Below are 243,770 nucleotides of genomic sequence, written 5' to 3' on the forward strand. Positions count from 1 at the left end.
ACTCTAAGGTTACATGTACACCAGCCTACCCTGACTGCAGCTGCAGAAAAAAAACAAAAGGTGGCAAAAATGTGTGTAAATGTGGTACCGTGTTTACATGCACTTTTGATGCATTTTGCTTTTTCCCATGGCCGGCGGTCAAAATGTTCCGATCCTGAACACAATTCTTCCACTTCCGTTTAACCTCACCTAAACGTGGCAGTTCCTAAACTCTGCTAAAAGCGGACATGGACACAAAGGGGTTGATTCGCTAAAGGTAAATATACCGTGCACTGCAAGTGCCGTTGCTTTATATCGAGGGAAGCTCTGAAATGAGGCGAAGCTCTGCTGATTTCTTTCATACAATCATGTGCAAGCAAAAATGCTTATTTTCCTTGCATGTTCCCCTAAGATGTAGAGCAACTTGCAGTGCACAGCCTATTTGCCTTTAGTAAATCAACCCCAAAGGCTTTTATGGAGTTGAGTTTAGAAACTACCATTTTACATGAAGCCTAACAAGGATTTGGCTGCAATTATAATTCAGGAAATCTTGTAAGGCCTTTTAGATGCATGACCATTGACCAAGTAGTAGCTAATAGATACTATTATATTCTGATCAAAGGTATATAAACATTCCAAAAAGATATGTTTATGCTGACCAGCTCACAGTGTGTCATGACCTCCTATCTCTAAAACATGTGTCAGTTTCCCCATCCCTGATAATTATCAAGTGTGTCAGGGAAAAAAAAAACGTTTGTAATGCATTGTATCTCTTTGTTGCTCAATGTATTTTTACAAGGTTTTTATTAAAACCTAAGGAAGTATAGGAGGGTGTATATATATATATATATATATATATATATAATGATTTAAGAAAAACAGAGAAAGTGGAGAAATGTTAAAAAAGGGAGTAAGAATGAGATGAAAAGAGCTAAACGTCATTGTCCTGATGTGGTATTGTGTGATTGGGACATGCAGAGTGAATGATGATAATTAGAGATGAGCGAAGTATTCAAAAATTCGATTCGGCTGATTCGGCGAATTCGAGGAATAAATTCGATTAGATGCGAATATATTCGCTGCGATTTTAACTTATAAAAGGGTGTTTCTAGGCTTCAGAGAGCCTTTATATTAGTGCAGAACACTGTACCTTTAATTTAAATGCCCTTGGAGTCTGCTGGGGAAGAGAAATAATACTGTCAGTCAGTATGACATGCAGATGAGTGCCGTCGATCTTAGAATCACCGCACACTTCACTCATTTGGGCAGTCACGGGGCCAAAACCAGAGTGTGGAGCCACAGTGCGGCGGTGGAGGCAGCAGCAATGGGAGGCCATACAGCACCCTATGACAAAAATGGAACCCACCAGCAGTGTGAGGAGACCTGAAAGTGGCACATGGCAGAGTGTGGCGATGGAGACAGCAGCAATGGGAGGCCGTACAGGGACCCATGACACACTCTGGACCTAGCAGCAGCATTAGGAGGCGGTACAGGGGCACATGGCAGATTACGGGCCTGGCAGCAGCAATGGAAGGCCCGTAATCTGCCAGCACCCTATGACAAAAAATGGAACACACCAGCAGTGTGAGGAGACCTGAAAGTGGCACATGGCAGAGTGTGGCGATGGAGACAGCAGCAATGGGAGGCCGTACAGGGACCCATGAGAGACTCTGGACCTGGCAGCAGCATGAGGAGGCGGTACGGGGGCCCATGGCAGATTACGGGCCTGGCAGCAGCAATGGGAGGCCCGTAATCTGCCAGCACCCTATGACAAAAATGGAACCCACCAGCAGTGTGAGGAGACCTGAAAGTGGCACATAGCAGAGTGTGGCGATGGAGACAGCAGCAATGGGAGGCCGTACAGGGACCCATGACACACTCTGGACCTGGCAGCAGCATTAGGAGGCGGTACAGGGGCCCATGGCAGATTAAGGGCCTGGCAGCAGCAATGGGAGGCCCGTAATCTGCCAGCACCCTATGACAAAAAATGGAACACACCAGCAGTGTGAGGAGACCTGAAAGTGGCACATGGCAGAGTGTGGCGATGGAGACAGCAGCAATGGGAGGCCGTACAGGGACCCATGACACACTCTGGACCTGGCAGCAGCATTAGGAGGCGGTACAGGGGCCCATGGCAGATTACGGGCCTGGCAGCAGCAATGGGAGGCCCGTAATCTGCCAGCACCCTATGACAAAAAATGGAACACACCAGCAGTGTGAGGAGACCTGAAAGTGGCACATGGCAGAGTGTGGCGATGGAGACAGCAGCAATGGGAGGCCGTACAGGGACCCATGAGAGACTCTGGACCTGGCAGCAGCATGAGGAGGCGGTACGGGGGCCCATGGCAGATTACGGGCCTGGCAGCAGCAATGGGAGGCCCGTAATCTGCCAGCACCCTATGACAAAAATGGAACCCACCAGCAGTGTGAGGAGACCTGAAAGTGGCACATGGCAGAGTGTGGCGATGGAGACAGCAGCAATGGGAGGCCGTACAGGGACCCATGACACACTCTGGACCTGGCAGCAGCATTAGGAAGCGGTACAGGGGCCTATGGCAGATTAAGGGCCTGGCAGCAGCAATGGGAGGCCCGTAATCTGCCAGCACCCTATGACAAAAAATGGAACACACCAGCAGTGTGAGGAGACCTGAAAGTGGCACATGGCAGAGTGTGGCGATGGAGACAGCAACAATGGGAGGCCGTACAGGGACCCATGAGAGACTCTGGACCTGGCAGCAGCATGAGGAGGCGGTACGGGGGCCCATGGCAGATTACGGGCCTGGCAGCAGCAATGGGAGGCCCGTAATCTGCCAGCACCCTATGACAAAAAATGGAACCCACCAGCAGTGTGAGGAGACCTGAAAGTGGCACATGGCAGAGTGTGGCGATGGAGACAGCAGCAATGGGAGGCCGTACAGGAACCCATGAGAGACTCTGGACCTGGCAGCAGCATGAGGAGGCGGTACAGGGGCCCATGGCAGATTACGGGCCTGGCAGCAGCAATGGGAGGCCCGTAATCTGCCAGCACCCTATGACAAAAAATGGAACACACCAGCAGTGTGAGGAGACCTGAAAGTGGCACATGGCAGAGTGTGGCGAAGGAGACAGCAGCAATGGGAGGCCGTACAGGGACCCATGAGACACTCTGGACCTGGCAGCAGCATGAGGAGGCGGTACAGGGGCCCATGGCAGATTACAGGCCTGGCAGCAGCAATGAGAGGCCCGTAATCTGCCAGCACCCTATGACTAAAAATGGAACACACCAGCAGTGTGAGGAGACCTGAAAGTGGCACATGGCAGAGTGTGGCGATGGAGACAGCAGCAATGGGAGGCCGTACAGGGACCCATGAGAGACTCTGGACCTGGCAGCAGCATGAGGAGGCGGTACAGGGGCCCATGGCAGATTACAGGCCTGGCAGCAGCAATGAGAGGCCCGTAATCTGCCAGCACCCTATGACAAAAAATGTAACACACCAGCAGTGTGAGGAGACCTGAAAGTGGCACATGGCAGAGTGTGGCGATGGAGACAGCAGCAATGGGAGGCCGTACAGGGACCCATGAGAGACTCTGGACCTGGCAGCAGCATGAGGAGGCGGTACAAAGGCCCATGGCAGATTACAGGCCTGGCAGCAGCAATGAGAGGCCCGTAATCTGCCAGCACCCTATGACTAAAAATGGAACACACCAGCAGTGTGAGGAGACCTGAAAGTGGCACATGGCAGAGTGTGGCGATGGAGACAGCAGCAATGGGAGGCCGTACAGGGACCCATGAGACACTCTGGACCTGGCAGCAGCATGAGGAGGCGGTACTGGGGCCCATGGCAGATTACGGGCCTGGCAGCAGCAATGGGAGGCCCGTAATCTGCCAGCACCCTATGACAAAAAATGTAACACACCAGCAGTGTGAGGAGACCTGAAAGTGGCACATGGCAGAGTGTGGCGATGGAGACAGCAGCAATGGGAGGCCGTACAGGGACCCATGAGAGACACTGGACCTGGCAGCAGCATGAGGAGGCGGTACAGGGGCCCATGGCAGATTACGGGCCTGGCAGCAGCAATGGGAGGCTCGTAATCTGCCAGCACCTTATGACAAAATATGTAACACACCAGCAGTGTGAGGAGACCTGAAAGTGGCACATGGCAGAGTGTGGCGATGGAGACAGCAGCAATGAGAGGCCGTACAGGGACCCATGAGAGACTCTGGACCTGGCAGCAGCATGAGGAGGCGGTACGGGGGCCCATATCAGATTACGGGCCTGGCAGCAGCAATGGGAGGCCCGTAATCTGCCAGCACCCTATGACAAAAAATGGAACACACCAGCAGTGTGAGGAGACCTGAAAGTGGCACATGGCAGAGTGTGGCGATGGAGACAGCAGCAATGGGAGGCCGTACAGGGACCCATGAGAGACTCTGGACCTGGAAGCAGCATGAGGAGGCGGTACAGGGGCCCATGGCAGATTACAGGCCTGGCAGCAGCAATGAGAGGCCCGTAATCTGCCAGCACCCTATGACAAAAAATGGAACACACCAGCAGTGTGAGGAGACCTGAAAGTGGCACATGGCAGAGTGTGGCGATGGAGACAGCAGCAATGGGAGGCCGTACAGGGACCCATGAGAGACTCTGGACCTGGCAGCAGCATGAGGAGGCGGTACAGGGGACCATGGCAGATTACAGGCCTGGCAGCAGCAATGAGAGGCCCGTAATCTGCCAGCACCCTATGACAAAAAATGGAACACACCAGCAGTGTGAGGTGTCCTGAAAGTGGCACATGGCAGAGTGTGGCGATGGAGACAGCAGCAATGGGAGGCCGTACAGGGACCCATGAGAGACTTTGGACCTGGCAGCAGCATGAGGAGGCGGTACGGGGGCCCATGGCAGATTACGGGCCTGGCAGCAGCAATGGGAGGCCCGTAATCTGCCAGCACCCTATGACAAAAAATGGAACCCACCAGCAGTGTGAGGAGACCTGAAAGTGGCACATGGCAGAGTGTGGCGATGGAGACAGCAGCAATAGGAGGCCGTACAGGGACCCATGAGACATTGTGGACCTGGCAGCAGAATGAGGAGGCGGTACAGGGGCCCATGGCAGATTACGGGCCTGGCAGCAGCAATGGGAGGCCCGTAATCTGCCAGCACCCTATGACAAAAAATGGAACACACCAGCAGTGTGAGGAGACCTGAAAGTGGCACATGGCAGAGTGTGGCGATGGAGACAGCAGCAATGGGAGGCCGTACAGGGACCCATGAGACATTCTGGACCTGGCAGCAGCATGAGGAGGCGGTACTGGGGCCCATGGCAGATTACGGGCCTGGCAGCAGCAATGGGAGGCCCGTAATCTGCCAGCACCCTATGACAAAAAATGGAACCCACCAGCAGTGTGAGGAGACCTGAAAGTGGCACATGGCAGAGTGTGGCGATGGAGACAGCAGCAATGGGAGGCCGTACAGGGACCCATGAGAGACTTTGGACCTGGCAGCAGCATGAGGAGGCGGTACGGGGGCCCATGGCAGATTACGGGCCTGGCAGCAGCAATGGGAGGCCCGTAATCTGCCAGCACCCTATGACAAAAAATGGAACCCACCAGCAGTGTGAGGAGACCTGAAAGTGGCACATGGCAGAGTGTGGCGATGGAGACAGCAGCAATGGGAGGCCGTACAGGGACCCATGAGACACTGTGGACCTGGCAGCAGCATGAGGAGGCGGTACGGGGGCCCATGGCAGATTACGGGCCTGGCAGCAGCAATGGGAGGCCCGTAACCTGCCAGCACCCTATGACAAAAAATGGAACACACCAGCAGTGTGAGGAGACCTGAAAGTGGCACATGGCAGAGTGTGGCGATGGAGACAGCAGCAATGGGAGGCCGTACAGGGACCCATGAGACACTCTGGACCTGGCAGCAGCATGAGGAGGCGGTACTGGGGCCCATGGCAGATTACGGGCCTGGCAGCAGCAATGGGAGGCCCGTAATCTGCCAGCACCCTATGACAAAAAATGTAACACACCAGCAGTGTGAGGAGACCTGAAAGTGGCACATGGCAGAGTGTGGCGATGGAGACAGCAGCAATGGGAGGCCGTACAGGGACCCATGAGAGACTCTGGACCTGGCAGCAGCATGAGGAGGCGGTACAGGGGCCCATGGCAGATTACGGGCCTGGCAGCAGCAATGGGAGGCCCGTAATCTGCCAGCACCCTATGACAAAAAATGTAACACACAAGCAGTGTGAGGAGACCTGAAAGTGGCACATGGCAGAGTGTGGCGATGGAGACAGCAGCAATGGGAGGCCGTACAGGGACCCATGAGAGACTCTGGACCTGGCAGCAGCATGAGGAGGCGGTACAGGGGCCCATGGCAGATTACGGGCCTGGCAGCAGCAATGGGAGGCCCGTAATCTGCCAGCACCCTATGACAAAAAATGTAACACACCAGCAGTGTGAGGAGACCTGAAAGTGGCACATGGCAGAGTGTGGCGATGGAGACAGCAGCAATGGGAGGCCGTACAGGGACCCATGAGAGACTCTGGACCTGGCAGAAGCATGAGGAGGCGGTACGGGGGCCCATGGCAGATTACGGGCCTGGCAGCAGCAATGGGAGGCCCGTAATCTGCCAGCACCCTATGACAAAAAATGGAACCCACCAGCAGTGTGAGGAGACCTGAAAGTGGCACATGGCAGAGTGTGGCGATGGAGACAGCAGCAATGGGAGGCCGTACAGGGACCCATGAGACACTGTGGACCTGGCAGCAGCATGAGGAGGCGGTACAGAGGCCCATGGCAGATTACGGGCCTGGCAGCAGCAATGGGAGGCCCGTAATCTGCCAGCACCCTATGACAAAAAATGGAACACACCAGCAGTGTGAGGAGACCTGAAAGTGGCACATGGCAGAGTGTGGCGATGGAGACAGCAGCAATGGGAGGCCGTACAGGGACCCATGAGACACTCTGGACCTGGCAGCAGCATGAGGAGGCGGTACTGGGGCCCATGGCAGATTACGGGCCTGGCAGCAGCAATGGGAGGCCCGTAATCTGCCAGCACCCTATGACAAAAAATGGAACACACCAGCAGTGTGAGGAGACCTGAAAGTGGCACATGGCAGAGTGTGGCGATGGAGACAGCAGCAATGGGAGGCCGTACAGGGACCCATGAGAGACTCTGGACCTGGCAGCAGCATGAGGAGGCGGTACAGAGGCCCATGGCAGATTACGGGCCTGGCAGCAGCAAAGGGAGGCCCGTAATCTGCCAGCACCCTATGACAAAAAATGTAACACACCAGCAGTGTGAGGAGACCTGAAAGTGGCACATGGCAGAGTGTGGCGATGGAGACAGCAGCAATGGGAGGCCGTACAGGGACCCATGAGAGACTCTGGACCTGGCAGCAGCATGAGGAGGCGGTACGGGGGCCCATGGCAGATTACGGGCCTGGCAGCAGCAATGGGAGGCCCGTAATCTGCCAGCACCCTATGACAAAAAATGGAACACACCAGCAGTGTGAGGAGACCTGAAAGTGGCACATGGCAGAGTGTGGCGATGGAGACAGCAGCAATGGGAGGCCGTACAGGGACCCATGAGAGACTCTGGACCTGGCAGCAGCATGAGGAGGCGGTACAGGGGCCCATGGCAGATTACAGGCCTGGCAGCAGCAATGAGAGGCCCGTAATCTGCCAGCACCCTATGACAAAAAATGGAACACACCAGCAGTGTGAGGAGACCTGAAAGTGGCACATGGCAGAGTGTGGCGATGGAGACAGCAGCAATGGGAGGCCGTACAGGGAACCATGAGAGACTCTGGACCTGGCAGCAGCATGAGGAGGCGGTACAGGGGCCCATGGCAGATTACAGGCCTGGCAGCAGCAATGGGAGGCCCGTAATCTGCCAGCACCCTATGACAAAAAATGGAACACACCAGCAGTGTGAGGAGACCTGAAAGTGGCACATGGCAGAGTGTGGCGATGGAGACAGCAGCAATGGGAGGCCGTACAGGGACCCATGAGACACTCTGGACCTGGCAGCAGCATGAGGAGGCGGTACTGGGGCCCATGGCAGATTACGGGCCTGGCAGCAGCAATGGGAGGCCAGTAATCTGCCAGCACCCTATGACAAAAAATGTAACACACCAGCAGTGTGAGGAGACCTGAAAGTGGCACATTGCAGAGTGTGGCGATGGAGACAGCAGCAATGGGAGGCCGTACAGGGACCCATGAGAGACTCTGGACCTGGCAGCAGCATGAGGAGGCGGTACAGGGGCCCATGGCAGATTACGGGCCTGGCAGCAGCAATGAGAGGCCCGTAATCTGCCAGCACCCTATGACAAAAAATGGAACACACCGGCAGTGTGAGGAGACCTGAAAGTGGCACATGGCAGAGTGTGGCGATGGAGACAGCAGCAATGGGAGGCCGTACAGGGACCCATGAGAGACTCTGGACCTGGCAGCAGCATGAGGAGGCGGTACAGGGGCCCATGGCAGATTACGGGCCTGGCAGCAGCAATGGGAGGCCCGTAATCTGCCAGCACCCTATGACAAAAAATGGAACACACCAGCAGTGTGAGGAGACCTGAAAGTGGCACATGGCAGAGTGTGGCGATGGAGACAGCAGCAATGGGAGGCCGTACAGGGACCCATCAGAGACTCTGGACCTGGCAGCAGCATGAGGAGGCGGTACGGGGGCCCATGGCAGATTACGGGCCTGGCAGCAGAAATGGGAGGCCCGTAATCTGCCAGCACCCTATGACAAAAAATGTAACACACCAGCAGTGTGAGGAGACCTGAAAGTGGCACATGGCAGAGTGTGGCGATGGAGACAGCAGCAATGGGAGGCCGTACAGGGACCCATGAGAGACTCTGGACCTGGCAGCAGCATGAGGAGGCGGTACGGGGGCCCATGGCAGATTACGGGCCTGGCAGCAGCAATGGGAGGCCCGTAATCTGCCAGCACCCTATGACAAAAAATGGAACACACCAGCAGTGTGAGGAGACCTGAAAGTGGCACATGGCAGAGTGTGGCGATGGAGACAGCAGCAATGGGAGGCCGTACAGGGACCCATGAGAGACTCTGGACCTGGCAGCAGCATGAGGAGGCGGTACAGGGGCCCATGGCAGATTACGGGCCTGGCAGCAGCAATGGGAGGCCCGTAATCTGCCACCACCCTATGACAAAAAATGTAACACACCAGCAGTGTGAGGAGACCTGAAAGTGGCACATGGCAGAGTGTGGCGATGGAGACAGCAGCAATGGGAGGCCGTACAGGGACCCATGAGAGACTCTGGACCTGGCAGCAGCATGAGGAGGCGGTACGGGGGCCCATGGCAGATTACGGGCCTGGCAGCAGCAATGGGAGGCCCGTAATCTGCCAGCACCCTATGACAAAAAATGGAACACACCAGCAGTGTGAGGAGACCTGAAAGTGGCACATGGCAAAGTGTGGCGATGGAGACAGCAGCAATGGGAGGCCGTACAGGGACCCATGAGAGACTCTGGACCTGGCAGCAGCATGAGGAGGCGGTACGGGGGCCCATGGCAGATTACGGGCCTGGCAGCAGCAATGGGAGGCCCGTAATCTGCCAGCACCCTATGACAAAAAATGGAACACACCAGCAGTGTGAGGAGACCTGAAAGTGGCACATGGCAGAGTGTGGCGATGGAGACAGCAGCAATGGGAGGCCGTACAGGGACCCATGAGAGACTCTGGACCTGGCAGCAGCATGAGGAGGCGGTACAGGGGCCCATGGCAGATTACAGGCCTGGCAGCAGCAATGAGAGGCCCGTAATCTGCCAGCACCCTATGACAAAAAATGGAACACACCAGCAGTGTGAGGAGACCTGAAAGTGGCACATGGCAGAGTGTGGCGATGGAGACAGCAGCAATGGGAGGCCGTACAGGGAACCATGAGAGACTCTGGACCTGGCAGCAGCATGAGGAGGCGGTACAGGGGCCCATGGCAGATTACAGGCCTGGCAGCAGCAATGGGAGGCCCGTAATCTGCCAGCACCCTATGACAAAAAATGGAACACACCAGCAGTGTGAGGAGACCTGAAAGTGGCACATGGCAGAGTGTGGCGATGGAGACAGCAGCAATGGGAGGCCGTACAGGGACCCATGAGACACTCTGGACCTGGCAGCAGCATGAGGAGGCGGTACTGGGGCCCATGGCAGATTACGGGCCTGGCAGCAGCAATGGGAGGCCAGTAATCTGCCAGCACCCTATGACAAAAAATGTAACACACCAGCAGTGTGAGGAGACCTGAAAGTGGCACATTGCAGAGTGTGGCGATGGAGACAGCAGCAATGGGAGGCCGTACAGGGACCCATGAGAGACTCTGGACCTGGCAGCAGCATGAGGAGGCGGTACAGGGGCCCATGGCAGATTACGGGCCTGGCAGCAGCAATGAGAGGCCCGTAATCTGCCAGCACCCTATGACAAAAAATGGAACACACCGGCAGTGTGAGGAGACCTGAAAGTGGCACATGGCAGAGTGTGGCGATGGAGACAGCAGCAATGGGAGGCCGTACAGGGACCCATGAGAGACTCTGGACCTGGCAGCAGCATGAGGAGGCGGTACAGGGGCCCATGGCAGATTACGGGCCTGGCAGCAGCAATGGGAGGCCCGTAATCTGCCAGCACCCTATGACAAAAAATGGAACACACCAGCAGTGTGAGGAGACCTGAAAGTGGCACATGGCAGAGTGTGGCGATGGAGACAGCAGCAATGGGAGGCCGTACAGGGACCCATCAGAGACTCTGGACCTGGCAGCAGCATGAGGAGGCGGTACGGGGGCCCATGGCAGATTACGGGCCTGGCAGCAGAAATGGGAGGCCCGTAATCTGCCAGCACCCTATGACAAAAAATGTAACACACCAGCAGTGTGAGGAGACCTGAAAGTGGCACATGGCAGAGTGTGGCGATGGAGACAGCAGCAATGGGAGGCCGTACAGGGACCCATGAGAGACTCTGGACCTGGCAGCAGCATGAGGAGGCGGTACGGGGGCCCATGGCAGATTACGGGCCTGGCAGCAGCAATGGGAGGCCCGTAATCTGCCAGCACCCTATGACAAAAAATGGAACACACCAGCAGTGTGAGGAGACCTGAAAGTGGCACATGGCAGAGTGTGGCGATGGAGACAGCAGCAATGGGAGGCCGTACAGGGACCCATGAGAGACTCTGGACCTGGCAGCAGCATGAGGAGGCGGTACAGGGGCCCATGGCAGATTACGGGCCTGGCAGCAGCAATGGGAGGCCCGTAATCTGCCACCACCCTATGACAAAAAATGTAACACACCAGCAGTGTGAGGAGACCTGAAAGTGGCACATGGCAGAGTGTGGCGATGGAGACAGCAGCAATGGGAGGCCGTACAGGGACCCATGAGAGACTCTGGACCTGGCAGCAGCATGAGGAGGCGGTACGGGGGCCCATGGCAGATTACGGGCCTGGCAGCAGCAATGGGAGGCCCGTAATCTGCCAGCACCCTATGACAAAAAATGGAACACACCAGCAGTGTGAGGAGACCTGAAAGTGGCACATGGCAAAGTGTGGCGATGGAGACAGCAGCAATGGGAGGCCGTACAGGGACCCATGAGAGACTCTGGACCTGGCAGCAGCATGAGGAGGCGGTACAGGGGCCCATGGCAGATTACAGGCCTGGCAGCAGCAATGAGAGGCCCGTAATCTGCCAGTACCCTATGACAAAAAATGGAACACACCAGCAGTGTGAGGAGACCTGAAAGTGGCACATGGCAGAGTGTGGCGATGGAGACAGCAGCAATGGGAGGCCGTACAGGGACCCATGAGACACTGTGGACCTGGCAGCAGCATGAGGAGGCGGTACGGGGGCCCATGGCAGATTACGGGCCTGGCAGCAGCAATGGGAGGCCCGTAATCTGCCAGCACCCTATGACAAAAAATGGAACACACCAGCAGTGTGAGGAGACCTGAAAGTGGCACATGGCAGAGTGTGGCGATGGAGACAGCAGCAATGGGAGGCTGTACAGGGACCCATGAGACACTGTGGATCTGGCAGCAGCATGAGGAGGCGGTACGGGGGCCCATGGCAGATTACGGGCCTGGCAGCAGCAATGGGAGGCACGTAATCTGCCAGCACCCTATGACAAAAAATGGAACACACCAGCAGTGTGAGGAGACCTGAAAGTGGCACATGGCAGAGTGTGGCGATGGAGACAGCAGCAATGGGAGGCCGTACAGGGACCCATGAGAGACTCTGGACCTGGCAGCAGCATGAGGAGGCGGTACAGGGGCCCATGGCAGATTACAGGCCTGGCAGCAGCAATGAGAGGCCCGTAATCTGCCAGCACCCTATGACAAAAAATGGAACACACCAGCAGTGTGAGGAGACCTGAAAGTGGCACATGGCAGAGTGTGGCGATGGAGACAGCAGCAATGGGAGGCCGTACAGGGACCCATGAGAGACTCTGGACCTGGCAGCAGCATGAGGAGGCGGTACAGGGGCCCATGGCAGATTACGGCCTGGCAGCAGCAATGAGAGGCCCGTAATCTGCCAGCACCCTATGACAAAAAATGGAACCCACCAGCAGTGTGAGGAGACCTGAAAGTGGCACATGGCAGAGTGTGGCGATGGAGACAGCAGCAATGGGAGGCCGTAGAGGGACCCATGAGAGACTCTGGACCTGGCAGCAGCATGAGGAGGTGGTACGGGGGCCCATGGCAGATTACGGGTCTGGCAGCAGCAATGGGAGGCCCGTAATCTGCCAGCACCCTGTGACAAAAAATGGAACCCACCAGCAGTGTGAGGAGACCTGAAAGTGGCACATGGCAGAGTGTGGCGATGGAGACAGCAGCAATGGGAGGCCGTACAGGGACCCATGAGACACTGTGGACCTGGCAGCAGCATGAGGATGCGGTACAGGGGCCCATGGCAGATTATGGGCCTGGCAGCAGCAATGGGAGGCCCGTAATCTGCCAGCACCCTATGACAAAAAATGGAACACACCAGCAGTGTGAGGAGACCTGAAAGTGGCACATGGCAAAGTGTGGCGATGGAGACAGCAGCAATGGGAGGCCGTACAGGGACCCATGAGAGACTCTGGACCTGGCAGCAGCATGAGGAGGCGGTACAGGGGCCCATGGCAGATTACGGGCCTGGCAGCAGCAATGGGAGGCCCGTAATCTGCCAGCACCCTATGACAAGAAATGGAACACACCAGCAGTGTGAGGAGACCTGAAAGTGGCACATGTTTGGGGCATGATTCATGGCGGATTTAGTCAGTTGTGTCAGGAACTGGTGGTTTGAAATCCAGACTAATCCACGCCTGATTCATTTTCACAAACGTGAGTCTCTCCACACTTTGGGTGGACAGTCGTGTCCTCCGCGGAGTTACAATACCTCCTGCTGCACTAAACACGCGCTCCGATGCCACGCTACTGGCCGGGCATGACAGCCTTTCAAGGGCAAATTCAGCTAGTTGGGGCCAAAGGTCAAGTTTCGTTGCCCAGTAGTCAAGGGGATTGTCTACCTCGGTTGGCAGGGTGCTGTCCAAGTAGGCCCAAGCCTGTTGTTTGAGGTCCTGCTCCAGGTCCACCTGATGCTGCTGCTGCGGCTGGTTAGTAGTTTCCTCACTGCGCTGGTGAAGAAAGCTACTCATCATCGACTGCAGACTGAGGCAGCCGCTGCTGGTGGAGCTGCCACTGCTCCTACCACCCCACCCCTCCCCTGCTGCCATGGCAGCGGAACGCGAGCGCACAGGGCCCACAGTGTCTGAGGATGGACGTTGGCGCAGAAAGGCAGAGACCAACTGACTACATAGGTGGTTTTTATAGTACGTTACTTTGGCCTCCCTCTCAGCAGGTGTGAAAAAGGCCACCATTTTTGAACGGTAGCGAGGGTCCAACAAGGTGGACAGCCAAAAGTCATCCCTCTGTCTGATGGTTATTATTCGGCTGTCGCTACGCAAGCAACCGAGCATGCTATGGGCCATTTGTGCCAAGGAATGCGAGGGACTCCCTGCCTCCATCTCCACAGCATACTGCCACGGTGCGTCTGGGTCCTCTGTCTCCTCCTCCTCCTCCTCTACCAGATGCTCCTGCTCCTCCACTTCTGTCCGCTGAGTGGAAAAACCACCCATTTCACTCAATAATTCCTGAGCACAAATGTCCTCCTCTACCTCCTCCTCTTCTTCCTGTCCTGCCCCCACAGGGGTCATGTGGCTTTGAGATCTGTGCGCCACGTCTACCGCACCCTGACCAGCCATTGTTAACAGCATTTGTTCCAGGACGTGCAACAGAGGAATGACGTCGTTCATCCCATAGTCCTGCCGACTCACGAATAGCATGGCCTCCTCAAAGGGCCTGAGCAAGCGGCAGGTGTCACGCATGATCTGCCAATGGCTGACATCGAAGTTACACAGGGGAGTACCTTTATCCGCTTGTAACATCAGGAAATCGGTGATGGCCTTTCGCTGTTCGTAAAGGCTGTCTAACATGTGTAGGGTTGAATTCCACCTTGTTGCAACGTCGCAGATCAGGCGATGCTGTGGAATTCCATTCTGCCGCTGCAGCTCAAGGAGGGTGTGCTTTGCGGTGTAGGAATGGCTGAAATGCATGCAAAGTTTACGTGACATTTTAAGGATGTCTTGCAGTGGGATGGTGGATTTTAGGAACCGCTTGACAACCAGATTGAACACGTGAGCCATGCATGGCGCATGGCACAACCTTCCTTGACGCAGAGCAGACACCATGTTCTTTCCGTTGTCGGTCAACATGGTTCCGATTTTCAGTTTGCGCGGAGACAGCCATCTGTCGATTTCTCTGTTCATTACACTCAGAAGTTCCTCCCCTGTGTGACTACGTTCGCCAAGGCATACCAGGTACAGCACAGCGTGACACCGTTGCGCCCTGCACATGTGATATGCCGGTCGGGTAATGGGACTTGGCACGGGGGTGGCGGCTGAGGACACGGCGGAAGAAGAGGTGGTAGAGGCGGACATCTTTTGTGGACCAAGGACGTGCAAACGTGGAGGCAAAAGCGGCGTGACCTGTCCAAGTTGCTGGTGCGGCTGTGCTGGCACCACGTTCACCCAGTGGGCCGTAAATGACATGTACTGTCCCTGACCGTAGTTACAGCTCCACACGTCGGCGCTGCCGTGCACTTTGGCAGAGACCGACATGCTCAAAGACTGGCCCACCATCTCTTCTACATGTGAATGCAGGGCTGGCACTGCCTTTTTGGTGAAGAAATGACGGCTTGGCACTCTCCACCGCGGCGCGGCACAAGCCATCATTTCTCGGAAAGGTGCTGAGTCCACCACTTGGAAAGGGAGGGACTGCAGCACCAGCAACTTGGACAGGAGGACGTTCAGCTTTTGCACCGTCGGGTGCGTGCTCGCAAACTGTTGTCTCTTGGAAACGGATTCCAAGAAAGACTGCTGACGGAATCCGTGAAGAGGAGTAGCAGGAGAAGGAGCATCTGAACGAGCGGAAGATGCCAACGAGCGACAACTCCCCTCAGCAGAGGTGTTGGAGCCTTGACTGGCTGATAGAGGGCGATTGACGTCGGGTGACGGAGCAAGTAACGGAGAGGGTGATGGAGCGGGGGCTGGGGCAGGCAGAACCGCCGTATCTTTATCACGGTTTTCCCAGGCCACCAAATGGCGACGCTGCATATGCTGCCGCAACGCTGTAGTCCCAACATGGGCCCCCTGGCCACGCTTGACTTTCTGGCCACATAGTCGACATACGGCTACGTTTACTTCCTCGGGCGGCTTGACGAAAAATTGCCACACCGCCGAGTAGGAAACTTTGCCCCCGCTACTCCTCACTGGCTGACTGCTACTTCCTCCGTGCACACCGGCACCACTACTGGCCGTGGTGGTAGGCTGCAGTGGAGCTGGTGCTCTACTCCGTGGCCGTTTGGCTCCACTGACACTGCTGCGACCCTGCTGCCTCCTGGGCAACCCACCGACTGTTTTGCTCGCTGGCAAGCTGGCACCCTCTTCTCCTGATGATGCGGAAGCAATAGCCTGATGACGACGAGGCTGCCAAGTGCGATCAGCCTCATCATCATCAATTAGGGTCTCCGCGTCACTACTAGCCCCCTCGGCTGCGTGTGGGTCAGGAGACAGACCTGTCTCTAGACCGGCTACCGAGCCACTCTCCTCGCCACTACTTCTTCGCCTGGCTGCTGAAGAGGCGGATATCTCCCTCCGTTCCTGACCGCCCTCTGTTAGCTCTTCCTCACTGTACAGTGGGGCTGAGCCCACAGCATGCGATACTTCGCTTGGTGAGTGAACACCAAAGGACAGGGGCAGGTAGAGGACACGTGATTTCAGTGGGCTTGCTCCCGGGCCATGCCAACTAACGGTTGTGTCTGACGTACCCACCGACCGTTGGCTGTAGGTGTCAGAGGTGACCTGGGAAGAGGAAGACGACCGAGCCAACCAATCGATGACGGCAGGGTTGTCGGTGGAGACACGACCGCTGGATGACACCGGGAGCAATGGCCTCTGGCTGCGACTAGTGCTGCCTCGACCCCTTCCTCTGTTGCCACGTCTGCTCGCTCCTAAAACATTGCCTCCTCTGCCACTCCTCTGCATGTTGTCTGACATACTCTTAATTCAACGATTATGTGTCCCTGAGTAACAATTCTGTGTCTGTCCCTGAGTAACAATTCTGTGTCCCTGAGTAACAATTCTGTGTCCCTCAGTAACACTTCTGTGTCCCTCAGTAACAATTCTGCGTCCCTGAGTAACAATTCTGTGTCTGTCCCTGAGTAACAATTCTGTGTCCCTGAGTAACAATTCTGTGTCCCTCAGTAACAATTCTGTATCCCTGAGTAACAATTCTGTGTCCCTCAGTAACAATTCTGTGTCTGTCCCTGAGTAACAATTCTGTGTCCCTGAGTAACAATTCTGTGTCCCTGAGTAACAATTCTGTGTCCCTCAGTAACACTTCTGTGTCCCTCAGTAACAATTCTGTGTCCCTGAGTAACAATTCTGTGTCTGTCCCTGAGTAACAATTCTGTGTCCCTGAGTAACAATTCTGTGTCCCTCAGTAACAATTCTGTGTCCCTGAGTAACAATTCTGTGTCCCTCAGTAACAATTCTGTGTCTGTCCCTGAGTAACAATTCTGTGTCCCTGAGTAACAATTCTGTGTCCCTCAGTAACAATTCTGTGTCCCTGAGTAACAATTCTGTGTCTGTCCCTGAGTAACAATTCTGTGTCCCTGAGTAACAATTCTGTGTCTGTCCCTGAGTAACAATTCTGTGTCCCTGAGTAACAATTCTGTGTCCCTCAGTAACACTTCTGTGTCCCTCAGTAACAATTCTGTGTCCCTCAGTAACAATTCTGTGTCCCTCAGTAACAATTCTGTGTCTGTCCCTGAGTAACAATTCTGTGTCTGTCCCTGAGTAACAATTCTGTGTCCCTCAGTAACAATTCTGTGTCCCTCAGTAACAATTCTGTGTCCCTCAGTAACAATTCTGTGTCTGTCCCTGAGTAACAATTCTGTGTCCCTCAGTAACAATTCTGTGTCCCTGAGTAACAATTCTGTGTCCCTCAGTAACAATTCTGTGTCTGTCCCTGAGTAACAATTCTGTGTCCCTGAGTAACAATTCTATGTCCCTCAGTAACAATTCTGTGTCCCTGAGTAACAATTCTGTGTCCCTCAGTAACAATTCTGTGTCTGTCCCTGAGTAACAATTCTGTGTCCCTGAGTAACAATTCTGTGTCCCTCAGTAACAATTCTGTGTCCCTCAGTAACAATTCTGTGTCCCTCAGTAACAATTCTGTGTCCCTGAGTAACAATTCTGTGTCCCTCAGTAACAATTCTGTGTCTGTCCCTGAGTAACAATTCTGTGTCCCTGAGTAACAATTCTGTGTCCCTGAGTAACAATTCTGTGTCCCTCAGTAACAATTCTGTGTCCCTCAGTAACAATTCTGTGTCCCTGAGTAACAATTCTGTGTCCCTCAGTAACAATTCTGTGTCTGTCCCTGAGTAACAATTCTGTGTCCCTGAGTAACAATACTGTGTCCCTCAGTAACAATTCTGTGTCCCTCAGTAACGATTCTGTGTCCCTCAGTAACAATTCTGTGTCCCTGAGTAACAATTCTGTGTCCCTGAGTAACAATTCTGTGTCCCTGAGTAACAATTCTGTGTCCCTCAGTAACAATTCTGTGTCCCTCAGTAACAATTCTGTGTCTGTCCCTGAGTAACAATTCTGTGTCTGTCGCTGAGTAACAATTCTGTGTCCCTCAGTAACAATTCTGTGTCCCTCAGTAACAATTCTGTGTCTGTCCCTGAGTAACAATTCTGTGTCTGTCCCTGAGTAACAATTCTGTGTCTGTCCCTGAGTAACAATTCTGTGTCCCTCAGTAACAATTCTGTGTCCCTCAGTAACAATTCTGTGTCCTTCAGTAACAATTCTGTGTCCCTGAGTAACAATTCTGTGTCCCTGAGTAACAATTCTGTGTCCCTCAGTAACAATTCTGTGTCCCTCAGTAACAATTCTGTGTCTGTCCCTGAGTAACAATTCTGTGTCTGTCGCTGAGTAACAATTCTGTGTCCCTCAGTAACAATTCTGTGTCCCTCAGTAACAATTCTGTGTCTGTCCCTGAGTAACAATTCTGTGTCTGTCCCTGAGTAACAATTCTGTGTCCCTCAGTAACAATTCTGTGTCCCTCAGTAACAATTCTGTGTCTGTCCCTGAGTAACAATTCTGTGTCCCTCAGTAACAATTCTGTGTCCCTCAGTAACAATTCTGTGTCCCTCAGTAACAATTCTGTGTCCGTCAGTAACAATTCTGTGTCCCTCAGTAACATTTCTGTGTCTGTCCCTCAGTAACAATTCTGTGTCTGTCCCTGAGTAACAATTCTGTGTCTGTCCCTGAGTAACAATTCTGTGTCCCTCAGTAACAATTCTGTGTCTGTCCCTGAGTAACAATTCTGTGTCTGTCCCTGAGTAACAATTCTGTGTCTGTCCCTCAGTAACAATTCTGTGTCCCTCAGTAACAATTCTGTGTCCCTCAGTAACAATTCTGTGCCTGTCCCTGAGTAACAATTCTGTGTCTGTCCCTGAGTAACAATTCAGTGTCTGTCCCTGAGTAACAATTCTGTGTCTGTCCCTGAGTAACAATTCAGTGTCTGTCCCTGAGTAACAATTCAGTGTCTGTCCCTGAGTAACAATTCTGTGTCTTTCCCTGAGTAACAATTTTGTGTCTGTCCCTGAGTAACAATTCTGTGTCCCTCAGTAACAATTCTGTGTCCCTCAGTAACAATTCTGTGTCTGTCCCTGAGTAACAATTCTGTGTCCCTAAGTAACGTTTCTGTGGCCCTAAGTAACGGTTCTGCGTCCCTAAGTAACGATTCTGTGGCCCTAAGTAACGTTTCTGTGGCCCTAAGTAACGTTTCTGTGGCCCTAAGTAACGTTTCTGTGGCCCTAAGTAACGATTCTGTGGCCCTAAGTAACGTTTCTGTGGCCCTAAGTAACGATTCTGTGGCCCTAAGTAACGTTTCTGTGGCCCTAAGTAACGTTTCTGTGTCCCTAAGTAACGTTTCTCTGGCCCTAAGTAACGTTTCTCTGGCCCTAAGTAACGTTTCTGTGTCCCTAACTCTCTCCCCCAATACAGCCAGGTCTGCCTCTCTTGAATGACTGGAGGCAAATGGAGAATTCTAAAATGGCCGCCATTTATAGCTCGACCATTACACAGTGCTGGCTGGCTGGCTGCTGATTGGCTAATGCGATCACATGTCATGAATGAATGCATTATGGGTCAGCGCGCCTTGTCTGCGCGCCTTCCCAGACATCCCCGCTCCGTCGCCGCACATGTCGCCGCCATTTTAGGAAAAATTTCGATTCGCGCATCCGAAGTCTGCTAATTTTCGGATTCGTCGAATCGAAATTTTCCTAATATTCAAAACTAATTCCACTTCGCCGAGTTCGATTCGCTCATCTCTAATGATAATGTTGTCATGAATCATTTAATGGTGGAGGGTAAACATTATTGGTAAACGTGTTTTTTAATTTTGATAATAAAGGCTTGATCCTTTTTGCCAACTAAGTGAAGTCTTCGTAGTCCTTATGATTTACGATCTGGCAATGGTCTGTCCCATTAATTATTATGAACTGAGCAGTTTAATTTTTTGAGCGCAATATTTTTGAAAGTGGATATTTTTTAGATACATTGTTACACAGTGGTATTTATCTAACTTTCTTTTTTTAATTAATTTAACATTTTATATATAAAGTGCGGTCACACACATAATTGTTTTGCACACTCCACAGAGAACATAGTGACTGCCACTGGATAATTAATTTATTACACCTTTGGTGCAGAGTAATTATATTTATATTGTCCATGCACACTGGCTTAAGTCCTCATGCACACTTGACGTTTTTACAGCGGCTGTTTTTGGCTTGTGACGTTTTTTCCTACAGCCATTAAACCCCCAGCATGTTATCCTATCTGTCCATGCATACATAGACTGTAATTAATGTTTTTTGTTTGGGATGTTTTTAGGCTGGAAAAAAAACCCAGGTCTAGTGGGTTTCTAGAGGAGTTTTTTAGCTGTAAAAACGCTCCAACGCTGAAAAACACGGCAAAACACAGCAAACCGGTGTTTTTGTAATTTTTTTTACAAGAACGCTAAAAAACGCAAACACAGAAAAACACAGAAAAACGCCGCTAAACGCTAATGCAAAAACTACCATGATCATTATCTACCAGTGTTAAGGATATCACTAACTTTATATGGGGATATATTTATACCAAAACTCATATTTTAAAATCATGTTTTTAACTTTTTTGGTAACAATAAAAAATCTTTTTAACTCTATAATATTTAGTTTGTGTGTTTGACATACATTTTAGAGTGCTGCAATAAAGCCCTTGGGAAAAATTGATCTTTATTGGCATCTTTATCTCAGTTCGATGTTTCCCTTCATTTACTACCACAGTAGGCCAAAATTGTATCATTTCAAATATATGGCAATATATTTGGGAAGAATATTTTTAAAATATATTTCAAATATATTTTTCTTCCATATGGGCACATACTTAATTTATGATATGATTTAGGTCATAGTGAATCACTAACCATATAGATTTGTTTTTTCATTCACATTGCAGCCTAGGGTTCTATGCACTAGAGTTGTTTGGTTTCAGAGGGAGGTGCTCTATAGTCCAAATGTGCACATTTGTTTTTTTGCCATTGCAATAGATTATAGGGGCAGAGCCACACCAATTTCATGTCTTTGTAACCATTAGGTTAACCTATTATTGAGGGAACTATTAACTATTTATTGAGTGAACTGCTGCATGTCCAAGTCCAGTGTTTGATTTTGGATGGTGTGTAGATTGTGGATGGGAGCTAGTGTCAGAAATATAATCTCTTTGACCAGTAAATGCACAGTTTCAGAGTCAGCAGATTCAAGATTTGAGCTTTGGATCCGTCATGGTAGTATGGTATGTACAGTATATATAACCATACCTCTGAGACACTCAGACCACACCTCACACTTCCTCCATTCTTTTTTTAACAATGATAAGAACTGTCCAATATACTGTATGCCACGGGAAATTGGAGGCAATGTTTCAACTGGCTTACCGCAGATTCAGTGCTGATGAAATGTTGCAGATATACAATGTGCTGAACCTTGATGTCACAAACTAAAGCATGGCAGGCTGCAAAGCTGGACTCTGTGCTAAACAGAAGCAATTTATAATGTCAGATATTTACCCACTTGCCCTCCAGAGGATTTACCCCCCTTCCTGAGCAGCCCATTTTTTGTGTTACGGCACGGTCATGCAACGCTGCACTCAAATGAAATTTGCATACATTTTTTCCCATGAATAAAACTTTCTTTCGGGGGTATTTGATTGCCTGTGCATTTTTTATTTTTTTCACTTTAAACAAAAAAGACCAAGAATTTTAAGAAAAAAACTATATTTTTGACTTTTTGCTATTAAACATGTCCAGTAAAAAAATGTAAAAAAAACAAATTTTGGCATAAATTTAGGACAAAATGTATTCTGCTACATGTCTTTGCTAAAAAAAATCCCAATACATGTAAATTAATCGGTTTATGTGAAAGTTATAGAGTTTACAAATGGCGGTATATACTGGAATTTTTTTTTCTTTACTAATGATGGCAGTAATCAGCGACTTATAGTGGAACTGCAGTGGGCATTCTGACACTGGGGGAACTGACTTGATGTCACTGACATCCCCAGTGACACCAATAGAGTATACTAATGGCACTGGGCAGGAAGGGTTTAACATGTGAGGCGATCAAAGGGTTAATTGTGTGCTGTTTCACATTATGTGCTGTGTGTGCTTTCAACCAGGGCCGTGGATAAGGGGGTACCACCAGTCCTCCTGTACGGGGCATAGGCCAGCAGGAGGGCCCAGGCAGCTGGGTGAATTGGATGTGGGCATGGAAGGTGATCCATTCTCCCCTCTGTTGATTTTCAGCTGCTGCAGAGAGAGTCATACAGGGGATCGGATCCAGAAATTGCTCCCCCCCATCCACCCACCATGCCAATCAGCCTCCCTGTGCACATTTGCTTCACCCAGCTGCCTGGGCCCCCACAGTGCCTTATTCCCTCCACTCCTTCCAGCTGCAAGCACACAAAAGGATCCTTCAGGATAGATAGTGGGGAAAGCTCAGCCCCTTCCTTTCCTGAATGAACACAATGAGTGATCAGTACTGATCACTCACTGTGTTTATTCATAAGTGAACCATAGTAAACCAGTGGGGTTTTTTTTTTGAAGGAGGCCCTGTCAGGTTGGCTGTATGGGGCCCCGTGGCATATAACAGCAGCCCTGCTTTCAACTGTAAGTACATTGCTTTGTTCGGCTCTGTATCCCCAGTGACACCAATACAGTGATTAGTGCTAATAAAAAGCACTGACACTACACTAATGACAATGGACAGGAAGGGGTTAGCATGTGGGGCGATCAAAAGGTTAACTGTGTGCTGTTTTACTGTAAGCTGTGTGTGTGCTTTCAACTGTAAGCACATTGCTTTGTATGGCTCTGCTATGCAGAGCCATACAAAACAGTGTGCAGGAGCTGACAGGGGAGAGAACTGTATTGTTTACATACAGTTCTCTCCCCCGTCGGTAATACTCGGCGATCACCAGGTGCCAGCAAGTAATCACCAGCCGGGACCCACTGATTGACAGCCGAGGCCATGCATGACGTGATTATATATACGTGATTTTGCGCACCTGTGCTGCCCTGTAGCAGCATTTCTGCTATAGGGCAGACGGGAAGTGGTTAAAATGATTGTATTCATTCCAGGCGTCATTTATGAACGAGGGAACATTGGTCCAGTCTGTGCTGACCATCATGTTCTTCATTTGCAGTGTGGAACAACATAAAGGGCTGCCTGGTTGCTGTGGGGAACCCCAGACTAATATATGCTACAATAAAAAGGACAGAGACGCTGATGTTGTAAGGCCTGTTGTCTTATCTTGACTTTTAAAGCATGGCAGGTTTGAGGAACTACAATGCCCAGTATACCCAAAAGGTCAAATTTAAATTAGTATGCAACATTTTTAACTGTGCAGCTATAGACTCTATTACACTTTCTGCAATGGTGAGTTGATTGCTTTCTCCTTTATCTTTCACAGATCAATTTTTCTCATTTTGTTTTAGAAATTGTTTGCTTTCACACTACTTTACTTTGTCAGTAAATTTTCCAAGCTTTGTCATAGTTCAGATGAGAATTGTTTTTGGTACTTTTTTTTATTTGCACTATTAGTAACATTTCCAACACAAGCTTCAAGTAGTAGTGTTGGTTCTGTAGGTGGTCCAACATTACCAATTTGTACATCAAGGAGAATGCACAAGTGGTGTCAGGGCAGCAAGTGTCATCCATACCGGAGTTTGCCTACTTAACTGGTGAAGCACCCAGAAGCTTCTACTAACATGAACCTATTATTACTGTACACAGCTCACTCCTGCACCATTCCTATTTCCTGGGAACACCTGACGCAGTGTAAGAAGCCAACCAGGGGATAAATGTATGAGAGGTGGAAGAATTCTATAGCATCTACTAATAGGTTATGCTTCAGCAATCAGTATGATATAATTGCTGATCAGAGCCACTTCAGTACTGAGTGAGCCCCTTTTTGTTTTCTGTGTTTTGTTTTTTTTTGCACAGGGTTGCAGCCCCGTGGCACTCATTAATTTGTTTGATTGACATTGCCTTGCCAACATAATTACGTTTCATAATAAGCCATAGAGATATTGCATAGATAACCAGTAATTCTCATCATTTCTGATAAGGGATCAGAAATACTCTAATGTTCGTTACTCACATGGTCACAGCAAAGCCCATAGATTCAACTTTTGTGGTCCTGTCAAATTCATGTCCAAATTCACCTAGAATAATTTTTTTTAACCATAATGCACTGCCTGACCTTTTGAGTCATAGTTTGCAGACTTACAAGGGCCAATGAGGGGGGCTTTGGATAGGCTAGTCCGCTCACTATAAAACGGGGGAGGGGTTCAGAAGCTGCTGTAACAGAAGGATAGGAAAACTGCCAAACTGCATAGGAAGAGATTAATGCAATTTGGGAAAATGTGCTTTAATTCTTCTTGCTAGCTTTTTGGGCAGTCACTTATTTTACTGCCTTTTTTGTCGGTATTATTGAGGACTCTTTTGTCTTTATTTTATTTTGTGGTTGCTTTGGAAGCAGTAGTCACTTTAGCTGCTATCCCATCCAAAGCATATTGTTTTTTTTTCTGCAAAGGTTTCCTTTAAAGAAAGTGGCCTTTTGGTTTTTTTTTTTTGGGGGGGGGGGATTTTGGGATTGTAATTTTTTTTCCTATTACTACTGTTTGTTCACAACACACTGTTGCAATTTCAAATAACAAAGAACATAAATGTAAGTACAAGAACAAGTATAAGAACAAGGTACACCTATACCACCTCACATTCTGTCACTCACATTCACTGTACCCCCATAGTAAAATACAAATTTAGGCATAAACCAGTTAGGCCCGTTATCCATGAATAAAACTGTCCTACCCATTGGCCAATTTTACATTGTTGTTTCATTTGTGGAATTCATTGTGTCTTTAAAGTATCCAGTTTTGCAGCAACAACTTGAAAAGCCTCAGTGAATCATTAATTAAAATTAATAAGCATGTGTCTCTGCTAAAACTACATAAAAAAGCTAAAATGAATCAAATTTGGGTGCTGCTACTGTATGCAGACCAAGCTCATTGTAAAGGGAAAAATATAATTCTAAAGTCAAATATATGCTGCCACAGTACTCTGTTTTTGTTTCTGAGAAAAGCTATTTTCCTGAAGATCCTTTCAATAAATGACAATGGCTGTATAACTGTGTGTGTGTTAGCATGAGATGTACATGTATGTTTGTAATATGTTTTAAGATATTTAATTCTGATATACAGCATTTTAGAAAAACTGCTCCTAAAATAAGATAATCCTAGGGCAAATAAATGTAACTCTGATGAGTTTGCTGTATATTTCTTTGTCATTATCTCTTTTTCCACCAGCGATAATTAAAAGCATGTCAGCTTTTTTTTATTATCTTGGGAGTTTTTCAGTAGTGACACCCAATAATGCCACTCCACCCTCTGCCTTATCATGACATAGCTTTTGTTTCTTGCACAACAAAATGTACTCTATCTACTGAAACCTCAACCTTTGTCAGTGTTAAAACTATTTCTACAGCATCTCACATAAATAAGAACAATAAAACTGAAAATAAATATATGCTTCATCTTCTAATTTGGTTCTCAAATCACAAAAATCATACAGTTCATTTAAGGGTGATAAAAAATACAGCTAGCATCACTTAAAATATGCACCTTTTTATATTGTATATATTAATTAATATATTAATTTTCCTAAGGAAGTATATAAAGTAAATGTAATCTAAAATAGGATAACTCGTGATTTCAATATTCTAACTATTCAGTTACCGTTCAATCTGTTTTCTATCACAGTCAATAAAGGTACATATGAAAATAGACCTAATTAAAAGGTATGCGCTAATAACAAATTTATACAAAGGTGTATATCATCATCCAAAAAAAAAATTTAGTGTTTTAAATATATAATTATAGTGTCCAAACATAAATTAGTGTCCAAAAAATATATATTAGTGTCCAAAAAAATATATATATATCTTCAGTGACTTGAACCAATTGTGAAAAATCCACCATAATCTGACCAGCCATTAGCTCTGGTGAGTTCATTTAATCTCCTTTGGTGGTGGATTTTTCACAATTGGTTCAAGTCACTGAAGATATATATATATTTTTTGGACACTAATATATATTTTTTGGACACTAATTTATGTTTGGACACTATAATTATTTATTTAAAACACTAAATGTTTTTTTTGGATGATGATATACACCTTTGTATAAATTTGTTATTAGCGCATACCTTTTAATTAGGATTATTGTTGCCAAAATTTATTTTGGGTGGGATATGCTGCTGACACTTTGGTGTTTTTTGTAAATGGCACTTTTTTCTTTTTTAATTTGGTATACATATGAAAATAGAAGATGGATATAAGCTTTATAATAAAATAATGTTAATCACTTGTATCTACCATATTGTATAATTTGTTGAATGGACTTTTGTCTTTTTTCACCCAGACTAACTACAGTATGTAACTATGTTGAAAACATGTCAAATTGTCTACAATCTGCATTCTCTAATAAAATTGCAGTCATAACTATTGTTGTATAATTCAAACTTCTATCTCACAGATCTATTGGACTTTACTGGCATCAAAAGGGGCATTAAACACCATATGTACAAAGTATACAGTTATATTTTTTACAAACAATTAAAATCACAGAATAAGAGCAATATAGGTCATAAAAACAGCATTGACCCATATTTATTTATATATGCATATGTGCAAATAATTATGCATATATGTATATTGTCAGAAAATTGGATAATATGTTATAATTTGTGCCCATAGTTGGCAACATTGTTATCAGTTTCAGTTTTTTTTTCTATTAACTATGGTGTAAAGGTGGCTTACTGCAGTTCTTTTTCGAACAGAATACATTTTTTAAAGTGCAGTTAACCCCTACTGTAATCCTGCAGTCATAAATATGAAAATATCAGCTCCATTTGTTTTGCTACTGTTTTATTGCTTGTTTTATTTTGTTTATTTTTGTTTTTGCAAAATCTACCATAGTAGAAAACATAATAAATAAAAAGTAAAAATACTAATTATTTTAACAATTCCATTGCTAACAAACATACATTTATGAGCTGAGTCCTTCTCTCCTTGTCATCTTTTTAAAATCTTCTTATGCTTCACACATAAGCTTTTATTACTCATATACATTTTAAAAAATGAAATTGAAATCTCTCTCTATTCCTCTCTTGGTCAGTCAGATAGTCTATCATTATATATTCCCTAAGAATTCAGGGGCCTGTCGCGTGTACAGTGTGTATACAGTTGTGCTCAAAAGTTTGCATACCCTGGCAGAAATTGTGAAATTTTGCCATTGATTTTGAAAATATCATGTCAAAAAAATTGTTTTTTAGTTAAGGATAGTGATCATATGAAGCCATTTATTATCACATATATGGAATGTCAGTGAGCGCTATGGGTGTGTAGAAAGGTATAAGCTGCTGGCACTAAAGGACTGCCCTTGGTATCCTCACTTTTATATTTAATTTATTATCACGTAGTTGTTTAGCTCCTTCTTTGAATCATAATCATTGGCCCTGATCAACCATTTACATACCCTGGAATGTTTGGGCTTGGTACAGGCAAATAAAAGGACATTGGATATAAAGAAAACAAACAGAGGGTGCACCGGCCTAGTGCATTATCGTAAAAAATATTTATTAAAAGGATAAAAAGTAAGTATCGTACTCACAATTGACAGACAGGTCATAGGCACATCACACTAAACAGCGGTATCCAATCCACATTGCATATAAGTCCATAAATGGAACCCTGGACTTCCAACACGCTAACACGTTTCAAGGACTCAGCCTCTTCATCAGAGGTTGTCTCTGCAGTGTGGACTGGACACCGCTGTTTAGTGTGATATGCCTTTGATCTGTATGTCAATTGTGAGTGCGATACTTACTTTTTATCCTTTTAATAAATATTTTTTACGATAATGCACTAGGCCGGTGCGCCCTCTGTTTGTTCAATCAGATTATCACACGATCGCTTTGAAAGTAGTATTTTTCATCTGATTTTCTGATTGTGTGTACTAGGCATTAGTCTTTCCTTTTTTATTCTGTAGAGTTTGATATTTACTTGGTTTAAAGTGGTTGTAAAGGCTCAAGGTTTTTTCCTTCATGCATTAAATGTATGAAGGTAAAAAACCTTCTGTGTGCAGCAGTGCTCCCAGCCCCCTCATTACTTACCTGAACTCCATCTCGATCCAGCGATGTGCACAACAGCCTCAGCTGTCCCAGGTCTCTGTGTTCTCATTGGCTGAGACAGCAAGCGGGAGCCACTGCTGTCAATCAAAGCCAGTCAGCCAATGAGGAGAGAGAGGGGGTGGGGCCAAGCCGCGGCTCCATGTGTGAACGAACAAGAGATCCCTGTGCTCAAATCCATACAGCTAGTGCATGCATTTATCCATCAGGTGCTAAAGGGGTGTAACCACATTAACTCTAGAAATTCTGAAGGACCCTCTGCACACTGGTATATACCCTTTCAAGCAAACTATGCAACAAATAGGGATATTTGGTTCACACATATTGCAATACATGTTTAAGCTGGCCAACTGCGTCAAAGTAATCCCTCTATGGCCAGTCCTACTCTGCCCTGCCTACGCAAGTGCTACTGTGGACACAATGCTAGCATAGGGGAAAAGACACAATGGGGAGAGCTACAAGGTTCAGGTCTGGCTACTGACCCAACAATACAACAAACAAGAGATCCCTGTGCTCAAATCCATACAGCTAGTGCATGCATTTATCCATCAGGTGCTAAAGGGGTGTAACCACATTAACTCTAGAAATTCTGAAGGACCCTCTGCACACTGGTATATACCCTTTCAAGCAAACTATGCAACAAATAGGGATATTTGGTTCACACATATTGCAATACATGTTTAAGCTGGCCAACTGCGTCAAAGTAATCCCTCTATGGCCAGAATTCCATGTGTGAACGGACACACGGAGCAGCGGCTTGGGAACACGCCTACTCGGGTGCCCCCATAGCAAGCTGCTTGCTATGGGGGCACCCGACAGAAAGGAGGCGTCAGGAGCGCAGGTGGGGGACCCGAGAAGAGGAGGATCCAGGCTTCACTGTGCAAAACCACTGAACACAGCATGTAAGTATAGACATGTTTGTTATTTAAAAATAAAAAAAATAACCTTTAGTATCACTGTAAGTACATATGTCGCTGTGGTATATGAATACAATTGGAATGTTGTTTTCTTCTATCTCATGCGCATTGGTAAAGCAAAACCCATATGCTCTGTAAAGTGCTGATCGCCATTTTCTTGTATATTCATGATGCTGCAAAAATTCAATAAAAATGTTCAAAAAGAAAAAGTTTTGGCTATATATACAGTTTAATTATGCAAGACTATAACAGGCTGTTAATTTTTTTTGCTAGACCAAAATTCTGAAACTCTTACAGTTTAAAAGCTGATATCAATAGTTTAATACTGTTAGAGCCAAGTGTGTATATGCTGCCTGAAAGGCGATTTCTTACTTTCCTGAAAAGCATATTAAAAATATTGCAGCTTTGTCTCATGAATTACAGACACTCTTTGTTGTGGTTTGTTACTTGGCCAGATATACATGCTTTTTTTTCTCAATATGTATTTTTACCTATGTGTCCAGACTTTAGGGACACCCTATATAATAAAAATTGTTAGAAGCTGATAAGAATAGGCAAGTGTTTTCCCAGATAAATGTTACACTCTGTCTTTGCTGCATTAATTACTTAGTCAAAAAGCTGACCATGGTTTTATTTGGTTTTCTTTTAAGGGAAACCTATACATAGTAACTTGAGATAGATGTTATTAGTGTCTTCCTTTTATGGATTCCAGTTATACTAGTACCCCAAAAAACTGGATCAGTATGGCAGTCAGGCAACCAAAATTTTCAGAAAGAGTAACTAGTAATGGAGGCCTTCCAAATATGTCAGTACAGTTTTCTCCTTGCTGTAAATAGAGAGCAAACACAGGGCAAGGCCACCAGTTGGTGGAAAGCCGGTGGCACTAGGTGCTCCTGCTACACACACTGCTGCATGTCCTGCTCAGTGCCCATAGTGTATTCATCCACTCATGCCTCCTGCTTTATCTTGGTTTCTGGATGCTGTCAATCAAGTTACTAACACGTAAGTGTGCTATGTTTCAATACGTGGTACTGTTGCGGCTTTACTAACTCCAGCACCCTGTGTTTGCTGCTCTTTGTTTGCTGTATGGAGATCCATCCCAGATCTGGAGGAGAGGAAGGAGTCTAGTGGACTCCATCTTCTCCCCCTATTTCCATCCTCTTTCCGGGACACCATACTTATAGACCATGGACAATTGACTTTGTGAGAAGCGCTTTCAGTGTATATTGTGGACCTTTTTTTCCTTGTTGTGCCCATGCAACACAGGCTTGTTTTAAGCTTTCCCTCCCTATCAGCACATAATCATCTTTCGTTTCCTCCTCATCAAAAACTTTTCAGTGTTTTGCACATAAAAATCAGATATAGTGTATAATTTATATGCAGGCAGTTTCCTGTAACTATTAAATACTGGTACTTACACTGCAAAATTATATATAGATTTTTTTCTTATCTCTGATTACTACTGCTTTTTTCTTTCTGCATGTCTTGTCTTCCCCCCCCTCCCTACATTATTTCCTGCTGTATTCATTATCTAGAGTCCCTTTCCCCTTTTTACTGATACATTTTCTGATTCCTGATATGCAATGTTGCTGGTGGCTGCATCCAAACAGAGATCGTAATGAAGTTAATGAAATAATCCACAACTGTTATCTTGAGGTGTTTTTGTTGCAGTTCCACCTAAGTTCAATTTGATCAACTTTGCCAAAGCAGAAATGGGAATACTTTATTTTGTGAAGATGTTTTCTTGCGAATGTTATCTTAAATAGTTAGTCTGGCTGAAAAAAGCCAAAAGTCCATCCAGTTCAACCATTAAAAAAAAAAGTTATAATCTTACACCCACAGTTGATCCAGAGGAAGGCAAAAAAGCCCAGCAAAGCACGACACAATTTGCTCCTGCAGGGAAAATAATTCCTTCCTGATCCCCCGAGAGGCAGTCGGATATTCCCTGGATCAACTTTACCTATAAATGTTAATATCCAGTTATATTCTGTGTATCTAGGAAAGAATCCAGGCCTTTTTTAAAGCAATCCACTGAGCTGGCCAGAACCAACTCTTGAGGGAGTCTATTACACATTTTCACAGCTCTCACTGTGAAGAAACCTTTCCATATTTGGAGATTAAATTTCTTTTCCTCCAGATGTAAAGAGTGCCCCCTTGTCCTCTGTGATGACCTCAGGGTGAATAGCTCTACACCGAGTTCACTATATGAACCACTGATGTATTTATACATGTTGATCATATCTCCCCTTAATCTCCTCTTCTCAAGAGGGAATAAATTCAGTTCCTCTAATCTTTCCTCATAGCTGAGCTCCTCCATGCCTCTTATCAGTTTGGTTGCCCTTCTCTGTACTTTCTGCAGTTCCCCAATGTTCTTTTTGTGAATTGGTGCCCAAAACTGAACTGCATATTCCAGATGAGGTTTTACTAATGATTTGTAAAATTATATCTTGAAGCAATCTGTGTTCTATTCACACTATGTCCTTTTGATTGTATATGATAGTTGCCATTTCTGGAATAAATAACGAATACAGAAATTATATTATGAAGCGCAACACCACTGCTAAAAGATCCAGATACAAATTTATTCCAAAAAAGGTTAAGGGAACAATCCAAAAAATAGTTGAAAAAGCTACTCTTTGGATTGTCCCCCTGACCTTTATTGGAATAATGTTGTGTCTGGACACCCTTGCAGTGGTGTGGCACTTCAAATTACATTTTTGTTACATTAAACTACATGCCAAGGCGACCAGGGCGATCCTCTGAGGTGTAGAAGCTATCTGCCTGGGAACCAGATCACTTACATCAACATCAGTACCTTAAGATAAAATGACAATACCAATGAGACAACCTGATGGGTACAGCGGTAGCTGCATTTAAAAGCATACATTTAATGATGTAATAATGAAAACAGAGCTGCATTCATTTGTGTCTTTTATAATTGCCTGGAGTTCTGCTTTAAAAATAACATTTGAATTTATCTAGGCTCCAATATTGTTTTGCTGTGTTAGTGTATGTCAGTTTTATTTTACAGTTACAATAAAAAGTTTTTGAACCCATTGAACTTTCCTGAATTACTTTGTGAATGGCTCCTAATATGGGGCCTTCTCTATGACAAACTGTTTAAATCCTTTCTGACCATAAGCAGTAAATCCAAGGCTTAATTAGCCTTACCTCAGAAGTCCCTAGATCTACGACTTACTGTTGCCATCAGAAAAAATGGAATACTTGAAATGTACAAGCTTCTTTTGAGATCAAGTAACCCTTACAAATTAAAAATAACATACACATACCTGTAATAAGGACAAACAGAATATGTCCAAAAGTATATCTAGAAAAATGAAAGGAAATTGTATAATTTCACACTTTTTTCAGTCTAGTTGATATAAAATAACTTACATTTTTACTTTTTAAGATATATTACTAGAAGAACATGCACCTGTACTCAGAAAAAAAAACTTTATTTTTGGGTCATTATACAAAATGGTCCATAATATAGGGGTCTATATATGAAACTTTTGTTGTGGGCATCTGCACATTTAGAACAAAATTCACGGTACTTTTTCTAATATACAGTGCCTTGAAAAAGTATTCATACCCCTTTTCCACATTTTGTCATGTTATAACCAAAAACGTAAACGTATTTTATCGGGATTTTTTGTGATAGACCAACACACAGTGGCACATAATTGTGAAGTGGAAGGAAAATGATAAATGGTTTTCAAACTTTTTTACAAATAAATATGTGAAAAGTGTGGCGTGCATTTGTATTCAGCCCCCACGAGTCAATACTTTGTAGAACCACCTTTCGCTGCAATTACAGCTGCAAGTCTTTTTGGCGATGTCTCTTCCAGCTTTAGACATCCAGAGAGTGACATTTTTGCCCATTCTTCTTTGCAAAATAGTTCAAGCTCTGTCAGATTGGATAGAAAGCATCTGTGAACAGCAATTTTCAGGTCTTGCCACAGATTCTTAATTGGATTTAGGTCTGGACTTTGACTGTGGCAAGACTTGAAAATTGCTGTTCACAGACGCTCTCTATCCAATCTGACAGAGCATGAGGTATTTTACAAAGAAGAATGGACAAACATTTCACTCTCTAGATGTGTAAAGTTGGTAGAGACATACCCAAAAAGACTTGCAGCTGGAATTTCAGCGAAAGGTGGTTCTACAAAGTATTGACTCAGGGGGGCTGAATACAAATGTACACACACTTTTCACATATTTATTTGTAAAAAAAACATTTGATAACCATCTATCATTTTCCTTTCACTTCACAATTATGTGCCACTTTGTGTTGGTCTATCACGTAAAATCCAAATAAAATACATATATGTTTTTGGCTGTAACATGACAAAATGTGAAAAATTTCAAAGGATATGAATACTTTTTCAAGGCATTGTATGTAGTTCCTATATCAACAGCACCACCTATTGGCCATAATGCATTTTTGTTCATAAATTCCTCAATCAGGAAAAAAAATGCATTACGGTTATGTTGGCAATAAAGTAACCACAACAATGGCACTACATACATTAAATGTGTGGATATTTGTTACAACCGCACAACGACCAGTTTATAGATAGATACCTCTATGCAATGGAAAATGTCTCTATTTGCTCTAGTCACGAAGGCAATTAGCAACCTTTATCATGAAAGGGTTAAAGTGTGCATGTAATAAAAAGAATTAGGAGGCTGCCATGCTAAACTCTCTTTTGGAATATACTGATTGCTGGGCTGTCGTACAGATAATTTGGCTTCAATGCTTTCTGGCTCACTTACACTGATCTTGACTGCATAGGGGTTAGGAATTCTGATCTTTTTGAGGCGCTCATATGCTACATGTTTGTTGTGGTGTAATTACTGGCTGGAAGCCAGACACAGCTAGACAACTAGCATTTTAAGGTGGGAGGCAGCAATAACAGCTGTCATTTTTCTTTCATGACAGCTGTATCCAAACCAATAACACAAAATTAGTTATACAGTTTTTATTAAACACATTGTTTGCCCATTGGAGGATATTAGGCATAGTTGATGCACCCTAAAAAACTTCAACAACATTTCTAAAGCATATCTCCTCCCCCCTGCTCCTCTCACCCTATGGGCTCATGTACACGGGGCATTTGGAAAACACTTCTGACCGCTGGAAACTGACTGCTAGAAAACATAGGTCAAAGAACGTCAGTTTAGCCACGTTTGCATACCGCGTTTATATGCGTTTATGTTTAGAAGCGTTTTTAAAAGATAACCTCAGGAGACCTTCCCAAATGCCCAGAATGCACTGAAAAATAGTAAATAATTAACTATTTCAGACATTTTGAGAGAAATAGAGAGAGCAGAAGCAGAGAGAGCAGTATGTGTTGAGATGACCTGTCTTGTCTGGTTGTATTCACTATGGATCCCATCATGAGCATAATGCAGCACATTCTACCATTTTTTCCTTCACGCGAAACCTGGAACTGACTGCGCTGGTGTACTGGGTCCATATGATTACATGGAAAATGCTTTGCATGATGAAGAAAAAAGGCTCTGGACAGCATCTGGATATGGACCTGTCCAAAATGTGTCTAAAAGCAAATGCTTGTAAACGCGGTTAACTGCGTTTAAAAGCGTTTACAAGCTTTGAGCGTTTGAAACGCCGGTAAAGTCTACTCCTGAACACAATTTTGGTACATTCAAAAAAACTGACTATAAGCTCAACTGCCTGTAAACGACTATGTGTACATGGACACATAGGAAAACATAAAGAAGAGTTCAGAGGCTGCTGAAAAAAACGCTCAACAGCTCCTGAATGCCAGTTTAGCAGCTGCAGTGTACATGAGCCCTAATACTGCAGCTTCCATTTCAGTATTATCAGATGTGCTGTATATCACATAGCAAGAGCGCCTGCCAAAATGCAGCAACTCCTGTGTAAAATGACACTGACATTGAGTAATACAATGTAACAATGTATTTATTGTTATATTGTATTTACTATTTCATTCATATACAGATCAAGGTTGTGACATTTCATCTGCATATGTCATTAAATAAAAAAAACCTTGCACGTGAAAAAAAAGAAAACATGTTCCCATTAACCACTATTAACACTTAGCTAACCCTATTATTAATAACCCTAATATTTCAACTTTTTGCTTTCACGTCCATAAAGGTTATACATGTATGAGAGCTGAACCGGTTAAATATTCACAACCCAGGCTAAACTTTGGATTTCTTAACTGATAGCATCATCTTTCACATAAATAACTGCCTCTAAACAGGCCTGAGGAAGAGAAAAATAGACAGTAATAATGCTATGGGCTCTGGCTGTGTGACAGAACAGACACAATGGAGGCTGGAGGAAATGCCAAAAGCAATAGACACATCTGGTAGATGTCATCCTAATATTAAAATGTTATGGAATAAAATACAGACCCCCAAATGTTTGAAAATGTCAGGAAATCTTTCACTAATGTTTGATACAGGCATTGCATTGTATGTTTCTTCTGTATGTTCCTGTTACAAGCCATTGTACTGCTGTAAACCTTCAATAAAAATGTATTGAACCAGAAAATCTGGGGAAATCTTTAACTTGCACATATAATATTTTGCAGCTTTTGCTGTCAATTATGTTTATTCTGTCTCAAACAGGTGGTGCAACAGGAACATGCACAGCAATACAAAGCTGACAGATTCTAGCTTTCTCCTCCTAAACCAAAAAAAACACACACATATTTCTGTTGTTTGAGATTTTCCTTCTTTCCCTAACTGTTGTCAGTATGACAGTAAGAGGTGTATTCATAAAAAAAATGCAGAGCTCTTTGTCCTGTGAAACTGACTGCACATTCATTCTGTGTAAATGGGGCAAAATCAATAGATACAGTGCCTTGAAAAAGTATTCATACCCCTTGAAATTTTCAACATCTTGTCATGTTACAACCAAAAATGTAAATATATTTTATTGGGATTTTATCTGATAGCCCAGCACAAAGTGACACATAATTGTGAAGTGGAAGGAAAATGATAAATGGTTTTCAAAATTGTTTAAGGTGATTGTAGCCGTATTAGTGCATTTGCGACAGAAACAATTGAGTACTGTCCGTGATACTTTTTTTATTTGCACTAACATACAATTTTGAGGACAAGCTTTCGGGGTATATCCCCTTCTTCAAAGTCCAAGCTTGGACTTTGAAGAAGGGGACATACCCCGAAAGCTTGTCCTCAAAATTGTATGTTAGTGCAAATAAAAAAAGTATCACGGACAGTACTCAATTGTTTCTGTCAAAATTGTTTACAAATTAATATCTGAAAAGTGTGGCGTGTATTTGTATTCAGCCCCCCTTTACTCTGATATCCCTAACTAAAATCTAATGGAACCAATTGCCTTCAGAAGTCACCTAATTAGTAAATAGAGTCCACCTGTGTGTAATGTGATCTCAGTATAAATACAGCTGTTCTGTGAAGCCCTCATAGGTTTATTAGAGAACATTAGTGAACAAACAGCATCATGAAGGCCAAGGAACACACAAGACAGATCAGGGATAAAGTTGTGAAGAAGTGTAAATCAGGGTTAGGTTATAAAAAGAATCTCAAGCTTTGAACATCTCATGGAGCACTGTTCAATCCATCATCCAAAAATGGAAAGAGTATGGAACTGCAAACCTACCAAGACATGGCCGTCCACCTGAACTGACAGGCCGGGCAAGGAGAGCATTAATCAGAGAAGCAGCCAAGAGGACCATAGTAACTCTAGAGGAGCTGCAGAGATCCACAGCTCAGGTGAGAGAATCTGTCTACAAGACAACTATTAGTCGTGCACTCCACAAATCTGGCCTTTATGGAAGAGTGGCAAGAAGAGAGCCATTGTTGAAAGAAAGCCACAAGATGTCCTGTTTGCAGTTTGCGAGCAGCCATAATGTCAGGGCTCCAGGGTATGACCAGAGGTATGTGAACTGACGCAGGGAAACACAGGCTTCAGATAGTTATAAACAATATAATTTATCAAAGACTAACAATATAAACATAAACGCAGTGCAATACTAAAACATAACACAGTGCAAACGAACCAAACCAAACCACCCACAGATAACAGTACATACAATGCAAGCGTCGTCAGGCAGGCCGGGTCAATAACAATTGGGCAGGTAGGTACAGGGGGTCAGGCAGAGAATGGTCGGGGTCACAAGCCAGGGATAAAACAGGAGAAGTCAGCAGAGGTCCGGATCAGGCAGGGTCAGCAATGAATCAGATAGAGACAGGAACAGGAACAGGATACAGGGCCCAGGAAAAACACACACCAAGGCAGAGACTGCAGGTCTGGCCATCCCTTAAATACACCTGCATAATCAACTTCAGGTGTTTGGCTGGCTGCAGGGTTGAGTCTCTGATTGCTGGGAGCACCCGCTGGCCAGCCCTGGTACTGCAGCCCACAAGGCAGGTGAGTCCCACCATTACTGGCAAGTCCATTCCTGACAGTACCCCCCCCTCAAGGAGCGGCCTCAGGATGCTCCAAACAGTCCTAGCTGGGCAAAATGTTCCACCACCCGGGTCTGGTAACTGGCGGGATATCAAAGACTGGCACATCGGGCAGGACCCTGGGCAGCGGCACACCGGGCAGGACTCCGGGCAGCGGCACACCGGGCAGGACTCCGGGCAGCGGCACATCGGGCAGGACTCCAGGCAGCGGCACACTGGGCAGCGGCACACCGGGCAGGACTCCGGGCAGGACTCCGGGCAGAGGCACATCGAGCAGGACTCCGGGTGGCGGCACATCGGGCAGGACTCCGGGCAGAGGCACATCGAGCTGGACTCCGGGCAGCGGCACACCGTGCAGGACTCTGGGCAGTGGCACACCGGGCAGGACTCCGGGCAGCGGCACATCGGGCAGAGGCACATCGAGCTGGACTCCGGGCAGAGGCACATCGGGCTGGACTCCGGGCAGAGGCACACCGGGCTGGACTCCGGGCAGAGGCACATCAGGCTGGACTCCGGGCAGAGGCACATCGGGCTGGACTCCGGGCAGAGGCACATCGGGCTGGACTCCGGGCAGAGGCACATCGGGCAGGACTTCGGGCAGCGGCACATCGGGCAGGACTCCGGGCAGGACTCCGGGCAGAGGCACATCGAGCTGGACTCTGGGCAGAGGCACATCGAGCTGGACACCGGATCACCAGGCGGAGCAGCAGGCACCGGGCCACCAGGCGGAGCGGCAGGCACCGGGCCACCAGGCGGAGCGGCAGGCACCGGGCCCCCAGGCGGAGCGGCGGGCACCGGGCCCCCAGGAGGGGCGACAGGCATTGGGCCCCCAGGCGGAGCGACAGGCATCGGGCCCCCAGGTGGAGCGACGGGCATTGGGCCCCCAGGCGGGGCGATAGGCATCGGGCCCCCAGGCGGGGCGACAGGCATCAGGCCCCCAGGCAGGGGGCAGGCGCCGGGCCCCCAGGTGGAGCGGCGGGCGCTGGGCCCCCAGGCGGGGCGGCAGGTGCCAGGCCCCCAGGCGGAGCGGCGGGCGCCGGGCCCCCAGGCGGAGTGACAGGCATCGGGCCCCCAGGCGGCGCGACAGGCATCGGGCCCCCAGGCGGAGCGGGGGGCACCGGGTCATCAGGCACGACAACGGGCATCGGGTCACCAGGCATCAGGTCATTTGGCTCGCCAGCGGGCACCGCGTCATCTGGCAAGGCAGTGGGCACCGAGTCACCAGGCATGACAGTGGGTTCCGAGTCAACTGGCATGACCACGGGCACTGGGTCAGACATTGGATCATCTGGCTCGACAGCGGGCATCGGGTCACCAGGCATCAGGTCATTTGGCTCGACAGCGGGCACTGCGTCATCTGGCAAGGCAGTGGGCACCGAGTCACCAGGCACGACAGTGTCAGGAATGGACTAGCCAGCAATGGTGGGACTCACCTGCCTTTTGATCTGCAGTACCAGGGCTGGCCAGCGGGTGCTCCCAGCAATCAGAGACTCAACTTTGCAGCCAGCTAACACCTGGAACTGATTATGCTGGGGTATTTAAGGGATGGCCAGACTTGCAGACTCTGCCTTGGTGTTGTGTTCTCTTGGGCCCTGTATCCTGTTCCTGCTCTCTGTTCCTGTCTGATTCTCTGCTGACCCTGCTCTGATCCCTGGCTTGTCTGACCATCCCTCTGCCTGACCCTCTGTACTACGCTGCTTGCTACCTGTTCTGATCCCTGGCTTGTGACCCTGACCATCCCTCCGCCTTACCCTCTGTACTACGCTGCTTGCTACCTGCTGAACCTGGCCTGTGACCCCGACCCATCTCCGCTTGCTCCCCCTGTACCTACCTGCCCTATTGATATTGACCCGGCCTGCCTGACGACGCTTGCTTGTATGTACTGTTATCTGTGGGTGGTTGGTTTGGTTTGGTTTGGTTGCACTGTATTATGTTTTAGTATTGCACTGCGTTTATGTTTGTATTGTTAGTGTTAATAAATTATATTGTTTATAACATATCTGAGGTCTGCGTTTCCCTGCGTCAGCCACACACCTCTGGTCACACCTGGGAGCCCTGACAGACAGTGGGCTCTGAGTCAATTGGCACGACAGCGGGCACCGGGTCATCAGGTACCGGATCGTCAGGATCGACAGCGGGCACCGGGTCATCTGGCGTTGGATCGTCTGGCTCGACAGCGGGCATCGGGTCACCAGGCATGACAGCGGGCACTGGGTCACCAGGCATCAGGTCATTTGGATCGCCAGCGGGCACCGCGTCATCTAGCAAGGCAGTGGGCACCGAGTCACCAGGCACGACAGTGGGCTCCGAGTCAACTGGCATGACCGCGGGCACTGGGTCAGACATTGGATCGTCTGGCCCGACAGCGGGCATCGGGTCACCAGGCATGACAGCGGGCACTGGGTCACCAGGCATGGGATTGTCTGGCTCGACAGCGGGCATCGGGTCACCAGGTATGACAGCGGGCACTGGGTCACCAGGCTACAGGTCATCTGGCTCGCCAGCGGGCACCGCGTCATCTGCCAAGGCAGTGGGCACCGAGTCACCAGGCACGACAGTGGGCTCCGAGTCAACTGGCATGACCGCGGGCACTGGATCAGACATTGGATCGTCTGGCCCGACAGCGGGCATCGGGTCACCAGGCATGACAGCGGGCACTGGGTCATCAGGCATTGGATCGTCTGGCTCGACAGCGGGCATCGGGTCACCAGGCATGACAGCGGGTACTGGGTCATCAGGTACCGGATCGTCTGGATCGACAGCGGGCATCGAGTCAACTGGCCTAATGGAATCATCAGGCTGGATCAGTTCATCAGGCTGGGTAGAAACATCATGCTGGGTAGAGGCATCAGGCTGAATGGAGGCATCAGGCTGAATGGAGGCATCAGGCTGAGTGGAGGCATCAGGCTGAATGGAGGCATCAGGCTGGGTAGAGGCATCAGGCTGGGTAGAGGCATCAGGCTGGGTGGAGGCATCAGGCTGGGTGGAGGCATCAGGCTGGGTAGAGGCATCAGGCTGGGTAGAGGCATCAGGCTGAATTGTGGGCGCCGAGGCACCAGGCTGCACGGAAGGCAGGTTCTCAGATGGGAGGCTGACCGGTTTGGATACTGGCAGGATGGTATTGGTTGGAAAGAACTTTCGCCTTTTCCTGGTTTTAGTTACCGGAGCACCGTAAGTAAGCGCAGGTTTGTAAACGGATGGAGCAGCTGGAGACAGAGAAGAGCTGGAGGATGGAACAGGGAAGGGAACAGTTGCTACAGAGGGCTTCTTTACAGGGTTAAAGGCAGGATAGGTGCAGCGAGTGGGAACAGGGTACTGACATGCGGTAGATAGCAGGGTATACTGGGCTGTAACTGGAGGTGCTGTTGGGAATGCAGGAATAAAGCTTTGAAGAAATAGATTAGAAGCAGGGCTGGGTTTTTGCAAGCTGACTGAGGCTGGGTGCAACAAGTCTGACCATGTCTGCAGTATAGGTTGAACAAAGCTCAGCTTACACAAAGCCTGTCTGACCAAAGACTGCACTGCGTTTATACAATCTCTTAGTACCTGTTGTGAACATGCAGAATGACGCTCCAGAAAGTAATCCACATCATCCTCTAATAACCATACCAGGGACTCTACCTGGTCGGCACTAAATGGGGGCAAAAATTCATCCCTGCATTCGGGGGTACCAGATGAAACCAACTCAGCACAAACCTGAATCAATGGCTGCACCTCAGAGAACTCTGTGCCCTGATCTACTAGGCAATGAGCGATCCGTATACATTCTAGCAGTTCATCCCTGGGATACTCCTTCAGAGTTTGATAAGCATATTCTCTGTCATCAAACACTAGCAGAGATAAATACACAACCTCATCAAGATCCACCCTTCCCAGCAACAAGCCAAGATGGCTTCCCTGTGCAGCCACTTCTGGTCAGGATTGGCCTTGGTGTAATGTCAGGGCTCCAGGGTATGACCAGAGGTATGTGAACTGACGGAGGGAAACGCAGGCTTCAGATAGTTATAAACAATACCACCATCTTTCACATAAATAACTGCCTCTAAACAGGCCTGAGGAAGAGAAAAATAGAGAGTAATAATGCTATGGGCTCTGGCTGTGTGACAGAACAGACACAATGGAGGCTGGAGGAAATGCCAAAAGCAGTAGACACATCTGGTAGATGTCACCCTAATATTAAAATGTTATGGAATAAAATACAGACCCCCAAATGTTTGAAAATGTCAGGAAATCTTTCACTAATGTTTGATACAGGCATTGCATTGTATGTTTCTTCTGTATGTTCCTGTTACAAGCCATTGTACTGCTGTAAACCTTCAATAAAAATGTATTGAACTAGAAAATCTGGGGAAATCTTTAACTTGCACATATAACATTTTGCAGCTTTTGCTGTCAAATATGTTTATTCTGTCTGAAACAGGTGGTGCAACAGGAACATGCACAGCAATACAAAGCTGACAGATTCTAGCTTTCTCCTCCTAAACCAAAAAAAACACACACACAAAAAAGAAAGTAAAGGCAAAAAAATATTTCTGTTGTTTGAGATTTTCCTTCTTTCCCTAACTGTTGTCAGTATGACAGTAAGAGGTGTATTCATAAAAAAAATGCAGAGCTCTTTGTCCTGTGAAACTGACTGCACATTCATTCTGTGTAAATGGGGCAAAATCAATAGATACAGTGCCTTGAAAAAGTATTCATACCCCTTGAAATTTTCAACATCTTGTCATGTTACAACCAAAAATGTAAATATATTTTATTGGGATTTTATCTGATAGCCCAACACAAAGTGACACATAATTGTGAAGTGGAAGGAAAATGATAAATGGTTTTCAAAATTGTTTAAGGTGATTGTAGCCATATTAGTGCATTTGCGACAGAAACAATTGAGTACTGTCCGCTTTCGGGGTATATCCCCTTCTTCAAAGTCCAAGCTTGGACTTTGAAGAAGGGGACATACCCCGAAAGCTTGTCCTCAAAATTGTATGTTAGTGCAAATAAAAAAAGTATCATGGACAGTACTCAATTGTTTCTGTCAAAATTGTTTACAAATTAATATCTGAAAAGTGTGGCGTGTATTTGTATTCAGCCCCCCTTTACTCTGATATCCCTAACTAAAATCTAGTGGAACCAATTGCCTTCAGAAGTCACCTAATTAGTAAATAGAGTCCACCTGTGTGTAATGTGATCTCAGTATAAATACAGCTGTTCTGTGAAGCCCTCAGAGGTTTATTAGAGAACATTAGTGAACAAACAGCATCATGAAGGCCAAGGAACACACAAGACAGATCAGGGATAAAGTTGTGAAGAAGTGTAAATCAGGGTTAGGTTATAAAAAGAATCTCAAGCTTTGAACATCTCATGGAGCACTGTTCAATCCATCATCCAAAAATGGAAAGAGTATGGAACTGCAAACCTACCAAGACATGGCCGTCCACCTGAACTGACAGGCCGGGCAAGGAGAGCATTAATCAGAGAAGCAGCCAAGAGGACCATGGTAACTCTAGAGGAGCTGCAGAGATCCACAGCTCAGGTGAGAGAATCTGTCTACAAGACAACTATTAGTCGTGCACTCCACAAATCTGGCCTTTATGGAAGAGTGGCAAGAAGAGAGCCATTGTTGAAAGAAAGCCACAAGATGTCCTGTTTGCAGTTTGCGAGCAGCCATAATGTCAGGGCTCCAGGGTATGACCAGAGGTATGTGAACTGATGCAGGGAAACGCAGGCTTCAGATAGTTATAAACAATATAATTTATTAAAGACTAACAATACAAACATAAACGCAGTGCAATACTAAAACATAACACAGTGCAAACGAACCAAACCAAACCACCCACAGATAACTGTACATACAATGCAAGCGTCGTCAGGCAGGCCGGGTCAATAACAATCGGGCAGGTAGGTACAGGGGGTCAGGCAGAGAATGGTCGGGGTCACAAGCCAGGGATAAAACAGGAGAAGTCAGCAGAGGTCCGGATCAGGCAGGGTCAGCAACGAATCAGATAGAGACAGGAACAGGAACAGGATACAGGGCCCAGGAAAAACACACACCAAGGCAGAGACTGCAGGTCTGGCCATCCCTTAAATACACCTGCATAATCAACTTCAGGTGTTTGGCTGGCTGCAGGGTTGAGTCTCTGATTGCTGGGAGCACCCGCTGGCCAGCCCTGGTACTGCAGCCCACAAGGCAGGTGAGTCCCACCATTACTGGCAAGTCCATTCCTGACACATATGGGGGACACAGCAAACATGTGGAAGAAGGACCTCTGGTCAGATGGAACCAACAGCAAAATGCTGTGTGTGGCAGAAAAAACTGCACATCGCCCTGAACACACCATCCCCACCGTGAAACATGGTGGTGGTAGCATCATGTTGTGGTGATGCTTTTCTTTAGCAGGGACAGGGAAACTAGTCAGAATTGATGTGAAGATGGATGGAGCCAAATAGAGGGCAATCTTAGAAAAAAACCTGTTAGAGTCTGCAAAAGACTTGAGACTGGGTTAGAGGTTCGCCTTCCAGCAGGACAACGACCCTAAACATACAGCCAGAGCTACAATGGGATGGTTTAGATCAAAGCATATTCATGTGTTAGAATGACCTGGTCAAAGTCCAGACCTAAATCCAATTGAGAATCTGTGGCAAGACTTGGAAATTGATGTTCACTGACGCTTTCCATCCAATCTGACAGAGCTTGAGCTATTTTACAAAGGAGAATGGGCAAAGCTGGTAGAAATATACCCAAAAAGACTTGCAGCTCTAATTGCAGAGAAAGTTGGTTCTGCAAAGTATTGACTCGGGGGCTGAATACAAATGCACACCACACTTTTCAGATATGTATTTGTAAAAAATGTTGAAAACCATTTATCATTTTCCTTCCACTTCACTTTTATGTGCCACTTTGTGTTGGTCTATCACATACAATCCCAATAAAATACATTTACGTTTTTGACTGTAACATGACAAAATGTGGAAAATTTCAAGGGGTATGAATACTATTTCAAGGCACTGTATTAGCTTTTTTTTCTCTCCAGGTTGAATGTTATTTATTCATAAAGAATAGAAAAATACTGCATTATAGCCACTGTATGGAGCCTATGATAAGAGCAAATAAATAATTCTTTACTATGATTGTCAACTCTATCTAGGGGCCATAATGCAGTATTTCTTTGATCCGCTCTATTCTTTTTCAATGACTAATACTTTACCTGGAGAGACAATAGTCTAGTAAGGTTTGCTTTTGTACCCATTCTCACAGAACAAATGGACATGCAGTTTTGAAGGAGCAGTAGGTCTGCAAAATTTTTATAAATAAACTCCTACTTAGAAGAGGAAACATCCTTACCGGAGTCCTGGATAGCAATAAAAGCTATTGGGTTCCAATCTTTCCCAACTCTAACCAAAACTAAAAACATTTTTTGTTGGACATACACTTTAGGTAAATAGTAAACTTTACCCAGCTAGCAGAGTTCTTAAAATAGTTCCGAGAGGGTGTATTTGCCAACATATTGCCTCTGAGCCAGCCAGTGAAAAACACCGGTCACACATAATACAATTTAGAGGCCAAAATACAGCTGTGCTGTACAATTATACTGTAAATTACCCTGAATTTATTTAGAAGGTGAGTGTTACAAGTAGCTAAAATATAAAATATGAAGTTGAAAATATAGTAATAATATAATACTAATACTGTAGGTGAGTACTGAAATCAGAAAATGAAACGTAATCAATAGAGAATGTAATACAGAACTAATCTTAGGCCATGTTAGGTTTTCTTTTGGTAAACCGGAATATGAAAACTAAAATCTATCCAGTGTTTCTCTTTTGCTAACTGGGTGCCTACTGACCTCTAGTGGTCCATTGTTGATTCAATTTTAGAATGTTAAAGTAAAATGTCACTCTCTCAATCAACATGGATTATTTGTAATCCTGATGCTGCTAGCATTAGTAAATAGATAGGAATGTATATCATATTTACTTGTTTTAAACTTTTTTTTTACATTTCTTTCATTCAGTTAATTCCTGTTCTTCATGCCTAAAGAAATTATGTCATACATCCCAGGGGTCTTCAGGACGGGAGAGAGGGTTCTCAGCTCAGCCATTGCCTGAGCTAGGGTTAGATGGAGTCCAGGAAGTAAATGCTACATGATTCATCTACTCTTACTCAAGATGGCCACTGCCAGAAATGCTAGGGCATGTTTTTCAAAATGATTTCTCTGCAAAATAAAGCATGGAGACATGGATGGATGGAGGAGTTTGCTCTGAATATTAAAAATGAATTAAATAGCAATTTTGGTTTGTGGTGCTCAGATGCAGTGCAGTTCCACTTTAAATCAGAAACACTTGAGTACTATCTATGATACTTTTTCTATTTGCACTAACATACAATTTTCAGGACAAGCTTTTAGGGTGTACCCCCTTCTTCAAGGTCCAAGCAGTACTAATGCACAACATTTACCAGAATGTTAACATAAGACAACCTCAGAGGGAAAAAAATAAAAGCAGAATTATAACAATTTGAGCTTGTGCTGACTACAGCCCAGTAGCACTACATTTAGGCAAAGAACTGTTTAGGGCAGGGTCCCTATAAATATATGTATGGGCAAAACTTATTTTTGTTCGTTTTGACAGGGTAGGGAGATGTGAAAACCCCTGGCAGGCTATACTTTTGCTGTCTGTGTACAGTTTGGGAAATATTCTTTCACTTCCTATCAGAGAAATGCAGCAGGATTTAGAAGAAATATCCCAAAGAAAGAGAAATGTTCCTTTTAGACAGTTGTTCCCAGAACAGGTGTCTCCATTAGAGGTGTCTCCATTTCCTTCATCTCACAACTGTAACATTGTGAATTTCCCTTTTCTTTCTTGACAATTGTCACCAGTACTAACAGAGGTTGAATCTTCCAAGAGAGAGCACATACAGCAATGAAAACTTGACAAAGGGTCTAACCTCCCCCATACATTTTTAAATTTCCTACATTTGTAAAATGTTGACATGTTACACAGTGCTTTACTGAATACCTAGAACCTATTCTCTGCAGGAGTTCACAGTTTGTTTCTACCATATAATTCTAGGAGTAAGCCATCTAACTTTTCATATTTTTTAGGGGTGTGGGATGAAGCCACACAAGCACAGGCTAAACATACAGAATCAAAAAATAGCACTTTGTTTAAATTTGAATCCAGGACTCGGAAGGACTGCAAGGGAGCTAGTCATTTAGCCACACTGATAAGATAATTGGTGTACAATGCTGCCGACAAGTGGTGGCCAAAGTAAGAACTTGACCTATGGTCTCATGCATATGCTGAGTTTGCTGCTGTTTTGCTACATGCTGGGTGTCAGGTGCGCTCCCATGACCTTAATGAGGGGTGGGCTCCCTCAGGTTCACCTGCCCTTGTTTCTATCCATTTAAATGCATCTGCCTCCATTGTGAGGACTCTCAAGATTTATAGAGTTAGAACCACAGATACTCAGGGTGCCGTGATGTGGCTCTGTGGCTTACGAATGTATTTGCAAATGTGTGCTAACTAAACCCGTTTTTAAACGCATGTTCTTAGACAGGTTAATTTGGTTTTTGATAGTTGGCTAACTGGCTGGCAGTTTGAACTGGCTTTCCTATCCCCCTCCTTTGATAACTTATACTTATCCATGTTCCTTGCCGACAATAGCCTTTATTAGACTGGGGTAGGCTGGCAAGTTGAGCTGAATAGTTCTATTTTTTACTCTGTGACGCCTTCCATGTTCACTGTTTAAAAAGCCAGTTATAGACCTGGGTAGGTGACCAGTTTTTTCTTTGTATGTTAATTTTGGAGGTTCAGTGGGTGCATTGGACACCCTGGCTGCCGTTGTGCTACATGCTGGGTGTCAGGTGCGCTCCCATGACCTTAATGAGGGGTGGGCTCCCTCAGGTTCACCTGCCCTTGTTTCTATCCATTTAAATGTATGTGCCTCCATTGTGAGGACTCTCAAGATTTATAGAGTTAGGACCACAGATACTCAGGGTGCCGTGATATGGCTCTGTGGCTTATGTATGCATTTGCAAATGTGTGCTAATTGAACCCCTGTTTTTAAACGCATGTTCTTAGACAGTTTAATTTGGTTTTTGATAGTTGGCTAACTGGCTGGCAGTTTGAACTGGCTTTCTTATCCCCCTCCTTTGATAAGTTATACTTATCCATGTTCCTTGCTGACAATAGCCATTATTAGACTGGGGTAGGCTGGCAAGTTGAGCTAGATAGTTCTATTTTTTACTGAGTTTGCACTCTGCTGGAAAAAAGACTGCAGACTTTTTTTTTTTTGCTACATCACTAGTCAGCTAAATATCCACCAGTGACTCTGCAAATCAACAAAGTCTAGATTTTACATTTTATCCCTTTTGTGCCGTCATTGATGTTTAAATGCTTAGGGCAGATTTAGTAGCTTCAGCATATGTCCGTTAACTTGACAATAACTCAAGTACTAATTTTTGCATCTATATAATGTTTTTATAGTATTTTAAACATTTAGGGCTTTTATTTAGTTCATTGTTTAAAAAAAATCATGCTCTGTTTTTTATAGACTAACAAATACATAAAAATAAAAAGAATGCAAACAATGGGTCCCAATAGTTTAATATTTAAAATACATGCCCTGGAATTCATAATGACTGGTGCAAACAGATTTGGTGAAAGTGTCTTGCGTGCATTCTAAAAGTCAAATTTATGTACCTGTCTAGAACATGTATTTGAATTTGACGCATTCTGTGCCACTTCAAGGATGCATGTGGGACAATTTAGTAAAATCTGTCTGTGCCAAGGTTTCTCTCTGTATGCCAATAAAGAGTTAGCCTTAGTTAGCTCCATTATGCTTAAGATACAAACTGTTGGTATTTTATTTCAAATTTGGGGCATGAGTCTCTGTCAAAACCAAAAGTGTCACAGATGCTTCATAAATTTGGCCCAACACATTACCAAGAGGGATTAACTTCAGATAAATGTAGGAGGCTATAGGGAGTATGGATAATGTGTGACTAAGTCTCAAATACAGTTACAGTGAAAAAGAAAAATCCCCAAGGGACTTTGCGAGGCTCACAGACGATAGTTAAAAAAATCTAATTTTATTAGAAAAAGGCATATTAAAAACATTCAAAATATCAATATACAAAACACATAAAGCTTATAGTGTATATACAAATAAAATGTCACTATCGGCGTGTGTCTATCTCTATAGGTGGTTACCATGCAATCGTTGATTTTCTGATGTATCCATCTGCACCTCTGACTGTGTCCCCCTAGCAGGCGGTTCTGTTCCGTTTCACAGCTCCTGGCCAGGACGGTTTCTGCTGGGTGGTTGTCCTCTAGTTGCCATCTGTCTTTTTGGGCAGATACCCAGCCCTTTATTTGATGTACTGAGGTTGACTTTGTGACACCATTTCTTATGGTATACCTACAAGTTTTGTCATCTGCTGAAGTTGTGAGCGCAGCTTTATAAAATGCATCGAGATTTTGTTCAGAGAGCTTGTTTCATGTTCTCATGGAACATACGGACCATGCAGATCCTGTCTAATTTTATTTGTATATGCATGATAAGCGTTATGTGTTTTGTTTATATAGATTTTTTTTATCTTTTTAATATGCCTTTTTTCTAATAAAATGAGATTTCTTAAACATAGTCTGTGTGGCTTGCAAAGTTCCTTGGGCAATTTTTCCTTTTCATCAGATTAACTCCAGAAAAGTGGTACTGTAGCTTTAGTGAATTCCCCTACTGTGCCTTTTGTAAAAAATACTGTATATATTGTTTAATGCAATGCTGTACATGTAGACCATTTCTGGCAGCCATGCAGCCTGGTTGAAAAGCTCCAAATGTTTATATTCCTACATCTCGGCTTATTTCCAGGACATGGGCTACAACAAATGGCCACTGAGCCTTCTACTTTGAGGACTAGCAAAGTGTTAATCTCTTTAGTAGGCCATTTTGCTGTATCCAGGGTATGAAGCTGACTGGGGCTACAGCAGTGTGAGAATCCTGGTGGGGATGTGGGACTGGACAGTCTTTGCTGTGAAAGAATAGAGTGCACTGCTCATGCGCAGCTTTTGAAACAGAAAGCTTGCTTGCTCATGCGATCCTGGGGGTGAGCACTCAATAACTGCCATGTCCTGGAATTAAGCTGGGACATAGAAATGTAAATTTTGAAAATATTTCAGACAGGCTTTATGGGTGATGGAAAAGGCCTATAGGTATGGCATTTGCATTAGAGTGTTTTTGATCGGTCTGAATGTATCATCCTCTAGAGAGGACATAGAATCCACAGAAGGTTCCTAACTGAACCCAAAAAGTCCAGTGTGTCTCTGTCAGATTTAGCTGAAAAGGGAGAAAGACATGTACATCAGAGATGGGCCCAGGTAGACAGCTGAATCAAACCACAAGGAACCCCCTTTACACAAGAACCAAATACACAATACGCAATTCGCAAAACAGAGCAACTTCTGCTTGTTGTTGATAAAGGTGAAGGACAAATAAATGAGCAGATTCCCGATCCACACATTCAATGTGGATAAGGAAATCCTATAGTATTCTGCCGGTAGAGAGCCATCCCTCCTCGCAGAGTACAAAGATCGTTTTTTCCCGCTATAGCCCTCAGCACTGATCTTTTCGGGAAAAACCCAACAAGCTGGTTGTACACAAGTCGATTGATAGGTCAATACATGGATCGAAATTTGGCCAGTCCCTGCAGAACCAGCCAATGTTTGATCCATGTATGGCTTAGAAAGTTAAGACCCAAAGTATCCCACAACTACCCAGATGTACTACAATACTAAAAGCAATGAGGAGGTCCATGCCAGGGCTCAGACAACAGGGTGCCCTCTAAAAATACATAATTGCCACAGAGACAGACTGGAAAAGAATCCACTGGTTACCCAGAAATGGTGGGGTGAAGCACTATTATCATCTGCATCAGGGAAGGTAATTCAAACAGGAGAGGCTTTAAAAGTGACAATTTCAACATGCTCTGTTGTTCTGTTACTCATCCTGTATGAGAGTACAAGCAGAAAGTGGCCTGTAGTGATCTGTTAGCCATATGCAGCCTGAATTAGCATTACAAAGAATGCACAGTATAGTATTTCAGCCTGCATAGCATAGTAAATTGTTACTCATAGAACATGTGTGTACAATTCTGCATGTTCTCGTGCACTATTGTGCATTACCATGTGCACGCTCCTGTAAAGTCCTGCAGTGTAATGGGCTTACATCAATTCCCAAGGTAAAGACAGGCTCCAGTTTATATGCTCTCTCCTGAATTAGAGCTGTATCACTAAATGCAGCTAAAGGGAGAGGAGGGAGTAGAAACAAAAAACTGGCATTAAAAATAGGCATTTGAGGCACGTTTTTGCAGCTCCCCGAATGCCCAACAAAGCAGCCCACAATGGCTATTATAAACAGCAAACAAAGCTTTTCACATTTGAAAAACATTTAACATTTGCGTCGCTTCGTGTCATTACGTGGCAAAAAGTTGAACTTTGTCAACTCCTTCCATTCAGGTCTATGGTAACATGCTGTCAACACGACTGTAACATTTACAGAGAGTTTTACAAGCTTTTTATCAAATAGCAGTGAGATGGAAAATAAACGGACTCATGCTGGTTGTGGACAGGGTTATCTCATGCTGGCTAAAGCTGGCCATACATGGTATAGTTTTTTTTCATTTAGCCGGCCGACTGAATGGAAAAACTGTACCAGTTCCCCCATCCACCCATTTGAGGTGGATCGAGGAATCCCACTGTGTCATTGTATTCTGACTCCCCCGCTGTCAGAACACATTGATCAGCGCTGCAGCCCATTGTCTGCGTGATCAAGCAAAATATTTCCAGCAGGACCGTTTATAAGAAGTTAGTCAATAGATCAACTTCTCCTGGATGGGAACAACCATACATGGATCAAAGAACCAGCAGACACAAATGCTCCTGCCCTTGGGGATGGACTCGATGCAGGCTGCAACCACATCAAGAATGTCCTGGAACATGCACACCTTGCTGCCCTCAATAGACCGGGGAAATCCAAATATACTGAATAAGGAAGGAACGAACAGAGGGCGCACAGGCCTAGTGCATTACCATAAAACATGTTTAATAAGAAATACAGTATGTGTTGTACTCACAAACAACAATAAAGTCAAGGCACGTCATAAAAGAACAGCTGGGTCAAAACTGCGCTGAGTAACAGTTCACAATAGGGAGTGTAGACATCCAATAGGCTGACGCGTTTCGAGGACTTGGCTCTGAGGAAGAGGCAAGTCCTCTAAACGCATCAGCCTATTGGATGTCTACACTCCCTATTGCAGACTGTTACTCAGCACGGTGTTGACCCAGCTGTTTTTATACGTGCCTTGACTTTATTGTCGTTTGTGAGTACAACACCTACTTTATTTCTTATTAAACATTTTTTATACATGGATCAAAGTTTGGCCACTTCCTGCTGAACCAGCCAAAGTTCGATTCATAATTGGCCATCTTAACAATTTTTTTGTTGGTGGTGTCAATTTCTCCTGTAGGCGACAATATAACCTGTCTACGAATTCCTGATTCCCTCAATGGTCAATGCACATTCAAGATGTATTTTTCCTAACAAGCTGTCATTAAACTGCTAAGCTTCATAGGTTATTGAGCTACTATTTGTAAGAAACACCAGCCAGTAAATTTCCAAATTTCAGACTGTGAACTTTCAACTTTCAGACTGCTCATGAGTTTATTTTCACATTTGCTGTTTTACATTCCCACAAGGCTCAAAAGCCTTGGATAGTCATCTGACAATGTGGTGTGCTTGGATCACTAGCCTTTGCAGCCCCAGGGGGGACGTAACACTGCTATGTCATCTGGGCATAAAGCACAATGCATTAAAAGCTCTGTCTCTGTTGAGGCATGCCACACAGTATTTGGTGGTGGAGAGATGTATTTGCAGATGGAGTAATAGCCAATTTGGGGGAACAAAAGGAGAATGATGACACAAAGAAAAAAGATGGAGTGTTTTACACCTTTATACTTTTTTCCATTTAGACCCAGTCATATATGTCATTGGCTATAGCAAATTTGTCATCTTCTGTCCTTTTAAAAGTTAGGCTACTGCAAGTGTCTGCTGATAAGACAAAAACATGTCCATGGGCATAAAAGAGAGATTTGGCAATGAAGTCAAAGGGAATGTATAGTGGTTTATACATTTTTACTTATTATGGGCAGGACTTAAAAAACATATTTTTCTGGTCAGTTGAAACTATTTAATTAAATTAAATTCAAATTGACCTTAAACCAATATAGTTTCCCTTTAAAATAATGTTTGTATGACACATCTCTCACTCACATTTCTAATGGGTAGAAAACTGCTGTGTGTTTGGCATGCATAATAATTCACCTTTTCCAGAGCTGCTCTAAGGTTGAAATGATTAGTGTGTACTATTTAAACTACGTATAATAAACATAGCTGTGTAATTACCTGGAAGCCTAAAAAACAAACTATTGATGGTCCTTGAGGACTGGCATAGGAAACACAATATTTAATACAGTTTATTAAAAGAAAAACAAGTAAGTTGTAGCAAGTAAAGTCTTCTGTTTTATTATGATGTGTCCATACTTGTAGAAATGTTGCAAATATACCAAAAGTAGTGTTTAAAAATGGTGTATGCAATACTTTTTTTTTCTTTTTTTTAACAGACAAAGCAGCTAAAACGCTACCCTGTGGTTTGATTACTGCGGCTTTGCCTTCAGTAGAAATACATTTAAAAACCTACCAATGAAATTAGTTCATCAAAAAGACGTCACACTGTTGTTCAGTAAAAGTGAACAATGAAAAAATACTGTTTTCAGATAGTAAAATAATTTCAGATAGTAAAACCATCTGAGACACATTTTAGCAAAGGTTATCAAATGCTATATATACAGATTAAATTAAAAATGTGCACATTAGATATATATTTTTTAATATAGATATAGATAAAAAAAATGTAAATCCCACAGCATAGCAAAGATGATCTCTCGGTATACCCGTTACTTTTAATCATTGTGCCAATATGGGAAACTTCCCAATAATAATCTTAATGTCATCTTTGGCGGGATATAATAAATGTTATTTTTTTCAGTACCTTTAATAATAACCATATAACACCATATTTTAAAAACATAAAAAACATCTTAAAAATATTGCTTAGATAAAAATCTCTAGTTAGTGTCAAAGAAGTTGTGCATCAAGGTCGTATTTCTCACAAAACTTATCTGTAAATGGAATACAGGTTAGGTACTCACACCATTCACACTTGATATGGTAAAAATAGAATAAAAACACTAGACCAGAGAACAGTCCAAAAAATATGAGTAGAAATATAATTATCTGGCATCTCTTCCGGTATAAGTCAAATTTGCCGAAACTAATATACGGAAGAAATGCAAAAGATAAAAAGAAGCCGCTAATAAAGCCAGAAATATGAGCAAAATTGTCAATCCAAGGAAGGAGTCCAAACGTGAATAGGAAGATGACAACAGCAAGCAATTTGAAGAAAGCCCTCCACGGTCTTGCTAGAATCTGCCAGCTTTGAAAGAGTTCGACAAAAAGGCAAGCCAAGATTCCAAACTGAGATCCAGCTGGTCCAACCTAGTCAAAATTAAAAATATTAAACTATAATTTATGTAGGAAATAAAAATGTTATTACTAAATAAAATAGCATGGCCTGTTAACACTGGCAAAAGAGATGTATACTTATACTGTAAACCAGTATGTAATAGATTAAAGCTGAACGTCGTGCAAACATCTAAATACACAGATGAAATGCATGCAAGGGAGTGGTTTTATATATCAACTTAATTGTACTACTTTTCATCCAGTTTTCAGATTTACACCACACTTTCTGGCAAGAAGAGAGACCTGGTTTTTCGCTATTGCAGTTCAGCAACACTTATAGGTCTAATACACACTCCACACACTGACTGGGTAATAGGCTTTCTTATCTGTTTTATCCACCTATCAGCATGCTCTTTCTCCCTCCTTCAGTCTGAGCTTTGCTATACATGGACCAAAAAAGGCTGATATCTAGTGAAATGTAGGTACTTACACTTCATACATTTTAGGAAAATACATTCATCCTTAAAGAAAGTAAGTTACAAACAACAGCAATACTCATTGTCAGGACAGCAAATATAGAGGGGAGTATTTTACTGATTCCCCAATTTATATTACTGTTAATGCAGATATATGCTAGATGTATGCTGAAGGATTTATGCACATCAGATGAAATATAAAACAGTAATTTAAGGGTAGAAGTGCAAAGTTCATGTTCAAATAAGTACAAATGCTGATATAGCCTTAACTACTTCAATACTATTTTTCCAGTCTTTTCACCCATGTTAAAATACACATTTTAGGCTGAAGATTCTTTAACCCCCCCCAGCGTTATACATTTTCAGAAAGCAAAAGCCCTGGAGAATAAAATGGTGGTAGCTGCAATTGTTTATAGCACATGATATTAGCGCACGTTTCTTAAATGCAAATTTTCAGGAAAAAAAGTTAATTTTACTGCATAACAACAGAATATATTACCTGTTTTTGATAAATTATAACAGATGATATAACAGATAAAGTTGCAATGACTAAATCAATACCAAACATGTCATGCCTTAAAATTGCGTACACACTTAAAATGGCAATAAGCTTCAGTACCCAAAATTGTCCATTGACTATACTTTAAAAGTCTTTTATATGTTATCACCTAAGTACCTTTGCACAACATCACATCTCACAGAGTGGTGTAGATGGGATTTTATGGGGTGCTCTGGGGAGCGGTGGCCCTAGCAAGTTCACCAATCACCTGAAGTTAGCTGCATATAACCCATACATACTATAAGCATGCAAGTCCTGTGTCCTGTACTGTACAATTAAGATACTTTATTTGAGCAAAATAATTTTTAAAATATAACACAGTCCATAGAGCCATTTAAAGCACTATCAAGAAAAGTAACATACACTATACTGCCAAAAGTATTGTGCCTTTCCACGCACATGAACTTTAATGGCATCCCAGTCTTAGTCTGTAGGGTTCAATATTGCGTTGGCCCACCCTTTGCAGCCATAGCAGCTTCAATTCTTCTGGAAAAGCTGTCCACAAGGTTTAGGAGTGTGTCTTTGGGAATGTTTGACCATATTTCCAGAAGCGTATTTGTGAGATCAGGCAATGATGTTGGGTGAGAAGGCCTGGCTCACAGTCCCCTCTCTAATTCATCCCAAAGGTGTTCTATCAGGTTGAGGTCAGGAGTCTGTGCAGGTCAGTCAAGTTCCTTCCCCCCAAGCTCGCTTATCTATGTCTTTATGGACCTTGTTTTGTGCACTGGTGTGATTGGAACAAATGAATCCAATGATTTGGAGGGGTGTCCCAATACCTCTGGCAATATATTGTAAGTTAAAACAAAATCTCATTCTAGGCCCAATTATCACAACTAATAAAATAGTACCCAGCGTGATAAGGGAGCCAACCACTGCCACTCCTTTCTTACCCTTTATTAAGGACCTGAAAGGATTTTTTTACTGCAAAAATTGAGATGCAAGACTTATGCATACATTTCGCTTAAAAAAACTACTTTTTTAAATTATTCCAGGAAAACATACTGCATGTTATACAGCAAGGTTGCATTAATCCATGACATGTCAAACATTTTGCTGTCAAACATAATAAATCCGCCAATGACCTATGACTATTTGCACTCAAACATTCCCAGCAACATTTCCTCTGCTGAGAGATTTAGAAAGCTCTGCAACAAGAGATGTATTTTCACTCTGAACCCACTGAACCCGAACAGGCTAAATGAGGAAATAGATGTCAGCACTATTCTCTATTAGTTTCATTATTTTGTTCATAATTTAATAGTGGAAATTATGGCTATTTTTTGGTATAATTAGGCAATTGTAATTATTTTCTTCCCTAAATATATTACAGCTCCCCCTTCTCTAAATATGCCCATTTTTCTGAAATAGTCTCCACCTTCTCCCTATCAATTACCTAATAGTGTTACATTGTTTCCTTCAGTAGTTAGTCTCCTAGATGTTTATGGTTTCAACACTCCCTCTAGTGGTCTTTCTCATGAGATACATATTAATAGGTTATGTTACAAAAGCAGCACATCTTTTATGTTTATTTTTTTTATTAAAAGCAGCTTGAAATACATAGATCCTTCTCTTTTTTTTATATGAAGTCTCCCTTTTTAACAGTCCCGTGCTCAAATAAACTTTTTAGTTTTTGCAATTTGCTGCATTCTGCTGCCTGCCCCCAGTTCCGTAACCGTATAACTGTCATGCCATAGAGCACTCCTTAGGCTTGAGAAAGGAAGCAAACCTTCAAAACACATTGCCTAGAAACCCCAACTGTTCCCTTCTAACCTGGAACAATCTCTTCTCCACTAAATGAGGACCTGCCAGAACACCACCATTTTTGCAAAAATGACGGTGAAAAAAACCTGCCTGCTGCATTTTGTAGAATCAAGCGATTCTTTCTCCAGCATAGAAATATATTTTTTATTTGCTGATCTGCTGCTGGCACACCAGAAGGTGGTTGCAGTATGGAAAAAGTACATGGGTAGCCTAGGCTGCATAAAAAGGTGTGGTATGAAGGGCACTGTGCCAAGTTGTTGGCCAACTCAGTAAAAGTCAAATACAAAGACCAACTGTAATGTAATGAGTTGCTATAGTGTTGAAGGTAGGTCTTGCGGGTTTGGTTTGTCCTTCAGTTTGTGGGTAGTGTGAGGTAGAGAAAGACTCTGTTACCCCCAGCTTCTTACACAAAGTTCTCCAGAATCAAGAAATGAACTTGGAACACGATACTGGCAGATATGTCATGATTTCTAACAATATGGGAAGATAAGAAGAGAGAAGACAATGCTTTGACTGTAGGTAGTCCAGACAATGGTACAAAGTGATACATTTTAGAAAAGTGATCCACTATGACCCATATTACAGTCATACCAGCAGATTTGGGTAGATCTGTGATAAAGTCTATGGTCAAATCTGTCCAAGGTTGTCGAGTTGTGGTGGATGGTTGTAGCAAGCCGGTGGCTAATATGCATGGAATTTTATTAGCAGCACAACTTGGACAGGTGGCCACATAATCTGTAACATCTTTTTTTCATACCTGGCCACCAAACATGGCGCTCCAAAGTCTTCAGGGTGATAGTGACACTAGGATGACCAGACAATACTCTTCATGTGCCCAAAGAAGTACAGCCTTCCTGAGACTACAAACAGACAACCGGGCAGCATCTTCAGATCGTGGAGAATACAATTCTTGGCTTCCTGTAATTGTTGTAGAAGGGCTGTGGAGATTAGTGCAACAAGCTAGTGTGGTGAAATTATGTACTGTTCAATGGGCTGAACAACTTCAGAAGTTTCAAACTGTCTGGAAAGTGCATCAGCTTTCTTGTTCTTGTGTCCTGGCACATAAGAGAGGGTAAATTGAAACGCTATTACAGAGAAGGAAAGAGAGAGAGACATTTGTATAATGGTCTCTACCATTGACAATGGGTTTTACTGGTGCCATACCCCTTAATGAAAAGACACTGAAAAATGGGACCCAAACAAAAAAGAAACTAATGGGGCTTTACTAGGCACCATACTGACAAAACTCCATACACAGATTATGAAAGTATATATCTTTATTCCACAGCACTAAAAGCATAACTGAGATAGAGAATCTGAACATAAATAGTGCTGTATGTATAAAAACATGTAGACATTACATGTTGTGACTGTACAAATCATCAGGTTTGATATACAAAATATTACAAAGAATTCCCATATACAATACAATGGGTGTATATACAGCTTGTGTGTAGTATCTTGAGATCTTTTTTTTTCCTCCTACGCATTTCGCAGGACAAAAGCCTGCTTCCTTAGGGAGATTTTGCACACAGTTCAAACGATGGCACCTGATTTTCCATGAGGCAGCCAAGGAGCCACGATCATATAGATCCCAGAAGACTGTTTAATCAACAGTTGCAAAAAGGAAGAAGATGTGGGCATGCCAAATTGTAGGATTAGGCCCATTCTATCACCATCTCAAAGTTTTCAAGGTAGACCTTTAGCTCCATAAATGAACTGCAATATTATTGCAGACATTATGGTGCCTTGTACACATTATTAATAATATTACTGTTGGGTGCGGCCCTATTAGTTTCTTTTTTGTTAGGGTCCCATTTTTCAGTTAAAATTGAAACGTAAAAAGAAAAGAGTCCATCAGGTCAGACTTCATGAGGACTGGTAATAATGCTATGATCTCTTCTCTTGACATGCTGCTTTCCAAGCTCCTTGAAACATAATACCTGATTTCTGGTCAAAAAGTTGTTAAGCCATACAGTTGATATGGCTATGTCCACTTTAGCTGTTCTGTTCTTTGGTTAAAAATAAATCAGGCATATTTTACATTTGTGGTGAACCTATCATTCTTTTTCTATCATACTTTTGCTGCTTCTGTGGATTGAAAATATACTGCTTTGTTTTTCATCGGGGCTTTCATACTTTTTTTCCCTCAACCAACATTGCTATCCTTCCTTCCTTGGGTAAAATCCCAGATTTCCTTCCAAAATGCCATGTTTTATCCACTGGAAATAAAACTCCTTTTTTATTCTTGAAAACTTTGTTCTTATTCCCTTCTTCCTCTTCTGCTCAATCTTCATTTGAGGAAGAATTATGATTAATCACCACCTCCAAATCAGAGAAAGTGGATGGATCAAAGTTAGAGGTTTTATATGGTGGAGCCTATGATGCAAACATTACATCAAGTTCTAAAGCTCTATTTTATAGGACATAAAACACTGCATCAAAGCAGTGTAAAGAAAGAAGTGACTTGGTTCTCAGTCCAAGAGACTCTGAGAGGAAGAATCCTTTGAATTATCTAGCTGTTACTAGTCCAAAGCAGGTAAAAAGAAGAATCTCCTAAACCCCCTTCAGTGATTATATAGGCTATACCCTTGTAGCAAGGTGGGCATCAGCAGCAGGGAACTAAACTGTGTAGACACAGCTCATCTCTAGGTAGTAACTCATAACCCTCTCTGACCCTGGAAGAAGCCCTAATAATGAGACAACCTTCTGCATAAAAAAGAAGCTGAAGGCATTGTCTGGTAAGGTACTGTGATATATATATATATATATATATATATACAGTTGTGTTCTACCCACAAATGCATTGGGAACACTACACATTCTATTCCAAATCAAAACTGTACATCTGTGTTGCATGGAATCAACCAACTTCTGGCACCTGTGAACAGGTATTCCAGCCCAGGATGATTGGACTACATTCCACAGTTCTTCTCTATTTGTTGGTTTTGCCTCAGAAACTGCATTTTTGATGTCACCCCACAAGTTTTCTATTGGATTAAGATCCGGGGATTGGGCTGGCCACTCCATAACGTCAATCTTGTTGGTCTGTAACCAAGATGTTGCACGTTTACTGGTGTCTTTGGGGTCATTGTCTTGATGGAACACCCAATTCAAAAGCATTTCCTCTTCAGCATAAGGCAGCATGACTTATTCAAGTATTCTGATGTATTCAAACTGATCCATGATCCCTGGTATGCGATAAATAGGCCCAACACCGTAGTATGAGAAACATCCCCATATCATGATGCTTGCGCAACCATGCTTCACTGTCTTCACAGTGTACTGTGGTTTGAATTCAGTGTTTGGGGGTCGTCTGACAAACTGTCTCCGGCCACTAGACCCAAAAAGAACAATCTTACTTTCATCAGTCCACAAAATGTTGTGTCATTTCTCTTTAGGCCAGTCAATGTGCTCTTTGGCAAATTGTAACCTCTTCAACACATGTCTTTTTTTCAACAGTGGGACTTTGCGGGGCTTCTTGCAGATAGCTTGGCTTCACATAGGCGTCTTCTAATTGTAACAGTACTCACAGGTAACTTTAGACCTTCTTTGATCTTCCTGGAGCTGATTGTTGGCTGTTGGCTGAGTCCTTGCCATTTTGGCTATTCTTCTATCCATTTGAATGGTAGTTTTTCGCTTTCTTCTACGTCTTTCAGATTTTGGTTGCCATTTGAAAGCATTTGCGCTCATTTTAGCTGAGCAGCCTATCATTTTCTGCACTTCTTTATATGTTTTCCCCTCTCCAATCAACTTTTTAAACAAGGTACGCTGTTCTTCTGAACAATGTCTGGAACGACCCATTTTCCTCAGAATTTCAGAGAGAAATGCACTGTAACCAGCATGTACAACATTTGCTGCATTCCTTCCTTAAATAAGGGCAATAATTGCCACCTGTTTTTCAAAGAATGAATGACCTCACTAATAGAACTCCACACTGCTATTATTTTGAACATGCCCCTTTCAATTAGTGATTCAATTACACAGAATCAGCAGCATGCATGTCATGACTGTTGGGTCTGTTGGATTTCTATTACTCTACTACACCTGCTAGTCAATTATTTGCCATGTAGAAATATAATTTCTACCAAAAACAGTGATTGATCAGGTTAGTGATGTCTGACTGCTATTATTTTGAACACAACTATATATATATATATATATATATATATATATATAAAAAACAAGAGTTCTTGTAAAACCCATACTGGAATCAAAGTGATATAAAGAGAAATAATAATAACAAGAAATCTCCTTAGAAGAAAAATGGAATCCAGACTGCATGTCCTTCCAGCAATAGCACTTCCCTGCATGAGTAGTAAAGAGGCTCAATGTTTCATGTGTGAAAGTCACTACCATACACTCAGAACCACCATAATAGAGATGGACAGTATGGAGGAACTTGCATGCAAGAGGCAGGCTGGAGTGGCAGAAGGTGGCCAGTAGTCCCATGTGTAAGAACAGAATATAATTCACAAACACTACTTCAAGAATGTTTGGACAAAAAATGGAGAAAGGACCCAGGAAACATTCAGAGCCATTCTACAAAGATGGAACGTAGAAGTAGAAAATGTAGCAGGAAAAAGGGAACATAGGTTACTTGCAAGGTAGACCACCTAGGACAGCGGTTCTCAACCTGGGGGTCGCGACCCCTTTGGGGGTCGAACGACACTTTCCCAGGGGTTGCCTAAGACCATTGGAAAACACATATTTCCGATGGCCTTAAGAACCGAGACACCGCTCCTTGATCCGTCTCCAGGTGTGGGCGGGATGACATGCCGTCCCTGTCATCTGGACACACCCCCGGGATCAATCCTTCCTCGTCGGTGATTGGCCGCCGGAACTGTAGCTCAGGAGAGGCACAAAGGCGGCCAATCACCGGCAAGGAGGTGGAGCTTGGAAAGGAGGAGCCGAGCGGCACCGCGAAGATCGAGCGAGTGAAGAGGAGGAGAGCGGCCGGAGAAGGAAGACATCTGACCGGTAAGTGTCTGTACCATGGGAGAGGGAGGGAGCGAGCGAGCCCAGGCTGGAGCAGGGGTCAGCAAGGTAAGTATCATTGGTGTCAGTGGGAGGAATAGTGCCCAATCATTGGTGTCACTAATACCAATGATGGGGCACTATTCCTACCCCCACTGACACCAACGATGGGGCACTATTCCTCCCCCCACTGACACCAACGATGGGGCACTATTCCTCCCACTGACACCAACGATGGGGCACTATTCCTCCCACTGATACCAACGATGGGGCACTATTCCTCCCACTGACACCAATGTTGGGGCACTATTGCTCCCCCTGATACCAACGATGGGGCACTATTCCTCCCACTGACACCAACGATGGGGCACTATTCCTCCCACTGACACCAACGATGGGGCACTATACTTCCCACTGATACCAACGATGGGGCACTATTCCTCCCACTGACACCAATGTTGGGGCACTATTGCTCCCCCTGATACCAATGATGGGGCACTATTCCTCCCACTGACACCAATGATGGGGCACTATTCCTCCCACTGATACCAATGATGGGGCACTATTCCTCCCACTGACACCAGTGTTGGGGCACTATTCCTCCCACTGACACCAGTGTTGGGGCACTATTCCTCCCACTGATACCAGTGATGGGACACTTTTCCTCCCACTGACATCAGTGATGGGACACTATTCCTCCCACTGACACCAATGATGGGGCACTATTCCCCCCACTGACACCAATGATGGGGCACTATTCCCCCCACTGACACCAATGATGGGGCACTATTCCCCCCACTGACACCAATGATGGGGCACTATTCCCCCCACTGGCACCTATGATGGGGCACTATTCCTCCCACTGACACCAACGATGGGGCACTATTCCTCCCCCCACTGACACCAACGATGGGGCACTATTCCTCCCACTGACACCAATGATGGGGCACTATTCCTCCCACTGATACCAACGATGGGGCACTATTCCTCCCACTGATACCAACGATGGGGCACTATTCCTCCCACTGACACCAACGATGGGGCACTATTCCTCCCACTGACACCAACGATGGGGCACTATACCTCCCACTGACACCAACGATGGGGCACTATTCCTCCCACTGACACCAATGTTGGGGCACTATTGCTCCCCCTGATACCAATGATGGGGCACTATTCCTCCCACTGACACCAATGATGGGGGCACTATTCCTCCCACTGATACCAATGATGGGGCACTATTCCTCCCACTGACACCAATGATGGGGCACTATTCCTCCCACTGATACCAATGATGGGGCACTATTCCTCCCACTGACACCAGTGTTGGGGCACAATTCCTCCCACTGATACCAGTGATGGGGCACTTTTCCTCCCACTGACACCAGTGATGGGGCACTATTCCTCCCACTGACACCAATGATGGGGCACTATTCCCCCCACTGACAACAATGATGGGGTACTATTCCCCCCACTGACACCAATGATGGGGCACTATTCCCCCCACTGACACCAATGATGGGGCACTATTCCCCCCACTGACACCAATGATGGGGCACTATTCCCCCCACTGACACCTATGATGGGGCACTATTCCTCCCACTGACACCAATGATGGGGCACTATTCCTCCCACTGACACCTATGATGGGGCACTATTCCTCCGACTGATACCAATGATGGGGCACTATTCCTCCCACTGACACCAATGATGGGGCACTATTCCTCCCACTGACACCAATGATGGGGTACTATTCCTCCCACTGACACCAATGATGGGGCACTATTCCCCCCACTGACACCTATGATGGGGCACTATTCCTCCCACTGACACCAATGATGGGGCACTATTCCTACCACTGACACCAATGATGGGGCACTATTCCTACCACTGATACCAATGATGGGGCACTATTCCTCCCACTGACACCAATAATGGGGCACTATTCCTACCACTGATGCCAATGATGGGGCACTATTCCTCCCATTGACATCAGTGATGGGACACTATTCCTCCCACTGACACCAACGATGGGGCACTATTCCTCCCACTGACACCAATGACGTGGCACTACTCCTCCCACTGCAAAATTACAGTTATGAAGTAGCAACGAAAATAATTTTATGGTTGGGGGTCACCACAACATGAGGAACTGTATTAAGGGGTCGCGGCATTAGAAAGGTTGAGAACCACTGACCTAGGACAACCATTAAATGATGGAGCACACTGTACCTACTATGATAAAAATCTGGTCGCCTACACTTTGGATTTTATATAAGAACAACAAGGAGATATAGAATGATTCAGGAAACCCTGGTTCTGAGTGAGAGGGAGCCACTAATATACAAATTACATTCTTTTTATGCCTACCAATGGCAAGGGACAAGAAATCGCTTTAGGGAAGACAAGTGGAACCTGAAAATATGTACTCATCCTGGCTCTTTACAGGTGAATTGATCCCTCTCATTCAGGTGTGCTTGTCACAGAATGTAGCAGACAAAAGGAGTAGGTAGAACATTTAAGTAAAGAGGCTGTTGTGATAAGGATGGAAAAAGGATCAACAGGTTACGCTACAGTAATGCTTTAGTAACTTAGTTGCAACCCCCCCCCCCCCCCTCAGTAATGTGCCTGCCTTATTTTTATACATGTTACTATATAGCAAGCAGGCAATGTTAGGCGTAACTATTAGAAAGCCAACAAACTAAAACTGGCTATACTGTAGATGAGTCGTTTTTTTACATTCAGTCAGAGGGCTGAACAAAAAAAATGAACAGATTCCTCCATCCACACAAATGAGGAGGATGAAGTAATCTCCCTTGCCGACAATTGACAAAAGTTTTCCAACTTGTCTGTTCAACCAAGGTCAACTCCTGCCAAGCAGGGATGGCCACACACTGAACGAAATTTGGCCGGTCTCAGCTGAATGGGCCGAATTTCAATCTGTCTATGGCCAGCTTTAGCTTCATTGAGGCACCTTGTATTCCATTTTTCTTGTATTGTTTTTTAATAAACAGGCAAACGTTTGCATGTTCACTAGCCAGCAACATTAGACATAATGCATCACAAAAGGAGTTTATGTCAGAAGACAGAGCTCACAGTAAACATATGTATGTCAGTGCTGTCTTCTTAGCCATTGGTAAAAGCAGGTTGGCACCAGGCAAATTTGGAATCTATATTTAGAAAAGGGTCAAGGTTTTCCCCTGCTAACTACAAGCCTGTAAGTCTAAGGTCTTCTGTATGGAAGATATTTTGAAGGGTTGACAAAAGACCACAAAAATAGCATGTGCTAGAAAATCAAATCATAAGCAATAACCAGAATAGTTGTATGATGGACAAATACAGGTGCAGAATGTCAATCTTTGAAATTATCCAACTGCCTTTGGAAATTAAAGTGGTTCCAGAGACAAATGTTTTTGGAAACATCATTGTATTCATGAAGGTAAAAAACCTTCTGGATGCAGCCCCCCCCCAACTCCATTATATGTACTTGAACCCCATGTTGGTCCAGCGATGTGCATGAGAGCAGCGGCTCTCCCAGGGGACTCTCCCCTTATTGACTTACACAGCAGCGGGAGTCACTGGCACCTGCTGTTGTCAATGACAGCCAGTGAGTCAATGGGGAGAGAATGGGGTGGGACCGAGCCATGTGTATAAATAGACAATGTCACAGTAGGGTGGCTCGGGAGCAACTCTGCTCGAGTGCCCCCATAGCAACAGGCATGCAACTGGTGGCACTCAGCAGGAGGGTAGAGCCAGGACTGCCGACAGGGGACCCAAAAGAAGAGGATCTGGGCTGCTCTGTGCAAAACCTTTACAATCACTTCAAGGATGAATGTTTCTCGTTAGACCAAATAGAGTCACTCTTTTTAGTAATTTTTTTTTTTCTGCCATCCTTACCACAATGGTCCTGACAGATCACTAAGTGTGACCAATCTGACATCACAGTCATGTACATACTTATTTATAGTAAATCTAAACCAAAGAACAAAACTTTAATATACTATAGCTAGCTTACCAGTCCTTAGCGGTGGTTGTAGCATTACTGTACTTTCACATCAGTTCCTGTCCTGAGTTTATAATCTAATCTGAGAACTTTTACAGCCAGTACAAAACATACCTATTGATCTTGCCAAAAATACTCTGTGTAATTTCATGCAAGCCAAATTGAAAGTAAATAATTACATCTCCCTTACAAGCTATCCCCTGTAAATTACCAATTACACTGCCACACTATGAAGATGTAGAAAGGAAGACCTCTAGTAGTAAAAAACAGGAATGTAGACTGTCTGTCTCCATAGATCTAGTGAAGGAGTGAGAGTAACCACCCAAAGGCACCCAAGTGTAATATTTACAGATTTACCAGGTGAGAATAAAGCAAAAAAGAAAAAGCCTAAAAGAAAAAATGCAGCCACCACATTTAAGTCCTGGTAAGCTGTTATAAATTAAAGCGGAACTATACTCACCTCAGCTCCAGTGATGTGGCGTCCCACTGCTCCCCACCCGGCTGCTGACATCTTCGGGCGGCCGGCTTCCGGGTCTCGATCGCCAGTCACTGTCATTGGCCGAGCAGGGATGACATCACTCCCTCGCATGCGCTGAAGTTCAGTGAGATTCGACATTGCTTAATTTATACAGTGAGCTACGAATGCACAGCTCACTGTACAGGGGCGGACAGGCAGGTAAGTAACTGTAATGCAGAAGAGACCAAGCACATCTCTTCTTCGTTAAAATTCCTGCCTGTTCACCACTTTTTCTTTAACCTAAAGTTGCACCTTAACATTTTGTTTTCGGGTTTGATATGGTTTAACAGCCTAACCGAATTTGCTATGTGCAACTAACCACTTAAATTGTTAGCAGAGTATTAGTGGGCCAGTATGAGTGAGGAGACATAGGTCATCCTACACAGCAAAGAAGTGTATGAGCTGCAAAATATCTCAGCAATATCTACACAAAGCTGCAGTGTTGACTATTGTTTTATACTATTAGTACAACAAGGCACCAGAACCAAAAAAAAGCCAGAATTCCCATAGGCAGAAAGAATTTTTACATGTAGATATCATCCTCTATTGATGTGATTAGACTATATACATGCAAACATAATGTTACAAACAGTAATTTAGATGTATTGAAATATGGAAACCTACTTTCTATGTTCACATCACTATAAAATAGTGTAAGTATAGTAAGATTACCTCAGCTCTGTAGGGCAGAAAGATGGCACTAGTAAGATTCCCAGTAATCCCACTTAAAATGTAGATAATGGAGATTCTATGCCAGCCTGCCAGCTTTTCGAGATCTCGTAGTATAGTCATTTGGAAACAAACAGAGACCAGACAATGCAAGATGCTGTAAAACATTAAAAATGAAAGCTAAAACTATTAGATGTATATTCCTGCCCAATATATAGTACATCCTATTATTTCATAAGTGATGTTGACTCGCAAATTACACTATTTTTAAAGTATATCTAAAGTCAAACCTTTTTTTAATTTACAAAAAGTAGGGAATGCTTAAGACCTCTGTCATTTTTTCTGTTTTGTCAGTTTTATTCTGTCCTGTAGACAACAGGAAGTGAGAGAAAATCTCTACAAAGTATAGTAAATTCTCTTAGTTATGACCAAAGCAAGTGTCCCCACTGGAAGATATACTCTATTTATAAGTTTCCAATGTGGTATATTCCAAAAATTACAAGAAAAAGTGAGAAAAATTAAAATGCCCCACTCAAAGTCACTCTTTGTATTGTTTGAAGATCCTCACAAGTCAGCTCCCACACAGATCCTCAAAAAAATCAAAAGCTCAACATAGTGCATTATCATTAAAGTATATAGCACTCCACACGTGTTTTATATAAGTGCAAAATGTAAGAAAAAACAACCACAGCAACTTGTGTCACAACAGTGATGTGTTACACTCAGTGTGTTCACTACAATGGTGTCTGAATTCTCATGCTTATAGATTATATACCCTTTCCAGAGAACAAAAATCTCAAAATCGTTGTAAGGTACAATCTAGTCTCCTTGTCTCCACTCTCCAATCTCATCCCCTCCTGGTATCATCAGCCAGTTCCCTGGTCATTCAGATCCATACAGGGTATATGGGACAATGATAGTGTAAATCCGCAAAATATTGTTAAAATATACTTTAATATATCTGCTTACATGAATAAAATGACAATCGCCAGGCAGTGGGGTTTTTTCTTGGAATGCGCGATTGTCATTTTATTCATGTAAGCAGATATATTAAAGTATATTTTAACAATATTTTGCGGATTAACACTATCATTGTCCCATATACCCTGTATAAATAGAGTATATATGTGGTAATACACTGATGATTTTGGATTAATTATTGTTAATTTCATCACTGAGTAAATAGGGTATGTATCACTAGTGGTGGGAGGATTCTTTTTAGAAAAAATACTTTTATATATATATACTACATTGCCATAAGTATTGGGACGCCTGCCTTTACACGCACATAAACTTTAATGGCATCCCAGTCTTAGTCTGTAGGGTTCAATATTGAGTTGGCCCACCCTTTGCAGCTATAACAGCTTCAACTCTTCTGTGAAGGCTGTCCACAAGGTTTAGGAGTGTGTCTATGGGAATGTTTGACCATTCTTCCAGAAGTACATTTGTGAGGTCCAGCACTGATGTCAGACGAGAAGGTCTGGCTCGCAGTCTCTGTTCTAATTCATCCCAAAGGTGTTCTGTCAGGTTGAGGTCAGAACTCTGTGCAGGTCAATCAAGTTCCTCCACCCCATGTCTTTATGGACCTTGCTTTGTACACTGGTGCGCAGTCATGTTAGAACAGGAAAGGGCCATCCCCAAACTGTTCCCACAAAGTTTGGAGCATGAAATTGTCCAAAATGTCTTGGTATGCTGACGCCGTAAGAGTTTCCTTCACTGGAACTAAGGGGCCAAGCACAATCCTTGATATACAGCCCCACACCATAATCCCTCCTCCACCAAACTTTACTGTTGCGATTGTTTCCAGTTGCTTACACTTTGTTATAATACCACTAACAGTTGACCGTGGAATATTTAGTAGCAAGGAAATTTCACAGATGGATTTATTGCACAGGTGGCAACCTACCACTGTACCACGCTTGAATTCACTGAGCTCCTGAGAGAGACCCATTCTTTCACAAATGTTTATAGAAGCAGTCTCCACGCCTAGGTGCCTGATTTTATACACCTCTGGCCATGGAGGTGATTCGACCACATGAATCCAATGATTTGGAGGGGTGTCCCAATACTTTTAGAAATATAGTGTACATAGATGGGTCTAATGTGAAACTGGAAATGGGAATACAACATACCCAGCATGAAGGAAAAGAGAAAGCCATAATCTATAACACTGGTCTGGAACCTCTGGATTCAAGAATGGCAGAAGGCCACACACATCATCCATGCAATGTACCTAAAAAATAGGAAAATTCAATTGCATAATTATATTTTCAAGATATAAAAAATATAGGAAAATTCAACTGCATAATTATGTACGCAAGATATACCAATTTTAGTTTAATATAAAATACATGCAAACAACTAGAATATCTCAGCAGGTACATCTTTATGGGTAATCCAATTTTAATAGTAAAATTATCATGATGTTTCAACCTCACTGAGATGTTAGCTGAATTACAGTTTACACTCCAGTTGCTTTCTAGGCATGAGTCAGGCAAAGTTCGGTTTCCAGGAGGTTCAGCACAAGGTCCACAAACACCAAACATACATAACTGAACTCTATAGAAGTCTACAGTTGATTAACTTTTTCAAGGATAATCTGCAAGCTATTGTTAAAAAAAGGTAGAAGTAGCTGGGCACTGCCATAGGGAACATGTTCCCCTTAAAATATAATGTGGTGGCTGCCTGGGTGGCCAGGAAAGTGAGAGGAGTGAGAATTAATTCCCTATTACTGAACCATACCATGCCACGTCTTTCAACATTAGGATGGTACCTTGCAAGGGGGTGGCCAAGCCTTGCAAGGCACCTTATCCTAATGTTGGGGAACAAGGACCTCTTCCCAATATCTGATTTCTAAGAGAATGTACGGAGGGGGGAATTACAGGAATTTGGAATCCCCCTTTACAATAAGGGTCCCCCATATATCCTACCCCCCAGGGCAATACGTATGGGGTACATTATTACCACTTAATGCTTATTGCCAAAAAAGTTAAATATGCATAAACACACAAAATCACCATGAAATAGACATTTTAATAAAAATTCTATAAAGAATGCCCGCCTAATGTAATTCCATCATCTATCACATTGTCCGCAATGTACAGTAGATCCATTGTCAATCTGGGCAACCTGCTGCTCAACAATGTTTTCCTGCCACAACGAGAAGCCTCTGCTGCATTACTGCTACTAAATAGCAGATCCCACTAATAATGTAAACAAACAATGTCACCCAGGATTCACAGAGTTGTTGATTACATTCCAGCAGTGGTGGGGAGTCTTTCGTTAGGCAGCAGTAGTGTGAAGGGGGCAATATGGTCAGGTGGTGGGTCGTCCTAGTGGCATGGAAACATTGTTGAGTGGTGGGTCACCATGGCAGCAGGGCAACATCATCACGTGGTGATGCTGTATTTACATTGCTGTATGACATGTGAGATTAATTTTTTTACAAATAAAAGATTTTTCTCATGGTGTTAGTGTCTTTATTTACTTCTGACATTTGTACATGTACCGTTTGCACATTCCCCAGGGGAGGTTATGCACATCCTATTGTCCCATTCCTGCTCCTCCACATTCTCTTGGGAAGCAGACAGGGAAGAGATGCTTGTCCCCTCAAAAACATGGGGACAAGGTACCTTGCTGGGGGAAGGTGTTATTGTCCTCCTTGCAAGGTAGCCTCTCAATGCTGAAAGGCACGTGGCCTGGTATGATTCAGGAAGAAGGGGCTGCATGCTTGCTGCCCTCCCTTTCCTAGCCACCTAGGCTGCATGGCTTAAAAAGGGTCTGGTTTGAATTTTGGCTGTTCACACAGATGCTGCTGGCTAGTATTGCTTCTATTCAAACAATCAGCTTCCCTACATAGATTCACAAAGAAAAGCCCTTTTTTGAGTCCATTTAAGGCTTTAGCGATGGCCAGGGTACCATGAGTACATGGATCAAAATTCGGCTGGTTCCTACTAAAGAGGCTGAATTTCCATGTATGCCTGGCTTTAGGTAGTAAAGCAATTTCCAACTTTTTATTTATAATATCGTATTAAGGATGCCCCACTTTCATATTTTTGACTTTTGAGTCCTTTGGTCCTTTGGTATTGACAGATTCAAAAAATAAAATGGGACTAGCTGTGCTTGACTTATGAATTTAGACACTATTTCTCTGATAATGACAAACAACTGTGATTCCAAACTCCATTTAATACATTGAAAAATACTTATATTTTAGTCAATGTCACTGCTCATTAGCCAGTTTAATGCTATTTTCAAGTTCCTATTGGCCCTCTGGCAGTTTACTATGGAATCCATGCACTAATCCCCGATGTCATCAAGTGAAGGTGGCTTCTGTAATATGCACATTTTCTGACCACCCCCCTGATATTCTCTAGCCTCATTGTTATATCCACAGATTATAAAGAACACATAAATTCTGCTTCTTTTCTTAAACAAGTAGATTATCCAGTTAACAAAAAGAGAAAATGAAATTCTCAGGGAACACTGTTTATTTATACAGTGAAATCCAGTCCATCAAAGCATACCTGTGAACATAATGTTGCTTCTTCATGGAAGTATCCTTTCATGAACTCACAGTATTCTCTTGATGTTATTTTACAGCTAAAGAGAGATTAACACATCAGTACAATATCTAAAACATTAAGGAAGAATATATTTGCAACTTTTGTTCACTGAAAAGCTTTTGACACTTTCTGATACCCAGTATAACAGTTTTAGATTGAGGACAACTGTCTGAACTGTCTTTTAAAAAAAAAAATGCATGTCGTTTTTGAAGTAAACAAAGGTATCCACCATAAACTGTCAGTGTGTGAAAGATGTAATTGCCTCTTGACACTAATAACTGGTTTTACTGAAACTTTCCTTCACTACAAATCTTAAAATAAAATAAGTCACCCCCTTCGTCCTCAAAACATTGTCTTCAGATTTTGAACACTAATAAGCTTTGCAATTTGCCGGCACACCCAATGACTCATTCAAACTTAAAGTTTATAATCACATTTGTTGATTTGACATGTCAGAAGCAGCGGTGGCAGCAAATAGGGTCCTTCTATGCTGTTCACTGTATGCATGTACTGTAAATGTTAGCAAATAAACTTTACATGCGTACAGTGTAAAATATGACCAAAATCACAGCCCCAGATATAGCTGTGTCCTGTACACAGCCGAACATTTCTGATGCTTTATCCAGCTATGTGAATGGACAAATAGACTAATATATAGCAGCATACAAAACAATATGCTGATCGCTGTGTACATTACATCCATGTACAGTGGATATATATAGTCTACACATCCCTGTTAAAATGTCAGGTTTCTGTAATGTAAAAAAATGAGGCAAACTTTTTTCACCTTTAATGCGACCTATAAATTGTACAACTCGATTGAAAAATAAACTGAAATCTTTAAGGGGGGGGGGGGGTAAACATAAAAAACTGAAATAATGTGGTTGTATAAGTGTGCACATCCTCTTATAACTGGAGATGTAGCTGTGTTCAGAATTAAGCAATCACATTTAAAGTCATGTTAAATAGGAGTCAGTACACACCTGCCATCATTTAAAGTGCCTCTGATTGACCCCCAAATAAAGTTCAGCTGTTCTAGTAGGTCTTTCCTTACATTTTCTTCAGAGGGATCTCATTGTTAAGCAGTATCAGTCAGGAGAAGGGTACAAAAGAATTTTCAAGGTATTAGATATACCATGGAACACAGTGAAGACAGTCATCAAGTGGAGAAAATATGGTGCAACAGTGACATTACCAAGAACTGGACGTTCTTCCAATACTGATGAAAGGACGAGAAGAAAACTGGTATGGGAGGCTGTCAAGAGGCCTACAGCAACATGAAAGGAGCTGCAGGAACATCTGGCAAGTACTGGCTGTGTGGTACATGTGACAACAGTGTCCCGTATTCTTCATATGTCTGGGCTATGGGGTAGAGTGGCAAGACGGAAGCCTTTTCTTACGAAGAAAAACATCCAAGCCCGGCTAAATTTTGCAAAAACACATCTGAAGTCTCCCAAAAGCATGTGGGAAAATGTGTTATGGTCTGATGAAGCCAAGGTTGCACTTTTTGCCCATAATTCCAAAAGATATGTTTGGCGCAAAAACAACACTGCACATCACCAAAAGAACACCATACCCACAGTGAAGCATGGTGGTGGCAGTATCATGCTTTGGGGCTGTTTTTCAGCTGGAAATGGGGCCTTAGTCAAGGTAGAGGGAAATATGAACAGTTCCAAATACCAGTCAATATTGGCACAAAACCTTCAGACTTCTGCTAGAAAGCTGAACATGAAGAGGAACTTCAACAAAGGAATGGCTGCACCACAAGAAGATGAAAGTTTTGGAATGGCCCAGCCAGAGCCTAGACCTGAATCTGATTGAAAATCTGTGGGGTGATATGAAGAGGGCTGTGCACAGGAGATGCCCTCACAATCTGACAGATTTGAAGTGTTTTTGCAAGGAAGAGTGGGAAAATATTGTCAAGTCAAGATGTGCCATGCTGATAGACTCATACCCAAAAAGACTGAGTGCTTGAATCACATCAAAAGGTGCTTTAACGAAGTAATAGTTTAAGGGTGTGCACACTTATGCAACCATATTATTTTAAGTTTTTATTTTTACTTTCCTCCACCTAAAGGATTTCAGTTTGTTGTTCAACTGAGTAGTACAGCTTATAGGTCACATTAAAAGTGGAAAAAGTTCTGAAATGATTCATCTTTGTCTCATTTTTTTCCATCACAGAACCCTGACATTTTAACAGGGGTGTGTAGACTTTTTATATCCATTGTAAATGATTCCTAACATTGCCTTTGTATCTAAAAGATATCAATGGCTGTGTTTTAACCAGTATTGAGCAAACTGGCCCAAAGCAGGTAAGGGGAAAATATGGGCTGCAACTTTACTCAGGAATCCTGTGAAGTCCAGCATGATACCTAGAGCAGACTTTCTCAATGTTTTTACCCATAAAGAACCCTAGAAATAATTTTCTGGTCTTGAGAAACTCCTGATAAAACGTAATGTTCCTACTGCTCATTATATACATATTAGTGTGACCAATACGTTGCAGAAAGTTTTTAATTAAGAAATAAAAACTGTACCTATCTGCCTGGAGTTTGCATGTTCTCCCTGTGCCTGTGTGGGTTTCCTCTCACACTCCAAAGATGTGCTGGTAGGTTAATTGGCTTCTGTCTATATTATGTGTATGTATGAATGTGAGTTATGGACCTTAGATTGTAAACTTCTTAAGGGCAGGGACTGATGTGAATGTACAATATATATATATATATATATATATATATATATATATATGTAAAACGCTGCATAGATTGATGGAGCTACCTGTAATAAATAAATAAATGTGGCATACCTATTGTATTTGACACCCAGGACAAATAATTTTTTACACCCCCAGCCCCAACAACAAAACCATTTTAAGCAATAACGTTTAAACTAAATAAATAATAATAATAGAAACACATACAGTAAAATTGGAGGTATTGCTTAATATTAGTGGTCAGTGTAAATGTGCCCGCTCGCATTGGTAGTCACCATAGTTGGGAAATCAATTCTCCATTGCTCACTGCTTAAGGTACTCCTAGCAATTTCAGTCAGTCTCCCTGTACTATCCAGTTGTTTTTTACACTTTGGCTAGCTAATTTGGAATCCTGAAGGAAGGCATATACTGTCTTAAGCTGGCCATGCATGGATCCGTTTTTTTTATATCTGCCCATTTCTCTACGGCAATCATTAGATTAAGTTCTCACAAACGGGAACAGTCGTAGATGGACTGAAATCTGGTTGGTCCCTGCTAAATTGGCCAAATTTCAACCCATCTATGGCTAGCTTAACAATGCTACATGGAATGTTGTTAGGTATGTTCCCCATATTTCTGTTTATGCATACCATTATTCTGGTTAGATCTTTTACTGAGTGACTGAATTATCTATAAATTCACGGACCTAAGCCGGCCATAGATGGTCAGAATCTTGGCCGGTTCAGCAGGGACAGGCCGAGATCCTAACCATCTATGGGCAGGATGCTTGTACTCAATTCAATTGTTGTACGGCTTGGGTACAACCAGCATTTTGGATTTTTCATGCAATTATTTCCAGCGGCCAAGCAATAATTACTGTGTTCTCCTGACAGGGACAGCTCCCCCCGCTGGGGAAAACACAATGGCTCCACAAGAGGGATTGCCCATCAACACAGCCAGTGAGTGGTTGCAGGAAAGAAAATTGCATATGACTGGCCTAACTTCTTGACAACAGAGATGGCCACAGATACTCTTTTAATTAGAGAAATTATCAGCTTCTGAATAATGTATGTATTTGATAAGAAATTTATGAATGAAAATTAGATCATAAATTTAATCTGTATTAGCTCATGAGAGATCGGGAATTACTATATGTTTTAACCAATGGTATTTATAAGTTTTATAAAACCCTTCTTTGTGTAGTTTTAAAGTCAGTTGTAAAAGTTTGTTTACTCACAGTCCTGAAAAGCTTAGCAGACTGCATGCTCTTGTCAGATATGAAGAGTGATTGGTGAGCTCATGCAGCATGCTCCACATTGAAAGGTAATCTCTTCTCCCTTCCCCCATGAATATGCCGTTCTAAACAGGGAGATGCAAGGCTCACATAGAGGCAGGAATCAGTGACATTGTTGTGATGTAATCAGACAGAACTCTGTAGACAGCAGAGAACACAGATCTCTAATTACTATAGTGTCCATTTTAGGAAATAAGTCCTTCCTGAATGATTTTTTTAAACTCAGGATGTAGTAGTAATTGTTGCAGATAAAATGATGCTTCTGTCTTTGTTATCTACAGAGGTCTATCAGGCTATACCAGTGGGACCCTATTGTGTCCTCTCTACACAGCCTCTGTTAAGTTTTTTTTTTTAACTTGTACCTACATGTCAGCATGTAATAGGGTTTACCTGTAGGTACACTGAATATCTCCTAAACTTGCATGGTTTAGGAGAGATTCACACTGCATGCAGCCGGTGACATCACGGGTGCATGTGCTCTGAAGGGACGACATACCTGTGCCGTCCTTTCAGAGCTCCATGCCATGGCCAAAACTCCCACGCGCATTCGCAGGAGTGACGTCATTGCGGCTCAACCAGTTAGAAGACCGGAGCACGTGAACCCGGAAGGAAGACCAAGTGATGACGGAAGCCCTGCGCACCTCTGGAGGGCTTTGTTCTAAGGTATGTACTTTATAATGTATATAATATAATACTAGCACATTATGCCATTGTCTTGCAGGTTTAAAGAAAAAAAAGTAGCGGTTTACTACCGCTTTAAAGTATAACTAAAGCCAAAACTTTTTTTTTAGTTTTGGATATAATGGACAGATATTACAACACCCATCAGATTTTTGTTGCTGTTTGTTACCTTGTTAAGAAGATCCAAAACTTAAAGAAACCCCTAAACTTGGGTTGACCCCAGAGGAGTAATAAAGAGGACATTTTCCAAAGGAGACACTAGTTCTGGTGATATCCAGGAATTGTCTCACTTTGGAAGGATTTTCTCTCACTTCCTATTTTGGCTATGGGACAGAAAGTGAAGGAAAATCTCCTCATTGAGACACCGATGGCAAAACATCTTACAGAGGTTATTCCTGTACTCTATCAAAATGTAAACAAACGTTTTGCCTTTTACGTAATTACTTAACCACTTATATACATAGGCCGGACGGGAGCATTGCAGGAGCGGGTGGCCGTGTCTGGAGGACACAGCGGAACACCGATCGCTGTATGGGACCTCTGTGTGAGGTTCCAATCATGTGATCAATGATTGGCCAATCAATGATCACATGAATAGTAGTAAGCAAGATGTCACTTCTGACATCATTGCTTACTACATGTGAAATCTGTGAATGATCAGAGGTCACCTAACTTTCCACTTCTTAATAGGAGACTTAACAGTACTGATTGGCATATTAAAGGCTTTGGACATCCTTTTATGTCCTTTTCCATCTTTATAAAGTTCCATTACCTTGTTACACAGGATTTTTGACAGTTCTTTTCTGATCCCCACGGCTCAGTATCTAGCCTAGTCAGTGCTTCCACGTAAGAGCTAACAAAATCATTGACTATTTATACACTGACATTAATTGCAATTTAAAAAGCCACAGATGTGGGACATTAACCTCTAATTGGCATTTTAACCCATGTACGTCACCTTGTGTGTCTGTACCAAGGCCAAACATTCCAGGGTATGTAAACATTTGATCATGGCCATTTGGCAGATTTCTGTTATCATTATGATTTAAAAAGAAGCCAAACAACTATTTGATAATAAATGGCTTCATATGACCATCATCATTTCAATAAAAGAACATTTTGTGACATGATCAGTCATATTTTCAATATCAATGCCAAAATGTCACAATTTCTGCCAGGGTATGCAAACTTTTGAGCACAACTGTATAAACCAGCTGCTGAGAAACCATTGGCCAATTGATATTTGTTTCTCCTTGCCATGCCAGCACTCTGTATGGGGAGTTTCTTCCCCCACATTATTAATTGCTTAAAAGTAAGAAAGTAGATAAAAGAATTCCCAGTGACTCTTTTCCAAGAAATAGGTAAGTATTTGGGGCAGTCTGGTGGCCATTTTTGAACCACAACTTCAAGGGGCACCAACAGATTTTAAGACAATTTATGAACATAGATCAGCTTTAGGAGATTCAAGAATCTGGAACCCCATTTCTTCTAGCAGCTTATATGGGAATATGCTTTAATCAGAACAGATACTTGCCATTATTAATTTGTGTTGACAAGATATGCTTTGACATATATTCCTAATCATAACAGTATCACCATGAAAAACATTTTGCAACAATACCAATGAAATATAGAAATTAAGTAAATTTTTATGACTGTGAATATGATGATATTAAATAATACTTTACCTTCCTTTTGTTCCAATACAGCAGGGCCTGCCTGTTATTTCACAGTTCATATGCAGATGATTAGGGTAACTCCCATTCGTACTATTAGTACACACCTGCAGAAAACCAAAGTATGTATTGACTATGATTCTGAGCAGATGTTTCACACTTCTTAACACAAGAGCTTTTGCTATAACAAATAAAAAGAGTAAAAAGAAAAAAGTGTCCATACACATGAACATTATCTGCAGAATTCTTTTTTCCTTTTTTTTTTTTAAACCTTAAAGTATAGCAAAAGTAAATTTTTTTTTCTTTAGTTTTTGATAAAGTACAAGATTTTTAAAACCCTATCAGGTATTTTATTTGCCATTATGTCCTGCTCCATTGACACATCAGGAAGTGAGGTGAAATCTCTTCAAGGTAGAGGAAAGTCACAACAACAAACATCCACATTGAAAGATTTCCCCTATATTCCTGTAACAGTAACAGCTTAAACTTTTGGATTTTCCCTTACTTTCAATCTCAGTGATAATGGTTACCAGAACAACTAGAGAATGTGATAATCCCCAGAAGGCACAATGATGTCTAAATAAATCCAATAGGGTTTATAATTCTCCTTACTTTATACAACCCTAAGGCCACATGTACATGGGACACTTCTGAACGATGGAAATGACTGCTGGAAAACGTAGGTTAAAAAAAGTCTGTTTAGCGGTGTTTTCATAATGCGTTTATGTGCGTTTGCGTTTAGAGGCGTTTTTTAAAGATAAGCACAGGAGAACCTCCAAATGCCCAGAATGCACTGCAAAGTAGTAAATTATTAACTTTTTCAGACTGTTTCAGAGAAATACAGAGAGTAGAAGCAGAGACAGCAGTATGCATTGAGATTAGGTGTGAGTTGCTCATTAACATTTCTTTTGTTTCCAAGGGTGGGAATGGTGTCGGGTGGAGTGAGTCATTAAGGCCACCTGGCAGGGGGTCTTAATGCGGAATTTGAGGTGTGAATGGTCATTGACATATCTTTTGTTTCCAAGGGTGGGAGAGGTCTGAGGTGCGAATTGGTCATTACAATGTGTGACAAGCTTGGTAGGAACATCCTGTTTTCAATGTTTTCAGACGCAAACGCTTATAAACGCGATTTGCAGGGTTTAGCTGCGTTTACAGGTGTTTTGCGTTTGAAACGCTGATAAAATCGAATGCTGAACACAAGTTTTCTGCGTTTAAAAAAACGACTGTAAACTCAAATGCCTGTAAATGACTGTAAACGAAGATGTGTACATGGACACATAGGAAAACCTTAGGGTGAGTTCAGGGGCTGCTAAAAAAAAATGCTGAACAGCTCCTAAACGTGAGTTTATCAGCTGCAGTGTACATGAGCCCTAAAAAACAAAAATGTTATGTCTGTTTGGAGTAGCCAGGGATACGTTTCATCATGAATAATTGCTACTAGTACACTTTATCACCTAAATCTGTAATAACTGGCCTTTACCTTAATTACTTGCATTGAAGGCTTGTACACACCATTGCATCGTGGTGCAGTGCAGTAAAATGGTGTGCAATGTGCTGTGCTGCAATAAAGCACAACTTGCACAATTTGTCCTGCACACAACACAGCCCAATTTTCAATAGGCCCAACGTAGTGCTCCAGAGTGTATCTCAGCATGTGCTGTGCTCTTCAGAGCTTTAATCTGGTTGCATATGTTTATAGACCATCTTTCTTTGATTGGTATATTTGAAACTTGGTCCAGTGTAAACATGTATTATTGTCTACTTCAAGAGCCTGAAGGTACAACACAGCATTCATTCTGACTTTACATTTTGTGAATCAGCAGAACCTAGTTTAACTTTTAAAAAAGAAACTCTGTCATGAGAGAATCATGAAGGCTGTAACTGCTAAACTCTAATTCTGAGAATGCTATCATGCTGTTATTTTGGCTTTGCTGCTATCTGACCCATAACAAGTAAAGGAATTCTGGATCTTCTATGACATTCATTTACAGTATGCTTGTTCCAGGAATTTGGCTTAAAAATATAAGTATATAAGTATAACAGACAGATCTGGATTTGGACAAGCATCCATGCATATACTCATTGAATATCATACACAAGTGTGCATCAATATTCAGGCTACCTAATACACCAATCCTGTGGAGGTTATACTTAGTATAAGTTTTTATTCATCCAGAATATGAGTTTCTGGGTATGTGTAACCCTTTTTATATGCACTATTACATTGTATTTGTAATAAACTTATCTTGCTTTTATACATAAATGTCTCGTAGTGTGCCTATAAAGTTCTTATTTGGGAGCTGGCAGAGAGTAATCCTCTCCTTCAGGTTCTTTCTTTTTCCTTCCTATTATTTTGGATGTGGCACTTTGACAGTCTCTAGTATACAATTATTTTTATATTAACATATTTGTTCTCTTTTTTTATTTCCTGTTTTATTTACTAAAATTATTTTTTTTCCATTAAACAAATACTACACAAAAAAGCATAAAAGACATCCCAACACAAGATGAACTACAACCAGAAGAACAGCTAGACAAAAAACACAATACTAAAGCATTACATAATTTACAACAATGCACAAACTAATGTTCTTATGGTCCGAAAAAGAGGATTTTGTTTTATACCAAATATTAAAGATGTACTCCAGAGCTTGCAAAATTTGTCATGTTACCACCAAACAGTTATAAAAGAAACCACACTACTCTTTCCACTTACCATGCCTTTCAACCGAACCACTCTCAGACAAAGTATTTGTACCCGTTGAAAAGCTAACTGTTCTAATTTCAAATTTAAATTATCTGTCATAATCCATCCACTTACTGTGGATGAGCTAGTGAGATCCACATTTGTGCAAAGAATTTTCTAGCAAGGAGCAATGTTTTACTAAGCCCCAGTTAGCTGACTTTCTTAGTTCACTTTCTGAAATTTCTAGATGCCCCAAAGTGCAAATGTCTGGATGGCATGCAATGTTTGTTTTAAAAATAACATTATTATAGGTTGCACATCTTTTCAATATTGTACAAACTTAGGTGTCCTTTTATCATTTCGGTGCACCACTACTAGGATCCATACAGAAATACATATCTATCCTTTTCTTTCTGAAAACAATTAACTTTACTAGCCTATATACTATATAAGTATACTGAAACCACAAGAGTAAGAATAGCAAAAATGTACACCCTGGGTAAAATGTAACCTGTGAAAATACCTCGCTGTACTTGCATATCATCTGTCTCTTGTAAACAAAGTATAGCAGGCTGAAGATGGTGAAAAAGCACCACTAACAGTTTAGTGGCATCCCCATCCCTTTTACATTCCAAGAAGCCACATGTTTATGGCTATTCAAATTCAAACACAAATTCCCCAGTGACAATAATAGAGGTTTAAGCTTAATATAAGAAGGAGAAGAAAAAAAAACACCTGGTTCAATTTTTCACATAATGTGGACATGTAAATCTCTCAAATCCTATTTGAACAAAGTGTTTCAATTACTTTCTTCAATCACTGCAACCCCGATGATACCAAACACAGCTCTCGCACTCCTACACATAGGGATCGAAAAATTCCCTACAGATTCTCGTACCATCATCATACACACATTAGCAGCTGCCAAAATCAACATTGCCAAATTATCTTACTGACCTTAACTTTCAATGCGAGATGGAAAAAAGATCAGCACTTCATAAATCCTCTTAGAAATTTGAATACCTATGGTCTCGATGGCTACAAAACCCCAACTGTACTGTAAATTGATACCCATATAACTATACTATATAAGAACCTTTGTAATTTACTGGTGCTTAGTTTTCCCCCCTCCCTATCCACTCCCCCCCCTCCTCCTCCCCCTACCCCTTTCCTATCCCTTACTCTCTTTATACGCAACACCTCACACAATCCTGGTTCACACTACGCCAAGTATACCTCTCAAGTAAGCAAAATCTATATTGATGCTGTCCCTATCCAAATGGTAGGGAAATTACTGCATATATACCTTGCTATACTTAATGTGAACCGTACTGTCACACCATACCCTGTTCTGTTAAAAAAAAAAAAAAAAAAACATTTGAACTAAAAAAAAAACACCTGAACACTTAATTTTTTTCCTCTGGAATAAAAAAAGAGTAAAAGAATAAAAATAAACCCTGACTTGGTAACTTAATCACACTGAGAGACAACTTGTCTCCACTCTAAACACTAGGGACCCCTACTTATAAGTCCCACAGGAAAGAGGAAAAAACAAACAAACACTCTTCTAGCAGCACTAGATGCAGTATTATCCAAGCAAGGGCCAGGCTGTAAAAGTGAAGGAAATAGTTTGTTTGGGCAAACTTTAAAGCTGATCTCCAGGCAAACAGCTAAATGCACAGATGAAATGTACAAAGACCGCTGCTTTAACTGCCGAATGATGTATATGCTTGTTCACACAGTCCTAAAATGGTACAGCTAGTCTGGTAACATAACTTTTTTTCTGCTGCAGGTAATGATAAGTCACCTCTATGTGCCCAACCTGTGACAGGGCAGAGAAGAAGCAGCAGTACATTCCTCTGCTCTTACCTGCTGTCAGCATGTTTCTTTTCAGCAGGCAGCATATTTGATTTTTCTAGTTCTACCCCCTCTTCCTCCCAGTCTAAGTGCTGCTGTGCTGTACATTACAAGAGGATATCACCAAGTCAAAATCAAGTACTTACACTAGCTACATTTAAAAATAAATCATATTAGTTTTCATGAATAAATTACTGTATTTTTTCTGTTTATTATTTATATCTAAAGTTGAGCTTTATTCTTAAGTGCCTGCTTCTAACTTGACAGTGCCCAGTGCCACCTGTTCCCCAATCTGTAGCAGCAGTCCTCCAAAAACTCTTATCCAAATACCAGATATTGTGTTTGGGCTAGTGACACCCTCTTACTGCAACGCACAAATTTGATGACATGTTGCTTAGGCATTAAGTAATGTAGGAAGCTGGGGACAGTGGAGGATCTGGGGAAGAGGTCAACACTGTCAAAGTGGGTGCAAGCACCTTATGGTTTCTCCTTTACTGTAACAGTTTCTGGACCATCAATTAACGCTCAACTCCAAACTTAAAACAAAGCTCCACCCAAAAGGGGCAGTTCCACTTTAAGGATTGGCACCTTTGAGGAGCAGGTACCCGAAATTGACAGGTATCCGCTCCCACTTCCGCTACAATCGCCTAGGCAACGGGAAGCAGAAGTTGTCCTCCCCCCTCACTGCCTGTAGTCTTCTGGGACACGTGACAGGTCCCAAAAGACTACGGGACCATTCACAAAGCGCATATGCAGTGAGCGCCTGGCTGTGAAGCCACAAGCTTTCACAGCGGGGTGCCCACACTGAAGATGCCGGTTCCGGGAACACAGGGTGGCCAGCGAAACTGGCTGCAGGGGGGACAACGCGGGAAAGAGGGCCAAGTAAGTGTCCGTTTTTTAAAAGTCAGCAGCTACAGTTTTTGTAGCTGCTGACTATTATTTTTTTTATTTTCACTGGAACTCCTTATTTTTTTTTGGATAAGGTGGGGAACAGTTAGAATTTATGTCAGGATCTTCTGCTCAGTTCCAAAGAGAAACACAAACAACAATAAACATCTGGTAGAGTTTCTAACCCTACTTCTATGCAAACCTAAAAACTATTTTCATTTAGGATCTGGAGTTAGGATTTAAGACAGTATTTTCTGTAAACAGAGATGCACAATTTGTATAGCTTTTTTTTTTCATTTAGCCCTATCGCGGGAAAGTGCCATTTTTTTTTGATCACCCCTGTGACCGTGCCCCCACTGTGTGTCCTCGGCTCCACTTGTCCATGGTGCAGGTAGAGGAGAGGGAGGAGAGTGGACAGACATCCGCTCTCCTCCCCTTCTTGAGGCTGACCCAAATTGTAAAATTGTCACTTCTGGGTCCCCATCTCCTTTTCACCGCATGGGAAATGTGAGACATCAGTTTGGGTAGGAACATACATGCTGGCTTTTATCTTGCAATGCTGCATTTTCACGTTGAAAGGGAAATGTACAAAATGTTTGCCAAAAGACTGGATGCTGTACTGTTAACAACAAACACAGTGGGTTCACCATTGCATTTACAGAATAAATTGGCATGTGTAATGTTAACTGATTGATACATTGCCACATAGAATTACAAATCAGAGAGAGTTATTAAATCAAAGTTTCTGTATTCACACTATGGCATTTTGAATCGAAACAGAATTTCCGCAATTCTGCCCACGATTTCAAAACGCCCTGCTAAAACCACAAATTGAGGAACCGTGTGTTAAGGTGGCAGTCATTATAATGGCGCCTGAAAACGTGGTGAACTTCTGCCACACTTGTCACAGGATAAATCTTGCTGCAATCACGGCAAATTGCACCACGTGAAGCCTGAACTTATTTTGGGCAACAGGCTTTGTGCAATGCAGTTTGCCACGACTGCAGAGAGATTTAGTACCCCATCATTGGTGTCAGTGGGAGGACTAGTACCCGACTGTTAATGTCAGTGGAAGGTATAAAGCCTCAAGGGCCAGATAAAGGCAAGCAAAAGACAGCCTCTGCCCCCGGTCCACAGTTTGGACACCACTGCTCTAGGGTGTCTGCTTTCAGAAAATATATAATGTTTTGGGGGTTGTATGTAATCCTCAGGCCTAAAATATTTTTTTTTAACGTGTGCAAAACAATGCAAAAATGGCTCTGGTAGCAAAAGGGTTAACACGGCGGAGACATTGAAGCTTGATTTGGCTGCTCAGTATGCACTTGTACTGAGCACCCAAGTGCTTCTGTGTGCAAGGGTAACCTGAAGGAATACAATTTTTTGATTTTCCTCATTGGGGCCGACGCTTCATTACTCACTCACCAGAGGCGCTTCTGCTAAGCGTTAAGAGAACCCGACACTCCCCTTTCCTGATGAGCACCCAATCGGTGCTCGTCACACTGCAAGGCCTCTCCCCTCCCTGCTAGCCCTCAGGTGCAGTGCTGGAGACAGGCAGGGAGGTGAGGAGGAGATAAACAGGACAATGTTAAAAACATTTAAAGTTTAAGTCACCATAAAGCCCCTTTCATTTTTAAAGCCCCAGACATTGCTAAATGCACCTCAGATTTAAATACGGTTTTGGTTAAAATTCTTTTTTTTCATCTGGACAAGTAGATTGTCATGAGGGACAAGCAGATTGGGACCCCGATTTAATCCCTTGGACAAATAGTGTTTTATAACAATTTCCACATCCCTGTGTAAACACTGAAAGTTATGTAGTGTAGAAACTTCCTTCATCAGCTTAGAATAAAATTCAAGAACCATTTAATTTGTTAAACTTGTAAAAAAAAAAAGGCACATACCGGCCATTTTGTAATGTCATCAGGCCATTCGTGTGGAGGCACGGAAGCTGGTTCAGCGCAAAACCTAAATATGAATTATCTGTTATTGATTTTCTCAGTTGCATCACTCAAAAGATAGGTTTAAATATAACAAGCATAATTGTATGGAGAACAGGAAAGACATTTTAAATAAAAAAAAACATTGAAGAGCAATGCTAAATTTAGTGATTAGATTTAAAAAAATCTGTGATTGCCATTTCACTCATAAACCAATATAACAACACCCTTTCTTGTTTGTATGTTTTCCTTTCTCATATATATATATATATGTATATCATATACAGTTGCAAGAAAAAGTATGTGAACCCCTTGGGATTACGTGGAGTTTTGCATGAATTGGGCATAAAATGTGCTCTGAACGTCATCTAAGTCACAACAATAGAAGAACACAGTCTGCTGAACATAATACTACACAAACATTAGATGTTGCCATGGTTTAATTGCACATAACATGTAAACATTCACAGTGCAGAGAGGAAAAAGTATGTGAGGCCCTAGCTTAATGACTTCTCCCAGAGCTAATTGGAGCCAGGAGTGAGCCAACCTTGACTAAAAATAGTGTGATGATATTGGATGTGTTGCTGACAGCTGTCCTGCCCTTAAAAAACACACACCTGTTTTGGGTTTACTGGTTTCAAGAAGCACTGTCTGATGTGAACCATGCCTCACAGAAAAGAGCTCTCAGAAGACCTACGATCAAGAATTGTTGACTTGCAAGAAGCTGGAAAGGGTTACAAAAGTATCTCCAAAAGCCTTGATGTTCATGTGTCCACGGTAAGACAGACTGTCTACAAATGGAGAAAGTTTAGCACTGTTGCTACTCTCCCTAGGCGTGGTCGTCCTGTAAAAATGACTGCAAGAGCACAGTGCAGAATGCTGCATGAGGTAAAGAAGAATCCCAGAGTGTCAGCTAAAGACCTACAGAAATCTCTGGCACATGCTAACATTTTTGTTGACACATCTACAATAAGGAAAACACTAAACAAGAATGGAGTACATGGGAGGACACCACGGAGGAAGCCATTGCTGTCCAAAAAGAATATTGCAGCACGTTTGAAGTTTGCAAAAGAGCACCTGGATGTTCCACAGCACTACTGGCAAAATATACTGTGGACAGATGAAACCAAGATTGAGTTGTTTGGGAAGAACACACAACACTATGTGTGAAGAAAAAAAGACACAGCACACCAACATCAAAACCTCATCCCCACTGTAAAACACGGTGGAGGGAGCATCATGGTTTGGGGCTGCTTTGCTGCCTCAGGGCCTGGACGAATTGTTGTCATTGATGGGAAAATGAATTCCAGAGTTTATCAAGACATTTTGCAGGAAAACGTACGACCATCTGTCCGCCAACTGAAGCTCTGCAGAGGATGGGTGATGCAACAGGACAATGACCCAAAGCATACAAGTAATTCAACAAAACAATGGCTGCAGCAGCACAGAATACGCCTTCTGGAGTGGCCCAGTCAGAGTCCTGACCGCAACCCGATTGAAATGCTGTGGCATGACCTTAAGAGAGCGATTCACACCAGACATCCCAAGAATATTGCTACACTGAAACAGTTTTGTGAAGAGGAGTGGTCCAAAATTACTCCAGATCGTTGTGCAGGTCTGATCTGCAACTACAGGAAACGTTTGGTTGAGGTTATTGCTGCCAAAGGAGGGTCAACCAGTTATTAAGTCCAAAGGTTCACATACTTTTTCCTCCCTGCACTGTGAATGTTTACATGTTATGTGCAATTAAACCATGGCAACATCTAATGTTTGTGTAGTATTATGTTCAGCAGACTGTGTTCTTCTATTGTTGTGACTTAGATGACGTTCAGAGCACATTTTATGCCCAATTCATGCAAAACTCCACGTAATCCCAAGGGGTTCACATACTTTTTCTTGCAACTGTATATATATATATATATATATATATATATATTGCTTATTGGTTTCCATATATGCACTATTGCAATTCTCTGATGACTTTACTGATTCCATAATAATTGAGCTATGTCCGCGGACCTTTATAAATTAAGAATTTTTTTAAAACTCGGTCTGTATTCTTGTACCAAGTTTTGTGTCATACTGTGTTTTGCTGACAAATGTGGGGTTCCACAATATGGGCACTATACTGCAGTGAAAAAACAAAACAAGCCCATCAGAGAGATAGCAAAAACATTAGGCATGGCCAAAACAACTGTTTGGAACATTCTTAAAAAGAAGGAACGCACCGGTGAGCTCAGCAACACCAAAAGACCCGGAAGACCACGGAAAACAACTGTGGTGGATGACTGAAGAATTCTTTCCCTGGTAAAGAAAACACCCTTCACAACAGTTAGCCAGATCAAGAACACTCTCCAGGAGGTAGGTGTATGTGTGTCAAAGTCAACAATCAAGAGAAGACTTCACCAGAGTGAATACAGAGGGTTCACCACAAGATGTAAACCATTGGTGAGCCTCAAAAACAGGAAGGCCAGATTAGAGTTTGCCAAACGACATCGAAAAAAGCCTTCACAGTTCTGGAACAACATCCTATGGACAGATGAGACCAAGATCAACTTGTACCAGAGTGATGGGAAGAGAAGAGTATGGAGAAGGAAAGGAACTGCTCATGATCCTAAGCATACCACCTCATCAGTGAAGCATGGTGGTGGTAGTGTCATGACGTGGCCATGCATGGCTGCCAATGGAACTGGTTCTATTGTATTTATTGATGATGTGACTGCTAACAAAAGCAGCAGGATGAATTCTGAAGTGTTTCGGGCAATATTATCTGCTCATATTCAGCCAAATGCTTCAGAACTCATTGGACGCCGCTTCACAGTGCAGATGGACAATGACCCAAAGCATACCGCAAAAGCAACCAAAGAGTTTTTTAAGGGAAAGAAGTGGAATGTTATGCAATGGCCAAGTCAATCACCTGACCTGAATCCGATTGAGCATGCATTTCACTTGCTGAAGACAAAACCAAAGGGAAAATGCCCCAAGAACAAGCAAGAACTGAAGACAGTTGCAGTAGAGGCCTGGCAGAGCATCACCAGGGATGAAACCCAGTGTCTGGTGATGTCTATGCGTTCCAGACTTCAGGCTGTAATTGACTGCAAAGGATTTGCAACGAAGTATTAAAAAGTGAAAGTTTGATTTATGATTATTATTCTGTCCCATTACTTTTGGTCCCTTAACAAGTGGGAGGCACATATGCAAACTGTTGTAATTCCTACACCGTTCACCTGGTTTGGATGTAAATACCCTCAAATTAAAGCTGACAGTCTGCAGTTAAAGCACATCTTGTTTGTTTGATGTCAAATCCATTTTGGTGGTGTATAGAGCCAAAAATTTTAGAATTGTGTCGATGTCCCAATATTTATGGACCTGACTGTATATAGCGCCAACAGTTTGCGCAGCGCTTTACAATATAAGAGAGAAAGTACAATTACAATACATTTCAGTACAGAAGGAATGTGAGGGCCCTGCTCGTGGAGCTTACAATCTAAATCAAGGGGGAGGTGATACAAAAGGTGATAGCTGCGCGGGATGATCTGGTGGAGTTGATTCACGTACAGTTCTTAGGTGGACGTAGGGTAGGCTTCCCTGAAGAAGTGAGTTTTCAAAGATCGCCTAAAGGCAGACAGGGAGGGGCTGACCGGACATGCTGTGGTAGGGAGTTCCAGAGGATGGGAGAGCCTCGGGAGAAGTCCTGGAGGCGAGCGTGGGAGGAGGTGATGAGGGAGCTAGAGAGGAAGATTTCTTGGGAGGAGCGGAGTGGGCGATTTGGCCGATATCTGCAGATGAGGTCGGTGATGTAGCTAGGGCCAGTGTTGGGGATGGCTTTGTAAGCTGTGGTTAGTATTTTGAATTTTATACGTTGGGTTAGTGGAAGCTAGTGAAGGGATTGGCAGAGAGGGGCAGCAGTCGCTGATCAGTTGGTAAGGTGTATGAGTCTAGCAGCAGCATTCATAATAGACTGAAGCGGGGATAGCCTGTGTAACGGTAGACCAGTGAGGAGGGAGTTGCAGCAATCGAGGCAGGATATAACCAAGGCGTGGATGAGTTGTTTTGTGGTGTCATTCGTCGGGAAGGGGCAGATTTTGGAAATGTTCCGGAGGTTGAGGCGGCAGGATTTAGCCAGTGAGTGGATGTGGGGCCCAAAGGAGAGGTCAGAGTCTAGGATTACGCCAAGCACCCTGGTATAATGGGAAGGACCAATGGTTGTGCTGTTGATCTTAATGGTAAAGTCGTGAGTGGGGGATCGGGGAGGAGGAAATATCACAAGCTCAGTTTTTGAAAGATTGAGTTTGAGGTAGTGAAGTGACATCCATGCTGATATGTCGCTTAGTAGATTTGTGATACATGAGGAGATTGAGGGGGTGAGCTGGGGAGTGGAGAGATAGATATGGGTGTCATCAGCATAGAGGTGGTATTGGAAGCTGTCAGGTACCTACCGACGGTAGCTCTAGTGCTCCACAGACCGGATTTCCTCAGGGCGTGGAGTCTAAGCCCCTATCTTCTTGTTCACCAGAGCCCCTGATGGTGGGGATGGACTTGGAGCAGACTGAGACCTGGTCGCGGCCCCTGGGTACACCCAGCTGTGGTAGAGGGAACTGCCAGTGGCACGTAGCAGGATGAGAGCCTGATGTGAAGAGGCAGAACAGGCCCAGACCGCAATGGATGGATCGGAGCAGGATGGATGGAACACACTGGAACAATAGCGGAGTCAGACAGGCCATGTCGGTAACAGTGGAGGCAGAGCGGTACAGAGCAGCAGGTAGAGAGTCGTCGGGTCACAGTCCAGGTTCAGCAGCAGGAGATCAGATAATCGGGAATAGGCAGAAGAATGGTCAAACAAGCCAGAGGTCAGGGCAGGAGAAGGTCAGTGGTAATCAGGATCAAGCAGGGTTCGGCAACAACAGAATACTCTCACAGGAACAGGAACAACAAGGAACAAGACCATATGGCAATTAGAGCATTGCAAGAGCCAGTTTAAATAGTGTGCCCTGCGCTGTCATTGGTGCCAGGCGTGCGTCCGCATGCGCGAGTGTGCATGCGCGGCTGCAGTTGTTGCCGCGGGCGCCTATGTCCTAGTGCCCCCACGCTTGTCCGCATCGCGGCGAAACTCAGGATCCCTGACAGAAGCCATGGGAGGTTATCAGTTGGCCCAGGAAGAAGGTATAGATAGAGAAAAGGAGGGGCCCAAGAACAGAACCTTGGGGTACCCCAACAGAAATGGGAATAGCAGAGGAGAAGGAGTTGTATGAGACACTGAAAGTGCACTGAGAAAGGTAAGAGGAGAACCAGGAGAGAGCAGAGTCACGGAAGCCAATGGAGTGGAGTTTACTGAGGAGGAGCGGGTGGTTGACTGTGTCAAAGGCAGCGGAAAGATCAAGGAGTATGAGTATGGAGTAATGGCCGTTGGTTTTAGCAGTTAGTAGGTCATTAGTGAGTTTTAGTAGGGTAGTTTCTGTGGAATGTTGTCGGCAGAAGCCAGACTGTCGGGGATTAAGAAGGTTGGTGAGGTAGCAGTTCATACGGTTGTGAACAAGGCGCTCGAGAAGCTTGGAGGCAAACGGGAGCAGGGAGATGGGTCTTAAGTTGTTCAAACAGGTGGGGTCCAGTGAGGGTTTTTTGAGAATGGGGGTAACCAGTGCATGTTTGAGTGGCGAGGGAAAGGTGCCCATAGAGAGTGAGAGGTTGAAGATGTGGGTTAGAGAGCTTAGGATAGAGCAGGAAGGAGGCTGCAACAGTCGTGAGGGGACAGGATCCAGGGGACAGGTGGTGAAGTGGGCCTTGGAAAGGAGATCGGTAACTTCCTTGGTGGTAACAGGGTCGAAGGAGGAGAGTGTTGAGTTTGGTGTTGGGCCTGGTATGTTGGTTGGAGGAGGAAGTTTGACACTGGAGATCTCATCACAAATTGTGTCGATCTTCTTGAAGTGACTGCCAATCTATTGTGCAGTAAGTAAGTTGGTGGGCGGAGACAGTGGGGGGTGGAGTAAGCAATTAAGGGTAGAGAAGAGTTGACGAGGATTGGATGAGAGGGTCTTGATGAGAGTGTTATAGTAGGTTTGCTTAGCAGCGTGGAGGCTGGAGTTGTATTTGAGAAGAGCGGATTTGTAGAGGGTAAAGTCTTTCAGGGATTTAGTTTTACGCCATGCTCGCTCAAGAGTGCAGCTGCGTCTCTTGAGACTTCTGGTGTTGACTGTTTGCCAGGGTTGAGACAGGAAGGCCTGGTTCTGCAGTTGTAAACAGAGGAGCAAGAGCATCCAGGGAGGATGATAGATAGTTGTAGGCAGATGTGGCCAGGTCTGGGCAGGGCAGGGGTGCAATTTCATCATAGAGGCGCTCAGTAGGTCAGGGCTGAGGTGATGGAGGTTTCTACAGATGACGGTTTGCTGGTTGGAGGCATGGGGTGTAGGAGGCAGAGAGAGTGTGAAGCTGACAAAGTTGTGATCAGAGAGAGAAAAAGGGGTGTTAGAGAGGTTACAGGGAGTGCATAGGTGGGTGAATTGAATACAAGGTCAAGGGTGTTGCCATTGCAGTGGGTGGTGGATTGTGACCATTGTGTTAAAAGAGGAAGTTAGGCTACGTTCACAGTAGCCTTGTTAGCAAGCAGCAGACAGGCGTTTGGGAAGCGGTTTTACCGCGTTAAAAACGCTCCGCAAACGCCAGACCAACGCTTGTCAAACGCTATAGGGGCGTTTGGCAAGAGTTGGAAAAACAGTCAAGTGTGAACGAGCCCTTAGTCTCATGACCTAGTGCTTCCTTCTAGGCCATGGCTAAAGTAGGGATCAGCCTTCCTTCAGGGGTTTCATTTTTTACTCCCCACATAAAAGGCAATCTATTGGCTGGTAAATATCCCAGACACTGAATACCAGCTCTATTCAGCAATATATCATAAGATACTTTTATCTGCCAATTTTCTCCTTTTTTACAATGGAAATGCTTTTCAGTTTAAAAATTGATTGCTAAAAGCATTTTTTATTATTTTTATGATTCCCTAAAGTAAGCAGTTAAATGGTTTCGTAGGAGATACAAGGGAATGAAAAATAACTCAAAATCAAAAGGCCCTATGACACTCAGAAGCATGCATGCTTCTAAATAGCTTCAGCTGGCTTATTAGATTCCAGGGAACAAAAAGTATCTTTTAGCCTATGAGTCCAGTATGATGACAGTCCCATAGTTTATGGTGGGTAGGAAAAGGCAACTTATGGGGGAGGGGCAGAAGTTGATGGAAGATGGGTAGGAGGGTCAGGAACAGATGGTGGAAGAGGGTAGAAGTTATCTGGGGGAGGGACAAGGGCTGATAATGAGAGGGGACAGAGAGTGCATCAGTATATTATCTTGAGGATGCAAGACAGCAAGGATAAGGGGAATAAATACAGAGAGAGAAGGTGAATGTAAAGTGCACAGAGTTAACCCTTTGATTGCCCCTAAATGTTAACCCCTTCCAATCCAGTGTCATTAGTACAGTGACAGCATATATTATTAGCACTGATCACTGTATCAGTGTCCACTGGAGATGTCAGTGTCATTTAGTCAGTTCCCACCCAGTATCAGTTAGTGTCAGATTGCCCACCATACTACAACAGTCCCACTATAAGTCACTGATCCGCCACCATTACTAGTATGAAAAATAAAAATAAATAAATATTCCAGTATATACCATCATTTGTAGACGCTATAACTTTCATGCAAACTAATGGATTTACACTTATTGGGATTATTTTTACCAAACATATGTAGCAGAATATATTTTGGCCTAAGTTTATGAAGACATTTCAATTTTTTTATTTTTTATTGGATATGTTTATAGCACAAAGTAAAAAAAACATTATTTTTTCAATATTTTCCTGCTTTTTGTGTTTATATAATAAACAATAACAATACCACCAAAAGAAATATCTACTTGTGTGAAAAACAATCATATACATTTAATTTGGGTACAACGTTGCAATTACCAGTTAAAGTAACAATAGCACAAAAAGGCCTGGTCATGAAGGGGGTAAAACCCTCCAGAGTTTAAGTGGTAAAAGAGAGAGGGAGATAAGAGATGTGCAGGACATGGGCCAAAGACCAAAGGAGGTTTGGTGGGCATGTTTTATAAGGAGCAGATGGGAGAGGGCCAGGATATCAGAGGAGAGAAGCTGGACATATGAAATGAACCTCAGAGCAACGGCAGCCTTTGTGAAGAGAGTATATGATATCCGTATCAGTAGTACAGGAGCATGGAGGAGCAGTATGGAAAGTGGGGGCAAATGTGTAGCATTCTGGACAGAATCTTGGATGGAAGGCAGCAGTAGAGGACCTTAGACAACAAGGGGAATGGAGTCAGCAGGAGCAGATAATGGCAGAAGGAGAAGGTGAGAGCCCAGAGAAGATGCACAAATATGAACTGCGGTTCCTTGTTCTTGCTGGCATGAACAAAAGAAGGTGTAAATTCTGTACACAGCAAAACACTCTAAAGTAAATGGTGGGACTTAGCGGAAAGGGGCAGGACTTGATACTGACAGGACTTCAGCATTTAAATGAAATTGCAGCCAACATTTTGAATCAGTTAGGAAACCTAGCAGTCAAGTAAAACTATGGCAACCAGGTAAATAAAAAGACAGTACAGCAGATTTGATATGAATAAAGAGTAGTAAGATCCATGTGCCTGCAGCAGCCTCGAGTACTGAAGGTAAGAAGACCTGGCACTTTCATATATTAGGTGAGTAATGATGATGGAGAAGGAAGGTGCAGGGGTATTAAAGATGTGACTACAAGTACCTGAGAATTTTGGGCAGTAGGATGCAGAAATGAAACAAAACCCTAAGGGGAAGGAGCTGAGAAGTTACAGAAAAGGAGAACAGTAACAAAGAGATGGAAAGGGTGTCCCTCTTTAGGGTATTTACTTGTCTGTTTTTCTACAAAAGCAAACTCTGTTATTACTTTGTTTCTACTTTGTAGATTGCTTCTACCATTTGAATATATTATCAGTTTTAAAAACCCAGCCTAGATTAAATTTTACACACCAGTGTCAATGGCATTTTTAGCGATCCAGCTCAGGGTTATGCTGCAACACAAATTTGATCATAGCCGGACAGAACCTTTTGTATGCTGTATATAATCTATTCTGGCTAAAATTGGCATTGAATACTGAGGAGGCAACATGGGTAATCTTTAACTATGTGGATACCAAAGATCAGATTGCTGCCTCATTTCTAGAAAGAAAGAAAGAATTTAGCAGAATCTCACTCTCAGACTGAAAGATTAGCCCTTTCCAGACTTTTTACCTGAAGGCCTCTTATTTTTGAATACATCTTGGCAGAAGTCCTGTGAATGCCTGAACCTATTAGTGCATGTACCTTATGGCCAAAGGCAGAAGTGTACTGCTACAACATCCTTCATTTGGACCTAAGTGCCAGCCTACTACCTAATGCAGAATGACATACCTAATGACATCTGCCTGTACTTCACCATCAATTTAAAGTTCATTTGTAATTACCTTTGGCTGTTCATTAAAAAAAATATTACAGGCATGCCAAGCTCTTCTAAGCATACAGGTTAATGTGCCAAAAGACCTATTAAGCCTAAAGGTACATGGCACAGGAAAGGACAAAGCTAATTTGAATTTATATAAATGGGGATCATTTTTCACTTGTGTCTAGGACAACCTAAGCTATAAATATAAACACAAGCACATATAGTTGCTCAATAGAACATAAGCATTCATTAAAGCCTAAAACATGAGATATTCCACATACATGCTCATACCTGGGATCCTGGCGACACACTGAGCCATAATTTCTTTCACTTTTGTTTGCCAAAAGTGGGGTGCTAGAATGACCTGGCCATTTGACCCATACAGCCAGGGTAGACTAGAAGAGAACATAAATAAAATAATAAATTAATAATAAAATAATGATTACACGTGTGGATGCTGTAATATATTCCATAAGATTTCACAGGGTAAAGTTAGATAAGCAATTCTAAAATCAGTAAAATAATAGGAAAAGCGTATAATTTGAGAAATGTCTCATGGCAGTTTTTATTCTCTTAGTAAATAGGCCAGGTACTCAAACTGGGGAATCAGTCTCTTTTTTGAGCTAGTTGCTAGTCATTGCATAGTAGTGTTATGAGTTAGAATGGTGTTTTTCAACCTCTTTTCAGTCAAGGCACCATTTAGGATTGTGCACAATACTGGGGCACACCAGTCTAAGAGATCATTCGCACAAGGAGGTATGTCTGAGCATGAGTGCTTTTTTGCTTTGTCACGTGTATTGTGTTTCATAGGCTGCTCCATGCTCGTGAAACACGCAAAAAAAAGTGCTGACATGATTTTAGCGGGCACAAACATACATGTAATTGGTGAGTGCATGGGAGTGCCATTAAGAATTAAGGATTGGCAGCATCCATTTTACCATACACTGCACATACCTTTCACTAAACGAGAGTCGGATAATGAGACTCTACATCCATGTTTGAGTGCATTGCCCCACCATGGTTGCCAGCATACAGGAAATTCTGCTTAGCAGAAGTTAGACTAAATGGCATTCTGCACCTTTACTTTTTCTGCCTGAGGAGTTCTACATTGATTACATTCTGTTTCATTGGTGGGTGCTGTGCCATACACTATAAATGATGTACATGATGTACATGATGAGGGTAAGCCCCCACCACCACCGAGAGGATCAGCCTCCCCCACCAGCTGCCTCCCTGCAAGCCACTAGGGACCCCAGGCTACTATCCCACCAGGGACCGCAAGCCCACCATCCCACCTGGGACCGCCACTATCCCTCCGGGGATCGCAAGCCCACCATCCCACCAGGGACTCAAACAGGGGCACCCACTACCCACCAAGGACTCCTAACCACCAAGGACCCTAGGCTACTATCCCACCTGGGATCACAAGCCCACCATCTCACCTGGGACCGCCACTATCCCTCCGGGGATTGCAAGCCCAACATCTCACCAGGGACTCAAACAGGGGCACCCACTACCCACCAGGGACTGCAAACCATGAAGGACCCTAGGCTACTATCCCACCTGGGATCGCAAGCCCACCACCAAACCAGGGACCACCAGCCTACCACCCCGCCCTTCGGCGCGCTGTCCCTCGGGTGAAACTCCGACGACTCAACACCTCCCATCGCCGGGCCCTCAACACCTCCTGACGCCGGGCCCTCATCACCTCCCGAAGCTGTGCACTCAACGCCTCCGGACGCCGAGCCTCAAGCACCCCTGACGCCGGACCTACAACACCTCCAATCACCGCGTCCCACGGCTCGTCCAGCCGCCGCACCACTGTGCCCACCGACGCCATGCCACAACACCCACAGACGCCAGCCTACAGCACCCACAGACTGCAACCAGCCAGCTGCGGCCCCAGCCGCCCACCACTCCCTCTCCCCTCCTACGTTTGGACACTGATGAATTCCGACATGGCATAATGGACTCTCCCCATCCTCACGTCTGCCTGAATGAAACCTCCCTCCTCTCCGAACCGATCAGCATTCTGCCCACCCTAGCATGCCACCTGCACTCCTCCTCCTCGTTCTCCTCTCCTCCATCCCCAACCTTGCCTCCCCTACTCCCGCAAAACAGCTCTACATCGCACTCTCACTTCTTCCCTCCCCCCTCTACAGCTCTCACCACCTCCTCCTAATACTCCACTCCCCCGCCGACCCACATGCCACCACCAACAGATCCACGCGCTCCTGCACCTCCCGTTCCCATGCCACCTTCCTCACCCTCCTCCTTCTCCTAACCGCCGGTGACATCTCCCCGAACCCTGGCCCTCCATCTCCCCACTCCCCCTCCCGGCACCCCCCTACTCACGCCAACCACCGCAACCCCCTCAATCTCATATCTGTCCCCCTCCTCCCCACATCCACCCCTCCACTCTCGGTTGCACTCCTGAACGCACGTTCGGTTTGCAACAAGCTCACCGCCATCCACGACCTCTTTGTCTCCCACTCCCTCAACCTCCTAGCGGTCACCGAAACCTGGATCCAAGACACTGACTCCACCTCCCCTGCTGCCCTCTCCTATGGAGGCCTCGTCTGGACCCATTCACCCAGACCGAGTGGACGCAGAGGCGGAGGGGTCCGTATGCTCCTACCACTGCTGAGCACCTTCCAGGTCCTCCCTAACCCCCCCTCCCTATCCTTCTCCTCCTTCGAGGCCCACTGCATCCGGCTCTTCTCTCCCACCCCCCTAAGGATTGCGGTAATCTATCGGCCTCCTGGTTCTGTATGCCCCTTCCTAGATGACTAGGATGACCGACCATCATCCTAGGCGACACCCTGGACCTCGTCTTCTCCCACCTCTGCACACCCCACGACTTCACTAACACCCCCTTCCCCCTCTCTGACCACCACCTCCTCACATTCTCCATCTCCCCCTCCCTCAACTCCCCCCCCCCCCCGAAGCGTCTAACCATCACCCACAACCTCCACAATCTGAACACGACCCATCTCCACCCAGCAGCTGACGGTCTGTATGACAGTATCCTCCCTCTGTCATGCCCTGACCTGGCCACTACTGCATACAACGACTCACTGTCAGCTGCCCTTGACTCCCTGGCACCCCTAACCACACGTAGCACTAGACCCTGACCACTTCAACCCTGGCAAAACGACCACACGAAATGCCTCAAACGACGCAGTCGCGCGCTGGAGCGCTTATGGTAGAAAACCAGATCCCCTCGCGCGTTCTCCCTCTATAAAGCCGCCTACCTTGCCTACACCACCTCCCTCCATGCCGCCAAGCAAGCCTATTTCATAACCCTTATCAACACCCTCTCCACCTGTCCTTGTCGGCTCTTCTCCACTTTCAAATCCCTGCTCTCTTCCCCCCCACCCCCACTCACTCACTCACTCACCGCCCACGAGATTGCCAATCACTTCCAAAACAAGATTGACGCAATCCGCAAGGACATTGTCAACTCACAATCCACCTCTCCACCCAGCCTCCCGCCCTCCTTTAACCCCTCAATCGTCCCCTCCCCCGACCTCATAGTCGCACTACCCCCAACTATACCTAATGCCCCGCACATCATCACCTCACCAACACTCCGCTTCTTCAGCCAAACTACCCCCGAGCAGGTCTCTAAGGTCTTCACTGTAGCCTGCCTCACCACCTGCCCCCTGGACCCTATCCCCTCACAGCTCCTCCAGTCACCCCCCCCCCTCCATCATTCGCACCCTCACCCACATCTTCAATCTCTCCCTCTCCAATGGCACCTTCCCCTCCCCTCTAAAGCACGCACACATCACCCCCATACTCAAAAAACCCTCCCTTGACCCCACTAACCTTAACAACCTTAGACCCATCTCCTTGTTGCCCTTCACATCCAAGCTCCTTGAGCGCCTGGCCTACAATCGCCTAAGCGCCCACCTCACTGATAACAACCTCCTTGACCCCCTACAGTCTGGCTTCCGTCCCCTGCACTCCACCGAAACCGCCCTACTTAAAATCACCAACGACCTGCTAGCCGCCAAAGCCAATGGCCACTATTCTATCCTCCTGCTCCTTGACCTCTCCGTGGCCTTCGACACTGTTGACCACCCTCTCCTCCTTGCCAAACTGCACTCCCTTGGCATCAAGGACGCTGCTCTCTCCTGGTTCTCCTCCTACCTTTCCCAACACTCCTTCAGCGTCACCTACAACACTGCCACCTCCCCCTCCCTCCCCCTCTCTTTTGGGGTCCCCCAAGGCTCTGTCCTCGGGCCCCTCCTCTTCTCCATCTATACCTCCTCCCTTGCCAAACTTTTTCACTCCCACGGCTTCAACTACCACCTCTATGCCGACGACACCCAAATTTACCTCTCCACCCCCAACCCCACCCCCTCATTCTCTGCCTGCATCGCCCACCTCCTAAACGACATATCAGACTGGATGTCGCTCCACTTCCTCAAACTTAGCCTATCCAAAACCGAGCTCCTGGTCTTCCCCCCACCCCACCCCCATTTTCTCCATCACTACTAACAACGCCACCATCTCTCCCACCCCACACGCCAAAGTCCTGGGTGTCACCCTGGACTCCCATCTCTCCTTTGTACCCCACATCCAACTGCTATCTAGATCTTGCAGGCTCCACCTCCGCAACATCTCCAAGATACGCACATTCCTCACCCCAGACACCACCAAACAACTCGTACACTCCCTCATCAACTCACGCCTGGACTATTGCAATTTCCTTCTCACTGGCCTACCCAAACGAGAGCTATCCCCACTCCAGTCGATCCTAAACTCAGCGGCTAGACTCATCCACCTCACCAACCGCTCCACATCTGCCTCCCCCCTCTGCCAATCCCTTCATTGGCTCCCGATTGCCCAACGCATAAAATTCAAACTGCTAACTCTGACCTACAAAGCCATTCACAATGCCGCCCCAATCTACATAACTGACCTGATACCCAAATACTACCCTACCCGTGCCCTCCACTCCTCACAGGACCTCCTACTCTCTAGCTCCCTGGTCTCCTCCTCCCACGCTCGATTGCAGGACTTCTCCAGGACTTCCCCCATCCTCTGGAACTCCCTACCCCAATCCATCAGACTGTCGCCTACCCTCCTCACCTTCAGGAACACCCTGAAAACCCTCCTCTTCAGGGAAGCCTACCCCAACATCACCTAACACCCGACCTCACCTAACAACTAACCTCCTCCACTCCTCCCGCCACTCCATCCCCCACAGCCATCTCCTCCTGTGCCACCTTCCCCTCCCTCATAGATTGTAAGCTCGAAAGAGCAGGGCCCTCGAACCCCTCGTGTATTGTATTGTTACTGTCTTGTCTCACGTTCTGTCCCCCCTGCTACTGTACAGCGCTGAGCATACCCATTGGCGCTATATAAATAATATATAATAATAATAATGTACACAAAGATCAGCTCTGTGGTTAACATTCATCAGGGCACTACATCTAGGCAATTCAAAGTGGACCTTGTGCCTAAAATGCAAGATCCTCTCCTCAGCTGAACCACTGGAAAATAGTATAAAAACACACCCAAAAAAGAAAAATAGAGAGTATACTCACCTTTCCCCCAGCTTCCACCTGCATGCCTAGGCAAGGGTGGAGTCATCCTCCTTCCAGCGAGAACTGGGGAAGGTGGAGTACTCCAAATTTTGCTGAGAACATGTTCTTAGCACTGTACCCCCAGCAATCTCGTGTAATGGTTGTGTGTACTAGGCACATGAATAGCTGTGTGTGTGGCAGCCATGTTGTTCAGAGTTCACCCATAACAGTTTGAAGCACAAGGAGGCCTAATGGCAGCAGTGGCCTCCTTTTACATCCTCCCAGGAAGCCATCTGGCACAATACACAATTGTTAAGTGATGCCAGGACTTATCAATCCATTTATTGGACACACAGACCTCTCCATTACCAACCCACAATTTCAGTCTGGAAACCCTAAACTGTCACCCTTGCAAGCTTGAGCAATCTATAGAACTAACAGACACTGGGTTGGAAGTCTGTGGAATACACATTTCTTTTGACTGATCAGCCAAGACTCAAAAACTTCAGCATGTTTTGTTTCCTAACTTATTAAATAATGAAAGCACAGCCATAACATAGACATATTACCTCCCTCAGTTAATTTGTAGTGTTTTGAACCCAAACACCCCTATGCTAGGAGGTACCAGAGTGGATTAGGCCTCCACACCCCTCCAATGAGAAACAGATGTCCAATACCTGTCATCTCTATATCCATTTTGAAGCTAATTTCATTGCTTATTGACTGATCTCTGCTAAAACCAAGAGATTTGCAAGTATTCTTCAATTTCAACTACTTTTTATTTCTCTGTTGCTTTATTGTCTCTTTATTTTCTTATAGCACCCTTTTTTCTGTAAATATTTTATTTGCACCATTTTGAACTTTTCATTATTAAACCCTATTTTAAAAAGTGTTAAAACTGTCCCTAAGGCTTTTAATGCAAACTAAAGAATCCCTCTTTCTTGAAAAGTTCTACTGTATATGATAAATCTCTGAATATACCTGTCTGTGGAGACAGTGTGTGTAGAGACGTTTACTTTTTATATTTGTTCTTGCTAAGATTGTGAGTTTCCTCCTCAGTCAAAAGGTGCTGGTGGTAGCCTAAATAGTTCATTTCTTAATTAACTTAACCCACTCACAATCCCTCTCAGGCTGCTGGCATCTAGACTGTAGTCCCGCGAGCTGGAAAATCTTTGTGCAGGGTGAAGCTGAGAGTGGCATTGTTAGTTGGTGAGAAGGGCACCACGTTCTTCACACCTCTTGCAAGATGTGGAGTCCTTAACATTCTCTGGGATCTTGACTGAGAATGAGGATTCCACTCATACACCTCTTTTTTTCGCTACAACAGTTTTTGTTCAGTTATATTCCAACGTTTCCGGGGGTTGGAGTCCTTACTTTTAAGCTGATTTTTTTCCATTATGTACTGGTATTCGCCCCCCATCATAGTAATCTCTCTCCTGCTTGAGCTCAGTGCTATTAATAGATGCTCAAAAAACATTGTACAACAAAGGAACAGTCGTAAATGAAAATAAAAGGCTTTGCTAATTGGCATTTGAAGCAGAAGACAGGTTAGACTTAATGAAAGTCTTACATTTTGGTGCTGAACTCACAATTGCAAACTGACTGGAAGACAAAACAAGTGAATAACAGCACAGACCTATTGCTGACAGATAAGACTTTACTGTTATAAAAACATAGGAATGGAAAATTGGATTCTCACTAATTTTACTGACCCATTTTCTTTAAAACATCTGTTTCACAAATCACTGAAAGTGTATCATATTTTGCTAGGTTTGTAAGTTGGTACGCATGACCAATTCCTAAATAGAAAGTATGGCCATAAATGCACAAGGTGGCCAAACAGTGCATTACTGTCTTACCGAGCACTCCTCTTCAGAGGTCTGAATACAGCCGGATTTGTCATTTCTAACACAGCAAGCAGAGTGTTTTTCCTTCTCTCTCTTCATTTGAATTAAACTGTACACTTGCGGATCTTGTCTCATGCATGGAGAAAACTTAGCTCCAAGATGTATTAAGTCTTCCTGGAAGAATTCAAAATACAGATATTAGTGTAAGTTTATTAAATGTTATGCTAACTTTTAGGAATATGTTTCTAAGCATCACCCCCAACCCCTGAGCTCCTTCCCATGACAGTGGGCGGGGGTTCCTCATAGTTGTAGCTGCTGTCACATCTAAAATCGGCAGGGGTGAGTGGGGCTCTTCCCATACAATGGCATCATTCATTCACAGAGATCTGAGAATGAATAAACGACAAGTCCTGTCTGCCACTGCAGTGGATGGACTTGTAGTTTCAATTGATTAGGAGTGTAGTAATCATTTGCAATACTCATGGTCCATTGATTCTCCTTCCAGCTTTCTAACTGAAAGCCCGTACTGAGGTACAGGCAGAAAGCTGGAGGGAAAGTGTGCAGGAGCCTAATACTGACACACAATCCACTAATCACAGGTGCAATGCTTTTCAGGCTCCAGTAAAAAAAAATAATAAATGCACATTTTTTTTCTTCAAAAACATATGCCTTTGTTATTTGTTTAAAGGTGAACTTTAAAGCAAGATAAGCCTTTAAAGTCTTAATTTATTTAAAATAAATACATAAATAAATAAAAAATAAACAAGGGACATTGTGATCTGTCCCTTGTGCTGCTGTCTCCTGATTTAGGTCAAATCTTCCTCCTCTGATGCCCAACCCCCTACACTGCTGCAATTTTCTGGTGAAGTGTGGGTTAACAGAACTAAGAGGTTCTCATCAAGAGTACCCGACTATTCCCCCCCCTTTCATAGAAGTTGTACTACAGTATCCATGATCGAAACAGGATCTGTAAGCAAACAATAGCTTCATTCATAAATCAGGTTTCATATCATATCAAGTTTCATATCATGATTCATAGATTATGTCTCATTCACAGAAGCTGTAATACGGTTTCTATGAATACGTTGTGCTTATTTTTTATTTAACTAAATTTAGGATTTAATGTTATACAGATTTGTGTGAACTCTGATGTACAAGTACCTTGATAATAAAAAAGATATATGGAAATAAATTCAGGCTGACCTGTCATCAGACCTATTTTTCATGTTAAAGCGGAACTTTACTCATAACAGTTTGATAACAATTAATGTTAACAAAAGAATATACATTCCCCATTAATAATGCTACCAAAATTGGTGTGTGCTGTAAATTGCCTCCAGCATTGCTTCTATTTTGTCTTGCTGGAGGTCGCCATTGTGTTGAAGCCCAGAGCAGTCACTTCCTTACTGGAAACTCTCCCCTCTCCTTAATCTCAAGAAGTATATGTCTCTTTGTTAAATTAAAATATGCACATTCCAGCCTTGATTGTATGTTTTTGGCTCAGATAGAGAGGAAGGCTGACAGAAGCTTTACACTGCTAAAGTATAGGCACTTATTTTTAATGTTTTACATAGCTATACCTCCAAGAGGAGCCAGCATGAAATGATCTAGCTGAACTTAATTTTCTGATTTACGTTCCGCTTTACATAATGTGTCAGTGTACCACTTCCATGAACGTATAACCTTTCACATAGATTACAGAAATTCCCCCTGAAAATGCCTTCATCTGTTTTTATCTCCAAAATGAGTGCAGCTTTTTTTAAGGCATCAAGTGCAAGCATATGTTACATGGACTGAGATATCAGGTCAAAGATGACACAATGATGTAAATCCTGGTTCCTGTGAAGTTCTTGGCTGGTTTTACAAATGTTTGACAAACATCGGCCCCTGCTGCAGCCTCTCACTTTGTCACTTACTACAAAGTTACAATGTTAAAGCACAGAAACAAGGGCAGAAGAGGCTTAGGAAATTATTTCTCCTGCCTACAACAGACTGGGGACATCAATCATCTCAGCCTAGGAAAGGTCTTAACTGGAACCCAGGGATAGTATTTATTGATAAAGGGTAGATCTTTCCTAAAAAATGATTCTAATGCTATATATTGTGACATGTCGGGAATTTATTCATACATACTTTAGCTACAACAACAAAAAAAACCTCAGTACAAGGAACATAACTTACAGTTATTATATGTCCTTTGTCCTGATTCTTCAGCTATCAGTAGAAATCTTTATCTTTTCTATCTCCCTCCACTCCCCAATCTTCCAGTATTGTGGACCAGTGTGGTGGGGGTTAAAACAGCTACAAGGCTTACAGGAGCTCTCATCAAGATAGCTCAACTATGCCCGCCCTTGTCTGCCTGATTCGCCACTCCGCCCTTGTCTGCCTGATCTGCCATGAAAAGATGACGATTTCTACTGAAAGCAGAAGAATTAGGACAAGGAATATGTGATACTAACTACTGTAAGTTATGTCCCTTTTGCTGATATTTATGTTTTTAGTTTTATATACATTTAGACCTTAATGAAAACCCCCACTATGCATAAGTGCTAAAATTCACTGTGCATATTCACTGTAGATATACATAAAATGCTTTTACATTTACCATATTCACAAGTTTGGAAATTCATCAACAGTACGTTTACCTTAAACTATATGACTGAAGAATGACATTTACAGCCATCACTCATGTCAACCAAGAGCTGGTGTCATGAGGAGACATGAAGATGCAATGTCCCTCTAAACTCAATTAGATGCCTTTCCAGGAGAGAACAAGTCGAGTTTGCTGAAGCAGCTTCTAGCCACTTTGATTTTTCCAGGGGTTGTCCTGCATGACAACCCCCTTATTCCACACTGCTCTGATTTTGTCTCATTTCTTATGAAGTATGTTAAGTAGTTTTTGTATATGTTTTCTTCAGTATAGTTAAGATTAATAAAGACTTTTTTTTGGTAAATGTATATACTGTATATTGGAAATAATAAAAACACTTACAGAATTTGGTCCAATCCAAAAGTTTTCTTGCTGTATGTATCTTACGTTTTCATAAACTCCCTTGTTTCGCAAAACCTAGGAAGAATATATTTAATTTAAAAAAAAAACAGCAAAAAACAATATATTCTTATAGTATTATTTTGTTACAAATATTATCTTATACTATTATTTTGTTACAAATATTATCTAAAAAGGTTCTTACATTTCTAATGGCAGAGCTCTTTAGATATCCAAGTATATGTCAATAATTTCTGTTTCTGATGCAGGAAGGGTTGCCAATATGCAAATTTGTTGGTTCTCTAAACAAGCCATTCTCAACCAGGGTTATATGTAACCTCCAGAGGTTGCTAGGGGTTCCTTGAGCTGTGGGAAAAGTACCTTCCATCTGATGGTGTCGGCATAGTTCTGGGTCCAATTCCATTTGGCAGAGCCAGCAGCATGAATCCAGTGATCTTTTTAGCTGTTTGCAAGGGTGACATTTTGGCCACCACTTTATGGAGGCAGTTTTTCCACTGGCTACCAATGTAGGGGGCAGTCTTGCCACTGACCCTAAAGAGTTAGATTTAACAGAGGTTCCCTGAGATCTGAAAATTATTTCAATGGTTCCTCTGGGGTAAGAAGGTTGAGAAAGGATCCTCTAAACCATACACTCCAAAGATTTAGCATTGTTACCCCCCCCCCCAAACCCCCTTTCTTATTTAAATTAAACCTGTCACAGATTTCGATAATTCAAAGCTGAGTATATGAGATAAAAATGCATAAGCAGAGTTTATTTTCCGGTTACTGAACTGATATGCAATATGTTGACTTTTCCTGTTAAGTTCACCATACATGTTATTTTAAGACCACACCAGAACTATCTGGTATGAGGATTAACCTAAACTATCCAATCAATCTGCAACAATCAGGCAAGCCTTGCACTACATAGTTGTTAGTAGATTCAAAGACAATTGTATAGTTGGATTGTAAGGCCTCAGTCACACAGAATGCTATTTCCTCACCTGAGTGCCTTTGCTCCTAGCACGATAAAAAGCAGCTTAAATAAGCACCTAAAGCTGAATTTTGCACAAATGTATAGGTAGAAATCCTAATTATCCTGGGTATGGAGCATCACTCCCCCTGCCCTCCTACAAATTGGTGCTCATTACCTAAGTGACCAATTGGCAGTCCCTAGCACTGTTACGTGGAGGGTGCAGTACACCTAGAAAAATTCAAGTATTTTTCATAAATTCTTTGCTGCAGCAGGTATTAAATTCCTTTAGGAACACATTGGGAGTCGGCTGAAGCTTTGCTGTGTCTATGCCCAACTCAACCAATGGAGGTTCATTACTGAGGCATGAAATAAGGAACAGAAAAATGGCTAAAGTGAACAAAACAATTATACCACCCCTTCCTTTTGTAAAATATACAAAATGTTTTTGTTATACATTTACATAATGTATTAACATTTTCTGCAACACAGGTTTTAAGTAAAAAAGTGCCTAAGAAAGAATGTCAAAATTGTATTTTCATAAGGATGAGTGCCCTGCAGACACATTCCAAAACTACAGGCATTATGAAGTCTTTGCACCTCTAACAGCCTCTACTTCCATTTACACACAATTTTGGAGTATGTCTGTGGGAATTTGTGCCCATTTAGCCAACAGATACACTTTGAGGTCTGATATTGTACTTGAAGACCTAGCTCTCAATCAGCATACTAATTCATCCCAAAGGCCTTGAATAGGGTAGAGGTCAGGGCTCTGGGAAGGCCACTTGTGTAGCTCCACACCAAACTCCTGAAACCATGTCTTTATTGAGCTGGATTTATGCATGGGGCACAGTCATGATGCCTCAGAAAACAGCCTTCCTCAAACTGAAAGTGGACAACACTCTAAAATGTCTATGTATGTTGTAGCATTAACAGTACCCTTCACTGAAAATACCAGAACCATCATTTGGAGGGGTGCCCACATATTTTTGCCCATGTAGTGTATCTCCATAGGGTAAACACAAAAGCTTAGCCAAATATTAATGATAACAATAATTATAGGATTACAAAACCAATAATAAAACATACATTTACCTCTACCAGGAACACAGCCTGTAATGCACACTAGTCAGTGCTTACTATATGTGTTTTCCTGTAGTAAATGGGGCAGATTCCCTACAGAACGAAGTATGTGAGTGAGTGTTGTGTGCATCAATTAGGCATCAAGTAACTTGTTACTGCTCTGGAACCTTAAAGTATAACTATAGACAAAACTTATTTTTGTTTTGTATAGAGTGGAGAGGGATTAGAACACCTGTCAGCTTTTATTGCTGTGTCCCTGTTACAGAGATTTACTCTCTCTATTTGTCCTGTTTACCATTATCATTGAAATTGAAAGTAAAAGAAAATCACAAATTTTGTATTGTACCCAGAAAAGTAATAGAGGGGAAATTTTCCAATGGGGACACTGATTCTTGTGACCTGGGGTTCCCCAAGAAATCCCCTTAATTTGCACTGATGTCCTTTCCCTTCCTGTTTGGCTATAAGACAGAAAATGAAAATAAATCTCCCCAATGGGACATAGATGGCAAAAATAGACCTTAAAGGAGTTACAGTATAACCCTCCCTTACTCTATCCAAAATGAAAAAAAAGTTTTGCCTATAGTTCTACTTTAGCTGTTTCCAAGAGGAAGGTCTGGTTCTACAGTGCAGAGATGCTATATAATGCTAATGTAATATTCATTTATTTCAATGCCAACAAGTGTTTTTTTTTTAAGTTACGTACAGATTCTACAGTTTCGTGTTGAGAAAATCCAACAGGTGCAATACCATAGATGGATACAGTCAGGATTGTAATGAGTAGATGTACAACTGTGATCCAGTAAGTGAAGAACGGCCTGAAAAGAACACAATATTTATCACATCATCTATAGATAAAAAGAAAAGTGCAATATCCTATTCCTCCTAAGGCATAAATATATAGCTTATTTTCTACAGTAATAATTCTTAATTATGAACAGGGTTTTACAGATCTATTACTGAACTGATATTGTTTTCACTTTATAACAAAGCATACAGTAAATATGTTGACTAAATAAAATTAAAATTAAATTTAACACTACCAAGGCCAAGTTATAAACAAAAGGTACAAGTTGTTGTTTCTTATTTAGTTAGTACATTGACTTATACTGTACGTACCGGTGGTCATCCATATCTTCTATTTGTCTTTTTACGTAGCTGTCTATCCTTTTACGATATGTTCTGTTTGTTAATCTTCCCACCATTCCAAGACCATATGGCCTTTTTTCTTTTGCAAACAGCTTCTTTACCGGGACAGTTATACGCTGACCTCTCTTTTGAGGACTGACAGTGACTACTTCCTGACAAAGTCTAATTTTTGGCTGTACAAGGTGTCCTTCTTTTACTTTACGCCAACCTCTCTCCAATGGCCTGGAATAAGATAGAATTTTTGTAACATGCAGATGGAAGACTCACCTGTAACCCCATTTATTAATATTATAATCACCACACAAACCACACTCCAAAAAATAACTGTCAACTCAATAAGTGAATAACAAATACTTAAGAAATCAAATATATGTGTGAATAAAGTGTGTATATTGCTGCTGCTTTAAATAGTGAATAAATCAATAATAACCTCATACAACAAATAACAACAAATAAAATATACTAAAGTGGCAAAAAATAATATACAATAAAATACATGTGGTATAACATATACAGTATCTCACAGAAGTGAGTATACCCCTCACATTCTTGTAAATATTTATTATATCTTTTCATGTGACAACACTGCATAAATGACACTTTGCTACAATGTAAAGTAGGGAGTGTACAGCTTGTATAACAGTGTAAATTTGATGTCCCCTCAAAATAACTCAACACGCAGCCATTAATGTCTAAACTGCTGGCAGCAAAAGTGTGTACACCCCTAAGTGAAAATGTCCAAATTGGGCCCAATTAGCCATTCCCCCCCCCCCCCCCCGGTGTCATGTGACTTGTCAGTGGTACAAGGTCTCAGGTGTGAATGGGGAGCAGGTGTGTTAAATTTGGTGTTAGCGCTCTCACTCTCTCATTCTGGTCACTGGAGGTTCAACATGGCACCTCATGGCATAGAACTCTCTGAGGATCTGAAAAAAAAGAATTGTTGCTCTACATAAAGATGCCCTAGGCTATAAGAAGATTGCCAAGACCCTGAAACTGAGCTGCAGCATGGTGGCCAAGACCATACAGCGGTTTAAAAGGACAGGTTCCACTCAGAACAGGCCTCACCATGGTCGATACCATGAAGGGCCCCTCTGACCTCTGGTCCCTTCCCACCAATGGTGGGGCCCTTTACTCCCATCGCAGGGCCCTTTATCACCTAGAGCAGGACATTTTCACATGTCCTGAAGCAGGCCCCCTTTCTGCATCTTGTGTAGGGTTAACAACAAAAAGAAGCGCACCAACCTTGCGCATTACCTCAGTAACCAAAATTTATTGAATAAAAGAATGGTACTCACAAACAGCGAATAAAAACAGGCATGTAAGTCCTCAAAGGGACTTTAAAGGCAAGATGCAAATGCGAATCCCATCATGGAGGAAGCCACTCAGCCACTCACTCAGAGCTGGCTCTGAGGAAGAAGGCTTGTCCTTCGAAACGCATCAGCTGTACTGAGTGGCTTCCTCCATGATGGGATTCGCATTTGCATCTTGCCTTTAAAGTCCCTTTGAGGACTTACATGCCTGTTTTTATTCGCTGTTTGTGAGTACCATTCTTTTATTCAATAAATTTTGGTTACTGAGGTAATGCGCAAGGTTGGTGCGCTTCTTTTTGTTGTTCTTCCTCACAGTTTCGTTTGGGCTTCCCCCGCCTTGGTGTGGAGCTGCATGACCTTGTCTATTTCGGTGGTTTCTTCCTTTTTTGGAGTTTGTTCCATCTACTCACCACCGGTCTGGGTCCTGGAGCGCAGGAGATATCGCATTTTGTTCTTGTGTAGGGTTGCCATCTTTTCTTCAAGCCAAACCTGAACACTTTAGTGGCACACGGTACTTCCTCTTTACATTTGAATCCGCAAACTTCCCCTTACATTTGAATCTGCAGACTTCCCCTTACATTTGAATCCGCAAACTTCCCCTTACATTTGAATCTGCAGACTTCCCCTTTACATCTGAATCCATAAAGTTCTCCATAGCATCTGAACTTACAGAGTTACCATTTGCATATGAACTTGCACTGAGTTCCCTTACACTGTAAGGGGGGGAGATGTAAGGAAGAACTCTGGGGACTCTGATGTAAGGGACATCTCTGGGGACTCTGATGTAAGGGACATCTCTGGGGACTCTGATTCAAGAAGGAACACTGATGTACCCTAGGTTAACACCTAAGCACTACAGTCCATTTAACATGATTTCCTATGGTACTCACATCTCCGCGTTTTCACCCGGTGTATTTTTTTGGAAAGGGTCAGGGACTTTTTTAAACGCAAAAAGTGTTTTTTGTTCTATAAACTTCAATGGAAATGCTGCAGAAAAGCATGCAGTGCGTTTTCTCTGTGTTTTTGCCACGTTTTTGATGCGTTTTTTTTCGCGTTTTGCATTTTAAATTTGTCTTGCAACAAGAAAAAAAAAACGCAAAACACATCAACAATACGTTATAAATCTATGTGCAAAAACGCAATGCAGAAATGAATCAAACACAAAATGCATAGGTGTGAACCCAGCCGTAAGGCTGACCACTGCAGGAACAGAGCACCCCTTACACCAGAGGTCCCCTGAGGGGGATGGGATGTGTGTGCTTCCCGGGGGGTGAGACTAGATTTCCTCTCATACTGGTAGAACAGCTGTTGGGCGGCATGCGGCAGGCAGAGGTCGGTAGGCCTCCCTACAGTGGCAGAACTCCACAGCCCAGTCACACTTGCTACCCTGGTAGTTCCATCGCTGATTGGATGATAAAGGCAGCGAGAAATGTTTTTGTTATAACTCTTACATAAATTCCATATTGTCTGACAGACATATACTGTACAAGCTTGTTTTCCTGCTCTGCGATGCAAACAACCCCTTCAAAAAGGAACTGGAAACTAATATACTTTAGACTCCCAGCTACAGGTACCCTTAGACTAAAGAAAAATGGGTACAAACAGCATAAATGGTCTTTGGCCCTGACTCATCCCCCCTTGACTCCCTTTATGCACATTGTTGCAAATTAACTACATTTAATTGTCCTCCTTTATCACTGTGTATGTATACTTTGAAAAAAATGTAGCAGTTTTAGAAGAATAACTGCTTTGCACTCTCAAATTTTTATTTATATATTTTTTTCAAATGTATACATATATATATATATATACATATACATACATATATATATATATACATAGAATTGATATGAAAAGTCTACACACCCGTTAAAACGTCAGGTTTCTGTGATGTAAAAAAATGAGACAAAGATAAATAATTTCAGAACTTTTTCCACCTTTAATGTGACCTATAAACTGTAAAACTCAATTGAAAAACAAACTGAAATCTTTTAGGGGGGAACTAAACATATAAAACTAAAATAATGTAGCTGCAAAAGTGTGCACACCCTCTTATGACTGGGGATGTAACTGTGTTCAGAATGAAGCAATCACATTCAAAATCATGTTAAAAAGGAGTCAGTACACACCTGCCACCATTTAAAGTGCATCTGATTAACCCCAAATAAAGTTCAGTTGTTCTAGTAGGTCTTTCCTGACAGTTTCTTAGTCGCATCCTACAGCAAAAGCCATGGTCCGCAGAGAGCTTCCAAAGCATCAGAGGGATCTCACTGTTAAAAAGTATCACTTAGGGAAGGGTACAAAAGAATTTCCAAGGCCTTAGATATACCATGGAACACATTGAAGACAGTCATCATCGAGTGGAGAAAAAATGGCGCAACAGTGACATTACCAAGAACTGGACAGTCCTCCAAAACTGATGGAACAACGAGAAGAAAACTGGTCTGGGAGGCTGCCAAGAGGCCCACAGCAACAATAAAGGAGATGCAGGAATATCTGGCAAGTACTGGCTGTGTGGTACATGTGACAACAATCTCCCGTATTCTTCATATGTCTGGCCTATGGGGTAGAGTGGCAAGACGGAAACCTTTTCTCATGAAGAAAAACATCCAAGCCCAGCTAAATTCTGCAAAAACACATCTCAACATTTGAAGTCTCCCAAAAGCATGTGGAAAAATATGTTATGGTCTGATGAAACCAAGGTTGAACATTTTGGCCATAATTCCAAAAGATATGTATGGCCCAAAAAACAACACTGCACATCACCAAAAGAAGACCATACCCACAGTGAAGCATGGTGGTAGCAGCATCATGCTTTGGGGCTGTTTTTCTTCAGCCGGAACTGGGGCCTTAGTCAAGGTAGAGGGAATTATGAACAGTTCCAAATACCAGACAAAATTGGCACAAAATCTTCAGGCTTCTGCTAGAAAACTGAACATGAAACATCTTTCAGCATGACAACAACCAAAAGCATACATCCAAATCAGCAAAGGAATGGCTTCACCAGAAGAAGATTAAAGTTTTGGAATCGCCCAGCCAGAGCCCAGACCTGAATCGGATCGAAAATCTGTGGGGTGCTCTAAAGAGGGCTGTGCACAGGAGATGCCCTCGCAGTCTGACAGATTTGGAGTGTTTTTGCAAGGAAGAGTGAGCAAATATTGCCAAGTCAAGATGTGCCATGCTGATAGACTCATACCCAAAAAGACTGAGTGCTGGAACAAAATCAAAAGGTGCTGCAACAAAGTAATAGTTTAAGGGTGTGCACACTTATGCAACCAAATTATGTTAGTTTTTTATTTTTACTTCCCTCCACCTAAAGGATTTCAGTTTGTTGTTCAACTGAGTTGTACAGTTTATAGGTCACATTAAAGGTGGAAAAAGTTCTGAAATTATTTATCTTTGGTGCATTTTTTTACATCACAGAAACCTGACATTTTAACAGGGGTGTGTAGACTTTTTCTATCCACTATATCCAGAGGTGCACCCCCATAAAAAGCGGCTTCATATGGTGGCACACAGAGAAGAGAAGGCGTCAAGAGCACCGGCAGGGGACCCAGGAAAAATGGGGTTTAGGTAAGTATGTCATGTTTATTATTTTTTAAAAAAGGTATCATTTACTTTAAGCTTTAAGCTTACTTTTATTTACTTTTAGCTTTAAGTTTAATATTATAGGATATACTGAATATAGATAAAAACAATAAAAGGGGGAGATTTACAATTACTGCTTAGTTTATGTAAATTAGATAACCACCTACAGCATTAAATGACTTTTTTCTAATTCACTTTTGTCCAAGGCACTCCCTGTATGTTCCAAAGCATCTTCTGCTTTTGCTGTATCATCGGCCTCTTTGATGGCTGCCTCTGAAGGAGATTCAAACACTTCATCGGGGTAACTTGACATATCTTCATGAAGAGCTCCTTCCTATTTATGAAACAGAATGATATTTATAATTATAAAACAGAGCAAAAATAACTGAGAAATGCAGAAGGGAGAAAACTATTTTGACTTTTCTTGCATAGTCAAATTCAATTAGCCACTTGCCTACCAGGGCAATTTTTTAATTTTTACATACATGTTAAAAATCTGCATTTTATGCTAGAAAATCCTCAAAAATTAAAAACTCCAAAACAGTTTATATTTTATGACAGCAGAAGCCCCGGAGAATAAAACGGTGACTATTAAAAAATTTTTATGTCACACATTAAATGTGAAGCCATTTATCCAGCACACATTTTCAGGGGAAAATTAAATAATAAAAAATTTAAATAAATACCAAACATATCAAGATTTAAAATTGTGCATGACTGTGAAATGGCAACAAACTATGGTATCTAAAATTGTCCATAGGCAATCAAACATGAGCTATGGCACTAGACTTAGTGCTCCTATTCTGACGGCAATTCCTCTCCGGACCTATGTGTGCATTTCCATTTGTATGGGTCACTCGCTCAGTGCCTATGGAATTCAGAGAATGTCATGTATTCTTTTCCATGAATACAAAGTGTTCTCTGCTTGGATGAGGCAGAAATCCTGACTTCATCCACCATTTCTCTGCACCTTGTCCAATGACAGCACTCACTGTATTCATTGAAAAACGTATACCGTATTTTCCGCCATATAAGGCGACTGGGTGTATAAGACGACCCCCTAATTTTCCAGTTGGGCTATACTCACCCTATAGGACTACCCCCCTTCCGAGGCAACATCATTTAAAAACATTAAATTTTTTAATTGAAATGATTATGACTTACCGGTACTTAAAATCCTTCAAAATCCTCATGTTCATCCTCTGACATCATAAGTTCACGAATGACATCTTGTGATACATTTGTAAGACAGTCATCATATGGATCAAATTCCAAATCAGATGGTTACTGCTGGATGTGCAGCTATACAGTATACATACAGCCCTCTGGATGTGCAGTAATGTACATACATTATACCGCGCTGAGCCAAGCTGGCTCAAAACAAATGTCCCTATGACAGATTAATCTGTCAGCCCGCTGGATGTGTGGTATATACAGTATACTGAGTATATACCACTGTGGTATATACAGTATACTGAGCCAAGCTGTTTCAAAACGTACCGGTACGTCCCTACGGTAATCAGACCGCTGGATGTGTGTATGTACAGTAGCTGAGGCTACATACAGTATACGCTAGGCCAATCACGGCGAGCGATGTATTCTACTAATGAATACAAAGCCTGCTCGGATTGGCTGAGGTTGCAACATCATCAGCCCACCTCTCTGACTCAGCCAATCCAAGCAGGCTTTGTATTCATTAGTAGAATACATCACTCGCCGTGATTGGCCCAGTGTATACTGTATGTAGCCGCAGCTACTGTACATACACGCATCCAGTGGGCTGATTACAGTAGGGACGTACCGGTACTTTTTGAAACCACTTGGCTCAGCGCAGTATACTGTATATACGGCACATCCATCGGGCTGACAGATTAATCTATCATAGGGACATTTGTATTGAGCCAGCTTGGCTCAGCACAGTATACTGTATGTACAGTATTACCATACATCCAGCCAGCTTGACCCAAACAAACTCAAGGTTCACATTTTATACCCCGCGTATAAGACGACCCCCAATTTTCGGGGTATATTTTTAAGTATAAAAAGTAGTCTTATACGCCAGAAAATACTGTAAGCGTTCTCTGGGTGGTGGAGGTGCTGAACAAGTTATCCTGTGTTCAGTGTACAGAAGGCAAGTTGCTCAAGCAGCATACAGAAGAAACCAACGCTGACTGTATGTAGCACAGGTTACTACACTGAAATGCTGCATCCCCAGCTATAAAGAATTAGATGTAAATAAGCAGGATGTAAGATTTAAAAAAAGATCATTGCTGGAGTTTAAATGACTATTTATTATATTTTAATAAAAGTTGTACAGCAAAGCAATACATCTCATTACAACTCTTTGCATGAGCATACCTTAAAGTAAAAAGAATTGGGCATTAAAATGTACAGTTTCACCCATGTGTATAAGCCAATCACACAAGTATAAGCTAAGATGTTTGGAGCTCCATGATTAAGCCCTTTGTTGGGTGAAATGCATTGGAGCAGGAGGTGGACAGACGAGATTATATGTTGTGAATCCACTACGTATAATAATAAAGTGATTGTAAAGTTCAAATAACAAACATGTTATATTTGCCTGCTCAGTGCAATAGAACTGCACATAGGGCCCCCCATCCTTCCCTTCTGGGGTCCTCCTACTGGTGCTCCTGGCTCCTCCTCTCCTCAGTGTGCCATCATAGAAAACCGCTTCCTATTGTGGCACACCTGCGGGCTCTTAAGACACATTGCCTGCATTCATAGACACAGACAGTGCGGCTGGGCTCCGTCTCCAGGCAGCCCTTCCATCACAGGATATGACTGATAACAGCAGGGGCCAAGAGGTCCTTCTGCCTCAGCAAAACCTGTGAGATCAGAAAGCACAGCTAAAGGCAGGCATAGAGGTTGATCGAGTGAGGGGTGAGGGGGCAATATTACTACCTACACATTATTTATCTTAATGCAGGGAATGCACTAAGGTAACAAGTATAAAAGTGATGTGCGGTGCTAAGAAAGATATGAATGTATAAAAGTAACGTATAATGATAAAATAAGATCAAGTATCACTGATCATAAGAAATCATAAATAAGTTCATCTGGTGACCAAAGTGCTCATTAATCCTGTGTCTTCCTGGAGAAGGTGAATATAGGTGTATAAGCAATGCACACTTACCAGAAAGCGCAAGTAAATGCGTGTTATAATTATATCCTGATGTCATCAAATGGTCATCATCGGGTGATGGCAGGGATCTGGTGCTTCTCCTCTGTGGGTGGATGGATCCTAAGGCGTAAGCTGGTTGTTATCAGGATACTCCAGAGTTCCCTTAAATGGGATGGGTGGGTGTAGTCCTCTAGGTCTAATAGAGGCTCCCTCTCTGGAGTTTAGGATCGCTGTGAAACTGGTCCAGTGGAGAAGCTGTATGCTTGAAGGATCTGAGGGTGTGATCCCAAACAAACGCTTTGACCCGTACGGGTCAAAGCTCTGAGGGAGTTTTTGGTTTCACAGCGATCCTAACCACCCATCCCATTTAAGGGAACTCTGGAGTATCCTGATAACAACCAGCTTACACCTTAGGATCCATCCACCCACAGAGGAGAAGCACCAGATCCCTGACCATCACCCCATGATGACCATTTGATGACATCAGGATATAATTATAACGCGCATTTACTTGCGCTTTCTGGTGAGTGTGCATTGCTTATATACCTATATTCACCTATATTCACCTTCTCCAGGAAGACACAGGATTAATGAGCACCTTGGTCAACAGATGAATTTATTTATGATTTATTATGATCAGTGATACTTGATCTTATTTTATCATTATACGTTACTTTTATACATTCATATCTTTCTTAGCACCGCATATCACTTTTATATTTCATTTCAGGGTTATTTTGGTTACCTTGTGCTTGGCTGCTTTCACTTTTAAAGTGATTTGTGCGCTCACATCTACCTTTTTTACACATTGTTACATTTAAGGTAACAAGTGTTTAGGCTCTTCATTTCTACCTGACAAAAAGATATCTGGAGCTTTTTTTTTTTTACTAATGGTTTACAAAATATCCCATTTGCCATACTGCAAGAAACATGAAGCTATTATCTGTTTTGGAAAATGATACAGACTGCGGATTGAACTATAAAGGTAAACCATAATAACAAAAAAACTATAAATAACTAGTGTAGTATCTATTTGTTTTCCTCTAACTGATCAAAATAGACAATGAAATAATAGTTCTCACCCTTGCAAAAAATGATGTGTCCAGTTCATCAGGAAAATCCATAGTATCTTCTTCTAAAAAACTAACCGGAGTGAAGCTTCGTCTATGTATCCTTCGTAAAGTACCTTCCTTTATTGATCGACCCTACAGTGAAAGGTTAGCACATTTGTTAGTGTTTGTAGCTAAAAGTCACCAAATTTTCAGCTTCCTCTTTCACCTACACTTTCCATCTTTTCCTTTATGGAGGCAGGTGTACTCTTACTAGAAATGTGGCTATACCATCCTATAACAAATACATGGTAACAAAGCATGGGTACACTGTTGTACACCTCTGATATCTCATTGACCAGCGTCAGGTCATCCTAAAATTAATATTTCAGTTATAAGTGGAGAATTGGTGAGTTGACTCATTTGATGGCTTCTTTTATTTCTTGTAGGCTCCAGCAGTGAGATCCCCCTGCCATAGTTTTGGAACCTCTGCCCATCCTCCACTTGCATACATTATAAATCCAAGAATCAAGTGCCATATCACTTAAAGAACTACAGCAGCACTTGACGCCTTAAAATTGAACTCTATCCAAAATGATTTTTGTGATGGGTTTCCATGAATTGCAGAATTTTATTTAACTTGAGATTTGGTTTGTGAAACTTCCACCCACACCCTATACAGTGACAAATAGTTCAGATAAGCATCTAGTGTCACCTTGTAAGTATCTGTTGCATTTTTTTAATAGGATCCACTACATAATGTAGAAAAAATGCTGTATAACTAGCTCACCAATGGATGCTTCATAAGATTGGTTGAACTAGATGAATGTGTGTCTTTTTTCAACCAGACTAGCTATGTAACTATGGAGGCTATGGAATGTGGAAGTAGAAAATATTCTCCTGCACTGTGCTGGAGATGAAAGCAAAAACAACACAATTGCAATGGTATAGTAAATGAAACATTATTTTATATTAAATAACAGCTGACATGCACTAAAGGAAAAGGGAGTTTTGTGATTTGAACAGCCTGATCAGCAATGATACAGAGATTGAATCCTAAAAATGTAAGTAGACACAATGAGGGAGAAGTAGTTTAGATGAACCAGCTTGACTTGTCAGATGTTTCATCTGCCCAAACACTGGCTATGAGTGGGAGCTACAAAGTGGATTGAAATGATCACTCCTTTAAAACAAATGATATACAGAATGTTAATATGCTCAATTATATTACATTTATCCAAAACACTAAGACAAGGATATGGGTAAATGGGTAATACAGTATAACATTCTAATTTCAAAAAGCATATTAAGCACATCTTACTGCTATTATTCGAGCTACTCAGAACTTGTGGAAATATCCCAAAATATGTTGGATCTTACCTTCACAAGTGCCGCTGCAGCTCTAAAGCTCATTTTTGCCACAGACTCTTTTTTCCGTCTCCGGGGAAATCGGCTGAATCCAGATCTTGAGCTGGTAAATGAGCAGAGAGAAGTTGCTCCTGGTGTAATAGGTGTATGTGGCATACTGTAGCCATCTATGTCTTCTACCATTCGAAAAGCGCGTCCTCGTGCCAGTGGATCAATAATCTGCATATATTTACATGAATTCTATTAATACTTATTATATAATAACCAAAACATATTCTGACAGCTTTTCCTAATGAAAAGGAAAGAATAAAGGTATAAAACATGTACATGGACAACAAAGTAGTCTTGATGGCAGTAAATTGTCACCCTTTCTGGTTCATGCACCACTGAACAATGCTCTGATTTTGTAAAATAGTTCCTCGATGTCTGCTGGAAACCTTACATTTCCTGGAGTGTTGATGCCCTGGATCGCCTGTTGGTTCCTTTCTTTGACCTCACTTCACTACTTTATCATATAGCCACATGGCAAAATACATTTATTTTATGATATTTTTGATAAAGGTGCCCGTGCTTAAATGGTACACGGAATGCACATTTGCCCAAGCATGTTTTCATAGGCTTAATATCATGTGCATGTTCTGATTCATGAATGCTTTAAACAACTAATGCAAATATTCAGCTTAAAGGATAAGTTCACCTTTGGGAACTTCCACCTGTTTTTAGGGTGGAACATGTAACAGGTTCCCAATGCTGCAGCTGCTGTGGAGCGCCATGGTAGTTAATTGAATCTTCCTGTCAGTATATCTGCTTGCCCTTACATCCTGTACGGGCAAGCAGATATACTGACAGGTCTGCAGGAGACCTGCATGGCACTAACGATCTGCTGATCACTGGTGCAATCCTTTACAGGCTCCTGCAACCAAAAATAATAAATGCACATTTTTTTACCTTGGTCAAATGGTAAACTTATTCTTTAACCACTTCCCATCTGGCCCAAGTATATAAAAGGCCGGGCAGGAGCACTGCAGGAGCGGGTGGCCGTTTATAAACGTCCTCCCCGCTTCCCTGCCTCCCTCCCAAGGAGCGCACACAGCGGAACACAGATCGCTATACGAGACCTCTGTGTGAGGTCCCGATCATGTGATCACTGATTGGCCAATCAGTGATCACATGAATAGTAGTAAGCAAGATGTCACTTCTGACATCATCGCTTACTACTTGTGAAATCTGTGAATGATCACAGAGGTCACATGGTACAAGGCTATTCACAACAGCCTTGTACCATGTGACAAGCTGTTACCAATCACAGCTCTCACAGTATTTCTCTATGGCAGCAAGAGAGAAGAAGAAATTATTGCTTTCACAGCCTTTATGGGTGTAAAAGCAATCACTCTAAAAAAAAAAAAAAAATCTTCATCACCCCCCCACAAGTAGTAAAGTGTCACTATGGTGACACTGTACTGCTAGGGTGACAGTATGTTAAAAAAAAAAATCAAATAATAATATAAAAAAATAAAATAAAAATGTAAAAAGTTTTTTTAAAAATTATAATTTTTGATTATAAACTAATTTGTGTTTTTTTGTATTAAAAATATAGATGAATACGTTTTGGCCAAGATTTAGGAAGAAAGATTATTTATTTGCAAAATTTTATAAGAAAAACACTTTTATTTCCAAAATGTTTGGACTTTTTAATTTATATAGCAAAAAAATAAAAATCCCTGTGGTGGGTAAATACCACCAAAATAAAATTTTATCTGTCTCAAAAAAATGCTAAAAAATTCATATGGGTACAGTGTTGCATGACCGAGCAATTGTCATTCAAGGTGTCATAGCACTGAAAGCTGAAAATTGGCCTGGACAGGAAGGGAGTAAAAGCGTCCGGACTTGAAGTGCTTAAGATACTTGATAAATTACAGCCCACTCTAGCCATTTTTTCTGTTTTGTATAGTTTGAGAAGCATTATAAACTCTGTCAGGTATATAACTATGGGCTGTGTTCTCAAATAATATACCCTCCCTTCACTTACCATACAGGCAAACAATAGGACATAGATACAGGTAAGTCTTCTCAAAAGGGAAAAGACAGTAGTAACAGTTGCACAGATGTTCTTACTACACCCACTCTACTAAAATAAGGGAAATTTACTGCTGTTTTTCTTCCCCCCCTAACAGGTATGCAAAAAGTGAATTTTGTAATGTCAGCCCTCAAAAGGTTGAGTGCATTTCTGGCCCATCAACAGGTATTTTTCTGTACTTGCAGGGTCTATGTTGCTTGAGGATTTTAAACATAGGAGATATATCCTAAAGATATCAACAAAGTTTCTAAGATGTACAGTATCTCCTACATTCAGCTCCTCTCCCCCATCTGCCGCCCCCCCATGGCCGCTATTACCAACATTTTTTTTATTTTTTTTCAAATAAAATGTATTCCTATTTAGTACCTTATTAATGCTTTTCTCCCTTAGCTATTTTGTTTTTGCTTATTTTTTTATTTCTGTTTTATTTAACATCATTTTTAATTTTCATTAGTTCATTTCTTATTTATTTCAGGGTCACAAAAAATGCACAAAATTGAAAAATTAAAAAAGCCTTTTTTATTTGCAAATAACTTGCAGATAACTTCTTCCATGCTTTGCTTCACTTGTATTGTCATTTAAATAGGACAAATAGAATAAAGTACATAATTTTATCTACAGTAAAACAACTTTTTGTCTATAGATAAAAAAAAAAAAGAAAAATCTCTGCAAGACAATATTGCCAAATGAAAGCTTAGTCTATCCCCAAAATGCATTTTATGTATTACTCTTTATTTAAGTAATAACAAAGGTAAGCAGAAATGTAAAATTTGCTCTGGTCCATAAGGAGTATAAAGGTATGAGAGGAATAAAACTAAGGCAAATAGACATGTATTGTAAAGTTGTACTGCATGTTTGTGTGTTTGCATCCATGTCTTTTTTTTTTTACCCTGACACACATTTTAAGGAGCCAATAATCATATACTTATAAGGAAAACTGAAAAAAAAACCACTCAGAAACATAGGCAAGGATATTTGTATGCAAATATTGACCTTTACTATAAAAGTAAGTCTTGGTTCTATCTTATTGTGGCTCCGAAACAAGCTTAAATTTTGGATAAGGTAAATATAAATTAAAGTGTATTTGGTCCATATACTTAGACTATTATTATTTAAGAACTACAATGTTTAAAAGTTTATATTCAAGGAAAAGGCAGAATGTCAATTCAAAATGTGTGAATAATACCTTTTGCATATTAAACTGAGCTGGTCCCACATAAAGAGGTGGTGGAGTTTCTGTACTTGTTAGAGATATGTTGTCTTGGCTAGGGAGGTCCATTTCTCGGATAACTTGTGGTTTCAACTTTCCATATCTCTGGCTGCAATGTCTAAGGCTCTTCCTCTGCCATTTATGAGACGAGTCGCTGTCTTTACTTACTCCAAACCAGTCAGCAGTGCCCCTGACAAAATACAGATTAGATAATGAAAGTATAATTTACATTGTGGTAAAGACACATTTATTTTCACCTTCTCTATGCGATGGCATTTTAAACTGCAGAACAGGGATCATGATAATATAATACAGAAGGCAAACATTGATGCATATGTGAACACATCTATATACCAAAAGCAGGAATGCATATATTATCATGTTATAATGAGGGAAAATTGATTTAGACACAGAGCCTATAGCTACAGAGGTGAATGAGGCCTATTACAAAGTGTTTTACTGCTTGTTCAGAATATGGAAATAGTTTAGTATGCAAAGTCTAGGGACAGGCTCTCTTTAAGCCTAGTTTAGTCAAGGAGATCATTACTGCTACTTCCTGGTTTAGCATTACTGCTTAAATGGTTCAGCGTCCTACCCAATTGACCGAAACTAAAATGTTGATTCAGGGAGCAAACTAAGGAAGCACGAAACTGCTTTGCTGAAGCTAGAAAATAATGTTGTACCTATCATAAACTCTTTCTCGTGAATGCCATTAAGGGACACAGGAATTTAGGAATTCTAAAACAACTGAGTCGAGACACTGGCATACAGAAAAAATACCTATTTTCTTCCCATCTAACCTCAGTTTTGTGAGCAAGCAGTTCCTAGGGCCAATACACAGAAGTCTCTCGATGAATTTCAATGCACTGGAGTTGATTTACTAAAGGCAAAAAGACAATGCCCTTTGCAAGCACAGTTACGCTCTGGAAGGGCATTTGCTCCAGAGCTTAGGAAATGATGGGAAGCTCTGCTGACCTCCATCATCCAATCTCGTACAAGCAAAAATGCATGTGATTGAGGATTCTTTGCAAAGTGAAGCTTCACCTCATTTACTAAACTCTGGAGCAAATGCCCTTGCAGAGTGTAACTGCATTTGCAAAGTGCACAGTTTATTTACCTTTAGTAAATCAATCCCTCAGCATCTCTCAATGAACTTCAAGAAAAAGATTTTATGGTAAGCACAAAAATCTTATTTTCTTTATCATCCATTGAGGAACACAGGAATTGAGAAATTCTAAAGCAGAATGTACAAAAGCTGTCCAACTGAGGGGTGGGCAACAGCCACTGAGGGGTTCAATTGATGCAGAGACAAAAATAGGGTATCTATGCCTGAATCATCGCCTGAAATCAAGACTAAAAGAAGAAAATGAAAATGCAAAAAAAGGACAAAAGCCACAACCAAGAAGAAGGCACCAGGAATCAACCTGGTGTAACAGAACAGCAGAATCAACTTTAAGGAAAACTAGAACCTGAGAAACCATGGGCCTTGTCCAGAGAAACTGGAGGACCAATCTACTATCCATCAAACAGATGGAAAAATCATGCTATCCAAACAGGAAGAAAACTAGCCCAACAACAAAATGAGGAAAGCAAATCCAAATTTTAATTGGCTAAATCCCAGGTAAAAATAACTCCCTAAGAGGAAGTTTGAAAAGACAACTATGTTTAAAAAGGAGACCAATCACTCAAAAAGCTCAAGACTAAATTCCTAACCCTCGAGTTCAGGTATAGGAGGGACTATGTTAGGAACCAGCTTGCCTAATCGCACACCCAATTTTGCAAAGATATACTGTAGCTATGGGTGTGAGATACATATAAAGAAGAAGGTAAGGAAAAAAACAACAACATCCACACAAAGGGAAGACAGTCAAAATAATATATCATAATGCATGGTGTACAGGAAAACACCAGGATCAGAAATGAGAAAAAGGGTTCTTCCAATCGAACATTTGCAGATATACATGGGGTGTGATAGATCACACTGTAACCCTGTCTTACCAGTTGTCAATTATATGATTCAAATATTCATGTAACCTGCTAATGAAGGGGGTATCATACTTTGCTAAATAGTAAGAGGTTCAAATCCTAGGTCTAGTACTAGGCATATGCATTTGATTGAAGGAAGCAGAAAATAAGCAACTGAAGGAGACTCTAGCTTGGCTGTAAAAGAAGAACCTGTCTCCTGGTGTTCAGGTCCCATGAAGATCCCCAGATTTGCACTATTCCCAGCAGGGTCCAAGCAACTTCTGTCTGCTGGCTGTCCAGGGAAAAACTGTACCTTCCAGTGATGGATACTTCCCTTAAAATAGGAAGACAGGGGAACTCAAGTGCTGAAACCTCACCCTTCAATGCAGAGAGTATCCATAAAGGAGATTCTATCTCCTATAGAGGAGGTCATATCCTTACTGTCCCAAACCACACAATCAATGCTGTCCAGCATGGAAAACAGGTCATCTGACCTGTTGCAGAAAGAATTCCCAAACCTTTCTGATGGTGAGAGTCCTGCAGTACCCAGGTGATGTCCAGGGAAAGTCAGGTCAAAACACAGACCCAAAAAAGAATCCCCCACCGTCTCAGGAATTATCTGCTCTAAGGAACAGACAGCTGACTTCAAACATTGGTTTTGCCTGAACCTAGAGCCGAACCCCAGCTTATCCCTAATGTCGCCATCTTTGCGCTGAGGTAATAAAAATACTGCAGGCTCATCAAAACCTGAATGTGCTTCTCTACTGAAACAAATTGTGACATGCAAAATATCGAACTTCATCGTGTGTGGTACTGCACTGCCTCACAGTGCAAAGGTTTGAATAGACCCCTAGGGGTCTGTCTGTAAATGTTTTCACACAAGATTCACAAAGCTTTCACCCAGGATTCACACATTTAGCTAAATGGTTGCAATTGGAAACATTTCTAAATGCTGGGTAAAATTTTTGTACACTTGGGTGAAAACCCAAATAGAATGTTTTTTTTAAGATACAATAAACATACAGTATAACTTATTTCTTATGCTTGACATAAATAAAAAATTATATTGCTTAAAGTGGATCTCCAAGCAAACAGCTAATTACACAGTTGAAACAAATACATGTTCACTGTTTTAACTTCCAAATGGTTTGTAATTTTGGCCTGTATAGCTTACAAGCCAGTAAGGTCACTAGTTCTACTTTTGGTATGGTGTTACTGCTTCATGGGTCAGCTTTAGGGCCTGTGTTAAACAGACTTTTCTTGCTTCAAGTGAGTTTTGCATTGCCAAACAAGTCTATGGTGTTGTAAAACCCATCTGAAATGCAGGATAGAAGGCATTAAACTGCAGGTCAATGAACTCTGAATGATGTCATGAATATCTTAAATTGATGTCAACCTTGTATCATCGGCACAAGCCTGTAATTTCATTAGGTCAGGCATTAACTGCTCACTGTACGGTAATGATGCTGATTCACTGTCCAATGAGGAGTCTGGAGGTGGAGAAGTGACATAGGAAGCTGCACTGATGAACAAAGAAGATTAATTGATTGATAAGGAATTAAAGAATAACTTCAATGTTTGACCAAAAATAATAAATGCATATTTTTTTGCAGGTAAAAAAATGTGCATTTATTATTTTTGTCTGCAGGAGCATGTAAAGCATTGCACCAACAAACAGTAGATCACTGGTGCCATGCAGGTCTCCTGCAGACCTGTCAGTACATCTGCTTGCCCGTATGGGATGTACAGGCAAGCAGATATACTGACAGGAATATTGAATGAACTACCACGGTACTCCACAGCACCGTGGTAGTTCATTGAGAACTACAAGCCGACAAGGCAGTCGGGACTTGTAGTTCATTCATTCACAGAACACTGTGAATGAATGACACGGCCACAAGGACGGTGCCTCGCATGACTGCGCTGTTTTTAAAAAGTGACAGCTAGTACGGGGAACTTCTCCCTGTACTTCTGTCTCAGAGAGGGGAATTGAGCAGCGACTGCAGCATTAGCAACATGATACTTTTCACCCTAAAAACAGGTGCAACATGTAACATGTTCCCAAAGATGAACTTATTTTTTAGGTTTCTCATCTGTCTGGATGTGTAACATGGAAAATCTTTAAATCATAAGACTTTCAGCACAGAATTGCAAACCATTTATCAGCAGAACAGTATGCTGAGTTTATATTTTTAAGATGCATAATCTTAAAACCTCCATCTTAAAAACTTAATGCACAAAAATCACCAGTATTACAGAATTTATTATTATTATACAGTATTTATAAAGCGCCAACAGTTCGCTCAGCGCTGTACATTACAATGGGAGACAATACATGAGACAGTACAATAATAATACAATGATATACACTAGGGGTTTGAGGGCCCTGCTCCTTGAAGCTTACAATCTAGGACATTTATACATTCTGTTGGCAGAAATCTCTGGTCATACTGGCATTATTCTACAGCTGTCAATTCTGCTCTTTTTTATCACTTTATTGTTTATTGTCATTGTGATTTGTATGGTCAAAGGTCTTGCGCATTCTTTTTGTTTACTATTTTGTTTTTCCTGTATCCAAAACAGCAGTTACCTTCTAGCATCAAGTAACTATTTGGTGAGTTAATTCTGTTCTTTTACATGCAAGGGGAGGTACAGCTGCTGTTGCACCTCCATGCCAGCTCAGGTGTAAGTTCTGCAGGTCTCATAGACCCCAGTGCTACTACGCATTCCCCCTTTCCAGGCCATTTACAAAACATACAGTCCCTGGCTCAGTTTTGTGAATGGCCTACAGGAAACGTGTTAGAGATGTGACCATAGCGCTGGGTTCCATGAGACCTGAAGCACTTACATCTGAGCAGGCCAGGAGTACAGCGATCCCCACATGTAAAAGAACAGATATGGCAGCTGTATAATAAAGCCACCATGCTGGAAGATTTCTCTTCTGCCAACAGAATGCACAGCCGCTGTAATGCTGGTGAGTTTTTGTTATAGGTTTTGCTCACCTCTTAGACCTTTTGTATCATATTATTAGTGAGCAAATACTGAACAACAGCATTCTAACAAAAAAATATTTGTTTTACTCACCAGAAGTATTTGTAAAAAGAAGACACCATTCAACAAATATTTAGACTATACTCTAAAATGTATTTAATGAAAAGGTAAAGTGGTTTCTAGGTCACATGACCACTGCCAAAGCACTAGTTACATGGTATAAGCAAATGTAGACTATATCTATTATGTCATTGATTATCTGGCTCTGGTTTAACATCAGTTACACAAAGTTCTCAGGACACACCACAACATCAAAACCCTAGCATTTGTCACACATTGTAACATCCGTAAGCTTTAGGCCTTTTTTAATTACAACACAAAGATAAAATATTTATAAAAAGGGACAATACACTTTAAAGTATAGATCCTCTTTAAATATTCATAACATAAATATTCTGATGACATCTGCATTGGACATTTTAATTGGAGGAGCAGTAAAGGCAGAAATTGCAAAAGTAGAGTAAAGCATCAACACTGATTTACAAACCAAATAAAATTACACACAAAAAAATCACTTCAAAATCACAAAGGTAAGCTATTTATTTTACATGCGTTCATTATTTTAGCTCATAATAAATTCTACTTCAAAATATTCAAGTCACCAGTATAAATATTACTTTAACAGAACATTTATATTTGTAAATACAAAATTAACTGAAACAGCTCCATTCCCTGCTCTCAACAAGCACCTCACGCAAACCAACAGTTAACACCAGCCAGAATGTAGCAGTAATTTTAGTAGCAAAAATCCATGCAATAATGTTTGAGTATTACTTTCACATACTTAAATGCATAAAAATTGATCACATATAATGCATGCAAAGTTTAGGATGAAAGCGTAGTTGAGTGATAAAAATAAAATGGCAAATCAGTGAGAAATGAAAGTCCTCGCAAAAGTTTAGGAAATCTATATTTTCAATAAATATACCGGTACATTTATTTAGTACACTATTTCCACTAAACTGATGATATGATTTTAGCAGGGGTTGATTTTAGCAGACCTAAAAATTATTTCAAGGGTTCCTCTGAGGTAAATATGTTGAGAAAGGTTGCCGTGAAGCTAAAGAAGGAGTATGCCCAAAGCTTTTTTGAATAAAAAAGTCTAAAAAAAAGTCTAAAAAAACTCCCTAGGAAGCATATGGGACACACTTCCAAACATTACAGAAAAGTCATTCAAGTAGTACTGATACTATTTAATGATACAAAAACAAAAAAGGAAAAGAACATATGAAGGTCAATGAACAACAATAAACAAGAGTTTTCTTTCCAGGACATGAACAAATTCTTGAGAGCAAAAATAATACCACTGGTCATGCCAACCCGATCAATGGTGGGCTATGCATTATACATGTCCAAAATCCGACATCTAAGTAGGAGGTCTGTGCTCACCTCCTCGAGGATCTGCAGGAAGAACGCTAGTAAAATTTAACTGAGCTGATGACCCTGCCAGCCATTCTTGCATCCATGATATCAGTAAATTGACACCAATCTTCTGGCCGCATCGGGGAGATGGGGTAACACAGTGTTTATAGTGACTAATTGGTATCGTAGGAATGTGTAGGAGGAAATGGAGTGGTGAGAAAGTTATATCACTGTAAAGTATAATTTTCTTTGATATCCACCCAAAAGGCATGAATCTTAGGGCATTCCCACCAAATGTGCCCCACTGACTGCAGTTTCTGCAGCAAACAGGCAAAGCTGAGAGATATAGAGTGGAAGTGCCAAAAAAGGATATGTTCTCACCTGGCAGAAAACATAGGGAAGCCTCCTACTGGTTGCAGAAGGGACTGGGGGGGGGGGGGAGCAGGGGAATAACCACTGTTTATTTGTACCATAAATTGAGAGTGTGGATCGTGAGGGGAGGAGTATCTGTCACGAGTCCATGACGTGGTCGGGGAGCCAAGGAGCATCTGACAGATTGCTTCCTGCTATAAATTTTTCTATAGAAACCTAGAACTTAGTAGAGGCATGGAAACACATTGAGAATTTGTTGAACAGCAATCGCCTTATAAGAAACTAAGATACCCGGCATACCTAGGCCACCAGACATCTTTGACTTCCCAAGGATGACCATGGTGATTCGTAGTCTCTTATTGTTCCATACAAACCCAGTACACTGGCTCCTAAGATGAGTGAAAAAGTGTTTGGGTAAAGCTATTGGTAGCATCTGCAAAAAAAACCTCAACATTCTAGGCAGGATATTCATCTCTATCATGTTTTTGCACCCTGCTTTTTGGAATATAGCTTATCTATGCTGTAAGTCAGATCCCTAGGTATTTCAATGACTAGTCAGCCCAGGAGAAAGGATAACTCATTTTAAAAGAGACGTACAGTATAGCTGTCAGGGACCCCAGTGGTTGCCGCGATCGCGATTGGGTCTGCGCATGCGCGGTGTGCCCGGCCGCAATAGCGTGCGAGCATTGGGACCAGGGCACCCGCGATTGCAGCGGCGCATTTGTGATCGAGGGTGCGAGCCTGGCACCAATCAGGGCGCAGGGCACCCTATTTAAAACAGGTTAGGACTGCATTGAATTGCCGTATGGTCTTACCTGTTTCCTGAAGTTCCTGATTAGTAGATTATCTTGTTGCCAATCCTGCCTGACCCTGATTTGCTGTCCGTCTCCTGTTCTGATCCCTGGCTTGTTTGACCATTCTCCTGCTTAACCCGGAACGTTCTGATCTCCTGTTAACGAACCCGGCTTGTGACCTGTTTATTCCTCTGCCTGCTGATTTTGTACCACGCCGCCACCACTGTTGACGACCCGGCCTGCCCGACGCTGCTCGTGACCTCCTCACATCAGACTCTCACCTGCTATACACCTCCAACGGTGCTTCTAAAACAGCTGGGTGAACCCAGGGGCTCCGACTTGGTCTCGGCCTGCTCCAAGTCCATCCCCACCATCAGGGGCCTTGGTGAACAAGCAGGTAGGGGCTTAAATTCCGCGTCTTGGGGGAATCCGGTCTGTGGAGCATAGAGGCTACCACGGTAGGATCCCTGACAGAACCATACGGCCATGACAGAGTCTGGAGGAGGACCTTTACCCTGGGAAGAGATATGCCAACATCTGGCGGCACTCACATGAGCAGTGAAAACCCTGGAAGAGGGATACAAGCACCTGGAGGGACCGGTTCAGAGCCTGGCAGCACCGGCACCTACAACATCGGGCTCAGTGGGAACACCTCCCACCACGGGTTCAGCAGGGCCTTCCACCGGAGCAGCATTTACCATTCCTCTGCCAGAATCAAGAGTACCGACCCCTGAGTGGTTCAATGGGGACCCATGGAAGTTCAGGGCCTTCCAGAACTCCTGCCAGCTGTACTTTGACCTGCAACCCCAGACCTTCTCTTCAGAATCGGTGAAGATGGGATTTGTTATATCCCTGTTGCAGGGCGAACCTCAGGGATGGGTCCATCGCCTGATGGAGGCCCACCACCCACATTTGAAGGGATTTATCCGCCCTTCCACATCACCGGCCGGGGCAGGGATTTTCTTTGTCGAGAAAAAGGACCGATCCCTGAGACCTTGTGTTGACTACAGGGACCTCAACAAGATTACGGTCAAAAAACGCTACCCTCTTCCTTTGGTTCCAGAGTTGTTTCAGAGGTTAAAGTCAGCATTCATCTTTTCTAAACTGGATCTCAGAGGTGCCTATAACTTGGTACGGATACGTGAGGGGGACGAGTGGAAAACGGCGTTTCGCACTCGGTTCGGGCATTTTGAGTGTCTAGTCACGCCTTTCGGGTTATGTAATGCGCCAGCCACCTTCCAGCACTTTGTCAATGACATTTTCAGGGACTTCCTTGACATTTTTTGTAATCGTCTACTTGGACGATATCTTGATATTCTCCTCGTCTTTGGAAGCACATCGGGGACATGTTAGGAGTGTGCTAGAATGTCTCCATCAGCATGGACTCTATGCTAAATCTGAGAAATGCTGTTTTGAGCAGGAAAGCATCTCATTTCTTAGTCTAATTATCTCCACCACGGGGATCGCTATGGACCCTCAAAAGATCTCGGCCATCCTGGAATGGCCAGCCTCCACGGATAAGAAGGTAGTCCAGAGGTTTATTGTGTTTGCCAATTTTTATAGAAACTTTATAAAGAACTTTTCAGGCCTAGTAGCGCCTATTACCCAGCTCACCAAAGTGGGAATACGTTTCCAATGGACCCCAGCAGCACAGGCAGCTTTGGAGGCATTAAAAAAGCTATTTACAATGGCTCCCATTCTGAGCCATCCTGATGCATCATTGCCCTACATACTAGAGGTAGACGCATCAGAAGTGGCTGTAGGAGTGGTGTTGTCACAGAGGGTAGGGGCCAAGGAGCTGATGCACCCAGTGGCTTTCTTTTCTAGGAAGCTCTCCCCTTCGGAAAGGAATTACGATATCGGGGATCGGGAATTACTGGCCATTAAGACAGCTCTGGAGGAATGGCGATATCTGCTAGAGGGGGCCCTACATCCCATTCTGGTCTATACCGACCACAAAAACCTTGAGTACTTGAAAACAGCTAAACGCCAGGCCAGATGGGCACTGTTTAATCTCTACATAACTTATCGTCTTGGGTCAAAAAACACTAAGCCAGATGCTCTTTCCTGGGTGTTTGAGGACCCTGGGGAGACTCCCCAGCCAGACACCATCCTGCCAGCAGGTAGCTTCCTACTGCTTCAATCAGAGCTGTTGTCTAAATTGCAGGCTGCTTCCACCCGGGTTCCTGACCTGCCTGGAGTCTCCCTACTGAATAAGGAGGGGCTCTTTTGGAAGGGGGAACAGATCTTGGTACCCAAGGAGGTCCAGTCCCTGGTGTTAGGTTACTGCCATGACCATCCCCTAGCGGGGCACTTTGGGATACATAAGACTATAGATCTGGCACGACGCACATTTTGGTGGCCAAACAAGGCCAAGGATTGTGAAGCATACGTGAGATCTTGCCCCATCTGCAACAGGAATAAACCTACCAGAGACAAGGCCTGGGGCCTATTGAGACCTTTACCAATACCTGACCGACCCTGGAGTATGATCTCCTTGGATGTTATTGTAGAATTGCCACCCTTGCAAGATCACACCGTGATCTTTGTGGTAGTGGATCGCCTTTCTAAAATGGCCCATTTCCTTCCACTAGCCAAGACACCATCTGCCTCCGAAACAGCCCGAAAAGTATTCATTAGAGAGACTGTGAGGCTTCACGGAGTGCCAAGAGAGATTGTCTCAGACCGGGGAGTGCAATTTACATCCAGATTCTGGAAAGCGAGGGGCTGGAGATTAAGTTATCTTTCTCGTCAGCATATCACCCCCAGACAAACGGGCAGACAGAACGAACCAATCAGATGCTCGAGCAATATCTGAGATGCTACACATCATTCCTGCAGGATGACTGGCTGACACTTCTACCAATGGCAGAATTCGCATATAATAATGCGAATCATTCCGCCACCAACCAATCTCTATTCTTCGCCAATTATGGGTTCTATCCTACCTTCCTGCCAAACCTGGTTCCTGAGAACTCAGTCCCGGCAGCCCAGGACACCTTAGAATTCTTTACTACCAATAACAAGCTATTACAGGAAACAATGGCTAAGGCCCAAGAAGACAGAAGTTCTGTGACAGGAGGAGGAAAGGAGAATTGGTCATACACCCTGGGGATCGGGTTTGGTTGTCAACAGCCAACCTAAAACTGACATGCCCATCCAGAAAATTGGCACCCAAATTTGTGGGACCCTTCTCAGTAGAACGCAGGGTTAATGAAGTGGCATTTAAACTGACTGTCCCCGAATCCCTCAAAATACATCCAGTTTTCCACGTATCGTTGTTAAAACCTGCAGTTCCAGACCCCTTTTTAGACCGTAGGTCTAGACCTCCAGAAGCCATAGATATCAACGGGGAAGAAGAATTTGAGGTGGAGGCAATTTTGTAGGAAGAGGGGTGGCCAGGTACAATACCTGATCAAGTGGAAAGGCTATGGGCCAGAGGAGAAATTGTGGGAACCTGTCCAGAATGTCCATGCCCCCAGATAATTACGGGAATTCCGTCATAACCAGCCTCAAAGGAGGAATCGGGTGGGCATCCGGAGGCTGCCCGTAAGGGGGGGGGCAATATCAGGGACCCCAGTGGTTGCCGTGATCGCACTCGGGTCTGCGCATGTGCGGTGTGCCCAGCCGCACTAGCATGCGAGCATTGGGACCAGGGCACCCACGATTGCAGCGGCGCACTCGCAATCGAGGGCGCGAGCCTGGCACCAATCAGGGTGCAGGGCGCCCTATTTAAAACAGGTTAGGACTGCATTGAATTGCCGTATGGTCTTACCTGTTTTCTGAAGTTCCTGATTAGTAGATTGTCTTGTTGCCGACCCTGCCTGACCCTGATTTGCTGTCTGTCTCCTCTTCTGATTCCTGGCTTGTCTGACCATTCTCCTGCTTAACCCGGCACGTTCTGATCTCCTGTTAACGAACCCGGCTTGTGACCTGTTTATTCCTCTGCCTGCTAATTTTGTACCACGCCGCCACCACTGTTAACGACCTGGCCTGCCCGACGCTGCTCTTGTGACTTCCTCAAATCAGACTCTCACCTGCTATACACCTCCAACGGTGCTTCTACCACAGCTGGGTGAACCCGGGGGCTGCGACCTGGTCTCGGCCTGCTCCAAGTCCATCCCCACCATCAGGGGCCCTGGTGAACAAGCAGGTAGGGGCTTAGATTCTGCGCCTTGGGGGAATCCGGTCTGTGGAGCGCTAGAGGCTACCGCGGTAGGATCCCTGACAATAGCTAAAGCTCTTTGGGTCCTCTTTCTCCTGTGGGTCACAGGTGTACACTTAGTTCTGCACACCTTTGACCCAGATTCTGCTATCAGGCTAGAGCCTGCTGTCGGCTGATGTCACAGAGCTGATCCAGGTTCTGCAGGGATCCCGACAATAATGTAAGGATCCACCCAGATGCCTGACTGACAGCTGGTCAGCCTCTCAGTGCACCACTGAGAGCCTGAGCCAGCTGTTCCTGTCCCCTTCCCATCCTGGCCCTCTAGTGGGCACTGGAGGGGCAGATCACAAAAGGGTAAATGACAATCACAAGTCTGTGCTCAGAGCGGATCCGAGAACTGAGCGATCAACAGTCTTTGATCACTCAGTTCTTGGTGTAGAACCAGTGGGGAACAGATGCAACATCAATCCGATGGTATATACAGTTGTGTTCAAAATAATAGCAGTCAGACATCACTAACCTGATCAATCACTGTTTTTGGTAGAAATTATATTTCTTCATGGCAAATAATTTACTAGCAGGTGTAGTAGAGTAATAGAAATCCAACAGACCCAACAATCATGACATGCATGCTGTTGATTCTGTGTAATTGAATCACTAATTGAAAGGGGCATGTTCAAAATAATAGCAGTGTGGAGTTCTATTAGTGAGGTCATTCATTCTGTGAAAAACAGGTGGCAATTATTGCCCTTATTTAAGGAAGGAAGGCAGCAAATGTTGTACATGCTGGTTACAGTGCATTTCTCTCTGAAATTCTGAGGAAAATGGGTCGTTCCAGACCTTATTCAGAAGAACAGCGTACCTTGATTAAAAAGTTGATTGGAGAGGGGAAAACATATAAAGAAGTGCAGAAAATGATAGGCTGCTCAGCTAAAATGATCGCAAATGCTTTCAAATGGCAACCAAAACCTGAAAGACGTGGAAGAAAGTGAAAAACTACCATTCGAATGGATAGAAGAATAGCCAAAATGGCAAGGACTCAGCCAACAATCAGCTCCAGGAAGATCAAAGAAGGTCTAAAGTTACCTGTGAGTACTGTTACAATTAGAAGACGCCTATGTGAAGCCAAGCTATCTGCAAGAAGCCCCCACAAAGTCCCACTGTTGAAAAAAAGACATGTGCTGAAGAGGTTACAATTTGCCAAAGAGCACATTGACTGGTCTAAAGAGAAATGGAGCAACATTTTGTGGACTGATGAAAGTAAGGTTGTTCTTTTTGGGTCCAGTGGCCGGAGACAGTTTGTCAGGCGACCCCCAAACACTGAATTCAAGCCACAGTACACTGTGAAGACAGTGAAGCATGGTTGCGCAGCATCACGATATGGGGATGTTTCTCATACTATGGTGTTGGGCCTATTTATCGCATACCAGGGATCATGGATCAGAATACTTGAAGAGGTCATGCTGCCTTATGCTGAAGAGGAAATGCCCTTGAAATGGGTGTTCCAACAAGACAATGACCCCAAACACACCAGTAAACCAACAAGATTGACGTTATGGAGTGGCCAGCCCAATCCCCGGATCTTAATCCAATAGAAAACTTGTGGGGTGACATCAAAAATGCAGTTTCTGAGGCAAAACCAACAAATAGAGAAGAACGGTGGAATGTAGTCCAATCATCCTGGGCTGGAATACCTGTTCACAGGTGTCAGAAGTTGGTTGACTCCATGCAACACAGATGTACAGCAGTTCTCAGAAACAGTGGTTATACAACTAAATATTAATTAAGTGATTCAAAGGAAAGCAAAATCTTCAAACATTTTGCAGTTTATATAGTGAATGTTTGAGTTTGTAAAGAAGAATACAAACACTGCTATTTTTTTTGAACAGTCTAATATTCACTTTTCTTCAATTTTTTTAGAGGAACAACACAAATTTGATATATTTTTCTTCATGTTTTGATTTGGAATAGAATGTGTAGTGTTCCCAATGCATTTGTGTGTATGGAAATAAAAGCTATTAGGATTTTGAGCTTTATTCATTTTTTCAACACACTGCTATTATTTTGAACACAACTGTACAAAGGTGAATGTTTGTTATTTTCAAATCCCACACTTCTCTTGGAATTGCATCTTGGATACTTTGCCGTATTCAGTTAATTCTTGCAGTATGTTAGGTAAGGATATAAGAAGATCTGTGACATGGAACAAAATGCCATCAGCATACACAGACTGCAAGTGCTGCACTATGCCAACCATAACCTTTTTTAGGTTATTGTGCTCAGTGTGGTAACTAAAACATCCTGATAGTATATACTACTTTAACGAGTCAATTATTGGAATCAATTTTGCAAAAAAAAAAAAAAATCTATGGTTTTATTTTATTTTTAATAGCTTATTTTTTATGCTTTTATTTCAGAGTGCATTAAGACATTAAACTGTATAAGAAGGGAACAATATCGGACTGCGCCACAGATTCCTACCGGGGATCCTTAATAAGGGGAAAGCAGCTAAATTCTTTATGGTGATCTCCCAAACAGACCTCTCTTATATATGCCATGCTATTATATCATAAATGGCATCATAAATATATAACAAAAAATTATATAACTTAAAAATAGAATGTGCAAAATATGATAAAGAAAGTGGTATGTGTGCAATAAATAATCAAATCATGTAAATCTTAAAGTCACTGTGATAATTAAATTGTGTGTTCCAACATCAAAAATGTCCACCATGAATATTGAATAACAAGCTCCATGTGTCTTCTTCTGATCATGCACCACCATAAACAATGTGTCTTCCACCACCAAATAAATTGGATAAACTCACCAGAGCACCAGGCTGGTAATGTTATAAACCAGCTGAGAACGCATGGACTCTGGGACCAAGGATCTATGGAAAAAATCTTTCCTCCTCAAAAGCATCCTTTAGAGAACCAGACAGCCAGGAATCGCTTCGTCTCTCAAACCCCTCTGCTGAACGCCTAGTAGTTAACTCACATGTATACATGAACCAGGAAGAAAAGAGAAAAATCTCCCATTGCGTAAAACCATAAAAAAAATCGTTATTAAAAAACTTTTCCATAAAATTCACATTTTTAAGTGTCACCACTGACAAAAGTATACCAAGTGTAATTTCAAAATGGGATAATCTCCGGCCACTGTTCCCAGCTGTGAGCCACGACCCACCATGCGTGGTGACGTCCCATCCAAGCCCTGGTTCTCTGGTGAGTTTATCCAATTTATTTGATGGTAGAAGACACATTGTTTACGGTGGTGCATGATAAGAAGAAGACACATGGAGCTTGTTATTTAATATTCATGGTGGACTTTATTGATGTTGGAGCACGCAATTTAATTATCACAGTGACTTTCTGATTTGCATGATTTGATTATTCATTGCACACATAACACTTTATTTATCATATTTTGCACATTCTAGTTTGGAAATTGTTTATATAAAGGGGTTTCATGTTATATCATTTATTTTTAAGTTATATAATTTTTTGTTATATATTTATGATGCCATTTATGATATAATAGCACAGTATATATATACTGTGGTATATATATATATATATATATATATATATACATATACATATACAGTCATGGCCGAAATTGTTGGCACCCTTGATATTTTTCCTGAAAATCAAGTATTTCACACAAAAAAGGTATTGCATTAACACATGTTTTGCTATACACATGTTTATTCCCTTTGTATGTATTGGAACAAATATAAAACAGAGGCAGAAAAGCAAATATGACATAATGTCACACAAAACCCCAAAAATGGGCTGGACAAAAGTATTGGCACCCTTAACTTAATATTTGGTTGCACACCCTTTGGAAAACATAACTGAAATCAGTCGCTTCCTATAACCATCAATAAGCTTCTGACACCTCTCACCCGGAATTTTGGACCACTCTTCCTTTGCAAACAGCTCCAGGTCTCTCTTATTGGAAGGACACCTTTTCCCAACAGCAATTTTAAGATCTCTCCACAGGTGTTCAATGGGATTTAGATCTGGGCTCATTGCTGGCCACTTCAGAACTCTCCAGCGCTTCTTTGCCATCCATTTCTGAGTGCTTTTTGACGTATGTTTGGGGTCATTGTCCTGCTGGAAGACCCAGGATCTTGGACGCAAACCCAGCTTTCTGACACTGGGCCCTACAGTGCGACCCAAAATCCTTTGGTAATCCTCAGATTTCATGATGCCTTGCACACAGTCAAGGCACCCAGTGCCAGAGGCAGCAAAACAACCCCAAAACATCATTGAACCTCCACCATATTTTACCGTAGGTACTGTGTTTTGTTCTTTGTAGGCCTCATTCCGTTTTCGGTAAACAGTAGAATGATGTGCTTTACCGAAAAGCTCTATCTTGGTCTCATCTGTCCACAAGACGTTTTCCCAGAAGGCTTTTGGCTTACTCAAGTACATTTTGGCAAACTGTAGTCTTGCTTTTTTATGTCTCTGTGTCAGCAGTGGGGTCCTCCTGGGTCTCCTGCCATAGCGTTTCATTTCATTTAAATGTCGACGGATAGTTCGCGCTGACACTGATGCTCCCTGAGCCTGCAGGACAGCTTGAATGTCTTTGGAACATGTTTGGGGCTGCTTATCCACCATCCGGACTATTCTGCGTTGCAATCTTTCATCAATTTTCCTCATCCGTCCACGACCAGGGAGATTAGCTACAGTGCCATGGGTTGCAAACTTCTTGATAATGTTGCGCACTGTGGACAAAGGCAAATCTAGTTCTCTGGAGATGGACTTGTAACCTTGAGATTGTTGATATTTTGCCACAATTTTGGTTCTCAGGTCCTCAGACAGTTCTCGTCTCCTCTTTCTGTTGTCCATGCTTAGTGTGGCACAGACAGACACACAATGCAAAGGTTAAGTGAACGTCTCTCCTTTTTATCTGCTTTCAGGTGTGATTTCTATATTGCCCACACCTGTTACTTGCCCCAGGTGAGTTTACAGGAGCATCACATGCTTGTAACATTCTTATTTATCCGCAGTTGTGAAAGGGTGCCAATACTTTTGTCCAGCCCATTTTTGGAGGTTTGTGTGACATTATGTCGAATTTGCTTTCTTTCCTCCCTTTTTTTGTTTTGTCCCAATACACACAAAGGGAATAAACATGTGTATAGCAAAACATGTGTTAATGCAATACGTTTCGTGAGAAATACATGATTTCCTGGAGAAATATCAAGGGTGCCAACAATTTCGGCCATGACTGTATATATATATACATATATATGAGAGGTTGTTTGCTTCAGTTGGGGGTGGGATAGCACTATATTTTTTTCACATATTAAACTGTGTAAAATTTGAATTAAAATTGAAACATGGGAGTGTTTAAAAACCTTTACCAGTAGTGTAAACATGAATTCATCCTTGTCATGTGCTTACCACTCAGCAATTGTGCAGAGTACACCATCCTTTCATCAAGTCTGAGAGGACACTCCTAAAGGGAGGTAATGTGGGAAACTTGGCTGTTCATGGCTGCCATGGCCACTTCCAATACACAAGATATCCTCACCGGCATATGCCACAAGTAAGTGTGCATATGTCAGTGCAACCTAAAACAAACTTCGTTGTCTTTAAAACATCTATTACCAACAGGGCATACTGCCTGTCATAAAGTCTGTTTGTTCTATAGAAGATTTGTATACATTATCCTCTTGCCCTTGCCACCATGATTTTCCTGCTCTACCTCACTTTTTCTCTAATCACAGCCAATCTTGACCTCAGCTTCCGCTTCTTTCCACAGTCTCACCTAAGTCTCCATATTGGCAGCTCACACAGGTTTTTCTGATTCTGACTACTGTCCATGTCAACAGTCAACACCCTACCTGCTAACCTTCTGGTTATCGCCAAAGTGGCCACTGAACATCAGCTAAGGCAGAACTTACCACTAACCAAAATTGTTTAAAGGGGCCCTATATTATCACTTTGCACAATGCACACTTTTGACCACACAGGTTTTCACTGTTAAGGCTAGAGTCCTGACTCCAGAAAAGCAAATGATGTCAAATGTAATTTCTTTTTATGTGCATATGTAATTGTGATATCCAGAAAAGGAAAGATACCCATGTAGACCATGTTTTTTTATTGTTCTACAACACAAGGATTGTTGGAGTTTTGTGAATTTTAAAAACTGTTGTGACACAGAGTGGCTTATTTTCCGTAAAACTGCATTTGTGTTTTGTTAAAGTGAGAGATTAAAAACTACCCAATGTTCTTTAAAAAACAGAACCTAACAAACACTTTCTTGTGACAATGTCAGATTTAATTTACAGTAGATGGCAGGTGAATCACCCTTATTATTGCTTTTCAAATAATGGGAATAATGAAGAACAGGTTTGTTCATGAGTGTTCCAGTGTGTGTATTGCAACATCTTTTAAATTACTTGTACGTGTAACATCTAAAAAGAACTAAAATATCCAAAATTGTATGTGGTAGATAACTGCCTTAGTTATGAAGTAATTATATCAAGTAATTTTCTGCTTATGGGAAGGGCATGTGTACACCAGGATTTGTTGAATGCATGTTATTAAACAAAATATGTCACACAGCTAAGCACCTATTTCAGAAACTGTCTATGGCAGTGAAGCTGAGTCTTCTAAACCTCACCAGAAGTGTTGTCACTGCCCCAGAACTAGTAATTTGTCTGTAGGTACAAAATAGCTGCTTCTTTCAGGAAAGATTTCCTGCAACTTAGAAAACAACTGTGACAAACTATCAATAATATGATCAACATTTCTTCACAGTTCAGTGGAAATGAGGGGAGAAAAACACCCACTCGTGGAGAAATCTTAGAAAGATTACTTATATACATACTGTTAAAAAGATATCACTGCAGGAAAAAGCCATTTACAGACAGTATCTCATTTAAACATACAGTGGCTTTTAATGTGCACAGATGTTTGTACCCAATTTCGTACAAGTACCCTACCATTATGAAGGATATCTACAGCTTATCTACACTGACATAGGAATTTGCATATTTTTTGTGAACCTACATGCATTTCACAATCCACATAAAGCTATTTTCACATACCATGATCATTATTATAGATCTAGTTCAATCATTGTATTAGCAAAAAAATACACTCACCAGCCACTTTATAAGGCACACCTAGCTAGTATAGGGTTGGACCCCCTTTTGCCTTCAAAACTGCCTTGATTCTTCACGGCATAGATTTAACAAGGTGTTGTGACACATTCCTCAGAGACTTTGGTCCTTATTGGCATGAGTTACTGCTGCCTTTCTATCATCTTGATCCTGTCTGCCCATTCTCCTCTGATCTCTGACATCAACAAGGCATTTTGTTCACACAACTGCCACTCACTGGATATTTTCTTTTTCCAATCATTCTCTGTATACCCTAGAGATGATGATTATGTTTGAAACTCCCAGTATACAGAAACATAGAATATAGAAAAGTGACGGCAGAAAAAGACAGAGTGGTCCATCGAGTCTGATTGTTTTATTGTGGGGTTTTTTCCAGCAGTTTTTGAAATACTCAGACCAGCCAGTGTGGCACCAACAACCATGCCACATACAAAGTCACTTAAATCCCTTTATTCCCCATTCTGATGCTCGGTTTGAGCTTCAGCAAGTCATCTTCAACACTTCTAGATGCCTAAATGTATTGTTGAAGCCATGAGCTTGACTGATTAGCAATTGAACAGGTGTACCTAATAAAGTGGCCGGGTAGTGTATATTACAATGCACCTAACAATGACACTGTAAGGTGCTTTTGATAGTCACCTATTCTCTCATTTGCCAAACACTTTCAAGGTCAAAGGTCAGAGAGAAAGTTATAGCACTCATTCACACAATTTCTGCATTTTTCTAAAACTATGAAGATGTGGTAAAACAGTAAAAAGCACGTGTTTTTAACCACATGCCGCCCAGCCACCGCATATAAACGGTGGCAGGGCGGCGCTCGTAGGCAAAAGCACGTTTTAAAACGTGTGCCTACAAAACAGGCAGGGGGCGTGCGCGAGGCACGCGCCCGCCCTACCTGTCCCGCGGGTGTCAGCAGCGGGTCCCCGCCGCCGGGTCACGGCCGGTTTTTACCGGCCGTTTTCCCGCGATGAGCGGTGAACAATGAAGCAGAGCAGGGCTGCATTGTTTACACACAGCCTGCTCTGTGACAGTTCGCCGCCAAGCTGCAGAGGGAGAATACAGTTTCTCTCTCTTGATCAGCTCCCCCCTCCCTCCCCCCGTTCAGTACACAGCCCCGCCCCTTGATAAAACACTCCCCTCACACAGTGAACACTAAAAATGTTAACCCCTTCCTCCCCAGTGACATTAGTACAGTTTCAGTGGGTTTTTTTCACTGATCACTGTATTGGTGTCACTGGGGATGTCAGTGACCCCAAGTCAGCTCCCCCCCAGTGTCAAAATGTCCGCCTCAGTCCCGCAGTCCCGCCATAAGTCGCTGGTCGCCGTCATATGTCGCTGATTGCCGCTATATGTCGCTGATCGGCGCCATTATTAGTATAAATAAAAATTAAAAATCCCAGTATCTTTCCCGCCATTTGTAAACGCTATAACTTTCACGTAAACCAATTAATTTACACGTTTTGGGTTTTTTTTTAGCAAAGACATGTCGCAGAATGCATTTTGGCAGAAATTTATGACTAAATTTGATTTTTGCATTTTTTTTTTACTGGACATGTTTTATAGCAAAAAGTCCAAAATATTGTTTTCTTTTTCCTCAAAATTGTGAGCCTTTTTTTTTATAGCGCAAAAAATAAAAACCGCACAGGCGATCAAATACCACCGAAAGAAAGCTCAATTTGTGGGGGAAAAAAGGATGTAAATTTCATTTATGTACCGTATTGCATGACCGCGCAATTGTCCGTTAAACTAGCGCAGCGCTGTATAGCAGAAAAATGGCGTAAATTGCAGTATTTATACCATAGTTTGTAGACGCTATAACTTTCATACAAAGCAATCAATATACACTTATTGGGATTTTTTTTACCAAAAACATGTAGCAGAATACATTTTGGCCTAAATTTATAACCAACTTTGAGTTTACTAAATATTTTTTATAGCTGAAAGTAAAAAATATTGTTTTTCTTCAAAATTTTTGGCCTTTTTTTGTTTATAGCGTGAAAAATAAAAAGCGCACAGGTGATCAAATACCACCGAAAGAAAGCTCTATTTGTGTGAAAAAAAGGACGTAAATTTCGTTTGGGTGCAGCATTGCATGACTGCGCAATTGTCAGTTCAATTAGTGCAGCACCGAGTAGCAAAAAGAGGCCTGGTCATTAAGGGGGGTAAATCCTCTGGAGCTCAAGTGGTTAATAAAACACACATTATAAAAAAACTGGGTTTCTAAGTTTTTTTATACTAATGTCCTCCAATATGTCCAAGGTTATCACACAATGTCACTGTCCACTTTTCCCTGGGGTTACATCATGATTACTGCAGCTTCCAATGCCAATAAAATATGAGCTCTGCTAATCAGCATGTACATGTGTTCCAAGTTCCACAGTAGCACTGAGGCTTACATTCCACTACAACAGCCAACACACAAGCATAAGTATATAGTGATGGATTAAAAAGGGTGACAGCGCACAGAGAAGGAAATCTTGTTTTATTTCTTCCAACCAATGTGCAAGATATTCATGGCTGGCAAAATATTTGGCAGATACTATATATTAACAGCCGACAGTCAAAAGACAAAATACACCTGCAAAACACCACTTATTCTCACTTACCGTGTTTCCCCAAAAATAAGACAGTGTCTTATATTAATTTTAGGTAAAAAAAAATGCACTAGGGCTTATTTTTGGGTAGGTCTTATTTTTATTGACTTTTATTTATTTTTATTCACTTGGTGACACCCCCTCTGACGATCCCATACGCATGGTCTGAATAACGGCCAGTTCAGCAGGAACCGGCCAACATTTGGACCATGGGTACAGCTGTCCTGCTGAAAGAAGCCAGTCTAAGGACTGGTGTTTGTTGAAGGGACATGCTGGAAAATCAGCATCCGATCAGCCATTGCAGGCAACGGCTTCGAGCACTGATTAGTGTGTTCTTGTGGGGGGGAAGTGTCCCTGTGAGAACATAAAGGCACAGCAGGAGAGATCGCTGCACTAACACCACATAGATAGTACAGCGATCTCTGTCTTTTTTTTTTTGTTCAGCCCACTGGGTTGAATGAAAAAAAAACTGAATGTGTGTACCAGGCTTTAGGCACACTCAAGCCTGCGTGTTGGGTCACCAAATGGCCAGTGTGAATCCTGCTTAGTGCATTAGGGAAGTCTGAGCAAAATATTACTCCTGATCCCTTGTGCTGGTTTTGTGCTCTATTGCTGAGTTGTTTGCTTTATTTTTACATCTGCTACCACTTGCTGTATTCTTTGACTGTCTTACAATTCTGTCTGAAGGCTACCAGCTTGTAGCACATAGTGGGGGACACAGATATCCAATACACCTAGAAAAGTTGAATGGTGAACATTCTTCTTGAGACTGTAGCTCATGAAGGGCCCTTTCACACATATACGTAACAATACCTGATTTTGATGTGCATTAGAGTATGCAATTATGCATGTATTTGTAAGTTTTATACATGTGCCTATTTTTAGATACTTTTTTATTTTGTTCCTTTTGTCCCATGAGGCAATAGCTAGTAATAGTTAGTCACATTCAGCTGGACTTATGTACTGCTTAAAAAAGTCAATTTAAATGTAACTATCTACTACAGTGGCAATCTCAGAAGTGGCAGCCCTAGATGTCACTGCTATCTCAAACAGCTGGGAGAGCAGCCCATCTAGTAGGGGTGGTGGGGGTAGTGCAGAAAGGCCTAGACAGTTGGTGGTAATAGGGGATTCTACAGTATCTCACAGAAGTCAACTAGTGTCTTTGTTCAACCATATTACCTATGTAACTGTGTAACTAATAACTATAACATGACCTGGATAAATGAGGACCTTCACAGACAGCATGGGCAATATTTTAAAAATGCTTAAACTGCAGCACATAGATGTGAACTAGCCACGTAAGCATGAATACGATTTCTACGTGTGTTTAAGTGCACAAAAATGGACATCTATGATTATATGCCCTAATTCCTGAAAAGAATATGCAGGAGTTTGGAATGGGAAATAACATTTGGTCTTTCTTTAGAATGTTCATGTGCCATATATAGTCTATAAATTCAAACTACTTCATGTACATTATATTTGAATGTCACTCTGAAATTCATTTTGTTTGGCAAGAAGGAGTCGAGTCAAATGTTGGGTAATCAGTAAGTTCTACAGCTTTACTTTGTACTTTAAACTGTTTTCCTGATCAAAGCATGGGCCAGAATGTTTCTGGATATAGCTGCAGCTCTATATATAGTTTTTATAATAATAAGCTATTATGGATTATGTTCACTAAAATTCCGTGAAGAGCTCAATCTACCAGATATGGATATTCCAGTCTGTGGTGGATGTTAGAGATTTAAAGCACCTGTCATTTTCTTATGTACACTTTTGGTGAAATGACTGTTTGAATTTCTGAGTTTATGACCAATATTACTCCCCTCAAATCCTGTTACAGTTTTATTTTGTGTTATGAAGAATGGGACAGGAGTTGCTGGAACATACAACAATGGATGGCATGGCTCAAAATCCCAGGTGGAGAAGCACTATGACAGACAGAAGTTGATGTTGTTCTATCCATAACATCCATCCAGACATATAAGAAGCCAAACAGTAATTCTGCCCACAAGGCTCTACGTATACCTAAAATTTCAGGTTTGGTTGGACAGGCTCTTTACTGTATGTGGGTGTTTATATAAACAAATATTAGAGGGTAATCATGCAGGCATGCATTTACTTTTTTAATTACTAGAAAACACTGCACATTCACTGCAAAAATGTGAACCAATGCAATCGAACAGTAAGGAGTCATGTGAGACTAAAAATGCTTTTAGAGAAGGATTTATTTTTATTTTCCAAGAAAAAATCATGCAGAACTCTACATGCACTTGCTAAACTACCTGAAAAAGAAAGTAGAGATTGTTTGACGTTTCCTAAAATGAATAGACCTCCTGCTAGCTAGGTGCCCCTTGACCGGCATAGTACTGATTTTGTCAAACGTCACGCGCTTGCTTCCAAGAAAAACAGGAAAGAAACATTGATGAAAACAAAATGCTAACCGTTTATTGTGTTAATAGCACTTGTATGAACAATAACAATATAAATATTTTACAGATGAAAAACAGATTGTTCCTTACAGAATCAGAGTCCTGAGTGGCATTTTTTTTGAACAGCGATGGAATAATATTTGTTTGTGCAAGAGACATTTTAAAATGATGTCCAGTTTAAGCAGCTATGGTAGGTGTTACTGCTTGAACCGCTCATTGTCAGCAATCTAAGACAAAACCTAGGAGTCAGTAAGCACAGTAAAGCCCCTTTCACACCTATGTAAAGGTACCACAGTGTGTGAGGTACAGGGTGAGGAAAGGCCAGATATAGCTCTTTTACTGCAAACAGCAACCACCGACGCACATATTGTAGAAACACAGGCCTTAAAGTGGCAAACTCTCTCATATTATCTTTACCTACACGTAAGCTTATAATAAACAGTAAAATGAATATCTCCTAAATGTGGACTGCTTAGGAAACATTCTAACGAGCAGTAGCCAGTAACATCACTGGCACATGCGCTCTGAAGGAATGGCATATCCATACTGTTCCTTCAGATTTGTGCACTGCAGGTGAGACTTCCACGCATCACAGCTCGGCAAATCAAGCGGCCGCAGCATGCGAACACAGAAGGAAGACCGGATGAAGATGGAAGCCTCTAAAGCGGTGACAGTTATGGCTTTGCCTTGCAGGGGAAAACTTTTTTTCTTCATTTTGCTTTTTTTAGTTTACTACCACTTTAAAACTCCAGGAATTCAGTCACTTTGATAAATGTGCAAACATACTATGAGTTAAAGTGGAGTTCCACTCAAAAACGGAAGTTCCGTTCACTTGCCTCCTCCCTCCCTCCACTGCCATATTTGACACCTTTTGGGGGGAAGCAGATACCTGTTTTTGACAGGTACCCACTTCCACTTCCAGCTCACTTCGCTGCGGAGAAGTGAGCTGGTAGTTTGGCCCCTTCCTTCCTCCCGCAGTCTCCTAGGAACCTTCACAGGTCCAAGAAGACCAATGAGAATGCACAGCGCGACTCATACATGCATAGCGGCCACCCGGCTGTGAAGCCGCACAGTTCTGATGCCAGCACCGAGAAGAGAAGAGGCAGAGAAGGGATGGCGTGGGTGAGCACATTGCTGGACCCTGGGACAGGTGAGTTTGTGTTTATTAAAAGTCAGCAGCTACATGTGTTGTAGCTGCTGACTTTAATTAAACACAAAACTGACTGGAACTCCGCTTTAAGTCCAAGTACGTTATTGCCACCTTGTGGACTTATCTCAGCTCCTCCAGCTATGCCTGCCCCTCCACTCTGTTCCCCATTCACAGAAGCCTTCGTATTTTGTGAACTCATTCAGAAAATACTAAGGCTTCTGTGAATGGGCAGCAGAGGGCAGGGGTGGGCAGAGATGCTGTGTGTGAGAACACAGTGTCTCTCCTCTCAGAAGCCAAAATCCCTCTAATCCTCTAGGAGCACCATAAAACTGTTAAGTGTGATTGCTGTTTGTAGGAAAATAACTATATCTTACATGGAGGGTTGGCCTTTCTTCACACTGAGTCTGTAGCAGGGCCACTGCTAGCCATGCACTCTGGACATTTGGGGGCAAGAGGTCACTGTGTTGGAAGGGTACATGTTTTGATTGGCAGTGTGTGTGTGTGTGTGTGTGTGTGTGTGTGTGGCAAAGCACATACAAGGGTGTAAAGTGGCCCTTACAGTTTGCATTTAAGAACAAACTAAACTGCAGTGCATTCATACAAACCAGTCAAGTGCAAACAAGCTCTAATGGCGCTCAGTTGGGCCACTCTATAGCACAGTGTAACACAATGATTCTGCCTACTTATAATATGTACTTATTTTATCCATTATATGTATCTTTAGCATTGTCAATAAACTAGTATAGTGAGAAATATTGGAACAGACAAGAAACAAAGATACAAACAAGGAACCACAAAAAGCATTTATGTAAACTGACACGTGAACTGGCATGTAAGAAAAACATTTTTGCAGAGAAATGGGGGAAGCAGAGTGATATCAACAAATCAGAAAGATGATTTGTGATCTTAGCTTTTTTTGACCTAAGGAATCGGGACAGAAAAGATTGTTAGTTAACGTATTTAAGACATTTTCACTCATCTACTGCCAGCTACATAACTAAAATGTACAACAATAAAAATCTGACTTAATTTTCCCATAGAATAAACTAGCAAATCATGTATAATTCAAGCATACACAATCAATATTTACCTTTTTATCGTCTGGGTGATTGAGGTCTGACGTTGCAGTATAGGCCGCTTCTGTTCATTGGGAGGTGAAGGAATTCTAGTGTTCTCTACTGGCATACTCACGCTCCTTAAAAACGTTTGACGCTTGAAGTGCTGGGAATAGAGATTTCTTTATTAAAACAAAAAATAAGTACACAATATTCCTTTTATTGCCATGTTTTACTTAGTAAAAGTTCAGATGCATAGAACAAGCATGCATTTCAACAACTTGAGGGTGGAAGAGTTTGCGTTGCTTTGATATATGAGGAGTGTCAAAATGTCATTACCGTAGGAAAAATGTTTCTGTATCTACTTCTGTTGACATATATGATGGCTTACTAGCTTTACCAGGTAAGTGTATAATTTGGTAAGTTATATAAAAATATGTTGTATATGTATAAAAGAGGTAAAATAAGTACAGGAAAAGTGTGTTTAGTTCCTGTATACATTTTGGCATTTTGCACTGAGGGCTGAAATTTAACTGGTTACTACAAGTAACTGTTGTACCTACGTTTTCTCATGTTTGTATATAAAATGTCCAATATTCTGACATGTTTTCTAAAGATTCTCAGCCCTGGTTCACATCAGCACAGCTTTGAAGCCAACTATTTAGTGTGACTTCACTGCGGCTTGCTGTCATTCTGTGCAACTTCATTTACCAGATGTCAAGGCAAGTCGCAATGAAGTCACACAAAAATAGTGCTGAAACTTTTTTCAAAGAGGCTGCAACTTGAGTTATATGGGTTTGAACGGTTCCATTGCCGATAATGGGGTGCGACTTGATAAGCGTCAATGAACTCTCAAGACGCATGACAAGTCGCCCTGGTGTGAACAATGGCTTGGGGTCCTTTTACATGAGCAGTCTGATCAGATCTGCCTGTCAATTTTTCAGGCAGATCTATCAGAACTCATTATCATTCTATGAACAGGCAGATGTAAACTGATGTGCGTCAGTTTACAACCGATTACCAGTGAGTCTGTCTAGGACTGAAAAGAAATGGGAAATGTTTGCATACTTTTCCGTATTTTTGTATGGAAACGTGAAGCAGGTCTGTTTACATCCCCCTGCCTATAGACCTTTGTGAACACAGCCAATAACCACACTGTTAACATAAAAAAATTACTATATCATCTCCAAGCCAGCGTCTCAGTCCAGGAAATAGATGCTGACCCTAGGAAGCAGCTGAACAAAGTTGACTCAGTCCTTTTGGACAAAAAGGCAGTTGAAGGCATTTTCAAGGAAACACATCACTCTGTGAGGGGTACATAATAACTGCTTTGAGCTTAATATGTAAGTGGATCAAACGTTGATTACTTTTTTTCAGGCTCCCCTAAAAATTATAATTTTAGACTTCACCTCCGCAACATCTCCAAGATACGCTCATTCTTAACTACTAAGCAACTTATTGACTCCCTGGTTATCTCTCGCCTTGACTATTGTAACTCCCTCCTCATTGGCCTACCTCATCACAGGCTATCCCCTCTTCAGTCTATCATGAATGCTGCTGCCAGACTCATCCACCTTACTAACCGTTCCATATCTGCCATCCCTCTCTGCCAATCCCTCCACTGGCTTCCCATTGCCCAAAGAATAAAATTCAAAACATAACAATCACATATAAAACCATTTATAACTCTTCCCCAAATTACATCACCAAACTTGTCTCCAAATATCACCCAAACCGTCCTCTCCACTCCTCCTACAACCTCCTGCTCTCTAGCTCCCTTGTCTCTTCCCATGCTTATCTCCAGGACTTCTCCAGAGCCTCCCCTATCCTCTGGATTTCTATACCCCAATCTATCAGACTATCGTCTACTCTGACCACTTTTAGGCAATCTCTTCAGGGAAGCCTATCCTGCCTTTATCTAATAACAGAATCTTCTACTCCTTTTACCAGTCCATTCCCCACAGTTATTACCTTTTGTACCACTAGCCCCTTCCTCTTAGATTGTAAGCTCCAAGGAGCAGTGCCCTCCTAATCCTCTTGTATTGAACTGTATTGTTGCTGTATTGTCTCCCTTTATTTTGTAAAGTGCTGAGCAAACTGTTGGCGCTATATAAATCCTGTATAATAATAATTATAATAATAGTAATTTTTGCTTCTACTGTAAAATCCCTTTTTTGAGGTACATTACAGGACACAGGAGAGTTAAAATGAGGTTAAAGCTATTTTTAAATAAGATGCTTCTATTAGGACTTACAAGTAGCACTTACATGCCTTTTAAAAAAATCTATCCTCTGTTCTTACTCCACTAACTGTGCCCCAACTGTGGTCAACTTCAGATATGTGGGTGCCGACTGTGGCCAGGGCCAGTGCTTCCACTAGGCAAACTAGGTGGCTGCATAGGGTGCACTGTCACCTAGCGGCGCCTGGGCGCAGCACAGGCTGGCACTCTCTCTGTGTGGGATGCCTCCACGTCATGAATGATCCTTCAGCTGAGAGAAGGGGTGACAGAGGGGAGAAAGAAAGGACAGAGGACAGAGAGCAGCTCCTTCCAGTGTTCCTCTCAGACTCAGTCCCTTACTGCAAGCCGGTTGGCGGCTGCTGATCACTGTGGAGTTCCAGCCTTTCTCTTCCCATTCATCAGCAGAGGCGGAGATGCGCCTGCGGAGGAAGGTAATGTCTGACTCTGATGTCTCGTGTCTGTGTGAGTGTGACCCGGCCAGCAGGACATCCATCACATGTTCAATGTGTCAGTGAGTGATGATATCCCACAGCCTGCTCTTCTAGAGCCTGCTGTGCCTGTTGATCTGTGTCAGTGTTGGTGGTGGTGTGTTGTGTCGGATCTGTCACTGTGTGGAATCGCTCAGTTCAGCTGCCTGCTGTCACAGCGTTTTATCTCCCCCCATTGGCTGGGGAATTCAAACCTGGGATCTGTCAGACTGTGGATCCTTCATCCTCCACTCACTCAAAAAAGCCTATGAAAAAGGTACCAGTGGCATCTCATGGGGCCCCCTACTGACCCCGGGCCCTCGGGCAGTGCCCGAGTTTCCAAATGGTCAGTCCGCCCCTGTCCTGATGACATCTTATGACACTTATTTTAGCAAATTAAAAGAAATGTCGCTGTTTCATGTTTTGTTGATTTAATATTTTCTACTGTTTTTAACAAAATGTTATAGTTTTTTTTGGGGGGGGGGGGGACGCAAGTAGCAGGTCTTGCCTAGGGTGAAAAATAGTCTAGCACCAGCCCTGCCTGTGACCACCGGGAGCAGTTCCTGCACGTTTCTGTTCAGAACTACAACTTACGAGCAGACGTTCCCAGCACCACACACACATATGTAGAACGAGAGAAACAGCCAAAGCCACACTGAATTTGGAGCTGCTGTCAATCACTGCCGTGGAGGAGCAGGAGAGATTTGGCTTTGGCTCTGTGTCCCTCTTTTTTTTTCCATAATGGTTTTTATTGGGAAAGAACAATTACAAAACAGAAGTATAACACAAGATTACAGGATCTCAATAGTAAAATACAATAACAGAGTTACAGGTGTTTTGCAGGTATGGTGCAGTTGGCCCTCTATGGTTAGGTTGTACTGAGGAGCAAACATGAAAATATTCATGGTATATCCATAATGAGTGGTAAAAGCTTGTTGGACAGGCCTGAAGATTATTGACAAGCTGCTTCAAGGATCACATAGATATACAGTTGTGTTAAAAATAATAGCAGTCAGACATCACTAACCTGATCAATCACTGTTTTTGGTAGAAATGATATTTCTACATGGCAAATAATTTACTAGCAGGTGTAGCAGAGTAATAGAAATCCAACAGACCCAACAGTCATGACATGCATGCTGCTGATTCTGTGTAATTGAATCACTAATTGAAAGGGGCATGTTCAAAATAATAGCAGTGTGGAGTTCTATTAGTGAGGTCATTCATTCTTTGAAAAACAGGTGGCAATTATTGCCATTATTTAAGGAAGGAAGGCAGCAAATGTTGTACATGCTGCTTACAGTGCATTTCTCTCTTGAAATTCTGAGTAAAATGGGTCGTTCCAGACATTGTTCAGAAGAACAGCGTACCTTGATTAAAAAGTTGATTGGAGAGGGGAAAACATATAAAGAAGTGCAGAAAATGATAGGCTGCTCAGCTAAAATGATCGCAAATGCTTTAAAATGGCAACCAAAACCTGAAAGACGTGGAAGAAAGCGAAAAACTACCATTCAAATGGATAGAAGAATAGCCACAATGGCAAGGACTCAGCCAACAATCAGCTCCAGGAAGATCAAAGAAGGTCTAAAGTTACCTGTGAGTACTGTTACAATTAGAAGACTACTATGTGAAGCCAAGCTATCTGCAAGAAGCCCCCGCAAAGTCCCACTGTTGAAAAAAAGACGTGCTGAAGAGGTTACAATTTGCCAAAGAGTACATTGACTGGCCTAAAGAGAAATGGCGCAACATTTTGTGGACTGATGAAAGTAAGATTGTTCTTTTTGGGTCTAGTGGCCGGAGACAGTTTGTCAGACGACCCCAAAACACTGAATTCAAGCCACAGTACGCTGTGAAGACAGTGAAGCATGGTTGTGCAGGCATCATGATATGGTGATGTTTTTCATACTATGGTGTTGGGCCTATTTATCGCATACCAGGGATCATGGATCAGTTTGAATACATCAGAATACTTGAAGAGGTCATGCTGCCTTATGCTGAAGAGGAAATGCCCTTGAAATGGGTGTTCCAACAAGACAACGACCCCAAACACACCAGTAAACGTGCAACATCTTGGTTCCAGACCAACAAGCTTGACGTTATGGAGTGGCCAGCCCAATCCCCGGATCTTAATCCAATAGAAAACTTGTGGGGTGACATCAAAAATGCAGTTTCTGAGGCAAAACCAACAAATAGAGAAGAACTGTGGAATGTAGTGCAATCATCCTGGGCTGGAATACCTGTTCACAGGTGTCAGAAGTTGGTTGACTCCATGCAACACAGATGTACAGCAGTTCTCAGAAACAGTGCTTATACAACTAAATATTAATTAAGTGATTCAAAGGAAAGCAAAATCTTCAAACATTTTTCAGTTTATATAGTGAATGTTTGAGTTTGTAAAGAAGAATACACACACTGCTATTTTTTTGAACAGTCTAATATTCACTTTTTTTCAGTTTTTTTAGAGGAACAACACAAATTTGATATATTTTTCTTCATGTTTTGATTTGGAATAGAATGTGTAGTGTTCCCAATGCATTTGTGTAAATGGAAATAAAAGCTATTAGAAGGATTTTGAGCTTTATTCACTTTTTTCAACACACTGCTATTATTTTGAACACAACTGTATATAGAGGTCAATGGGAGTAACCAGGAGACAGATCTTAGTTATACTCCTCAGTGGCCACCAAAGATAGCCAAAATTAGTCCATGGAGTGTGCAACATCCGGCGGTAAAGTCTCGTGGTGCTTCTCAAACAGGCTTTTCATATGTGGATTGCAGCAGGTATAGTATTCAGGATACAGGGTCCAGAAAAGGTACATTTAGGATAAATAGTAATGTATGCCTAGTATATTCAAGATGGTGCAGAGGAAGAACGAGACAGGGGTAGGAACTACAAACAGTAGAGAGAAGCCACCCATCCCTAATCCATTGGTGGAACGTCAAGGAGCGCTAGTCAATATCAGTTACTTGAATACACATGATACAAATAGCTCAAAAGTTAATCCGGGCAAAAAATAAAAAACAAAGAGAAAAAGTGAAGAGGAATAAGGCAAAGAGGGGAAGTAGAAGAAGAAGAGAAAGAATAAAAGGAAAAAAAAGGGGGGGGAGAAGGGGAGGTGGTGGTTGGAAGGTGGGTACAACAAGGCAGATCACAAGTTCTCTCCATATCTGGTCACCCCAGGATGTGCACTGAAGTCATTCAGATAGTAGAAGTGCTCTCATTCAGTGGGTTTTAGTGTAAAGGGGTAAACATTAAGGAGAAGGAGTATTAGCAGTGTTTTAATTTGCCATCACTGTAGTATATTCTGTTGTGGACTGGAAATGTATCCAGCAGGCCCAAATTTTGTAAAATTTAGAATATTTGTCCCGGGTAATGTGTGACAATTCTGCAATTCTGTTAAGCTTTATAAACCACTCTCTTATCGTAGGAATCTGTTGTCTATTCCAATAGCGTGGAATGCACATACATGCCGCTGTGATCATATGTATTGCTAACTATTTGTGGAAATTGGGAACAGGAGATGTGGAATGAAAAAGCAGGCACTCACGTAATATTAGCAGTACCAATTTCCAGTAAGATTTCAGTAGTGTGCAATCCCACCACAGATGCAGTAAAGTGCCTTTAGCTTGGAGGCACCTCCAACATGTACTGGGAACCATTGGGTATATTTTTTGCAAGAGATGAAAGATTCTGTACCATTTAGAGTAAACCTTAAAGTTATGTTCCTGTGTGGATACACTTATGGAGCCCTTATGGATCGATTTGTACATTTGGTTATGGGAATCCTGCTGATAAAAGGATTCCCATAACCGTACAAATCGTTGTGGGTCAAGAAAGGAGTCATCAAGTAAAATAGAATAAATGGAGGAAATCAGGTGTCTCCGGGGAGTTTGAGAAAGGCATAGTGATTCGAAAGGTGTAGACAATCGACTATACGCCGAGCCCGCATCCTTATGCAGTAGGAAGTGTTTTAATTGGAGGTAGGACCACCAGGGAAACAAAACTGTAGACTCTGGGCCCATCAAGGACTCACTGGTTTGTAAAAGGCCCTTCTGGAAGAAGTCTCCAGTTCCTCAGTAATTTATTTTGTGACACATTGTATTTCTAAACCTGGGAGAAAAGCTGAATTGGCGAGTATTGAGTTCATCGGGCCAGGGATCTAAGAAAGTTTACCTTTCTTACAAGAGTCAATCTAGCAGGTGAGAAGTGGACCAGTAAGAGGATGTTTATGGACCTGGTGCCTGTTGTCACTAGGGGTCCAAGGGGCCAGTGTAAGAGGGATTTCAGCCAGGTCCTGTTCCAGCTTTACCCAAGTTTTGATGGAAGTATGCATATACCAGTCTACAAATTTGGTCAATAAGCAGGCTTTATGATAGGCCTTTATGTCTGGAAGGCCAATACCACCTGCTAGTTTTGGGAGAGATAGTTGGGCCAAACTAAGTCTAGGGGTGGAACCTTTCCAAATGAATGCTGAAAAAAGTCTTCTAAGAGTGGTGAAGAAAGTATTTGGAAAGGATATAGGGATAGTTTGCATTAGGTATAGGCATTGGGGCACGGCTGTCATTTTCAGCACCGCTGCTCGGCAAAACCACAAAAGATGTGGGGAGTACCAGTTTTCTAGTTCTAATTTGAGTTTGCATAAAAACAATAAGAAATTCAGGTTATAGAAATTCGAAAGAGAGAAGGGTAGCTGAACACCTAAATACGTAATATTCCTGGGTCTCCATTCAAGGATAATTACTCTGACAGATCTACTTCCGCCGAGGAAAAGGAGACGTTTAAGGCTTGGGATTTGGCTAAATTTAATTTGAAATTAGAGAGAGACTGATATGTATAGATTTCCTTTAGGAGGGCTGGGATGGAGTGTAGGGGGCGGGAGAGAAATAATAAGATTTCATCTGCAAAGGCAGCTATCTTATGTATCTTGCTGGGAGTGGATATACCCGTGGATTGGACCTAAGGTGTCTGAGGAAAGACTCTAATGTGAGGATGAACATAATGGCCAGCCTTGCCTCGTTCCATTATAGAGAAGGGGCTCAACAGGTGTCCGTTAATCTGCACCGCCGTGGTACGGTTGGAATACAATGCGCCTTTGGAGTACTGCTGACATAAAGTCCCAGGCCACTCTGTCAAACGGCTTCTCTACATACATCAATAGGAGGAAGCCAGATGTCGAGGAAGATTTAAGCCAATGAATAAAATTCAGTGCCCTGATGGTGTTGTCCCTGCCTTCTCTTCCAGGGACAAAGCCCACTTGATCTAGAGAAATCCAATGTCGTATGTGGGACAGTAAGCGATTGGCAAGGGCTTTTGCAAAAATGTTGAGATCCACATGCACAAGAGATATGGGGCAATAGCTTTGAACTTGGGAAGGATCTTTGCCCTGTTTGTGAATCACTGTGATGTGCGCTTCCAAGGGCTGAGTAGGTGGGAGAGGAACATCAGACAGAGAATAAAAGGCGCTCAAAAAATGGGAGAAAAAGATATCAGTACAGCTTTTGTAGTATTGAGCGGTTAGGCCATCAGGACTGGGGCTCTTCCGTGGTTTCATAGATTTGAGGGCAGTTAGAACTTCTTTGGCTGTCACAGGGGTGTCTAGGGTCTGCCTGATTGCTTGTGAAATCGTGCGTAAGCCAGAGTGTATTAAGTAGTCTTGTATAGCTGTTACTCTACCTACCCCGGGTAGGGTGGAGCCGTCGTGCGATGATAAATTATACAGTCCCTCATAATACCGAACAAAATGAGTTGCTATTTCTTCCGACTCATAACAGGACTTCCCATCCAGCATCTTAATCATGTGAATCGTTTTCACATCTTCATTACATAATGCGTTAGCAAGCGTACGTCCACTTTTGTTAGAGTGTTCATAGAATAGCTTTGACCATATTGCCTTTGTATCCGGCAACCTAATTTGTCTTTAAGGAGTTGGCGAGTTTGGTTAATGCCTCCAGAGTGCAAAGAGTTCCACTTCTTTTGTGGGATGTTTCCAGTGAGCGGATAAGAGCTGACAGTCTGTCTAAAGAGGCTTGTCTCTCTCTTTTGAGTTTAGTAGCCAGGGCTATACAATGGGCTCTAAGCACACACTTGTGGGTGAGCCATTGTGATAGTGGGGAGGAATCCGGAGTCACGTTAAGAGAAAAGTAATCCATCAGGCAAGAATGAAAAGATACAAGGTGCACTGGGTCGTCTAAGAGTGTGGGATTTAATCCCCACAATTTGGTTTGTATGTCCCTCTCAGGGAATTGCAGTGTTAGAGTGATAGGATGGTGGTCAGATATGTACATTGGCTCAATAGTGGCCTTCGTTTACAAACTTAGGTCAGTATGAGAAAGGAAGAAATAGTGAATATCTGTATCCCTCTTGCTCTGCCTGTGTGTGCGTTCCCATTTACCGCTCCAGTTTAACAGAGCAAGAACAGAGCAGACATTTTTAAAAATAACAGCAAGAGCATGTAGGTCCTAGTATAAACAGAAGAATAAAAATAAAAACAAAAAGCAAACTTCGCTCCTAGCTATGCGATTTTAACTATGAGCATGTAGGAGAACCAACCCGTTTAGCCAACGTCTGGAATTTTATGGTCAATATATCGATGACATTATAATCATCTGGGACGGTCCCCAATCTCGCATACTAGAATTTGTCGATTTCTGTAATTCCAATCACTTTGGCCTCACCTTCACCCATGTAGCTGACCCTACTACATTTTGCTTTTTGGACCTTGAGCTAACACACTCTAACTCTACCATCTTTACTAAGAACTACCATAAACCTGCTGCTGATAATTCATTCCTCCATTTTTCTAGTTGTCATCACCCTAGATGGATCCGTAATATTCCCAAAGGCCAATTTCACCGCCTTAGACAAACTTTCACCAGATTAATAGACTGCCAGACAAAAGCATGGCCCTTAAAAATACATTTCTTGAAACTGGATATCCATCTTAGCTTATCCAGGAACCCTATTCCATTTATTTGACCGAATCCCTACCCCCTTCAAAAAGCAACCCCGAACCATCAGGTTCGTTACACAATATCACTCTACCTATAAGAAAATAGAAACAATTTTTAAAAAACACTGGTCCATCCTATCCCAAGATCCACATCTTGCATCATCCATTCCAGCCCTACCTAAAGGTGCTTACAGAAAAGCATCAAGTGTTAAAAATAGGATTACACCCAGCAAAATCCCCATGAAATTCAATAACACCACTTCCATACAGCTTACCCTCATCCCAACCACAGGGATGTTCCGTTGCAACAAAACTTTATGTCTTGCCTGTGCCCACGTTTCCCACGGCAAAAAAATTTTTGTACTAATGGAAAAACTTACCCTATTACAGCCTTCTACAACTCCTCCTCCACTTGTGTGGTGTATTGCCTCTCCTGCCCCTGCTGCCTACTCTATGTAGGCCGCACAATCAGAACTCTTAGAAAAAGATTCGGTGAACACTGTCGCTTAGTACAGGATGGCAACCTGAAACACAGTGTTCCACGACACTTCTCTGAATTTCACCAAAATCTACCCATGACCTTCAAGTTTGGATCATTGGCTCTATACCAGATCCAACTACCACAGCTGAACATTTCCAACAGTTATACCAATAGGAAACATTTTGGATATATACCCTTAATACACTAGCCCCTGGAAGGTTAAAACGAAGAAATAGAGGTTCACGCCATCTTTTGAATATTTCCTCAACCAACTGTATCCCCAAACCTACTTCCATATGTCACTTCTCAAATATAATCCATTACCCTCTATTTCCCACTCACTCTATCACCAGGTCTGCATAATATTTCCAATTTCGGCCCCATATAAGACATCATATATCCACTTTCATTGTATGGTCTTCTTATATGGAATGTATATATGAGTTTTAAAAAATTCTTTTTGTGTATATACATATATTTTTTTTTCATATACCGGTATATATATTTTTTATATATTATTTTATATATTTACCACGCATAAAACTATCATGGTATTAACTATAATATGAATATCCTCCAATGAGGAATCCAGATGCTGACCATTTATTAATTTATACATTTATCTATTTATTATTACTCATTTATTACTCTTTTCTCATTATTATTTCATCCCCGTAATACCATACCATTGGGTCTCCCAATTATAACGTTCCATAGCCACATTTATTCTATAATCCATATTCATTTATCCATCATCATACCTTTCATATTAAACTATTTTTTAATTTATTATTTCCTATCCCCTTTTTATTGAAGTTATTATTTTGGTTGCACCACTAGTTTTATTATTTATCACCATTATTATTATCTTTATTATTCATGTTAATGATACACATAAGATTATTGTATTTTTTATTATGTGATGCCCCTGCTAATATACGGCGGTGCTCCAATCCCATCCACCGATCCATGCTGCAGATCCGGTCTTCAATTCTGTGCTGTTCATCCCTGTCAAATCAGCCCGACCTGTCCAGTCTTCTCCCTATAAGAACTTGAGTCCCCTACAGCCAATCAGGTCTGAAGAAGAAGCAAGTGCTTCGAAACGCATCACCTGACTTCTCCTCGCCCGCCAGGTGCGGACTTCCTTGCCACGATGGTTAACGGCACTGAATTCAAACTTCCTGCATCACTGACAGCTGATGGTTCCATCCCCATCCATAGTGAATGACCAGGACTCACACCCACATCGCTGATGGTTCACTAGAGGATTGCTTTTTAAACTCCTTACATTTGTGAGTAGTTCTCAAACGTTTACGTTATTAATAAATTATTAACCCTCTACACTCAGATTGGTGCCCCCTTCTATTCATTTTTAGGTCCTAGTATAAGAATCTTCTTTTAAAAAATCTTAGCTTTAATGTCACTTTAATTCTTAGACACATGGGTGTGCTCCACCTTCAGATGACCGAACACTGCCAAAAAGTGTAGCTTAACACCACCCAGCACCTCCCCTCTGGAACCTTCAGGCAAAACAAACACGACATCAGATTGACAAATCAAAGTGACAGCTGCAATCTTTTAGAGCCGGTGAAAATGAATGAAACACTATGTTCAAATTAAATGCTCAGACCACCTTAAGCAGCAAGGAATTATATGGTCTCAATACAACCTTATTGGATTGCAGACCACACAACCCCCCAACCATAACATTCCCCAAATACGAGCAATTAAAGAAAAAGAAATTAAACGGACTGTGGCAAGAAATGGCCGAGGAATTTTATTGGTGTTAAACAATAAAAACCATATACATACATCAATAACCGTTAATGAGATTCAACATGCAAAAATATAACAGATCACACTTTTCTGGCTCAGTTATTAGGACTCAAGTCATCTTATACACCATATAACCACTGAAAGGTCCTCCCTGACTCCAGGGTGACAGCATCACACAAAGTACGTGTGACAAGAGGGGAGGGGAGCTCTTCTGCTTGCAGACTGGACACTGATTTCAAATAATCCAGGTGCCCCTTATATCCTGCCCCACAGATGCTCCAGAATTTAACATGAATCACAATTGGATCCTTCTGGAACTCTGCTTTGCATAATTTAAAGGACCCATCACCAAAAAATTCCCCACATGTGCCAAACCTACCACTTAATACTTTAAGTACCACACCCCTCCAACCATGACATTCCCCAAATACAACCAATGAAATAAAAAACAATTAAACAGATTGTGGCGAGAAATGGCCGCAGCACTTTATTGGTGTTAAACAATAAAACCATATACATACATCAATATCCATTAATGAGATTCAACATGTAAAAATATAACAAAGCACCCTTTTCTGGCTCAGTTATTAGAACCCGTATAACACTGAAACGTCCCCACCAGCCGGCCATGTGAACACGGGTGGCCTACTCCAAAGCAGCGGCCATGTCAATGCCAAATTGTAGCCCCAAATTAAAGTTGCCCAGGCCAACATCTGAAAGATAAACTCCATCCCGTCTATACAGACCTGGAATTCCACCCTCCAGATCAACATGCCTGTAAGACAAGCCACCTAGAGATGGCATGAATTTTTTGTAAGGCCCTGTTAATCCTTTTCCTCATTTTCTCAAAAGCCCACATCTGAGGAGAGGACCACCAAGAAAACCTGGGAACAATCTCTGAAAACACCACGGTCATATATGGGGAAGACAAGCAAAACCTGTGCAAATCCCTCTTAATCATAAATAACAAATAAAGTGTTCTCACCATACTGAAGTCATTACCTCCAAGATGGACCACTAAAATAGAAGGCGGGGTCCACATTTGAAATAATTGGGACAAATGCCAATAGAGATGACACTGGCGCAGGCCTCTCACTCCCTTCAAATAGACAGTGAAGGCTTCCGGCAACAATGACAAAGTTCCACAAGGAAGACACTAAACAGCCCTCTTACGAGCCCAATAAACATATGACTGACCTACAATCCAGAAACAGCGCTGAGCACCTGCAATGAGTCAAAGAAAAAGGTTAGGTCTTACACATAACTGAAAACACTTAGACTTCTAACCAAGTCCTTAATACTCAAGGGGGGAAAACCCAACCTGGAGGCCTCTGATGCTGCACCAATCCTAAATGAAAGGGAAGAGAACTTGAAATGAGAAAGGCCCAAATGGTTCAGGCATCTCCACAAAATGGCATCAAATTGATACTTAGTAAGAGGACACCTAACAGCCCCACACCTTGAGGACGCACAGCAAGGAATTGCTTAACCAGACCCACTGGAAAATCAAAAGAATCCCCAACAGTGGACAATGTTATCCAGGCACCCTTGGCCCAGCTGATCAGCCTTTGAGTGATGCAAAAACAGCCGAAGCATTCACCACAACAAGCTCGAATAACAGTCCCGAAAAGGCACACTTGGACAATGGGACCAGCTCAGATATTCTAAAGGCCCCAAAAAAACATCAGGAAAAATGCAGTACAAAACAGCAAGGCCTCATAACCGGAAAAGCAGACCACTGAAGCAGCAGCACATAAGTCGGCCAAGAGCGCCATGGAAATAGGTCTACGCTCTTCAGGTACAAACTTGGATTTCTGATACCCTTTCAATGCCTGTTTCACCAAGAAGAACTGGGTACAAGAAGAGAGGCCAAATAATTTAAGGAAAAAGGAAACTCCAGCCATTATCTTGGACACGTGGCCACAGGAGTATCCACATCGCATCAAAGACGTCAAGAAGGACACAACAGCCAGTTCAGTGGGGGAATAGGGCAGAAAGCCCCAACTATGTGCAAAGAAGACCCACCTCCTCCATGCTGCCGAATAATTCACCCAAGTGTGAGGAGCGACTGAATTCCTTATCGCCTCCTGCAAAAGGTTCATATCAGGTCCCACAGGTGTGACAGACAACTGAGACCAACCTTGTCCGCCTCCGTTAGCAATTGTTGAAACCTGGACATCTGAAAAGGAGACAACAAATCCACCAGAGTATTAGAAAAAACAGGGACATACCGTGCCTTAAGCAAGATGTTAAATTTTAAACAAAGAAAAACTAAGTGTCGCAAAAACTGCACAACACACTCCGATTTAGAGGATAAGCAATTTACTGCAGACACCACACTCTTATTATTGGTACTTACCAAAATCTGTTTGTCAGCAAATTGCATACCCCAAAGCTCCAGAGCCACCACTACTGGGAACAGTTCCAGCAACACGACATGCTTAGTGGCTTTCTTCCGTACCCAAGACTCTGGCCAAGCCCCGCAGCACCAATGCGATCGCCATACTGCAGCGAAGCCCCTGGAACCAGCCAAATCTATTGCCAACAGAAAGTCTTGTGCCGACACAAAGTCAGCCTGAAAAAAGGACCTACCATTATACACCGCCAGGAAATTCACCCAAACCAACAGATCTTCCTTTAAGTCCCAGGTAAGGCGTAAATGAGCAAAGGGGGACTTATAACCCAAAGCCGCAAGATACAACCGCCTGGAAAAAATCTGTCTAACTGGCATAACCCTGCAAGCAAAGGCCCAACAGAGACTGCATCTCCTTCAGCAAAACCTTTTTCCGGTGAAGAAAGGCTAGAATCTGCAACTGGAGCCTCTCCAACTTCACCTGGGTCAATCGGAACTCCTTTGCAGCTGTATCAAGAAGAATCCGGAGGAACTCCAAGGAAGCGGACGGCAAAAAAGTCTTCTCCCCCGCTAAAGGGACACCAAAGTGGTCCACACAAAATAACTGAAGCAAACGAGAACACAGTGCCAACTCTGGGGGACCAATGAACAAAAAATCATCCAACTAATGCACGCCATCCCAACCAGCCTCAAAAGTGAGCACCCAATGGAGAAAAGTGGAAAACATTTCAAAATAAGCACAGGACAAAGAGCAGCCCATGGGAAGGTTCTTATCAAAATAAAAACCACCGTTAAAATAAAACCCCAGGAAATTAAAGGCCAACGGGGAGATGGGCAACAGCCGGAACGCAGATTTGATATCTGTCTTGGCTAGCAAAGCACCCGTACCAAAGGTGCGAATAAGCACTACAGCATCCTCAAAGGTCGCAGAGGACACTGAACACAAAGAACCATCGATCTCGTTATTCAACAAAGAGTCCTCAGGAAAAGAAAGGTGGTGTATCATACAGAAAGAATTAGGCTCCCTTTTAGGAACTACTCCCAAAGGAAAGTTCCGAAATGGTGGACTAGGGAAAGGGCCCACCACGCGGCATTCAGAAATCTCCTTGTCAATCTGTTTGCGGACTACCTGTGGGTATTGGAGCACGGGCTTTAAATTATCCACCACCCTCCCCCAAAAAAGTAGGCAAAGGAAAACCAAAAGGAAATCCGTCAAGAAGGAATTGAGCCTTCTCCCTGTCTGGATACCGATGCAGCCACGGAGAGGCTAAGCCAGGTGCCGCTCCAGACACTGGGATGGATCCCGACTTTGAAGTCAGGATCTTTCCCAAGCCTGGACCAGCTAAGTGACGGTAGCCAACAACGGATTTCAGCCTGCTGTCAGCTGAAAATGGGTCACAGGTGTGCAGAATGAACTGCACTCCTGTCATCCACAGGAGAAGTACAGCCAAAGCTCTTTTATCTTCAAAGTCGGGATCCATCCCAGAGTCTGGAGCAGCACCTGGCTCAGCCTCTCCGTGATGTGCTGAGAGCCTGAGCGAGCCACTCCCTCCCCCTCCACAGCCCAGGGCTCCAGTGAGTGTGAAGAAAGGGGGGGGGCAAAACAGAGAGCGGTGACTGTTAGTCACCGCTCTCTGCTCAGAGCAGCTGTGAGAACACTTAGAGCTGGCAGGGGACAGATGCAGCATCGCAGCAATGCTGTATCCATATAGGTAAGTATGATTTAAAAAAAAATACCATGCTCCTCTTTTAAAATCCTTAGGGCTAAGAATTTGTCCACTCGTGACAGAAGAAAGTATGACACCTGTTACGCAGAGTTTTTCCTAAGGTGAAGCTTTCTTTTTTTGCACAAAGTATGCTTTCCACATGCGGTGGTAAACCTTACAGAAAAAAAAATGTGAAGGGGAAATGCATTAATCAGGTTGAACTGATTCCAGAGTAACTAGTGCAGGCCATACACTATATGAAAAATTGATCAAAAGTGCTTTCAGAAAATGAAAAATCATTCGACAGAGCTCACAATACTACCATCATGTAATACCAAATTTCCAAAGATAAATCACTCAATGGAAATATATGAATAGGTTTATCCTTCGGTTTGTTCACATAGAAAGGAAGTGACAAAATATATTTAACCTTTCCATCTCCCTCCTGTTTATTCCCACTTCATTTGTATGGACACAGACATGCCTTGCTGGATTACCTTGCTGCTAGTTACAGTCATGGCCAGAAATATTGGCACCCCTGCATTTCTGTCAGATAATGCACCACTTCCCCCAGAAAATTGTTGCAATGACAAATGTTTAGGCATTCTCATGTTTATTTCTTTTGTTTGTATTGATATGACACAAAAAAGTGGAGAAACAAAAAAGCCAAATCTGACACATTCCACACAAAACCTCAAAAATGTACTGGACAAAATTTTACAAAAGCATGGCCGTGCAGGGCTCTGTCAAAGCGGTCAAGTTTATGTTTTTGTCTAGACACTAGTTGGTGATTTAAATAAGCCACAGCCATGGAATTGTCCAGTTAGACTCTGGCTGGTAGCCCTCAGAGCAGGGGGTTCCAGTGTGGAAGGGCAAATTGAATTGACTCAAGCTAAAGAACATTTTTAGCATTTGATATATACCTGTATGAGGAGCTTGAGATCATGAAAGCAACCTCTTGCACAATTCCTGAATAGTGATGGGCCGAAAAACCCCCGTTTGGTTCGCGGTCGAACATTCAAACTTAACTTCAACCATGAACTTCAAACAGGGACAATTCACTAAGTGGTATCTTACCACATCTGGATCTGCGGTAAGATACCGCACAGCTACAAAAATACCACATGAGTTATATTATTAAGTCATGCAGTATTTTAGTAGTGAAATCATTCTTTAGTGTTTCAGCTGTCAGCTGAATGTAAAGAGAATTGCCGGTAATTAATAAAAAAAAAAACCGCATGGAGCCCCCCCATCCATATTAAGCATTTCGGGTCTGGTATGGATTTTGAGGGGAACCCCCCGCGCCACAATTCAGGAAAGAGGTTAGGAAAGGGGGACGAGTGCCCGCCCCGAACCATACCAGGCCACATGCCCTTTGTTAAAAACAAAAACAAAAAAACCCCAAAGTAGATCCAAGGTCAATCACAATATGCCCACCCCTACCACAAAATAAAAAATAAAACCCCGCTCGATGCTGGCTCCCACAGTCTGACATCTTGTGACGTCATCATGAGCTGTGATTGGCCAAAGCATTGCACCTGACCTGTGGTCAGGTGCATTGCTTTGGCTAATCACAATGCACTGTCAGGGCACATTGCATTGTGGGGCATGGCAGGCGAATAGCCCGCCAAACACCCTTACCATTCGTGTGTTTGCCAAACACATGAACGGCCGATGTTCAACTCGAACTTATGCTCGACTCAAACATCAAGCCCAAAACTATTCCTGAGTATCCCTGAAGGTTGGGACAGTTAGTGCCAGGGCAATGGGAGTGCTGGGGTCAAGTAAGCAGAAGTACAGTGATGAGGGCACCCAGAAAACACAAAGCCCAGTAGAGATCAGAGCCAGGTCACAAGCTGAGTTTGGAAACAGTCAAGCAGGAAAGCACAGAACTGTAAGCAGCATCAAAGGGCCAGGGACAAGAAGATGCAGGCAACATGCAAGGCAGTGAGGTTACAGAATCAATATGCAAAATCTTGGTCAAGAGTTCAGGCCAAGGTCATTAACAAAGGTAGGCAGAAAACAATCAAGCAAGAATTACCCATAAAGCAGGGTCATTATCAGGGTCAAGTAGGTTTAGGAGCAGACACAACAGTAAATGAAGCTGAAAGACCACTTGGCAATGATCTCATGCAAGACCGGGTTTAAATAGCCCATTAGGTGCCAGTATCTGTAGTGGGCATGCCCCTGCATGCACATGCACACCGTTGTTTTAAGCAAAAGACAGCATGGATTCATGAAAGACAGAAGTTGTCAAACAAATCTGATTTTTTTTATGAGAAGGTGAGCAAAACCTTGGACAGAGGGGTGGCGGTGGACATGGTATACTTGGATTTCCAAAAGCGTTTGACCCAGTTCCCCAGACACAGCTAATGTGTAAGGTAAAGTCTACGGGCTTGGAAAAATCTGTATGTAAATGGACAGAAAACTGGCTAAAAGATCGTATTCAGAGAGTAGTGGTTAATGATTCATACTCTGAATGGTCTAGGGTTGTCAGTGGTGTATCCCAAGGCTCAGTGTTGGGACCCTTACTTTTTATTATATTTATAAACAATATAGGGTCTGGGATTAAAAATCCCATTTCAGTCTTTGCAGATGACACCAAGCTGTGCAGTGGAATAACGTCCTTACAGGATGTCTCCAACTTACAAGCTGACCTCAATGCACTGTTTAATTGGGCAACCATGTGGCAAATGAGGTTTAATGTTGGTAAATGTAAGGTTATGCACTTGGAGGCTAAGAATATGCATGCATCATACATACTAGGGGGGTACAACTGGGGGAATCAATGGTAAAGAAGGATCTGGGGGTTCTGGTAGATCACAAGCTTAAGCGAGCAAAATCCTCTCTTGTATTAAAAGAGGTATAGACTCCAGAGAGAGAGAGAGATCATATTACCCCTGTACAAATCATTAGTAATACCTCATCTGGAATATGCAGTTCAGTTTGGGACACCAATTCACAAAAAGAACATTGGGGAAATGGAGAAAGTACAGAGAAGGGCAACCAAACTTATAAGAGGCATGGAAGAGATCAGCTATGAGATTAGAGGAACTGAATTTATTCTCTCTTGAGAAGAAGAGATTAAGGGGGGATATGATCAACATGTATAAATACATCAGTGGTTCATATAGTGAACTCGGTGTAGAGTTATTCACCTTGAGGTTATCACAGAGGACAAGGGGGCACTCTTTAGATCTGGAGCAGGGGTCTCCAAACTTTTGAAACAAAGGGCCAGTTTACTGCCCTTCAAACTTTAGGGGGGCTGAATTGTCGCCAGATGGAGTAGAAAATGCCCTGGGAGTAAACAATACCCTAAGCTTGGTGGTCAGTGGAAGGAACAGTGCCCCATCGTTGATGTCAGTAGGATAACTAGTGCCCCATTTCTGGTATCAGTCAGAGGAACAGTGCCCCATCGCTGGTGTCAATGGGAGGAACAGTGCCCCATTGCAGGTGTCAGTGGGAGGAGCAGTGCCCTGTAATTGGGATCAGTGGAAGGAACAGTGCCCCATCATTGAGATCAGTAGGAGGATCAGTGCCCCATTGTTGGGATCAGTGGAAGGAACAGTGCCCCATCATTGAGATCAGTGGGAGGATCAGTGCCCCATTGTTGGGGTCAGTGGGAGGAACAGTGCCCCATTGCTGGTGTCAGTGGGAGGAACACTGTCCCATCATTGGGGTCAGTGGAAGGAACAGTGCCTCATCACTGGTGTAAGTGGGAGGAATAACGCCCAATCGTTGGTGTCAGTGGGAGGAATAGCGCCCAATCGTTGGTGTCAGTGGGAGGAATAGCACCCCATTGTTGGTGTCAGTGGGAGGAATAGCATCCCATCGTTGGTTTCAGTGGGAAGAATAGCGCCCCATCGTTGGTGTCAATGGAAGGAATAGTGCTTCATATCAGTGGAAGGAAAAGTGCCCCAAGGGCTGGATAAAAGCAAGCAAAGGGCCACATCTGGTCCACGGGCCACAGTTTGGAGACCCCTGTTCTGGACGAAAAGAAATTTAATCTTCAAATACGGAAAAGCTTCTTTACAATAAGAGCTGTGAGAATGTGGAATAGACTCCTTCAAGAGTTGGTTCTGGCCAGCTCATTGGCTTGTTTTAAAAAAGGCCTGGATTTTTTTCAGGTTCAGGTGCCATTATTTTCAATGGCATCTAAAACACAGTGCGGTTTTTCCGCAATTGTTGCACAATTTATTAACATCTCAACACGCACATCACATCGCGTGAAGCTTGTAACTCACAGAGGAGCAGAAGCTTCTTTTGGGCAACATGCTTCATGTGATGCACTTTGCTGCAATTGCCATGCAATAAATCGCGTGGCAATCGCAGCAAAACCGCAAGGTGTTTTAGGTGCCATAGAAAATAATGGCACCTGAACCTGCATTTTGCGATTGTAGTGCATTTTGAAATCCTAAAATGCCCAGGTGTGAATGGAGCATCATGGAGCAGAAACCGGAGCTTGATTTGGCTGCTCAGCATGCGTATGTACTAAGCACCCAAGTGCTTCCGTGTGCGAGGGTAACCTGAAGGAATAAAGTTTTTTTTCTCATTGGGGCTGGTGCCTCATTTACTTGCTCAGCAGATGAGCTTCTGCTGAACGTTAAGAGAGCCTGACACTCCCTTTTCCTGACAAGCACCCAATCAGTGCTCGTCACACTGCAAGGTCTCTCTCCTGCTAGTTCCCAGGTGCAGTGCTGGAGACAGGCAGGGAGGTGAGTAGGAGATAAACAGCGCAATGTTAAAACTTTATTGAAATACAGTTTTGGATACAATTATTTTTTAGCATCAGGAAGAGTAGATTGTAACGAGGGACAAGTAGATTGGGACCCTGATTTAGTCCTTTGGACAAGTAGTTTTTAAAAAAAATTCCACACCCCTGCTTATTGCTGGCAGGACCTTTCATATGATGATCCTGGCACCATCTGACCTTCCTTTGATGACTACATCCCCTGAACTGACAGGAAGACCAAGACTTTTCCTAGCCTAACAAGCTGGTGTCCATTGTTAGTACTTTCAACACCACAGGGAAAAAGGATTTCCCCCGACTCCAGTGCCAGGATGGATTTTCACCATTCCAAGGATAACCTGGTTTTGGTGCTGAGAGATGTGGGGCAATCCATGAACAGAGTCCTTTTTTGTTACACTTTCAGGATGTTGAGTTGCAACAGCCTTAAAGTATATGTAAACCATTACCTTGCAAAACAACTCATTCAGTTTAAAATTGAAATGAAAAGCAAAATATTTGTGTATACATTGTGGCAGTGCGGTGTCCTGCCACGGTCAAAATCAAGCTGAAAACCCTGGATTCTCAACCAGGCAGGTTGAGGGGCTCCAGAAAGTTGATGTATTGCAGAGGAAACTGGCTTTTCAGTTTCCTCATATATTCATTAAGTCTGTTTTGGGATCTGGTGCCAGGAGATTTCAAAGAGATCTGGGAGGGATGAAATCTCCAATCCGGGGTTCGTGTTTTGAGAACCCCCAGCACACTGATTGCACAGGTGTGTGCAGGCCTTTTTATAGAGTCCTAACCATAGTTCTGGGCTCCACCCCGGCAGAGAGGAGTCAGGAGGGTTCCACCGTGGCAAACGGAGTCAGGAGGGCTCCACCTCGGCAGACAGGAGTCAGGAGGGCTCCACCCTGGCAGATGGGAGGTCTCTGCCTTGGAGTCAGGTGGAAACCAGACTAGCTGTGTGCTAGTGGCCATAATTTGGGAAGAGTCTGCAGGAGACAGACAGTGAACTGCGTACAAGCCAGGAGGCTGAATCTTTGTTGGTATTGCTTGATGGTGGATACCCCTGCGTGGGAAGCATTTTTGTTGAACTTTTTCTTTTAAATAAAAGTGGGCAAAAAAGCCCTTAAAGAAGCGAGTTGCTGTGTGCTTTAACAAGAAGAGCTCTACCATTTGAAGCGAGTTCCCACAACATATAAAAAACACTTTTTTCCCCGTTTTTTATAAGTGATCACGTTCTTTCTGGGGGAGGAGAAACCGCAGTACACTGATCTTCCTAGTGGATGGCTGTGCGGGAGGGATGTTAGGACAAGTCTGACCATTGGAGGAGAGCAAGCTTGGTTCCCAGCATAGCTAGAGAACTGACTACCATGTGTTCTCCTGCTTAGTGTGGTCAGCTTATAATAGGAAAGCAGAGGGACTGGCAGGAACACCAGGGATTTCACACAAAGAGCAAGAAAAAAAGCAATACAAAGAAAACAGGATACTGTTACATACAAGTACATGGTACAGCAGGCACATATCAGGAATATGAAATGTTGGGTTTACATACTCTTTAAATGAAACTGTGAGTACAGGATTGTCTTGAAGGAAGCTACCATCAACCTCCACACCCTCATGCAGAAGCAAATTAGTTCCAAGGAACACAACTCTTGCACCTTGTACTAAAGTGTTAAAGCTTTTCCTTGGGAAGGAAAACTGGTGCAACAGCCAGTGTCATGGCTCCAGGGTCGACTTCTGGAGGCTAAGGTCACAGCTAAAGTCCTGCAGAATGTTTCCAGTCTGCTGCCCATCACCTCATGTGCACAGACATAAGCCCCAGGCAAGAGAGCTGCCGGATAGAATCTCTCAGGCGATTCATGCAGAAGTACAATACTTCATGGAAGAGCTCTAAGTGCTGACAGATGAACTGGATCAAAAGGCTCCAGGTTCTTTTGCTTATGCACTTTGCTCATACCAGAAAAGCCTGTATAACTACTATGTATGCAATGATAGGTTGCATGGCCACCTTAACCAATGTAAAAAGCGCCTTAAAAAGGGACTAAAATTTTTAAACACCTTAAACACTAGCACATCCTCCACTAGTTCAGTAAGGGTCTTATTCAAGTAAGACACTGCAGGGTCCATAGTAAAGACCACCAATCCTTGTCTTTGTCCTCATTGGTATTAGAATGCAACGAAAAGGACTTGGTTGGTTTGGAAACTTTCCAAAAGCCCAATTTTGGTTGGTTTAGGTGCTTCCCAAGAGCCTACCTATGATAACTTAGGTCCCAAAGGATCCGGTAATGACAGTTTTAAGTTCTTACGAATCACCTCTGTCAGAATACTCGCTTTGGACCACTGAGATGTAGACTCGTGAGAGGCCTGAGTATCGGAGTCAGAGGATTTGTCCACTTCGGAGGAGTCTTCTTCCTCAGACCCTGGCTTCTCCCCATCCTCCTCATCTAACTTGAGAAAGGGTGGAGGGGGGAAACTCACAAGGTAACTCCTGTGGAAATGGAGATCTTGACCTCTTATGGTCATCACCCTGCAAAGTTTTCTGGATATCCACCACTTGTTCCAACACAGTGGATAATTACAGACAGGCAGTAAAATCACTTTTATACAAGACCTATTTATCTCTTTAGCTGTAGACATTGTGTAGAAATTAATCTTACAAATTCACAGCCATGGCACTAAATTTCTAGCTCTTGCCCCTTTATTTTTATGGCAGCAGAAACTTGTCAGTCTGCCAGCCCTTTGTAGGTCCTTTTAAGGGCTCACTGACACTTCCTGTTGGAGGTGGTAAAAACAGCTGGTTCAACTATGCTTATTCCTTCCCCCAATTCCCCCCTCGACCTTAAGCTGAAAAGGCAGCTAGAGGGGGGATTACACATGCCACGACTGCAAGGCAAAGCAAAATGTATACTCCCTGTCATGCTCAGTATGCAGTACTGGCACTGAATTCAACCCATTCAAGTGAATAGGGCCGCAGCACAACCACCCTACCAACATGTGCACTGCAGTGCGATGGTGTAGCATTTACAGGGTTAAAATAGATGGTGAGGAGGCAACACATCACCTCCTCATTGTCTGTCAAATGCCTCTGAAAAGCGATTTATCACAGACTGCTTTTCAGATGGAGAGCAAAGTCTGTTGCATGTCTAAACGTAGCCTCTACTTATTAGAAACTGACTGAAACTAGGTAGGTTAGGGTTTGGCTTTTCCACACTTACTCAGCATGGTAAAACACCACATTTCACCAAGCAGGCAGTGTCCATTCTGTATAGAGAGAAAACAGGTGGCGCACACACCTAGTGCATTATCCAAGGTTTATTGTAGGAATGAAATAATAAAAACATACTCACAGACAAAGCATGTATCTAAAAAGCATAGAAAAATGACAATGGCCACAACGGCGGGCAAGGTGTTCTCACTGTCAGTGCGGTCAAATGGCTGACGCGTTTCGGGGACGAATCCCTTTCCTCAGAGCTGATGACCAACCTCTGATGTTGATGTATGATGTATGGAAAGAAAGAGCCTCGCTGTTGATGCATCAACAGCGAGGCTCTTTCTTTCCATACATCATACATCAGAGGTTGGTCATCAGATCTGAGGAAAGGGATTCATCCCCGAAACGCGTCAGGCATTTGACCGCACTGACAGTGAGAACACCTTGCCCGCCGTTGTGGCCATTGTCAATTTTCTATGCTTTTTAGATACATGCTTCGTCTGTGAGTATGTTTTTATTATTTCATTCCTACAATAAACCTTGGATAATGCACTAGGTGTCTGCGCCACCTGTTTTCTCTCTATCCAGTGGCTGATTTCCCCGTCTGAGGAGGGCTGCACCCCTGGAACATTTCCTTTGGTTGTCGCTGTCCTGGTACCCTTGGCTTCCCTTTTGGCTGTGCATATCCTGAGGCGCTGGAGAGTACATAAGATATCCGATAGTGTCCATTCTGTGTACAGGCAGTGTCCATTCTGTGTACAGGCAGTGGCCTGCACTTTAAAAACACACTTTTAACCTTTTTATTAACTTTACTGAAATATCACATTGTATGTAACATATCATTTATCTCTATGCACCACAGTTGAGCAACTAAGCTGTGATGCTTATCAGAAAACTGCAGACATGTTACAAATTTTCGTCCTGCACCACAGCTCACCCCAAAGCTGCATTCAAGCCTAATTAGGGCAAATAGAAAGCAACTGTTTTCTGTGTGTCTTTGCAGAAACCCTTAATCTCTGTACACATGTGAACCAGCCCTTAGGCTACCTTCACACTGACCTGAGCGTTTTTTTAGGAGGTTTTTTTTTAGGCTTTTTGAACATTTTTTAGCAGATTTGCAAATAGTATAGGCGTTTATGCTGTGGTCAAAAGAAAAAGAAATAGCTGCTGCTTGAGCTGAAAACGCCTAAAAATAAAACTTAAAAAAATATTAATTTTCATTGTTCAGGTATTTTCCATTCAAGACTATGGGGAAAAATACTCATATTTGCCTGAAAAGTAGCGCAAGTACTTTTTTGAGTGACAGGTGTTTTGCTACAGGCGACAGAATGCTCGTGTGTGAACAGGGACCATTGGAAATAATGGGATTTTACTTGTTGAGCGTTTCTGAGTATCGAGCTTTGAGCTGAAAAATGCTCAAGTGTGAACGGGGTCTCACAGCTCTTTTGCTGCCTATTAAGAATACATAAAAACATTAGTTCCCATAGTCTGAGTACAGCATAAACAAAAGATCTATGTATTCTACTGTACACAGATCATCTCAGTTCTGTGTTCATGTGCCTAAATGAGTCTGCAAAGTCTAATGCAGGCTAATAAGGCAACTTGTCTGTGCTATCAGAGCTCAGCAAAAGGGGCAGAATATAAACTGTGACAAAAAAAAATACATCCTTGTAACCTATGCAGGAGCACAGAGTTGTCTGAGGCGCTGGAGCCTAATATATTCAGAGTGCGCCTCGCCTGTAAAGAATGAGGTTCGAGTTCACTCTGTGGATGGAATCGTCTCCTGCTTGCATAGTTCCCACTCTAACAGCACTTGGAATTAGTCTCCTCTGCAGCTGTCTGCTGGATTTATGTAGCACAACTTCTTTACTGACCACCAACATACAACAAGGGGGCACTTCTCATCAGACCATCAATGTAAACAGGCATTGACACTATCCACATTGGCATTTACACTGACCGTTAATGTATGAGTACTTACACTCATACATAAGATTCTACACTGACCCCCCCGGCATGTGATGGGGCACTTACCCAACTAAGAGGGGTTTCTACATTGAACATTATACTTACAGGCATTTATGTTGACCACAAATGTTACTGAGGCAAATACACAGACCACCATGGATTTTTTTTTTCAGGGGGGGCCTGCATTTCAGGAAGAATGTACATTAGGAGGAAAGGATGAACAGGAGTAGACGACCAACTGGTAACAGGGCTAGTAGTAGCTGAACATGAGTAAACATGTTAGTATGAAAAAAAAACCAAAAAGGAAAAACAAAGAATGCATCCACAATAAATGAGCTTATGGTAAACTCATCTGATTGTGGTAAAGTCTCAAGTTAGTTGAAAAATCTATTTTTCCACCATAACAAACAAATGCAGTGCACTAAAAATATCACCTATGCTTTGTGAATTGAGACTAGAGTTGTTGCTGCATTGTATTTTCTCAAAAATTATTAGACATTGCATGCACGTATAACCTTTTTTCTTTTTTTTTTCTCTTTGTTTTTTGAATCCTCCTGCGTTTGTTTTATGTTTTAGTGTTATTTTTACTACAGTTATATTGTTTTCATTGAATAGCAGGGCGGAGGAGGGGCCCAAGTACCACTTGTTGACTTTGTTCTCTGCAGCTAGCAAGTTTGTAGATAAACACAGTAAATTCATAGGAAATGTATCTAACAGAGGGTGTCTGTCAAATCTCTATAGATGCAAAACAGGCCTTTGGTCTACAGGCAGACACCCCCTAAAGATGAGTGGACTGATGTGAATATACTGTATGTATGTATTTGGCATAGTACCATATAACAGCCTGCTACTATATAAATTCTAGAAACACATACTGTGATGGTTTGGGGATTATCGCTTAATGGTAGTGCTTCTTAGTGAGTTTAGTCCAGTTCAGAAATGCTGTTTAAAGAATATGTCAACCCAAAATTTCATGTTCCTGATATGTGCCTGCTGTACCATGTACTTGTATTAGAAAGTACCCTGTTATCTTTGTATTGCTTCCTTTGTGTGAAATCCCTGGTGTTCCTGCCAGTCCCTCTGCTTTCCTATTACAAACTGACCGCACTAGGCTTGAGAGCACAGCATGGTTAGTTTTCTAGCTGTGCTGGGAACTCAGCCTGCTCTCTCCAATGAACAGGCTTGCTGTGTCTCCCAGCACAGTTTTAAGAGCATGGTGGAGATTCCAGGAGACAGGCAGTTACAAGGCTGTAAAAGGTCTGTAAAAGGTCCTGGACCCATCAGCAGGACCGGTATCTGCTCCTTGGTGCAAGGAGGAACAGAATGAGCACTGCCAGAGCCCTACAAAATGACTTCCATCAGGCCACTGGTGTGAATGTCTCTGACCAAACAATCAGAAACAGACTTCATGAGGGTAGCCTGAGGGCCCAACATCCTCTAGTGAACTAAATCCAATAAAACACCTCTGGGATATCATGTTTCGGTCCATCCGATGCCACCAGGTTGCACCTCAGACTATCCAGGAGCTCACTTATGCCCTGGTCCAGATCTGCGAGGAAATACCCCAGGACAACATCTGTTGTCTCATTAGGAGCATGCCCTGATATTGTCAGGCATGCATACGAGCACGTGGGGGCATACAAACTACTGAGTACCATTTTGAGTTGCTGCAATGAAATTTCAGCAAATAGGACTAGCCTGCTGCATCGTTTTTTCACTTTGATTTTCAGGGTGTCTTTAAATTCAGTCCTTTGTAGGTTGATCATTTTCATCAAACGATGGGGCATCCATATGTTCCTAACACATTACTCAGTCCATATCAGTACAGTGGGGAAACAATTATTTGATCCCCTGCAGATTTTGTAAGTTTGACCACTTACAAAGAAGTGAAGGGTCTATAATTTTTATCATAGGTGTATTTTAAATGATAGAGACAGAATATCAACCAAAAATCCAGAAAAAAGACATGAAACAGATGTTAGAAATTGAGTTGCAGTTCGATGAGTAAAATAAGTATTTGATCTGTAAAAGCTGTAGGCCAGCCCAGGATAACACTCTACTACTACCAGCACGCCTCAGTTTTAGAGCAAAGCAGTATCAACAGAAATATAATTTCACAGATGAGTAACCCTTGTATTCTTTAATGGTCTCTCTGGAAATAATTTTTGGTAAGTACAAAAATCAGTAATCAGTCTTTCTGAAGAAAACAGTGACTAAGAGATAGATTCTCACAGCCTGAGCTACGTGCAGGCAATGGAAAGACAGCTCCTTTTAGAAGGACTGAGGGGAGGTAGAATAATCCTCTGATTAGGGTGAAAGGCAAACACTATGTTCTGCAGGAAGGAAGTTCTGGACTGTAACACCACCTTGTGCAATGCCAGAAAAAAGTTCTTTGCTGCTTTCGCTAGAGGATCCCTGTACCTGACCAGTTTATTGTTGAACATGGTGGCCAGGAAATCCATTTCTAGTGCCTCTCATCTTTGCAACAGATCCTGGAACACTTCCAAGTGTACAGACCACTCTCCCTTTTAAGCCTAGGGAGCAAATGACTTGTCTGGGTGTTTAAAATTTCCTTAAAGGAGGACATGGAAAAACAAGTGGTCTGTGGGGCTCTAAAAGACCGCACTAAAGAACAGCACTATCAGAAGTAACAGGCGTTTCCTCTATTTTCAGAATGGTGCACACCAGATCAAAAAGAGATGAAATGGTCTCTTTCAGTTTGAAAGTAGAGGTAGAGACTGCTGCTCCTCTGAAGCAAGCTTATCCAGAAATGACTGTTCAGAATCAGACAGTATCTGAGAAGCTGATGGTTCAGAGGCCACTAGGGTCAGGGGCAGATCAAATACAGAATCCACAGGAGAAGGCATGGGAGCTTGCCTCTGCATTCAGATTCAGTAAATAAATGGGTAATCTGGACCATAAAGACTTGCATGATTATATTAAAAACCACACCTAATAGAGTTTGGGAATATGAGAAGCTAGAATTCTAGATGCAGGGGGCAGAATGATTCTAGGCTGCAGATATCAGACGTATCACTAGGCGCACTGCAAGTCACACTGGAGCTGTTAGTGGAGTGTGGGCTGGGGCATCTTGTACAACAGACTCAACTCAATCTGTGCCTAGACTCAGACATGTGAGACAACTTCATAGTTGTATTAACTCCCCCTGCACCTGAAGATGAGGGTGAGGGAGGGGCATTCTTTGGAGGAAGATTTCTACTAATAGAAGAGGAATCAGCGTGTGGGACACATCTTTTTATTTTATTTTTAATTAGAGCTTGTACATCTAAGTGGCCTGATCTGACAAAGACCTAAGCTCGTCGTACACTACACAATCTGATTGTATAATATCCTATAGATCTCCATCAACTATATAATGGAAGGATCTGCCTAATTAGATAACAATTCAATACATTTTGTAGGTTTTTCCTTATATTACATAGTTTTGGCTATGCTAAAGGCGATTTTACAGAGAATGTACAACTAGAGTGTACAGTATAGTGTATGGCCAGCTTTAAACATGGAAACAGATGATCAATTTTGACAGAATAGGAAGGTCTATTCCATGTGAGTAAGAATAAAAAGATTCACTAGGGAGCAACAGCCATGTGCCAATAAATCCCTTGAATGATCAGATCTTCTATCCTAGATAAACATTATCCAAAGAGATATTTACAGTGGAGAAAATAATTACAAAAAAATGAAGGGCCTATAATTTTTATCACAGGTGTATTTTAAATGATAGAGACAGAATATCAACCAAAAATCCAGAAAAATAACATGCTACATATGTTATAAATTGAGCTGCAGTTCAGTGAGTAAAACAAGTATTTGATCCCCAAGCAAAACATGACTTAGTACTTGTTGACAATAACAGAGGTAAGATGTTTCTTGTAGGTGGTTACCAAGTTTGCACACATCTCAGGAGGAATTTTGGCCCACTCTTCTTTACAGATCTTCTCTACATTCTTAAGGTTTCTTGACTGTTGTTTGGCAACTCGAAGTTTCAGCTCCCCCCATAAATTTTCTATAGGATTAAGGTCTGAGATTGGCTAGGCCACTCCATAATCTTAATGTGCTTCTTCTTGAGCCACTCCTTTGTTGCCTTGGCGGTATGTTTTGGGCTATTGTCATGCTGGAAAACAACCATCTCCAGTGTTCTCGCTGAGAGAAGAAGGTTCTCATCCAATATTTTACAATACATGGCCCCATCCATTGGCCCCTCAGTGTGGTAAAGGCGGCCTGTACCTTTAACAGGGAAACAGTCCCAAAACATAATGTTTGTACGTCTGTGCTTGACTGTAAGAATGGTATTCTTTGGATCATAGTCAGCATTTTTCTTCCTTTAAACACGTCGAGTTGAGATAATGCCAAAGAGCTCAATTTTGGTTTAATCTGACCACAGCACTTTCTCCCAATCCTTTTCTGAATCATTTAAATGTTCACTGGCTGGGCCGTCGCTAGCTGGGATTCTCTATGTTTTGAACACGTTTGTCCCTGTCACGGATCTCCGGGTCAACTGGGCGAAATCCTTGTTGTTTCCTATTGACCCTCGGACTCCTGGTGAGGCCCTTCCCGCTACCCAACTGCAGGGGGTTGAGAGTTTCCGCAATCTGGGGATAGTGATCTCTTGTCTGGCCTTGGACTTTCTTTCCTTAAACTTAGCTCCGGTAGTGCAAGATCTTAAATTGAAGCTGAAGGCATGGGCATCCCTACCTCTATCTCTCCCCGGGCGTATCATCCTTACCAAAATGGAAATCTTGCCAAAACTCACTTACCTATTTTGACACTCTCCACAATGGATCCCCAAATCCTTTTTTACACACCTTAAGTTGACCTCGGTCCTCATACAACCTTCTATGTCGGTAGTTTTGTTAGGTCTGGTTAGTGATCTCTTGCCCACTGTAGCTGAACATACCCTGATTAGCCTATTATTGTTTTACGCTAGAAAGGCCATCACTTTGAACTGGAAAAAACTTCTCCCCCATCTATTATGTCATGGAAGCAGATAATTAATGCTAATTTACCACTTTATAAGGATACTTATATACACAGAGAATGCCCCTTGTTGTAATTTTGGATGTGTGATTGACCTTCTCCACCCCTGCGAGAGTAGAATACATGAGAACCAATGTTTTATGGTCTTATGCATATGTTCTTTATATGTTAAATAGTTAATAAAAATATATGGAAAAAAAAAATGTTCACTGGCAAACTTCAGACGGGCCTGTACATGTGCCTTCTTGAGGAGGGGGACCTTGTGGGCGCTGCAGGATTTTAATCCATGGCGGTTTACTGTGTTACCAAAGGTTTGTTTGGTGCCTGTGGTCCCAACTTCCATGAGATCAGTCACAAGCACTTCCCGTGTAGTTCTGAGCTCATCCCTCACTTTTGTCATGATCATCCTTACCCAATGAGGCAAAATCTTGCATGGAGCTCCCAACCGAGGGCAATTATTGGTTATTTTGTATTTCTTCCATTTGCAAATAATCTCTCCAACAGTTGTCTCCTTCTCACCAGGCTTCTTGCTGATGGTCTTGTAGCCCATTCCAGCCTTGTGCAGGTCTACAATCTTTTCCCTGACGTCCTTTGACAGCTCTTTGGTCTTGCCAATGGTGGTGAAGTTTGAATGGAAGAAAGAGATTCTGTGGACAGGTGTCTTTTATACACATAATGAGTTGTCAATAGGAGCACCTTCTTAAATTGTCAGTAACAATCTGTGTATCACATGAGGACATAGCCAGTCTGTGGGAGCCAGAATTATTGTTGATTGATAAGGGATCAAATACTTATTTTACTCACCGAACTGCAACTCAATTTATAACATTTGTTATATCATTTAAATTTATATTTTGTTATATCATTTAAAATACACCTATGATACAAATTATAGACCCTTCATTTCTTTGTAAGTGGGCAAACTTAAAAAATCTGCAGGGGGTCATATAATCATTTTCACCACTGTATATTAGCAAAGAATGTTTAAGGAAGTCTTCTCTGTATATAATCTACATGTGTATGGGCACTTTAAACTAACAAGGGTAAAAAAAAAACCTTAGAGTCTGCTTGGGATAGCTGCAGTGTCACACAGATGCTGCAGCATAGAGTATATATATGTTTATTTTTTAAATTAACCCCATAATTCTCCTCTAAAATAGAAAGACCTTTTGCATGAAACTCAAAATGCATTCAAATCTTTAGTGATATATTACCTGCACAAAGGTTGGCTCCTCCGTTGTGGTAACAGGAGCAGATGGTATCTCTAATTTTAGCCATGGTGGCTTCTTTCTCTGTAGACTGCTTGTGCTATCTCGACGTACTTCTGTCATCTTTGCCTTCTTGACTCCTTTTACCTGTTGACAGGAAACAAGGTTCTAATGTTAGACATGTCATTTGAACCCCAAACAGCATTTCTTGGAAATTATTTTCATGCCAAGAAGTGAAAATCCAAATGCTCTTCTAAGCATCCCTAACATGCAAATGTTCCCTAACAAGAAAGTGAACCCTAACACGTAACCTACCTCCGTGAACTGTTAAAGTAAAATGATGCAGAAAAATGGCAGCAGGTGCTCTGGACTAATGCATTAAAAGTTGAAATATTTGGCTGTAGCAGGAGGCAGTTTGTTTGCTGAAGGGCTGGAAAGCAGTACAATAATGAGGGTCTGCAAGGAACAATCAAGCATGGTGGAGGTTCCTTGCAAGTTTGGGGCTGCAATTCTGCAAATGGGGTTGGGAGATTTGGTCAGGATCAATGGTGTCCTCAATGTTGAGAAATACAGGCAGATACTTATTCATCTTATCCATCATGCAATATTTATCATTAGGGAGGCATATGATTGCCCCCACATTTATTTTTCCCCAGGTCAATGACCCCAAACATACAACCAATGTCAGTAAGAGCTATCTTCAGTGTAAAGAAAAAGAAGGAGTTCTGGAAGTGATGGTTTGTCCCCTCAGAACCCTGATTTTAACATCATCGAGTCTGCCTGAGATTGCATGAAGAGACAGAAGGATTTAAGGCAGCCTACATCCACAGATGATCTGTGGTTAATCCTCCAAGATGTTTGGAACAACCACCTGCCAAGTTCTAAAAGCCACGATGTGATAGGGACATAAACTAATATACAGGAGAAGGAATGACATACATATGGCACCCACAGCATTTAAAGAAATAGAGAAAGTAAGATTTCTCTGGGTTGCAGGCATAACAGGCGTACTATAAAAAATGGACACTAAGTAAACAAGAGAAAACTGGATGCAAACCATGGCTTCTACTTCCTGATCAAAAGTATACTTTAAAAGTTTACCCTAAACCAGCAACGTGTTGCTTCCTTTTGTATAGGGTTATGTGGTGAGTGATGGCAACAACATCCTCAGTCATCTGAACAAGAAAAGATAACATATCTACTGCTAGATGCCTGGGGCATAAACAATGCACTGGAAAGGTTATGACTTCATTATGAAGGAACATCACTATTATCTAACCTAAATCCAGTTGTTGCTTTCCATATGCCTTTCCAATGCCATGACTTTTTTATGTGTTAAATTTAGTTTATGAATAGAACAAGAGCTCACTTTTTTAGCATATATCATTTTCTTTCATTTTCATTGTTGTTTTCATAACAAAACATGCAAAAAATCAATACAATAAAATTTCCTTAGTTATTACATCTAAAATAAAGGTTCCACATCTTAAAAATATCCATAAAAGACTTTCTAATGAAATACCTTGGTATAGCAGCAAAAAAAAAAAACAACAAACACAAAAAAAAAAGGAACTTCCATTACTTTTTGTATCTAGCGTTTTACACAAAAGCAATGTTTATTTACTATTTAGCTATCATTATAACATATACATGATAAAATATTTGGTAACTGACTTTACAACAATGTACACTCTGATACATTATGGTTTTGAAGGATACATTCTCCTTTAATAAATGCACATCTTTTTGCAGGTAAAAAATATGCATTTATTATTTTTTTTACTAGGAGCCTAGAAAGCATTGCACCCGCGATCAGCTGGGCAGCACTAAGTTGAATACAGATGTAAAATGTTAGAAAAGGTGAACTTATCCTTTAAAGTATCCCATTCATTTGTCTGAAAGGGAACCATACTGAGCAATGCACCAAAAATTCAGTATACGAGACATGCTTCCAACGCGCTGTTATATATAGGCAAAGGTTGACACTATGTTCAGCTAAGACCTCCACTACAGTTCCTTTTGGCCAATCAATATGATGAGAAGGAATGCACAGAAGACAAGAAGTGTCAGAGCCAGGGGTGTAATTACTGGGTTCACTAACGCGACCCGGTCCCATGCTCCAGGGGGCCGTGTGGCTCCCCTGTAAACCTGGATAAGAGGAGTGGCAGGGATGGCATATAGATGAACCAATCCTCTCCATTTTGTTTCTGCAGCCGCTGAAAGCCTGCTTCTCCTCCAGCTACCTCCCGCATGCATTTAGCGTCTGCAAGGGGGAAAATGAAGGGGATATGTCATTTACTGACCCCTTCCTTTTCTGAATAGACAGAGTAAGTGATCAGCACCAATCACTGACTCTGTGCTTTCATAACTGAAGCATAGTAAACTGTGTTTACTATTCTTCAGTTTGTGAATGAATGGAATCTCTGTACAGAGCTATTCCTGTCAATTCATTCTGTACTGCTGAAGCTGCAGAGATGGAGACTGATGGCTGTGTCCTCAATCTCCTTTCTCTGTCTCAAAGATGAAATGTCATAGGTCTGTTTAGACCCCTGATATTTTACCAAAGCTCCCAAATGAGGTTCCTAAAAATAGTAAAAAATAAAAAATTGTAAAAAAAATAAATAAAATTGTAAAAAAAAAAATACAAAAACTACAGACACCAGTGGCGGAACTACCAGGGTAGCAAAGGTTACACTTCTGACCGGGCCCTGGCATTCCACCACTGGGGGGGCAAGACGGCAGGAAGGGGGCCCAATGCAGAGCACGTGAAAAGGTCCCATTGCAGGACCATAATAAAGGGCAGGGGGGCCCTTCATTGTTTTTTGCACCGAGGCACTGAAGGTTCTAGTTATGCCTCTGGTCAGAGCTTTGCCTGTCAAAGCACCCCAACATCAGCTGTAATAGAATGCTTTTTAGAGGCTGCTGAAGGTACAGTATGTACAGGCATCTTGACACTTTATATCTGCCCTGAAAGAAAAAGAAAGATTTGCAAACAAAAAATGCAGTTGTTCAGTAGAACCATAAAAAAACAACAGAGGTTCAAAATACATTTTTTATCCATGCCACAATGATGGAGTTAATTTGGGGAAACTGAACTGAAATATGTGACACAAAAAGTTTCATTTATATATATCTCAATATCTACAAACAACATAAATCCAGTTTGTTTGCACCAAAATCTTTTGACAACTTTGATTTCTGCTCATTTTTTCATTTGCTTTGTTTGTTACTATTTTCAGTGTAGAATTAAAAAACTGCACTGACCGGGTAAGAAACATCTGGTAGGGTCCCTAGTGTTCTCCACTGTTACAAAATATATAATCATAACCTGATCTGCTTTTGCTGAAATTTGTATTTTTTCAGTTGAGGAATTTTGTGCAGTTACGTAGTGATTCTTCTAATGTGTATGGCCAGCTGTCCTCTAATCTTTTCACAAATGTGCAACTACAGATTATAATTATTTTCCGAGGGATGACCTTCTGAAAAGTCACCAAAAACACTTGCCAGAATTCACAAAAAGCTCTTTTGTTTTTATGACAGCACTGCTCTTGCCATGTAACGCCTAAAAGTTAAATCTCTGGAGCTAAAACATTTTCTATTAAAGTTGAACTTCACCTAAAAATGTCAGCTTTTTCGACTCCTCCACCCCCTCCTCTACTACGTTTGATTTTTTTTTTTTTCTTGAAGTGGGTACCTATTTCTGACAGGTACCCGCTCCACGTCTGTCTGGATCACTTAGGGGATCCCAGCAGAAGTTGGCCCCCACCTGCGACATCCTGGGACACGTCACAGGTCCCAGGAGGTTGAGGGTCCATTGAGAAAGCGCATCATCACTCACGCATGTGCAATGGGAATTTGTCTGTGAAGCACCAGAAAGTCACACATCGAAGATTGCAGCACCAGGCACCAGAAGACCAGTGAAGAGCTGGCCTGGCTGAGGACAGCGCTAGATCTATGGACTAGTGTCTTTTTATTAAAAGTCAGCAGTTACAGTATTTGATTTTATTTTTTTTTCCAGGGTGGAGTTCCTCTTTACCTATGAATTTGACACCACTATTATTACCCTATTCTGGGAAACTGATCTTGTATTTGCATTACTCTACAATTACAGCCATTACAATCCAGCATGACCATCCAAAATAAAAGGGGATACTTGGAAGTCACACAACTTAACCTCCCACACCCAGTTTATGTGGAAAACAATTCAAAATCTGAGTTTTGAAGTGCGGAACAGTCTTCCAGCAGCTTCTGCATATAAGTTCAAAAAAGGGTTGGTTCCTTTCCAAGAGAACAAATTATAATGGGATACCACACATTATAAAGGATGTTTTACTTCCCCTGGATCACCTAGGGGTCGGGGTTTTCAAGATTCAAGATGTTTCTGGTTGAACTCTAAAGACATGTTTTATTTCCCTAGCTTTGTAATTATATATAACATTGTGGTTTCTGTGCAATTTCCTTTCTGTCATTTCCAATTTGTGTGTTTTCCCTTATTCTGCAAATTTGATAAGATTCTGTGCCCGGTTATAACTGTGTAAACTTGTATAACAGTGTTTGCCTTATTTTGTTATTTCTGAACTGATAAAAATATGCTGCTTGAAGGCACATTTAGATGAAACGCAAGTGTTAAATCATACCATATTTTTGTAACACATGTAAATAATCTGAGCCTAGGTTCACATATATGTGATGTGGGAAATACAACGATTGCTGTGAGTTCCCACACCACATCCAAATCGCACTGTGTTCATGCGATCTGCTGTGGGTGTCAATGTTAAGTTAACGACACCCCAAAATTGCCAGAATTCAAGTGCAGCAAAAGAAGAATACAGGCAGCACAGTGGATAAGTGGGTAGTATGTCAGCCTAGCAGCACTGGGGTCGCTGGTTTGAATCCCAACCATGGCACTTACCTGCATGGAGTTTGCATGTTCTCCCTGTGCCTTTGTGGGTTTCCTCCCACCCTCCAAAGACGTGCTTGTAGGTTAATTGGTCATAGTATGTGTATGTATGAATGTGCATTAGGGAACTTAGATTGTATGCTCCTTGAGGGTTAGAGACTGATGTGAATGTAAAATATATATGTAAAGCGCTGTGTAAAATGATGGTGCTTTAAAAGTTCCTGTAATTAATTTTCGCCAACTTTGTTTAAACAACATCCAGGGTAAGCATCACCTTTCTAAACTGACATGATGGCTCCAGGGGCGGACTGACCATTTGGAAACTCGGGCACTGCCCGAGGGCCCGGGGTCAGTAGGGGGCCCCATGAGATGCCCCTGGTACCTTTTTCAAAGGCTTTTTTGAGTTTGGGCAAGGACACAGGGGCCCCATGATCCCCTATTGCCCAGGGGCCCCATGCGTTGTCAGTCCGCCCCTGGATGGCTCGATGATGGCCCAATCATACAAATCCTGATTCCTGACCTCCACCTACTGGAAGTGGAGACTCAGCCCGGGTTCACACTTCTGCGGCATATTGCATACGATTCGCCCAGGAACTGCACCGCATTCCTGTGCAAATCACATGTGAATTCTGTGCGCTGCGATTTGAGCCATACATTTTGTACGGCTCAAATCGCACCGCATCCACACCAAAAAAGGTGCAGGACCCTTTTTTCTGTCCACATTACAATCGGATTGCATGGGTATTCACACCCATGCGATCTGATTGTACACATCGCACCGTGTTTCGTGAACCTATTTCGAATTGTTGTTAAATTAACATACACACCCACAGCGGTTCACATGAACAGTGTGCGATTATGATGCGGTGCGGAATTCACAGAGAAACCTTTGCGAATTCCGCACCGCATCAGAGAAAAGTCTTCTTCCTGCTTACAGCGGACTGATGACATCATCGCAGCATATTTAGTCACTTGACTGAAGTCCAAGGAATGCTTTTTAATCGCAAAAGCTTTATGAAAAATTATAATGTTGCTGTATATTGCAAAATGGCAGAATGGCAGACTGTCAGTGTAAGCTGTCTGCCTGTACCTCGGGTAGGCAGTTACACTATGACCGGAGGAATCAATGGACTACTAGAGCACTCAACAATGCCCTCGCATTCCACTGAGAACTAAAAGCTATCAGCCGCATAGGCTGTCAGTACTTGTAGCTCATTCATTCACAGAACTCTGTGAATGAATAACCTGGCCATGTGGGCGGAACCCTGCATGGCTGCGCTCTTTTCAAATAGTAACAGCAGGTACAGGGAGAAGAACCCCGACCTGCTGTAACAGGGAAAGGGAGATTAGGGAGCGGCTGCAGAAGTAGGAAATGTTGCATGTTCCACCCTAAAAACAAGCGGAACATGTAACGTGAACTTATCCTTTAAGCTACATTACCGGTGCTGAAAGGAAGTGTAAATCACCATGTACCCATATTTGCAAATTTAAATCGCAGTTTAAAAAGACAGTGCTTATCTCTACAGTGGAAACTATTGCTGCTGGTTTATTGAGATGACGACTCCTCCTATAAATAAAACTACTGATAACAATTTCCTCCCTTAAGGAAGTCTATTTAACTGCCAGTTTGACCAATTTCAGCAGCCCATAGTAAACGTTTTTTTTCTCATTATCCTCAGAAAAAAAGGAAGTTCTTTTGTTAAAAAAAAACAAGTTTGTTCCCTATGCACGTATCACACAGAGGAGTATGGTTGTGGAACTGGCAGAGCCTGATGAAATTCCCCTCCAGGTTCACCACCCTTGTGACTGACAGCGGAAAGCAGTAGGCAAATTCTAAAATCATTAGATAGTCCAATAGTAGTTATGGAATCCACCCACTGCCATTCGCTGTCAATCACACGGGAGATGGACCTGATGGGGAACTCTAAGGGACTAGTTAACCATTCGTTTCACCTGTTTGCATCTGACAGTAGTAGATTAATTCTACTGCTGCTATTGAGCCATGTAATGGCTATGGAATCTGCCCACTGCTGTCCTCTCTTAGGTGTCCATTTATGAACCAGCGGTAATAGATCGCTGCTCAGTTCTCCGGCATTCTCGGAGAACACAGTTCTCCTGTGAATGCAGTTTATGAAGCAGTTCTCCGAACGAAGGGAGAACGGTCTCCAAACGCTGGAGAATGGTCTACAAACTCTGGAAAACGGCTCATTTTACTATAATCTCGCGAGATTACAGTAAAAGATCAGTTTACTAAGCAGAGGTAAATTATCTCTGCTTAGTTTTCGGTCCCTCTGATTCTCCAGCTCTGGGCTGGAGAATCTGGAGGGAGAACACAGATCTCCAGAGAAGGGCTGACATGATCTCCTGAGTGTCATAAACTGTGAATGACCAGAGAATAGCTGAGATCCGTTGAATCGCAGCTATTCTCTGTGTCATAAACGGACACCTTAGTCAGAAAGGAAGATGACTAGATGGGGAGCTACTCTCTCAAGTCTCAACATTATCATAAGATTCCACCCACTGTTCTCCTTCAGCCCCACTTCACTGGTTGCTAGGGTGCTGGCAGCATGTATCCGAGCAAGCAACGAAGCAAATACAAAACACAATATTAAAGCAAACACACAACTTAGATTTCTTTCTAATTAATTCCAACTGCATTACCTACCAATTGTCAGTATTTCTTTTTGAATTTATCACAGCCATAGCAACACATTGTATAATTTGCCCAAATAAGAACTTCCTAAATCTTTTGCATATATCAGAACTCTAAAGAAACTTTCACAAGGCTTTCATGAATTAGATGCAGAACTTTCTAAAGGACCAGTAGTGCCAGAAAGTGTTCCAAATGCCTTATTAAATTGCTATATGTTTGAACCTGGTGTTTGAATTTTTTATTATTTTTTTTAATTATTCATATTTAATTACTTATTCAGTGTAAATGTTATTTACTGTAAATACTAATTTGCGTTACAAAAACTCAAGCCATCAAAGCCATGTAAAATAAAAACAACATATACAACTTTCTGTGCAAAAAAATGGCAGTCCTCATACTTCTGTTCTCTAAAAACTTATGCGCTTTCATATTTTAAATTAAAGTGGTATTGCAGCTTACCAATTCTTAGATGTGATGGCTGCATTCATTTTTTTTAGACTTTCTTTCTTCTATTTGCATCTGGTGATTTGGCCAATAAGTCTGTTATTTTTTCAAAAGAACAAGAGTCTCCAGCAAATTAAACAGTTACAGAGATGAGACAAAATATTTACCACTGACAAGGGAGTGCTCACAATGATCAGTTTTTATTTATTTATGTAAAACCTTTATCCCAAAAGGGAAAAAATGTTTGATGTAACTTTTTATAAAGTATTAGCTAGAGTTTGGCTTTAATTTGTTAGTAATCTGTTAGTAATTTGTTTAAATCTCTTAGTACATCTAACAATCCCCCCCCAGATTGATATGCTGCTGTCTGACTGTAGCCCCTCTGTGCCTTCAATGAGTAGGGCATTCTAATACAGGTGATATGTTGCTGGCCAGATCATCAGGTGAAAACAGAGGAGGAAAAAAAGCCTAAAAGAGAAAATGAATGCAGTCACCACATCTAATGATTGGCAAGCTGCAATATAATACATTTTTGGTTTTGAGTTTAATACTGCTTTAATTTTGTGTTTAATAAGGCATACTGTATATTATGGATTTAAACACTGTTAGATTACACTCCACCAAAACAATCTCATAAATATCTTGGGTTCCTATCAGGACTTGGCAAGGCGACATTTATATTTACCAAGCGCAAAATGGCATGGAAATCCTCTACTGAATGACTAAATTGTGACTAAATAGCTTAAGAGGAAATGACCATCAAACAATGGAGCCCCTTGAGTCGGTTTCATGCCACACGCTATATTCCATTGTTAGGAACACTGACACAGACACAAGTGCATATTTGTGTAGAAAGCAACTGTGCAATAGAGAGAACAGAGATGGACGTGCAATATATTGAACACTTCAGATTGATCAACCTGAAAGATAATCAGTTATACTCAACAATAAGAAACACATACTGTATTAGCTGGTATGCATTCATATACCTTTGCAGTTTCAGTGCCAAAATGAAAACAAAAATTGTGCAAAACTATCTCCTCCCTGATCTCTAACCTATCTGTCAGGAGCCGACTGGCGGTAGCCTCTAGTGACCCACAGGCCGAAATTCCTCAGGGCGCGGAGTCTAAGCCTCAGTCTGCTGTTTCACCAGAGCCCCTGATGGTGGGGATGGACTTGAAGCAGCCTGAGACCAGCCTGAGGCCCCCGAGTACACCCAGCTGTGGTAGAGGTAGTTGCCAGTGGCAAGTAGCAGGTGAGAGCCAGATGTGAAGAGGTGGTGTGTAGCGTAGTCAGACAGGCCAGGTCGGTAACAGCGGAGGCAGACGGTACAGAGCGGCAGGCAAAAGGATAAACGGGTCACATTCCAGGTTCAGCAACAGGAGGTCAGGTAAACAGGAGAAGACAGAAGAATGGTCAGACAAGCCAGGGATCAGGGCAGGAGAAATCACGGCAATCCGGGTCAGGCAGGGTCGGCAACAAAGGCAATCTCAGGAACTAGGAACAGGTACAGCAGGAATAAACCAAACGGCAATGTGAGTATTGCCAGGGTCCGTTTAAATAGTGCGCCCTGCGCTGTCATTGGTGCCCGCGTGGCCGCGATTGCTGCCACGGGCGCCTAGGTCCTAGCGCCCCCATGTTGCTGCGCCTAGGAAATCAGCCCGTGCATAGTCCCTGACACTATCCTAACACTCAACCTGGCCCAACATTTAACTTTAGAATCCACCCAAACCCCAACACTTAACCTAACCCAAAACCTGCAGCTGCTGACTTTTATTAAACAGCCACTTACCTGTCTCAGGAGCTAGCATGGTCCCCACCTGGCTGGTTTGTTCACTAGTCTTCAGTCCCAAGTGCCGGGATCCTAGCTGTGGGCATCCGATTGTGACTGCTTGTGGCTTCACAGCCACTGCTCAGCACGCATTCGCTAGACGAGCTACACCTTGTGAATGGTCCCGAAGTCTTCTGGGACATGTGACATGTCCCAGATCAATGCAGGCAAGGAGGGGGGGAGAGGAAATTTAACTCTAAATGCTTAACCTGACTCTAACACTTATAGTGAACCTTCACTCCTAAAAACAATCTTGCACCCTTGCAACTTTCTCCTCACTAAATGCAAATAGAAAAACAAAAAAGGGGCGCACCGACCTAGTGCATTATCGTTTAAAATATTTATTGAAAGAACAAAGTACGTATTATACTCAAATCAAGAGGATGATTTGAAGTGTTGGCTCTGAGGAAGAGGTTGTGGTCTCGAAACGCGTTTGCCAGTTGGTCATGATTTGCACATCTCAAAACCCATACTGTATTCATAATAGAAAACAAATCAAATGCTCAAACTGAGAAAATTTATAATTTTAAGAAAAAAATAAGGTACCTTTGAAATTCATGGCAGCAACACATCTCAAAAAAATTGGTATGGAGCAACAACTACTAACAAGGACGAGCTGGAAGAACATTTGGTAGTTAATTGGGTTAACTGATCAATGTACAGAAAGCGCATGTGCAAAAAGTATTGCCTCCTGAATATGGCAGTATTGAAATCCTGTGTGTAACCAGCTGGTGTCAGTATGGAACCATCGAGCGTTGTGACATCAAAGCCCCTCCCCTACGCATTACGTCACCGGGTCACGTGGTTTCATGGAGGGAAATACTTTTTGCATAAAGCGCTTTCTGTACATAGATCATGTGAGTTTACTACTTTTTATCAATAAATGGTTGTTTAAAGATAAAGCACTATGATCTGGTTACTCTTTTAACATATCCACTGTGGGAGGAGAGTCAATTGATGAACGAAAGGGATCCCACTCAGCAGGACACCATCCCATCCATATTTGGTCCAATTGAAGGGACACAGGCTTTATATGACCTCACTTAATGGTTTGGTCATATACTTGAGGTGAGAACACAACCGGTGGGGGTGCATGCATTTTAAAGTGTATTCACACAGAAGGTGTATTAAGAAGCACAGAATTTATATATTTAAGTGAACTCAAGACATTTTGTTATTCACAGTGGATTCATGTAATATTGCACTAAATGTTATTTGGGCACGTATATATGATTTGTAATATATTGATAACAGTGGAGCGTGGCACAATTTAGCATTTTATGTATGCTCCTAGTAGCTAAATAGTGTTATCCCATGTGTCCAGTTTTTGGGAGCATTTTTCCAACAGAAAATAATGTTGAATGCTCCTCAACACAACTAAAATGCTCTCAACAGCTTTTTTTCTACATATACTGTAAAAACGCTAATAAAACGCTAATGCTCCTAAATGCTTCTAAGCACTACTACAAGCTAGCACAAAAAATGCTATTATCAATGTTTTTCATCCAGCTTTCTTGTCTAGCTTTTTTGAGCTTATAAAAAGGCTAGTGTGCATTGAACCTATCCTTAATTATAACCTTGACCCCCTCAACAGCTAAACTTACCTTATCAGGAACTGAAGTTATCAGTGACCTTTCCATGCAGTCTCTGTACTGAAACCGGTTTAGGTAACAGTCACAAGCCTCATTGTCCCCTGTTGATCTTGCTTTCACATACAGGGACATGCACAGCTGCATACACCCATCATGGATCTGCACATCTATCCACATCAAAAATGGGACCAGGGCTTCATATAGGGGTTTAGTTACTAGAGCTGGAGAGTGCAAAATTAGGCTCATTTCTGCGAGAAACCAATCAGCTTCTAACCTCAGCTTGTTTAATTAAGCTTTGGCAATAAAACCTGGCAACAGATTTCTATGCATAAGTGAGCATGATTTTGCACTCTAAATAAACCCCACAGTAACTGGTAACTGCTGCGCTGCTGTTAAACTTTCCTGCCCCCTGACCTTTGGCAACTGACTTGGGGCCTATACCTACAGTGGGGTTCGAAAGTTTGGGCACCCCAGCTAAAAATTTGTATTAATGTGCATAAAGAAGCCAAGGAAAGATGGAAAAATCTCCAAAAGGCATCAAATTACAGATTAGACATTTGGGCACCCTGCAGAGTTAATATCTTGTACTGCCCCCTTTGGCAAGTATCACAGCTTGTAAACGCTTTTTGTAGCCAGCCAAGAGTCTTTCAATTCTTGTTTGAGGTATCTTTGCCCATTCTTCCTCACAAAAGTCTTCCAGTTCTTTGAGATTTCTGGGCTGTCTGTCACGCACTGCTCTTTTAAGGTCTATCCATAGATTTTCAATTATGTTGAGGTCAGGAGATTGTGAAGGCCATGGCAAAACCTTCAGTTTATGCCTCTTGATGTAATCCCCCGTGGATTTCAAGGTGTGTTTAGGATCATTATCCATTTGTAGAAGCCATCTTCTCTTTAACTTCAGCTTTTTCACAGATGGCATCAAGTTACCATCCAAAATTTGCTGAAATTTTATTGAATCCATTTTTCCTTCTACTCGTGAGATGTTCCCTGTGCCACTGGCTGCAACACAACCCCAAAGCATGATTGATCCAACCCCATGCTTAACAGTTGGACAGAGGTTCTTTTCATTAAATTCTGTGCCCCTTCTTCTCCAAACGTACCTTTGCTCATTACGGCCAAAAAGCTCAATTGTAACCTCATCGGTCCACAGAACTTGTTTCCAAAATGCATCAGGCTTGTCTATATGTTCATTTGCAAAGTTCAAACGATGATTTTTGTGGTGAGGACGTAGAAGAGGTTTTCTTCTGATGACTCTTCCATGTTGACCATATTTGTACAAGTATCTCTTTATAGTGGAATAGTGTACCACAACTCCAGTATCTGCCAGATCTTTCTGGAGGGATCGTACAGTCAAACGTGGGTTTTGAATTGTTTTTCTCACAATCCTGCGAGCTGTTCTGTCTGATATTTTTCTTGGTCTTCCAGATCTTGCTTTAACTTCCACTGTTCCTGATGACTGCCATTTCTTAATTACATTCCGAACAGAGGATATTGACATCTGAAAACGCTTTGCTATCTTCTTATAGCCTTCTCCAGCTTTGTGAGCGTCAACTATTTTCAGTTTCAGTTTTCTAGACAACTGCTTAGAAGAACCCATGGTGCTGATTGTTGGGGCAAGGTCAGATGAGTCTGGGCATTTAAAACCTTTGAGCTTGACATCACCTGGTCTTCCCAGACGATGATTGAGAACAATCCATGACACTGGCAGGTCTCAGCTTTGCAAAGGGGGCAGTGCATGCTATAAATTCTGCAGGGTGCCCAAACTTTTGCAGACGTCATTCTTTTGTTTTCTGTTATTTTGAAAGTGTAAATGATGGAAATAAAATCTAACTTTTGTTGACATATTATAAGAATGTCTAATCTGTAATTTGATGCCTTTTGGAGATTTTTCAATCTTTCCTTGGCTTCTTTATGCACATTAATACAAATTTTTAGCTGGGGTGCCCAAACTTTCGATCCTCACTGTATATAAAGCTTACCCACTGCCTGTCCGTATTCTATCTCTACTGCTCTAAAATCTGAATTTCAACATAAACTACACACTGCTGTATTGTCGTTGCTCTGTTTGTTTGAGTATCCCCCAAAGTATGTAACTTCTAGCCAGAAAATAATTACTTGTGCCAAATGTGTGCACACCCTTCAGAATAATGAGTTCCAGTTTGAAGGCTGGAATAAGTCTTTATTTGCTCCTTCTCACTCCATCAGGTCACTTGGGACTTCTCGGCTGCAACTTCTGCTTCAATTCTAGTTGTTTTTCCCAGCCCTGATTTAAAGCAGAACTAAAGAAAAAATTATAGGACATAGATTTTTCTCGATAGAAGAGACTTTGTTACCTCTTCTGCCAGGTCTTTACACATTTGCTAGCAGTTGTCTTTAAAGTACAGTGTATACTCCCAGCACCTGTAGGAAGCTGAAGAGTTAAAGCCTAACTTCTATAAATTTGAAAATGATCCTTTGCAGTGGGTTAACTGCTGGCTTTGTCTAGTGGGGAGCAAAAGCACTTTTACTTATCTGGTCCTCTGCTCCCTAGGCATTATCATGTCCAATGCATGGCTATAGACCCTGCACTGGTCTTGAAGATGTCAGGACCTTAGATTGCTGGAGCACATGGCAGAAGATGCTGTAGGTAACAGTCTAGCTGCACGAGGAGTAGAGGATCAAAGGATTGGGTATGTAAATCTTCTTTCCTGTCTCACCTTTATTTAATCAAGCAATTAACCCTTCCGATAATTTTAACATTTACTGGAATTGGACTTTAAGCCGAATGACATGATAATGCAACACTATGCCAAGTGCTCACATTACCACCTAAGTTTCCATTCAATTTTAGGGCCCATTCACACCAAAAACTGCATGTCTACTGCACCTTTTTTGTGCACATTTCCATGCATTCGATGTGCATTTGTAGTGCGTTTACATACAGCTGATGTGCATTTTTCCATGTGCATTTGTCTTGTGAGATCACTTCCTGCTTCTTTCTTTCTATGGGCTTTTATGTGTACTGTGGTGTGTTGTGCATTTGCAGGCATTTACATGCGTTTGCATGTGTTTTTGCGTGTTTACGGTGTGGATTCAGCAGGCTGTACTTTTTTTTTTTCTCAACTGCACTGCTCTGTAATGGTGTGAACTATGCCCATATGATAACTTGGATTTTGGACTAGTTTAGACTGTCTATGCAGTTGGAATGCACTCAAAAATGCATCCAACTGCATCTGATGTAATTGGGCCCTTAATCCTTGACCGCCTCTTTGGGGATGGAAGTCAATTCTAAAGCTAACCATACACTAGCAGAACTTTGTTTAAAATGTTTTATTTTAGGATTGTTCTTTGTTTGATTTACTAAATGTTATTGGGGTCTGCTGATCGCTGGTACAATGCTTTAGAGGCTCCAGAAACAGAAAATATTAAATGCACATTTTTTTACCTAAAAATGTATTATTTGTTGTTAAAAGGTGAACTCATTCTTTAAGTTTACTGAAACAACGGACAACTCAACTTCACCTTGCAATCTACTACAAGTGAATATGATGTTAAGAGCAATAATCTCACTTTCAAATCCCGAGGCCAAGGCTCATCACCACCATGAACAGAAAAATCCTCCTTCACCACTATATCAGTAACCTAGATATCTTATTTTTGCTTGACAAACAATCCAACAACTTTTATCCCGACTGTCTCTCCCAATGTCCATTAGTCTAAACACATAAAAATTGGATTAATCCATCGTTTCCTCCCTCCTAAAGAAAGGCACAGTGGGTGTCAGGAAAACCTTTGTCTGTATTATGCAGGTTTGACCTGTGGGTAAGATCAAAGTTGTCTCATCTGCAGAAGGTCTGTGTAGTACTGAGCATTGTCATGATCTTTCTCTTGTCCTGCCATTTCACTTGAATCGCTTGGCATTCTGAACTCTGTAGCTAATGAACTCTATAGTAATGGTTACTTCATTGGTTGTTTTGCTGAAAACCAACACATTCCCTGTTCTTTCAAGTATACACAACAATCAGCTTGGCTGATGGTTCTATTATGAAATCTGAGCAGATAAACCTGGGCTATTATTTAAAGTAGTTCTTCCAAATCGTCAACAATATCTTTGTATTTGTATTGGGAGCTCTTCACTGTTCCTGTAATTCTCTACATTCCTTGTGTTGAGGCACACAATCCCGCTGTGTAAAGTATAACCAGAAAGCATTGGTTCCAATCCAGTCTTCTACTAGTGCTCCTCTGTTGTGCATGGGTGGGACCAGCCTGCTGTTTGCCTCAACAACCTGCCTTTCTAACAAGAGCCAGTGACAGTGATTCCTCCTGTCTGCAATGATTAATTAGGAAAATACTAGGTTAATAAATGCACTGGTTTACAACAGCAGCATTTTGTGTACAAGCACAGGCCAGCCAGAAGTGTACAATATATAGCCCAGATAGACATGAGATTCTTGACTCCAAAACAGCCACACCATAGGTCACTGCTGGTGCTCTGCACAAGGAATGTTAGAAAGCAGTAACACTATATCACGAAATAGAACGTTACATACTGTACAATTTAATATTCATTTAGTATAGGCAAACAGTTGTTCAGCATACAAATACAATTTAAACTGTGCAAATGTGTAATTTTTTTGATGCTAAGTAATTTGTATGGAATGTTTTTTAATGATAAGCTGTAAAATGGATTCCCTACAGCCAGCAAAAATACACCCTGATTTCTACAATACATCCTCCTAGCATCAATAGACCCCATCCAGGAACAATAGATTCCCTGCAATAAAATACCCCACTAGTAACAATAGATCCAACACAGCAACAATAGACCCTTCCAGTTCCAGTTGACCTCCTAGCAACAATAGACCCTTCCAGTTCCAATTGACCTCCTAGCAACAATAGACCCTCCAGCACACCTCAGTACTCCTTGTCATTACATACAGTCAGTGCTGGATTTGCCGGAACTGCGTTCCTCTACGTTTCCGCTAAAGAAAAGCCCTGATTAGTACAGACACATTTATAGTGCCGTCAATTTATGCAGCACTTTACATATATTTTGTACATTCACATCAGTTCCTACTCTCAAGGAGCGTACAATCTAAGGTTCCTAGCTCACATTCACATGCTGGGGCCAATTTAGAGAGGAGCCAATCAACCTACCACCATGTCTTTGCCTTATAAAGCTTAATGCATTGATGGTACATTGACAGTACAATAAAATACACATTCCCCAGTAAAATATTTGTTCAAATTCTGTCCCCAGCCCTTGTAGTTTAAAACTTTCACTGCTATTGGCTCCTGCTTTTTCGGTGCTTAATCTCTGAATTTCTAGTCTTCGCAGGAAATAGTTAAGAGTGGACATTGCAGTCTCAGTCACTCTGTTAGTCTGAAGAAGGGAAGGGAGGGGGAGAGACGAACAGGGGAGTACCTTGCCATCCTAGGGTTGTGTGTTTCTATTGATGCACACAGTGTAGGGAGACACAACTTCAGTCGCTGAATGGAAGGGTGGCTCCATAGGATTTTGCAAGAGAAAGAAGCCACCATGAAATAGGAAATGGCACCAGCTTTACAGGGATTAAAAGATAAAGGCGCTACATACTCCGTAAGTGATTAAATCAGCTAATGAAAGTGCTATATCACTTTAATGTTGTCAATAAAACAATCAGATGGGCATACAGATATTGTGCCAATTACACTTAAATGAAAAAGAAAATAACTGCTCTTCAGAATGTATTACACAAAAAATATTGAAGCTAGTCAGGAAAATATAAAAAAACAGCATCATATTTAATTAAATACGAAAATCACTAATTAAGACAACATGTCTATTTTCATAACTTTCTAGAGTCTCTATGCCACACCCATTAAGTTTTAATAAAGTATCATACTAACACTCACATCAATTCTTTTAAAGTGGACCCAGAGGCTATTTTGCACCGTACTCATAAGTACTCTTACTTTACTAATTCACATATGAACAATCACGCAAAACAAAAATTTCCCAAATAGCCAAGATGTGAACTGGACACAGCTGAGCTCAGTGAACGGTGTGCACCACGTCAACAGTTGGTGGCACAACAAATAATAAACAATTTAGGTTAAATTCACTAAAGCTCGCTTTCATGTGCTATCTATACTACATGAAATAGCTTTTTAAAGAGGAACTCAAGTCTCCCCCCACAAAAAATCAAGCAAATACTGTAGCTGCTGACTTATAGTATAAGGACACTTTCCTGTCCTGGGATCAAGCGATGTGCTTACCTGAGCTGATTCTTCAATAGGCTGTGGCTGCAGGCGCAGGCATCTTAAGTAAGGGAAACAGGCAGTAAAGCCTTTTGGCTCCACAGCTGGCTTCCTACTGCGCATGCGCAAGCCACGCTGCATTTTGTGAATGGTCCCGCAGTCTTCTGGGACCTGTGATGTGTCCCAGAAGACTGCGGGGGGGAAGGAAGAGGGGCCAAACATCATTGCAGCGATCTGACTCTCAAAACCAGGTACCTGCTCCTCCCCATAAAATGCCAAATGTGGCAGTGGGGGGGGGGGGGGATATGCAAACAAGCGGAACTTCCCCTTATCCATTTTAAAACCTAAGTGAAGTCTCTTATGACATTAGCCAGATATGTTTAACCGCTTACCTGCTGCCACATAGCAGATATACTGCTACACGGCGGCACGGGTGTGCAAAATTACGTATATATACATGATCTTGCATTCCCAAGTAGGGGGTGCACGTGCCTCACCTCTGCCACCATTTGCAGCTGCAGCTGTCAATCACCGGGTCCCAGCAAGTGATTACCCGCCAGCGCATGGGGATTACCAACAATCACTGATGCGGAGGAAGACTGTTTTGTTTACAGTCTTGCTCCCTGTCAGCTCGGGCACACTGCTCAGCCATCCCAATCAGTGTGCTTACAGTGAAGCACACCCCCCTTCCCTGCCCCTTAGTAACACACTCCCTATACACAGTTAACCCTTTGATCGCCCCTCACATTAACCCCTTCCTTCTCAGTGTCATTAGTACAGTGTCAGTGCTGTTTTTTAGCACTGATCACTGTATTGGTGTCACTGGGGATGTCAGTGACACCTAGTTAGTTCCCCCAGAGTGAAAATGCCTGTTGCAGTCCTGCTAAAAGTTGCTGATCGCCGCCATTACTAGTAGGATAAAAAAAAAAACCCAGTATATATACCGCCATTTGTAAACGCTATAACTTTCACATAAATCAATTAATTTACACGTATTGGGATTTTTTTTTTAACAAAGACATGTAGAAGAATACATTTTGGCCTAAATTTATGATGAAATTTGATTTTTAAATTTTTTTACTGGACATGTTTAATAGCAAAAAGTCCAAAATATTGTTATTTTCTCAAAAAATTAAAAACGCACAGGCGATCAAATACCACCGAAAGAAAGCTCAATTCGTGGGTAAAAAAGGACATAAAAATTTCATCTTGGTGCTGCGTTGCATGACCACGCAATTCTCAGTTAAAGTACCGCAGCGCCGTAATGCAAAAAATGGCCTGGTCAGGAAGGGGGATAAATCCTCTGGAGGGAAAGTGTATAAGCAGCAATCTCTTTGTAACAATCCAACCTGCCCCATAAGTCAATGCTAGATCTCTTCAGCAGGGAATGGGAGGATGGAGCACAAACTCAATTGTATTGAACTGAGTGCAACATGCATGCATGTGATGGTTCAAATTTTGACAAACAGCTGTGCAGTCTTTTTGGCAATATCTCACTGGATATTAAACTATGGGATTGATTTACTAAAGCCAAATACACTGTACACTTTGCAAAGAAATTGTCTCCAGTGCTTAGTGAATGGGGTGAAGCTCTGCTGACTTCCATTATCCAATCATGTGCAAGCAAAAATGCAGATGTCTTTATCTTCCTTGCACGTGACTGGGTATTCTTCGCAAAGTGCAGCATCACCACATTCACTAAGCTCTGGGGAAAACCCCCTGCAAGTGAAACTTCCCTTGCAAAGTGAACAGCCTATTTTTCCTTTAGTAGAACAAGCCTAGTATCTTAAATGTCGTTTGCTACTTTAACTGCTAATTGCACATGCAATTGTCATGCAACACCGTACCCAAATGAAATTTATATAATTTTTTTCACACAAATAGAGTTTTATTTTGGTCGTATTTGATCACCACAGGGTTTTTTTACTTTTTATTATACACTGCTCAAATAAATTAAAGGAACGCTTTTTAATCAGAGTATAGTATCAAGTCAATTAAACTCCTGGGATATTGATCTGGTCAGTTAAGTAGCAGAGGGGGTTGTTGATCAGTTTCAGCTGCTTTGATGTTAATTAAAATATCAACAGGTGCACTAGATGGGTACCCCCAAAACAGGAATGGTTTTACAGGTGGAGGCCACTGACATTTTTTTCCCTACTCATCTTTTCTGACTGTTTTCACTAGTTTTGCATTTGGCTAGGGTCAGTGTCACTACTGGTAGCATGAGGTGATACCTGGACCCTACAGAGGTTGCACAGGCAGTCCAACTCCTCCAGGATGGCACATCAATACGTGCCACTGCCAGAAGGTTTGCTGTGTCTCCCAGCAGTCTCAAGAGCATGGAGGAGATTCCAGGTGATAGTCAGTTACTCTAGGAGAACTGGACAGGGCCGTAGAAGGTCCTTAACCCATCAGCAGGACCAGTATCTGCTCCTTTGTGCAAGGAGGAACAGAATGAGCACTGCCAGAGCCCTACAAAATGACCTCCAGCAGGCCACTGGTGTGAATGTCTCTGACCAAACAATCAGAAACAGACTTCATGAGGGTGGCCTGAGTGCCCAACATCCTCTAGTGGGCCCTGTGCTCACTGCCCAGCACCACAGAGCTCGATTGGCATTTGCCATTGAACACCAGAATTGGCAGGTCCGCCACTGGCGCCCTGAGCTTTTCACAGATGATAGTAGGTTCACCCTGAGCACATGTGACAGACGTGAAAGGGTCTGGAGAAGCCATGGAGAATGTTATGCTGCCTGTAACATCGTTCAGCATGACCATTTTGGTGGAGGGTCAGTGATGGTCTGGGGAGGCATATCCGTGGAGGGACACACAGACCTCTACAGGCTAGACAATGGCACCCTGACTGCCATTAGTTAGCCTGACCTAAATCCAATAGAACACCTGTGGGATATCATGTCCATCCGACGCCACCAGGTTGCACCTCAGACTGTCCAGGAGATCAGTGATGCTCTGGTCCAGATCTGGGAAGAAATATCCTAGGACACCATTCGTTGTCTCATTAGAAGCATGCCCTGACATCAGGCATGCATATAAGCACGTGGGGGCCATACAAACTACTGACTATCATTTTGAGTTGCTGCAATGAAATTTCAGCAACATGGCTAGCCTGCTGCATCATTTTTCCACTTTGATTTTCGGGGTGTCTTTGAATTCAGTCCTCTGTAGGTTGATAATTTTCAATTTCATCAAACGATGGGGCATCCTTATGTTCCTAACACATGACCCAGTCCATATCAGTATAGATATCCAGCATGATATTTTTCCCCATTGAGATCTGATGTGTTTTCAAAGTGTTCCTTTAATTTTTTTGAGCAGTGTATAAATAAAAAAAAGACCATTTTGAAAAAAGGACATTTGGAAAAAAATTTGTTTTTACTTTCTGCTATTAAACATATCTATTAAAAACTTTTAAAATATCTAATTTCTTCATAGATTTAGGCCAAAATGTATTCTGCACATATCTTTGGTAAAAAACAAACAAACAGTAAGTATATTAATTGGGTTGCGTGAAAGTTATAGCATCTACAAACTATGGTATATATACTAGAATTTTAATTTATTTATTTATGTATTTATTTATACTAGCAATGGCAGTGATCAGCAACTTATAGTAGGGCTGCGACGGCAATCTGATACTAACTGACACCGGGGGGGGAACTGACAAACTGACACTGACATCACCAGTGACTCTAACACAGTGAACAGTGATAATACTATACACTGTCACTGTACTGATGACACTGGCTGGGAATGGAGTTAACATCTCGGGTTAATCAAAGGGTTAAATGTGTGCCTAACAAGTGTTGTGTAACTAACAAATGTGTGTAATGTGTGCTTTTTACTAAAAACCTCTATGTTTCTTCTCCCTGCTTTGCAAACTAGGAGACCTGCTGCCAAAATCCCACTGTGTACAATCACAGAGGGAATCGGCAGGGGGGCCCTGAACCCGGAAATAGGCAACAATGTATAGATACATTACTGTGCTGTAGGAGCCGCCTGTCCAACATACAACGTGGGCAGGTTGTCCTAAAGCAGTTAATGTAAGAACTGAATTAAAGCAGTATTAAACCCAAAACCAAAATGTAATATTGCAGCTTACCAGTCATTAGATGTGGTGATTATATTCATTTTCTTTTTTTAGGATTTTCCCCTCTGTTTTCACCTGGTGATCTGGCCAGTAACAAACCTCCTGTATTTGAGTGCCCCCACTCTGGATGAAGGAGCACGGGGGGCACCTTTGGACAGCAGTTTGTCAATCTCAGAGAAAGGTAGTGATAAATGTTTTAGCAGATTTAAATTCGCTAACAAATTAAAGCCAAACTACAGCTAATAGTTTATAAGCAGTTACAGCAAAGTTTTTTTTTCCTTTTGGGATAAGGTTTCACATAAATAAATAAAAGCTGACAATGGTAAGTACCCCTGTCAGTGTTAAATGGTTTATCTCATCCCTGTAACTGAAATCTACAAATCTACAAAACAGTTTGTTCTGTTGAAAAACAACTTACTGGCCAGATCACCTAGGGAAAATATGAGGCGTGTTTAAGTCAAACCGGGACCTTTGCGTTTATATAATAAAAGAACAAATTTTAAGGAGTGGAAACTGCATTTATTTTTTTTACATACTCCCCTGCTACATTTATACACTTATCCCAGCGTTTAGCTAATGCCTTTAAAGGTTTGGCATAGAAAGATTTGTCAGTATTCCTAAACCATCCTAGGACAGCCTGCTTCACTTCATCATCATTTTGTTCACCATTCCCACAGAAAGATTTGTCTCTTGTGCAATTTCACTGTTGTCTGCCAAGTTGATTAATGGTCTCTGGACTGACCTACGACACCGCCTATCTGTAAAAGAAGACACTTGCCACTTACTACTACATGTAGTACCACCACGTTAGCATCCTTTTTTATACCTGTAAATTTAAAGGTCCCGCGGTTTGACTTGAACACCTGTTGTAGAAGAAAGAAAGTCTAAAAAAGCAACTACTGCAGCCATCATATCTAAGAATTGGTAAGCTCCAATATAATAAATGTTTGTTTTTGGGTTTAATATAGCTTTAACTGTGTGACATAATACAAATTTAAAGTGCAACTAAACCCATCAATGTAACTCTATCCCAAAGCCGAACATTCATGGTATGTGGTGAATGATAGCTGTCACAGTTACTTGTACTCTAAACCAAGCTGTCAAGCCATCAAATAGCCAGTGTTTATAAATGATCACATGTGCAGCATCAAGGCAACTGCAGATCAAGCAGAGGCTAGGATGACAGCTTACTTGGCTGTAAAGGAGTAAGGATAGGAGGGTTTGGTTCCGCTTTAAGTTCTAAAGTTTTCAGAATTTACATTACATTTTTAAAGGGTCAGTATTGAATAACTACACAATAAAATAAATCCATTGGAAGAGAAATTGCCATTCTGAACAGTAGAAATGTCTGATCTATTTGTTGATTTTCAAAGTAATATCCTAAGGCAGACCTCTTATAGAATTGCTACTAAGCCAGTAAAATACACTTTCCATTTCTTCCTTTTGTAGTAGGTTGCAGGGACACCAAATCCAGGAAGAACATAGCAGAGATCAAAGTTGGAGGGGGAGGTTGTTTCCCTTTTGGATTGTTTTTTCTTTAAAGAAACAGTAGTAGCAGGTTTCAACTTGTATAGACTCCAATAAAATGTAGAGGCACATGGGCTTTCTTGTGTAACGTTTACAAATTAATCACTTCCAAAGGGTGAGGCCAATCCTTGCATAATGTAAGTCTTTACAACAATTACACAGAAAGTTGTTGTTTTTTAACGTGATACCTTGGTTTAAAAGACTCGAAAAACAAGATATAAGCTTACAGTGGCACCTGAGCACCACAAATCAAAAACACTATTTAATTCATTTTTAATATTAAGCAAATGCATAATACATCCATGTCTCCATGCTTTATTTTGCTGAGAAATCGCACACTGCTAACATTTCTGGTCGTGGCCATCTTAAGTATGGGCAGATGATTCAAGTAGCATTTACTTTCTGGAAACCATCTGCCCTTAGCTTAGGCATGCAGGCAGAAGGTGTGCTAAGCTGAAAAAACCCTCTTCCCCTCCTGCAGACTCCTGGGATGTATGAGATGTTTTGCCTAGCCATGGAAACCAAGTAGTAAAAAAGAAGAAAAAGAAGAAAAGAAGTAAAAAAAAAAGTTTAAAATAAGTAAATATGATATACTTTCCTATCTATTTACTAATGATAGCAGCATAGGGATTAAAAATAGTCAATGTTGACTGAGAGAGTAAAGTTCTATGTTCTATGTTGCGGCTTCCCTCCTAAAATCAGATTTAAAATCTTCTCAAAAATTCTGATAAACAAGCTGCTACATTTAAATGTATCCATTTTTATGTATGATAGGGCTTCATACCGATTATAAATTCGAAAGACAATAGCAAACCACCATGTCAAAAGATGCTCCAACAGTATTACTGCTGATTGACACAGAGAAGGCTTTCAACTGGGTGGAATGGCAATTCTTTAAGGGAATTTTAAGAAATCTAGGATTTGTGAAACATGCATATTTGAATAGATATTATTGGGAGAATTCATAAAGAAAGCTGTAGACACCCTTTACACTTCCGTTGGGCCGTCGCATTGAAATCGAAGGTGCATGTGCTCAATGGTGATTGTGTCACTACTGCTATAGCCATCGACCAGCTGGATAAGTACATAAGCAGGACACCCTCGTGGATAATGAAGGCTCACCTGAGCAGGTGCCCAAACAACCAAGATATCAGCTAGAGAGTAGTGATGCACCGATATATCGGCCACCAAAAATGCAACATCACATCCCATTGACTTCAATGCAGAATCGCACCCCATTGGCTATTTACCTTTTTTAATCAGACAGCATGGAAACATGAAAGACAGAAGTTGTCAAACAAATCTGATTTCTTTTTATGAGGAGGTGAGCAAAACCTTGGACAGAGGGGTGGCGGTGGACGTGGTATACTTGGATTCTGCAAAAGCATTTGACACAGTTCCCCACAAACAGTTAATGTGCAAGGTAATGTCTACGGGCTTGAAAAATCTGTATGTAAATGGATAGAAAACTGACTAAAATATCGTATTCAAAGAGTAGTGGTTAATGATTCATACTCTGAATGGTCTAGTGTTGTCAGTGGTGTACCCCAAGGTTCAGTGTTGGGACCCTTACTTTTTAATATATTTATAAACAATATAGGGTCTGAGATTAAAAATCCCATTTCAGTCTTTGCAGATGACACCAAGCTGTGCAGTGGAATAATGTCCTTACAGGATGTCTCCAACTTACAAGCCGACCTCAATGCACTGTTTAATTGGGCAACAATGTGGCAAATGAGGTTTAATGTTGATAAATGTAAGGTTATGCACTTCGGGGTTAAGAATATGCATGCATCATACATACTAGAGGGAAGTAAAACTGGGGGAATCAATGGTGGAGAAGGATCTGGGAGTTCTGGTAGATCACAAGCTTAATAATGGCATGCAATGCCAAGCTGCGGTTTCTAAAGCGAGCAAAATCCTCTCTTGTATTAAAAGAGGTATAGACTCCAGAGAGAGAGATATCATATTACCCCTGTACAAATCACTAGTAATACATAATCTGGAATAGGTAGTTCAGTTTTGGGCGCCAATTCACAAAAAGAACATTGGGGAACTGGAGAAAGTACAGAGAAGGGCAACCAAACTGATAAGAGGCATGGAGGAGCTCAGCTATGAGGAAAGATTAGAGGAACTGAATGTATTCTCTCTTGAGAAGAGGAGATTAAGGGGGGATATGATGAACATGTATAAATACATCAGTGGTTCATATAGTGAACTCAGTGTAGAGCTATTCACCCTGAGGTCATCACAGAGGACAAGGGGGCACTCTACCTCTAGAGAACAAGAAATGTAATCTCCAAACACGGAAAGGTTTCTTTACAGTAAGAGCTGTGAAAATGTGGAATAGACTCCCTCAAGAGTTGGTTCTGGCCAGCCCAGTGGATTGCTTTAAAAAAAGGCCTGGATTCTTTCTTAGATGCACAGAATATAACTGGATACTAACATTTATAGGTAAAGTTGATCCAGGGAATATCTGATTGCCTCTCGGGGGATCAGGAAGGAATGTTTTCCCCTGCAGGAGCAAATTGGGTCATGCTTTGCTGGTTTTTTTGCCTTCCTCTGGATCAACTGTGGGTATAGGTTTATAACTTCTTTTTTTTTTTTAATGGTTAAACTGGATGGACTTTTGTCTTTTTTCAGCCAGACTAACTATGTAACTAATTTTACATATATTTCAATTTATTTTCTCTCTGTTTTTTGTGTGTTACTTTCAATAAAAGTTATTTTATTGAACTTAAGCAGCAGGAACACAACAACAGCAAGAAACTCTACTGCATGCTGGACAGACTGCAAGGAAACACCCTGGGAAATATCTTTTACATACCTGAGTCCCACTCCGTGTACCTTTTTATATAATACACCCCTCTTCTCCTCTTCATATTACTATCCTCTGTTCCCAAATCTCATTTCTTTACCCCTCTGCTCCACCCCAAAAATTGTACATCTACCCCTCATTGCTATCATCTCCCTACTATTGCTTTCATCACCTCCCCAAAATGCCTCTTCCACTCCTCCTTCTCATTTTCCTCTCCTCTGTTCCCAAAATCCATTCACTATATCCCTCTGCTTCTCCCAAACATTTGTATATTGTGCCCTCACTGCTTCCCTCACCCCTCTATGGCACCTACCACCTCCTCCTATTACTTCGCTCTCCCACTGACCCAAACACCTCCACTAGTAGTTTCTCACGCTCCTGCACATCCCGCTCCCATGCCACCTTTCTCACCCTTCTCCTCCTCATAACCGCGGGGGACATCTCCCCGAATCCTGGCCCTCCACCACCTCCCTCACCCGCACAAAACCCTCCCTCCTCCACGTCCTGCCGCAACCCCCGCAACTTAGTATCTGTCCCCCTGCTCCCTAAAATCTCCCCCCCGTTTTCATGTGCACTCCTGAGCGCCCGATCGGTGTGCAACAAGCTTACCGCCATCCACGACCTCTTTGTTTCCCGCTCCCTCAACCTCCTGGCGATTACAGAAACCTGGATCCAGCCCACTGACTCTACCTCCCCTGCTGCACTCTCCTACGGCGGTCTCACCTGGACCCACTCACCCAGGCCCAACGGTCGTAAAGGTGGTGGGGTTGGCCTGCTCCTGTCACTGCTGAGCACCTTCCGAGTCCTCCCAAACCCCCCCTCCCTATCCTTCTCCTCCTTCGAGGCCCACTGCGTCCGACTATTCTCCCCAACCCCCCTAAAGATTGCTGTGATATACCGGCCTCCTGGATCCATACCCCGCTTCCTGGAAGACTTCTCCTCCTGGCTACCCTTCTTCCTCTCCTCTGAGCTACCCACTATCATCCTTGGGGATTTCAACATCCCTGTCAACCTCGACAACCCGGACACAGCCCGTCTCCTCCACTTAACCTCCTCCTTTGCACTTGCACAGTGCATACAATCCACCACCCACTCCGACGGTAATATCCTTGATCTTGTCTTCTCCAACCGCTGCGCTCCCCACAACCTCACTAACACCCCCTTCCCTCTCTCTGACCACAACCTGATTACCTTCTCTATCTCCTCATCCTCCAATGCCTACCCCTCCAAATGTCACACTACTACCAGCCGTAACCTCCGCAACCTTAACCCTGCCTCCCTCCACTCCGCAGTTGATCAACTCCACGACCGCATCCTCCCCCTGTCCTGCCCCGACTTGGCTATGACCGCCTACAACAATGCGCTGTCAACAGCCCTTGACTCACTAGCGCCTTTAACCACACGCAACATCAGACCCCGACCGCTCCAGCCCTGGCAGACTGATCACACCAAAACCCCTGGAGCGACTATGGCGCAAAACCAAATCCCAACAAGCCTTCACCCGATACAAATCTGCCTTCCACACCTACACCTCCTCCCTCCATACTGCCAAACAAGCCTACTTCCTGACCCTCATCAAGGCCCTCTCCTCCAATCCTCGCCGACTATTCTCCACCTTCAACTCTCTACTCTCGCCACCCCCACCTCCACCCAGCACCTCACTCACTGCCCTTGAGATTGCCAATCACTTCAAAAACAAGATTGACACAATTCGCAAGGACATTGCCGCAACTCACACGCCTTCTCAACCCGTCCCCTCTCACACAGCTACCCCCTCATCCCCCCTCCCCCTCGACATAACCCACAGGGACTTCGTCGCTGCTCAAACTCCCTCCAACCCCCTTCCCCCTCACTCAGCTACCCCCTCTACACCCCTCTCCCACGGCCCCACCACTGCTCTTACCTCCTCTCCCACCCCACCCTACATTCCTCATACTGAAGCTCCCCCAACACTCCGCACCTTTGACCTTACTACCATCGAAGAAGTCTCCCAGATCCTCTCTGATGCCCGCCTCACCACCTGCCCCCTTGACCCTATCCCCTCACAACTCCTACAACCTCCCTCCCCCTCCATCCTACGCTCCCTCACCCACATCTTCAATCTCTCCCTCTCCTCCGGCACTTTCCCTTCCCCTCTGAAACATGCACACATCACCCCCATACTTAAAAAGCCCTCCCTGGACCCCAATGACCCGAACAACCTCAGACCCATCTCCCTGCTCCCATTTACATCTAAACTCCTCGAGCGCCTAGTCTACACCCGCCTATGCTCTCACCTCAACGACAACAACCTCCTCGATCCCCTACAGTCCGGCTTCCGTCCCCTACACTCCACCGAAACTGCCTTACTCAAACTCTCCAACGACCTGCTAACCGCCAAAGCTAATGGCCACTATTCAGTGCTCCTACTCCTTGACCTCTCTGCGGCCTTCGACACAGTCGACCACCCCCTCCTCCTCAAAAAACTACACTCCCTCGGCCTCAGAGATTCTGCTCTCTCCTGGCTCTCATCCTACCTGTCACAACGCTCTTTCAGCGTTACCTATAATGCCACCACCTCCCTCTCACTCCCCCTCTCTGTTGGGGTCCCTCAAGGCTCTGTCCTCGGGCCCCTTCTCTTCTCCATCTACACCTCCTCCCTTGGCCAACTCATACACTCTCACGGCTTCAACTACCACCTCTATGCAGACGACACACAAATCTATCTCTCAACCCCCCACCTCACCCCCTCGGTCTCCACCCGAATCACACACCTGTTGAGCGACATATCAGACTGGATGTCGCTCCACTTCCTTAAACTGAACCTCTCCAAAACCGAGTTTCTTGTCTTCCCTCCAGCCCGGACACCACCCCCCATTGACTTCTCCATCATGTCCAACAACGCCACCATCAAACCCGCCCCGCAGGCCAGAGTACTTGGTGTCATTTTGGACTCCAACCTATCCTTCCAGCCCCAAGTCCACTCTTTAACAAACTCGTGCAGACTCCACCTCCGCAACATCGCCAAAATCCGCACGTTCCTAACTCCAGAAACCACTAAACAGCTCATCCACTCTCTCATCATATCACGACTCGACTACTGCAACTCCCTCCTCACTGGCCTGCCTCGCCGCTGGCTATCCCCGCTTCAGTCCATCCTGAATACGGCTGCCAGACTCATTCACCTTTCCAACCGCTCCGTTTCCGCCACCCCCCTCTGCCAATCCCTCCACTGGCTTCCGATTGCGCAACGGATCAAATTCAAAATCCTAACGCTGACGTACAAAGCTGTCCACCATACTGCCCCGAACTACATCTCTGACCTAATATCCAAGTACCGCCCAACACGCACACTCCGCTCCTCACAAGACCTCCTTCTCTCTAGTTCCCTGGTCTCCTCCTCCCATGCCCACCTCCAGGACTTCTCCAGGGTGTCACCCATCCTCTGGAACTCCCTGCCCCAACCCATCAGATTATCACCTACTCTCCTCTCCTTTAGGCGCACCCTGAAAACCCATCTCTTCAGGGAAGCCTACCCCGCCCCCTGCTAACTTGCCGACCTCCTCCACTCTTCCTACCACTCCATCCCCCACAGCTATCTCCTCCTGTGCCACCATCCCCTCCCTCCTAGATTGTAAGCTTGAAAGAGCAGGGCCCTCGAACCCCTCGTGTATCACATTGTATTGGTATTGTTCTGTCCCCCTTGTAATGTACAGCGCTGAGCGAACTATTGGTGCTTTATAAATACTGTATAATAATAATAATAATAATTTTATGTTACTGGATTGTATTTTTTAAATTCATGTTCATTTAAATTTATGATATTAATTAAAAAGTCGAATATAACACAATTATATTTTTATAAAGACTGTTCATTTCAATTTCGTTTTTTTGATCTAGAATTTTTATTTCAGTGCACCACAATGGAGAGAGCACAAACATTTGGCAATCATGAATTGCAAAGGCATGGCTTAAAGCGGAACTTTAAACAAAATGGCAAGTTCTGCTTGTTTGTATACCCCCCCCCCCCCCCCCCACTGCCACATTTAGCATTTTTTTTTACAGTTACCCACTCCTACTTTCAGGTCAGATCACCAACGCGATCTGTGGGAAAGTTCAGCCCCTCCTTCTTCCCCCCTCGCAACCTTCTAGGATGCACACAACTCCCAAAAAACTGCAGAACCATTCACAAAGTGCAGCACAGCTCGCACTGCCGATTTCCCTCACAAAAGACGCTGGTGCCTGCACCCGAAGCAGACTGAAGAATCGGCTCGGGTGAGGACATCGCTGGATCACTGGATAAGTAAGTGTCCTTATATTAAAAGTCAGCTACTGCAGTATTTGTAGCTGCTGACTTTTAACTTTTTTGGGGGGAGATTGGAGCTCCTCTTTAAATAGGAAGTTCATGGGAGGAGCAAGGAGTCCAAGGTTCACCAGAAGCAAGATACAAGGCAAGATTGTCCAAGTGATCAGACAGGGTAATGTGCAGCATTACAAGTGATTAAGAACAGCTACTGCCAGATGCAGCAGAGGTTGTGGGTTCAGATCCCAGTCCTGACAGTAAGGCAGATCTAGTAGGAAACTAGTCTCATCAGGCTCTGCCCACCCAGTTGCTCAAGTAATTTCTCAACTATGGACATTACCATATTTGGTTAATTCCATTACCATGCCCATTTGTTTACATTCAGCTTTCAGGTCAGTAAATCTCCCGGCAGACAGCTGAATGGGGCTGTGGATAGAGTCCCCTGTCAGGAAGTCATCACATTCATAACCGCTTCGACGCACGGACTTGCCCCAGCCTGAGTACTAACATACTTCCATACACTAGCTCAGAGATGGTCCTTTTCTGCAAACTGGGTGGTAATGCTTTAAGTATCTGTCAGTGCCATAGCATCAAGTTCATTAAAGTTGCAGTAGTTAGAATTACCTGAAGTTGATGTATCTGACATTAATTATACCGAAACTGGCACATATGATTGCTTGGATTAGGCACAAGTAGTTCTAAGGGAAACTACTTCCATAAAAGTGTTGTTAATGCTTCATTAAATTCCCCAGTGGCAGCAGAACAGGCCAACAAAGAGCTTTCCAACTACTTTAGAATCCAAATTGAAACCAGACATGATAAAAGCAGATTTCCTGTTTAAATTGGTCACTCCCCAGATAAAGTGTTTACATGTTTTTCAACCCCCCCAATTAGATAAGTTATTTGAAGCATATTTTCCACCCTTTTCAGTACTTTTTTCACATTTCTCTGATGCTGAGAAGTTGACTTGGTTTTGCAGCTTCCTAAAGATAAACACTATCACTTTTCTGTTGGGATATTTATAGTCCCTTCTACATAAAATTCATATACAGTTCCTGTGTACCTTATGTGAGGAATTTATCTTTTTTAAGTGGGCCCTAATGTTTGCTCCCGGAAAGAGTTTCCAATTGTTATTGTTTAAAGCAGTATTAAACCCCTCCAAAATATTTTAATATATTGCAGTTAACCAGTCCCTAGGGCTTCAGGCACACTAAGGCTTTTGTAAATGCTTTTCTACTGGTGGGTGAAAAGCAGTTTCAAAAACGCGCCTAACCCGAGTTTTTGCAAACATGTTTAGTGTGTCACGTGCTTGGGTGTTTATTCATTTATTTGGCCAGAATATTGATCTATTCCGGCCATTGAAAAAACACTCAAGCGCTAAACACAATAAGCATTTAGACGTGTTTTCACTTCTCTTTTGAAAGGTTTTTTTTCTACCTCTAAACTCCTATAAATGTCCTAGAAATGTCTATGGACACATATGATCATACATATAAAAGTCAGCGCTACAGCATAAGTAACAAACATCTCAAATAAAATAAAAATACACAAAAAAGTTCACAGGTGTAAGTAAAGAAAAACCACCACACGATAGTGAAAGTAAAATGCAAGATTAAAGTTCAACACCATATAAAGTGTAAATGCAGAACTCTATATCAATAAAGTGCTTGTATTACAGCGATGCCCATGAATCTGCAATTGGAGAAATAACTCTATAAAAAACTTTAAACAAGTGAAAAGAATACATTTCCATTTCGTACCCTGGTGCAATATTTCTTAACTGCCCAGTTGTGGACTTTTCGGTGTCAGCTGTTAGTTGGATGTATTACTTACATTTATTTTGCATGTTTCTGGTCAATATCTACAGTCAGGTCCATAAATATTGGGACATGGACACAATTCTAACATTTTTGGCTCTATACACCACCACAATGGATTTGAAATGAAACAAACAAGATGTGCTTTAACTGCAGACTGTCAGCTTTAATTTGAGGGTATTTACATCCAAATCAGGTGAACGGTGTAGGAATTACAACAGTTTGCATATGTGCCTCCCACTTCTTAAGGGACCAAAAGTAATGGGACAATTGGCTTCTCAGCTGTTCCATGGCCAGGTGTGTGTTATTCCCTCATTATCCCAATTACAATGAGCAGATAAATGGTCCAGAGTTCATTTCAAGTGTGCTATTTGCATTTGGAATCTGTTGCTGTCAACTCTCAAGATGAGATCCAAAGAGCTGTCACTATCAGTGAAGCAAGCCATCATTAGGCTGAAAAAACAAAACAAACCCATCAGAGAGATAGCAAAAACATTAGGCGTGGCCAAAACAACTGTTTGGAACATTCTTAAAAAGAAGGAACGCACTGGTGAGCTCAGCAACACCAAAAGACCGGAAGACCTTGGAAAACAACTGTGGTGGATGACTGAAGTATTCTTTCCCTGGTGAAGAAAACACCCTTCACAACAGTTGGCCAGATCAAGAACACTCTCCAGGAGGTAGGTGTATGTGTGTCAAAGTCAACAATTAAGAAAAGACTTCACCTGAGTGAATACAGAGGGTTCCCCACAAGATGTAAACCATTGGTGAGCCTCAAAAACAGGAAGGCCAGATTAGAGTTTGCCAAACGACATCTAAAAAAGCCTTCACAGTTCTGGAACAACATCCTATGGACAGATGAGACCAAGATCAACTTGTAGCAGAGTGATGGGAAGAGAAGAGTATGGAGAAGGAAAGGAACTGCTCATGATCCTAAGCATACCACCTCATCAGTGAAGCATGGTGGTGGTAGTGTCATGGCGTGGGCATGTATGGCTGCCAATGGAACTGGTTCTCTTGTATTTATTGATGATGTGACTGCTGACAAAAGCAGCAGGTTGAATTCTGAAGTGTTTTGGGCAATATTATCTGCTCATATTCAGCCAAATGTTTCAGAACGCATTGGACGCCGCTTCACAGTGCAGATGGACAATGACCCAAAGCATACTGCAAAAGCAACCAAAGAGTTTTTGAAGGGAAAGTGGAATGTTATGCAATGGCCAAGTCAATCATCTGACCTGAATCCGATTGAGCATGCATTTCACTTGCTGAAGACAAAACTGAAGGCAAAATGCCCCAAGAACAAGCAGGAACTGAAGACAGTTGCAGTAGAGGCCTGGCAGAGCATCACCAGGGATGAAACCCAGCGTCTGGTGATGTCTATGCGTTTCAGACTTCAGGCTGTAATTCACTGCAAAGGATTTGCAACCAAGTATTAAAAAGTGAAAGTTTGATTTATGATTATTATTCTGTCCCATTACTTTTGGTCCCTTAAGAAGTGGGAGGCACATATGCAAACTGTTGTAATTCCTACACCGTTCACCTGATTTGGATGTAAATACCCTCAAATTAAAGCTGACAGTCTGCAGTTAAAGCACATCTTGTTCGTTTCATTTCAAATCCATTGTGGTGGTGTATAGAGCCAAAAATGTTAGAATTGTGTCGATGTCCCAATATTTATGGACCTGACTGTATGTTAAAGCAGCCCAAGGTGAGTCACATTAAATAAAAAATCAGCACAGAGGACATTAATCACTATTGTCCCAGCATGTCCCTTGTGCTGCTGGCTCCTGCATTGATTAAAATCTTCCTCCATCGATAATTCTTCACTCCCACCACCATAATCTGCTGGTGCAGGGGGGCTTAATGGAGAGGATGAACCTGCGACAGGCAATCAAATGTGCCTGACTATGCCTGCCCTTTCTGCCCAGTTACTCCATTCACAGAAGTCATACTATGACTTTTATGAAATAAATATGATCTATGAATGGAGGGGGCAGACCTTTCATTCATTCAAACGCACAGCTTCTATGAATACATAGTCAGTCACTCTTGATGAGTACCTGTCACAGCTCCCTCAGCTCTATTACCCCTTGCCGCACCAGATTATGGTGGGGGAGGGGAGAGGGTCAAAGGAAAATGGTTTCAACAGATGCAGAAGACAGCAGCATAAGGGACACATCAGATTAATAGTAAGTCATGTGCCTTTTGCTGATTTTTTGCTTTTTTTTTAAATTTTGACAAAGGCTTCAATACAACTTCATATTACATAACATTACCACCAATCTTCTTTCTATTCAAAGAGCCAAAGATGATATATAATAGGTTTGTTTTTTGCAGTAAGTGACCAAATCCAAGTACAGTAATTTATTGAGGGTCCATATGTCAGACATAATGGCTCAGTTTTAAAGGAGAGTAAGTATCACATTCTCCTCTCCGACAAACATAGCAGAATATGTTCCACACTTTGCTCTGACTTCAGACTTCATTCATGAAATGCTGAGTGTGATGTGAAGCCCATAGTGTCCCATGGGGTGTTCTGCGAAAGTCTATAAGGAACATTCTATGGGTGGAGTAGTGGCCATGTGACTTTTGAGTCGGCATGGCTGCACAGTGCTCTAATCCTGATGTGATGTGATGTGATGGGGGGGCAGAGATGAGAAGGTGTTACTCTGATGTGAAGGGGGGACTCTGAAGTAATGTAGGGACTCCATTGTTATGGGGAGGCTTTAATGTGAAGGGGGAGACACTGGTGATATGGGGGGACTCTGATGTGATAAGGAGGATCTGATGTTAACGTAGCTTACTCTGATGATATGGGGAGGACTCCAATATAATTGAGGGACTCTGATGTGAAGGGGGCTAACTCTGATGATATTGGGGCACACTAATGTAATGGGGTGACTTTGATGTGAAGGGGGGTACTCTGTTGTGAATGGGGACTCTGATGTAAGGGGAGGGACTGATGTAATGAAAGGACACTAATGTGAAGGGGGCTGACTTTTATGCAATGGGGCACTCTGATATAAAAGCTACTGTGAAAGGGGGGCTGCCAAGGAGATGATAGCATCATCAGTGCACATGTCAGTGTCCTTCAAGCACAATAAATACAGTTTGGGACTGGGGTGCCTCCTGATATTGCATACTTTTAAAGGGTGCCGCAACTAAAACAAGGAAATGCTGGCCTAATACATGAGCTTTTCATTGCAGCCCCATAGAGACGCAGGGAACTAGCAATTTCTGTTCACTCATGCATTGCCCTTGCACTACTCAGTAGTGATGTCAGATTACTTCCAGGTTGTGACTAGTGGTACAGAAGTATGCAGAGTAAACAGGGAATACGGGTTCCCTTCATCTCAGTCACACTAAGTGACAGACTGTCAGTGACTCACACACAGCCAGCAGTGTCAGCAGTGAAAGATGGAGAGGCAGAAAAACAGGGTGAGCTAACCAGACAGGATAAAACTAATATGTGCTGACAGTATGCACCCCTGACTTCTTTACTTCACCCCCAGATCAGACAGGCTAGATCCAGCCCTGGTCCCAGTCTATGCTCCCCCTTCCATTTGTGAAAGAAGTTGAGTTGTCTTTTTTCTCTTTAAAAGGGTTAGTTCACCTTTACCAAAAAAATTGCCCAAGCAGGTAAGGGATGTCTGTAGATAAAAAAACTGTGTGGCTTGGACTAAAGTTGGATAATGCCCTTGTTACAGGTGTAGGCCATCTACCTACCTCCTGAAACCTTGGCGAAAACCCCCATAGATGACATCCCCGCATCCTGACTTGTTAGGACGTTGCCAGACACCGTTAGCTGTCACTGTTCGTGTCCACTATTACAGAAGCTCCTAAACTACCGCATGTGCGCAGTTCACTATCTTCTCCATCGCAGTATTGCTAAGCTCAGAGCAGATATCAGAGAGAGAGCACATGAAAGAGGGATGAATCAATGAAAGAGATCACTCCGGTGATGGTGGGGGTGAGCACTATCTGATGGAAGTGTCAAAGGCAGTCTTTCTCAACCAGGGTGCCCAGGCATCCTGGGGGGCCTTGAGGTTTCTTCAGGGGTGCCTTGGCAAAATGTCTAAAAATTGCCCAAAACTATATACAAGCCAGTGGATGGAACACGCCTGCCTCTTAGTTGCACAAAGTCAAAGGTTTTCTTTGTGCACCATTGCATCTTTCTAGCTGCGGGAGTCCTGACAGCCAATTACATCATCAGTTGATAAGGAGGGTGTCAGCTGCCTGCACAGAATCCTCGTTTGACCTTCTCCTGCCCCTCTACATCATTGTTGGGGTCTCATTAGCTCAGTAATGGAGAAAACTGAGGGAGAAGAGAAACATTGGAATACTACTCTGTACCAGTGTGCAAAAGTGTATTTGCTTTGGAAGAATAAATCACCTCTAATGTTGGGTGTCCTCCACAGGGCGGACTGACCATTTGGAAACTCGGACACTGCCCGAGGGCCCGAGGTCAGTAGGGGGCCCCATGAGATGCCCCTGGTACCTTTTTCATAGGCTTTTTTGAGATTGGGCAAGGACACAGGGGCCCCATGATCCCCTATTGCCCAGGGGCCCCATGAGTTGTCAGTCCGCCCCTGGTCCTACATGTGTGGATGTTGCTGCGTTATACAAAACTAATAGAATAGTTTTTCACATTTTAGAATGGGGTGCCTCAAAACTGGCCATAAATTTACAGGGTGCCTCGGGACTGTCCATAATTTTAAAGGGTGCCTTGACTGAAAAAAGGTTGGGAAACACAGGTCTAAGCAATGTCCCAGCAACAAAGCAGTATGTTATGAAGCCATCTCTGGGGGGGGTTTTCAGCCAGGCTTCGGGAGGTATGTAGTTAGGAGACAAGAGCTTGATTGCTCAGAGAGATGCTGCTGCCTAGTAACTGTCCTAGTCCAGCAGTCCAGCATTAGCATCCCTCCATAGATTTATACAGAAAAGCCCTATTCTGCATTCATTCAAAGGTCTTATTATTATTATATTAGTATACAGGATTTATATAGCGCCAACAGTTTTCGCATCGCTTTACAAAATGAAGGTAGACATTACTGTTACAATTTAGTACAAGAGGAAATAGAGGGCCCTGCTCTTTAGAGCTTACAATCTAGGAGGTCTTATTTTAACTGAAAGCCTGAAGGGTGCATTTCTTCTGGCCCTCGAAACACATTGGCTGTTTTGTTAATGTACACCAATAAATTCTATTAGTGCATGTCTAAATTTCATTAACCTGCTGGGTACCCACGGGAGGGTAGCCTCATCTGTTGTCAGCAGCCTAACTAGAGCTAGTGAGCTCTCCAATTGTTTTTGTCCTCTCACCACTTTGTATGAATTCACATCAAAGTCCCAGAATCCCTTGTATGCATTTGTTCTACACCTATAGCAAGGGATATATCCAGCTTTTCTCAAAGCTGATATGAGAAATAGAGAAAAAAAAAGCACCACAAACTAAATAGAAAAAAAGCTGCACTCCTAATCAAAAAAAGTTAAAAATGTGAATAAATCAAAGAGTGCGCTAAATATAAGTAAATACAAAAAAATTATTAGTTTAAAATAAGGATGTCCGTGATAGAAAAAATTTTATATAAAAGTCCATCCACCATATATAAAGTAATTAACCAGTTCTGAAATCTTGTATAAATCAAACACTGTGCAAAAAAAATCCACCACCGAATGAAATGGGTACACTCACCAGAGCTCAATGCTGACCAGATTATAAGTCAGAAAAGATAGCATTTGCTCTGGGAGCGATGATCAGCAGAAGTAATCCAAACTGGGAGCAATATACTGCAAGCAGCCAGTCAGCACAATATGGAATAGCCTTAACAGCCGGTAGTCATCATGTCTCCATACCATAGATCATGTTCGGGGAATCAAAAAAGGAAATCATGGTGCAGTACATTTAAAACCAAAATGTTTTATTAAAACGTCAGAAATGCACTCACAAACAGGGTGTCTAGCCGACACCAGCAATGACAGCCTCAAGAAAGCAGGGGCAAGCCTCGCTCACCGCGATATCACAGCCGACAGTCTACGAGGAGCATCCAGACGTCACATCCAAAAGAAGCCCCGCCCTTCTAGTTTCGTAATCCGACGTCCTCACGGGGCGGAATGTCTTTTTTATTGGTGGAAGAAGGATGTTTATATACTGTATATTTGTTATTATTTTATACTATTTACATTCAATATTTGACATTTAAAAATATATTTTGTATTTACCTACAGTATTACTAAAGGAAAAACTTTTTTTTTTTAGTTTTGGATAGGGAGGAGAGGTATTAGAACTCCTATTAGGTTTTTACTGTGGTCTGTCCCCTTTAGGGAGATTCACTCTCTCTATTTGTCTGGATTACCATTATCATTGAAAGTGAAATGAAAAGAAAATCCCAAATTTTGGGTTGTCCCTAGAAAAGTAATAAAAGGGACATCTTCCAAAGGGGACAGATACCCCCTTATAGATAGCTTAAAAGATCAATGATGTCAGTGGGAATATATCCCAAAAAATAATTGGGAAAAAATAAAGTATCCCCACTACATATATGTTCTAACAAGGGATTAGACCATTGTAATATACATATATATTGTATTGTGTTTGGAGTGATTGGGAGGTTTTTTGCAGCAAACTATGTAAATGCCTGTACATACACAAAAAAGTCTCTAAAAATCTGGTGAAATGACAGGAAAAAATAAGTATATTTTACTACATGTAATGGGTGGATTTACTAAATGTAATGAAGTTGATTTACTAAAGGCACACAGACAGCTCTTTGCAAGTGAAGTTGTTCCCAAGCTTAGCAAATGAGGGGGAGCTCTGCTGACTTCCCTCATCCAATCACATACAAGCAAAAATGCTGTTTTTATCCTTGCATGTGATTGGATATTCTTTGTAAAGTGAAGCTTTACTTCATGTACTAAGCTCTGGAACAACTTACAAATTGCAGTCTATTAGCCTTAAAGTAGAACTATAGGAAAAACAGTTTTTTTTATTCTGAGTAAGAAAGGTTATAACCTCTGTCAGTTTTTTTTTTAATTTTTGCCATCTGTGTCCCTATTGGAAGATTTCCCCTCTATTACTTTTCTAGGGATAACCCAAAATTTGGGATTTTCTTTTACTTTCACTTTCAATGATAATGGTAAACAGGACACGTAGAGGATGAAGATAATGGGGGCACAGACAATAACAAAGACCAGACAGGAATTCTAATCCACTAGCACTTTATTAAAAACTAAAAAGAAGATTTTCCTTTAGCAAATCAACCCCTAAATTCTATGCATTACTGTTGAGGAGACTAATCCAAAAGGCAGAAACTACTCAAATTTATATTTTTACATTTCTTAAATAATTCATGCCTGGACCATTACTTCATTACTGCATGCATTTAAATATGTATTTCCTTCTGTGAAGTTAACGCCTTTACATGCAGTATTTACCATGCGTTTTGCGGTAAATAACGCAAACTGGTATAGTGAATTGGAAGTTTCAAGATCACATGTGATATTTAGGCAAAATGTGTCCGGACACCTAAATACCACATGCGATCTGCTTCTGTGAATAAAGCCCAGTGTCATAGTGTGCATCATCGCATTCTTTAATAAGGCCATCATTTTGATCATTGATCACATAGAGAAAGATGCCACCACATTTTCTTTGAACACTGTCTCTCCAAGACAAAACAAAACTAGACATATTAACATTCTATTCATGGGAAAATAAAGCCTGATTCTGCAATACAAATTAAATCATGTGTTCTTTATGTATCAAAACATCAGCTCTCCCAATTAGTTCACCAGACTTCTGGATTTTGTAAACTAACATTTTGAATTTAGATTTACTATATCATTACACTTAGAATCGTATTCATTAATGTTTACTAATAACTTAGGGATCTCTTTGTTTCCATTCATAAACCTTCTCCAATCTTCTTATTTGGTGTCTAGTATTGTCCGATCTTCCACCTTCCAAGAATTCTACCTATTGTCCTAATACAGACCAGGACAGTGGCGTCATGCCCAGCCCCTAACCATGATTTCTCTACTCCATCTATCACATGCCAATCTCTACCAACAGAGACTAGATAAACCAGCTGAGGAAATCTTTGCAAACCTCTCAGTCTTCTTATTACCGCCCTTTCCCTTCTATACCTTCCAGCTTCACACCCCTCACCTCTTACATGTGGGCAGCTCTGCCAGCCATTGAGGGGAGTAATGACATCTACAAGCACAGCTTCTGGGTTTACCCATTTACATATTTACTCAACATAGCATGTTCCTTTTTGGTGCTCAAAACTGGCCTTCCTGTGCTTCACCCACTAAATCTACTCCACTTAACTGCTCCATATGTTGAAGTCTACTATCGAGGATCTCAGTTACAATCAGCATTCAGCATCCAGATGGGAGCTTCTAAAGAGAAATGTTAGAGTGATTGTAAACCCTCACCTTGTAAAACAACCCATTCAGTTTAAAATAGAATATAAAGGCCAAACATTTGTGTATAGATATAAAAAAACATCATAGATACCTTGCTTCCCCTTTTATATAAGTAATCACATTTTCTGCATAGAGGAGAAACAGCAGGACACTGATGTTTGCAGTGAGGGGGGGTGTGTCAGGACAAGTCTGACCATTGGAGGAGAGCAGGCTGAGTTCCCAGCACAGCTAGAGAACTGACTACTTTTTGCTCTTATGCCTAGTGTAGTCAGAGGGACTGGCAGGTACATCAGGAATTCCACACAAAGGAAGCAATACAAAGAGAACAGGATATTTTTTCATACAAGTACATGGTTCAGCAGGCATATCAGGAATATGAAATAGTGGGTTTCCATACTCTTTGATGCAGTTACGATATAATAAAATGTATATTAACCAGTTGCAGACTCTGCAACTTGCAGGTGCGGTCAAACAACACTGTACCCAAACTAAAATTTTATCATTTTGTTCACACAGCTAGAGCTTTCTTTTGGTGGTATTTAATCACCACTAGGGTTTTTAGTTTTTGCTAAATTAACACAAAAAGACCGAAAATTAAAAAAAAAAAAATGTTTCTTTGTTTCTGTTATAAATGTTTGCAAATAAATAATTGTTCTTCATAAATTTAGGCCAAGATGTATTCTGCTACATTTCTTTGGTGAAAATAACTCAAATTAATATTTATTATTTAGTCTGTAGGAAAGTTATAGAGTTCACAAACTATGGGATATATCTGAAAATGTATCAATTCTGAAGTACTGACAGCCAATCTAGTTTCAGTACAGATATCCCCCAAATGACCCTTTTTGCAATGTTACGATGTTTGAAATTACGATGTATTTCATAACAGGCATGGCAAGTTTTTTGAAGTTGTAATTTTTTTTGCCATAATTTTTTGGAAAATTAAGAAATTAAAAAAATGATTTTCACAATTTTTTTTTTACATACTGTCACCAGTGCAGTACAGCATCATCATATAACTGGCATGGCGGTGATCAGGGAAACTGACTGGTAACAGTATGAAAAAAAAATTGATAATTTTTTTTCAATTTTGTTAAATGTTTTTATTATTTTTTATTACTTTTTTTTCTCTTTTTTAAGATTTTCTTTTCATATTGCACTATGACCAAAGTAGTATAATGTTACCATAGCAACATTGTTCTACTTTGGGGAAGTTATCAGTATTTTTTTTTTTTTTTACACAATTAGCTTATAGCAAAGAATTACTTTGCTGTAAGCAAGCATTTACTTGAATGATATCGATTCATTCAGGGTTTTTTTTATGTGATTAGCTTTGATTTGGCTATGGCCAATCACATGACACAGCTTGGCTGTGATTGGCCCAGCTTGTGCATGTGATCGCTGTGACCATTCACAGCTAGACACACTTGTATACAATGTCTGGCATGAAAGGAAGCCATACATTGTATACAACTATCATGTGACCTGCTGTGATTAGTCACAGCAGGTCACATGGTACTGGCAATGGGGCCGGTACACAGATCTGTCATCAGCCGTGATCTGTCATACACGGCCGGTGACAGATTGTGCTGCAGTGCTGCCCTGCGGGCATGCGCAATGCGCGTTCTGGAAAGGACGCATATGGCATATGGAAGGACGAGCTGTTCGCCTGGCCGCCATCTGGCTGTAGGCCGGGCGGCAACTAGTTAGACACGCTCAGAAAATGTCATCATTGTACACAAGGCGTGTGTAACACCTCCAGTCCTTCTGCCCTGCTGCCAGGACCTCCCCTGTCCTAGTACTCAACAATTAAGCTCTGATTAACCACTCTCCTGCATTGAATCATGCACCTAGCACGTGATCCAGCTCTTCCAAGTAGGGGGCATGCGCACATGCACTGCTGCCCCGGCTGTGCTGTGATTAGACACAGAAAAAGGTGATCTGTGAAGAGGCTGACAGGACAGAGCTCTGTGTATGTAAACAATACAGAGCTCTGCCCTGTCAGTTGGGGTGTGCCAATTTTTGTTTCCCTGCAAAGCAGGGAATAAAAACCAGCTAGTCCCCTAGTAAAAGTACACACGAAAGCACTGTTAGGCAAAAACGTAACCCTTTGATCACCCCTAGATGTTAATCCCTTTCCAACCTGTGTTATTAGTACAGTGTCAGTGTATATTATTAGCACTGATCACTGTTTTAGTGTCACTGGTTCCCACAAAGTGTCAGTTAAAAAAAAAAATTCCACTATATAGTCCATAGTTTGTAGATGCTAAAACTTTCACGCAAACCAATCAATATACTCTTATTGTGTTTTATTTTACCTAAAATATATAGTAGAATATATTTTGGACTAAATTTATGAAGAAATTAGATTTTTTAAATGTTTTTATTGGATATGTTTTATAGCAGAAAGTACAACATATTGCTTTTTTTTTTATCAAAATGTTCAGTTCTTTCATTTATAGCGCAAAAAATAAAAACCTCAGTGGCGATCAAATACACCAAAAGAAAGCCCTATTTGTGCGAAAAAAATTATATAAACTTCATGTGGGTAGAGTCTTGCATGACCAAGCAATTGTCAGTTACACTAGGGTAGTATGGTATAGCAAAAAATGGCCTGGTCAGGAAGGGGGTAAAATCTTCTGGAGGGTAAATGGTTAAACAAAGTGACATTGAGTACACAGAAAACGTTCTGACAGCTGGAGCTGTCAAAGAAAAGCAGTATGGCAATGTTTATCAACAACACTGCTTGACTGTGAATACAGAAACATACTAAGAAACAATGTTTCATTTTGTATCTTTCTGTTTATTAGACTACAGATCAAAGGGATGAGCTTGATCTGCAGGTTAAGTCAGTTAAAGCAACTTGACAAGTAAAAGAAAAGGGCTTTTTTGTTTAGTTTTTTTATTAATGAAATGTTCCTTTGTTTTAACCCATTATTAACCCTTAGTTTACTCTAGTCAGCTCTAATTAACTCCTTATTCTCCTGCTCCATTCAATTATTATTTTCCTGCTGATTATTTTGGTTGCTTGTTTCTATTTTATTAACTATTAATATTTAACCTTTTTTTTGTTGTTGTTGTTAGCTTTGTTTGTTAATATTCTTACATCTTTAACATACATATACAAATTTCACATAAAAAAAAAGCACAAAATTGAAAAAAAAAAAACACTTTACTTCATTTGTAAATGACTGCACTGCTTTATACTACAGTCATAATTTTAGTGTAATTTTAAACAGGACAAATTACAGAATAAAATGCACACTTTTATGTGCAGTAACAATATCTATTTTTAAACTAACACTGCTCAAATAAAGAAAATGTGTGTTTTGTTACGTTTAATTGTTTAAGATTGCAAAAGAAAAATCATTGTTGCAAGAGAATATTTACAAGAAGAAAGCCCTGTTTGTCCTTAAAAAAAATATGTATTACGTTTTTATCTTAGGTAATGACAAAGTTATCATCGAATAAACAGGCCCATAGCAGAAATGTAAAAATTACTCTTGTCTATAGGGGGTGAACAGGTGTGAGGTGAAGTGGTTAAAGAGTAAATGCTGCATTATCTCCAAAAATGTATCTGTGAGTAATAACCAATATCTGTAATCCGGTGTCCTATGTGTTTCAGAAATCATCAATTAATCATGACGTTGGACGTAAACCGGAAGTTACGGAGCGGCCATTTTCGAGAAGGTATTTCATACTAAGGTGTCCATTTATGACACTGAGAATAGCTGCGATTCAGAGGATCGCAGCTACTCTCTGGTCATTCACAGTTTATGACACTCAGGATATCAGCGAGGAGCGATGTCAGCCCTTCACTGGAGATCTGTGTGGAGAGCTGGAGAATTGGAGGAACCCAATGATAATTTACCTCTGCTTAATAAACTGATCTCTTACTGTAATCTCGTGAGATTATAGTAAAAGCAGGCGTTTTCCAGCGTTTGTAGATCGTTCTCCCTTCGTTCTGAGAACTGATCTACACCGCTTCATAAAAGGCATTCACAGGAGAACTGTGTTCTCCGAGAATGCCGGAGAACTGAGCAGCGATCATTTACCGCTGGTTCATAAACGGACACCTAATTGCCATTTGAATACATGCTGAGACACTTTGCTTTTTTGTAATCGCAATTTTATTATTAAAGAGTCACATCCCTATCATTGCTTACTACACTATTTGATTGTACTTTGCTACATGTTATGATGCCATTGAGAATCGGATACTTTTTGGAGTGAGAGGAGCCCTCTTTTCTATGCGAGTGGATCTTTATTGTCTGGTAAGGTGCAAGTGAGAGGAGCACGAATAGAGTAAGTGTATTGTTTTGAATATATGACACTATATGCAATTCCTTCGGAAGTATATTCCCTGTATGAAAGTGGATAGACCTAGGAGCTTAACCACAAAGGAAGGTGGAATTTGTGGAAGCTTTTTCTTATTTTTGAGAGGGTAAGAGTAAGAATGACAGATGGTTAGAAGTGTACGCATGGTGGAGAATTTTTGCACTTATCAGCACTATTTTTGTAAGTACGTTTTTTTGTGTTAGATATCATACGTTGTAGATAATGCACTATATCGATTTATATTTCTTTGAGGTTATTAAGCGGAGAAAGAGGAATCTATCACTTGCGAAGGAAGAATATCCATTAAGATATTCACACTTTTGGGTGTTTAGGACACGGAGACGCTGACTAATGCCCCCTACACACTATAAGAAAATCGGACGACTGATCGTCCGATTATCATCAATTGTACGCAGCTGGTCGAAAGCGATGTGCTTTTATGCATGAGAAAAATATTGTACGATAAAAACATTGCGTACGAACGTCGTAGCATAGCTGTGGAAGTGATGTAATGTGTGTGTGACCCTGTAGCCACACCTTTCGGTGCCATATACAGTGGGGATCGAAAGTTCGGGCACCCCAGCTAAAAATTTGTATTAATGTGCATAAAGAAGCCAAGGAAAGATGGAAAAATCTCCAAAAGGCATCAAATTACAGTTTAGACATTCTTATAATATGTCGACAAAAGTTAGATTTTATTTCCATCATTTACACTTTCAAAATAACAGAAAACAACAAAATGGCGTCTGCAAAAGTTTGGGCACCCTGCAGAATTTATAGCATGCACTGCCCCCTTTGTCAAGCTGAGACCTGCCAGTGTCATGGATTGTTCTCAATCATCGTCTGGGAAGACCAGGTGATGTCACTCTCAAAGGTTTTAAATGCCCAGACTCATATGACCTTGCCCCAACAATCAGCACCATGGGTTCTTCTAAGCAGTTGTCTAGAAAACTGAAACTGAAAATAGTTGATGTTCACAAAGCTGGAGAAGGCTATAAGAAGATAGCAAAGCATTTTCAGATGTCAATATCCTCTGTTTGGAATGTAATTAAGAAATGGCAGTCATCAGGAACAGTGGAAGTTAAAGCAAGATCTGGAAGACCAAGAAAAATATCAGACAGAACAGCTCGCAGGATTATGGGAAAAGCAATTCAAAACCCACGTTTGACTGCACGATCCCTCCAGAAAGATCTGGCAGACACTGGAGTTGTGGTACACTATTCCACTATAAAGAGATACTTGTACAAATATGGTCTTCATGGAAGAGTCATCAGAAGAAAACCTCTTCTACGTCCTCACCACAAAAATCATCGTTTGAACTTTGCAAATGAACATATAGACAAGCCTGATGCATTTTGGAAACAAGTTCTGTGGACCGATGAGGTTAAAATTGAACTTTTTGGCCGGAATGAGCAAAGGTACGTTTGGAGAAGAAGGGGCACAGAATTTAATGAAAAGAACCTCTGTCCAACTGTTAAGCATGGGGTTGGAACAATCATGCTTTGGGGTTGTGTTGCAGCCAGTGGCACAGGGAACATCTCACAAGTAGAAGGAAAAATGGATTCAATAAAATTTCAGCAAATTTTGGATGGTAACTTGATGCCATCTATGAAAAAGCTGAAGTTAAAGAGAGGATGGCTTCTACAAATGGATAATGATCCTAAACACACCTCGAAATCCACGGGGGATTACATCAAGAGGCGTAACCTGAAGGTTTTGCCATGGCCTTCACAATCTCCTGACCTCAACATAATTGAAAATCTATGGATAGACCTTAAAAGAGCAGTGCGTGACAGACAGCCCAGAAATCTCAAAGAACTGGAAGACTTTTGTAAGGAAGAATGGGCAAAGATACCTCAAACAAGAATTGAAAGACTCTTGGCTGGCTACAAAAAGCGTTTACAAGCTGTGATACTTGCCAAAGGGGGCAGTACAAGATATTAACTCTGCAGGGTGCCCAAACTTTTGCAGACGCCATTTTTTTGTTTTCTGTTATTTTGAAAGTGTAAATGATGGAAATAAAATCTAACTTTTGTTGACATATTATAAGAATGTCTAATCTGTAATTTGATGCCTTTTGGAGATTTTTCCATCTTTCCTTGGATTCTTTATGCACATTAATACAAATTTTTAGCTGGGGTGCCCAAACTTTCGATCCCCACTGTATGTTATCCCCCATTAACGGATCTTTCGTGACAAATTTTTTAAATAGTCATGGATACCGTATCCGAATGTTCTGAAAATATTGCAATTGCCATTTTGGGCTTTGGAATTCTGGTTTTATTTTTACAACAACATTCAAACACACATTCATTGTGATGCAGTAGCATATGTAATGTTTGTTTTTTGGGGGTGGGTTGAAGACAACTGTTTACTGACAATAATGGCTGTAATGCTTACGAATATTCTTTGGTGATTATTTTCTTCAGGTTCTTCTAGGTCATAAGCAGCTTCCGATTATGCGAGGTCTTTCATATCCAATTCTTCTCGTACGAAAACAGTACACATTAAACAAAAATTGTTCGTTCTGTTCCCGAACAACAAAAATTTTGATGTTTTCACCATCGTTAATTTTCGTTCGTAAGATCGGAATCGGCTTTTGAAAACAATGTACACACCGTTAGAAAATTGCACGATTGCTCGTCAGACGAATATGTTGGTCCAATTTTCTTATAGTGTGTACAGAGAATAAGAGTCGGACTGTGTCCTTGCAGAATAAAACTCCAGGTGCCATCTGCCAGGAATCCATCTGGTGTTGGAGTGCATATTAACATTTGTTGTGGGAGTCACTACAGAGAAGTGATAGTTTGCCCATAAGGGATTCACCATGATGGAGGCATTTTCCACTTGCATGTTCTTGCAGCACTTACCTGAAAGCAACATATCACAAGTTGTATGGGAATACTACATTCACAATTATATGGACTTTTGTTGTTTTTTTGTTTATAATTTGATTTTTTTTTTCATTCATTTCATGAGTGCCTAAAACACATATAACACCAGATTACAGCTATACATTCAGGAGATTTTTTGTTCACTTCATGCTTTAATTATTCCCACTCTTGTGTGCAAATAATCACATACAAAAATACAAAGCTGGACTCCAGGAATTCAGCCACTTTGTAAATGTGCGGACTTACTATGGGCTAAGTCCAACAATGTGCACGCCTCTGGGATTTATCTCTTTTATTTAACAGTATTACTGAATGCTGAGAATACAACTATCACTATACTCCTGGCCTCACCAAAGTGATGCTGCTTTCTCACACAGGAGCAGCTCACCTCTGCTGTCCATACCGGATTTGTATTTTGTGAATGGGTTTGCATGATACAAAGTACTATGTGATTTAGAAGGATGAGGGGAGGAGCAGGCAGAGCAGCTGGGACCACAGCATTACTGTATAAGCTGTCCATCATATCTGCTCAGTAGATTAAAGCAGCCCCTGTGCAGCTACAATTACTGTGCAACCTACATTTTACGCTCCATTCACACTAAAGTGTTTTGTGAATGCCCCTAGAAAAGTCCTGTTGCACTTATGTTGCCATTCATTGTTGATGCCACCCCAAATGCAGCAAAAAAAAGACGTGTGCTTGTTGCATGAAACAATGTCTAAAGCTCAATGCTCAAAAAGGTACATGAGCTCCTTTGACACGAGTCGAATGTAAGGCAGCTCATTGGAATCAATGGAATGCCCCATTTTTTAAAACTTAAAATTTTTTTTCCTATCCCATTATCAGAGTAGTTCAGAGTAGCTGCTGCAGTTAAAGTATGAACTATAGATAAAATTCTTTTTATTCTAGAGTAACCCTAGGTTCACACCTAAGCCTTTTGGGCAGTGCTTTGCAGAAACGCAGTACAGTCCATTTAACATGATTTCCTATGGGACATGTTCACACCTGTGCGTTTTCACCCGATGCATTTTTTGGAAAGGGTCAGAGACATTTTGAATGCAAAAAGTTGCATTTCTGGTTTTATAGACTTCAATGGAAATGCTGCAGTTGCTGCATTTTTGCCATGTTTTTAATGCATTTTTTTATGTGTTTTGTGTTTTAAATCTGCCTAGCAACAAGAAAAAATTTTAAAAAATGGAAAAAAACGCAAAAACGCATCAACAACGCAAGTGCACAAAATGCAAACGCAATGCAGAAACAGCTCAAACGCAACCTGCATAGGTGTGACCCTAGCCTAAGGGAAGGTTTTAATCACACTCAGTTTTTTTTGCCATCTTTGTCCCATTAGGGAGATTGTCCCATAGCCAAAATAGTAAGTGAGAGGAAATCCTTGCAAATGAAGGGAATCCATTGGGCCCCCTAGGGTCATCAGAACTAGTGTACCCATTGGAGATCTTCCTTCTATTGCTTTCTTGGGGCAACCCAACATTTGGGATTTTCTTTAACTTTCACTTTTAATGATAATGGTAAACAGGACAAAAAGAGAGGGTGATTCTCCCTACTGGGGACACAGACAGCAATAAAAACAAACTGACGGATGTTCTAATCCCTCTCCACTCTATCCAAAACAAAAAAAAAATGTTTGCCTTTAGTTACACTCTAAATTGAATTCTTCACAAATAGTTGATTCAATATCTCCCAAGATATGAAGCATAATATAATGATTTTATACAGCACATGCTAACAGTGGAATGCAAGTAACGGTTTAAAAAAAAGGAAAAAAAAGAACAGAACCACTTAAGAATTCTGCCCTCCACTCCTCCTAAGAAGAAGATTCCTATGTGAACTTCACCAGTCGACTTTGATCCTACTTCATGACTAGGGAGACACACTATACTTTATGTGATGTGACTGCTCAGACACAGAGCCCAGAGAGCTCCTGGAAGAGATGAAATGCTGGTGGTGCTGACATAAAACCAGTCCCAATCAGGCTTATGCAGGAATAGAAATACTCAGTATTTAATTATAGTAATTGTACGTGCTTACTAATGAAAGTTTTATATTTCCCCATTACTTAGTTTCACTTACTTTGTTTAAACCTGACAGGCCAAAGATCACATCTAATATTTGCAGCCAGCAGCCTGTCTGAGCTGACACTACACACTTATGGAAGACGCCTCAATACTGACATTTCTATCCTGGCAGCTTCCTTTTCAAACAGTATTATCACTGAAGACTTCCTTTCCAAGTCATGGCCCTCACCAAACAATCTCTCCAATGGAACATATACAACAGTAAAAACATTTTAAATGCAGTGGGGAAGAATTTGAAGCTCCATCCTCTTTTATTGCTGCCTGTCTCGTCCTGTCAGGGAGATTCATTCACTTCCTTTGTTAGTGAGAGTGGTCAACAGAACAAGACGGAAGAGAAAACCTTTCTAATAGAGACAGCAAGCCAAGCCAGGAAAACATTCTGACCTTTGCCCGCTCTATTCAGAAGTAAAAATACAGAGTGGATATACACTTTTCTAGAGCCCCTGAGAACTTTTTATTATGCAAATGCCCAATTCAATTAGGAAGTGCACTTTGGCCTGGTCTGTTTCTAAAGCCTATCTATAGTCAGATGGAAAATCATTATATTCATCTCTACGCTGTATTTCATTTTGTTCTGGTCTACTTCTTGAAGTTTGTAAATTTCCTTTGTGAAGAACCCACACATTAGAAAAAAAATGGAAACATTAAATGATTTGTAGGTGTGAAAGTGATGACAAAGCGGAAGTGATGTAACACTCTTGTTTCCGCTGTGTGATGAGACACCTAGCTAACAGGTGGAAAGCCTCACTTTCGTCATTCACTGTGTGTGCTGCTATTCATGTCAGAGCTTACTGAGCGGACTAAGAGGGCAATTTATAGGTGTCCGCCTATTGGATGCCTCTGTGACTGAAGTTGCCAAATTATTACTGGTGTTGCAAGGTGCAGTATCATAGGTTATGATGACATATACAGTTTCCGGGAAAACGTCATATGATAAACATAAGTGCGGTCGACACGGTCAGCTGACAAAAAGAGACAAAAGGACTTTGCGCAGGATTTTGACCCAGAAAAAGAAAACAATTGCTGCAAAAATTACTGCAGAGTCCCGTGAAGACTGAGATTGAGCTCCACAGTCACTTTTCCAGCAGCCACTGCAGTTCGGTCAGTTGACCCTGTACTTCCTTGAATTCTGTGACACATATTTACTATGCCCTAGGAGTGGGCAGTGATGTGTCACACATTTCACAAAACCTGCCTTCTGAACTACAGACATGCTGAGAGGAGGAGTTTCAGGAGGTGGAGTCAGTACAGGAATCACTGCTTGCAGGCAGCAAAGTATCATGGGATATGTACTCCTTAGAAATGGAACATAAGGCCTCATGCACACTGGATGGTTTTCATGCTGCTGTTAGGTATGTCTGGAGTTTTATTCCTGCCTCTAAACACCCCTACATGTTGGCCTATGTGTCCATGCCCACACAGGTGTGTAGAGGAGTTTACAGGCAGAAAATAACCCATCTAGGAGTAACAGTGTTTTGGCAGAGAAACCGACTGACACCTGTAAAAGCATCTAAACACACGTTAACAATAGGCACATTTAGCTCTTGGGCAATAATTTATTCCTATGGCCAAAACAAATTCTTATTCCGGTCAATGAAATTAATTAACGCCTAAATGCACCAAAATCAATTACAAGCAAAGGTTTTTTTCTGCCAAAAAGCTGCTGCATCTAGGAGATATGGGCAAATGTCCCGTGTGCATAAGACCTAAACAGCAGCAAAGTGGAGATGGTGTATGCTGTAGTACGGTCCTGTGAACAGGTAACACAGCTACCACATATGTATTTCATCTGAGTGTCTGCCCAAGTGCAACTTTATATAGGTTTTCCTCTTTTTAAACGATTTGAGATATCTCCTCCACCATGGTCCATGTTCAGCCAAAACTTTCTTTTTTTTTAGATAGAGTGTGGAAGAGTTAAAATCCCTATTATTTTTTCAGGGTCCCACTAAGCACAGTGGCTTAGTGGTTTAGTGGTTAGAACTTCTGATTTGCAGCCCTGTAGTCCCGTTTTGTATCCTGGTCAGAACTCCATCTGCCTTGAATTTGCAGGTTCTGTCTGTATTTGTTTCCTCCCACTTTCTAAATACAAGCTGGTAGGTTATTTGGCTCCTGTGCAAATTTGCCCTAGTGTGTATATGAGATAGGGACCTTAGATGGTAAACTCCTTGAGGGCAGGGACTGATGGAAATGTACAGTATGTAAAGCCCTGTGTGAATTGCCAATGTTATAGAAATTAATGTAAATATATCTGTTTTTCAGGAAAAGCAACAAGAAATGAGGAAAATTTTCCAGAACGTGGAACGAGTACCCATCTTAAGGCACATACACACAACAAGATCGTACGACAATTTTCGTATGAGGAACGATCATACGATAATTTGATCGTTAGTATACAGCTTTCGAGAGCCGATCACAACAGTTCATGCAACAACAACTGAAGGGACAAACTTTTTTCTTGTACAATACCAGATCATGCGGTTTTCATTTAATCAGTGCAGTAGTCATCCAAAAATACAGTACAAATACAATACAATACATGATATAACTTCCGAAATTCTATTCTGTCGTACAAGAATTTTCACAAGTTGAGTAACCTCTTCTTTTTCGCTATGGAGACTAGCATGTAAAAAAAACATGGACAATCGTTCGTCCAATATTCTCATCATGTGTATTAGGCATTAGGCCCCTTTCACACAGATGATAAAGGGGCAGTAAAAACAGGCAGTTGATAAGCATTTTGACCACCTACAAAGCCTACCATGACAGACGGAGGGGGGTGGTACACAAGCTGTGGCCACGACAAACGTACCTCTTCTTGTCGCATTTGATAAGTGGCACCACCTGTCAAGCTCATCCACTGAGATCAATAGCACCAGTTTGTGACTGGTTCAGGTGTGGTATTTCAATAAAAGATTCCCCTTGTGATTCAGACAAAAAAAGGCAAGAAAATATTTAGAAGGAGGCATGATTGCTGTGCCATACCAGTCTCTGAAAAGTGAGCCATCACGGATCACTCTTCAGACAGAGGTAGAGATTACAGCCCATGTGAAAAGGGACTTAGAAAGCTGCCACAAGAACAGGTGTCTCTGTTGGATGGTTTACTCTCACCTCTTTCTCAACTCTAAAATTTTGGATCCCCCTTACATTTTGACTCAGTGACAAAGGCCACTGGTACAAATAGTTGAATCTCCCAGGGGGGGACACAGACAGCAAAAAAATCCCCAACAGGGTTCTAACCCCTCACCACTCCAAAACTATAAAAAAGTTGCCTTTGTGTAAACTTTAAATGATAAAGGCACTTTTATTAAAAAACTGTACTTACCGTTCTTGCCCCCTGGCCTAAAATAACTCCCCCTGTCCTTTTCCAGATGTACACTTACCTGTATTGTGTGGCCAGCTACAATGTTTTCATCCTGCAGTGAAATCTTTTCTGAGCTGGCTGAGCAGAGCTTCCTTTTGCAGACCTAATTCCCAGATAGGAGACCAGTACCTTCCACTGAACTGTGCATTATGGGATAGATTGTACGTCATACAGCACAATGCACAGGGAAATCCCCCGCATCTACACCCCCACAGAGTATACCAGCTACCCTCTTCCAAGCAGATTTGTAAATACTTTTTATTGCTGTCTTTTCACCCTAAGGCTCGGTTCACATCTATGCATATCAGGAAGATGTGGTTTTGAGGCCCAGTTTCCACTGCGATTTGCATTTTTTCATGAATATTTTTGCTGAATTTTGATGATTTTTTTAGATGAGTTAATGTTGCTAGAAGGTCATGTCATGCAGGAAAATGCACCAAAATGCATGGACAAGCCTTTTTCATGCAATTCCATTTGGAGTCTTTGGAGCCAAAAACACACTGTACTACGTGTAAAAAAGTCCCTAAACCTTTCCAAAAAGTTTCTGCAAATCTGAAAACACACTGCAAAATACATAATTGTGAGCCTAGCCTAAGGCATAGCATATACCACCAACAGCAGCATTGCAGGCAGGTAACAAGGTCAACCATTGCTTGTGTGCAGTAAAACCTGAAACCTGGTGGCCAGAGGACTATCTCCAGTCATCATGGGAACCGTCTCTCTCTCCCTCTATATTTTCTCCTTCTTGACAAGAGCTTTCTATCTGTTAGCACATAAGACCAAACTAAAGAGCTTACAATCCAATAATGTGTAAAGGAACAAAAGGTATGAAGGGTTATAATCTTTTAGCCTATACAGGAATGTTGAAGAAAATAAAACCGCTTACAATTAGGGATGAGTGAATCTGCCCAAGTTCGATTCACCAGAAGTTCGGCAAATCCAGTTTGAAATTTGGCAAACACAAGCTTCTCTGTACATCCCATTAAAATCTATCAGGGGGATTCCTGTTAATAAAATCTGCCCATTTTTATGTGAATAGGAATACTACTGTATAAAATGCATGGTAAACTGGCTACTGCCATGTGGGACATATAAAAAAAAAATACAGCACAGCGGGGAAAGGGTCTTTTCATGCGGTTTTGAGGCCAACATTAAAAAACACGCAAATACTTTAAATAACATGCTTGTGGGTGCTCTAAAGCTTTATGTGGTTTTCTGGAAGAGTACAATTTTCACAGACAGTTACAGTGACATTGTATACTTGCATCGCATATTTGGCTGTGAAATTGATTTTTTTCTATTACTGTTAACTTGGTTTATATAAAGCAGCACCCCAATCTGATTCAGTTTGAATTTTTTTTCATGTAGTTTTAGTAGATACACATGCTGTTTAATCAAACCGTAATAGGACTCCCTAGCAAACAGAAATTGGCCAGTAGTTTCCTACATCTATCCCTGTTCTTGCTAATGCCACTGGTCAATTCTATTAAACTCCCGTTAAGGAATAGGAGACTGCAGATGATACTGCGGTGTAAAATTTGCCAGCAACAAGACATTTTTATTGAGGGTGAACTGGCCAAAATATACTACAGAAAAAAAAGTACAGGCAGGTGTTCTATTTCCAAGATTGAGAGGTGAAAGGTCAAGCAAGGCGGGGCCAAAATTTACTAGAGACAAAGAGCTTTACAAAAGGAATTAAATACTGCAGAAGTTACAGTAGTGAAAAATTGGCCAGCAGCAGGACAATTGTATTCAGGGATAATAGGCCTAACCTGTATTCAGGAATAATAGGCCTAACCTGTGTATGTCTAATTTTTTTCTTTAGCTATGTGGATAGGGGGTGCAGTGAATGTACGAGGTATAATGTAAGGTGGTTTAGGTGCACGCTATTCTTGTCATCCAATGCGGCAACGTGCTGGGAACAAAAAGCAGCTTCAATAACAGATGGTTAGTAACAAATTATGCACTTTGGGCATCCCAAACTTAAAACTAAGTCCCTAATAACCAATATACCCAAAAAATGTACTCCCCCCCCCCCCAAAATACCACTCTTGAAGAAAAGGGGACTTTTTAAGGGAAACCTTGCAACAGAAAAAAAACAGTTTGCTATGAATGGGACAGCAGCCAAAGGTGACTGCTGACCAAAAAAAAGATAGCAATATGGTTGATTGCCCAAAGAATTGGAAATCAGAATTAAAGTACAGTTTCCTAACTGACCCTAATTAGTTAGGAAACTATCTCTCTGCTTTGCCTAAAGCCACATTGAATACACTAAGGCCTCTCTGTGTTCCCTTTTATAGTGAGGAAGCTGGCTTATCTAACAGTCCCCTTACTAGCCCTTCTAAGCTTTCTGACCATGGTTGAAGAGCTCACTCAACAGACTGTGACATACCACAGCCACAAGTGTGCACTCTGAAGGGAACAGGGCAATGCAATGCATTGCACTGTTTACCTTTTTTTTCTTTTTTTGCAACTTTATTGAAAAGGTATTTAATTAAATTTTAAGCACTGCACTGCACAAAAAAGGCACAACTGTTAAAATGTTTTCATTGCACATCATTACAACATGGCGGTTTTATCTGAACACACACGCACCGTGCTTCTTACTTAAAAACTTAATAAAAACTATTGCAACAGTAGTGAAGACACTGAAGATATGAAAAAAAATTCCTGGACAAATTTGCACATAAATTCAGTGAATCTAGAACCTAAAGGATGCGCTTTGAACCCATAGTAGTGGTGAACCCAAACCTCATCCCAAATTACAATCTATAACTACAGGAACAATAGGTAGGGGAGCTTACATCTGCCAGTGTCCTAACACAATACACAAGGTAGAGGAATCATTATTTGGTAATCAGGAACAATACAGAATGCATTGCCAGCTAAAACCTGAGGGCACATTCATTTGGCATTGTGGTGTATTGCACTAATGCACATTTTCGTGTTTCTGTGCATGTTACCATGTGTTTATCTGTCAATACATTTAAAAAATCAGACGGGCACCAATTTTTGCAAAACAGCACAACGCACAGTAGTGTATTCCCATGTGTTGTGGCACATTGCATTACAAGAAATGGTGTACTTATGCTTTTTTTGGTGGGTTGACAGCCCAACACACACGTGCATTCTTTTAGTGCGTTGAGATACCAATGAAATTGAATAGCTTTGCAATGTGCTGATGCATGTAAGTAGAAAAAATGTATAGTATAATACAGTAGGAGCAAATTATTATAATCTATTGGAAGTTGAAGGCTGGCCATAGAGGGTGGGACTGTTGTCTAATTCCTGATGAATTTGCTGAAATTTGAGATATGGGTGGCCCTGCAAGCTCAACAAAAGTCAATTTGAGGGCTCATGCACATGGACACAAAAAAGCTGTGTTTTTATCAGTTCTACATTTTTTTCAGATCTGAGTGCACTTCTTTTGTTTTTTTATGGCCCCATACATGGTAAATTTGTGCTGTGCTTAGATCCGTAAAATCAAAATAGCAAAATCTACTTCTGAGGTCAGTACTTTACATATGTATGCGTCTACAACTCATATACATAGTTAATCGAATAGAACAGAAGTAGATTCTATACATGTCTAAATTCTGTAAGGACATTTACACTTCTATATGTGTGTAAATCCACTTTCTGGACTATTTTAATGATCAGTAATTTAATTATGGCTAGGTGTATGTACCCTAAAAATCAACTGAACGGGGTGAAAAATGAATAGGCAAACAATGAATGCAGTCACTCTTTGGCAGCACTGTATTTAGGCAGCTGCCATGGGGGAATTGATAGATTTTCTCCTACTCAACCCAACTGAATTGGATGAATGAGAAAAAATGAGCAGTATATGACTAGCTTTAGAGTGAGAATGAAAAGGGGCTAACACTTTATTAGCAATACATAATCTTGAGTCATTAACAAAAACAGAATGAAATACTAGAAGTTTGAAATACGGATGGTGAGAGCTTGTATTCATAGAATTAGGTATGCAGGAAGTGCATAGGAAGAGCTTGCAGTCCATGACTTTATACCGGAGACATATACAGAAGATGAAAGAGCTCATAGGGTGAAGCTAATCATAGATGGGTCTTTTGTGTTTTTTGTTCAGCCAAAGGGTTGCATGAGAAAAAAAAAAATGAATGGATTCCTCCATTCACACAAGCAGGTCGCCAGGACATTGTATTCTGACAGTGGGACTCGACACTGTCAGAATACACTGATCAGCAGCTCCGGCTAACTGGCTGCAACCGCTGGTTAACAAACGTTTTCCAACATTTCCGTTCAACAGAAGTCGATCTAACGATTGACTTTTGTCTAGTAGGGGTGACCACACAGGGATTAAAATTCACCCAGTCCCTACTGAACCGTCCAAATTTTGATCCGTCTATGGTCAGCTTTAGATCACAGTCTATGAAGATATAAAGGTGGCATATGGGGACTAAAAGAGCTTACAATCCAGGAGGTTGGGAGTGATCTCTCCAAACCCCAAATTTTACCTGTGCCTAATGTGGTAGAAGAGCTTGCAGTTTATCAGAACCAAGAAAAGTATGGCTCTTAAGTCACAGAAAAGTGGGTAATCTCACTTAATGCCTGATCCCTCTTGTGCCCTACTTGGCAGAAGAGCTTGCAGTCCATCAGTACCAGGAAAGTATGGACGTTTGGTTGCAGGTGGTTAGGGAGATGAGCTCACTTGAACCTCAGATCCCTCCAATGCTTAGTGTGGTGGAAGAGGTTGCAGTCTATCAGTACTAGGAAAGTATAGGTCCTGGGGGGGTGATCTCACTGATCCTTAGATCCCTGTAGCCTACTTGGTAGAAGAGTTTGTAGTCTATCAGTACCAGAAAAGTATAGGTCCTCGGGGGGGAGGGATCTCACTGATCCCTACATCCCTGTGGCCTACTTGTTTACTTGGTAGAAGAGCTTGCAGTCTACCAGTACCGGGAAAGTAATATTTTTTGGTCACAGGAGGTTAGGAGGATATGAGCTCACTGATCCCCAAATGCCCCTATGCCCCCAGTGTAGTAGAAGAGCTTACACTCTATCAGTATGCATCCTATGAGGTGATCTCAGTGATCCCAGATCCCTCCTGTGCCCAGTGTGGTAGAAGAGCTTACACTGTATCAGTATGGATCCTATGGGGTGATCTCAGTGATCCCAGATCCCCCCAGTGTGGTAGAAGAGCTTACACTCTATCAGTATGGATCCTATGAGGTGATCAGTGATCATAGATGCCCCGTGCCCCCAGTGTGGTAGAAGAGCTTACACTCTATCAGTATGGATCCTATGGGGTGATCTCTGTGATCCCAGATCCCCCAGTGTGGTAGAAGAGCATACACTCTATCAGTATAGATCCTATGGGGTGATCTCAGTGATCCCAGATCCCTCCTGTGCCCAGTGTGGTACAAGAGCTTACACTCTATCAGTATAGATCCTATGGGGTGATCTCAGTGATCCCAGATCCCTCCTGTGCCCAGTGTGGTAGAAGAGCTTACACTCTATCAGTATAGATCCTGTGGGGTGACCTCAGTGATCCCAGATCCCCCTGTGCCCCCAGTGTGGTAGAAGAGCTTACACTCTATCAGTATGGATCCTATGGGGTGATCTCAGTGATCCCAGATCCCCCTGTGCCCCCAGTGTGATAGAAGAGCTTACACTCTATCAGTATGGATCCTATGGGGGGATCTCAGTGATCCCAGGTGCCCCCAGTGTGGTAGAAGAGCTTACACTCTATCATTATGGATTCTATGGGGTGATCTTAGATCCCCCGTGCCCCCAGTGTGGTAGAATAGCTTACACTCTATCAGTATGGATCCTATGGGGAGATCTCAGTGATCCCAGATTCCTCCTGTGCCCAGTGTGGTAGAAGAGCTTACACTCTATCAGTATGGATCCTGTGGGGTGACCTCAGTGATCCCAGATCCCTCCTGTGCCCCCAGTGTGGTAGAAGAGCTTACACTCTATCAGTATGGATTCTATGGGGTGATCTTAGATCCCCCATGCCCCCAGTGTGGTAGAAGAGCTTACACTCTATCAGTATGGATTCTATGGGGTGATCTCTGTGATCCCAGATTCCTCCTGTGCCCAGTGTGGTAGAAGAGCTTACACTCTATCAGTATGGATTCTGTGGGGTGACCTCAGTGATCCCAGATCCCCCTGTGCCCTCAGTGTGGTAGAAGAGCTTACACTCTATCAGTATGGATCCTGTGGGGTGACCTCAGTGATTCCAGATCCCCCTGTGCTCCCAGTGTGGTAGAAGAGCTTACACTCTATCAGTATGGATCCTACGGGGTGACCTCAGTGATCCCAGATCCCCCTGTGCCCTCAGTGTAGGATCTTCCATCTGTAAACAAGGCAGGAGGTGGTGGGCCGGTGTAGTGGTGGTGGGAGGTTTGTGGGATGAGATCACAGACAGACATACAGGGGGTTCTCCTCTCCAGGTCACAGACATACAGGAGTCTCCTCTCCTCCACTCTCAGACACGTCCGCACACGCCGGCCGGGTCCCCTCATCCACACACAGCGCTCTCCATGTTCTTCCCTCACAACTTGTCAAAGTGAAACTTCCTTACCAATTACAGCTCTGCTCTCATCCTCCAAACTTCCGAGCCGGGCAGGCCGGGCGAGTCGTCAGCCCAGGCTGGGCACCATCCGCCAACCCCTATGGCTCCCAATGGCAACAATGATTTCTAATAGAGGAGCATAGCGTCTGAATTCCAGGCACTTTCCACACTCCACAAAAGTCTGGGAAGAGGGACACCCTCCTGATCCACCTATCAGCGGAGGGAGGCAGCCTGCACTTCTCCGTCTTCCCTGCTCCCCGGGCGGGGCCACCAGCCTTAAATGTCACATTGTTACAGCGGCCTAACCAGTCCGACGTGTAGACGAGGGGAGAGGGCTGGGCGCGAGCTCATCTCCTCCGACTTCCTGAGCTCACCCCGGCTGTCCTCTGAGGGGACCCCGACACTGTCCCGGCACCACCCCACTCCTCTGTGAATGGGTGCTCACAGGCTGCCTGGGGAAGGGGGGCACTCCATAGTTCTATGGGGGCACAAAGTGTGCACTGAGGGAGGACCAGGACATAGCCCACACCTGACCACTAATACTGGCTAAAGGGCTACCAAGAAGTCAGAGTATTGCCCCTTACACAGTGGCTGCATCCATTTATTTTATTCACACTTCTTTCCTTTCATTTGTACCCGGGGATCCTGCTGTTAACACACTTCCTGTCCTAGGGTGACAACCATAATGAACAGTGTTGTCACCCTAGGCAATGGACTGTGTAATGCCTCCCTGTCTGCTCCATACTTGGGGAAGGTGTTTTGTAGTTCACACAGATAGCTGGGAACAATAGTGATACAGGAAGTTATGACCTCACAGATTTCTGGCTGAATACACATTTGTTTTCCTTTTTGCACTAATTAAACAGATATCATAAAACACTTTCAATTATATTTCCAGAGGGGAATGTCAGGGCCAGGGGCAGACTGACCATTTGGAAACTCGGGCACTGCCTGAGGGCCCGGGGTCAGTAGGGGGCCCCATGAGATGCCCCTGGTACCTTTTTCATTGGCTTTTTTGAGTTTGGGCAAGGACACAGGGACCCCATGATCCCCTATTGCCCGAGGGCCCATGAGTTGTCAGTCCGCCCCTGGTCAGGGCCACAAAAGAAAAAATAGAGAAGTGGCCCCATGAGATTGTCACCCCCTATCACCCATTTATTTTTTATATATATTTCATTCTTAACCTCCCTAGCGGTCTGATTATGTCCATATTTCTGTGCTCAAAGCGGTACATTTTTTTGCATGGAAATATGTATTTTTTTATTGTAAGCTGTAATTTTTAGGAATAACTCACTGAAATCTGTCTGAACAAGAGTCTAGTAAACATCCCGGGTAGGATAAAATTTGAACCACGAAATCATAAATTATAATTCAATAAATAATCATACAAAATAATAATATAATAATACATTTAATTCAATAATATAATCAAACCAAAAACATTGAAATTTGAAATAGAGCGCCAAGTTCGCACATCACTGAGCAAAGTCGCAAAATCGTTTTCAGTGTCTGATGACGAATTTCCCCACGAATCATTATCACTCAATTCTGCAAGTGGTTCTAATTTACTATCGCTGTTCTCTAGCTGGTCTAAAACCGTTTTTGACCTAAAGAGACGCTTTTTGGACACCATGGACATTTCTCAGTTTCCAGGCAATAAGAACAGTAAAAATGTAGGCAGGGCACAGGACAAAGCACTCGGGACAAAATGTATGTGCAGTGGTTTGATACAGTAATGTTTTACTATGTGATTTTAGTGTATTTAGTGAATGTCACTTTTTGACATTTTCAAATTTCCCGCCGGTTCCTTCCCCCGTACGTCCCGACGCTCGCAGGGACCAGAAGACGGATGCCGGCATGGGACACTGCAGGGGGGACATTGCGGGAGCGCAGGACAAGGTAAGTGCTGGAGGGAATCCCAGAGCAACGCTGCATGGTATGCCCGAGTGTAGCTCGAGGTTACCTCTTGTGGTGCTGAAACCTTACCCCGAGCTACACTCGGGAATACCTCCAGGGGGGTTAATAGAGGACTATGATGATTGTTATTCCGTGTCTCTCTATGGCTGCTTTGCTGGTTCTTTCTACTTTGTGCTTCAGTTAACAAGCTGCCTACTGTTGCTAGGAGGTGTTACCTCAGCTGCTGAGCACTGGATTGGTGACAAATCTTTAGGCAGGAAACATCTATCCAATGAGTGTAACCTTCCACTTTTATCCTCTCTTGTCACTGGGCGGAGTCAGCATTTACCTCAGGTCTGTCATCTGGACTCACCTCTGCATTCTCCTCAGCCTTCCTTCTGAATCTTTTGACCTGCTCTCCCACCCTCCCTCCCCTTTGTTCATTTTTCTCTCATCGCAATCCACCTTTATGTGAGGTAAAGTCGCCCACTTTGTGGGTAGACAGTGGATGGTACGCTGGTATTTGGTTGGTATGAGATATTGCTGCTTGAGTCTTAGTGACTAAGCATGTTGGTCTGTTAATGGTTAACAGTGGTTCTGTTTGATATTGAAGGTCCATCTTTATGAGGTAATGTCGCCCACTTTGTGGGTGGACAGTGGTTGGTAAAGGGTCATTTGGTAGGTATAAGATATTGCTGCTTGAGTCTTAGTGACTAAGCATGTTGGTCTGTTAATGGTTACATAGTTAGTCTGGCTGAAAAAAGACAAAAGTCCATCCAGTTCAACCATTAAAAAAAAAAAAAAGTTATACTCCTATACCCACAGTTAATCCAGAGGAAGGCAAAAAACCCAGCAAAGTATGATCTAATTTGCTCCTGCAGGGGAACAAATTCCTTCCTGATCCCCCCGAGAGTCAATCGATATTCCCTGGATCAACTTTACCTATAAATGTTAGCATCCAGTTATATTCTGTGTATCTAAGAGAGAATCCAGGCCTTTTTAAAGCAATCCACTGAGCTGGCCAGAACCAACTCTTGAGGGAGTCTATTCCACATTTTCACAGCTCTCACTGTGAAGAAACCTTTCCGTGTTTGAAGATTAAATCTCATTCCCTCCAGATGTAAAGAGTGCCCCCTTGTCCTCTGTGATGACCTCAGGGTGAATAACTCTACACCGAGTTCCCTATATGGACCACTGATGTATTTATACGTGTTGATCATATCCCCCCTTAATCTCCTCTTCTCAAGAGAGGTGGTTAACAGCAGTTCTGTTTGGTAGTAAAAGGTTAAAGTTCATTTCATAATTAAAATTGATTTAAACCCACTAAAGGGTCCACGGCCTAAACTTTTCCACAATCCTTGTGGGATTGTTTTATTATTTGGGTATGTTCTTACGGTATGATGGCTGTTAATGGGCTGTACAATCCCATGAATAAACAGATGTTTATGGGGCTTTTGGCATTTCTCACCTAAGCCTCTGAACACACCTCAATAAAAGCCAGTGTGTCGTGCACATATAGGCTTTTATGGCC

General features: G+C 42.6%; 1 protein-coding gene and 1 pseudogene across 2 annotated transcripts; both read right to left on the reverse strand.

Annotated features, from left to right (window-relative positions):
- Positions 1-53,277: 53,277 nt before the first annotated feature.
- Positions 53,278-240,700, reverse strand: RHBDF1 (rhomboid 5 homolog 1). Of its 2 annotated transcripts, XM_089691722.1 has the most exons (19): positions 240,353-240,700; positions 180,489-180,629; positions 148,429-148,559; positions 146,042-146,152; positions 122,289-122,502; positions 119,038-119,244; positions 117,691-117,813; positions 113,634-113,800; positions 108,539-108,790; positions 108,126-108,237; positions 105,370-105,444; positions 102,390-102,551; positions 95,285-95,388; positions 85,505-85,568; positions 78,185-78,279; positions 71,791-71,866; positions 69,397-69,497; positions 67,268-67,421; positions 53,278-54,335 (listed from the first exon to the last, which is right to left on the reverse strand). In XM_089691722.1, exons 2-19 carry the CDS (start codon positions 180,603-180,605, stop codon positions 53,916-53,918), a joined length of 2,685 nt encoding a protein of 894 aa, XP_089547848.1. In that variant the 5' UTR covers positions 180,606-180,629; positions 240,353-240,700; the 3' UTR covers positions 53,278-53,915. The 2 variants fall into 2 exon arrangements, with proteins under 2 accessions (XP_089547848.1, XP_089547857.1); XM_089691731.1 differs by lacking the exon at positions 146,042-146,152 and having other exon boundaries at positions 240,353-240,698.
- On the reverse strand, positions 161,541-162,510 carry LOC149472160 (uncharacterized; annotated as a pseudogene).
- Positions 240,701-243,770: the final 3,070 nt, after the last annotated feature.

This window comes from Staurois parvus, unplaced genomic scaffold (assembly GCF_062004578.1).
Source record: "Staurois parvus isolate SC_StPar_1 unplaced genomic scaffold, SC_StPar_1.0 ptg000022l, whole genome shotgun sequence".
Taxonomy (NCBI): domain Eukaryota; kingdom Metazoa; phylum Chordata; class Amphibia; order Anura; family Ranidae; genus Staurois; species Staurois parvus.

Excerpts from the sequence above, each read along its gene's own strand:
- RHBDF1 (XM_089691722.1), bottom strand. The coding sequence starts at position 180,605 with ATGACAGAAGTACGTCGAGATAGCACAAGCAGTCTACAGAGAAAGAAG. Across the intron at positions 146,153-148,428 it reads ATCACCCAGACGATAAAAAG|CAAGCGCGTGACGTTTGACA; the intron begins GTAAATATTGAT and ends TTTTCTTGGAAG. Across the intron at positions 71,867-78,184 it reads TGTATTGGAACAAAAGGAAG|CTGTAAAATAACATCAAGAG; the intron begins GTAAAGTATTAT and ends ATCTCTCTTTAG.